Source organism: Ochotona curzoniae, unplaced genomic scaffold, assembly GCF_017591425.1.
Source record: "Ochotona curzoniae isolate NIBS_2020 unplaced genomic scaffold, NIBS_Ocur_1.0 contig_66, whole genome shotgun sequence".
Lineage (NCBI taxonomy): Eukaryota > Metazoa > Chordata > Mammalia > Lagomorpha > Ochotonidae > Ochotona > Ochotona curzoniae.
Window position 1 is genome coordinate 26,554,081 of NW_024466512.1, and position 249,433 is coordinate 26,803,513.

Genomic DNA, 249,433 nt, shown 5'->3' on the forward strand with positions numbered 1-249,433 from the left:
CCTTCTTCACACACTGCAAGCAATGGAGGGAAAACTTATTTACCATGTCTATGAATTTGCTGATGTTGTTGGTATTTAGCTCCATTCTTCATCACTGTGGAAACTAAGCCATCTCAGATTGACTGTAATCACTAAGTGAAATATAATGGGAAACTCTCAAGAAACTGTAGTTCCCATTTCACATTTAACCTAAGGTAAGGTAAGTCTACTTCTGCTGCTACTTTAGTACATTATTGTCAAAAATAATGTAGATAAGCATGATACAGCAAGGGAGTGGATATAGGAGACAGAACAGGCTTACAAGGTGGGAGTGGAGGGACTTCATTCAACAGACTCAGAGCATAAAAAGATGACAAAATGCAAACCTGAATGGGAGGTGACATTTAGAGTTGTGAGTCCATGAAAGCTCACCAGTGGCAGTGCAAGTACAAAGATGTTCCCTGTGAATGTGGCATCATATATTTTTCATTTGGTAGTTCAGTTATTTTCAAACTCTTTAACAGTGAGAAATTTAGCTTCCAGGAACAGACTCCTGTTTTGCTCTCAAGTTTCCAGAGATTTTGATATTTAAAAATGAAGTTGAAACTCACCATGTCTCATTGATGTTTTCCAATAAACTTAGCCTAGTGAAAATGTATTCCCACTTTAGATCTGAATAACAGATTGGAATACTATCTTAGTCAACAGCCTAAGGTAGAAGGTACACAGGAAACCATATTTACTGTGTTTTGCAGAATCACGATCTGAACAAAATGAAATTCAGAGAATATTGAGTGTGTTCTATGATGCACTATTCCTTGAATCACCTTGCACCAGTGACATAATAAACCACTACTAACAATAATTTCAATACCAGCGGAGAAAATGGGGATCACAAGTTGATGCTTTAACCTTTAGAATTTGTGTAAGCTCAGGTCTCAGTGAACTTTGTCGGGTCAAAGAGAATCAGGAGTTTTCTACCTGATGCACTTAGTTCAGAGCCAAACTTGCTTACTTTGGACACACATGATCTCAGGGCTCACCTTAGACCATTCCAATTTCCTACTAGCATGGGTGCCTGCTCCTCGTCCTCCCAAGAGCTATTATTTGACCTGGTCTCTGGATTCTGTGAAAATCATAAATAATCACAGTGAGAAATGCTTTCACAGATCCACCAATCTCATTATTAGAATTGCAGATTTAAAATTATGATGATTAGGGCCCAGTGCGATGGCGCAGTGGTTAAGGTCCTCGCATTGCACGACCAGGATCCCATATGGGTGCCGGTTCTAATCCCGGCAGTCCCGCTTCCCATCCAGCTCCCTGCCTGTGACCTGGGAAAGCTGTTGAGGACAGCCCAAAGCTTTGGGACCCTGCACCCGCGTGGGAGACCCGGAAGAGGCTCCTGGCTTCGGATTGGCATAGCATCGGCCGTTGCGCCCACTTGGGGAGTGAATCATTGGACGGAAGATCTTGCTCTCTGTATTTCCTCTCTGTATATTTGCCTTTCCAATAAAAATAAAAAATTAATCTTAAAAAAATAAAATTATGATGATTAAACAGTGTAAGACCCCACTTATTATTGTCATGATTAAATAAAGGAGATGGATTGGAAATGGATCAACTGGGACATGAACTGGAGTGCATTTGGGTTTCTGGCACTTGGAGTTGGAGGATTAGCCAATTGAGCTATCATTTCAGGCCTGGGTCTTTATTCCAGTTGGCTTATAAGCAAAGTGAGGCAGAGGAAAATTAATTTATTCTAGTGCATGTGAATATGCAAAAAGATACTAGTATTATTTATTGAGAAGTGGACAGAAGTTATGAAAGATAGTTTTACTGCTAGACTTTCAGTGTTGTTCTCACTGCTCTGTTGCTGTTGTTTTCCTTTGAAATCTTGTTTGGTAACTAGTGTAACAGTCAGTATAACACAGATTATTGTTTATTCATTTTTTGAAATACCAAGAGATAAAAAGTCACACAAAGAAGACAGTTCAACATCTCTGGTTCAGTACCAGAATGCTCACAGCCAGAATGGGCCAAGATAAATCAATTGGCTGATATTTCAGCTTGAACTTCTGTGCAATTACCAGAGCCATCACCTGCTGCTTCCCAGGGTGTACAATAAAAGGAAACTGCAGAAAGCATTGTGCTGCAGTGGGTTAAATTACACTCTGAAATGTCAGGATCATATGCAGGCACCTGTTCAAGCCTTAACTGTTTCATTTGCAGTCAGCTCCTTCTTTATATGCCTAGTAAATCAGTGAGAGATGGTTCCAAAATTGGGTTCCTACTGTCCAAGTAGAAGACCTGGAATTTGATATTTCTAGATTTGGCCAGGCCCAGTTGTTGCTATTGTGCACATCTTGGGTGTGAACTAGCAGAAGAGGCCTCTATCTTTCAAAGAAAAAAGTAAATATCTTTTATTGAAAAAAAAAATCAGGAACCTAGAATTGAGAGCAGAACCAATATTCAAACTTGTGCATGTTACTAGGTAATGCAGACATCCTATGCACCAGATTAGCTTTCCTGAATCCTTGTATTATTGAAAACATTCTAAAGTTGTAGAACTTTGTATTCAGTCTGGTCCTTTTTGTTCAAGATTGCTTTGAAAGTCTGAGATCCTTTGAATGGATAGATATGGTAGTGACACATATTTCTCTCTTCCTGTTAACATGTATTTATCTTGTTTTGCTTGTTTTATGAAAGCCAGAGTTAGAAGAAGAGAGAGAGAGAAAGAGAGACAGAGAGAAAGAGAGAGAGGGAGAGAGCAATCTCCCAGGTGGCTGATATGGTCAGAGCTGGGCCAGTTGAAGCTGGGTGCCAGTACGTTCTGGGTCACCATTATGTGACTTAGAATCACTTTGCAGGGATCCAAGGGTTTGGGCCATCCTCCTTTGCTTCCCAAAGGCATCACAAGGAGCCAAATCAGAAGTAGAGTACCCAGGAACTAAATGGGCAGTTGTGTGGGTTGCTGGCACCATGGGCTGAGGATTAGCATTATCCATAACTGCAACAGCTTCCAGTAAGACTTTTTCAAAGCTCAGTGAAACAGGTCTTGTATTGCCTCTGTCAATCATTTTGAAGAGTATACACATTTTAATCACATTGAATCTCCCCTGAATATGGGATGCTTTTTCCATTTCTTTTGGTCCTCTTTATTTTTATCAATATTTTATAGTTTTCATTTTGGAGATCTTTCACCTCTTTGGTTAAATTTATTCCTGTTTGGGGTGTTGAAACAGCATTCCTTTCTTGAGGAGCTTTACAGACAAGTTTCTATTGGTGCATACAACCCTGCTATTTGTTTTTGGACATTATCTTTATGTTGCAGTTATGCAAATTCTGCTTATTAGTTCAAATAGCTTATTTGTAGTCCTTGGGTTTTCTGATGTTCACATTATGTCATTTGCAAATAGTAACTAATTGATTCCTCCTTTCCTACTGTGATGATCTCAGCTTATTTCTGCTGTTTACTTTTTCTTGTGAGGACATCCAGTTCTGGGTTGGTTAAATGTTGTCAGATAAGATCTTGTTTATAATCCAGAATTTCAAGTCCTAGTTCCATAACTTCTCAGAGCTGATGGACTGGTCACACTACTTTGTTGGATACACACGATGGGAGAGGGTACATTACTTAGATAATAACTAAACCTTTCTTTGCCTGAGCTGTCTGAGACTGCATGCTGCTTCCATAATAAGGCTATTTACATTAGTTTTCTTCTTTGATCATAGATAAGGAAATTTACAATGTGCATTTAAAAATAAAATGTAAAAGTACACTGTAAAACTGAACACGCCTTTCCCTTTTTTGGAAGAAAATGAATTAAAGAGCACTTGAATTAACTAAGGGCATTGTAGAAAAATAAATCCTACTAAGCATGTGATACAAGTTGAGTAGAATGATGGTGACTGAAGAGGAGGATGGAAAACAGTATTGTGACACGTTGCTTAATGGAAACTAAGCTCAAACAAGAACTTCTGGTATCCTACAATCATACAGATTAACATAATGTGCTAATAAACATAATAACTACAGATAAACATAACTTACTGAAAGTCACTACAGTCACCAGCAATGTATAAGTGAATCAGTTTGTCCATAACCTTATATCGTTGTTCTTTGTGTTGACATTTTTGTCAGTCTGATGGGCATGTAGTGCTGTCTTTTCAGAAGGTCAGAAAGGAAGTGGCATGTCAGTACACATAGTGTGCTGAGGTCAGGGTACACACACTCATGGCTCTGACCTCTGAGATAAGAGCTCGTGAAGCATCTGAAGCCGACAGATGTGAAATCACAGACTTTTATTTCTGATGCCAAAGGCCATCAGTGGGGTTAAGAGCAGTTCTGATGAAGGCAGAGCTTCTGAGAAGGCTCAGATGACCGGCCTACAGGACACAGAGGGGACACTGGCAATAACACCCTGGCACAGCCCTTCTCCCAGCCAGGCTGGTGATGTTGGCAGGGCTGGGACGACCCTAACCACATGTTGCAGGCACTCTCCAAAGATGTGTGGGCATGCACCAACACAGATACTGCATTGAAGGTTCTTTTTAGAAGCAATGAATATGTGGTGTAGCATGGTGACTTAGAACACAATCCTCTGTCTGTACTTGTTGCTTCACCTCCAATCCTGTTCCCTCTTGTGGACTAGGAAAGTAGCAGAGGATGGCTCAAGATGTTGGGCCCTTGCTCCCATGTGTGAGATCTGGAAGAAGTTCCTGGATCCTGGCTTTGGATTAGCTCAGCTCTGAACATTGCAAGTTTTTTGGGAGTGAGACAACAGAAGGCCTGTTTGTCTCTGTCTCACATTTGGTCTGTAAGCTAGTTTTTCAAACAGAAACAAGCAATTAGTTTTTAATAATAGGCGGCTAACACAAAAATCCAGAGAGCTTGAATGGAATTGTTCACCCTACAATTGTCTTAAATATTGCTGTCAAGTAAGCAAATTTTTTCTTGCATTTATTTATTTAATTCTTCATTTATTTTTATTTAGACTGTCTACCCACAACCACACTAAAAATCTTGTGATTAGCGGCCATGAGTCAGAATATAGGCTGGGTTTAACACACCCTCTTTATGTTTTGCCCTCTCATTCCCTCCCTCCTTCCTGCTTTTTGAGTTTCCTTTACTTTTCAGGTTCCACATGAATTCCTGTCAGTACCACAAACTCTGTGGGACTCTAAACCATATATTGCTTATCTTTGATACATCTTTTTATCACTTCCTCTTTGCCTTTTATTTGACACCCAAAACTAACTTTTGCTTGGTCAGTATTCTCCTACAGCGTTGTGGGATAAGTAGTTGATTAGTGCTCATTGCGTTGAGCAGGAACAGGAACTGGGTAGGAAAGGAAACTGGGCTAAAACACCTAGACCATTTGGACTCATCTATATCCAATATCCTGCTAAATGAGGATGTTGGGGAAGAATATACAAGGAGAGGTGGAGGAGCAATAAAGAGAGACTTCCAGAGACTTGCAGCATCACTGGTCTCCTGTTGGTGCTTCATCCTCAGACCCTCTTCCTGTCCACGTTACTGGCTCTGCTGGTCGGAGCACTATAATAGTATTCTTGCCTTTTTGCAACATTTGGCTGAGGGATTGAAAATGAGCAAATAGGTTGGGTGTAGGGAGCAGAGTGTGTGGTCAGGTCTGTCAGGTACACAGCAGAATCTCTTATTGCTCTCTGTTTCTTGTGGGCTCAGCCACAGGCTAACATCTTCAGCCAAGTCTAGGACTTGCTGCAGTGCTTTGCTCTGCTGTGTGCTGCTTCTGTTGCCAGGGTAGTACTATAAGTACCCCATCCCTACTGGGTGGTCTTAGGGAGGCCAAGTGCTTTCCAGCAATCGTAGCCTTCATAGAGCAAGGGTGACAACCAGAGTCACAGTTTCATACTCCTACATGACAGAGTCATGTATGAAAAAACCATAGGAAACACGTATTGCAACACTTCCATGTCACACTGTGTAGAATCATTGCTCCAGAATGAGTTGAGAGCACACTGGTTAACCCTCTGTGTTTTCCTGCTGCACTGTGCTGGATCAACCAGATTCTGACACCTAGCATGTATATGATGTTCACCAAGCCATTTTAAATAGCAGGGTTTAGGTTGTCTGCAAATGGACACAATAAAAATATGGTGGGCTGAATAACAACCTTAAATGGCCTCAACTTCATCTTTGGAATCTGAATTGCCATTCCATTATTTCTCATGATAAAGAGGATACAGAGAGGGCCCGGCGAGGTGGCGCAAGTGGTTAAGGTCCTCGCCTTGCACGACCGGGATCCCATATGGGCACCGGTTCTATCCTGGCAGCCCCGCTTCCCTTCCATCTCCCTGCTTGTGGCCTGGGAAAGCAGTCGAGGACGGCCCAGAGCTTTGGGACCCTGCACCCACGTGGGAGACCCAGAAGAAGCTCCTGGCTTCGGATCGGCATAGCATCGACCATTGTGCCCACTTGGGGAGTGAATCATTGGACGGAAGATCTTCCTCTCTCTCTCTCTCTCTCCTCTCTGTGTATCCACCTTTCCAATAAAAAAAATAATAAAAATAAATCTAAAAAAAAAAGAGGACACAGTGATATGACCCTGTTAAGGATCACAAGAGGGCTAGATTATATAAGATTATTTGTGTTGACCCATAGCAGTAACAAAGGACTTTGTATTAGGAAAATTAGAGGATAAACATGTGCAGAGATGTGATGACGGATGTTGAGATGGAACAAAAAGGAATCATGGTCTCTAGCACCCTAAAAAGTCAAGCGAAGGGATTTCTCTGCTAGAGATTCTAGAAGGATCAGCATTGTTGACACTGAGATCTTAGCTGAATATATGATATTATAAATCACAGTTGTGAGAATGAAAATGTATGCTTCATAGTATAAACCACTTTATTTAGGCCACTATTTTGAGATATATTTTTAGCAAAAATAATTGACATTAGCACAAATGCCCACACTATATTACTGTTATATCAGAATATGTATAAAATGGTGCCATGAAAGTTCCAAAACAGTGCTGTCAGAGTGAAGAATTCAATTATCAGGGAGGTGGTGATACTGGGGAGATTAAAGTTTCATCAAGTATTAGATGAGTCATGGAGAAATTAATTTTATGTCAGTTTACCAGCCTGCCTGTCCATACCTTCATCAACATTAGTGCATTAAAGGCATCTTTATTTGCCAGAGAATTTAAACTGTACTTTAGCCTTAATTTAAATGCTTTATTTTTAACCCATTTCCATTTTCATTGATACGACAATAATGGCAAGTATTACTAGGTAAAAGCTGAAGCTGTGACACATGTAGGCACTGTAAAATAATGAAAGCATATTAATTAATAGGGTCATTATCCCACATACTTGTTCTTTGCATGTGAGGAAAATGTTACTGAAAAACTGTTTCAGTAGTTTTGAAATGTGCAATCCATTATTAGTAGTTATAATCATCACATTGTAGAAAACATTATTAGAAATTATTCCTCTTATCAAAGTAATAATTTTGCAGGTTTTAGTCAACAACTAACTCTTCTCTCTTCATTCACCTCACCCCCACTACCTTCTAATGAACTACATTTTGCCATTTACTTCCATGAATTCAAACTTCAGGATCCTATATGTAACTGAGATCATTTAGTGTTTGTCTCTCTCTGCTTCCTTTCCCACTAAAAGAACTTTCCAAGTTTTGGTCTGGTTTTGGTGACACCATAGTAATGGATCACATTTGTATAACAAATACAGTCACCAAATATATGTGAGGAGAATGAAGAATGAGGAAGTTGGATGGTTAATGCATTCTGAAAGGATGAGAAGGGAGATGAGGTCATAGAGGCATCACTATAGAGAGAAGGAGCTGAGAGATACCCAGCAGGAGGAGTTGTTGATGACAGCTCAGATGCAGCCAGGCCAACAGCCCTTTTTCAGAAGGGAATGAAGCAGAGCTGGTATTCTGGTGGCACAATAAACAATCCAGTGAAAACTGGGAGGATATTGATGTCCTTTGGGTCAACCAGAGGTTTCAGCTTGAAGTTCTGTAAGATGGCGGTGAAGAACAAAAACAGCTCCATGCGGGCCAGGCCTTCTCCCGCACACATTCTTTTTCCTGAAAGCAACAACACAGAGGATGGATACTCCTTGAATACTATGTTCCTTTTGGCACAGAAAGAATGTACCATTATCATGTGATGGATTACTGAATGAATGTTTCCCAAGTGAACATAAAAGGTGATTGGAAGGATGGTTGATGTTATTGATGGAGAAGTGGATGGACATGCATTATACACAAGTCATAGCTTTGTTAACAGGAATTATCAGATAAGCAAATTTATAGAATGTCTACTCTGTGTGGCTCTTCCTCCAATCCTTTTTGTAGAGGCACACCCTGATTGCTTATGTTCCCTGTTCACTGTCAGCTATTCTATTGCATGAACATTACTGTTTCTGGTTTCAGTTAACAGTTAGACATAAATTCTTGAATCATTATTCTGTTTCTAGGCATTGAAGGAGTAGTGTTTGTGATAGAGTGATGCATTGAGAGGCAGAATTCAACCCTTCTTCTACCACTCTTACTGTGGACAGAGCAGAAGTCAGCCTCCAATTGAGGATACATCATGAGCAGGGAAGGTGCCAGAGCACTGAGCTGTTTGTGATCATTCACAGATAGCAGGTTCCCAGGTCCTGGACCAGGCATGATCCAGATCAAAAGGCTCCATGAAGTGAATCTTGACCTCTGAATAATGGAGTCTCTCTTACCTGTTGAGAAAGGCATGAAGTAGTCACTCTTCTTAAAGTTGCCATTCTTGTCCAGGAAGTGGCCAGGGTCGAACCTCTCTGGGTTGGGGAACTCTTTGTCATCATGTAGCACTGATGTCAGCAATGGTAATATGGTTGTGCCCTGGAAAGAACAGGCACAGGTAAAGAAGCATACTGATGTTAAGGAGCTGGAAGAGATGTTGAAGGTTACTTGGCTTTCATTTATTTCATTTTTGGTTGAGAAATTTCTGATTCAAAGGAAAGAAGTGACCTTCCTATTACATATTTCAAATAATTAAAGGCAGATTTACAGAAGGAGAGGCAGAAGACTATTTTTCATCTTCTGGTTAACTCCCCAAATGCCTGCAAAATCTGGGGTCTTCTAGGTCTCCCACATGTGTGCAGGGTCTAAGGACATGGACTATTCTTCACGGCTTTGCCAGGGCAGAAGTAGAGAGATGGATGGATAGTGGAGAAACCGGGTCATGAACCAGAACTCATGTGGCAGCACAGCATGGAGAATTAGCCTGGCAATCCATGGCACTGGCCCTGATAACATATAGTTTAAAAGTGCAATAAAATTGGGTTTTGATGAACTTTTTTTCCAGATGAACTTAAACAACTATAGATCTTTGGGTCAGCATGATGGCTCAACAGACGAATTCTCTGCCTGTTGGTGCTGGCATCGCATATGGTCACCGCTTCTACTCCTGGCTATATTCTCCTCCCATTCAGCTCCATGGGTTTGCCATGGGAAGACAGCAGAAGATGATCCTGGACCATGGGTACCTGGACCCATGTGGTAGCTCCTGAGAAGCTTATGGCTTTGAATCAGCTTGTTTCAACTGTTGTGACCTTTTGGAGTAAACCAGTGGAAGGAAGATCTCTTCTTCTCTCTGTAAATCTGCTTCCAAATAAACATTAAAGAGATTAAAAAATAGAAAAAGATCATCCCCACAAATTAAAGACCTTGTGATGTAAGTCATTTATGATGTAGCACAAATTATTCATTCCCAATTCATTTTAATCTGGCATCTCAAAATCCTTTTTAGTGAGCTACTTTTGCTAAGTTGCATTTTCTCTGCTTTAGTTCCCAAATCTAAACATTTATTTTCTTAGAGATAGAAGTATTCAATCTCTTCCATGAAAATCCATATACTCAGTGTATTTGCATTTTCAGGACTTTTGTATGTTAACAGGTGATTGGAAATAAACACTAGAATTTATGATACTCTCAACATACTGCAGGATGCTGAGATCTAATCAAATACACTCATAGTTTTAGAAAGTGAATGAATGTTCAAACAATTTTGCATGAATGAGAACATCAATGCTGCCCTTTAGTTCAAGTCAAGTTTTCCTCACCCAATTAGCTCATGACAAACTTGCACATAGTTTTAATACTTGAAGTAACAAAGAATTTCTAAATAGCTTTAGGGGAAAACATATGTCTGGTCTAAGAGTAGCCACATGTCTACAAATTTATTTATACTGAATAGTGATCTTACTAAATGTTTGTAAATGAACATATTTCATAGTATACATTCATTAATGAAATCACAGGAATTCAACAGTCAGCTCTGGTTAATTATCTCTGTTGGCTTTTTTTTTTTTGATATGGAACACTTCATGAATTTGCATGTCATCCTTGTTCAGGGGCCATGGTAGTCTTATCTGTATCATTCCAGCTTTGTGTATGTGCTGCCAAAGTGAACAGTGTTAATTACTTCTTATAGGACGATACAAGTGTTGAGCATTTCCATCACTGTAGAAAGTTGTATTGAACTCAACTATCGCCAAGCAGTCATAACTTAATCACAGCCCCAGCTAATTCAGCTTGCCACAGGGTTTGGTAAGTCTCTAGTTATGAATTTAATACAGAAAAATCATAAAAAGTGATAATGCTTTATGACACATGGAGTATTAAAATTTAAATTTCAGTTTATGTGACAGTTGGGACATGGTTTCTGCATTCATTCACATAGAAGTTAAAACAGTTTTGTGTAAGTATGGTGAAATTGAATATTGGCTGGAAAAAATATATGTATATGCTGAAGCTTATTACTTGTCACAGAAAACATTTTGCAATTTGTCCATGTCCTGCAGTGCTTCCCTGAGCAGGTCCCCAGAGCAGATGCAGTGTGTGAAGGAGTACCAACTCTATTGAGTCAGGAAGAATTCTGATTTGTATTAAAACACAATATTGACGAAGAAACTCTATAGCTACCACTTACTATTCACTAAGTTAGAGTGAGAATTTAGGGATATAATAAAAATAGACTAAAACTGACAGTATCTCACCTCATTCGAAGAAGATCAATGTTACTTGATATCAGAAATTTGACATGAAATTTTCAATGAACGAAAATTAGAGAATGATTTCTCACAAATATAGATACAGGCATCCTTTACATGGTGAGAAGATATCATCTGCATATTTAGTGGACAAAGTGATGCCAAATATATGTGTATATCAATGGAATTCATTAGATGGAGCTGTACACACATTGATCACAAGACATCATACAAAGATTGAGGAAAGGAAACATCTCTCATACATTAAAATGAAGAGGAGCAGTTACACTTCATCGCCTGGTATTAAACACTCTCAGAGAGACCATGAAACAACAAAGATGCCTACCCCCACAGCTCCTGCTCAACGCTTTATAGAAACATTGCTGGGGAAAATGTCATAAAGCGAAATTAGGCCATGAGATAGAAAATAAGGAATAAAACAAATATCAACCTGGTTAGCAGGATAATACATGTAAGAAACTTCAATTTTAAACAACTTTTAGCACTAATTGATGAGTTTAGCAAATTGTCAAAACAAAGAATCAAAGTAAAATGTAATTATATTCTGTCTACTAAAAATCAAAAAATGGAAAATTATTTAATATTTTATTATTGATAATACAAATACAAATATTACTTAACAGGAAGAAGCCTTATAAAATGAGTGTACCTAATTGTAATGGTAAAGTATGCAGATTGGAAAGCTATACAATACTCACGTACTGAAATATTGAAGAAGTTAGGACACCATTCTTTCTAAATTTTGCTATAGATTAGAGTCACCTTCCAAAATTTTAGGACACCAATATATATTTGGAAATGTACAGAGCTAATAATAACCCAATAATCACCAAAAAGTGCAACAAACTTGATAGACTCACATTGCCAGATAATGTTAAATTCTCACCTTTGATTCATGAAAATAATTATATTTTTATTGTTTTTTGATACAAATTTTAGCCCTTATAGAGTATTTTGGAAACAGTACTAAGTCTGTAAAGGTGACACATTTATTTGATTTGTTCTTCCCTTGTGCTGGGAGATAATGTACTGATAATGTGAATTTAGGAACCTTGAGAATGTGGAGGTGCAGTGTGAGAGAAATCATTTTACCTTGGGGATGAGGTAGTTTCTGAATTTAACGTCATGCACCACACCGTGGGGTGTATTAGTGCTAGCCTGGTTAATGAATCTCTGGACCTCATGTATGACAGCGTCCGTGTAGGGCATGTGGCTCCTGTCCTGCATGCAGGGGCTCCGGTGTCTGCCAATCACACGCTCAATCTCTTCCTGAACCTTGGCTGTTAAAAAAATAAGAAAGAACTGATAGGAAAGAGAAAACTGGCATAGTTGACAGAATATGTTAGAGCTACAAGAAACATGGGATTATCCCAAAGGCATTTAGATTTGAATTTAATGTTTCCAATATACTGAAATATATAAACTAATTGGCATAACATGACTCTCACACAAGCCAGGCACATGGTACATTTGTACATATCAATCAATTGGCATTCATGGCAGCTAGCAAGTTCACAATGGTATATATTTAAAAATATCAACATAATATTTATCACATAATTCCAGAAACTATTGGCAATGCAGAGAAAAATCAGGAATGCATAATTTTTAATAAAAATAATATAGAATATTTTACAATTAAATTGTCCTGGTAATTCCCTATAGATGCTTCTTATCTTACAATGGAGTTATGCATTAACAAAGTCATTCTAAGTTAAACATGGCATTAGTGTCCAAATGCGGTGCATACTCTTAATCTCTCTAATATGATGCATTAGTGTAGGTTTCCTTAAACATGCTTAGATCACATACAAAGCCCAACATTGATCAAAACTCTTTTTCCCATAAACTCTTTTTATTAATATGATTATCATATTATTATCATTTTATGATCCATTTCATAGGCCCTGGGATGTCCCTTATCCCCTCTCCTAATGCCCCATGTGCCACACAGAGTTCTCCCATATCATTACAATGGCAGAGTTCCTCATAAATAGCCATAAGTCCATCATTGTGGGCCTGGACAATGACAGATAATCAAGCATTCTATTGCCAAAACACATGCAAACATTTTCACTGGGAGTCCATCCTCGATGCCGAGGTAGATATGCACACTGCACCATATCCTCATATCTGCACATATCAGTCTCCACCACAAAATCAGTATAAGTGTCCCCAAGTGAAAATCCACAAAGAAAATAAACAACAGGAAGAAAAACAGAAATTCACAATGCCATAAATTTAAGCAGCATGCCACTGGATATGAAAGTCTCCATTACGGATTACTGTACATTCCCTTAAATGAAATGCCACAAAACAAAATCAACAACAGCAAGAAAATATAAGACTTACAGTGCCACAAAGTTAAATACCATGCTGCTGAATGACTAATGTGTTACTGAAGATAAGATAAAGGTACCAAAAACCAAAAAATGAGGCACCTTCTTGAAGAGAATGATGCTACAGTATGATCTATAAGACATTAAAGAATTTAATCAGAAAAAAATAACATGTTTTGAAGAAATGAAACCAAACCAAAAAATATCAAAATCCATGAGATGTAGTTTCCACTTGTCTTTGATGGTGAGATGTATCTCCTGTAGGCAACAAATTATGAGCTTCGTGTTTTTAATCCAATCCGTTAATCTATGACATTTGCTTGATGAGTTTAAGCCATTATATTCAGGCTTAATATAAGTAAGTGGTAGTTGTTGTTGTCATTAGCAATGGGTTGTTCATTGATTTAGTCTTTTATTGTTATTTTATTGGGATGTTCTTTGCATTTGCCTTTGGTTTTGGTGGATGCCAGTCCTCTTGTCTGTTAAGAGAACATCTTTAAGTATCACTTATAGGGTAGGTCTGGAAGAGGCATATTCTTTTAATTTTTCTTTGTTGTGGAAGAATTTTATTTATTATGAAAGATAAAAGAAAGCTTTGCTGAGTACCTTATTCTGGGTCAACAATGTTTGGCTTTTAGAGTCTGGAATATGTTGCTGCATCCTCTCCTGGCCTGTAGAGATTTTGGTGAGAGGTCGGTTGTTAGTGTGATTGCCGTTCTTCTTTATGTCAAATGATTTTTTTCATGAGCACATTTAAGGATCTTTTCCTTATGTTCGATTGAAGAGAGCTTAATTATCATGTGTCATAGTGAAGTTGCTTTTGTTCAACACCATTCGGAGCTCAGTGACCCTCCTGGATGTTGTTTCCAAATTCTCTTTCCAGATTAGGGAAGTTTTCATTTATTATTTCATTAAACACATTTTTTTTGTTTTGTTTTTAAGTTTAAATCAGCTGTAAAAGTTTAATTCTTAATTTAATGTAAAGAATCCTTGTTAATGTCAAAATCAATGTAGCTGGTCAATTGTAGGCATAATCTATAAACAGTTTATATATATATATATTTATTATTAATTATATTGCATTATGTGACACAGTGTTATGGGCACTGGGATTCCCCCCACCCCTCCCAGAGCCCTCTCCCCATGGTGGATTTCTCCACCTTGCTGTGTTACCACAGTTCAAATTCAGTTGAGGTTTTTTCATTGGAAGTATTTACCAAGCATAAAGTCCAGCGTCTTATTATCCTAGTGGGTTCAATGATTTCTTGGTGAGACCACTTCTGATCTGAAGGTAAAGCCAGCAGATTATCATCCCAATCAATTAAAAGCCCCAACATAACATCAACAACCATTTACAACCTTATGACATTAATTGACCTGGTATTGATTAATAGTATGTTAATAGAAAAATGCCGGCTCTTAACTACATCCTGTGACTTCTTCATTGACATTTCAATTTTTGGTTTACATTCAACTGGATTCCATACACCTTAAAATGGCTATAGATTACTATTCAGCTGTCTCATCTATTTTTATTTTTGCATTTAGCTGTTTATAGTGTTGAAGCATGATTTTGCTGAACTTAGTTGTCTTTCGGATGGTCTGAACTGGCTTGTAACTCTAGCAAGACATGTGTTATCAGTTTAGGTACAGAATTTTTTTTTTTTTTTTAGGATGGGTGTGCAGAGAAATCCCCAATACCCCAGTGAGGTGTAACTAATCTTTGTGTCCCACCTCGTGAGGCATGATTGAATCCACGCTGGCCATTTCCTGTCTGATTCTAAGCTTTCCTTGTTATTGTCTGTGCATTCTAGATTTTTTGTTTGTATGTTTGTTTGTTTGTTTTGAGGGGTTTCTGGAGCAATCCTAATGGTCACCGTGAGGGAGTGTGGGGACCCAGAGCTGGAGCCAGACAAGGACCAGAGAGAGCTTGCCTCCCTAGTCCTGAAGAAAGTTTATTATTCTGTTTCTGCAGACCGCTCAGGGCTCCTGGCCGTCGTTCCGATGACACTGGTTTCTGCACTGCAGAGATTGGACTTCTTTCATTCCCTGTGGAGGCTCCAGATGGGGTTGGGTGACCTCAGAGTTCTTGACCTCTGAAGGCACTCCTATTCCCCTGGTCTCCTTGGCAGTTGGGATGTAGTCCTTGGTGTCCATACTGATAGTCCTTGGTGAGGATCTGGGAGTCTTCAGGGTTGGGATACAAGCCTCCTCCTGACCTCCTGCAACACTCTGGAGTCTTCCTGCTGGTCCATACGCATGACCTCCTGTTAAGAGGCTTTCAGGGTCTCTCCTGATTCCCCCCTTATGACTGTGAAGCTTTGCTATTGTTTAGTGCCAACTCAAGTCCATTTTCTATGAGTTATCAGATTTGATCCTGATAGGCTATATTTCACGTCTTCTTCTAACTTTTTAGGGAGATGGAAGATTTCTCTGCATTCCCTCTCCATTATGGAGTAACATAGGGTATTAAGAGTGTTTTAGGTTTTACAGTACTTTGATGTAGATCATAAGCATTCTGACTCACATTAATTGTTGTTTTATAGATTACAATGCATTATCTTATTGCATTGGATACATGCTGTCAGAGATTGCAAGAATATTACAATATATAGGTATTATTTTCTGGATTAACAACTTTTCATCTCAGATTAAGGCAAACATGTGGTATTTAAACTTTTGGGATTAAACCTCACTTCCTTTTCTGCACCTTCTGGAACTCCCATAAGTCTTAATTTGCCCATTTATAATAGTGTCTCTTAATTCTTGAATACTTTTTTTAGTTTGGCCCAGGTCTGGTTTTAACCATTTGATTGTTTCCCCTTTATGAGAGGAAACATGTTCCAATTCTGAGATTGTTTCTCCTGCTTCCTTCATTTTCTTATTGAAAATTTCCACTGAATTTGCTTTATTATATCCTTAACTTCCAATAATTTGGCTTGATTTTGTTTCAGTGTTTTATTTCCTGTTTGACATATTCCTTAAATTCTTGCATGTGCTTCTTATTGTTGATATAAAGTTTTACACAAGTGTTTTGATTTTTTTTATCCTCCATTTTCTCGATGTCTTTGCAGTTAACTCTGAGGTTGGGCAAGGCTTTTTCTCTTTTGCAGGGGAGGGGAGTCTTTAGTAATATTCATTGTGCCTTTGTCTCTTCCTTTGCTCTTGGTCATTGTAGTTTTAGTTAGTAGATTCAAGTTTTCAAGCTGTGTCACTGCAATTTGATCTTGCTGATTGTAGCTTGTACACAATTCTTTGCAGTCCCCCTTTCCACTCTCTACAGCGAGCTTCAGATCTGGGTTCTTACGCTAGACTTCTACTATGGTCTCCATAGCCCAGCAGCTCCGCAGCATGGTACTTCTCGTGATCCCACACTGTTATTGCACCGATATCTGTACACTGTTTCTCCAAGTTCCAGTTTGCATAGTTCTCAGCATTAGGGAGACAACAGGTATCCTGAATAGCTAGGTTGTTGACAGTGCTGGTCTTGCTGGAACCTGGCAGCCATAAGGTCTGTAGGCCACTCGAGCATATTTTGTGTTGCAAGATGCAAAAGTCAGTGTTATTTTTGATGTGGGACCAGTGCAATGTACTGAGCTCGATTAATTTCCTTCCAGTTCAGTGCCCATGTAGCTAAGTGTTGTCCCTGTAGTCTCAAAGCCTTTTCCACACTGTACAAAATGGGACCCGATGTGCCATTGGTGGAGTTTTTGATCTGCTTGCTACCTGCACCTATTTTGGGTGGAACCTAAAAGATGTTGGTGGAGTTTCTGGTGCCAGTGTAGTTCAGATTGCCACTTGCTGAATGTCCTTGGCATGTCAGGTCACTGCAACACCACACCACCATCTCTGCTGCTTTCCTGAGTCCATCAGTTTCCATGTGCTCCTCTGTTTCTGTCTGTCCTTTCCTATTTCCTGGAATGTGGCCTCTCAGCTACAACCTGGGTAATGTTTCTCCATCTGTTTAAATGTGTCCTTACCAAATTTTGCCATCTTGACTCTCCAATCAAAACTCTTAATGCAAATAAATTTCATAATAAAATGTGGAGTAATTCAATAAACTGAAAATGACTCACTGTAGGGAATCAATTATTTCCCTCTCATCATTGTAGAACAGACTGTAAACTGAAACTTTTTATGAGATTCATACCTGCGACCTCAGGGTGCTTCACTAGGAGCAGGAGTCCATATCTCAGGGTGCTGCTGATGCTATCTGTCCCACCAATAAACAAATCAAATGCAGTGACTTTCAGGTTATCCAAAGTAAATTCAGATTGCTCATTATGTTTTTCCTAGGAATGAATTGATGAAATTATTTGATGAATTAATTTCTAGCATATTATTGATTCCAGTAAGCACAAAATAATTCAGTTTGTAAAGTAAAACCAACACCAAAAAACTGGGGAATAAATGGTAGGGAAGACATCTATGTGACATGATGGACTGCAGTGCAGGTCACCTGTTCTTGCTTGCCTAAAAATCCTCATCACCTTCCTCTTTGCAGCTGCCTGTTCAATGGGTTATATTTCGTGCTCATGTTTTACACACAATTTGTATCACTTCTTTATTTTCTTCAAACTTGCAGGTGTGAAGGTGTAGACAAGTGAAACAGCACCTGAGAGCAGGATTTAAGGTGAAAGTTGGCACGCAAAGTTTGATGGTAACAAATGGAAGTAAATGAACCTGTGATGGGGCAGAATTGGTGTACTAAGACCACACTAGCCTCCACAAGACTTTCTTTTTTTGCAAGATAAACAAGCACACCAGTTGAAGCCATTTGTGATTGGATTTTTGTGGGTTAGATGGAGTCCTAATTAGAAGCGATACATAAAGATAAGTAATTATTACAAAGGGAATGTAATAATCTTCTATCAAGAGAGTGTGTTTTACTTCTGGAAAATAATTACTTGGATCAGACTTTCCCAAGCACTGCAGGTGAATCTGGAATTGTTTGGAATGTGAGAGCCCAGTCAAGTTCATCTAGAAAAGTTCAAGAAGAATCAGAAACATTTATGATGAAGAGAACTCCAAACCCGTGGAATAGGGGCACAAACTGCCAATGTGGGATTAAATTGGAGAAAAAGAGATGATAAGCCAATGAAAAGAAAAAAAAACACAGTTGATTTAGAGTTGAGGAGATTATTTGAAACAGAAATGCTAACAACAAGAACTTAATTTCAGTAACAATTAGATATAACATGTTCATATGTTTTGTTATATATCAAGTAGTGTGCTTGGTGGTTGCAATCAGAAATCAATTTTAGTTTTTAAAGATGTCTGCATACAGTTTTCCATAGTGGTTACAGCACTTTACATTCCCACCAATGTTGCCCAAGCTATTCTGACAGCAATAAGGTGGTATCTCATTGTGGTTTAGATTTACATTTTCTTAATGGCCAGTGAAGTTAAATATCTTTTCATATAATTGTTGCCAATTTTTCTTTTTCTTTTGAGAATTGTCTATTGAGGTTCTTTGTTCTTGAATTTTTTAGTTTCTGGGATATTCTAGACATGAATCCTTTCTTAGGTAGCTTACAAATATTTTCTTCCATTCTGTTGAATTTTGTCACTCTATTGATTGTTTTCTTTACTGTGTTGAAGAATCTGTGTTTACTCATTCCCATTTGTCCTGTCTGACTTTTGTTGCCTGTGCTGTGCAGCTTGTATCCAAGAAGTCAGGTCATCTACTACCGCAATGTCTTGGAGTGTTTTCCTTCATCTTCTTCCAGTAACTTCATATATTCAGGTTCAACACTGAGATCTTTGATCAATTTTGAGTTGACTTTTGTTTGTGGTAAGAAACAGGGAACTGCTACAGATCCATACACACAGAAAGAACTCAAGTGTTTTTTAAAGAAATTCTTGTTTTTCTTGCACCCATGCCAAGCAGATCATCAAATGCATCATAACATGCACAAAGCAATCAACTCTCTGAGCTGCTGTTCATATTTTACCTGTTCCATTTTGATCAGGAAACAATCAATAAAGTCCCGAGGATTGTTCACATCTAGGGATTGTTGGTGTTCTTTTATTTTTTCCAAGATGAAATTCTGGATATAACACATATTTTGAATAAATTTATTATGGCTCCCTGGAAGATAGTCAATGAGAGCTGGAAAATTATTGCAGACCTAAAAAGCAAGAAAAAAAGACATTTTTAGCCAAATAAAACATTTACTAAAGACATCCAGACTTCATTTCAAGTGCAGGTTGAAAACTTTAGATGTAACAGTAAAAATTGTACAATGTTCACTTTGAGATAGACTATTTTTTTTCCTTTACTATATATTGACAGCAAGTCTCTTAAGGAATTAGGTCTGGAATAAAAATCGACCAAAGTGTTAAATGTGATAGTCATGTAACATGCTCATAGAACAATTTTATAAGTAAATAAATAAATGCACTTTCAGATGACAACAGATGTTGAGGAAGTTGGGCAGTCAAACCATGAGTATGATGTTTATCCGCTGTTTATTACTTATGCCTCTAGTGTAGAATGATTACTCCAGGACAGGGAGAGTTTGAAAATTCCATGAATGTATTCCCCGGAACATTTTATGTTCTTAATGACCTTGGAAATGAGCATTTCTGTGACTTTTCTAAGATCCTGCAAGGATTTTTTTTTTTTTTAAAGAAAGAAAGTAGAGTAATAGCTCAGCATAGGAAAACAATCACATTTCTTTATGGATCCATACATTTTTACAAAAGATTGATTCATTTATGCTTTAATTGGAAAGGTGGATATACAAGAGGAGAGGCAAAGAGGATCTGTCCGATGCTTCACTCCCCAAGTGAGGGCTGGAGCTGAACAAATCTGAAGCTAGGAGCCAGGAGCTTCTTTTAGGTTTCCCACATAGGGGCAGGGTCCCAAAGCTTTGGGCTGTCCTTGACTGCATTCCCAGGCCACAGGCAGGGATCTGGATGGGAAGTGGGGCTGTGGGATTAGAACTGGTGCCCTTATGGGATCCTGGCGCATTCAAGGCAAGGACTTTCACTGCTATGCAGTAGTGCTGGACCCATGGCTCCATATTTTTAAAAGATTGTTCTGTTATTCTTCCCTTGGAAAGTCAGTTTTATATAGAGAGAATCACAGACAGAGAGGAAGATCTTTTCCCACTCATTCACTCTCCAAGGGGCTGCCGCCACCAGAGCTGAGCCAATCTGAAGCCAGGAGACTGGAGCCTCTTCCAGGTCTCCCACTTGGGCACAGGGTCCCGAGACTTTGGGCTGTCCTTGACTGCCTTCAGAGATCACAAGCAGGGAGCTGGACGGGATGTGGGACCACCAGGATTAGAACTGGCACCCACATGGGACTAGAACCGCAGCCCTAATGGAATCCCACTGTGTGCAAGGCAAGGACTTTAGCTGCTAGGCTACCACAATGTGCCCATTTTTATGGCTCTTGTTACATAGCCTAGTGACCTTATTTGTTGGCATCCAGTCTGAGGCATCAAACTTGCAAATCTGATCACAGTTTTCTGGCATCTATGTGCCTGTGAATATCTTCCCTCCTTGATTTCTTAACCCATGATGTCTTCCAAGTGTGGCATAGAAAATTCTAAAGGTCACTGTGGTTCAATCCTGCTGGTGGATGTTAACCTCCCCTTAACTCTGCATAAGCTTGATTGTTGTGTCCTTGCATGTGTCAAGTCAGCCAATGTCTACCTGAAAATTGGTCCAAGAGCTTGGTGTAGTCCCCACCGGTCAAGGAGACAGTGGGATTGAACAGCTTGTTATCTGACCATTGATTTCCTGGTGTTCAGATCAAGGGCTCATCTCTGTTTCTGATTTCATTGACAACACTGAGCTCTGTGCACGATTGTGATGACATTTCATAGCGTGGGTCTCTTACTGAGCATGATCAGTAAGTACGATTGATGATTTCTTATGAAGAAAGGATGTGAATCTCACCTGAATCCATGGGGACGTTAGAATAGTGAAGGCCTCATGCAATAGCTTCAGAAAGTGGATAAAATTTTGATCTGAATATTCAAAACGTTTCTGAAAAATAACGGAACAGATCACATTGCAGGGAGCGCAGCCCAGGATAAATTCAGGATCACAGGGAGAAGCTGAAAGAATAAGAGAGTTTAAAAGTAACATTAGACTATACGTAGGAAAGCTTTCATTTTGAGACAGCAGGAAAGGATAATTTTACAAATGTTATCATTTACACAAAAAGTCCTTTAAATAGGGAAAAACCACCATTCATAAAATTAGCATGTCTTTTGACTGAACTTCATTTGCACACTACATTGTTTCTAATAGTGGTTATCTGATATTCCATACAAACACATAATCTGTGTTAAATATTTAATAAATTTTAAAATTTATTTAAGAAATTATTAGAGTGTTGATTTCTTGTACCTTATAGATACAATTCTAAGAGCATAACCATACTATTCCCTATTCCCCTCAGTTTCCCCTGCCTTCCATTTCTTTTCCCTCTTTTTCCTTCCCTTCCCTTCTTGTCTCTTTTCTTAGTTACCAATCCTCTCCTCCACTTCTATCCTTTGTTTTCCTTCTTCTAACTGCTGTAATAGTATAATTCAAATTGACCTTATTACCACAGGTTTAATGCACCACTAACTCTAATGTTCAACAGTTAAGAAGTCAATTATTAAATTTTTGTTGAAAGTGTTCTGTATTTGGGTGGAAATCAAAAAAGTTTAAGAAGATAATTTTTAAGGGCTCAAGCTGTGATGCAGTGGGTTAAATCCCTCCTCTGAGATCGGGGTACTGGTTAGAGCCCTAGTTGCTTAACTTTGCCTCCAATTCCCTTCTAATGTTTCTGGAAAGGCAGCAAATGATGGTCCAAATACCTAAGTCCCTATGACGCATGTGGGAATCCAGGGTGAACTTTCTAGCTTTTGAATTTTGCCTGGCTCAGACTTGGATCCTACAAACATTGTGAAATGAAAAAGGAAATGGGTAATTTCTTCTCCCTCACTCTCACTCTATTGTTCTTCTTTTTCAGACAAATAAAGAAGTAAAAGAAAGTGACAAAACAACTCTTTTCATGCTGGCAGAGTGTGATAATCAAATGTGCCCAGTATGATTGATGAGCCAGGACCATTCTTCAGCTTCTGTCACATCGTGGCAGAGATCTACATACTTGAACCATCATCCACTGTCTCCCAGATGCAGTGAGAATCTGACATGAAGAGGAGCAGCTGAACTGGAGGTGACACTGATAAACAATGTGGGTGTCACAACTTGTAGAACAATATAAGGCACTACAATGCAGTTCCCTACTCTATAAGGCTAATAATTCAATAATTTTTAAAAGAAATAAGTGGAAAAATGAAATAGGGATGGGAAGCAACAAACCTGCTGGGTACCTTACATTTGTGATAGTGTGCATTAAACATTGCAGAATTCCAACATTGACAAGAAAGCTTTATTTTAGCTAAGGAGATGAAGAGTAATTTGTGAACCAAGGGAGTTATTTGTGTATGCATCATTCACAGCTAGATCTTCATGTGCCATTAACAAGACAGAGCAGATTCACCCACCGTTGGTTTTCCTCAGCTCCTCCACAAGGCAGCGGGCCTCCTCTTGAATTCGCTCCTCTATGCTCCTCTTCCCCATCCCAAAATTGCGCAAAGTCATGAGTGTGAAGCGCCGGGTCTGCTTCCAAGTCTTCCCATTACTCATCCCGATTCCTGTCAGTGTGAGAACAGTGAGTAAGAGAATACCAGGCTAGGAGGAGGAAAGATGACAGGGAGCTGTCATATGCATGTCACAGGCTCTCTCACAGAGCTCCTCAAGTTTCTGCTTTCCATCCTCCCCTCTTCATTACCAACTGCTGATCGGCCAGGTACACACTTGAACATGCACACAGGTGCATGTACTCACCAAGTCCTTTGTTGGTTTTTTCAAACAATGGGAAACTGCCTCTCCCAACAAACTCATCTCCATGATCAACCAGGGCCTCCTTCACTGCTTCATATCCATGCAATATCACAGTGGGCTTTGTGCCAAAATACAGTGTGAACACGGGGCCATAGGCTTTGGACAACTGCAAAAGGAAATGGAAATTTTACCAAAGAAGACATTATTTGGTCTATAGAGAGTTCATCCCTCAGATTTTAAATCCTAAATATTTAATTTTTTCAGGTAAAGCTTCAAACATTTCTGAAATATATTCATACATGTGATGGTGATTATTGTAGTTACTGTTTTTTTTCCATCTAACATGTGCCATGAACAATCCCAATAATTTGGGCAAACATTGTAATTAATCCTCACTCAGTATGTTAATCAGGTTTATATGTCATGTTTGGAAATAATGAAAATGAAGTCAGAAAATTGCAAACCAAAAAGCAGCATTTTCCCATTTATGCAGTAGATTAATGTTTGTTCACTTCCAGGTTTTGAGCAAATTTAGTTCACAGTGTCACACAGAGATGTGCAGTGTGCAATTGATTGATTCACAATCAGTAACACAGTTCATCCCAGGTTGGTTCTGGTCTATTAGCATTATAAAAATACTAAGAATAAATGTGTCTGTAAAAATGTGCCTTAAAGAATTGTAATGATTACCCCTTTCTGAGAATACATGGCAAAAGCAACTTGGAAAGACAGCTAGTGCTACAGGGGCAATGCCAGACCTGTGACATCTCACGGAGCATAATTTCTCTGTGTATTTGCAGTCGACAGGAGGTAGTAGTTTGAAGAGTCCAATAAGATACTGTCATCACTCACTGGAGCTTTAATGATTAAAATTTTACTGATTTATGCTGCTTCCTCAGTACTCAATGATTGCTTTTTTTCCCCCCGAGAAACAGTTGTATTGAGTCATGATTGGAAATAATATAGATATTTAAGCCACATAATGTTATTTTGGGGAATGAATGTACACATTTCAGAATGATTGTCACATCAAGCTAATTAGCAAATATATCCTGTCATACAGCTACATTTTTGTGTGTCTCAAGAATGCTTGAGCTCTAGTCCTTGGGGAACTTAGGGTGTTTCATTCACTATCATTTATTGATAAAACACTGCACATTTGGTCTTTAACTAGCTAACTCCTACTCACCCAAAGCTAAATAAAATTCCATTTTGAATATATACTTATTTGCTTTATGTATTGATCCATTAATGAGCCTCTTGTTGGCTTTTATGTCTTGACTACTTATAAATGATCTAACAATGAAAATAGAAATATGGTTATTTTATGAGATTTCACATTGTTGGGAGATGTACCCTTTAGAGGGGATACTGGATTGGATGGTGTTCTGTTTTTATTATTACTTTTTTTTTCAGAAAGGCTCTAGCAATTACTTTGTTTATGAATAGTTTAAAATAGTTCATTCGGGTGTGCTGAAGTCTTGGTGTATCGACTTTAAGCTGTCATCTGGCCTGCAAGCCTGTGATATGTGTGTCAGTCCATGTTCTGGCTCCTGCACGCTAGGAAATGGCTCAAGTGCTTGGGTACCTACACCACGTGTGGGAGTCCCTGGCTTCCCAGGTCTGGACATATTGGCTATCTGGAGAGTGAAAAAGTGAATGGAAAATCAGTCTTTGGCTCTTCAACAATTTTTTCTAACTCTGTCTTTCAAATATACATCTTTAAAACAGAGTCCCTTTCCTATAAAACTTGTTAGCAATTCTTTTTAAAATTTATGGTAATTGACCATAGTCGACGACAAGGGGTGATACATCATTTTGCTTTAGATATTCTTTTCCTTGATTCTACATGTGGTGTGAATGCTTTCTTTTTCTTCTTGTCAATTTCTATGTCTCCCTTTTAAAAAAAGTCACTCCAAGTATTTGTGCATTTTAAGTGGTTCATTTGATTTTTGCTATAGAGTTAAGTTGTTGAATATGAACTCTATGTACATTTGATTTTCTCTCATTCCTTAGAATAGCTTTTTCGCTTTGTAAATTGTTTCCCTTTTGTGCATGACATGTTATCCTTGAAGTAGTTAACTATGTTCATTTTTTTTAATCTCTTGTCCTTTTAATATCAGATATAAAAGTGTATTGCTGATACAAGGTCAGAGAGCTCTCTTCCATGTGTTCTTCTGAATAATTTATTTCAGATTTTATGAATATCAGAGATGTAGAGTGTAATGAGAGGCCAGGACAGACAGATAGGAGTGGGAGATGAAAATATTGTTGAAAGGATGTAAACTAAAACTAGATGGTCAGATATTTTAAAATTCAGAAATAGAAATTATGGAGAGACCAGAGGTAAATAATTGATTAGGGCCTAGGATAATAGAAGAGGAGGGAGAGTGGGAAAATTCTTTGCACATTTTTTAGAATTTTGAAATATAATTTGGATTTATGACACTTTTTAAATATTATTTTAAAATAATTTTAAGTTGGTTAAATAATATGGCAGTATAGGTTAAGGGTAGATCTAACAAGACAGAAACATTAGCCATGATGAAGCAGAGAGGCTGTGATCCTGGGAAATAGGAGAGGACAGACCAATGGCTGAGGGACACCCGGAAACCAGTGGCGAAGGGGAAGCAGCAGAGACAGCATAGTGGTTTTTCAGTGACCAGAAACTCCAGCGGTGGTCCGCAATTAGTGATTGGAGATACACCAGCAGAGACGTTGGAAGGGCATTTCACCCTAGGCATAGACCAACTGATTTGCTTGATTCAAGCACAAATAGAAGCCAAATGGCAGAGCCAAAGCAGGCAGGTCCAGGAACAGGGTGGATTTCAATGCTCAGATCCACACCAGTATCACATAAGGCACCATTTGTGTATTGAGGCAAAGTCTGTGAGGCTGGAGGGACAACAGTGATCAGTTATTCCAGGAGCAGTTCAATCCCAGTTTAATGCATTTCACTGGCCACCCCTAAGGAAAACACCGACTTGGAATTCTACAGGATCTACCCTGGAAAGTCAGGGTAGCACTCAGACCTCATGGATAGCAAGCCCTGATCTCCACCAGTGCCGCATCATGTGATATTTTGTACTGTGGAAAAGACAGTGGGGCTGAAGAAATTAGGGTAAGATGCATATGCACTGATCCTGGAGAAAATTCACTTTCAGTTCAACACATTGTACTGGTCCCACTGGGAAAATAGCGTTGACCTAGCAACCTATGGGTTCCACCCAGAACTGGTTCAGGTGGACCAGCGTCACTGACAATTCAGTAATTTAGGACAGCTGGCATCTCCCTGATCTTGGGCATTGCTCAACTTGGGAGTGGGAGAAAGGTCATGCAGGCAAACACGTGGCCATAGCATGGGATGACAGGGGTTGGAAAGTGGTAGCCAGGAGCTGGCACTGGGGTGACATTGGTGGACTGTAGCATAAGATCCCAGGACTGAAATTTGCTGGAGGGAGTCGAACAACTGTCTTCAGTTGAAGAACCAAGTGCCAAATGTAATCAGTAAAATTGTCCTTTAGACCAGTGGACAACACAGCTCAGAAACCTGTCCTAAGGAGAAGAATCTGCTAACCAGAATAGCAATGAGCAAAAGCAAAAGGAGACACAGGGGCACAATGAATGCTATTGAGGCCGTACCTTCAAAGGAACAAAAGCCTTTGTCAAACTCAGAGCTATCTGAGAAAAGAACAAGAAAGTGGGGGATAAAGAATTTTAAATTAAAAATAAAAATCGCACATCTTGTTATAAAACCTGACAACAACAAGACATACACACAAGAGTTTAAAGAATTTAAGGAATATGTCACACAGGAAATAGGAACCCTAAAACAAAATGAAGCAGCTATATTAGAAATGAAGGACACAATGGAGAAAATTAACAATTCAGTGGAGAGCCTCAACAATAGAATGAAGCAGAAGACAAAATCTCAGACTTGAAAGCTATTTACTTCAACAATGATTAAATAACCAAAAAGCTGAAAGAAGAACTGAGTCAAACTAAGGAAAGTATTCAGGAGTTAAGGGACACTATCAAAAGGCCGAATGTAGGAGTCATGGAAATTCCAGAAATCACAGAAAGAGAAGCTGGGTTAAAAAATGTATTTAATGAAATAATAAAGAAACATTTCCTGAATTTGAAGAAAGAATTGGGAAACAAAATACAGAACAACCACACCGCTCCAAATCAGTTGACCAAAGACAATTTTTTTTTTAAAGATTTATTTTTATTATTTTTTCATTGGAAAGGCGGATATACAGAGAGGAGAGACAGAGAGGAAGATCTTCCATCCGATGATTCACTCCCCAAGTGAGCGCAACGGGCCGATGCTATGCCGATCCGAAGCCAGGAGCCTCTTCCGGGTCTCCCACGTGGGTGCAGGGTCCCAAAGCCTTGGGCCGTCCTCGACTGCTTTCCCAGGCCACAAGCAGGGAGCTGGAAGGGAAGCGGGGCTGCCGGAATTAGAACCGGCGCCCATATGGGATCCCGGGCGTGCAAGGCGAGGACCTTAACCACTGCGCCACCGCGCCGGGCCCGACCAAAGACAATTTTTGCCACAGCACATAATAATCAAGCTCTCACCAAATGATCGCAAGGAAAAAAGTCTTTAAATATGCACATGAAAAATCAATTGATATATAGGGGAACCCCAATCAGACTGCTCACTTCTTCTGAGATAAATCTCTATGGATCAGAAGGAAATGGAGTGACATATTCCAGATTCTAAAATGAAAAAATTGTTAGCCCAGAATAATATACCCAACAAAACTTTTCCTTGTCTTACAAAATGAAAGAAAATTCTTTGATACTAAAAACAACCTTCAAGATTATGCCACTTTCAGATTCCAGAATCTTTTTTGTATCTGATTTTATGAACTTACAGCTTTTTCCTTTGTGAATCGTTGGGCGTAATGTTTATAATTTTCTTTTAATAACCACCTCTTTGTTTCATTAATCTTTTATATAGCTTTTTCCTATTTCATTATTTATTTTCTAATGTCATTATTTCTTCTCTTTTATTAATTTGGTTTTGACTTGTTCTTGCCATTTTATGTCCTGATATCTTTATCTGATATTTTGGAAAGAAGCGTTTTAAATGTTGGCACTCATACCTATCAACCTTCCTGTGAGCACTGCTTTTGGTGTTGCTCAGAAGTTCAAAATGTTGTGTTTTCATTTTCTTTCATTTCAAATAATTGTTTTAATTTACCACTTGAATTCTTCTTTGCTGTTTATCTGGTAGCATGCTGTCCAGTCTTGTTGTGTTACTACTCATTTCAGAGTTTTCTTGACTAAAGTGCAACTGAAATTTCTATGTTAATTTTGGAGTCTGCAACTTTGCATAATTCATTGGCTAGTTTGAACAGTTCCAGTGGATTCTTTAGGGTTTTTTCTGTATTAGGTACTGTCCTCTGCCAACAGAGACTATGTTATATGTCTCCCAATTAGGATGTCCTTCAGGATTTTCTATTGTCTAATGTCTTTGCCTTGGGTCTAGTCTGAAGTTGATTTGAACTAGCAAGACTGGGCACTCTTGTGTTTGTACTTAGAGGAAAGTCTTTCACGTTTTCAGCCCTGAGCATGATGTCAGACCTGTCATATGCGGACTTACTGTGTTGAGGCACATCATTTCTGTGCCTATTCTACTGGGAATGGTTTTTATGCAAGAATGAACAATTTTCTCAGATATCTTTTGTGATAATCATATAAATTTATTGTCCAACCTGGTAACATTTGGTTTTTCTGGATGTGTGCGTGTGTTGAATCATTCTTGCTTCCCTGGGTGAATAGCACTTGATCTTGGTCAATGATCTTCCAAAGCAATGAAAATAAGAGTGGAAATATTTATGCAAAAACAAAATGGCTCTTCCTATGACTTTGAATAATTTACTAGTGTTTTGTTTTTGATTTACTGTGCTGTTATAGGTTCCTAAATGAACTCTTGCGTTCCTACACTTCTTGTCATTCCTGTATAGCTGTTTATAGATTGATCTCATGAAATTAGTCACTTTAGTATTTTGATCCTACCACATGATAATGTAAACATTTCTCCTTTTTCAAAATGTGTTCTCTCGGGCCACTACTGATAACAATGAGGAAAAACAAAAAAGCAATGGGACTGTCCAAATCCATAGGAGTCACTTCCTACACAAAAATAGCATATATGTTTGCTTCCAAGAATATATTTTAATTTCAAAGTCAGTTCATGTTTACTTACCCTTTGTAAGCCACCAGAGGAGCGTAATGGGTACTTACTTTGATGAAGGACTTGTTAATGTCCTTCAAATCCATCTGCAGGATGTTTCCAATAATTGGAAGAGGCATGGGGCCAGGAGGGAACTTCTGCCTGGTGGTGTTCCATTTCCAGAGCGAAAAGAGAAGCAGACAGGAGACACCGAGCAGCAAGGTCACAGCTGGGTCCATGGGGACTGCTCTTCCTCTGAGACAGTGAGGAGCTGAAGGTTGAGGCTTTTAAAATCCTTCCTGCTAGCTCCGTGTGTGTGTGTGTGTGTGTGTGTGTGTGTGTGTGTGTGTGTGCCATTGACATACTACGTGATTAATCAATCTGGTAGGTCATCTCTAATCTTTTCTGAGTGGACTTTGTTCATTGAGAAAGATACCTCTCCAGATACCTCCCCAGATACCAAGATTGGGCCAAACTAAAACGAGGAGCCTAGAACTAACTGCGATCTCCCAGAATATGACACATACCCAGTATTAACTGATACTATGCCACAAAAAGCAGTTTCTTCCCATTAATATCATTCACATTCAGCATTTTGTTACTAATTACAGTTTTAGTTAAGTCGAATGGAGGCAAGAAAAGTTTAATTGTAACCTCATTGTAGTTACATAATCCCAAGACACGTTGAACATTTATTTTGCCCATTACAAGAAATGCAGTAATTTCCCCTGGTTTTGCACTAGTTTAAAGTAGCGAAAATGGTTATTCTCATGCTATTTGGATAGAGTAACCTCATTTGTGCAGTAAAATTTAAAATAAATAAAAAAGAAAGTTATCTACATGAGACCCTTTGTGAATGACAGCTTGATATAAGAAAAACCATACTAAATGTAAAAAAAGATTGAAAACAGCTCTTTTAAGACTTGGAGCTAGACACGAATGTTCACTTAACAACTTCTTCATTGATAGTTTAGGCAAAGGAAAACCAGTCCTTTGAAGTGATCCCCACATTCCAATGTTCTTGGAAATATTAATCATAATAGCCAAGAAATGGAATCAATCTTGGTGGGCTTCAATGGAAAAATGGAAAACAAAATGTGAACTATATGCTTAATGGAGTAGTATTCAGTCATGAAGAGAATGAGTCACATGATTTACAACATAGTTCGCTTAATATAATGTCAAGTAAAACAAGCAAAATAGAGAAACCCAACACCGCTTTATCTGACTCATATCTCACCAGTCAGGGTTGCTTACCAGAAGTTAGGCAATCAGGAGACAAGGAGAAAAGAGACACGTGGCTCAAACAACATGTCTTACATATCAAGATATTGAATAAATCCATACATAAGTTTATATGCCAATAAAGGAATGATAAGCTTCACATTCTGATCTCTTTTCAAACTCTTCTCCCACCCATTTCTAAGCAGTAACCTTCAAAACCCCAAACTATATTCACTGGCACTCAGCCTCAAGAATCTACCTGTATAAAAGAAATTACAGCAGGCAAAGATGTGTAAGAGTGATAGTTTTTCATTAATTGTAGTAAAAATAAAAGAGATGCAATCCTTGGGGACAATAGTATAAGTGTGGTCAAAACACAATGAGGATTCAACATATTTCTTAGAGTATTATTGTCCTAAATATTGAAATGCTCACAGCTTACAACTGCATATCTCTTATGTTCCTAGTCCTACATCTTTTCTTCCAGGTCTTCTGTTATCTCTTCCTCCTCTGCCTCTGTCTCAGGCCTGTGTGTGTGTGGTGTGCGCCTGTGCACCTATGAACTCAGGGGATTAGAGACACAGAATGTTGTAGAACCGGGACTTAAAATGTCATCATATAATACTCATTGTGCTGTGCCATTGTTCAGCTTTCTATGCCTTAAAGAAAAACTGCTAAAATGAAGTAAAATGGTTGAAAATTAGTATGTGTTTCTATCCAAATTTTTATACACCCGTATTTAACTCTGAAAATATCTGAGTCATTGAATTCTAGAAAAGGTGGAGAAAAGATATCATTCTCCATTCTTCATCACTGTGGAAATTAAGCCATCTCAGATTGACTGTAACCACTAAGTGAAATTTAATGGGAAACTCTCAAGAAACTATAGTTCCCATTTCACATTTAACCTAAGGTAAGTCTACTTCTGCTGCTACTTTAGTACATTATTGGAGGGACTTCATTCAACAGACTCAGAGCGTAGAAGGATGACAAAATGCAAACCTGAATGGGAGGTGACATTTAGAGTTTTGAGTCAATGAAAGCTGGCTAGTGACAGGGCAAGTACAAAGATGTTCCCTGTGAATGTGGCATCATATATTTTTCATTTGGTAGTTCAGTTATCTTCAAGCTCTTTAACAGTGAGGAAATTAGCTTCCAGGAACAGACTCCTGTTTTATTCTCAAGTTTCCAGAGATTTTGATTTTTCTTTTAAAATTTTATTACTTTTTATTAGTATCATTTTATGATATTGTTCCATAATCCCTGAGATTTCCCTTATTTTTCCCCAATTGCTTCCACCCTCACTGAGTTCTCCTATGTCATTACTATAGTATAATTCTTCATAAACAGTCTTATGTTCATCATTGTGGGTATGGACAATGGCAGAGAGCCCTGCATCCTGTTGTCAAGATATAGTAAACAGTTTCATTGGGAGTCCATCTTTGTCTGGAAGTAGAGAAGGTACTGCATTGTATCCTCGCATCTGGATATGATAGTATCCATTACACAGTTACTACTATACATCCCCTTAAATGAAAAACCACTATACAAAATCAACAATAGGAAGAAAAATAGGAATCTACAATGCCATGAAGTTAAATAATATACTGTATTGATAGTCTCCATTGCACAGTTACTACACATTCCTTTAAATTAAAAGGCACAAAACAAAATCTATAACAGGAAGGAAAAAAAAAGAAATGAACAGCACCATGAAGTTAAATAACATGCTACTGAATGACTTATATGTCAGTGAAGAAATAAAAAAGAAAACCAAGAACCTTGTTGAAGAAAATGGTGCTAGTGTATGATCTATGAGTCATTAAACAATTTAATCAGAAGGAAATGTTTTGAAAAGATGAAAATAACAAAAAATCAAAATCCATGAGATATAGGCTCTGCTGATCTTTGTTAGAGAAATGTATCTTCTATAGGCAGCAAATAGCTGGGTTTTGTTTTTTAATCCTGTCTACTACTCTATGATGTTTTATTGCTGAGTTTAATCTATTTACATTCAGAGATAATATGAATGGGTTGTTCATTGATTTAGTCTTCTGTTGTCATTTTCCTGGGATGTTCTTTTCTTTTTTTTTTTGGTTTTGGTGGGTGCTGTTCCTTTTCTCTGGCAAGATAACATCTTTAAGTATCATTTGTAAGGCAGGATTGGAAGAGGCATATTCTTCTAACTTTTTTTTGTTTTGGTTTTTACTGTGGAAGAATTTTATTTCATTTTTGAAGACACAGGAAAGATTTGCTGGGTACATTTATCCTGGGCCAACAATTGTTTGCTTTTTAGGATTGGGACTATGTCACTCCATTCTCTTCTGGCTGTAGAGTTTCCTGTGAGAGGTCTCCTGTGAGTTTAATTGGCATTCCTTTCTATGTCAATCAATTTTTTTTGTCACGCTCACATTTCAGGATCTTTTCCTTATGTTTGGTTAAAGAGAGCTTGATGATCATGTGACATGGTGAAGATTGCTTTTGATCAAGCCTGTTGGGAGTTCTGTGCCCCCTCTGGGTGTTTTTACCCAATTCTTTCCCTAGATTGGGTATTTTATCATTTATTACTTCATCGAATACATTTGCAAACTCAGCTTCTCTTTCTGCACCTTCTGGGACTCCCATAACTCTTATATTTGGTCTCTTAATAGTGTCTTTCAATTCTTGATTACTCTTTTTTTTTTTTTTAATCTTGACCCAGTTCTGCTTCCAACTTTTTGTTTGTTTCCCCCTGGTGATGAGAAATATCTTCTTTCTTTTGAGATTCTTTCTTCTGGCTTCTTCACTATATTTTGGAGAGTCTCCACTGTACTTTTAATTTGCTCCACTGTATTCTTCATTTTTGATATATCAGCTTTCATTTGATTCATTTCCAATGTGACTTATTATTTAAATTCCTTGAATGCCTGCTTTATGTGCTTCTCATAATTGATAAGGCGCTTTATAGCAAGTGTTTTGAATTCTATATCCCCAATTATCTTGATGTCTTCCTCAGTAATCTCTGAGGTTGGCAAAGGCTTTGCTCATTTGCAGGGCAGCCTTCAGTAATACTCATTGTGCCTCTGTCTCTTCTTTTGCTCTTGGTCATTGTACTTCTGATGATCAGACTCTACTCCTTGGGGCAAGTTTCTAAGCTGTGTTACCACAGATCTATAGTTTGATTTTACTTACTGCAGTTGGTACACAGCTCTTAGTGTGTGTTAATTCTGCCACAGCCTCCAGCAAGTTCCAGGTCTGGGTTCTTATGTTAGATTTGCACCACTGTCTCTGTAGCCCCAGCTCCTGCATCACCACTTTCCACCTCCTATGACACCATGCTGAGGCTGCACCGTTGTTTGTACAACCTTTTTCCCAGTTCTGGTTGGAGCAGGTCCCAGGATTAGGGAGACACCAGGTGTGATATATATCTTGGTTGTTGTTGGTGGTAATCTTGCCAAAACCTGTTGGCCATTAGGGCTAGGGTCACATGTACTATTTTGATCCATATGATGCCATGGTGGGTGTTATTTTCCTGTGAGACCAGTGTAATGCATTCAGCTCAGTGAGTTCTCATGAGCTCAGTGCATGCATAGCTCAGTGTTGTCCCCTGCCATGTTTTATTCTTTGCCATATGATATGAAATGGCACCTGATGTGCTACTACTAGAGACTTGGTCTGCTGACCATCAGATCTGAGGGTTACTTGAACCTATCCTGGGTGTAACCTGTAGAGTGCCACGTTGTTGTAGTGCACGGAGCCAGAAATGAGTTTACTTGCAGCTCAGTGCATGTGCAGTACTGTCCATAGCCCTTGCCTCCTTAAACAAAATGGTACCCTACGTTGCTTCTAACTGTGAAATCCTGCCTTTTCCCGCACTGCCCATCTTGATTCTGCTGCTTTGTCTCTGCTCATGGTCAAATCAAACAGACCAGCAGGATGGGCAATTCTTTGTCTGGCTTCACCTCCTGAACTACTGGTGAAAGTCCCTTCCCTCCTTGTTGCTGGTGTAGTTCTGGCTGCCAGCATAATTTGGATTTCCACTAGCTGAATGTTGCTGGGGTATCAGTCACTGCAACACCACACCATTGTGTCTACTGCTTTGGTCTGTCTGTCAGTCCCCAGATTCCCCTCTGCCATCATTCTGTCCTTTCCTATTTCCTGGAATGTCCCTTCTGTACTTTAAACTGGCTAATGCTCCATCTGCTTAAACATATCCTTACCCTATTCCTCCATTTTGATTCTTCAGAGATTCTGATATTTAAAAATGAAGCTGAAACTCATTATGTCTCATTAATGTTTTCCAATGAACTTTGCCTAGTGAAAATGTATTCTCACTTTAGATCTGAATAGCAAATTGGGATAGTATCTTAGTGAACAGCTTAAGTTAGATTTGTGTCAGGAAACTGTATTTACTGTGTCCTACAAGATTGTAATCTGAACAAAATGCTTAGTTCAATGAGATTCAGAGATTATTGAGTGTGTTCTATAATGCACTATTCCTTGAATCACCCCGCACCAGTGACATATTACACCACTACTAACAATAATTTCAATACTATTGGCAAAAATAGGGATCACAAAAGTTTGATACTTTAACCTTTAGAATTTGTGTAAGCTCAGGTCTCAGTGAACTTTGTCGGGTCAAAGAGAATCAGGAGTTTTCTGCCAATGCACTTAGTTCAGAGCCAAACTTGCTTACTTTGGACACACATGATCTCAGGGCTCACCTTAGACCATTCCAATTTCCTACTAGCATGGGTGCCTGCTCCTCGTCCTCCCAAGAGCTATTATTTGACCTGGTCTCCAGATTCTGTGAAAATCATAAATAACCAAAGAGAGAAATGTTTTCAGAGATTCACCACTCTTATCATTAGGATAGTGGATTTAAAATGGTCAAGAGTAATCAATACAATACCCTGCCTATTATTGCCATGATTGAATAAAATTTATATTCTTATAGGACAATGTGATATTTTGATACATGTATACATTGTAATGTCTAGTCATGTTAAACATTCGCATGTCTCCAAATATTTAACATGTCTTTAGTGGTGAAAACTTCCAAACATCCATTCTTCCATTTTTTTTTCTAGAGAAATATTGTTGATTTTAATTGCATTTAGTTACCCCACTATGGAGTAGAAAGAAAAACTGAACATCTTACTCCTCTCTAACTACAGCTTAATTCAAATGTTAACCAAATCTTCACCAAACTTCCATATTATATGCTCTGCCCAATATCTTGGAAACTACTTTCTATTCCTGACTTCCACAAACTGAGCCTTTAAGCATTTCATTTATACAAAAGTTCCTATTATTCAATGCATTGTTTATTTAACTCATTTGGCTTATTTGTCTTAATTGAAACAAGCCTCTGGCTTCATCTATCTGGGCAATAAGAAGATTTCACAGTTTAGGGCTGAGCAGCATTAGATTATGCGCATAACCCACATTTCCTTGTTTCATTCATCAATTACACCTGCATTTGTGTTATTTCCATTTCTTGGTTAATATGAATTTTGCTGCAATAAACAGGACAGAATCAGTGTCTCTTTGATGGGCATGTTTCATATCCTTTGTGCATACACAGTGTAGGGACATTTCTGGTGTCATATTGCAATTCTCTTCCATTTTTAATAAGAACCAATCTAACACATATGAGGAGATATCATGGTGATCTGATGTCAATGACTAAAAGATTAGATGATTAGTGATGTGGATCATTTTAATGTATCTGTTGGTCATATATATTTGTCTTCTTGTGAGAAACTGCCTTTTAGGGGCTCTTTCCGTGTTTTGGTTGAATGTTCCTCCCTTTAGTATATTATTTGGGTTCTTTATACACTTTGGTTGTTATCGGCATGTCAGTGATAAATTTCAAATACTTTCTCCTATTCCAGATTACCTCTTAAACTTATTGATTGTTTCCTTTTCTGTGCAGAAGCTCTTGTGTTTGATGAAAGTCTGCTTGTCATTTTTTATGTTTTTGGTAAATTTCCTATGTTGATGGTCTTAACTAAATGATTTTTTGCCTAATTCTGTGTCCTTATTTGTTTCTCCTATTTTGAAGCAGCTTCAAAAATTCAAGAGCGGTTTCAGATCTTTTTTGAAGATTCATCTTTTATTATAATATAGATACACAGAAAGAAGGAAAGACAGAGAGAAAGATTTTCTATTTGCTTGTTCAAGTTGATGTTTCCAATGAAAGAAGCTGAGCTGATGTAAAGCCAGGAGTCAGGAGCTTCTTCCAGGTCACCTATGCAGGTGCATGATGCCAAGGTGTTTGCCCATCCTTTGCTGATTTCCCAGGACACAAGCAAGGAGCTGGATGGGAAATGGAGAGATTGGACATGAACTGGAGTCTGTATGTGTTTCTGGCACTTGGAGTTGGAGGATTAACCAATTGAGCCAAGATTCCAGGCCTAGGTCTTTATTCCAGTTGGCTTATATGCAAAGTGAGACAGAGGAAAATTAATTTATTCTAGTGCATATGAATATGCAAAAAGATACTAGCATTATTTATTGAGAAGTGGACAGAAGTTATGAAAGATAGTTTTACTGCTAGATTTTCAGTTTTGTTTTCACTGCTCTGTTGCTGTTGTTTTCCTTTGAAATCTTGTTTGATAACTAGTGAAACAGTATAACACAGATTATTGTTTATTCATTTATTGAAATATCAAAAAAAAAACCAACCAGGAGACTTGAACTGAGAGCAGAACCAATATTCAAACTTGTGCATGTTACTAGGTAATGCAGACATCCTATGCACCAGATTAGCTTTCCTGAATCCTTGTATTATTGAAGACATTCTAAAGTTGTAGAATTTTGTATTCAGTCTGGTCCTTTTTGTTCAAGATTGCTTTGAAAGTCTGAGATCCTTTGAATGGATAGATATGGTAGTGACACATATTTCTCTCTTCCTGTTAACATGTATTTATCTTGTTTTGCTTGTTTTGTGAAAGCCAGAGTTAGAAGAAGAGAGAGAGATAGAGAGAAAGAGAGAGAGGGAGAGAGAGAGCAATCACCCAGGTGGCAAATATGGTCAGAGCTGGGCCAGTTGAAGCAGGATGCCAGTACGTTCTGGGTCACCAATATGTGACTTAGAATCACTTTGCAGGGATCCAAGGGTGGGCCATCCTCCTTTGCTTCCCAAAGGCATCACAAGGAGCCAAATCAGAAGTAGAGTACCCAGGAACTAAATGGGCAGTTGTGTGGGTTGCTGGCACCATGGACTGAGGATTAGCATTATCCATAACTGCAACAGCTTCCAGTAAGACTTTTTCAAAGCTCAGTGAAACAGGTCTTGTATTGCCTCTGTCAATCATTTTGAAGAGTATACACATTTTAATCACATTGAATCTCCCCTGAATATGGGATGCTTTTTCCATTTCTTTTGGTCCTCTTTATTTTTATCAATATTTTATAGTTTTCATTTTGGAGATCTTTCACCTCTTTGGTTAAATTTACTCCTGTTTGGGGTGTTGAAACAGCATTCCTTTCTTGAGGAGCTTTTCAGACAAGTTTCTATTGGTGCATACAACCCTGTTATTTGTTTTTGGACATTATCTTTATGTTGCAGTTATGCAAATTCTGCTTATTAGTTCAAATAGCTTATTTGTAGTCCTTGGGTTTTCTGATGTTCACATTATGTCACTTGCAAATAGTAACTAATTGATTCCTCCTTTCCTACTGTGATGATCTCAGCTTATTTCTGCTGTTTACTTTTTCTTGTGAGGACATCCAGTTCTGGGTTGGTTAAATGTTGTCAGATAAGATCTTGTTTATAATCCAGAATTTCAAGTCCTAGTTCCATAACTTCTCAGAGCTGATGGACTGGTCACACTACTTTGTTGGATACACACGATGGGAGAGGGTACATTACTTAGATAATAACTAAACCTTTCTTTGCCTGAACTGTCTGAGACTGCATGCTGCTTCCATAATAAGGCTATTTACATTAGTTTTCTTCTTTGATCATAGATAAGGAAATTTACAATGTGCATTTAAAAATAAAATGTAAAAGTACACTGTAAAACTGAACACGCCTTTCCCTTTTTTGGAAGAAAATGAATTAAAGAGTACTTGAATTAACTAAGGGCATTGTAAAAAAATAAATCCTACTAAGCATCTGATACAAGTTGAGTAGAATGATGGTGACTGAAGAGGAGGATGGAAAACAGTATTGTGACATGTTGCTTAATGGAAACTAAGCTCAAACAAGAACTTCTGGTATCCTACAAATCGTACAGATTAACATAATGTGCTGATAAACGTAATAACTACAGATAAACATAACTTACTGAAAGCCACTTCAGTCACCAGCAATGTATAAGTGAATCAGTTTGTCCATAACCTTACATCGTTGTTCTTTGTGTTGACATTTTTGTCAGTCTGATGGGCATGTAGTGCTGTCTTTCTGGAGGACTTATCGTCCATGTGCAACTGGATGTGTTCCTCTTCCTTTCAGAAGGTCAGAAAGGAAGTGGCATGTCAGTATACATAGTGTGCTGAGGTCAGGGTACACACACTCATGGCTCTGACCTCTGAGATAAGAGCTCGTGAAGCATCTGAAGCCGACAGATGTGAAATCACAGGCTTTTATTTCTGATGCCAAAGACCATCAGTGGGGTTAAGAGCAGTTCTGATGAAGGCAAAGCTTCTGAGAAGGCTCAGATGACCGGCCTACAGGACACAGAGGGGACACAGGCAATAACACCCTGGCACAGCCCTTCTCCCAGCCAGGCTGGTGATGGTGGCAGGGCTGGGACGACCCTACCCACATGTTGCAGGCACTCTCCCAAGATGCGTGGGCATGCATTGAAGGTTCTTTTTAGAAGCAATGAATATGTGGTGTAGCATGGTGACTTAGAACACAATCCTCTATCTGTACTTGTTGCTTCACCTCCAATCCTGTTCCCTCTTGTGGACTGGGAAAGTGGCAGAGGATGGCTCAAGATGTTGGGCCCTTGCACCCATGTGTGAGATCTGGAAGAAGTTCCTGGATCCTGGCTTTGGATTAGCTCAGCTCTGAACATTGCAAGTTTTTTGGGAGTGAGACAACAGAGGGTCTGTTTGTCTCTGTCTCACATTTGGTCTGTAAGCTAGTTTTTCAAACAGAAACAAGCAAATAGTTTTTAATAAGGCATTTAATATATTAATATAAAATTGTTTACCTTTCAAAGTGCCCAAGGTCTTCATTTAATCTGTCAAAGACTTAAGGCGAAATTAGCAGGGTCCCCTCCCCTAAGTAGAGTGGATTCTGCCTCCAGAGTCTTTCTTTTTTTAAGACAACTCACCAAATTTTCACAAGGTCTCCAATCTTCCAATGATCTGTTGCCAAACCAAATTTGGAACTGACATTATCTGAGTGACTACTTCAAAATAAAGCCACTTTTTCTTACAGTATCTCTTTCTTACAGTATCTATTTCTGATTTATAATCTGAAAGTAAATATATATGCATGATTTAGGCTCAGTATGATTCTTATTTTCTAAAAGTGTAACTTCCTATATTGTATGCTGAAAATTTGCATATCTTGGAATTGATCCTCACGAAATAATAGTGGAGGAACCAATGTCTGCTAACCTAGTGGTTAAATCCTTTCCTTGTATGCCCACGATTTCATATGGGTGTCAGAATCATATCCTATTTTCTCCACTTGCCATCCATCCCTGCTTGTGGGCTGGAAAAGTCGTGCAGGATGGCTCCAATATTTACAACCCTGCACCCACGTGGGAGACCTGGAATATGCTCTTGGTGCCTGACTCCTGGTTTTGGATTGGCTCAATTCTTGCCATTGGGTTTGCTTGGGATATTAACTAGGGTAAGGAAGATCTTTCTCTCTGTCTCTCCTTCTCTTTGTGAATTTGCCTTTCCAATAAACAAAAAGCTGGAAGCAGAGCTGTTATCTGGCCAAAAAAAAGTATTCAAGAATTGAAAGACACTACTAAAATTCCAAACATAAGAGTTGTGGGAGTTAAAGAAGGTGCAGAAAGAGAAACTGGTTTTACAGATATGCTTAATGAAATAATAAGGGGAAATTTCCCTAATCTAGAAAAAGAATTGGGAAACAAGATCCAGGAGGGACACAGAACTCCCAACAGGCTTGATCAAAAGCAATCTTTACCATGACCCATGATCATCAAGCTATCTTCATCGAACATAAGGAAAAGATCCTGAAATATGAGCATGACAACAAAATTCGATTGACATAGAAAGGAATGCCAATTAAGCTCACAGGAGATCTCTCATAGGAAACTCTACAGGCAAGAAGAGAATGGAGTGACATATTCCAGATTCTAATAGGAAAAAATTGTCAGCCTAGGATAACATACCCAGCAAAGCTTTCTTTTGTCTTTGAAAATGAAATAAAATTCTTCCACTGTAAAGAAAAGCTAAAAGAATTAGCCTCTTCCAAACCTGCCCTACAAATGATACTTCAAGATGTTCTCTTGACAAAGAAGAGGAATAGCACCCACCAAAACCAAAGGGAAATGGGAAGAACATCCCAGTAAAATGACAACAGAAGGCTAAACCAATGAACAACCCATTCCTAAAATGACAGGACCAAATTACCACACATGCATATTAACCCTGAGTGTAATTGGCTTAAGCTCAATCAAGCTTTATAAATTAGTAGACTGGATTAAAAAATAAAACACATCTATTTGTTGTCTAGAAAAGACACATTTCACCAGCAAAAATCAGTGGAAGCTACATCTCTTGGCTATTGATGTTTTTGCTTTTATTAGTTTCATCTCTTCAAAACAGTTTCTTGTGATTATTCAGTGACTCATAGATCATACAGTAGCATCATTTTCTTAAAGAAGTTTCTTGATTTTCTTTTATTTCTTCAGAGACACATTAATCATTCAGTAGTATTTTATTTAACTTCATGATGTTGTTCATTTCAATTTTTCTTCCTGTTGTTGATTTTGTATAGTGGCTTTTCATTTAAGGGGATGTATAATAGTTGTGTAATGGAGACTGTCATATATAGTAACATGTTATTCAACTTCATGGCAGTGTAAATTTCTATTTTTCTTCCTATTGTTGATTTTGTATTGTGTCTTTTCGTTTAAGAGGATGTACAGTAACTGTGAAATGGAGACTAACATATCCAGGTGTGAGGGTACTATGTAGTATACATCTCTACTTCCAGACAAAGATGGTCTCCCAGTGAAACTGTTTACTATATCTTGACAACAGGATGCTGAACTCTCTGCCATTGTCCATGCCTGCAATGATGGACACATGACTGTGTATGAAGAACTATACTTTAGTAATGATATAGAGAAGCTAGTTGGGTGGGAGGAACGAGGGAGGGAAAAGGGAAATCCCAGGAGCCTATGGAAGTATATCATAAAATGGTAATAATCATAATAAATTAAAAAATTAAAAAAAATGTTTTCTATTTCCAATTTGTGTGTTTTCACAAGTTTCAGGATAGATGAAGCTTATGTGGATTACTGGCATGAATGGAATGGAGGCAGAGAAGCTAGGAAAATATGTACTGGCTTGTAGATATTTTCAGCTTTTTAAAGTTCCATGTTTGTGGTACATTTCTCAGGATAAGTTATATTGCCAAGAAAGCTGGGACTTAAGTCTCTATTCTAATGGATGATTTCACAATAATGGACCATTTCTTTGTCTTAGGATTTTGATTCAGAGTGGGTTGCCGCTGAGACTTTCATTTGCCAAAAATACCAGGACTAGCTTTTCAGCTTCCCAGGTGGCTACCCTTGGTTATGTGAGGATAGAGCAAATGGTTTCATAGATGACTTCCCTCAAGGGAACATGTGGCTCCCAAGATGGTGGCCTTCAGGGGGAAAGGCACAGCTGCCAGTATGGCACCTGGCTTTGGGGACTTCCACCTATACTTAGACAGGGGTGAATAGTCAGAGCCGGCTTACCTACTCAGTGGTATTACAGTTTTGGGGATTGTTTGTTGTAGGTGTTACCCTGGTTCTCACCCTAGATGCACTCCATGTGAGAGGTCTTGCTACCTCAGGACTTCTGAGAGCAGAAAAACAGCTCTTAGTGCTTTGGGTGCTCTGATGACTCCAGAGGATATACCTCAGGCATATACTGCCCACCAATGGACTCCAGGCATGAAGCTTTGCCAACCTCAGACCTGCTGAGGGAAATAAAGAAACCCCTCACTGCTTGAGGTGCTCACAAGACCCAAAGGAATATACTTCAGATCTCTGTCACCCTGGATATGTTCTAGGTGTGACCACCTCAGACCCTCAGACCTTCTGACCCTCTGAAGGGGTTGTGGGTGGGCAAAAACAACCCTCCTTACTTGAGGTACTCACAAGTCCTTGAGAGATTTGCCACCTCAGGCCTTCTGAGGGGAGCAAAGTGAGCCCTTAATGCTTGTGGTGCTTGGAAGGCCTTGAGGATGTGTCCTAGGCAATAGGATTAGCCACCTCTGAATCTCAGAGGCTGGATTGGAAATTACCTGTCAATGGTGAGGCACTCAGGAGAACCCAGTGGTATACATCAGGAATCTATCACTCTGGATGTGTTCCAGGCATTAGGATTTGCTTTCTCGGAGCCTCTGGGCATGAGTGAGAAAGTAGCTCTGAATGCTTGAGACACTTGAGAGACCCTGAAGAATATATATTAGGTGTCTGTCACCCTGAGTGTAATCTAGGGGTGAGGTTTTGCTACCTCAGAACTTTTGAGAGAAACAAAGAGCAGCCCTCAATAGTGAGGTGCTCTAGGAGATGAGGAATGTACCTCAGGTGTGTGTCAGTCTGCATGTATTTCAAGCTCAAGGATTAGCCATCTCAGACCCTCTTGGGTAACAAAACAGCCCTCAGTGCTCAAGGTGCTTGGAAGATCCTGAGAGTCCCAGACCAGCAACCGGTCTTCATTTTCTGATGTTTCCTATGCATCACTAGGACAACAGTGGTGAAAAGGCCTCCTAGGGTCACCAGCCTTAGACATGGCAGGGTAAGCCCCTTGAGAATTTCTGGGGTGCAGTAGTCATGGATTCACCTAAAGTTCCTTCTGTTTGTTTAATTACCCAAGAACTCAGCTTCCTTTTATGAGATTTGACCTCCGGGATGCCTGTATCCTGCAGTGGTGTGAACAGTCCAAACTTGTCCAAAAAGCATTCTGGTCTGGCAGAAAAGAAAACAAGAGAAAGTATCAGATGTGGAAAGCCAGGCAATTGTGCAAAGAGTGTCCCACCATGAAGGATCACTGTGGTCCATGCCCCAATGCAAAGAACTGGTCACCAGAGGATAATGCTCTTCAATAAATGGAGAAGAGAATCTCCACTGTATGCGTGTTCTAGTGTAATGACGGATGTTGCAGATCCAAAAGGATACCACAACCTAGGTGACATCATGTGGTAAGAGCTTCAGATGATCACTGACATCACACATAAGAGTGAATTTATTAAATTAACAAGAGTCACTGTGTACTAACTTCCCAATGAAGGACCTGTGTCTTCAGATTTGCATTATTAGAATTAATGGTAAACCTTGTTCTCAAAGATTTAGTTTGTCATAGTGTTTTAAGTAGAAAATATTCTTATCAGATTCATTTGGTTATTCCTAAATATTTAGTTCTTTTGCTTTAAAGAGATTTGTTATCTTTTGGTACTTCCGTAAATGTAGTTTCCTCCAAGTCTAAGTCAGTTTTAATGATGTGCTGTTACATTTTCAAGTAAGAATTCTAAGAGTATTGTCTCAGAAGTTGGGTACACATCTAAGACCAGTGGACTATTTTTTCTAAACAGCTGGATTCAGTGGCTGCATGGTGGCCTGCATGGGGAGGTTAATTGCCATTACAATGTTCCTGGTGGAGAAGGATACAAAGCTCACTTTAGGTCAGCCACTTAATGTGCAAGGAGTTCTAGAAATGAAGGGACATCAGTGCTGGATGACAGAAGGACATTTCACAAAATATCAGGCAAGACTCATCTGAGATTATTCTTAAGGTGTGCCAAGTGTTTGACCCAATGGACCTCTTGCTACCAGAGAATACTGACGAGTTTATTCATTCCTGTGTAGAAACTATAGAACAAGTATATTCTGGTAGAGCTATCCTACAGGATAGACCTCTAGAGAATCCTGATGTTGAATGATTCACTGATGACAGCAGTTATGTGAAGCAGGAAGTCAGAGAGGCACGCTATGCTATTGTGGATCTTACCCAGGAGACAGAAGTTCAGGCATTGTCAAGTAATACTTCATCTCAAGAGGCTGAACTTAGAGATTTAACTCAGCTTGCAACTAGGACTCTGACACCTACAATGCATATGATGTTTATCAAGCCACTTTAAATAGCACTATTTTGATTGTCTGCACGTGGATACAATAAAAGTGAGATAAGCTATTCAGCTTATCAATTATTCAATTAACCAAAATAGCCACAATTTAATCTTTGTAATCTAAATCTTTAATTCATTATTTCACATGATAAAGGGACATTGTGAAGGATCAGAAGAGGGCTAGACTATATCAGATTATTCTTGTTGACCCAATCAGTAACAAAAAACTTCGTATTAGGAAAATGAGAGCATAAACATCTGCAGAGATGTGATGACAGAGGTTGAGGTGGAATAAAAAAGAATCAGTGTCTCTAGCACCCTGAAAAATCAAGTGAATGGATTTATCTCTTAGAGCTTCTGGAAAGATTTCCACTGGTAACACCTTGATCTCTGCTCAATAAAACTGATGTTATATATTCTAATACAGAGTTGCAAGAGTATAAACGTATGCGTTACAATATCAGCCACTTTTTAAAGCCTTTATATTTGGGGTTCTTTGTTACTGAGATAATCAACATTAACAGAACTATTTCACTGCTTTATCAGAATGTGGATATAACAGTGCCATGAAAGTATCAAAAACTGTGCCAACAGCATCAACAATTTAATAATAGGAGAGGTAGTGATGCCGGGAAAATGATTGCTTTCATCAAGTAGCATGTGAGTCATTGAGAAAATGACTTTATGCCTGTGTGTGTCCATACATTTGTCAAAATTAGAGCACTAAATGTGTCTTGCTTTGCCAAAAAGAAAAATTTAAAATATATTTTATTCTTAATTTAAACATTTTATTTTTAATCCATCTTCATGTCTTTCATTGATAAAAGAACAGTTATATGCATTTTTACGGTAAAATTTGAAGCTGTGATATGCATTTTCATTGTGGCATGATTAAATCATGTTAATTATCTCACACACTTAATTCTTTGCCTTTGAGGAGAACATTAGTGACCAACTGTTTCAGTTCTTTGAAATATGCAAAGCATTATTAGTAGTTATAGCCATCACATTGTAGCATAGATTGTTAGAAAGTTTTCCTACTGTCAAACCAATGGTTTTGTACCTTTTAGTCAGTGTCTGCCATTCCTCATCTACTGTCATCCCTCCCACAACATGTACTAATGGAGTATATTGTGTTCTCTACTTCTACAAATTCAAACTTTGATTCTATATGTAACTGAGAGTATGTAGTTTTTGTCTTTCACAGCTTATTTTGTTTCTTTCTAAAATAAATTTTCAAGTTTGGTTCTGAAATTGGTGATATCATAGTAATAGCTCACGTGAGTAATAAAGTATAGTGTGGACAAATATGTGAGAAGTATGAAGAATACAAAGAATATGTTTATGCTTGAGAAACTCTGGAAATTTTCCTTCAAGAAGTTGGATGGTTAATGCATGTTAAAGAGATAAGAAAATGTGAGGTAGGAAGTTATAGAAGGATCCCTAATAGAGAGAGAAGGAGCTGAAAGATGCCCAGCAGGAGGAGTTGTTGATGACAGCTCAGATGCAGCCAGGCCAACAGCCCTTCTTCAGATGGGAATGAAGCAGAGCTGGTACGGTGGTGGAACAGAAGCAAATCCATTGACAACTGGGGTGATATTGACGTCCTTTGGGTCAACCAGAGGTTTCAGCTTGAAGTTCTGTAAGATGGCGGTGAAGAATAAAAACAGCTCCATGCGGGCCAGGCCCTCTCCCGCACATATCCGTTTTCCTGAAAGCAACAACACAGAGGAGAGATACTCCTTGAATATGATGTTCCTTTTGGCACAGAAAGAATGTACCATTATCATGTGATGGATTATTGAATAAATGAATGATTTCCAAGTGAATATGAAACATAGTTGGAAGGATGGTTGACTTCACAGATGAATGAATGGAAGAAATGTATTATGTACACTTTATATTCTTATTATTAGGTACTCATCACTTAACTAAAGTTACAGAATGTCTGCTCTCTGTGGATCTTCCTTCGACCTTTTTCTGGAAGCACATCCTGATGGAATATGTTCCCTATCTCCTGTTGCTTGTTAGGTATTTCATTGCATGATTTTTGCCTCCATTCATTCCATACCTTTAATGTTATGTCTAGCCATAACCTCTCCTCATCTGTCTCCAACACATCAAGCAGTTTCAATCTGTCTCTTACATTGCTGCTTCTGATCAGGAAGCTGTAGCAATTACTTAGTGTTGCAGAGTATATGTGTAGCTGAGATCATGCAGTTCTGTCTTTCTGTGCTTACTTGTCCCATGACCCTCCATGAGCCCCTCAGACTGTAGATTCTCACTTTTTCTGGTTTCAGTTAACAGTTAGACATAGATTCCTGAATCATTATTCTGTTTCTAGGTGGTGAAGGAGTAGTGGTTGTGATAGAGTGATGCATTGAGAGGCAGAATTCAACCCTTCTTCTACCACTCTCACTGTGGATAGAGCAGAAGTCAGCCTCCAAATGAGGATACATCATGAGCAGGGAAGGTGCCAGAGCACTGAGCTGTTTGTGATCATTTACAGATAGCAGGTTCTCAGGGCCTGGACCAGGCATGTTCCAGATCAAAAGCCTCCATGAAGTGAATCTTAACCTCTGAAATGGAGTTTCTCTTACCTGTTGAGAAAGGCATGAAGTAGTCACTCTTCTTAAAGTTGCCATTCTTGTCCAGGAAGTGGCCAGGGTCGAACCTCTCTGGGTTGGGGAACTCTTTGTCATCATATAGCACTGATGTCAGTGATGTTATTATGGTGGTGCCCTGGAATGAACAGGCACAGGTAAAGAAGCATACTGATGTTAAGGAGCTGGAAGAGATATTGAAGGTTACTTGGTGTAATTTCTTTGGTTTTTGGTTGAGAAATTGCTGATTCAAAGGAAAGAAGTGACCTTCCTATTACATATTCCAAATAATTAAAGATAGATCTTTTAAGGTCAATGCCAATAAATACCAATGATCTTGCTGAGATGACCAAATCATGCATATGAGTTTCTCAACACCTTACTGCATTGGTGCCAAACCTTCTGAGCCTTCCTTACCATCATGCAGGTACTGGCGCCTATTCCCACCCATTGTTTCTTTGAGTTCCTTCATTTTCACACATCTTGTTTACATTGTGAGCCAACATGGAAGACACTGTCATGTTTTGAAATATGTGGAGTTTCTGCTTGTAGGTATTTTTATACTAGAGGTTGAATGATTAGAAATTTTCTCTTCCTGGATGAAAGCATGCAGTTTATCTTTTTTAAAAAAGATAATCTTTAGCCAGTGGTGTCCTTTGTCCCAGTCCTTTTCATTAAATCTTATATCACTGAGTTAAGGTACATGACCTTTTTGCAAAGTTTTCAATACTGTCTTCTCCAGAAAATGACTATAGTAATAAGCTCTCTAAACTTGTAATGGATGGTTCTAATATGAACATACAAGTTTTGAACATACAAGTTCTAAATACACAAGTTTTTATTTTATTAGCAATGTGTATTAACTTCAGGGGAAAATAAAAATCTTAATGAGTGTAATATTTGTTTTAGAAGTTAATTGGAAAGATTCTAAGGGAAGCATGATTTCAAGACTGCACAATTGGTAGAGAATCAAACAGGTTAGTTGATGGTAACAGTCAACTTTCCCAATGTGCTCATATACAATTTTGAATCACAGTAGGACATTTATATGATTGTCACAAACTAGTAGAGGCAGGAACTTTCTTTTGGAAGAATATATAAATCACCAAAAATCATATTTTATTTTCTTACACATGACTTGTATTCATTCAAAGACAACATAGAGCCACACCAATATACCCTAAACTAGAGTGGAAAGATAGGAATATAATAAAAATAGACCAAATAATGAGAGTCTCACCTCATTTTATGAGATCAATGTTACCTTTATATCAGAAACTTAACATGAAAATTTTAATGAAGAAATACTGGAGAGTGGCCTCTAATAAATACAGACACAAATATCCTTTCTATAGTGAGAGGAAAAGATAAAGCTGTGGATATATTTATGATCTGCATATTTAGTGGGCAGAGGGATGCCAAACACATGTGTAAATCAAGGGACTCCATTTGATGAAACTGTACACACATTGATCACAAGACATCATTCAAAGATGGAAGGAAGGAAACATTTCTCATATATCAAAATGAAGAGGAGCAGTTACACTTCATAGCCTGGTATTAAACACACTCAGAGAGACCATGAAACAAACAAGATGCCTACCCCCACATCTTCTGCTCAATACTCTTCAAAACCTTGCTAGGAAAATGTCATAAGGGGAAATTAAGGCCTTGAAATAGAAAATAAGGAATAAAAGAGATATCAACCTGGCTACCAAGATAAAGCATTAAGAAATTTCAGCTACCTATACACACAATTTTTAACACTAAATGATGAGTTTAGCAAATTGTTAAGAACAAGTTATCAAAATAAAATATAATTAGATTCTGTCTGCTAAAAGCCAATAAATAGAAAAAAAACTTTTAAAAGTTTTATCATTGGTAGTACAACAAATATTAATTAGCATAAAAAACATTGTAAAATATGTGTATACAATTGCAATGAAGAAGTCCTTGTAATTTGTAAAGATATACAATGTTCATGTACTAAAATATTGAACATGTTAGGATTTCTGCTATTTCTAAGTTTAGATATAAAATAAGGAGAGAGTCTGGAAATTCAACATCTGACACTAAGATGTATTTGGAAATGTACAGAGCTAATAGCCAAATAAAAAAGGAGAAGAAACTTGGAAGACTTGCATTTCCAGGTAATGTTAATTTATTTCCTTTTCTTTTCTTTCCAAGTAATGCTAATTTATTTAATTTCCTCTTGGGAAAATGGAAATATAACTACATTTTTATTTTGACTACTTTTGTGCTACAGATTGGAGGCCATCAAGCTGCCACATTTGAGATTTGTTCTTCTCTCATGTTAGTGGCATATAATGAACTGATAATGTGAGTGTAGGAACTTTGAGAGTGTGGAGGTGCAGTGTGAGAGAAATCATTTTACCTTGGGGATAAGGTAGTTTCTGAATTTAATATCTTTTGTCACTGCATGGGGCAGGTTAATGGGGATGAGGTCAATGAATCTCTGGATCTCGTGGATGACAGCGTCCGTGTAGGGCATGCGGCTCCTGTCCTGCATGCAGGGGCTCCGGTCTCTGCCAATCACATGCTCAATCTCTCCTTGAACCTTAGCTGATAAAACATAAGAAAGAACAAATAGGAAAGAGAAAACTGGCATAGTTGAAAGAATACTTTAGGGCTGCAATAAGCTTGGGGTTATTCAAAAAGCATTCACATATGCATTACTGTTCCAAATACACTAAAATGTATAAAATAGAGATATGTGGCTCTCACACAAGCTAGGCATGATGGTACATTTGTACATATCAAGGTATTAGCATCTATGGTAGCTAACTAGTATAACAGACATGATGGTGCATTCAAAATATGAACATAGTATTTATCACATACTTAATTCCAGAGACTATTGCAATTGCAGAAAAAGTCAAGAATGTATACCATTACTTATGAAAATGATATAGGATGTTTTGAAGTTAAGATTTACCAGTATATCCCTTATAGATGCTCATCATCTTACCATGGCGTTATGTTTTGACAAAGCTACTCTAAGTTCAAAATGTCATTAGTGTGAAAATGCACTGAATACTCTTATCTCAGACACCATAGCTTAGCCTAGGTTTTCTTAAACATGTTTGAACAATTGCAAAGCCCAAAGCTGATCAAATTCACTTAATGCAAATGCATTTCATAATAGAATGTTGGGTAGTCCATTCAGTTTATTGAAAATGACAGACTGTATGGAGTCAGTTATTTTCTTTTCATCCATGTAGAACAGACTGTAAACTTCAACTTCCTGCCACAATCCAGTTTCACAAGAAAATATCACAGTGTATGTTTTTTGATGTCAAAAGATCAAAATTAAGACTTGAACATAGTTTTGCATTAATGAGTGAATATCATCTCCACTACACAGTGCAACCAAAAAGTGGCCATGTGACCAGGTCTGCCTCTACAGATACATATGCCTTTGCTCAGGTATGTGCTCATTAAGTTTTCAAGGTATCCTCTTCAGTCTTCTACCCAAATACAACTTCTCTGAATCACTCCAGCTGTGCTTTCCGATAGGTATTTCTACGCACTGATTCCAATTCTGTTTATATCCCTTGATCTATCCAGCTGTAGACAGAATCTCATGGTGTTCAGCCATGAGAGAAAAAGATTCACATTTTCACTTCAGAACAAATACACAGAAGCAAATAGATTCCTTTGAATTCTCCCTAAATATTACATGAATATACGTTGCTAAACAATTATACACACATGAATCCTGTTCACTGGCAAAAAAAATTTATAGCCATAGCATGTTATATTTCTGGCACACATTTGACTTATTTTAACCTTTTCTATTAATTTACTCATTACCAACTTACTCATACAAATTTATGTTCTATCCCATTGGTGAGTTCTAAGTTAAATTGCTTGGTACAAATTTTCAAATGGAAAGCCACAGCTATCACTTGGATTTCTGTATTGGTCTTCTGTTTTTCATATCTGTTTTACCTTCTTGCTAGAATCTTCACTGGTTGTTTCCTGGGTGTGCTGCCTAGCACCTTCCTTTAAATTTCCAGTTTATCCCAGGAAGTCTCTTTAGTCTTGGACACACACGTGTTGTCAAGTGGGACTGCTGACACTGTCCTCTTACTATGATTGGTTCGTGTTATGAAGTGTTACCCGATTTTATGGCTTCATTAAATGTGGGCAAATAAAGCTGGCAGCACTTGCTTTTCAATACTGAAATTTTCCAAATAGAAATGAGATGGAGAATGCTAGCAGTGTTCTGATAAACGCATACTCTGAGGTTTCCCCTGCTCATCCTCTGTGCGCATACCTGCGACCTCGGGGTGCTTCAGCAGGAGAAGGAGTCCGTATCTCAGGGTGGTGCTAGTGGTCTCTGTCCCAGCAGAAAACAGATCAGCGGCAGTGATTTTCAGGTTTTCAGGAGTAAATTCAGACTGTGGATTATGCTTTTCCTAGGAATGAATTGATGAAATTATTTAACTAATAATTAATATTGATTCCAGTAATCACAAAATAATTGAGTTTGTATAAAGTGAAGCCATCAATAAAAATTGGAGAAGAAATGGTAGGGAAGACATCTATGTGACATGATGGACTGCAGTGCAGGTGACCTGTTCTTGCTTGCCTAAAAATCCTCATCACCCTCCTCTTTGCAGCTGCCTGTTCAATGGGTTATATTTTGTGTTCATGGTTTACACGCAATTTGTATCACTTCTTTCTTTTCTTCAAACATGCAGATGTGAAGGTGTAGATCAGGTAGACAGCACCTGAGATTAGGATTTAAGGTGAAAGTTGGCATGCAAAGTTTGATGGTAGCAAATGGAAGTAAATGAACCTGTGATGGGGCAGAATTGGTGTACTAAGACCACACTAGCCACCACAAGACTTCTTTTTTGCAAGATAAATAAGCTCATCATTTTAAGCCATTTGTGACTGGATTTTTGGGGATGTAGATAGAGTCTTAATTGATAACTATACATAAAGATAAGTAATTGTTATAAATGGATGTAATAATCTTCTATCAAGAGAGTGTGGTTTACTTCTGGAAAATAATTACTTGGATCAGGCTTTCCCACGCACTGCGGGTGAATCTGGAATTGTTTGAAATGTGAAAGTACAGTTACCTTTGCCTAGAAAGAAAGTTCAAAAACAATCAGAAATTTTTATGCTGAAGTGAACTGCAAACCCGTGGAATAGGGCCACAAACTGCCAATGTGGGATTAAATTGGAGTAAAAGAGCTGGTATACAATGGAAAAGAAAATAAGTTGATTTAGAGTTGAGGAGATTATTGAAACAGAAATGCCAGCAACAAGGATGTAATGTAGGTCTCAATTAGATATAGCAATTTCATGTGATTCATCCCAAGTAGTGGGATTATTCCCATTTGTCCTGTCTGACTTTTGTTGTCTGTGCTTTGCAGCTTGTATCCAAGAAGTCATGTCATCCACTACCGCAATGTCTTGGAGTGTTTTCCTTCATCTTCTTCCAGTAACTTCATATATTCAGGTTCAACACTGAGATCTTTGATCAATTTTGAGTTGACTTTTGTTTGTGCTAAGAAACAGGGATCTGGTACAAATCTATATACACAAAAAGTATTCAAGTGTTCTTGTGTTTCTTGCACCCATGTCAAGTAGATCATCAAATGCATCATAACACGCACAAAGCAATCAACTCTCTGAGCTGCTGTTCATATTTTACCTGTTCCATTTTGATCAGGAAACAATCAATAAAGTCCCGAGGATTGTTCACATCTAGGGATTGTTGGTGTTCTTTTATTTTTTCCAAAATAAAATTGTGGATATAACACATATTTTGAATAAATTTATTATGGCTCCCTGGAAAATAGTCAATGAGAGCTGGAAAAGTATTGCAGATCTAAAAAGCAACAATAAAAATATTTTATCAAATAAAAACATTTACTAATGGTATATAGACTTCATTTCAAGTTCAGGTTGAAAACCTTAGACTCAAATATAAAAATAATACAGTGCCCATCTTGAAATAGATTATTTTACTGTACATTTATAATAAGTCTGAAGCCAAAACATGCACATAGTTGTCTGTTCTTTCTTGCAGCCTCAGATGTACAAAGTTACTTTAGAATAAGGAGAGTTTGGAAATTGCATGAATTATATTAACTGCAATGCTTTTACTGAAAAATGAGAATTCCTGTCACTTTTCTAATATCTGTCAAAGATATTTTCTTTTTTGAAAGAAGACATTATACAAGTTCAGAAAATAAAAGCGATCACATTTCTTTATGGCTCTTGTTTCTGAACCACGTGACCTTGCCTGTTAGCATACAGACTGAGGTGTCAAACTTTCAAATTGGTTCAGAATTTTCTGGTAGCCTATTTGAATTTGAATATTCTCCCTCCTTAATACGGTTTTTTTTTTCTTTTTAAAAAGAAATTATTGGAAAGTCAGAAATACAGAAAGGAGGATAGACAGAGAGGAAGACCTCTGTCTGATGATTCACTCCCCAAGTGGCCGCAACAGCGGGAGCTGAGCTGATTGGATGATAGCTGCCTGGATATTGTTCTGGGTCTCCCCTGTGTGTAGACGGTCCAAGGTCCTGGGCAGTCCTTGACTGCTTTCCCAGACCACAGATAGGAAGCTGGAGGGGAAGTGGGGTTGCCGGGTTACAAATGACAGCCCATGTGGGATGCAAGTTAGTGTAAGGTGAGGACTTTAGCCACTAGGTTACTGCACCAGGTACTCCCTCCTTAATTTCTTAACTCATGGTGTCTATCAAATCTGATAAAGAAGTTTCTAAAGGTCATTGTGGTACAATCCTGGTCATGGATGTCATTCTCCTCTAAATTGTGCATGTTCTTGGGTTCTACAACCCTGCAGTTTTCTAGGCAGCCGATGACTACCTGAAAGTTGGCCCTGAACTTGGTGGAACCCCCTCTGGTCAAGGAGCCAGTGGGCTTGAACATCAGCTTATCTGACCATTGATTTCCTGGTGTGCAAAATCAAGGCCTCAGCTCTGTTTCCCACATTCCACTGATGACATTGAGCTCTATGTGGGACTGAGGTCTCATTTCATAGCGTGATCTCTAGCATGATCAGTAAGTAGAATCGATATTTTCTTATGAAAAAAGGATCTTGGGCTCACCTGGATCCATGGGGAGCTCAGAATATTGATGGCCTCATGCAAAAGCTTCAAAAAGTAAATGAATTTTTGGTCTGAATATTCAAAACGTTTCTGAAAAATAACGGAGCAGATCACATTGCAGGGAGCACAGCCCAGGATAAAGGCAGGATCACAGGGAGAGGCTGAAAAAATAACAGAGTTTAAAAATAACATTAGACTATACGTAGGAAAGCTTTCATCTTTGAGACAGCAGGAAAGGATAATTTTGCACATATTATTATTTACCTAAAAATTCACTTATAGAAAAACCACCGTTCATAAAATTGTCAGGTCTTTTCCCTTCCCTTCCCTTCCCTTCCCTTCCCTTCCCTTCCCTTCCCTTCCCTTCCCTTCCCTTCCCTTCCCTTCCCTTCCCTTCCCTTCCCTTCCCTTCCCCTCTTCTTTCCTCTTCCCTCTCTGTTCCTTTCTTCCCTTTCCCTCCCCCTCTCCTTTGCCCTCTCTTCTCCTCTACTATCTTTTCCTTTCATTTTCTTTTAACATTTGTAATAGTATACTTTCAATTTACTGTATTATCAGAGTAATGAACCACTAATCACAATGTTCAATAATTAAAACTTTTTAAAAAATAATATTTTAAATAAAGATGTTTTACATTTTGGGCAGAAATTCAAAACACTTAAGAAAGTAATTTTTATGAAGTGAAGTTGTGATGCAGTGGGTTAAATCCCTCCTCTCAATGCTGGCACCATCATCCACTGTCTCCCAAACGCAGTGAGAATCTGACATGAAGAGGAGCAGCTGAACTGGAGGTGACACTGATACACAATGTGGATATCACAACTTGCAGAACAATATGATGTACTACAATGTTTGTATTTCTAACAAACAGTTACGTCTTTAAAGAAACAAACAAAAAATAAAGGAGCAATGAGTAACAGCAAGCCTGCTGGATACCTTTCTTTTAGGATAGTGTGCAGTAAGCATTACAGAATTCTAAGATTTAAAAAAAAAAGATCTGCTTTAGTTAAGGAGATGAAGGGTAATTTGTGAAGCTAGGGGATTATTTGTGTGTGCATCATTCACAAATAGCTATTGATTTCAGTCTTTCATCCATTCAGAAATGGATGCTTCCGAACAGTGCAATTAGGATCTAAGCTTAAACTCCAGAATCATGGGACATACCTTCCACAAGCCAATAAAGGCAACAGAGGTGTACTACCTGAAAATTCTAACAAAGTCAATAGGATAAAAACCAGCGAAGGAAACTGAGAACAGAGCCAATTAGCAGGATAGAGATTAATAAATCACATCAAAATAAATTGAAAGGTAATACACATTTTACAACTCACTATTTGTGTAACTAGAGATTTTTGCTGTAGCCCACAGAACCTCTATGGCTGAACTGATTATTAAATAGTGAGCTATTATAATAGCTCTATTGATAGCTTTAGTGTGTGGTATATTTGCAGGAAACTGATATTGAATGAGAATTTGCAATGTAATAAAACCGTATGTTAGCATTTTTACTGTTTGAAAGTGGAGTCTCCAGCCCTTGATGAAAACCCTCAGGCAGGTCTGAGGTTAGACATGGTAAGTCAAAGTGCATGTCGCTTGGTTCAACTTTATAAGAATGTATAGAGGGGTTGTTCCTATTGTGAACCCTGGCAAAATTTCCACATTTAATGCTTTCAAATAGTATGGTAACCATAATGTCACCAAATAAATGTTTCTTTTTAACTCTTTAAGAACATAAACTCAAAAATCATCAATTGTATGATAATAGTGATTTGCAAACAGAAATAGACTTGTACAGAATAGGCCATAATGGCCTTTCACTCCCACAGCATATGCACAATTATGCCTCTCTTCAAACAGCATGCGTACATGGACACTTGGCTGATGTGCTCTCTTTTCTCCACCTTGAACTGAAAGTCAAGTCTCAGAAAGACCTGGACCACCCTGTAAGTGTCCAAAGGCATCATAGGGCAGTGTGGGAGGGTCAACATGGCAAGGTAAAGGGTCTCCCACCGTTGGTTTTCCTCAGCTCCTCCACAAGGCAGCGGGCCTCCTCTTGAACTCGGTCCTCTATGCTCCTCTTCCCCATCCCGAAATTCCGCAGAGTCATGAGTGAGAAGCGCCGGATCTCCTTCCATGTCTTCCCATTACTCAATACGATTCCTGCCAGTGGGAGAGCAGTGAGTAAGACAGTACCAGGCTAGGAGGAGGAAAGATGACAGGGAGCTGTCACATGCATGTCACAGGCTCTCTCACAGAGCTCCTCAGGTCTCTGCTTTCCATCCTCCCCTCTTCGTTACCAACTGCTGGTTGACCAGGTACACACTTGAACACACACACACACAAATGTATTCACTCACCAAGCCTTTTGTTGGTTCTTTCAGGCACTGGGAAACTACCTCTCCCAGCAAACTCCTCTCCAAGATCAACCAGGGCCTCCTTCACTGCTTCATATCCATGCAATATCACAGTGGGCTTTGTGCCAAAATACAGTGTGAACACGGGGCCATAGGCTTTGGACAACTGAAAAAGGAAAAGGAAATATTACGCAAAATAAGACATTATTTGGTCTACTAGAGTTCATCACTCAGATTCTAAAATCCTAAATATTTTATTCCATCAGGTAAAGTTTCAGATATTTCTGAATTGTATTTATACATGTGATGGTGATTACTTTTTCATTGTATCAGTATGCTTTTCCTTTTTATTTTATTCTTATTTTCCCTTTTATGGTTTGAAGACGTAAGGCTTCCTCCCTCTTCCCCACCATCCTCTTCTCTCCCTCACCCATTGTCCCTTGTGTTTTGCAGAAAAATAGTCTAACAGGTGTATTCTTGACTCCAACTTGCTGTTCTTTACATGTGTGATGACACTGTTGGTATAGGCAATGTTAGAAAGTTTAATATTTTGTTGTGGTATATTTATAAGTCTTATTATAGGAGCCTTCTGTCTATTTTATTTGATCATTGGTTCTCTGGTCTACATTACATCCTTCGTTTGTGAGAACACAAGTGTGTGTTTGTTTACCTTTATTTTCTGTTTTGTATTTTGTGTGGATGTTGTCTTATATAAGAGCAAATATATGATACATAGGATATTTGTCCTTTTAGGATTGGCTTATTTCACTGAGCATAATGTTCTCCAATTAGTACTATTACGTTTTAAATGGTTAAACGTTCATTCTTTTTCATAGCTGAGTAGTATTCCATTAAATAGATACATCACAGTGTTTGTTTTTTTTTTTTTAATCTGGTCTTCCCTCTTTGGGCATCTATGTTGCTTCCATGATTTTGTGATTATTGATTGTACTGCAATGAACACGGGGTACAGGTTGCTTTCTCATGTGTATGTATCAACTCTTTTGGATAAATTTTCAGGAGTGAGATTGCTGCCTCATATGGTATGTGTATTTTTAGTTGCCTGAGTAGTCTCCATACTGACTTCCATAGTGGCTGCACCATTAGTCTCCCCCAGTAGTGGGATAGGGTACCTTTTCCCCCACATACTGAGATGGTGATTATATAGCTGCTGATGATGTATGACCTACAATGTGGCATGAAAAATCACAGGCAATTTGAGCAAACATTGTAATTAATCCTCACCTCAGCTCAGTTCTCAGATTTATATATCATGTTTACAAATAATGGAAATGTAGTCAGACAATTGCAAAAAAAAAAGTAGCATTTCTGCATTTATGCACCAGATTCAAATTTATTATCTTTGATGCTTGAGCAGCTTAAGTTCCGGTTGCCACCCAGGCATGTGACAATGTGCAAATGATTGCTTCAGGATTACTAACACAGTTCATCCCAGGGAGATTTTGATCTGGTAGCCCAAAGAAAAATGCCAGGAATAAACATATAGTTAAAAATCAACCCAGGTGATTCTAATGATTACCCCACTTCGAGAACATATGGGGTAACCAACTCAGGAAGACACCAAGCGCTTCAGAGGCAATGTCAGACCTGGGACATCTCATGGAAGCATAAGCTCTCTGTGTGTATTTGCAGTAGACAGGAGGTAGCAGTTTGAAGAGTCCAGTAGGATACTGTCAGCATTCACTGGAGTCTGAATGGTTAAAATTTTACATATTTACCCTGGTCCTCAGTACTTAGCTGTTACATTTTACTGAGAAAAAAAATTTTGAGTCATGATTGACAAAATCACATACATTGAGCCATATAATGTGATTTTGGGGATGAATGTACACATTTCAGAATGATTGTCACATCAAGCTAATTAGCAAGTATGTCCTGTCACACAGCTATATTTTTGTGTGTTTGAAGAACACTTGAGATCAAGTCCTTGGATAAGTTCAAGTGTTTAGTACATTATCATTTATTGAGCTTTGCATTGCACATTTGATCTTCAACTAGCTACTTCTTACTCATCAAAAGCTAAATAAAATTATATTTTGTATATATACATAATTGCTGTATGCATTCATCCATTGATGAATTCTTCATTGGTTTTAAAATATTGACAACATATAAACAATCTAACAATGAAAAAAGAAATGCAGTTATTTTTATGAGATTTCACACCCAAGATATACGTACCTTGTAGTGGAGATACTGCATTCAATGGTGTTTTTATTATTATTATTTTTTCAGAAAAGCTCTAGCAATTACTTTGTTTATGAATAGTTTGAAAGATTTCATTTGGTGTGCTGAAGTCTTGGTGTATTGACTTTAAGCTGTCATCTGTCCTGCAAGCCTCTGATATGTGTCCATGCTCTGGCTCCTGCACGCCAGGAAATGGCTCAAGTGCTTGGGCACCTGCATCCCGCGTGGGAATCCCTGGCTTCGCAGATCTGGGCATTGTGGCTATTTGGAGAGTAACCAGTTAGTGGAAAATCTGTCTTTGTCACTCCCTCTTACTTTCTGTCTTTCAAATAAACATGTACATTTTTCAGAGAGTTCCCTTTCCTCCAAACCCTGCTAGCAATTCTTTCTTTATGGTGATAGTGACCACATGAGGCATGAGGTGATACGTCATTTTTCTTTAGATATTAATTTCCCTGATGCTAGATGTGGTGTGTATATTTTCTTATTCTTCTTAGCCATTTTTATACCTTCTTTAAAAAAAAGTGACATTCTAATTATCTGCACATTTTAATTGGCTCATTTGATTTTCGCTATAGAGTTAAGTTGTTGAATCTGAACTTTGTATGTATATTTGATTTTCTCCTGTTCCCTCTTCTTGGGTCATAGCCAGAAAGTCTTTGCTTATGCCAACGACTTGCAGCATTTTACCTATGATTTTCTCTAGGAATTTGATGGATTCACACATTAAGTTTAGATCTTTGATCTATTGTGAATTGATTTTTTTTTGTACAGGATGTAAGACAATTGTTTATTATGTGCAAATATAATTTCTCCAACACCATTTGTTGATGAATGTTCTTTTTCAAGCGAGTTATTTTTAGCTTACTTGTCAGAGATTGATTGTAGATGTGTTGATTCATCTTTTGGATTTATTCCTCCTCTGCCCACCAGGCCAAGAAGTCTGGTGTGAGGATAATTGATGATAGTGACTCTGAGTCAAATTGGATTTGGAAAATCAGTAGTATAATTCAAAAGCGTTAACAGACGGTGACCTAAAAGCTACGTTAAGCAGTTTTCAAAATGTTTTTAAACTTTAAGGAGGAAATGGAAATGGGGATTTAAAGCACTGAAACAGATTAACTTCAGATGAGATCAGGCGCGTACAGGGTGGTATGGCCGTAGACAAGATTAACTTCAAGTTGACAAACTTTCCAGAAATGATGAATAGATATTAAGCAGCTATTGATCTATATTTGGAATATAATCACAAGTAATTATTTTGAAAAAATCTGTCAATTTTATTTAATTATATCTCAACTTTTAAACAGATTTACTGCAAGAATTCTATGAAACAACACTGGAAATTGAAAGATGCTAAGAATGGCAGACTGTGGTTTAAGACAAACACAAAGCTAAAAAAAATTGTATTTAGACTGAGGGGAATATGGAAAGCTTCAAAAATTTCATGACAGTTACATCAATCCTGCCCAACCGATGATGGAGATGACCTGAAATATATGCTTTGAAACTTCAGATGTACGTAGCACACAAAAAATAACAAAAATCTCAAAGAACTATGTGAGCAGTCACTTCACGTTAAGTCTGTCATCCCTCATCCACTGCTCAAGGAAGTCCTCAGAGAATGTAGTGGTAAAATGCACTGGAAGAAGGTGAATTTGAAAAGGCATGCATTTATTTTTTTGAAGCCGTTAAGAATTTTGATGAATCAGGAAGTCCAAGAAGAATCACTTGCTTAAAATATTTGGTCTTAGTGAACATTAGTGACCAAAGGAAGAACTAACAGGCATATACTTTTTTTGTTTGTTTTTTCTATTGTTATTATGTAAAAAGTGAGTAGCAGTGAAAAAAAAGACTGTTATAATTGAAGAGTGACAACCAAGAATTTTTGATCATCAAATCAGATTTTATAAACAGTAGAAGGAACATGGACTTACAACAAAGCATGTTTATTCTGTTTTGTCAAAAATTTATGAAACTATGTGACGTATACTGATACTAAAACTGTAAAATCCTTAGATTAAGAAAAGCAATCTGCTATTGTCTTTAACAGATTAAAGCAGTATTAAATACAGGGAAATGTTGGAAATTGTAGAAAAGTGAAAAAAAAAAGACAAAATGACTATCTATGGAAGGGAATAAAAAAAGTTTATTATAAAAGAATCTTTGGGATCTCTATTATGTTCTTTTGGTCTATGTATGTATTCTGTGCCAGTACCAAACTGTTTTGATTAAAACAGCCCTATGTTGTGTCATCCGTTCTGGTGCTGTAATGGCTCTGGCTTTACCTTTATTGGTTCAGATTGCTTTAGTTAATCAGTCTTTTGCATATGAATATACATTTTAATGTTTTTCTTAGACTATAAAGAATTATAAATTGCTTTGGGCAATATATTTGACAGTAACAATTTGATGATATTATTTCTACCATTCCATGAACATGGAAGATTTTTCCATTTTTATAGAGAGCTTCCACATTCTATTAAATTTATTCCAGGGTAATTAGATTTTTTACAGCTATTGGGAATAGGACTTATAAATTCTTTCTCTGAGCATTTTTTTTTGTGGAAGAATGTTACTTATTTTTAAGTCTGACTTATTTATTTGAATATCAGAGTCACGGAGACAGGCAGAGACAGAAACATGGAACAATTCACTCGCCAGAGGCTGAACAGTCAGGGAGGGCGCTATCAGAGCCAGAGCTAACACTTGCTTGGGGCTACCTCACGAATGGCAGCAGCCCAAACACTTGGGCTAAACTTGCTGCTCTTCGCAGGCCATCAGCATTTCGCTCTTTCAGAACTGGAGCAACTGGGATGTGAATCAGTGGCAACAGGGGATGCAAATATTGCAGTTGGCAGCTTTATCTGTTATTCTACACTGTCAGCCCCTGGATTTGCTAGTCCTTTGCTCAGCATTAGTGTATCTATGATCCTCAAAGATCTTGTTTCATAGTTCTCTCTCTCTCTCTTTTTTTGCATCTTTGATTAGTTCTGATTTTACCATATGCTGGCCTTTTAGAATGGATTTGGGAGAGTTTTTTTTCTCTTTCAACTTTTTGAATAATTTAAGAATTGAAGTTAATTACTTCTTAAAAATTGGTGAAATTCATCAGTGAAGTCATCTGGTTTGGGTTGCGTGTTTTTGTTTGTTTGCTTGCTTGTTTCAGGAGGCTCTTGTTTCCTGAATCAAACTCAAAATTTGTTATTGTTCTATTCAGGTTTTGTCATAATTATTCTTTGTACTTCTGTGGTAGGATTTGCAACATATTTTTCATGTCTGATCTTACAAATTCATGTCTTTCCCCATTTTTTTTTGTGGTTTGTTGGGCACATAATTTACCAAGTTTTTAAAAAGATTTTTTTAGTTATTTATTTATTTATTACTGTTTTTTTGGAAAGATTTATTTATTTATTTACTGAAAAGTCAGATGTAGAGAGAGGAAGAGAGACAGAGAGGAAGATCTTCCCTCCTTTGATTCACTTCCTAAGCTGCCACAATGGCTGGAGCTGTGTTGATCCAAAGCCAGGAGCCAGGAGCCTCTTCCATGTCTACCACGCGGGTGCAGGTTCCAAAGTCTTTGGGCTGTCCTCAACTGCTTTCCTAGGCCACAAGCAGGGAGTTGGATGCGAAGTGGGGCCGCCGGGATTAGAACTGGCACCCAGATGAGACCCTGGCGAGTGCAAGTCGAGGACTTTAGCTGCTAGGCTACCATGCTGGGCCCGATTGACCAAGTTTTTTAAAACAGCTTTTTGCTTCATTGATCTTTTTTGCAGTTTTCCTTGTTTTCTACTTTGATCATTATTTTCTAATTTTCATTATTTTTTCTCTTTTATTAATTTGGGTTTTATTCTAGTCTTTTTAGATCCTTGAGATCAGTATTAGGTCATTTATTTGATAATCTTGGAAAAAAATGTTTTAATTGTTGGCACTTGTTTCTACAAACTCTCCACTGAGCAGAGCTTTTGCTATGGCTCAGAAGTCTGGAATGTTATGTTTTCATTTTCCTTCATTTTAGGTAATTGTTTTTATTTACCACTTGATTTCTTCTTTGACACCCTGTTCATCTAGAAGCACGTTGTCCAGTCTCCACCTGCTTTGTATACATTTCACCTTTTCCTTTATTGAAACACAACTGATATTTTTAAGCGGATTTTATATTCAGCCACTTGGCATAATTCAATTCTTACTTTAAACAATTTTCTGGTAGATTTTTAGTGTTTTCTCGTTGTAAGGTACTGTCCTCTGCCAATAGAGACTATGTCATATGTTTCCCAATTAGGATGTCCTTCAGGATTTTCCATTGTCTAATGTCTTTGCCTTGGGTCTAGTATGAAGTTGATTTGAACTAGCAAGACTGGGCACTCTTGTGTTTGTACTTAGAGGAAAATCTTTCAAGTATTCAGCCCTAAGCATGATGTTAGACCTGTCATATGCAGACTTACTATGTCGAGGCGCGTGATTTCTGTGCCTAATCTACTGGGAATGGTTTTCGTGTAAAAAGGAATAATTATCTGAGATATCTTCTCTGTACCTGTTGAAATAATCACATAACTTTTGTTGTCCAGTCTACTAGCATTTGACCTTTCTGGATGTGTGATTTGAATCATTTTAGATTCCCTGGGTGATCTTGGTCAATGATCTTTCAAAGGAATAGAAGTGAGAATAAATTATTTCGGCAAAAATAAAACTCTTCTTCCTGCGACTTTGAATAACTTACCAATGTTTTTTGATGCACTGTGCTGTTGTAGGTCCTTAAGTGAAGTCCTAGGTTCTCCTGCAGCTATTGTCATTCCTGTATTGCTGTTTATGGATTGATCTCATGAAATTAGTTACATTACTATTTTTATCCTACCAAATGATAACTTAAATATTTCTCCTTTTTCAAAATGTATTATCTTGAAGCACTACTTGTAACAATGCTTGAAAAAAATAGTGAAATGGGACCATCAAAATCATAGGAGTTATTTCCTACACAACAATAGCTCATATATTTGTTCCAAGAATATATTTAATTTCAAAGTCAATACATATTTACTTACCCTTTGCAAGCCACCAGAGGAACGTAATGGTTACTTACTTTGGTCAAGGACTTGCTTATGTCCTTCAAATCCATCTGCAGGATGTTTCCAACAATTGGAAGAGGCATAGGGCCAGGAGGGAGCTTCTGCCTGGTAGTGTTCCATCTCCAGAGTGAAAAGAGAAGCAGGCAGGAGACACTGAGCACCAGGGCCACAGCTGGGTCCATTGGAGCTGTTCCCCTGAGACAGTGGGGAGCTGAAGATCGAGGCTTTTAAAATCCTCCCTGCTAGCTCAGTGTGTATGTGTGTATGTGTGTGTGTGTGTGTGATTGACATACTACGTGATTAATCAATCTGGTAGGTCAACTCTAATCTTTTCTGAGTGGACTTTGTTCATTGAGAAAGATAATAACTTTTTTGGTAAGACTGGTTCCTCAGGTAGACCTAACCTTGTATTTTTCCTCAATTATTTTTGTGAAAGCACATAGGAACCACTAATAAAAATTGAAAGATGCTTTCAGTGTATAGCAGGATTAAAAACCAATGATGTCAAATATTCTTAACATTCTGAGTTCTTAGGTGGATAAATAGAAACTTTTGTTGAAAGTTGGTGTGTTTCATGACTTGTAATTGGCTAATGTCTGCATTAAATATGAGGTGAGGAAGTGAGCATTTGGTGGAGTGGCTAAGGTGTGGTTTTGACTCCTCACATCCCATATAGTAATGGTTGGCATGATTCATTCTGCTTCCGGTTCTGACCCAGCAGCTTCCTAACGTGCGCCTGGGAGGCAGTAGGTGGTCTCTCAAATCCTTGTGTTCCTGCCGTCCACATGGGAGACCCAAATTGAAGTGGATGCTATTGGCGTGGCCTCGCTCCGCTAGGGAATTGCAGGCACTTAGGAGACTGAGCTAGAGCATGAAGACCTCTTTCTTCCTATGACATCTCTCTACTTTTCCAATAAGATTAAAAAAAGAAAGTACTTTGATACTTTGCCCTTCCAAATGTCAATATTTGCAGCATTTGTATATGAATTACTAATATCATAGTCACGTGTAAATAAAATAGCTACCCTAACTCATAAACTTTTTTCTAACTCTTACAATTTTAAACTTTTAAATGAACACATGACACTGCATATTTCTATAATGTGTAACGTAACCTTTCAAGTATGCCTTGCTTTTGGAGTTGTTAAATGTAGCAAATTAACAAATTTAAGAGCAAGAGAGAAATGGAGGAGGAAGGAGATCTTCCCTCTGTTGTTCACACCTCAAATAACCCCAAAATCAAGAATTGGGTCAGGTGAAAACCAGGAGCCTAGTAGCAATTTAGATCTCCCACACAGCCCAATATTAACTAATATGTACCAGGAGGAAAAAAAAATCTGCTTTTACCCATCAGTTTCATTCACAGTCAACATTTTGTTAATAATTACAGCATTAGTTTACTGAAATGGAGGTCAGAAAAGTTTGATTGTAAAACCATTGTACTTACATAACCCTATGTTATGTTGAACTCTTTTGTCAGGTTAAGGAAAAGCAATAATTTGCCTTTCTTGATATTTTTTTTTATTTTTACTGGAAAGGCAGATATACAGAGAGGAGAATAGACAGAGAAGAAGATCTTCTGTCCGATGATAGGTTCTGCACCGATCCGGAGCCAGGATCCAGGAACTTCCTCCAGGTCTCCACATGGGTGTAGGGTCCCAAGGCTTTGGGCCGTCCTCGACTGCTTTCCCAGGCCACAAACAGGGAGCTGGATGGGAAGTGGAGCTGCTGGGATTAGAACTGGCACCCATATGGGATCCTGGCACGTTCAAGGCAATGACTTTAGCCACTAGGCCACTGTGCCAGACGCTGTTTTTGTTTTTCAAGAGTGTAAAATCAAAAATTGCTGGAGACCGTCTCTGGCCGATTTGAGAGCTTGCAAAGGATGTGTGGATCTGTGAGAAGACAGGAAGAGTCGTTGACAAACTCCAAAAAGTTATTTTTCTATTTATACAGAAATCATCCCAAGCTTTTGCACAACATCCAATTGTTTCATTTTTACTTCATGGTTAAGAGAATACAAAAGCAATCTTGTTTTTTTTTTTAAGATTTATTTTATTTTTATTGGAAAGGCAGATATACAGAGAGGAGAGACAGAGAAGAAGATGTTCTTTCCGATGATTCACTCCCCAAGTGAGCGCAACGGCTGATGCTATGCCGATCCAAAGCCAGGATCCAGGAACTTCTTCTGGGTCTCCCACACGGGTGCAGGGTCCCAAAGCTTTGGGCTGTCCTCGACTACTTTCCCAGGCCACAAGCAGGGAACTGGATGGGAAGTGGAGCTGCTGGGATTAGAACCTGCGCCCATATGGGATCCCGGGCATGCAAGGCGAGGACCTTAACCACTGCGCCATCGCGCCGGGCCCTACAAAAGCAATCTTTAAAAAACATTATTATTATTTTATTTCAAACAAAATGTTTTCAGCAAATCATTACTCACTCAAACCTGGTCACCTGGTTGAAGCCCCAGCTCCACAGTTGGCAGCACATGTGGCTACGTAGTGACAAATGATTTACTTATATCCAAAATCAATTTTCACTAAACCTAAACTAATCATTGCTTAAAATATCAAGAATGCAGAATTAAGAAGAAAGCTCAAAAATGAAAGGAATTTATAAAGGCACATATCATAGATTCTTTATTAAATCTTATAATCCTTTTTATACTAATAACCATCACCTCCACCTAGTACTGATTTAATTGTTTTTTGTTCTTTTGTTAAAGGACAGTGAAAGAGATCAGGGCAGCTCAGCCTTTCTACAAACAGAGGGCCTTTACAAAAACTTCTTTTTCTCTTTTCAAACTATTTTCTTTCCCTATATATGACTGCCAATATAAGGTAGAAGCCTCAAACCATTTTCGTCTACGGCCTCACAGCATTTGTCTCCCTTTAGAAGATGCCACATATACTTTTTGCTTTCCGTGGTGAGAAACCAAAGTGCGTCATTTCATGTGTTGTAACAGTTTGAGGCTGCACGGTAAACAAACTGTATCTTCATGTTTGCCATCTTTTCCAAGATATTGTCAAGCCAATTCTTATGGAGAACATCACACATCTTAGAGTAAGTTCCAGGTCAAAAGTGGGCACACAATAAGATATTTGGGAACAATACAGGCTACTGTATGCTTTTAGCTGTGTCTCCTTGTCTTAAGTAGTTGAAGACCCTTTTACCAAAACAGCTTCTGCTTTTAAACCAGTTACAAAATCATCTTACATTTGCAGAAAAACAACACCTTCAGGAGAATTCCATGAAATATCAGAGGGAGGAAGAAGAAAGAAGCAGAGAACTCCAACTATTAGGGAGCAAGTGACTAAGGAAAGCAAGTAAAGTCACTTTATCCCAATAGCAAGAGTATGGTCATTTTCTGCAGGGGGCCAAGCAGTTGGGTCAGATGGCATGGGGTTGTTATGAGCATGGCTCCTTGGCTAGGTAGGTCACAAGGAATTTCTGGCTGCATGGCAAGGCCCGGCAGAATGTCTCTAATCACCTCACTGCTGCTTCACCACATTGTATGGACCCTCGACCACCTCTGAAGTCTGTTGCTGTTTGAGGTCTCTTGTGCCAGAGATATCTTTACTCAATTTGGGCAGCCTGTCGAAATGTATGCATCCATATCATTAAGGTTTGTACCTTTAAGTGCACTGTATATTCTGCAATAACAGTAAAGGTGTTGCTAAGGCACCCACTGAGTTCTACAGCTCTGAGACTAAAGCTGCTGGAGACTGAGTTCACTCAAAGGAACTGCAAGGATCTCAAATTAATTCAACTGTTCCAGGTCCTGGCCCACCAGTCTTAATCCTAAACATAAACTGCTCAGGGAAGATGGGACTTGGGTAAGGTCTTGCAGGTCTCCATTTGTAACTGTTTTCCTGTGGGCTTGGGCAGAGTACACTTCTTGACCTACAGTTTTGGAAACCGTGATATTAATGCTATTTTCCTCAGAATAACTCATCTAACAGCACATGGAGATTACTTTGTCTGCATTGCATTGTTCCAGGTCCTCTTCTTTCAGTAAACAGTCCTCAGCATGACCTGTCTTTATTCCGTTGTTCTTGGGCAAGGTTCACTTAGTACTGAGCCTGGGACTTTGGTGCCAGAAACCCTGGTGCCATCTCTACCCACACAGCTGGACCTGGTAAACATCTCACTCAGATCACACATTCTCAGGGTGACAGTTATCACTTGTGGCTGCCTGACAGGATTAGAGTTCAGTCATTCTGTATCCCATAGCAGCAGGTACCAAGCTGCTGCCACTAGAAACTTTGGTGTAGCTGACACTCAACCCTGAGCCTTTTGAAGCCCATGTCCACTTGAAACTCATGCTTCTTTTTTTTTTAAGATTTATTTATTCATTGGAAAGCCAGATATACAGAGAGGAGAAGAGACAGAGAGGAAGATTTTCCGTCCGATGATTCACTCCCCAAGTGAGCACAACGGCCGATGCTATGCCAATCCGAAGCCAGGATCCAGGAACTTCTCCTGGGTATCCCACACGGGTGCAGGGTCCCAAAGCTTTGGGCTGTCCTCAACTGCTTTCCCAGGCCACAAGCAGGGAGTTGCATGGGAAGTGGAGCTGCTGGGATTAGAACCTGCGCCCATATGGGATCCTGGCATGTTCAAGGTGAGGACTTTAGCCGCTAGGCCATGCTGCTGGGCCCCTCATACTTCTTTTGTCATGAACTGCTACAGATCAGGCAACTCAGAGATGTTGGTGACATTAATTGCAACTGAATAAATCACTCAGAGATTAACTTAAGGATCATCTATGGCTCAGGCAAAACAGCTACCCAAATGACACTCTACATTGCATGTAGACCAAAATGTCCCAACGAAATGTGCTCCAAAAAGAACAGGGGACTGTTACACTATATCCACTGGTGAATGTAGGGACACAGGAAAGAAGAAGAAAAAAGGAGACACGAGACTGCTGATTTAGATTGAACTGGATGTAGATTTGAAGGAAATACATGACACATATGTAAATTAATTCTAGCAATAGATATTGTACTATACCCCCAAAGCCTCCTGGTTCCTGGCTATGGATTAGCTCATCTCCAGGTTTGAGGTCATTTGGGGTGAAAACAACAGATGTTAGATCTTTCTCTATCTTTTCTTCTCTCTGTGAATCTGCCTTTTAAAACAAATGAACTTTTAAACATGAATGAAATTTTAAACAAAATCCCCAAAATGACCCTAAGAAATTTGGTGAGATGCACGATCATACAGATAGTTTAAAGAAATGAAAATGTGCAATGCATGATAGGAATTAGAAATCCAACAAATTGAGTCATTAAAAAAACTAATCAAAACATTTAAGAAGAAATTTCTGATGTTTACCACAACTGTCTAACATAATCCTATATGATAATAAGAATGAAAAAGAAATTAAGAAATCCTGTGAGACATATGAGATGCCATTAAGTGAATGAACATCAGTGTTATAGGGCCATCTGAAGGAGATGAGAAGAAAAGAACATTGGAAATTTACTTTATGAAATGCTAGTTGAAAATACTAAGTCAGGAATTTAGAATAAGAAAAGTTTATCAGTTTGTATGAATGAAATTTGAATAAAACAAATTGCAAGTGAAGTGCTCTTTAAGAAGAAAAGACTGTATTTTATAATTTCCCCAATACTGGGTATTGATAGATTGTGCCTGTGCAGACTGTCAAACCATTTAGCCTGTTCATAAAGAATTTCAGTGAATATACTACCATTGGAGCAGAACTGATAGATTTCATTAAATCATGCACAAGCTCCTCCTTATTCTGTAAAGATGTATTCTGAAGTCTTTCAATTGGCCATGGCTACTTTAGACTCTGTATTTGAGTATATGCTGTAGCAGTTTGCTTGAAATGACTCCTAGGAACAAATTTCCAGACCACGTTACCTAAAATAATGGTCAGTTTTTCAAAAAGTCAGATTCATTTGAGAAACAGATCTTCCAATAACAAGAGCTCACTGAGGAGTCCTCCTGCCAATGGCAGCTTCCAGGGAGGATCAAGGGATGAAGCAGGAGGGTACCGGAGGGGTTGGGGAATCCCAAAGCATATGAAACTGTGTCTTAAAATCAAAGCGAATAAAAAAAAAACACTTGTGTTAAATTGTAGCAGCCTTGGTATGCAAAAGCTATATTTATATTTTTGCCTTTTGAAGTCAGGAGCTCCTGTGGGTCTCCCACACAGGTGTAGGGTCCCAAGGCTTTGGGACATTCTTGACTGCTAGGCCAGCCCTTATCCAGGAATGAGTAATAGTTTCTGAGACCTCCATATGGGTGGCAGAGAGTCCATCACCTGAGCCGTTACCTAGTGTTCACCAGGGCTGACATCAGCAGGAAGCTGGAATTAGGGGTAGAGTCAGGGCTTGAATACAAGCACAGCAATGTGGACTAAAGGTATCACAAGTAGTGTCCTAACCACTGTATCAAATGTCTGTGCCCTGACTATTCATTTTTAATAAAATAAAATAAGACATATATGATAAGTTTCAATTAGATACACACCAGAGAGCTAATGTACTTATAAATTCTTGATTGCATTGAGAAAATAATTTTATTGGGGTCAAGAGTGAGTCTTTTTCTGTACAAAAAACTTGGACTGGATCCTGATGGATTGGGAAAATTAGAAAGGACAACATTCTGATTGGTAGAGAATGGGCGTGGTATTGGCACCGTCTTCCTGGTCGAGTTAGAACCTGAAGGTTGTACTGTCATCTTCTTTGCTCAGATTGTATTTATCTACCACTTGAGGGATGTTTGTAGTCAGTTTTTGAAAGCCCACAAGGAAAAAAAAAAGGAATTTCAGACAAGTTTAGATAAAATTTCTTCTCAGTGTGAGAGCTGGTGTTTTGTCTGGTGAACCATGAAGAAGTAATGTGATCAAGAATCCCTGAAAAAGCAGAACGCTGTGCAGAGTGACACCAGAGTCTATAGGTTATCTGTTTACTGTTTCTAGTTTCTATTGCTTTACAGAAGCTCCATAGTTTTATAAAATCCCATTTGTCTTTTTTGCTTTCATTTTCTGTACTTTGATGATCTTTTCTGAAAATTCCTTGCCCATACCAATGTTCTGTAGCATCTGCCTATGTTTTCTAGCAGTAGCTAGAAGATTCAGCTCTTAAATGTAGGTCTTTCTGCATTTTGAGTTGGTGTTTTTATAGTGAAAGAATAGAGGTCTGTGTCATTGCTTTGCATGTGGCTATTCAATTTTCCCCAAAACACCCAAAAGACTTTCCGTTATCCAATGTATGAATATTAGGACCTTATGATAGAGAAGTTGCATGGTTATCTGGGTTTATTTCTAAGATCTTTATACTGTTCATTTGGCATGCATCTGTTTGTTTTTATATCATCATCATTCAATTTGTTTATTGATGAATTGTTATTTATTTCTATTTATTCATTTATCAGAGAGACTGAAAGATGAAAAGATACACATATGCTGACATAGAAAGCTGTCCGATCTTCTGGCTACTCCTGAAATGCCAGCAATAGTCAGAACTATTCAGCTACTTCAAGGCTAAAGCAGGAGCCATGTATTATCTGCTGCTTTTTCCTTTGAGCTCAGATTGCTTTGAGTATTCAGAATCTTTTGCAGCTCCACATGGATTTAAATAGTTTGCTTTTCACCTCTTCAAAAAGTGCTTTTACTGTTTTGATAGGTACTGCATTCCATCTGCAATTCACTTCAGCTAGAATATACATTTATTTATTTTTTTATTTCGACATGATCAGAGGCTGTTTATCTGTTTTGTTGTTCACTTCCATTTGTTTCATCTGTGTTTCATTTCATTTTAGAGTTTTCTTGCTTCTTGGATAAACGTGTTCCTAAGCAAATTTTGTAGCTGTTAGAAATGGGTCTGCTCTCTTGGTTTCTTTTTCAAATACGTTGCTATTAGAATAAAAACATGCTATTGATTGTTTTGCACATTGAATTTTTCATGTTGACTTTTATCATACTATTTTGCAATCTTTTTTACTAGTTTTCAAGCTTTTTGATTGTTTTTGATTGTTTTGTATAAAATAATGTCATGTAGGAAAAGTTACAGTATGACTTCATTTCTAATTTGGATATCAACTGCTTCTTTTTCTTTGGTAACTGTTCTGATTAGATCTTTCAGGACTATAGGGGGAAAAGATGCCAGTTTGTTGAAATAAACATTTCCGCATATCAGCCTCATATCTAGTGATTTAGCTAGCCAAATTATAAGCAGTATGGGTCTAATTATTTGATGTTTATTGATTTTCTAAAATGTTAATTGGCGTTATGAGTAGAGAGACAGGCAGAACTTTTATGTTTAATGCTTCACTCACCATGTCTCTGAAACACCTAGGGCTTGAAGAAAGTTAAATTGGGAACCAAGCACTCAATGAGGTCTCATGTGGGGGCGTCAGGGGCTGAAACCACTGGTTTTACCTGCTTCCTCTAGTGAGGAAGCAGATTAGCCAAAATCTGGAATCATAAGCAGAAGTAGGACTCAGCCCAGGTACACCAATATGGGACATCGGTATCTAGGAGTCATCTTAACTACTATGTAAATAGCTTTCTCATTCATTTTTAATGATAATAAAGCAGAATAGGAAGTTATAATGTTTTCCCACTAGGTACATACCACCAATGCAATGCAATTTATGAATTCCATGTTTTATTATCATTGAGAGAGGTTTTATTAAGGATGAAACTGTGCTTTCCTAAATTAGTGAAAGTAACAAAGCAAGTTTGATAGAATATATGAGAAGACGTGTTGAGGGATAGCCTTATCATTGGTGAGGACCGGGTGGGTAACAGGTGACACACATGCCTGAAACTACTTGCCTTGCTTGGATGGAGTGAGGTATTTTCTTAAAGGGGAACAAAGCACATCTCATAGGAGGGTGGAACAGAGACAAAGGCGTTATCCACTGGGGTGGGGTCGATATCCTTTGGATCAACCAGAGGTTTCAAGGTAAAATGCTGCAAGATGGTGGTCAGGACTAAAAACAGCTCCATGCGGGCCAGGCCCTCTCCAACACAAGCTCTTTTTCCTAAAAGAGACACCAACATGAATTATTCACACAGAAGACACCGATAGCAATGAATAGAGATGAATAGCTGATTAACAAAATGACTTCTACTTAGACACAAAGCTGGTTTCATTTCCTCAGCACATATTAAAGTATTTTGTGCATATTCATTAGTACATCTGTGCTGAGTCCTGACAGTGATGTTTTGTACACACACACACACACACACACACACACACGCACACTCACACTTATCCAAATTGGCATGATGCAAACACAGTGCTTTCCCACCTGCCTCTGACCCAAAATTCAACAACAAATTTGCTTCTCCACAGCTGAACTCAGAAGCATACCTCAGTTTGTCACTTACCCAATGAAACCATTTTCAAAAGCTTACAAAATACAGCAGTAACAGGAACAAACGCCATATCTTACAAAATCATATGTAGTTAGGCTTTTTTTCCTCAAAAATTACATTATTTAAAGTTGCACTAAATTTAACAATTTAGAAAGAAAATTCTGCTGATTATTTTATTCTTCATTTATATGACAGTGACATTATTATTTTCTTTCATTATATTTACTTTTTTGAGTAGTGAATGTAAACCTGCATGCAAAATCCCCCACGCCATCAAGGAGATTCTTGTCCTTCAACTCCTTCCATGATATTTTCCACATCCAGCACTTACTGAAGACGCACCAGAACCCAAATACACTGGCAAGCTGAAGTTCATCTCGGACCCCTGTGGTTCCTTTAATAGGGGAGCTCTTCCCTTGTGCTCTCCCTGTAGATGTACTGCAAGTCCTTTTGGATGCAACTCAGACCACACAGATGGCATTATAATATCTATGATGCACCCATGGTGTACAAATCAATGATGTTTATACTATGGTGCATTTTCATGTTATTTAAGTTACTAATCTGATTCCAACACTTACTATGTTACAGGGAGCTGCAAATCTTGCAATGTTAGCTACAGTATCAGGACAAAGCACATCTGGTCCCAAGTAAGGGAGGCAGAAAAGGCATGGGTAAACAGTAGATTTTTAGGCATCATTCATGAACATTGCACTCTCTTGGGACTACAATATGAAAGTTAGACCAACAAAGCAAAAGTCTCATTTCTGCTCATGTTTCAGTTACCTATACAGAAAAAAGTTCTCACTCTGCAGCGTGCCTACTACTTCTCCTTTGGATTATACTGACAATTCTCCATTCTACCCTTGTCTAAATGCTCTTATATTTATCATTTCAACCTTTCTGTCCATGGGAAGCCCAACCTTATAGATTGTGTTAACATGGATATAATCTCTTCTTTGGGTTACGAATAAATTCAGAAGATCAGATGTTAGAAAGGCCAGACTATTTACTCTCTCAGTCCCATTATCCATTGCCCATATTCATCTTCCCAAACATGTATCTCCTGGTGAGACATCAACTCCCTCAAGGCTAAAGGTCCACCCAGCTTTCTAGGCCACCTTTCTGTGACCCATCTGTTTCCCTTCCCACATGTAAAGAAACCATGTCCAATAATTAATTATTTATAATGTTATAGCCATCCCATCTGTTTCTTCCTGGATTTGTTATAAAATGAGGAATGATTCTTAAATATTCTCTCCATGACAATTTCCCTATGAACAAATATCGTTGATTCTTTGGCCACCTTAAACCTCCACAGCATCCTCCAACAAAGCATTCCTCACATGCGACTCACAGTTGGAATCTCACTCTCTTTTACAAGCAGCAGTTATTTCCTACTCACATTGCTATTCTTGAATGAGGGCATGGGATTGGTACATGCAACAAGCTCAGGGTAATGTGAGTGAACTGGCTTCTATGAGCTGATGAGAAGAACCTTGAAGGAACTGGAATTCTAGGAGATCTTGAGAATCTCGGGATCCATCAGGAAGGAAGCAGACGCTTTGAGCATAGACTCATCCCAAGGAGAAACTGCTTGTGAGTGATGCCTCCAACTCACACAAAGGGCAGCTTCTCTGCCCTCATGCACAAGGCAAATCCAGAGGAGCCTGCATGTAAAGTCCAACCTCACTTGATCTGTTGTGCAGCTGAAAAGGAACCTTACCTCAGCCCTCACAATGGCTCAACTGGTTAATCCTCTGCCTGCAAGTATTGGCTCCCTATATGGGCCCTGGTTTTTGTCCTGGGTGCTTCATTTCCAATCTGGCTTCCTGCCTGTGGTCTGACAATGCAGTGGAGAATGGACCGAAGCCTTGGGAACCTGCACTTGTGTGGAAGGCCAGGAAGGGGCTCCTGGTTCCTGGCTTCCTGTCATCCCAGCTCCCCATTGCGGCCATTGGGGGAGTCAATCAACAGATGGAAGCTCATTCTTTTTCTCTCTCCCTCTCTCTCTGTCTCACTCTCTGCAAATCTACCTTTGCAATAACAGTTAAATCTAGAAAAAAGAAAGTTTGCTTGCCTGTGGAGAAAGGCATGAAGTAGTCACTCTTCTTGAAATTGCCACTTGCATCCAGGAAGTGGCCAGGGTCAAACTTCTCAGGGTTGGGAAACTCTTTGTCATCATACAGGACAGAAGTCAGTGATGGTAATATTTCTGTGCCCTGATAGACAAACACACAGATAGAGTGCATAAAGCATACACACCAACAGAAAATGAGAAATTTGTCATGTAATGCTTTTGTGTCATAAATGATGAGAATGAAACATGTAAGAAAGGTGATTATCTTGCTCAGATGACACAGAATAAATCAGTGTCCCTAGTAACAGCTCTGAAGTCATATAGGATATGTACAGGACCCCATTCACTGCCTTCAAACCCATGGTCATCAGTTTATAGCCTGACACAAAGACCTACAGGTCACTAAAATACTCCATTGTTTCCTTTCCCCTGACAACAACTAGCAATAATAATGTTGATGTCTCTGAAAATCAGGACAATCCATTTACACATAAGGGTGATGCCTTCAGTGTAGCTTACAGTAAGACCGGCCGTACTCTTGAAACTCTCTCTGTATTCCCATCAAAGAGAAGATGGTAAGCACAGATGCTTCTTACCTTATCACAGAGTTTATCCTGCTGAACTCATGGTAATGAGAAAGTACTGATTTACCATAAAACTCTTGCTATATGCCGAACCTACTGAGAAAGAACTGACCTCTCAGCACAGTACAGAGTGTGGGATGTTTGTCCTTGTGATTCTATCAATGATGCTCTAGCTTGTGCTACTCCTCACCTTCAAAAGACAGTATCTCCTGCATATTGCAGACCTAGAAAAGGGTCGAACTCACACTGTAAGTTGTCCTATGAACCCTAAGTTGCACACCATTATAAAGTCAAACAATTGAAAGTCAGGACCATATGCTCTGGTTTCTTTTCAGATCATATAAATCTCTTGCCTTTTACTAAAGAAAGTCAGGACCTTAAATATCTCTGACTTCTATGCCACTCCACTTCAACTATCACATATTCCTGTTAAAACTTGAGAGTACATACTTTATAATAACTTTTCCCATAAACTGACTGACTGACATAATAAAACATACTGGCTTCATGTTTCATTTTCAGGACACATAGAATATCTTTACCATATTTATGCCTATGTGGAAGAAAAGGAAAGATTTCAATGTTTCATTGCCATTACCAAAAACCTGTAAGGCATATGGGTAAATTTGCTACAAGTATCAAATCATATAATATAAATACTTATTATAAAAAGGGCCACACATTAAAATGATTAATAGAGTGATATTTTAATTTTTGTAACAGTTATATTCAGAATATAATTCTTTTCCCTCAGAGTACATGGCTGTAAGGTCAAACTATGAGGTTGTCTTTTGTAGATACAGCAATAGAGATCATAATTTAACTCCTAAAACTTTTATACGAGCATTTCTAGGAGATGAAATCTAAAACGCCATCTTGAGAATAGAATTTACAACATGGTAACTACACAATGGAAGTTGGGAATGTAAATTCTAGAATTAGGAGTAAAACATTAAGTCAGAAATGTGGCTCCTAAGTGTATCCTATAGGAAGTTGTCCTTAGGAGGATTCAGTGGTGAAAAGAAAAAGAACGCTTGGAAAGTGTTCACTGCTTTAATCAGCAGCAGATTCATCTATCGCCTGCGTACAAAACAGTGTCACCACAGGAGGAGAGCTTTGTCAGTTGGTAGCTGCTTGATATATTGATAATAAGGTGATCACTATTACAGTTAGCAAAATAAGCCAGTCCCCCAAAAGAAAAATACCATGTTTCCTCCTTGATTTGTGGTAACTAGCATACAGAGTACAGCAGAAAAAATTAATTTGCGTGAGTGAAATGGACATTTTGAGGTCTTATTATTTACTGTCTTTGTCTTTACTCTGGAGAGACAGTTGTTTCTTTCTACTTCCTAGTTCTTGAATTCTTTATCTAACAGAGGGCCAATCCTGTGATGATGAAATGAGCTGAAACTTTGTCATTGCAAAAAAAAAAAAAAGAAAAGAAAAGAAAAGAAAAAGACACAAGGAGTAGAGAGGTTGGAATGTGGGCGGGTAGGAGGAGTAGGAAGGAAGTCTTGCTATGCTCCCTAACTCTACTGTGAACTACATGAAGTTTGTTAATCTTATGTAAATAAATTCATAAAACTTAACATGTTTACTGATCTACACTAAAACTTCTAGCTATTTCTAGGTTCTTGAGAATATAGATGACTATGTTTAAGCGGATGATATATGAGAGGTAACCATGCTGAAATGCTGATAGAATGCTTCTAATGAAGAAGAAAAGTCTTAAGATAAAGAAGGGAGAAGTGATTACTCTTTAGAAGGATAGTGAAAACAAACAAGAAGGAAGGGCAATGGTTGATTTTAGGGGAATCATTTTTTTTTCTTTCAAAAACACTGAAAAGGAAATTCACAGAGTCTGGTCGTAGCAAAGTATGTAAATTTCTCTGAAGGACATCACAGGACTTCCTGTCTGGTTAGTGGTTCTGATTTTCTATGTCTACAGGAAAACCATGTTACTGAGAAAAGGATGTTGGAGAGTTGAAAGATAGAGAAGAGTCATGTTAGAGATTGAGAGGCTAGTTGATCAGTATGTACAGAATGGGTGTTGACTACAACCAGAAATACATCAGAAGTTGCTAACAGTAATACAAACTTGATCGCTTCCTGAATGTTTTATATAAATTTGAAAAAATTTAAGGAATTTAAAAAGAACAGTATCTGCCTCTGGGACAAAAGCCAATGCTTTTGCATATAGAATGCCCTACCAGTTTATTCTCAAAATATGTTCTGCCTGCAGCATGTTGGAACCAGAGGATGCAGACCGACTTTCAGGAGTAATAAAATGTGGGCCCCTGTGCAGTAGCCTTGAGGTTAAAATCCTCACCTTGCATGTGTTGAAATCCCATATAAGCGCCGGTTCTAATCCCGGTGGCCCCACTTTCCATCCAGCTCCCTGTTGGTGGCCTGGGAAAGCAATTGAGGATGGTCCAAAGCCTTGGGACTCTGCATACGCATGGGAGACCCAGGAGACTCTGGGCTCCTGGCTTCAGATTGGCACGACTCTGGCCATTGTGGACACTTGGGGAGTGAATCAATGGACGGAAGATCTTCCTCTCTGTCTCTCCTCCTCTGTATATCTGACTTTGCAATAAAAATAAAATAAATCTTTTAAAAAATAAAATAACAAAATATTTGGTAATAAAATATGTGGTAAAAAACAGGGAAACTAAGAAGTTTAATTAGTAAAGTGAGGCTATGTACATATTGAAACTCCTATGTGAGTCTAAGCGCTGTTTATTCAGGAGTTTTTGTCAACAGATTTAAGGAAAGTAGCATGTGGTCATAGAGTAAGATTCCAAACTCATAGAAGGCTTAATAGTCAATAGTCTATCATTGTGTTATGGCTGTGTCCTCAGATTGGTAAAGTGGAGTGTAGATGACAGGCCTCTCACCTTTGGAATGTGGTATCCTCTGAATTTGATGTCCCGAGTCACAGAACGGGGCACGTTGTTAGGGACGAGGTCGATGTATCTCTGAATCTCATGCACAACAGCGTCCGTGTAGGGCATGCGGCTCCTGTCCTGCATGCAGGGGCTCCGGTCTCTGCCGATCACACGCTCAATCTCTTGTTGGATTTTAACTGGCAAGGCAGGAATCAGATGTAAAGAGAGTTTCGCTTAACACTTTCATTATTATCACAGTGTGGTATTAGGTGTGTCAATTGACACACAACTTCCATTGGGGAAAATTAAACAGGTTTAACTCCTATTTAGGTTGGAAATTCCATAGCAACTATGCTACTGACCAATGAATGAAATAATTTATCCTGAAATTCAATTCTCAGCTCAAATTTTGTCTATAGTACTTCACCTTGACAAACAGATATCTGTGATCTTGACATCTCACTAGAAACCTCCGAGTTTGTTTACTTGTAATATGCCAGTTTATATATTAAATGTGTAAATTTCCAAGACAATGGGAATTACAGCTGATAAAGAATATTTAGTTAAAAACATGGCCATTTATTCACTGTAGAGAAAGAAGAATCTTTATTTAAGATCTCATCCATTCAGCTATAAATGAATGTACTAATGATGGGAACTTTTCTGACCTTTGACTTGACAGGTGCATATGTAAATGTTGTCTTCCATTTCCCACCTAGAACTTCCTCGTGCCATTCCCCATGACCAAACATACCTGCGACCTCAGGATATTTCATAAGGAGCAAGAGCCCAAATGTCAACGTGGAGCTCGTTGTCTGTGTCCCTGCATCAAACACATCCCATATGGTGATGATCAAGTGGTGCATGTTAAACTGAGACCGTTTGTCCTGTTGTTCCTGGAAAGGTATGTTCAAAATTCCAAGATAAAAAAGTTAGAACTCATATAAATAGAAACAATATCATGTGAAAACTCAGCACATTAAGTCAGAAATGGAGTGTTATGTTAGTTGCTTGGATCATTCAAACTGCTAAAATATAATTAGATGTCCACATCTCCAAGTCCATTGTTATGACTCATTTCCTTAGACATTAGAGCCAAGAAGTTATCCATTTATTTCTTTCAAACATGTGTGTTGTTAAGTCACTCATCACTACTCTCCACTTGAACTGTTCTCGTCTATTCTATCTTGTTTACATGTCTCTTCTAGAGCCCCTCACCACTGATGACATCACTGTTCCTGTCCTCATCCATCACTGCACACACCACTGCTCTTTAGCTAAAGTGTCTGAGATTACGCAGAGCTATCATTTCCTGATTCCGTTTTATTTTCCTTGCTGACTAAAGCAGCAATTCTTTAACATCCTCATGCCCTTCAAGGGTTCCTATAATGTTAACAGTGGGAAGCCTTACTAGGTTCTTGCATATTGCTATGGTCCTTCTTTTGTTGTGTGCCAAATAATGGAATGTATTCTATGTACAATGACAAGCTATCATCAGTCTATAAATTATGTACATATGTGCCCATGTATCTAGGTGTTTTCATGGGTTTCAATTTGTCTCCAAATAATTAGCTCTAACATTGTTAATATAATATTTCTAAGTAGGTTGTAATGGAAATACCTCAATACATTCTATATGAGCAATAAAAATGTTTTAATGAAAAAGGTTTGTTAAATATCTCAGTTGCAGAAGAGAAAAAAAGCTCATCTATATGTGGTGTCACACACAATGTGGTTATAAAATGGGGTCACATTATACCTTTTCCATTTTAATCAGGAAATAGTCGATGAAGTCTCGAGGATTACTGGTGTCCAGAGATACTTGATGTTCCTGTATTTTCTCTGAAAAAAATTTCATTTGGTCATCAAAGACTTTAAACATCTCACGATGACTTCCTGGGAGGTAATGCAAAATGGGAAAGGTATTGTAGAGCTGAAACAGGAAAGAATCGTTTGTTAATTCACTGCAAATGTTGAAGTCACTTAATATGTGTTACATCCCCTTCCTAAGTGCTAAGCAGATAAAGAATAGTTGGACTTGCTTCCTGCTCTGAAACAGTGGGTAGAGTATCACTTGCTGTCTACTCATACTGCTCTTTTTCTGTCTTCCTGCCTTTTGACTTTAAAAAGAAAATCTGAACTGGCCAAATGGCTCAGAGTTTAAATCCTCTCTGCATATGCTGGGATCCTATGTCAGTGATGGTTTATGTGCCAGCTTTTTTTCTTGCCTTCCGGCTTTCTGCCTGTATAGAGGATGGCCCAAAACCCTGGGCTCCTGCACCTGTATGGGAGACCCAAAGGAGACTCTTGGCTTCTGGCTTTGGAGCCTCAGCTCCACTTGTTGCAGCCATTGGAGGAATGAACTAGAGAATGGAAGATCTTTCTCTCTGACTTTGCTTCTCTCCATAAATCAGATCTACTTTTCCAATAAAAATAAATATTCCTTTAAAAATAAAATATTATAACAATTACTTTAATATTAATGACACTACTTGATAATAGTCTTCTTCTATTCAAATTGTTTCATTTTTTGTATTTCACTTCCACACATTAAATCGAACTGATAATTCGTGTGTAGTAAATTTAAAAACATTTCAATTGACACTTCAAATGGGATAGAAAAATGGACAAAGTATGTTGGAAATTATTGTGTATCAAGAGAAACTTGAAGGCCCAGAGTGATAGCTGAGTGCTAAATCTTTGCCTTGCATGCAGCAGGATACATGTGAGTACTGGTTCCTGTCCGGTCTGCTCCACTTCCCACCCAGCCCACTGCTTGTGGCCTGGGAAAGTAGTAGAGGAAGGCCCAAGGCCTTGGGACCCTGCATCCATGTGGGAGACCCTGGAGAAGCTCCAGATTCCTGACTTCAAATTGGCTTACCGCTAGCCACTGTGGCTACTTGGGATGTGAACCAGCTGCTGAAATATTTTTCTCTCTGTAAATCTGCCTTTGCAATAATAAAGAAATCTTTTTTTTTTTTGAAGTGTGTACTTTAAAAAAAAGAGAGAGAAGAACCTTGACCTTCTTGACATTACCTGTACCCACGGAGTATTAAAAAGTCTTATGCTGTCTTGAAAGTGCTTAACCAAAGTTTGAAACTGTGGATCATTGTAGTCGAAACGATTCTGGAACATGATGGAGGAGATCACATTGCAGGGGACACAGAAGAGGAGAGAGGAAGGATTGCAGGGAGATGCTAAAGAAAACAGAGATATTTTTAATGTAAATATTAAATGGGCTAAGAACTGATTATCTGGATATGTTACCAATATAAACTCCATAAAGCTAAAATAAAATTAATTCCCTACTGAAAATTTTTGAATCCATTTCATTTTATTTAATTTCACCTAAATATTATTACACTACTTCTTTTTTGTATGTTTGTAGTTAGTAAGAATGGAAATACTGAGAAGAAATAGTTTAAAACATTCTTTAAATATTTGGAATTTAGAACTCAGCTTGGATTCTTCCTCATTGTATGTAACTAGGAAGGTGAGCAATTTAGATGAACAAATATTTGCATTTTGAAACCAGTGAAGAAATAGAGTAGAAACATAGACAAGTGATTGAACAAAATAACAGCTTGAAACTTCCGAAATTCTGGGAAAAATACAGACTTCCAAATGCAATAAGCGCACAGAATCCCAAACACATATCAGCAAAGCTTCTCCACGACACCTGCTAGTCAGTCTCTCAGAAGTCAAACACATAGAGATGACTCTATAATCTCATTAGAAAAGAACCGAGTCCCTTGTATGAAATCCCTATTAAACTACTCCCAGATTTTCCAAAAGAAATATTTTGGGAAAGCAACAATACATCCAAAGATCCAAAACTTAGTAAACACAGCCAAACATCAGTATTAAATCCAGAGTTATATTCTATAACACTTCACATTTATAAGAAACCAAAACAAAGGAACAACCACAGATATATGGACTAAACCAACTTTAAGACACATTGTATAAAAGAAGACAAAGATTGTATCTACCCAATTATCAGTAGTGTATTTGGATGAGTTACAATAACATTAGGAATGTATATGTACTAACTCCACCCGATTATCGGTGGTATATTTGAACGAGTTAGCGTAACAATTGGCAGTGCATACGTACTTATACACTTGAACACGTTACTAGAGAGTTTACTTCTGCTTTTATGCTAATCTTGCCAAATCAGCCATCTTTTTTTGTCAAAATCCTTATTTTCTTCATTTTCTTATGCACCCAAATATCACATTTTTCTACAACTGTTAAATGTGTGACTGTGGTACGAAGTTATAGTCCTTGAAGAATCTGAGAGTAATTCTGTGTGCAGTATCTGTGTTTGATCTAAACACTGTGGGCTCTTTATTTGTTCTTTTATCCTTCTACAAGGACACAAATAGATGAACTCGTATGATTCCAGACGTCAGGATGAAAATATACAAGCCTCTCTCAAATTGATCTCTGAAATTGTTTGTCACTCCTGACCCTATTACTCTTTAAAAAATAATACATATATTTTTTGCCATATTATTATACTACTGGAATAACTCTTTGTCTAGCCAACGACTACATTTAATGACATAAAGAAATACGCACCATTGGTTTTCTTTAATTCTTGTACCAGACACAAGGCTTCTTCTTGAATTCTATTCTCAATAGTTTTTTTTCCCATCCCCATGTTTCGCAAAACTGTGAGGGTGAAACGCCGAGTATCCTTCCATAGTTCTCCATTGCTGAAAATAATTCCTATCAGGACAAAAAACAAATCCCAGACAACAGGAACAATAAATATGCTACCATATGATCCATATTCTGTAATTCTTGGTAATAGAATGTATTTCTTAAACTATCCTGCTCCTTCTGTAAGTCAACCAGGAATTCTAATGTTAGAATTTTTCTTTATGGATTTATTCATTTATTTATTTGACAGGCAGACTTGCAGAGAGAACGAGAGACAGAGAGCTCTTCTATCTGCTGGTTACTCCCCAAATGGCAGTAATAGCCAGAGCTGAGCTGATCAGGATATTTGATCCTTGAAGCTGGGATCCGAGATCATCTCCCCAGCTTCTGACATGCATGCCTGGACCCAAGGACTTGAGTGACCCTCCACTGCTTTCTCAGTCCATAAGCAGTGAGTTGGATGAAAAAGTGCACATATAGGATACTTGTTGGCAGAGGATTCCATTGCTGAGCCACCATGCTGGAGGCGCCTGTCAGGATTCTTGAGCTTGAATATTACTAAAATCTTCTGATTTTGTTAGTTTGATCCTTAAAACCTCTAAATAACAGCATGAACCAAGATTTCCCCCTATTACTCACAAGAAAGCAGATCAGGGAGGCAAAGGGAAGATAACACAGCTAAGAAGTCATCCTGGATCCTATTCAAGATTTAAATTCTCAGGGAAGACTTTTTGACTGTAATGAATCTTAGGGAAACTTCAAAAGAGAGAAGAAGATTCTTAACTAGTGCAACAACTGCATGTGAAAAAAAAAATCTCCTGTCAATCATTTTCCTCAATAGGGAATACACTTCGGGGTTTGTGCTGTGATACAGTGAATAAGGTTCCCACTTGAGTTGTTGGCATCTCACATGGATGTCCATTTGTGTCCTGGCTGCTTCTGATCTGTCCTATCCTTCTAATCCAGTGCCTGGCTAATGGGTCCCTGCCATTGCTGACTCGGCTGGAGCTCCTGGATCCTTGATTTGACCTGGCTTACCTCTGGCTGTGCCACCACTTTGGCAGTGAATCAAAAATCTCCCTTCCTCTCTCTTCTGTCTCTGTAGCTTGCAAATAAATGCAAAAAACTAAAGTTAAAAAGGTCACACTCATAGATAGATCTTATTTCTCACTTTAAAATCCTCCCTCTACTGTTTGACTTCTTCTAGAAATGTGGTCTTGCCTCCAAGGAATCTCAACATCAGACTTCGAGGAACAAGGCAAGATTAAGAAATCAATAAGGTCGTGTTTGAGGGTCCAGGGCTTATATTGAAGAATACCGTAGAGGAGATAGACACATTCACAAATGTCTGTTTTGGAAGAATTCTGTGATCCTCTAGAAGATGTGCAATTTAATACCGAACAAATGAAAAACTAATGGAAGACAAACTTCAAGTTCTTGTTAACTGAGGATGTTTGTCTTATTATGAGTTTGAAATCATAATCACTGTTTCTCCACAACCCCTTTAAAAAATTTTTAATATGTGTCCATGTTTTAGGCTTTGCGTTTTACTGTGGTCAAAAAATTCCAATGGTGGAAATATGCTAACCTAATGTTGCTCCCTGCATATGATGTGAGCTTTGTAAAATGTGATCTTGATATTCAAGAGTCAGATGGGAAAACCAAATCCAGATATTTGATGACTGGAGTAATCCAATTATTTCTCCCAGACCTCTTTTATCTCAACCTCTCTGTATCAATAATATAACCAATGATCACTTTAATTAAAAAATCTTAACAAAAGTTCCTGGAACATTTATGTTTTAGTGATTTGCTTATACTGAACTTTATGTCTCCAGTGAACTGGGTACACTGTATCATATTCAAGGGATTTGAAAATACTGTAATGATTGTTGTAGAATCATTCAGACACATGAAACATTGAGAAATGCATTTCAAAAATTTCTGTAAATGCTTGAAATTTTCCAATTCCTAAGCCCATTTTAAATCTGTGCATTCAAAATGTCAATTACATTCCTTATATTAAAGAATACCTGTTCCTTTGGCGTATAAATCAACCAATGGAGAATTCACTCTGCCAGCAAAGTCTTCTCCAAGATCAATCAGGGCCTCCTTCACTGCTTCATATCCATACAATACCACAGTGGGCTTTGTGCCAAAATATAGAGTGAACACAGGACCATATTCTTTTGCTAGCTGGAAAAGGAACAATAGATGCCAGCAGGTGAGAATTTATAAACTGAAATTCAGCTAATTGATGAAAATCCGCTTAACCTGACTGAGTTTACCCTTAAATATTCATCTTGCAACAAAAGATATCAAGTTTTGAGGTTTAAAAACCTTTAGTATGATATGACACATACTTAAATAATAATCATTGTTAATATATACTACTGTGTTGCTGTTATTACCACAATCAACACATATCCAATGCTTCACACTTATTTTGTGACAAGGGCTAAGTCAGCATTTGTTCACAGCATTGTACTACTTTTCACCCAGCAAACTGTAACTTGAACTAAATTTCTCCTTCCATTTTGGAAATATAATATGTTTTGTTTCCCTACTCATATTTATAGGCAATCACTCCAATGCTCTAAAGTTCTGCTTTATTTGCTTTCTAAGCCTTCTTTTCTTTTTAACACCAGGGACCTCTGAGTTTTATAATAATAGAGAATTTGGCGTCCTGGCCGTATAAACTGCTATGCTTTGCTTGTAGTTAAGAGTCCTTTAAGTGTCTCTCCAGAAGTGATGCTAGCAGAAGTGATGTCTTAAAATGTTATGTCTTTGCGTATAAAATTATTGCTGGCCCTCTGTTTCTCCCACTCTTCACAAAATGAAATAGTTGTATGAAGATGTGACAGTTCCCTTGAGATCAGCAATTTGGGTGCATGTAACAACAGCAATAAAATGCTGCAGAAAACTAATTCTTAGAAGACCTCATGGAAGAGAGACACTCAATTGACACCTCCAAGCATTAGGTGAACTTCTACCATATCTTTAATGTCATTTCAGCTCATCAGATGTGCTAAGTTATGCAAGGAAGCACACTTTTCATTTGTCTGAGAGTGACTTCAGCTCTTTTGGCTGTCCTATAATTCAGGCTCTATAAAACAACCACAGTGATCTTTTCATTTCATAAGGCAAATTTTACCATTGCAATCCTCTGAGTACATTAAGTATAATCATTTTCTAGTATGACAGATAACAATCACATTCAAACTCTAGCAAGTTTTGCATCTTCTGACTGTGCTTGCCTCTAAAAAGTTACCTTGCCTTCTCTGGGGCATAATCATGTTGGTCCTTGACCAAGGTCTATAACAACAAACTCTCCCTGAAGTTGCAAACATGCAAATTGCCTCTTATCTCCATTTTTTTTCCCAGCTAATACTTGTTCATTTCTTAGTCTGATCTCCACCTCAGTTCCTTAGAATATTCTGTATGAGGGTAGTTGTGTCTCTCAACTCCCTAACTTACAAGGCCTCTTTGTACAATGACCTTGGTAACATGGAATCCTGCACCATACTGCATGTTTTCTTGATAAATATATGCCTATTATCAAGATAGTAATTTCCCTAAATATAGGATCTCTTTTAACATTCATTCATCACTTGAAGTTCTCTGCATCTTAACATAAATCTTAATACATAAGAGGCATTCAATCATTTGATGGATTTTGTATTTACTCTTGTCACCTGTTGGGGAAAAATAAATATTGTATGAATTTTGGCAAAGATAAATTTGAGCTCTGAAAGATTTAGAAATTCTATCTAAACAACAAATCACTCCTCCAGAGATCCAGGCACAGGAAGCAGGAGCTTCCAGGACAACTTGCAGTGTTGGGGAAAGTTTTAAAATTCTTCCTTTGAAGTTTTAAAATTCTTCCTTCAGAGAGGAACTGCTATGGGAATGCCTTGGTCTAAATAAGTAAGTGATTAGTTTATTGAGCAAATGCAAAAGGGACTGCAAAAATCTTATACCCGGTTATTTCCCTGACTTTGAAGCAGTGTATGATTGAGGAAATTACAATGAAAACAATAAACATTCCATATATTTTATCAAAGAATAATTGCAATAAAGGGGATGAAGACTGAATTACAAACATGAAATTTGCATTTTCATCAATGTTAACTAGTATGAATCTCATTCTCTTCTAACTACATACATTCTAACAGAGTCAATGATATTTTCCTTTAAAGTCTTCTGTTCATAATTTCCTTTCAAAATTTCCCTTGACAGTTAAATAGAATGTATCACCATATTGTAAACCGGAGAGATTAATATTCATACATACCAGGCCTATGGATTTGCTGATGTTTTTGGTGTTAATCTGTAGGAGATTTCCAACAATCGGGAAAGGAGTGGGTCCAGGGGGAAGCTTCCTTTTGGCATAGCTTTGCTTCCACAGAGAAAGCAGAAGCAGACAGGACAGACAAGTCACCAGGACACCGAGGAGCTCCATGGTCTTGATATGAGCAACCACAGTGGAGAGCTTGGGATCTCAAAGTTTAAGAAGTGTGCTGCAAGCTTATCACCAAATATGCACTACTCTTTGAACTTTAGACGAATACTGTTTATTTTTACCACTGCTTGCCTAAGTAGGAAACAGAACAAGCAAAAGTAAAATAAAATCAAGTAAAATAATAAAAACTGATCATCTCAGCCTGTTAGAAACAAAACTTAAGATATTTCTCAGGAAATCCAAAACCAAATGAACATCTACTGCATGTCACAAAATATACACTTTTAAAGATTTAATTAAAAAAATTCTCATTCATTTCAAATGCAGAGTAAGAGAGAGAGCGACAGAGATTGTCCATCTGAAATGGCCGCAATAGCAAGAGCTGGGCTGATCCAAAGCCAGGAGCCAGAAGCTAGGATCTTTCTCTTGTCTCCAAATGTGGGTGCAGGAGTCCGAGGACTTGTTGCCTCCTAGGCACAGAAGCCAGCAGCTATATTGGTAGTGGAGAAACTAGAACCTGAATGAGCAACTGCAGCACTGCTAGTGGCAGCTTTATCTACCAATCCACCTTGTTGGCAACAAGATATTTTAAACACATATACTGAGTGATAAAATGTATTCTACTATAATATAGTTCATATTGCATAAAGATTGAGAGTTTCCTTCAGAACAGAAAACACAATAGTCATGATGAGCACTATGAAAAAGTTAAATATTTGAACAAATGTAACAAGTTTCTAGTGAAAGTCTGAAGGATAGAAAAAAATAACTGAACTCAAGAATTTAGCAGAAATATACAACTTTATTTCCTGCAAAGAATGCATCAGCTTCTAAGAATCATAGTAAAAAGCTCCACTACTCACTTCCTTGTTGAACCCTGACGAGATCCATCTTTTTAAATGTTGCATTACATGTACTAATCCTTATGGAATGTGTATATATTTTAACAATATGGAATCTTCATGAACTTGAGGCAGTTTTCCATTTCCTAGTATCCTATTTAACTTCTTCTGTAATCTATAGATTTTATTTGAGGTCTTTGCTTCTTTGGTGAAATTTATTACTACATATATTTTTAACTGTTAGAAATAGGATTGTTTTCCTAATTTTTTAAGTTGCTATTGATTTATATAGCCATAATAGTGAATTTTGTGCACTGAATCTACATTCTGAAAATTTTCAAAATTTGTGTATTAGTCTAACAGTTTTTGGATTGAATCTTTTTTTGTTAGCTTGTTTTCCTTAAGGCCATGTCCTCTATGAACATTAACAGATGAGCTGCCTCCTTTCCAGTCTGGAGGCACTTGTTTCATTCTCTTTCCTAATTATTCTGCCAAGAACTTTCAATATGACTTGGAAATAAAAGTGAATATCCATATCATGTTCCAAGAAAAGTCTGATTTAATAATCCAGATTTGTCAGCTCCCAGTTCAGTTTCTCTCACACCAAGGAGTTTGCCAGGACTGCCCAACTGAACAGTTGTGAAGATGCAAAAGCACTAGCTGTGGTTGGCTAGAGTTGTCTTTCCTTTCTTTTCATGATCAGTTTCATGAATACAGATAGGGAATGTCTCACATGCCATTTTCTACTCATTAAATCTACCCTTCTTTAATACATCCGGTATCATGACATATGCAGGTTTTCCTGCTTTGGAAATTCATGTAAGTGAAACCATACATTTATATATACCTACATAGAGATGTTTTTACACAAAATTATGCAACTTATTCATGTTGTAAATAGTTATGGATAGCTTATGATAGCTGTAGAGTACCTTGCAACAATTACATAATTTTTTCATTGTAGTTGTATGGTAAATTGGGTCTATGCCATGGGAGGCCATTATTAATAGTACTTTTCTTTTAGATTTAGTTATTCTTATTGGGAAAGTAGATTTACACAGAGATAAGGAGACAGAGAATGAGAAACAGAGAGCGATTTCATTCACTGATTCCCTTGCCAACTGACTGCATGGCTGAAGTTGGACTCATCTGCAGCCAAGAACTTCTAGGCCTTGCATGTGAGAGTAAGGTTCAAGTATCCAGTCTTTTTTGCCTTCCCAGCCCTGCATCTGGGATCTGAATCCAAAGGGAAGTAGCCAAGATCAGAACCTGTCCCAGTACCCACTTGCTCTCTGACTTCCCAAGGACAGACTCTAGGGATAGGTAGCCCCTGAAAATAATTCATGTATTCCTCACCCTCTGTTCTCTGTTTTGGCAAGTCAGTGAAAACGCTAATGCTAAGATGTTTTATATTTCTAATTTGAATACTTCAAGAGTTCCTGGAGAGGTGAGACCTAGCAGTAGCGGAATGTGGAGAAAGAAACCAGGAAATGATGAATCTTTGCAGCTTTGTAAGTGTGTCCAGGTTGCTTCCTGCATGTCCTTAGAATAATTTATATTGTGGCGGAAGCTAGCACACTGGTCTTCAGTTTAACAGATGGGTTTTATGGTAATGGCCATTTGTTCCTTTCAGGGTTTTGATTCCAACTGGTGGATTGTCATGGTTATTCCATTTGCTAATTTCTAGTGGGCACTGCCATCCCCAAGCTTGGTTAATAATGGCTTTGCAAAACATCCTAGACTTGTCTGATGCACCTAGACTTGTCTCTTGCACCCTGCAACACTGTCTCCCACTGGGGAGCAGTCTGAACTAAAAGCTTTTCTCTCTGTCTCTCAACTGCCGCTGAACCTAACATTTTTCTCCAGTCCTTTGCTTTATGGTGTTGATGGGCATACTTTGGCTGCTTTGAACTTAACGGGGCGCTGTGAGGAACATTAGTCTGGAATATTAGTGGATACTTTCACACGCCATCATGCAACAATCTTGCAGGAAACAAGGCTGCAGGACAGGAACTGAAAGAGAAATCCAAGATTTAAGATTAATAGCTATGAGCAGAAAAGTTAGTGCACTCTCAAGGTGAGCAAGAAAGTTCAGACACTGTTTTATCAGGTGTCTTCCAATATGTCATTGCAGGGATCTGCGTATTTTGTCGAAAATGGAAAATTAAAGATCACAGAGACACAGAACTGTGTCTTAACTGTTTATCCTCATGGCTTCAGGTAGTTGGGCTGCAGGTGGTAGACATTCCTCACGCTCAGATAAGCATTCCCTCAATCACAGAAGCTCCCTGACAGCCCAGGCAAAGCACAGGTCTTCTGTAGACTTACCACTACCTTTACCTAGCAGTAGGCCAGTTCAGGTTCCCATGCATCCAATGGGGTTGCCAAGGGTAACCCTCTGAGGAAGCAGCACTGAAATTTAAAAAGAGACTTCCCATATGCTCTCTGTTTGCTGTGGCCTACATAACTTTTAGGCCTACGCATGCTAAACTACAAAGAATCCCAACAGGCAGTGGCTTAAATCGGCTTAGGAAGAGTTCATTAAAAGAATGATTAGTGAGGGCCATGTGAAGCAAACAGGATGTGAAAAAAAGAAATGAAAGTCATATACATGGTTGTAGCAAAGAAAACCACACCTATTGATTTAGTTAGGGTGCCAGTGCTAGCGAGGAACTATAGAATATTGTGGGTGGTCTCCCCTGCCTGCTACCTGGTGGGCATCACTTACAGTCTATCTGCACATGACCTGAGGCACAGCATCAAGCCCTGCATGCAGAACATGACCTCTGACATGATTGGAAGGTCAAGTGGAATAGATGTGCTTTTTAGCCAATTACAGTGTCATTATTGGACAGAAGGACTGCCGGAAAATGCCTTCCTGCCTTCCCTTTCCTTAACCTTTAAAAACTTGAAATTTGTGCTGAATAGATGGACATCCCTCAGCAGTTTGTCTCTGGTGGTTCTGTGGCCAAAGAACTTGGCTCATCCTTTGTGACCTTGGGGACTGTTGGCAGGTTTCCCCGGGAGGATAGAATTTATTTGGCCTGTTTCTAGCCCTGGGCCTCCCATTTCCCACTTCTGCTTTGGGAAATCCTGGCTATCATGAGAGGTTAGGGTGACTGTTTTGGCTGTTTTGAACTGAATAGGAGTAAAGTACAGGCAAGTGGACAAACCAAAGTTTCAGCAGAAGGTGACACAGAAGGGGCCACAATGCCAGCTAGCAGGAACTGTTTCTACCTGAGGTTTTACATATGTATACACACATGGCCACATAGGACATCATTGTTTCAAGTCTGCATGAAACATAAGTAACAATCAGATTAAATACACCAAGTCCCAAAGGACAGAGTCACTAAGGACCCAGAAAAGCTCCACTGCTACCCAAATCCTGAGGTTTTCCAATGGAGAGGTGAATATAAGTTGACAGGAGGGGATTGACAATTAGGGAAATGTTAAGGCCTGCCTAGGTGTATGTGAGACCCAAGGCTATCTATCATTTCACATGGGGTGCTGGAATAGAAAATCATAAAGAAGGTGTTGGAACTCTTCAGGGGAGACATCCTTTTGACTCCCGTTAACTGGCTGGACTGAAAGAAGAGCTAGTCTGAATAGGAGGTTAGTACAGAAAAGGCGGTGTCTCTAGATGCAAATGTACAGCATTTACTGCAGTGTCACTGACCCCAGTCCATCCCCTCCAAAGCAATGGTTGCTTTGCAGGCTAAAAAGAGTGAAGGGTCTTTAGCTTGTGGCCTACCGTGGTTCTAACACATGAGTCCTTCCACCAACAAGCTGGTTCTGTTTTCAGTAGCCTGGCTTTTGGCAGAGCTAACAAGGATCTCTGAAAACTGCTTCTGTCACGGGCAGCTACTTGCCCACTTTCTAGTCTTCGCACATTATAGGCAGGTTTAATATGAGGGTGGACTGGTCGTGGAAGGTCTTTGAGAAGAGATCACTGCATCAAGTCACATCTTCTTTCTTCTTGTCTGATAAAGTAGACCAGCGACAGACAAGGAAATGTCAAGTTCTAATCCTAAATCTTTTGTTGGCTGAGCTAGAAATCTGTGGTCACAAGCACCATCTGACAGTTTTGATTGTGAGATAAGGTGATGCCCATGAGGAGATACTTAGGTTCCGTGGTGTTTCATATGTAGACAGGCATTATTACAGAAAAGGCTAGCCATCCGTTTTATGAGGTCTGGAGATCAAGCTGTACATCCAGAGCCCTCCAGAGGCTTAGAGAGGAGAGGAGAAATGAAAAAATGAGTTACAACCTCCAAATTACTTAGATTATTTACTTTCAATAACAATGTCAAGTGAAAACTATCAAATATTAGGTCAGGAAAACATTTGCTAAAAAGTCGGATGCCTCCTGTAAACTTGAGACAAGAGCAGAGGTATACAACTACCTATTTAAATTATTCTTGAATTACTTAAGAAACCAAAATATTTATGCTTTTTCCCAAACAATTCTAGAAACTAAATTGTACATTAGAGTAATGAGAAAATACCATGATGCAAAGGTTTGATTAGTGACCTCAAGCACAAATGCATCATTCTTAAAATATTTTACAAACAGCTTGTCAGAGATTTAAGCCACATGAACAAAAAAGATTTTTGTATTAATTTAGTGGTCTTAGTTTTTTTTGTCTCCTTTGTCCTGAAGCTATTTAAAATAGAGCTCTGAAAAAATTGCAGCACTTAGGCACACAACGTGTACACGCATAGCAGCAATATTATAGGACATGACAATAAATCAGTTTCAACAACAGTTTAAGACCCTTCTGTGCTTTTAAAATTACAAGTTGTTAGAATTACTTCTGTTCTTTTTTTTTTTTTAAAGATTTATTTTTATTATTTTTTTCATTGGAAAGGCGGATATACAGAGAGGAGAGACAGAGAGGAAGAGCTTCCGTCCGATGATTCACTCCCCAAGTGAGCGCAACGGGCCGATACTATGCCGATCCGAAGCCAGGAGCCTCTTCCGGGTCTCCCACGCGGGTGCAGGTTCCCAAAGCTTTGGGCCGTCCTCGACTGCTTTTCCCAGGCCACAGGCAGGGAGCTGGAAGGGAAGCGGGGCTGCCGGGATTAGAACCGGCGCCCATATGGGATCCCGGGCGTGCAAGGTGAGGACCTTTAACCACTTGTGCCACCGCGCCGGGCCCAACTTCTGTTCTTAGTAACATGAGCTTTCCAAGGTTTTCAAATGATTTAGAAGTGTAAATAGAGGAGGATACTAAATTGTGGATTACAAGAGAAGATTCCAAACAATCCTGTCTGAAACCATAAAACTCTTTCACTTTTACACCTTTGGGCCTTTTTAAAGTAAGATAACATAACTGAAAACACAACAAAGGTTTAGACTCCTGTAACCTTTGGACATTTGTATCAGTAATATTTTTATATTAAAACAAAATTTTGTACTGCTTTGCATCTCAAGAGTGGTTTTAACATGGTCCAAATAGCCTAATCAGTTGTTGTCTCCACAAAATGAAATATAAATCTTTTGACATTTCTAGGAGGTCTCACTGAAAATGCCAAAATTAAAAAATGTGAGACTTTTGAGTTTTGAATGCCTGTCAAGGATGCCAAGCAGGCTTAAAATAGCCGATAGAAATAGGATGTCTTTACATGACACAGTATACATCAAACTTAATTGACATAAAGTGATTATTCAGATGCTTCTAGAACAAGTACATAACTTCTGTTGTGTTTAAGCAATGAGAACTTAATGCGACACAAGGAACATACAGATTACCTCTGTTTGTGTCTCTGGTATGTTACCAAATGGAAACAAAAAAAAGTCAGCACATGGATTCACATTTCATAACTTGGAACCACTTAAGAGAAGGCTAGATTCCAATTTTATTCCAGTTTATCTGATATTAATGCTACAATTCTAGAGAATGACGTAAACAATATTTTAAGAGTAATATTATTCACACACAAGCATTGCTCATAGAACTAGAGGCTGAATGCTTAGGTTTACATTTACAAAGCATTTATCTCACTTGCATCAAATTTTTTAACTGCAAAATTCACTCGGGGATGTTTATAACAAAAACTGAATATCCATTGTTTTTGATGTGCTCTGTTGTTACAAAACAAGGTCAGCAAGTAACAAAGCAATTTGTTGGTTTTTTTTTAAACACCAGATATTTTATTGCTGATCCGGTTCTTTGGCAGTTACAAATCAATATGTTTTAAAGTCATGTTTATTGGTCTGCATCCTACTCCTCCCCTTCCTGACTAAAGGGTACAGGGTGGAGTCAACATACCAGATTGCAAAAGAGAGGAAAAAAAATGCTTAAGCTGCCCTTTAGGGTAACTAAATCTGCAGGGAGCAGCTGGTTTAAACAGAAAGAGCATTTAAGGGAGTTGTGAGGAAGGAGGGTTGGAAGAGCAGTCACTCCTGCTTCCAGGAGAAAGAGCTAGAGTTTAAGTGTATGAGGTGGCTGGGCAAGAGAGGAACAAGAGATCAGAGTCTGGCAGGAGTTTTCTAGGTTGGTCATTGGAATCCCTGCACCTTGAGTCAGGGATTTTGCGAGGATAACGCCCAAGAGCAAAAGTGAAGAGAGATTGGAAAAGAGTTTACACTCACCTGTCACCCGCAGTGAGAAGAATCGTCATTACTCTGAAGTGACATGTAGAGTTAGCAACGGTTGAAAGACTATGAGTGGATTCCTTTACAGTCTAACCCCAGTTGGGGTCAGAAGAAGTGATTTTGGCAGCTCAGATCTCTGAGTGGGGAAAGAAGAAATGAGACAGCATACCACCTTCAGAAGGGAGACTATGAAAGGCAGGGCAGAAGAAGAAAGGCAAGATGGAGGACAGGGTCCAATCACGTGGGACAGCCTGGCTGGCAGTCTTCCCAGGTGACTAGAGCTGGGTGCTTGGCTGTCAGCCTTTGGCCCTCACCCACTGCTTGCAACATAAACAAAGGGAGGAAGAGAATTTCAGAGCCACATCTTGGCTCCTAATCAGAGACCTGGCTCTGATCAGAGGCCAGTCCCTGGCCTCCAGATTTCCACAAGGAAATGTTATGCTCAGAGGAGAGAGGAGGAGAGAGAGAGAGAGAGAAAGAGGGAAAGAGAGAGAATGACAGACTTATGACTGTTTGTAAAAGACTATACTAGTCTCAAAATGGGGAAATCAGTGAGGGGGAGATTTGGGAAAGGGGAAAAGAAATCCCAGAGACTATGGAGCTGTACCACAAGATAATTAATAATACTAACTTTAAAATATTCTAAAAACCCATGTATCTGTAATAGTTTAAAAAATGTTTTAAAACAACATGGATTTTAAGCTTCTGTTTTTATGCCTTTTTTTGGTAAAGGACTCTTGCTCTCACTGTTTTTTTCTAAGCTGCTTTTCAGAGCAGCTGGTGTGTACACATCTGGACTCTAAGCTGCTTTTCAGAGCAGCTGGTGTGTACACATCTGGACTCTAAGGAGATTGTTGAGAAAGAACTTCCTCCCTTCATACCCATGCTCCATGTGCGCCAAATACGAACCCACACATTAGAAAATTGAAGCATTCCTAAAATACTACCCCGACAGTGACAGCCAGGTTATTCTGTTTCCTATTCCTCACATATTGAAACCTGTAAACTCATTATAAAAATCGATGTTGTCTTTATCTTTCTGTGCTTGGAGCTGTTACAATTTCTCTCATGGATTTGACAAAAGTTTTATGTGACATTTCCATGTATGGTGGCCTATACGCTATTGTGCGTTTGTTTTTTACTCCTTCTACAACTTCACAAAGAGATGGGCCTTTATTATACTAAAAATCCAATGGCAAAGATGCGGAAACCCCTATGTGTCTCTTCCCTAAACATTATGGTAACTGCTTCATCATTTACCACCCTTACATCAGCAAAAGCAATATTTTTTTTCTATTGTGCTTGAGCCACTGCAACAGTCCTTGAAAACATAATTATCCTTCTAATTATAAAAAAGGAAAATACACATTGTTTTATTAATTTATTGTTAAATTCTTCTACCACACACAAGGTTTCCTCTTGAATCTGGTTCTCTATAGTTTTTTCCCCCATGCCCATGTTTTGCAAAACTGTGAGGGGAAATGTTGAATTTCATATTTTTCCATTGTCAAAAACAAGTCCTACTGGGACAAAAGAAACAGAAGAGCATAGAAGGATAGGTTCCACATTCATGAAATCTAAATGAGAATACTCATGTCTGGAGATTACACGGATACTTAAGTGGGATGTCAAGGAATGTAGCAGTGTCAGCTTAGGCACCAAAGCAAGTCCTTCCTGAAGGGATGAATTCTACTTCCAGGCGATCTTGTACTCAAGCTGCAGGATCACCTTACTCCTGTGTCTCCTGTCTTGGCAAGCCCTGGAGATTTCAGAGCTGCAAGCCCAAAGCTCTGCTTAGGTCACACCCTTAAAACCATCACTCCTTTTCTGGTCTTATTCTTTCTTGATTTATAATCATGACAGAAAAGTTAGCATATATATGAATTCACTTCACAATATTGCAGAATTTATAATGAAATAAAATTTTACATACAATACAAACAAACAATTTTAGTCTAAGCTAGCATTTGAAGAAATTGTAAAAAAATAAATATGTGCACTGTGTAGCTTTTATTGTGGAAATTCAAATTAAATCTAAACTTAAATGTATAAGAAACTATTTTCAAAATAGTTTTTGAAATTATTTTTCATCATCATGATTGTTACTCATTCATGACCCTAACAAACTGATGCCATTGATATTCAAAACCCAGACAAATCTTGCATTCCTGAAACAAATAAATTTAAATTGGTTATTATCATTTTCTATATTAATAACTTAAGTGTATTATTTTCTCCATGATTTGCTTCAATGTACCTGTGAGAATGTCGCATGGTTATCTTTTTGGTGTTTACTCATCCGGTTTGGGAGTTAAGGATCTCTGCCTAAACAACACATAAAACTGTAAAGCTCACTACCACTCCTTCTGGAATATTTGTTGATTTCTGTTAACAACTTGAACGTGCCAGGATCCCATATGGGCGCCGGTTCTAATCCCAGTAGCTCCACTTCCCATCCAGCTCCCTGTTTGTGGCCTGGGAAAGCAGTCGAGGATGGCCCAAAGCCTTGGGAACCTGCACCCATGTGGGATACCAGGAAGAAGTTCCTGACTCCTGGCTTTGGATCGGTGCAGCACCAGCCGTTGTGGTCACTTGGAGAGTGAATTTCAGACAGAAGATCTTCCTTTCTGCCTCTAGAAAGGAACCAGCACCCATATGGGATCCTGGCACGTTCAAGGCGAGGACTTTAGCTGCTAGGCCACGCCGCCGGGCCCAAGTAAATTTTTTTTTCTGATGACATGCTTTGTAACTATTCTAACAGTATGATTATATGTTAAATATCTTTATTCATTTATTTAAAACATCAAAATTTTAGAGTTACAGACATACAGAGGTAGATTAACTTCTCTAGTTACTATTTGAATGCCAGCATTAGCCAGAGTGGTGGTAAGCTAAATCGATGAGCTAGAGATCAGGCAGTCAGCTTCACAAGATTTGATCCACCAGTTGCTGCTCTCCAGAATGTGCATCTAAAGGAGACTGAGAGAGTGCATTGTGAGACAGTGGCTTAGGCTGCCTTCTCTATAGCCAGCATCCCAATTAGGCATTGGTTCAAGCTCTGACTGCTGTACTTCCAATCCAGCCACTTGCTAATTTTACTAGAAAAGAAGTGAGAGGTGGCTTGAGTGTATGGGCCTCTAACCCAAGTGGGATACTGTAGGAGGACATTGTGACTCTTAGAAGGTCAGCGAGCACAGGATTACAATTAATTAGATAATATTTGCATGAGAACAACCAAATGGCTACCTTTGTATACCTGATGGGATATCATTTGTATAAGAACAGTTGAGAGGACAGCGTGTGTATGAGAACACTTGGTGGAATATACAAAACAAAAGGAGTTCCAAACAAAAGTATAGAAATAGTTGATGGGTTTTGTTGATAAGCTCAATACCTCCTCCCTTATCCCACATGGACCCTCTGTGTATAAAGTCTGATGCCAGTAATAAACTTCGGCTTTGATCATCAGTCAGGGTCCACGCGTGTTATTATGGGCTTCGTGCACCAAGTCCATCGCTGCAGGACAGCGACAGGAAACCTTAATGAAATTCCAGGCTTCTAGCTTTGCAAAGCCCAATTCTTGGCTCTTTTGGGATCCTGGGTGTGAAATAGCAATTGTATGATCTCTGTCTCTCTCTCTCTTCCTCTTGCTAAAAACATCTACCTATTTACTTGAAAGAGAACAGGGGTTGAGGGCATCAGTACAGGATGTGGGTGTCCTGAAGGCATCTTAACTACTGGGCTGCAAACATTCTTCCTCATTCTTAATGTTGATAAAATAGAACATGGAAGTTATAATGTGTTTTCACTAGGTACACACCACCAAGGCAATGCAATTTATGAATTCCAGGTTTTATTATCAGGAGAATTTTATTGAGGATGAAACTGTGCCTTTATGCATTGGTGAAATCAACAAATGGAGTTTGAGGGACAGAAGACTTGAGAAGACATGCTTAGCGATGTTCTTCTCAGGTCTTCTCAATGGTGAGGATGGGTAACACATGACGCATGCCTGAAACCATTTGACTTGCTCGGATGGGGTCAGTTATTTTCTTTAAATGGGAACAAAGCACAGCTCATAGGAGGGTGGAACAGAGATAAACCCTTTATTCACTGGAGTGGTGTCGATATCCTTTGGATCAACCAGTGATTTTAAGGTGAAATGCTGCAAGATGGTGGTCAGGACTAAAAACAGCTCCATGCGGGCCAGGCCCTCTCCCACACAAGCTCTTTTTCCTAAAAGAGACACAACATTAACGATACACATAGTAGACACAGATAACCGTGAAATCAATAAAGATACTAATTAGAAGCTGATGATCAAATTCACTTCTGCTTTGACAGAAAGGTAGCTTCATTTCCTCAGCACGTGTTAATGTGTATATGTCCTGGGAATAAATATATTATGTGCAACCCCTTAGGACTACTGTGCTGAGGCTTGCCAGTGCTCCTTTTTACACACACCCCCACACTTACACACACACACACACACACACACACACACACACACACACACACTCTCACACACACATCCAAATTGGCATGATGTAAACACAATGCTTTTCCACCTCTGACCCAAAATACAACAACAGCTTTATTTTCCACACAATTGTACTCAGAAGCATATCTCAGTCTTGTCACACACCCAATGAAACAGTTTTCAAAAGCTTACAAAATATAGAAGTATCAGAAACAAAAGCCATATCTTATAAAAGTCATATGTAGTCACATTTTTCTCATTCTATTTTATTTTTATTTGCCCTAATTTGAATAGTTTAGAAAGAATCTTATGTATTTTTATGTATTATTTCATGTGATAGGAACATTATTAGTTTTATTCATTATAGTCACTTTGTATTTTTGAATTGGAAATGTGAACCTGTCCGTGAAATCCCCCCAAACCATCCAGGAGGCTCTAGCCCTTTGACTCCTTCCATCAGCTCCTCCACATTCAACAGTTACTGACCATGCACCAGAAACCAAATATACTGGCCACCTGCAGTTTATCTCAGACTCTTATGCTTCCTTTAATGGGAGAGCTGTTCCCCTGTGTCCCACTGCTAGATAAACTGCATACGGTTTTTGATTCAACCCAGGCATCATAGATTGCATTATAATATCTATAATGCACCATTGGTATACAGACACCTACCTTACCTATTCAACAAATCAATGATATAACCACTATGGTACATTTTAAAACGATAAATGTAAAATGTTAAATGTAAATGTTTAAAATGTTAAATGTTGATTGTAAAATGTTAAAATGTTTAAAAGTAACTAATCTGACTCCTGGAGTAGATATGTTAAGGAAAAATGCAAAAATCTGCTTTCAATGATAGCAAAAGGATCAGGACAAAAGTTGGTCTGGCTCCAAATAAGGTAGGCAGAAAAGGCATGGATAAGCCGTGGCTTGTTAGGGATCATCTACAAACATTGCACGCACTCCTGGGACTGCACTATGAAAGGTCTCTCAAGAGAAATTTGTGTTTTTCCCAGTCAAGAGCAAAAGTCTTATTTCTGCTAATGTTTCAGTTACTTATGTAGAAAAAGTCCTCACCTTGCAGTCTGCCTATTAGTCTTCTTTTGGATTATACTGAAAACTCTCCATTCTATCTCTGTCTAGATGCGCCTGTATTTGTCATTTTAGCCTTACTGTGCACAGCCAACATAACATTGATAACATTGATATAATTTCCCCTTTGGATTATGAATCAATTCAGAAGACCAGATTCTAGAAAGGCCAGACTATTTACTCTCTCAACCCTATCATCCATATTGTGAAGATGTCCATATTCATCTTCACAAAGATTCATCTCCTGGAAGACATCAACTCCCTTGAGCTAACGGTCTACCCAGGTTTCAGGGCCACCCTCCTTCCTGTGACCCTACAGAACCAGGATGGGTTCATCTTCCTCATGGAATGAGTCTTCACTGCTTCTCCGCATCTTTACTTCCATTTCCCCAACCCCATCTAAAGAAACTCTGTTCAGTAAACTGATCATTTAAATCTTAATAACTATGGCAACTGTTTCTTCCTGGATCTCTTACAAATTGAGGGATGATTCAAATGCATTACTTTCTCCATGACAATTTCCCTATGAACAAGTATGCTTGCTTCTGAGTGCATACTTTGCCTAAGTCTGGAGCCTCCATAAACCATTCCTCATGCTTGAGTCACATAGTCTGATTGTTCCTCTTTCTCTTATAGGAGGCACTTGTTTCCCACTCACTTTGCTATTTTTGAATGAGTGCAAGGGATTGCTACATGTGGCAAGCTCAGGATACTGTACTGAGTGAACTGGCTTCTAGGAGTTGATGAGGAGAGCCTTGATAGGACTGGTATTCTAGGAGTTTGAAAATTTCAGAATTCATCAGGAAGCAGACACTTTGAATGCTGCCTGCATCCCAAGGAAAAACTGCCTGGGCCTTAGAAGTGATGATTCCAACTCATGCAAAAGGCAGCTCCTCTATCCTCATGGCAAGTTCAGAGGAGCCTGCTTGAAAAGTCTAACTTCATCTCATCTGCCATGGAGATGAAAAGGAATGTTACCTTGGCCCTTAGTGGATCTAGCTAATTCTCTGATTGCAAGTGCTGGTATATCATTTTTGCACTGGTTTACATCCTGTTTGTTTTGTTTACAAACCAGCTTCATACGTGTAGCCTGGGTAATAGTGTGGGATGGCTGAGATCTTTGGGACCCTGAACCCAGAAGGCAGACCCATGAGTGGCTTTTGGATCCTGGCTACAAGCATGTTAGCTACTCCCATGATGACCATTAGTGGGAATAAATCAGTGGATGAAGATTTCTCTCTCTCTTTCTTGCTTTCTCTGTAAATTTCCCTTTCCAATAATAGTTAAATCTAGAGAAAAGAAAGTTTGCTTGCCTGTGGAGAAAGGCATGAAGTAGTCACTCTTCTTGAAATTGCCACTTGCATCCAGGAAATGGCCAGGGTCAAACTTCTCAGGGTTGGGAAACTCTTTGTCATCATACAGGACAGAAGTCAGAGATGGTAATATTTCTGTGCCCTGATAGACAATCATACAAGCAGAGTTGTAACAGGAGGACTTGAACTAAAATCGGAAAATTCTGATCTAAACAATTGATTTAAACATGTTGAGAAAGAAACATCAAGAAAGGAATTTACTTGTTCCATATAACTGAATAAAATCAATCAGTGGCTGGAATTGTGGCACCACGGGTTAAACATTCTAATATATATCTCTTTCCTGTGAACAAGAAAAATTGACAACATACTTCCTGTTAAATGTTTAGCAATTTTACACTACTTAAAGCGAATAAAAGTCCAAACATCAAATGTGGATATATTTTATACTGTTTTTGCGTCTCATATTCTGTTTTGTTTTTATTTATTATTTTATTTTTTGTAACTTGGTCCCATATGCACAGGGATTTCCCCTCAGATTCCTCCCACTAGTGTTCTTTTAAATAAATTGTCATATATTCTTGAAAGGTGGGAGTACTGTTTCAATTCTCCTAAGATTTATTATTGTTATTAAAACTTCACTAATATATTGGGCCTAGTGCCATGGCCTAGCGGCTCAAGTCCTCGCCTTGAACATGCTGGGATCCCATATGGGCACCAGTTCTAATCCTAATTCCATGCTTCCCATCCAGCTCCCTGCTTGTGGCCTGGGAAAGCAGTCAAGGACGGTCCAACGCCTTGGGACCCTACACCTGAATGGGAGACCTTGAGGAAGTTCCTGACTCCTGGCTTCGGATATCTTCCTGTCTTTCTTTCCCTCTGTATGCCCGACTTTCTAATAAAGAAAAAGAGCATCTCTAAGTACTGTTCTGAAACCGAGAGTACCTTGGGGTTGGTAACAATACCAATCTGTTGCGCTGCATTTGTTTTTTATTTTTTTAAAGATTTATTTATTTTTATTGAAAAGTCAGATATACAGAGAGGAGGAGAAACAGAGAGGAAGATCTTCTGTCCGATGATTCACTCCCCAAGTGAGCGTAATGGCAGGTGCTGTGCCAATCCGAAGCCAGGAGCTTCCTCCAGGTCTCCCACGTGGGTGCAGGATCCCAAAACATTGGGCTGTCCTCAACTGCTTTCCCAAGACACAAGTGGGGAGCTGGATGGGAAGTGGAGCTGCTGGGATTAGAACCAGCACCCATATGGGATCCTGGCGCGTTCAAGGTGAGGACTTTAGCCGCTAGGCCACCAGGCCGCCAGGCCCTGGGCTGCATGTTCTTTAACACAGTAGGGAGGCAGGAGAGTATTGAACTGGATGTTTTACAAATAAATGAAGATGTTAGATGGGTAGTAAGGAAGAAAGCAGGACGATATCATACTGGTTAACTGTTAGGAGTCATAAAGTCTGACACTGGAAACAGAGATAGAAAAAAAGACTAGTGGACAAGCAGTGTGGAATTATCTGTGTACTTAAAATCTTGTATCTGTGGTAGTTAGTACCATTACACTTCTACAATAGTATAAACTACCTGGAAGGTTAGGCAATCAATAACTACTACTGCAACAACTGAAAGCCTATGATTCTTGAGGAAGAGAAGAAAAAATGCATATCACCTTTGGAATGTGGTATCCTCTAAACTCAATGCTCCGAGTCACTGCGTGGGAAACATTATTAGGAACCAGGTCAACGTATCTCTGGATCTCATGGATGACAGCATCCGTGTAGGGCATGCGGCTCCTGTCCTGCATGCAGGGGCTCCGGTGTCTGCCGATCACACGCTCAATCTCTTCCTGGGCTTTAGCTGGCAGGGCAGGCGTTGGATTTAAAGTCAATTTTTCTTAATAGATTACACAATATCACACTGTGGTATGATACATGAAGTGGATAAATTAAGTGTTTCTATCCAATAACAGGAAAATGAAGCAGAATTGTAGCTCCAAGGCAGATACAAAGCTCATGGGAAGTGAGCCTCATGAGTCTTACAATAAACACATAAAACTGTTATCATAAAACCAGTATCAAGACTCTAATCCTGGTTTTGTTGTTGTTGTTTTTCTGTATTACTGTTTTCAGTCATAATCACCCTAGGTCTTTGAAAAGCTAGTGTGGCTATTTGGTTCAAGGGAGGCTATGTCTTGTGAGAGGGGCATCTAAATACTACATCGTATAGGATCCAGCAAAGAAATTTTTGAGGATGTGTTTCTAGATTGTATTTAAAAGCAATCCATGGGACCCAGCACAATAGTTTAGTGGCTAAATCCTTGCCTTACATGCACTAGGATCCCATATGGGTGCCGGTTCATATCCTGTCTGCTCCATTCCAGCTCCCAGCGTGTAGCTTGGGAAAACAGTCAAGGATGGCCCAAAGCCTTGGGACTCTGCATCCATGTGAGAGAGCTAGAAGAAGCTCCTGGCTCCTGGCTTCAGATCAGCTCAGCTCCGGGGATTGTAGCCACTTGAGGAATAAACCAGTGGGCAGATATTTCTCTTTGTCTCTTCTCTTTTTTATCTGATTTTCCAGTTAAAAAAATGAAATAACTCTTTTTAAAAAAGCAAAAAATAATTAACGATTAACTTCAAAGTAAAAAAAAAGTTGATATCAGGGAAGTAACTTCATAGTGTTAGTGTCTTAGCGCTCCAAACAACAAAACATGTTATTGTAGTGAAGAAATATTGGATGACATGAATACTTAGTAAAAAATGTCAAAAATAAAGAAAAGTTGTATTTACTAAAATAAGCTTTTAAGTGAAATTTTGTGCAAAGTCATTCAAGAAGGTTATATAAAAATAATTTACTGTAGATTGAAACCTTTTTGGGAAACTGAGTTTGGTTTTCTGTCTAGGAAACATTTTAATTGTGAGTGCATCTGGCTAGAAATACTATTTAAAAATATATACTTATCTGAAGACTCACAGAAGACTATGAAGCCAGATCTTTTCCGGGAAAGAGGGAAAATTTCTCTCTCCAGCTCCTAAAAGCAGTATTGTTCTTACACCCCTCCTGACCCTGATCAGGGATTCTGCAGCTTGTCACAGCAGAAGAATGTTCTCTGCCCTCCAGGCTTGGTTGTGGGGTTGTCAGCTCTATCCCATGTTTAATAGATGATCTAATTTTAATTAATTAATTAAGCCCTGAGATATTTTCCTTGCTCATTCTCTAGTGATTGAAGGTTAGTACAGGTATCAATGCTTTCTTCTAATTCTATCTGAAAATTCATCCTGTCTGACATCGATGACCATACCTGCAATCTCAGGATGCTTCAACAGGAGCAAGAGTCCAAAAGTTATGGTGGTGCTCGTTGTATCTGTGCCCGCACTGAACACATCCCATACAGTAATGAGCAAGTTTTCCATGGTAAATTCAGACTGTTCCTTATGTTTTTCCTAGCAAAGACATATGAGTATTTCATGATAAACTAAAGTCATCGGTGTTAACACAAAATAATCACACATAACAAACACATTTAGGAAATTAATTTTCTTTGTTACATATTCTATCCATGGAACTTATTTTATTTACAAAGACATATTATTATCGTTCAGCAAAATATACATATATATATATGTCTCTGTGTTTTGTGCTTTTTCCATTTGCCACCAAATAAGAAACTGGTTTTTACATTATCAGTATAATACCTTCTAGAATTTTAAAACATGTCAACATTTGCACAAGGAATAAACAAAACTTCATGAGGTAGCTTTTTGTTCATCTGAATCTTATTACCCACAATATAAGGTGGAAAACCCAAATCCCATTCTACCTTTTCCATTTTAATCAGGAAATAGTCAATAAAGTCCCGAGGATCATTGACATCCAGAGATTGTTGATGTTCTTGTACTTTTTCCGAAATAAACTTGATCTGGGCAGCAACGTTTTTAAATAACTGGTGATGACTTCCTGGGAGATAATGTAACATGGGAAAACTGTTGTAGAGCTGAAAGATGACAGAATTCTTTGTTAGTTCACTTTAAACAGCTCACAGCAGTCTCTTGTTATGTGTCACAAATACTTTGCTGTGTGCTGAGTTGATAAAGATGAGTTGGACTTGCTTTCTGCGGTGGAACATGGTAATTTGAAGGATACGGTAAAGAAAAAAAAAAAGACCACTTTTTGTTCAGTTTCCAGCCACATCTGAAGGGATTCAGGAATTGTCTTGGTGCCTTCTCTGTTCACATGAGAATACTGAGATTCACAAAAGCCAGCCAACAGTTCAAAGACAATCTAGTGGTATCAGAGCTAGGAGCCAATTTTATGCATATTTCTCCAAGGAACTGTCTAAAAACTTAGTACTCATGCTCTTCTGATGTAATGAAAAAAAAAAAAAACGGTGCATCAGAGACTAAGGCAGTACCTACATTACTTAGTTTGTTATATTTAGTATATTTAGTATATATTTAGTATATTTAGTATATATTTAGTATTTTCTTTCCACATGAACATGTACATTCACCTGACATTGCTTCAGACAACATCTTAGTGACTTAAAATCATCACCAAATCAATTTATATAAGATGTTACTATGAATCAAAGAACTTACAGAGAAGAAGTAGAGATTTCATATGTAGATTGGTGTTTGCCTCAATTGCCTTAAAGAATATTCTAAATAGTTTCAAGTACTCATAGTTTGATCCAGATAACCAGAGTGTAGACTATCTTTGGGAGTCTTCCCACATTAAAACACATGTTTCACTTTTTGAACTCCATGGAGTTTTGTTAGCTCATACAATTCTTTAATGCTTGTAAATACGTCCAATGAAAGAATCTCAACTGAATTTGAACTGTGGTAATATAGCAAGGTGGAGAAATCCACCATGGGGAGAGGGTTCGGGGAGTGGTGGGGGGAATCCCAGTGCCTATAACACTGTGTCACATAATGCAATGCAATTAATAAAAAAAAAAAAGAAATTTTACACATCTTCCCTTTAAATAAAAACTAAGAAAAAGTCTCAAAAACATCTTATTGTAAATGAAAGATTCTGATACGTTATTTTCCTTCTCATCTACTTTATGCCTTCAATGATATTTCCTTGCACCAAACTGATTCGATAACTTAATGATTGCTTGCAAGTACTACTTCGAAAAACATTATTTAGCACACCTTGACTTGATATAAAATAATGTTTTATTTAAAGACATCCTCACTTTACCTGTATCCACCTAGTGGCTGAAAGTGCAAAGTTTTCATGAAAATATTTAATCAAGCTTTGAAATTTCTCATCACCATAGTCAAAACGATTGTTAAAAATAATGGAGCAGATCACATTGCAGGGAACACAGAACAGAAGTAAGCCAGGATCACAGGGAGCTCCTAAGGAAAATAGAGTCAAAGTTAGTGCACAGTTCCCATAGATTTTAAATTGACAATCTTAGTTGAGAATGGTGATTACCTTGACAAATTATCATAAATATAAACTCCATATGTCTGCCACAAAATCACAATACCCCAAAAAACTATCTGTGCCATCCAAGTTTATTTGTTAATTTCCCCTAATTAGTTCCTTATTCACATCCTTTTTCATTTATTAAAAATATACAAAAAGGAAAGTATTTGAAAGGAAGTCATTAAAATATTTTTAAATTGTGGAAGTTAACGTTCTGTGTGAATACTCTTATTAAGTGCACAGAATGCCCTAGTAAAAATCAATAAATGAATGTCAGTGTTTTTTTTAAAATTGAAAACAAAGTATATTTTTCCTTGAAGAAGAAAATAATGAAAGGATTATATTAGGATACTTGAAAAACTATGTTGTAGCTTTGGAAATAGACTTCTATATATAATAAAAATTATTCCACCTTTTGATGTTTGCTAATGATATATTTTAAAGATCTTAAATATTATCATCTATATCTTCTCCCTCAGTTAACATATGAATGACTTAACCTTAAACAGAGAAAAAGAAAACTCAAGGTCTCCATTCTTTACCAAAAGAAGGAATTTAAGCCACATAAAAGAGCAGGGATAAATGACACTACCAAATAAATACAGCAATTCTCTGATACCTGACATCAGAGAAAAAAAAAATTGAATCACCTGAAATGGAACTCAAAGAAATCATTTAAAGAACCTCAGTGACATGTAAGGTGATTAGATGGAAAACTGAAGAAATCAAAAAGACATTCCTGAATCTGGATAAGGAGTTCAACAAAGAAATAGATAATAGAAGGAAAAACTAATAGAAGTCCCGTAGCAGCATGATTTTAATACCTGAAATAAAAGGTACTAATGAAATATTCAACATGACTATACTGAGAAGACAAGAGATTTTCTGGGCCCTAGGACACTGTTCTGAAATGTCATGGAGCAAAAAATAATAATAGAGCATGAACGAGCGTGAGGAAAGCTTTTAGGAGTTGTAGAATACCACTAAACCAACAAATACTTCACACACTATGAACAGTTAAGTGAGAAAAGATGGGGAAAAATAGAAAGCAGCTTTAATGCAGTACTGCAGATAATCGAATACTTTACATATTTTGGTAGAGTTGGGAAGAGCCAGATGTGTCAAGCTCATAAACTGTCAAATCAATGAAACTCAAAGATCCTCTGCAAGGCATATGATAGATTGTCAAAAGTTCCACACAAACAGATTTCTAAAATTAGCAAGAGAAAAGTACCATGTGTAATTCCCACTAGAGTATCTACAGATTGCTCAGCAGACAAAAAATAAGAAGGCATACTTAAAACGCTGAAAGCAAAATAAAAAGCCAGAGCCAAAACATTAGAGCCAACAAACCACCCACCAAAATGAAGGAAAAATAGTACCTCACAAACTGCTTAACAGACTGCTTGACCTAGAGGTGAAAATACAATAACTACAGTCGAGGGGGAGTCTAGCTATACTAGTGTTCCCATACTAGTATTGTTTCAAGTCCTAGCTAATTTTTGAGGGGGAGTCTAGCTAGGACTTGAAACAACCACGATATCTTTTTCTGGGCTCATAGGTGATATTTCTCAAACCCTCTTACACATAAGTATGACACCAGTAACAAAACTATGGCTCATGAATATGATAGAATTATTTTGTGCCACTTTCACTGCTGGTCTAAATACTACTCACACTTAACCAAAGAAATGGCAAGAACCGTACATAACACAAGAAGCCCAATGTGGAAGATATCAAGGGGGTCCCTCGATAGGGTTCTAAAAAGGCTGTTGTGCCAACTGCTTCAACTCTTTCCCCTCTTATGTGAAGTAAAGTGAATTTCTGTTGTATTTGAGCTGCCGTATCATTTTTAACTACTGTTAATACTCAAACACTAGTGTTGATTATGTTAAAAAAAAAAGTATGCACCGTTAGTTTTTCTTAATTCTTCTATCAGACACAAGGCTTCCTCTTGAATTCGGTCTTCAACAGTTTTCTTTCCCATCCCCATATTTCGCAAAACTGTGAGGGAAAATCGCCGGGTTTCCTTCCATATTTCTCCACTGCTGAATACAATGCCTGTTGGGGTTTAAGGAACAAACACATGGTGAGTATCAGGCAAGGTCATGAATTAGAGGTAAAATCCTCATCTCAATAAATGATATGGACACACAGGCAAAGAATCAACTATACCCACTAGTGTTAACTTAAGGGATTTCCATTGAGAACTAATTCTCCTGCCGCCTTCTTTCAATATTCTATGATCAGGACTCCTGATTTTACATATTACTAAACTCTTCTTCATTCATTGGCAGATGACTGGAAAGTTGACAGGGAATAAATGGAAAATAGTTCACATACATATTAACTTAAAATCTAATATCAATTTCAAACTCCATCGCCTATGTGTTCCTTCTCAATTCTCTTATCAAGCTATATCTAACATTAGGCGTTGCATTTGATTGGAGTCCAACATTTTTCAGGCCTTTTGAGAAGAAGACACAATTGAAGGAAAGGCTGGAAATATACCAAACTTACAATCATTCCTTGTATATGATCCAAACTTTCTAAAATATCCTCTCAGTATCCATGGGTCACATCAGGAAGCTACATATTTAGGGAAGGGACAATTACATCATCATTCATGTGTACTTCATTTCCTCTTAATTTCTATGTAATAAGAGATCATCATTTCAATTATCTGTTCTTAGACAAAATTTACACAGCATTAATGGTCTGGTGGCTTGAAATCGCAAATTTTATGCTTACTGGAAGCACTTTTTCACATGAATAGATTTTACAAAACATTAAGTATGTCATATAGAATGAATACACACCACAGATAAATAAAAAATGCATGTCATAAATTCCTCTAAATGTTTATAATTTCTCAATGCTTTAGCCTATATTGAATCTTTGTGTCCCTCAAACTCAAGCATGTTCTCCAAACAAAAGCTTACCTAACCCTTTGGCAACTCTGTCTAACACTGGGAAAGGCCCTCTGCCAGAAAACTCCTCTCCCCGATCCATCAGGGCTTCTTTCACGGCTTCATATCCATACAACACTACAGTGGGCTTCATTCCAAAATATAGGGTGAAAACAGGTCCATACTCTTTTGCAAGCTTGAAGAGAGGTAGAGAATGAAAAAGTTAAATGTAGATCACGGATGGAAACACTTTTAATGTTATTGAAATATTTCAATATTCATTGACCCAACACAAAACGGTTCAACTTTTAAGACCATAGATTAATTGTAATAGTATTATCACTTTATCATCAGTACTGTTATGATTTTTGCCACCAACATTTATCCATACTAAGGTCGTACTATGTGACAGGGTCTATGTCCTTGATAATAGTACCGTAGTAACCTTTTCATGCTATTCTATTATTGTAAAGAGTTTCTCCTTCCTTCATGAAAAGAAAACAGATGTTGTACACCTCATAATTATCTATTTTTATTCCTCTTCTACATGGTAATTTTGCCACCAGTGATCCTACATTTATTAGTAATGGAGAATATGTTGGTGCTCTTACTATCATATTATATATTTACATTACAATACTGAAGTAGGAGCAACAAATATATGCTTTGACTTCTGCTACAAGCATATGAGCTAAAGTGCAGACACAGTCTCCTAAAATCCAGTCCCCAACACAGGAAGAAAGGGTAAGCAAGGACAGAGCTATGAAAGCACATTGTCTTGAGAAAAGACTTTTTTCTTTCCTCAAGTTTCAGATAGTTGCTACTATGTGGATAACTTGTACCCTAGACAGCATTGGCTAATTCATGCAGCAAAGATCATAGGAACTTCATAGATTTTTTTTATAGATTTATTATTTTTTTATGGGAAAGCATGAGTTACAGAGATAGAAGAAAAGACAGAGAGAGATCTGTTTACTGATTGCCACTCAAATGGCCACAATGGCTGATATTTGCCTGGTCCAAAACCTAAAGTTAGGAACTTTTTGGGGGTCTCCCATGTGGTTGCAGGGGGCTAAGAATTTGGGCAGTTTTATGTAGCAATAAGCAGAGAACTGGAATAAAAGGGAAACACCCAGGTGCAAAACAGTGCCCACATGGGATGCCCATATGGAACCAAGTTAGTGGAATTTTCATTTTTTTTTTTACTTTTTAAAAAGATTTATTTATTTTTATTGCAAAGCCAGCTATACAGAGAGGAGGAGAGACAGAGAGGAAGATCTGCTATCCGATGATTGACACCTCAAGTGACTGCAGCAGCATGTGCTGTGCCGATCTGAAGCCAGGAGGCAGGAACTTCCTCCAGGTCTCCCACAAGGGTGCAGGGTCCCTAGGCTTTGGGCCGTCCTGCCTGCTTTCCCAGGCCAAAAGCAGGGAGCTGGAGGACGAGTGGAGCTGCCAGGATTAGAATCCCATGGCTCCCATATGGGATCCTGGCACTTTCAAGGGGGGTACTTTAGCTGCTAGGCCATTGTGCCAGGCCCACTAGAATTTTTAAACTTAAACCATGTTCATATAAATTAGACTACATAAAAATTAATTACTCCAAGGGAGTTGTAATATGAACAGTTACTACCTCGCTTCTTCAATTTCAACAATCATTAAAAAGACCTTTTTCCATAGCATCTGAATGAGAAGCTGATCTGCATCTGTGCACACACACTGTACAATCATCATCCTTCCAGGCATACAGATTACAGGCTTGGCATACCCTCAATATTTCCTTCATAATCTTTCCCTGTTATCAGACTGACTTTGCTTACAACTGAGAGAAAATGAATCATACTTACCCTGCTTAAAGATTTGCTGATATTCTTATTATTTAGCTGTAAAAGATTTCCAACAATTGGGAGAGGAGTGGGGCCAGGTGGGAGCTTCCTCTTGCCATGGCTCTGCCTCCACAAAGAGAGGAGAATCACACAAGAAAGACAAATCACCAGAATAATTAGAAGACCCATGGACAAGGTGCGTGAAAGTCCAATGCAAAGCAAAAATCCAAAGACCTTATAAAAACAGGGCCATCTCATTATATAATCTGTACTAATCTTTGACCTTTTGATCAACATTCTACACTGCAATGCACTTTGGACTTTGGACGGATGGTAGGAAAACAAAACCATCATTTTTAATTGGCGGATTCCTGTATTATCTCTGGAAATCCCACTGAGGGATAGCTTTTACTTCATCAGAGAGTGACCTTAGTGGCCATAGTTTAATCATAAAATTGAGAACTGGCCACTCATGATAAAACCTTTACAATACTTGAGTATAGAAGGAGAGCATCTCAACAACGTCAAGGCACATTGTGACAAACCCACTGACAGTATCGTATTAAATGAGGCAATACTCAAAAAGCATTTCCAGCGAGACTGGAGGCAGAAAGAATGTTCTATTTCACCATTCCTATTCAACACACTTCGGCAAATTTTAGCCAGAGAAAATAAGCAAGAAAAAGGAAACAGTGGTACAAAATGCAAAAGGGAAGTGAAGTTATCCTTGCCTGCTAATGATAGGATTATTTAAACACAGGAGCAAAAAGACTCTGCTAAGAGACTGCTTGTCCTCACAAGAGAATTCAGTAAAATTGCACAATAAAGCCAACACATACACAATATCAATAGCTTTCATATATACCAATAACACTACGTATGAGAAAGGACTAGAAATAACAGTCTCATTCCCAACAAATCCAAAAAAGAACAATCCCATTCACAATAGATCATTGAAGATATTTTGGGATATCCTGAATGAGAATCACAACACATTAATGAAAAAAAAACCAACAAGAGAAACAGACACAAAACTTGGGAAAGCATTCCAAATATAGATATTGGAAGAATTAATACTATCAAACAAATTTATAATTTAATATGATACCAATAAAATATTAAGGACATTCTTAAACAAAGGGGCAAAAGATCCTAACACTGTTTGGAAACACAATAAACACCCAATAGCCAGATAACTCTTAAAAAAATAAAATCAAAGCCAGAAGCATTATAATAGCAGACATTAAGACAGCATGGGAAAACTTATGATGGAGAGAATTTCCTCTTGAGTCCTCTGAAACAGCTTTCCTCCTGCTGCTAATGTGCACCTTGGGAGACAGCAGGTGATGGCTCAAGTACATAAGCCCTGCTCACATGGAGTTTGGGCTGCTGGGTTTGGCATGGCCAAGCATTAGCTGTTTGGGACATTTAGAAAGTAGATCAGACTGAACCTCTACCTCTTTCACCCTCTCCCTGACATTCTAATGAAATTAAACAAGTAAAAGAACTAACTAAAAAGAAGGAGGAAGAGGAGGAGAGGAAAAAGAAAGAAAGGAAGGAAAGAAAGGAAGGAAGAAAGGAAGGAAAGACTGAAGGAAGGAAGGAAGGAAGGAAGAGGGAGGGAGGAAGGAAAGAAGGAAGGGATAAGAGCCCCTCAGATAATCACAGACAAAGGGGAAGAAGTTCTTACAAAGGCCATGCACATACATAGCCCAGCACAACACTGGATCAAAAAATAAACATGAACTGGTGCCCACATGGAATGCCAGCACATGCAAGGTGAGGATTTTAGCCACTGGGCTACCATGCAGGACCCTAGATTTGACTTTTATTGAGATGTTTCTTCTTGCCTTGAAGACAACATCCTTCTCCCTGTGTGCCTATATGCCCTTTCTCTGTCAGTGTTTGTGTGCACCTGCGAGAAAAATTGTAGAAAAAAATCTAGAACCTCTAAGAGATTAAGTGAGTGGTAGTGATCAGAGGAGAGGAGAGGAGAGGAGAGGGGAGGGGAGGGGAGGAGAGGAGAGGAGAGGGGAGAGGAGGGGAGGGGAGGGGGGAGGAGGGGAGGGGAGGGGGGAGGAGAGGGGGGAGGGGAGGAGAGATAGTGATCCTTCCTACTCCTAGAGTAAGCACAGTTCATCACTAGTACTGGGCGTTTCTGTGGCTCTGCTTCCCATCCAGCTCCCTGCTTGTGGCCGGGGACAGCAGTCAATGATGGCCTAAATCCTTGGGACCCTGCACACATGGCATTGATCCAGAAGAAGCTTCTGGCTCCTGGCTTTAGATCGGCACAGCTCTGGCTGTTGTGGTGTGAAATAGCAGATGAAATATCTTCCTTTCTGTATATCTGACTTTTTAATAAAAATATATGTCTTTTTTTTAAAGAGTCAAATCTGCCAGCATCTTGAGTATGGATTTTCCACTCCAAAACTGTGAGAAATTAATACCTGAGTTTTTAGCATCCAGTACAAATTTTGTCACAGAGCCCAAATATACTAAGACACCAGGTTAACCTAATGCTGTAACACAAAATGAACACAGGAGACAGGAATCAGAATGAAGGAGCCTATGTGGGCAGCCAGATGCCCATTGATTAGATGATTTACATAAGTCCTTGTATCAACAAAGCAAATTGAGAAATGGGTGATAAAGATGTTTTCAACACAGAAACTCAGGAAATTACAACATGGGTGCTATTGTAGGGCGTATCTCTGAGGATGAGGTGCCTAGGCACAGGACATTGGATAATATTCACAAGGAAGTGTTGGACAGGAAGTTACGTGTTGCCAGCTCACTTACTCGAATCCAGAAAAGGTGTACAACAAGGGACAGGAATTAGGCTGGTGCAGGGGAGCTGGGCAGAGGCTTTTGAACATGTAAGTAAGTGCTACATAATTTACCCTAGTAGACATGTATAAAATGGCCTATCCATGGTATATACATTGATTTCCTAGCACAAATTGGAGAGTTCATGACCTGTCACTGCCCTGAAAAGGCAGGAAGAGGACAAGAGTAATGAGAGGCTCTCCCCAGGTAGCTGCCTCACTGTGTCTCCATGCTTTCATGGCATTGGATTGTGCTTATTGTATCACAAAGGCACTAGCTCATGTACTCACTCAGACATGAAGAGTTTCATGTCTTACAGCTACTTGTTTTTCAAGGTTTTCAAAGCATCCAGTGCTGTTCCCCAATCTGTCCATTAATTTTAATGAGATATAAAGTCCCCCACTATATTTGTGGCAGAGTCTATCTCTCCATTTAAATCCATTAATATTTGTTTCATGTTACTACTTATTCTGACATTTCAGTGCTCATTTTTTAAAATTTCCTTTAATGTGATTCATATCAAAGTATGTATTATCTGATATAAGAATGCTTTCTTTCCATTATCCTGGAATATCTTTTTCCATCCTATTACGGTCAGTTTTCTTATACCTTTGTTGGTGAGGTGTACCTCCTGTAGGCAATAGATAGATGGGTTTTATTTTTTGATCCAGTCTGCTAACCTATGATGCTCAACTTGGTAGATGTCAGGGTAATACAAATGAAAACCACATTTACGTTCCACCTAACCCCAGAGAGAACGGCCTGCATTCAGAATTCTACTGACAACACCTGCTGGCATGGATGTGAGGATAAAGATACTTTCCTTCACTGTTGATGGACATGTAGACTAGAACAACCACTGTGGAAGTCAGTATGGAGAGTGCTGAGAGAACTGAAAACAGAACTGCTGTGTAACCCAGCTATCCCATTATGGGAAGATATTCAAAGGAAATGAAATCTGCATATGAAAAACAGACCTGTAATCCTATATTTACAGCAGCATTATCTACAATAGCACAATAGCAAAGACATGGAAATCATCCAGAAGCCCATCAAAAGAGGAGTGGATAAACTCCTCTACTCCATGGAACACTCCTCTGCCATTAAAATAATGAAATTATACCATTTGCAACCAAATGGTCCTAACCAGAGACCATTATGCTCAATGAAATAAATCAATCTCTGATATAAGGCAACCTTCATGCAAAATACAAGATCAGTACTATTTGTGTTACATCTCAGGGGTTTTGAAATTTTTCTTTTTATTTTCATTTCTTCAAAAAAGTTTTTTTTTCTTATTAATTTCTTCAGTGTCTCACAGGTCATACAGAAGCATCATCTTCTTCAAGAAGGTTCTTGATTTTCTTTTTCATTTCTTTAGCGACACATTGATCATTCAGTAGCGTATCATTTAACTTCATGTTGCTGTAAAGTTTTTTCTTTCTTCCTGCTGTTGATTTTATTTTGTGGCTTTTCATTTCAGTGAATGTTATAGTAACTGTGTAATAGAGACTATCATCTCCAGATGTGAAGATACAATGGAGTATGCATCTCTACTTCCAAATCAAAACTTGGACTCCCAATGAAGCTGTTAAATACATCTTGACAATAGGATCCTGGATTCTCTGCCATTGTCCATAGCTGCAATGTCAGGGCACTTAAAAAGCAGAATGATGGAATTGTGACTGTTTATAAAGGACTATACTAATGTCATAATATAGGGGGAATCTGTGGAAATGAGGAAATTTTGAGAGATGGGAAGGGAAATCCTATATATATACAAATAGGATGTCCTAAATATATACATATATACTAAACATAAAATATGTTACATATGAAAATTATATATTATATGTATTAACATATATGAATATATATTTACCACATTTTCTTTATCTAGTCATCATTTCATGGACATCTGAGTTGGTTCTAAATCCTGGTTATTTTGAATGGAGCTATAAAATACACAGGATTGCACATAGCTCTTTAATATGCTGATTTCAGTCCCTTTGGGTGACAAGTTAAATGCTTAGGTTTAGCTTGGTATTTATTTCTGGAAGTAACAATGATCTTTATCAGAAAGGTTTAACAATTTGGAAGTAAAACTGGCTGCTATGAGAACCCTTACAGCTGGTCATGTTCTAGTGCCCCTCATCCACATTTATTACAAATAATTCAACTCTCTATAATGAAAGGTCTTTCCTTCTTCACACAGACCATATGGTTTTATCCATTCATCAATGGGTTAAGCCTAGATTGCTGACATTTCTCTGCTGTTTGAATGATAGTGTAAAGATGTCTTTTTGAAAAACAGATTTCATTTTCCTTGGATATATACCCAGCATTAGGACTGCTGAAACATGGCAATCCTATGTTTTAGTTTTTAAAGGAAACTTCACCCTGCTTTCCTCAGTGTTTGTACTGACTTACGATCTCATTAATAGTGTGTAAGAATTTTATTTTTTCTACATCCAACACATGCTGCTTTTGTCTTTCCTTAATAAGCTTCTGGAGTGTCTTAGACTTAAATATTAGTGATATTAAGGATTTTCATGTAAGCAATATATAGTTGAATCCTGATTTTATTTATTTAATTATTTTTTGGTTACTCTATGTCTTCTTTTTAAAGATTTTATTTATCTGAATAGCAGAATGAGATATTTCATCCACTGGATCACAATATAGTGCAACCAGTTTGCCCTTTTCAAGCAGGAACAAAGCAGAGTTGGTACGGAGGTGGCACAGAAACAAATCCGTTGAAAACTGCAGTGACATCAAGGTCCTCTGGATCAACCAGAGATTTCAGCTTGAAGTTCTGTAAGATGGTGGTCAGGAACAAAAACAGCTCCATGCGGGCCAGACCTTCTCCCACACAAATCCTTTTTCCTAAAAATAGTAAACAGAGAGAATGACTAGTTCCTCCATGTAACTGTGAATGTAACAAACACTGTATTTTTGATGGGCACAAACGGAATACATAGTAAATGAATATACATTAACAAGTGGAGTGATTTTCAGAAAGATGAACGAAAGCAGGGTACATTTCTAGTTCATTTAAGAATTGAACTTCACTAATATTTCAACTATCATTATCTTTCCTTCACACTCTTCTATTCCTAGCTCTGGCTGCAAGTTTAAAGTTACAAATTCTAGTAGATTGTTCTTTCCAACCAAAACAGAGTGATTATCTTATATTATTTTCAGTGCCCAAGATATTACCTTTCTACATAATACCCATTATGATCAATAAAACTGATTACGTTTATCTTTTCATTGAAGCATGAACCACTTTCAATCAGAATGTTTTTTTCCCCCTTGGGCTAAAATGTAAGCCTTGAAAATAAGTCTCTCCTATTGACATAGTATTACGGTTCAATATATGAAATGGACTTTAGAGCTCATTAGATCTCCTTGACAAAGGCAAGCATTAACTTTGCAGGTTGGTAGTTCCAATATCCAACACGTTACGGAAGTGATAGAGGAAGTGACAGAGGAAGAGCACAATGCTCTGAAATCACTCCAGGATATCGGGACAATGTCCCACTGGTTCCCCAATTCCATCTGCTCCTTAATTCACTACATCCTTAATAACATGCTACTTCTGTTTTATCCATTCTTTTTGCTTTGGATGTGGCAGATGAAAAACCATTTTCATTGTTAGAGTGTTGCTACTGCTTCTCTGTGCAGTACAGAGAGTATGAGACAGCAAAAATCACATAGATTCTCCCCATACAAACCTGCATTCCATGAATACCTCTTTACAGAACTAATAATACTAGATTTCAAGGAAATGCTTACTCGGTGGGCTGACTAACTTGATGTGAGTCCCTTGAGTGCTGTTCTGTGTTCACAAACACATTTATTTTCATACATGTTCCTGCAGGGTGAGTGACACCACACAGAAGACATTCAATGAAGTAGTGGAGTTACATGTTATTACCTTGGTGGGTGAGGATTGCCATCAATCTCTTCCTTAGTTTCTTCATTGTGGAAGAAATGAGTCAAAATCACAGAGCATCAGTAGTATTGAGAATGTATCATGAACAGGATAAGTCCACAGGCACTGGGAGCACTCTTCCTTAGTATGGACCCAGGAGAATTCTACCCAGTTAAGGATGCTCCTGGTGAGTTCCAGACAACCAAAATTTATCTAATTATTGGGGCAGGCTTTGTAGTTTTGTATATTAAGCCACTGCCTGAGATGTTGGTATCCTCTATGAGTGCTGATTCAGGTCCTGGCTGCACCTGTTCCTTACAGTGCCATGCTAATGTCCTGGCAAATTAGCATAGAACAACTCAGATGCTTGAGCTGCTGCCATACACATGGGAGATCCTGACATTTGTTTCTTTCCTCTAGATTCAGCATGACCCAGCATATCCTGGATTTGGGACATTGTAACCGTTTGTGAAATGAACTAACAGAGAGAAAATCAATCTATCTTTCTCTCGTTCCCTCCCGTCCTCTCTGTCTCTCTCTCCCTTTCTCCCTCTCTTCCTCTCTCATTCCCTCCTTTTCTACCTCTCTCTCTCTTGCTCGCTCGCTCTCTCTCTCCTTTGCCTATATTTCCCTTCTTCTACCTCTGCATTAAAAGTAATAAATAAATAACTATAATTTCTCCTCTTATTATTTCAGGAAATGAATTTTTAGGACCTGCTGAGAAGGGCATGAAATAGTCACTCTTCTTAAAGTTGCCACTCTCATCCAGAAAGTGTCCAGGGTCAAACACATTTGGGTTAGGAAATTCTTTTTCATCATGTAGCACCGATGTCAGTGATGTTATGATGGTTGTGCCCTGCATAAAACAGACACAAGCAGATCAAGTTAGTTATAAAGAACAGTGGACATCATTTAGATAAGCCTGTAGTCCACAGTTGAGAAAACTCAAGTCCAAGGAAAGCAGTTACATTTCTAGCCATAAAGAGCAAATAATGAACAGAATGAGCTTAAGGCTAGTGGCAGTTAGTTTTGCTAAAATGTCTCCCCAATTGTAGGAGTGAATACATGGGTGCTTGGGTGTCAAAACCTTTGACTATTCTTATTAAGTTTGCACTCTGATTCCTGCTGCCATGTGCTGTTGTACTTCAATATATTTTCACCTGGCTCATGTGTGGCTTCAGGCAGAGGTTTTTGTTGGCATTTGAAATGTCCAGAGGACCTGTTTACAGAACTTACATTTTATAATTACCTCTTCTGAAATGAAAATAAATTCGGCAGCAAGTACAAAGCTACTGAATAGAATTATGGTGTATTTTCTCTTCATTTTACAATATGAGGGAATACTAAGTCACAGTTTAGTTCTACCTTGAAATGATCATTTAGAAACATCAAAATTAGGGAGTAAGTCATAGCAGGATCCTCATTCCAGGCAAACATTATCATTTTTTTTTTAATTTATTTTTTTTTTTTAAGATTTATTTTTTTATTATTTTCTCATTGGAAAGGCGGATATACAGAGAGGAGAGACAGAGAGGAAGATCTTCCGTCCGATGATTCACTCCCCAAGTGAGCGCAACGGGCCGATACTATGCCGATCCGAAGCCAGGAGCCTCTTCCGGGTCTCCCACGTGGGTGCAGGGTCCCAAAGCTTTGGGCCGTCCTCTGCTGCTTTCCCAGGCCACAGGCAGGGAGCTGGAAGGGAAGCGAGGCTGCCGGGATTAGAACCGGCGCCCATATGGGATCCCGGGCGTGCAAGGGGAGGACCTTAACCACTTGCGCCACCGCGCCGGGCCCCAAACATTATCATTTTAAGGTTGATTGGTGATTTGTGAAGTAAAATTGATAAATGCAGACCTAAAGCTATACACCACAGGTTTTCACTAACTGTACATAAGAAGAACCTTTGTTCTGGAGAGCTCTGACAGACAACACCTCATGATATAAGACACAGATGCCATCATGCAGGACAGTTAGAAAATAAAAACTAAAAATCATTAACCCAGATAGGAGGTAAAGTACACAGAAGTTACAAACCAATCTACAAATAAACCACTAGCAATGAATGTTTAATATAGGGTCATCTGTATAAAAAATTATTTATGTTTCAATATGCCATATTGTAAAGTGGAAACGTGTTTTTCAAAAAATGTCTAACAAAACAAAAAATATTAATTATCAGAAATAAAAATAGCATAGGTTTGTAAACCATTATACTAAACATAAGACTGAAAAAGTTAAAAAGAGCCTAAAGAAATAGGATCAGTACTACATTCATAAATGAAAAGAAACTATACTTCATTAAAAAGAACTTACGTCACAATGATTAAAAAAATGAAGTTAGGGAAAATGACAAACTGACACTTTTGACACTTACTCGGAAATGTAAATACCTAAGATTAGCCAAAACTACACTAAAGAGGTAACAATCTAGAAGCTACACACTGACACACCAAGATCTGCTGGGGGCAGCAATGAGTCTGCCAAATTGCCACACACAGGGTCTTTGCACTACTCTCACATGGTGCTGGCAGGGGATTGGAACCACGCTGTGGGAAGGGAGTTTAAGAGCAATGAGGTTCAATGAAACAGAAATGTTACCTTGGGGATAAAGAAGTCTCTGAATTTAACGTCACATGTCACTGAGTGGGGCAGGTTAGAAGGAAGAAGGTCAATGAACCTCTGGATCTCGTGGATGACAGCGTCCGTGTAGGGCATGTGGCTCCTGTCCTGCATGCAGGGGCTCCGGTCTCTGCCGACCACACGCTCAATCTCCTCGTATACTTTAGCTGATATGATAAAGGTAAGAAATAATGAGGAGAATAAGAAAATTGGCACATTTATCACAGCAATTTAGAGTTTCAGTAACCATAATGAAGGTATTTCAACAGAATTATAGACGTTATGTCAAGAAAGACACTTGTAAAATTATCATAAAATAGATACAGTGTGCTCTCATAAAAGCTGGACACTAGGATATATTGATACATAAATGACTGTATTAAATGGCACATGTAAAAACTGAAATAAATAGGAGCTATCTGTCTGAAGTACAGAAGACAATCAAATCAAGAAAACACTTGCCTAAAGGAAAACAGAAATAAAATATTATGAGACTTAAAATTGTATTACAATATATGTGTATATGTGTGTTTGTGTGTTCCAAAATGCCTATTTGGATATTTTTCAGCATGTGTCTTTGCACAGTTTGGTTCTCACAGCCCATAATATCTAACTCGATTTCAGAAATTTAGATGAAAAACATGCACTGTAACACAAAAACAGAACACAATCTCAGGACAACTTGCGTTCTGGCGTCCGCTATGTTAACAGCTCCCATAAACACAGACACTGCCCTTGAGCTTCACTGCTCTTTGTCCTCCATGCTGTCCCTACTTCTCTTGCCTTTTCTCCTGCAATGGACAAAGTTGTCCTGTATCGACCTGGTCATTACATGAGTAGAGGACCAGCTGTTGGCACAGAGTTTAAGCAACAGCAAAATTTCTAGGACAAACAAGGTGGGAGAAATTAGCTACAGCTTCCAGCTTCTTTCCTGAACTCCACTTTGCTCTTGATCTGCAGTCTTACCTGTGACCTCCGGGTGCTTCAGCAGGAGCAGGAGCGAGTACCTCAGTGTTGTGCTGGTTGTCTCTGTGCCAGCTGAAAACAAATCAGCCACTGTGATTACCAAGCTCTCATAACTGAGGTCCGACTGTGGATTATTCTTGTCCTAGGAATGAATTGATATAATTTTACAAATCATTTGAAATACATTTTTATTATGCATATCCAAAATAACATACATTGCTTAAAAACGTACAGCTAACAGAAAAAATCTGAAACTTTAGTATTAGTAAAACATTTGTAGATAATGGTAGAAACCCTCAATAACCCTGCCACATTTCATTTGCTGCTCCCTTATTTTTTTGGGGGGGTTGACTAAAAATTTCATTCAAGAGACTATAGCTAGGAATGTTATGCATATTTCTTTCACACAAAAAGAATGTTAATGGAACCCTAATAGTATCACTTCTTCTATTTTCTTCTTGCTATAAACAGTGTTGAGGTAAAGCGGACATCATCTTGGAAGTGGACGATTTATTCATGAAAAACTGTGTACTACAAGCGGCATAGAAAATTGCAAGGTACCCAATTGTGATGCTTTGTGTAGACTCTACTATTGCCAGACTTGCTGAATTTGAGACCTGAGGTAAATGAATCCATATTGTTTAGGTAATGTTTAGTACATTTCCCCTTATTTTTTATATAAAAGCAAAATCTAAGAATTCTACTAGTATACTAGCAATAGATCATTAAATAAAAGCACAGATCAAGCACTGTGACAAGAAACCATGCTCGCAGGTTACCTTGTAGACATCAACCTTGATCTCCGTGATCTTAAAAATTGCTTAATTACAATCAGATAAGTCCATTTCTTTCTGCCACCTATTCTTTTCCACTGCAGATCCACACACCTCCAATTTCATCTTAATCTGAAAATCTCCCTCCTGTCCATCACTGCAAATATCTAACAGTCTATTTCAGTGTTCAAGATATGGAGGAAGTGCACTAAGATTAAGCTGTGCTTCCTTCCTCCTCCTTACACTGCCTGCAATGATGTTGTTCATCTTCACATGAGAGCTGATATTTTGCGATTTTTAATTGTTTGCTATCATTGCTTTTCACCTGTGATGTGCATCTTGTTTAGCTCAAAAAAATGAGGACCATGAATCTAATCATTAAAAAGTCAATTTTATATGATGTGTCTTTAAAAATTTGATGGAAATATACATTATGAAAAATGCATTAGCTTCCATCTCTTACAGTAAAATTAACTTCTTTCAATTCCTCATTTGCTTACATTTTTTGTGAAGTACCCTTACATTTTTCATGATACTGAAGACTCATTCACACAGCAGATAAATTGTCAAATGAGGCAAACCATTTAAATATTCGTTGACCACTGATATAAGCACTTGTCCAATGAAGCTAAAAATATACAAACAACGAAATAATGAACTCTTAGAATATTTCACCTTGTCCATTTTGATCAAGTAGCAATCAATAAAGTCCTGAGGATTATTAATATCCAGTGATTTCTGGTGTTCTTTCACTCTCTTCATGATAAAATTGTGTGTATAATTTAAATTTTTTACTAAGGTGTTATGGCTTCCTGGGAGATAATCAAGTAAATAAGGAAAATTATTGCAAACCTAAAATAGAAAACAACACTTTATTTAATAAAAAACACACACATATATATGTATATGCACACACGCATACATATATGTATGTATATATATTCAACCCTACTTAGGAATTATGATTATAATTATGTGTAAAATATGGTCTACCTTAAGAGGGTAAATGTGAGATAGTTCTATATGCTTATAAAACAGGCAGAGAAGCCTGCCCCAAAGAGTAAACTTGGCAGTCATTTCCTAGATTCACATTTTTATAGTATAAAACCCCTTTTCACACAAATCTTCCATTTTAAACATTACTCCATCTCTACAACTTGAAATATAAGGTAAATGAGGGCATGACTGAGCAGCAAGTAAAGCCACTTCTCGGGATGTCTGCGTTTGCCATTGTGAGCAAGATTGGGTCTCGGCTACTCTGCTTGCTGACAGGCATCAGAGGTGGCCTGTGAGGCCCCAGCACTTCAGTTCCTGGCTCCTGGCATCTGTCTGACCTGGCCCTGGCCATCAGGGATCATTCTGGAAGTGAACCAGTGAATGGAAGATTAATGTATTTCTGCTTTTGTTTGTTTTTACTTTTATGCCTCTTTATTAAATGTCTATTATTTACCAAGAGTTGTCTAGAGAGAAGGGTTTTCCCTTCCTCCACCCCTTCATCTCTTCATGTTTCCCCACCACCACCCCCAATATTATTCCCTGAATCATCACAAGAATACAACCCTTACCTAACAGTTACAAGATTGACGTTCTGATATTTAAATGTATAATGATACAGTAGGTATAGGTAAAGGTAGAAAAAGTAGTATTGGGAAGATCTGTATATTTTTTGTCTTTTTTTCACCCTCTCTCCCACTGGATTTGCTGGAGACCACATCTTACAGGGCTTTGGCATCTGTATTGTGGCAGAGCAGGTTAAGCTATCTCTTGTGACATGAGCTTCCCATATGAATGTTATCTCAAGTCCTGGGTGCTACTGCCAGTGTACCTGGCAGGGCAGTAGGTGATGGGGAGCCCATCAAACCCTGAATCTATGTGACAGCATTGCAGGGGGTGTCAGGCTGTTAGCTCTGTTCCCACCATTGTGTCCATGCAAGCAGTGGATTAGCTGATAGGAGATTCTCTCTCTCTCTCTGTCCCTTTCTATGATCCTGCATTTAAAACATATACATAAACATTTTAACAATACAAACAGCCTGAGTGTCCCATAAGAGACAAAGACATTCTTTGGCCATTACTGAAGTGAATTTATAGAAATGGACTTGCATTTTAGTGGAATAATCATGGGACAAGAGCCTCATAGACTTGACACTGGGCTCGTTTGTGGGGATTTGTTTTCCTGAGTGTAAATAAAATACTCAGTTCACAGCTTGTTCCATACACAACCTTGAACTTGTCAGATACAAGGACAGATTTTTTTTTTCAAAAAGAAAAGAATTTGATCTCACCTGTAACCATGGAGAGCTAAGAATCCTGATAATGTCATTTAATTTTTCCATCAATGTAATAAACTCCTTATCTTTATAGTCAAAACGATTATGAAAAATTATGGAGCAAATCACATTGCAGGGGGCACAGCCCAGGATAAAGGTGGGATCACAGGGCGAAGCTGAGAATATGAGAAAAAGTTATTAAATTATAACAGTAAGTCTTTTAGTTCTACTCACAATAGTTTAGAAATTTTCAGCAATGTCTTGTCTGAAAAATCTGGGGAGGAATAGAAAAAATAGCACACAAAATCAACACTGATATTTCCATTACTCAACTTATGTTTATTATTTTTACATATATCCTTAATATGAGAGATCTCTAATTTGGGTAGGAATAAAGTTTTACATAATTCAAGTTTTCAAACAAAAAATTATGTCTGCAATAAAATCTGAAATCAGAGTGAGAAAATAGTACATGCCTGAAAACTTCTGGAAAAAATAAAGAATAGTTACAAATAATGACAAATAAAATTTTCTGTTGAGTCAATAGAGAGGAAGTAAGGAGGCAGATTGCGATAAATTCATCTATTTAAAGAAAAATGTTAAAAGTTGAAGTCATTCATATATTATGAGAAAAGGCAAGTGTTTGGGTTAGTGCTTATGATACTAGTTAAGAAACTTTGTGTTTTTAAATGATTGCTTTGGGTCAAAACCAGGGTCTAAATAATTCCAACTTCCTGATAGTTCAGATTTTGGAGGCAAAAGGTGGTGGCTCAAGTAGCTAAACTAAGTTAATGTCACTCAAATGGGAGACATAAATTGAGTACATTGCTTTAAAGGGGTCCAGTCCAGTCCTGGTTATTGCGGGAATGTGGAAAGGGGAGTGAACCAACAGACTGGATTATATCTTACACCAAGCAACAAGAGGTTATTGTAAATCTTGGAGTCTGTATTTGTGTGTATATATGTAAACTTTTAGACCCACAGTAGAAGCACAATCATACTGTATATTGAGACCAGTTACACACAAACTTCACTCTGTTTCAAAATGCCCCACCTCCAAAGGTAAGGTGACAGTCAGGTCATGAATGGGTGATCTGTCCAGCCTGAAGTGTTTCCAAGAGTATCACAGAGAGGGGAGCAGTGCAGAGTAAAGGGTCACCCACCATTGGTTTTCTTCAGCTCCTCCACAAGGCAGCAGGCCTCCTCTTGAACTCGCTCCTCTATGCTCCTCTTCCCCATCCCAAAATTCCGCAGGGTCATGATGGAGAAGCGTCTAGTATCTTTCCATATCTTTCCTTTGCTAAAAACGATCCCTGCCAGAAAGGGAGACATAAACTAGGAGGGAGATGCATAACAAGCAGGAAAACACAGATGTGAGAGGAGATTTTCAGGCACACTTACCAAGTCCTTTATTAATTTTTTCAGCCATAGGGAAGCTGCCTCTTCCAGCAAACTCTTCTCCAAGATCAATCAGGGCCTCCTTCACTGCCTCATATCCATGCAACACCACTGTGGGCTTCATTCCAAAATACAGAGTGTACACTGGGCCATAGACTTTGGAGAACTGAAGAAAGCGTTAGGAAAGATTAGTTAAACATATCAAGGTCCATAAATTATTTCTTAATCATATAGAAATAATCAGTGCATATGTTGCATTTTTTACTCTGTCATGGATTCAAATATTTCTACTTATGCTGAAATAGGATAGTAATTATTTTAGCTGCCTCTCATGAATGGCCTATGATGTGTCGTACAATGGCCCAGGCAATCCACATGGAGCTTATAGTTAATTCTCCAACAACACACACAGAAGCTTATTTTCATATTTTTATGAATAAGGAAGCAGGTTTTAAAATTTCCAAATTTAATTCCAGTGTCCTGTAACCAGTAATTATAGGTCCATTTATAATTTATTCAATCTCTGTTTCAATCAGTACACAACTGTCTACAGAATTACTTGGGGAACTCTCCTCGTGAGCATTCTGACTTAGCAACACAGCGGTGAACATTGGCATTGTACATTTGCAGAATTCACCAACAGTAATTCTACTGCCCAGCCAAATTTATGATGTGCTGGTTGGTACTGAAAGAGAAATAAGCAAAATGTCTTTCTCTCTGCTCCTCTCTGCAACTTTGGTCTTTCAATTTTTTAAACATCTTAGGCAGTAACACTGCTATCCACAATGGAGATCCAAGTAGAGTTCATGACTCCTGCTTTTGCTCCACTCAGCCCTTGGCCATTGAGAACATTTAGAAAGCCTAAGAGAAGATAAGGAATCTCTTTCCTACTCTGTCCCTCTCTCTCAGTCATTTTGTCTTCCTAATAAAGCAAATCAATCTAAATAAAATAAAGTGACTCAGTACCATAGAGGCAGGAGCAAGAAATAATTTCTTCCATCTTCTACATTCTTGGCTACACACAGAGCCTTTTTAATAGAAACTAAAATAATTCTGACATGGCAATTGGGCACTGAGCAATCAGTTCTTTCCTTCATGCAAATTACTCCAGCACCTATAGCTTGGTATCGTATTTTGCTTTTTCCACAAAGTTGTTCAGTTTTCATGGATAATTTGACTAAAATACAGTATAATACAGTATATGATTTCTTGGATGAAATTTGGATCACAAAAGCAAACAATGCTGGCAGTCCTCCAAACATTAGCCATTTTATTATTTTGAATTGACCATAAAGTGACTCGATGTTTCTCTACTTAGCTCGTGAAAGTGGTAGCAGATGGGAGAGGAAGATGGCCGACGTAGGAGGAAGGCTGTGAGTGAGCGTCTAGTGAGAGAGGGATAGAACGCTACAGAAGCAGCAAAGAGGAACAGCAGGGAACCGCAGGGAGAGGTCCGTGAAGCTCCCTGGGACAGTGTGGAGCCAAAAAGATCCACACAACTCGGAAGAACAACGAGAACGGAGCAGGGCAAAGGCAGAGAAACCGACATCCCACGCCAGACCTGCTGAGTCACTTTTGAAAACGGCCTGACGGGAGACGCGGCCAGCTCGGAGGCGGGGAGATCAGGGGGATCGTCCCCGGCGGGAGGCCCTCAACAGCGGCGGAGGCAGACTGCAGCGGCCGGACGTTTGGTGAGCGGGGGGGGGGGGGGGGGGGGTTGACGTGGCAGCCTTCGCATTACTCGACCCCTGCTGAGGTTACAGCCTCTGAGATCGCGGGGCAGGCAGCCTGAAACTGTCGGGTCTTTGCTTTGGGAACTACGCTCAGTGGTGTTGGTGGCTGAAGGGGCCCTGGGAAGGCGCCTCGGTTGTTCTTGCGCTGAGGGGGCCAGTGCGGCTCGGTGCGCAGAGACAGCTGGCAAGGGTCTGGAGTCCCCCACACCCTGCCTGGTGGAGGACCGGGAGGACTCTGAACGCTGCACCGAGCGGACTGGGCGGCCCCGCCTGCAGCAGCCGCCTCCGCAGCGCAGGTGTCAGGTGTCAGGAGACCTCTGAGATTTGGGAAGTGTAGCGCTGTGTGTCCCTGACACGCAGGTACCACTCCCATAGAGTGAACTGCTCACTCCTCGCCTACCATCCCGCAGTTCTGAGTGTGGGCGACCCACCAGGAGAGCTCTGAAAACTCCAGCACCATACTCACACGGTGCGAACCTGCCGTGAAGTCATTATAACAGGGCGCCTGGGCCACTCCTCCGCTAAGGGCCTGTGTGGGGGAGCCACACGGGAGCAGGGGCTCTGAACACCCACACACCACGAGTGGTGGATTCACTGCACAAGAGCCACGCCTGGAAAGTGCCTCACCCACAGTCCCGTGTGTGGGAGACGCACCAGGTGGGCTCTGAAAGACCCTGCAGTCCCTGACACGGAGAACGCAGGGAGAAAGCACATAAAACCTTCTAAGCCCTGTGGATTCCCGTGCAGGGGGCACACCCAGAGAGCGCCTCCATCCCTCCACGCCCTGGGGTGTCACACCTGTAGAAGAGGTGCCCAGAGTGTGCCTGGAATCCACTGGGCCCCCAAGGTGGTGCTCTACAGCCCCGGGCCCTGAGAACGCACCAACGGTGCCTTGAAAACTACCACGCCTGGCAACACCACGCCTGCAGGCTCCAATCTCTACAGGAAAGCACCTGACGGCCCCTCAACACACGGGTCCATTTGCCCCACCAGAATACACCAACGCAATGGGAAAAACCACCAGAAAGAGTTGTGCTCCAGATGAAAGAGCCAGCACCCCACCAAACAAGGGCCAAAAGCCATTATCAATATCGACGATACGAGATGAAGACATGGACGTGTTACCAGCAAAGGAATTGATGAAAATAATGCTAAAATTTCTCAGAGACGTGGACACAAAGCTGGAAGACTTCCAGAACCGCATAATCACCGAAATACAACAAATCAAAACCAAACTGGATGCCCAAGATAATAAGATTGAAAGCCTCATCAACAGAATAAATGCGGCAGAGGAAAGGATCTCTGACACAGAAGACACACAAAATGAAGGTGCCCAGCGAATTAAACAGCTGGAGACAAACCTCAGCAAAACTAATAAAATGATGCAAGAGATGAAAGATTACCTTAGAAAATTGAATATTCGGATCATCGGCCTCCCCGAGGGAGTAGAAAGAGAATCTGGGATGCAAGCAGTGCTTGATGAAATTATACAGGAAAACTTCCAAAACACTTGGAACACGAATCCACCCCGCATACAGGATGGACAGAGAACTCCCAACAGATATGATCCAAAGAGATCTTCACCCAGACACACGGTGCTCAAGTTCTACTCCAATGAAGACAAAGAAGGAATCCTGAGACAAGTACGAAGTAGAGAAAAGATCACATACAGGGGAAAACCCATCAGAATCACTGCTGACTTCTCCGAAGAGACCCTACAAGCAAGGAGAGAATGGACAAAGATCTTCCAAGTCCTGAAACAAAACAACTGTCAACCAAAAATAATCTACCCAGCAAAGATCTCATTTGTATATGAGAACGAAATCAGATACTTCAATAGCAAAGAAAAACTAGAAGAATATGTCTACACAAAACCAGCTCTGCAAAGTCTCCTTAGAAATGCGCTAGTCCCGGACAAAAAGGAGGCAAATCACAAACAAAGTTGGCAAATAAGAAGGTCTCCAAACTAAAGGCCACACGAACAAGACAATTACATAGGCAACAACACACACACAACACAATCACATGGCAGGGCAAAATTGCAACCTCTCAATTTTAACTCTCAACACAAATGGTCTAAATTCACCAATCAAAAGACAGAGATTAATAGAATGGATCATCAAACAAGACCCAACCATCTGTTGCCTACAAGAAACGCATCTAACCAGAAAGGATGCAAAGAAACTGAAAGTGAAGGGATGGAAAAAGATATTTCACGCCAATAGACGAGAAAAAAAAGCTGGGGTAGCTATCCTAATTTCAGACGAGATAGATTTCATTCTAACTAACATCAAAAGAGACAGGGAAGGCCATTTTATACTGGTGAAAGGAAAGATCCATCAAGAAGCAATCACCATCATTAATGTTTATGCACCGAATCTTAATGCACCTACTTACGTAAAGCAATTACTTACAGACTTAAGGGAAGACATAGACACCCGCACAATTCTTGTAGGCGATCTCAACACACCTCTAACAACAATGGACCGGTCTACGAAACAAAAACTCAACAAAGAAACAACAGAGCTCACACAAACAATAGAACAACTGGACTTAGTAGACATATATAGAACTTTTTATCCTAAGGCCACAGACTATACCTTCTTCTCAGCGGTGCATGGCACCTTCTCCAGAATCGACCACATGATAGGACATAAAGCGAATCTAAACAACTTCCAAAACATTAGTATCATACCATGTACCCTCTCAGACCACCATGGGATGAAACTGGAAATCAACAACTCAAAACTCCCCAGGAAGTATAGGCACTCTTGGAAATTGAACAATATGCTATTAAACGAACAATGGGTCAGAGAAGAAATTAAAGATGAGATCAAAAAATTTATGGAAACCAATGAAAACTCTGATACAACATTCCAAAACTTGTGGGACACTGCCAAAGCAGTGCTACGAGGTAGATTCATCGCAATCGGAGCGCATGTCAAGGCCCAAGAAAGACGCCAAATACAGGAACTAACCTCACACCTCCAGGATCTGGAAAAACAGCAGCAGAAGAGTCCCACGCACAATAGGAAACAAGAAATCATCAAAACAAGGGAGGAGATAAACCAAATAGAAATCAAAAAAACTATACATAAAATCAACAAATCAAAAAGTTGGTTTTTTGAGAAAATAAACAAAATAGACACTCCACTGGCCCGATTGACCAAAAAAAAACAAGAGAAAGTGAGAATCAATAGCATTAAAGATGAAAAAGGCAACATAACAACAGACACTGCAATCATTAAGAAAATAATTAGAAATTACTACAAAGAACTGTACTCCCACAAATTTGAGGACCACCAAGAAATAGAAAAGTTCTTGGACTCCCACCACCTACCAAAACTCAGTCCGGAGGCAACTGCAGAATTAAATAAACCCATAACCGAGGTAGAGATTGAAACAGTCATCAAGGATCTCCCAACGAAAAAAAGCCCAGGCCCAGACGGCTTCACTACAGAATTCTACAAAACATTCCGAACAGAACTAACCCCAATCCTCTACAAGCTCTTCAAAACAATAGAGGAGGAAGCAACCCTCCCAAACTCATTCTATGAAGCCAACATCACCTTAATCCCAAAACCGGACAGAGAACCATCAGAGAAGGAAAACTACAGACCTATTTCTCTGATGAACATTGATGCTAAAATTCTCAACAAAATCCTAGCCAATAGAATTCAAAAAATCATCAGACAGATCATTCATCCGGATCAAGTAGGATTCATCCCTGGAATGCAGGGATGGTTCAATATTCGGAAATCCATAAATGTTATAAACCATATCCAAAAACTGCAAAACAAGAACCACATAATAGTTTCAATAGATGCAGAAAAAGCCTTCGACAAAATCCAACACCTCTTCATGCTAAAAACTCTAGCCAAAGTAGGCATAGACGGGAAAATCCACAACATAATCAAAGCAATTTATGAAAAACCCAACGCCAGTATCATACTGAATGGAGAAAAGCTAGAACCCTTCCCACTGCGATCTGGAACAAGACAAGGGTGCCCGCTATCACCACTGCTATTCAACATAGTCCTAGAGGTACTTGCAGAGGCCATAAGACAAGAAAAAGAAATCAAAGGCATACGTATAGGAAACGAAGAAGTCAAGCTTTCACTATATGCAGATGACATAATCCTATACATAGAAAAACCAGGAGACTCAATACAGAAACTGCTAGAACTTATACGAGAGTTTGGCAGAGTGGCGGGGTACAAAATTAACGAACGAAAATCAACAGCCATAGTGTACGCAAATAACACCAAGATGGAAGAAAATCTAACCAACAGGATACCATTCAAAATAGCTGAGAGAAGTATGAAGTATTTGGGAATAAATCTAACCAAAAGCGTAGGAGACCTATTCGAAGAAAACTACAAACTATTTAAAAAGGAAATTGAACAAAACCTCAAAAGATGGAACAACATCCCGTGCTCCTGGATAGGCAAAATCAATATCATTAAAATGTCTATACTGCCACAAGCAATATACATTTTCAATGCAATTCCAATCAAATTGCCCAAAACATTCTTCACGGAACTGGATACAATGATTCAAAAGTTCATCTGGAAACACAAAAAACCACGAATAGCTAGAACCATCCTGAAAAATAAGAAGTTAGCAGGGGGAATCACAATCCCGGACCTCTGGACATACTATAGAGCAGTGGTTATCAAAACAGCCTGGTACTGGCACAAAGACAGAAAGGAAGATCAATGGAATAGAATAGAAGCTCCAAAAGGGAACCCACACAAATACAACCAATTAATCTTTGACAAAAAGACCAATGACAACTCAAGCAAGTGGGAAGGCCTCTTTAGTAAATGTTGTTGGGACAACTGGCTGATAGCCTGTAGAAACAAAAAGATAGACCCACATCTATCACCATACACCAAGATCCAATCTACATGGATAAAAGACCTAAACCTACATCCAGAAACCTTCAAACTCTTGCAAGAAAATGTAGGAAATACCCTGCAAGACCTAGGAGTAGGTCCCAACTTTCTAAGAAGGACACCAAAAGCAATAGCAGTTGAGAACAGAATAAACAAATGGGACCTCATCAAACTAAGAAGCTTCTGTACAGCAAGGGAAACAATCAACAAAGTAAAAAAGCAACCCACAGAGTGGGAGAAGATCTTTGCACACGATATAGGCGATAGGGGGCTAATTTCCAGGATATACAAAGAACTTCAAAACAACCAAAAAACCAAAACGAACAAGCCACTCAAGAAATGGGCACGGGAAATGGGCAAACATTTCACAAAGGAACAAATCCAAATGGCAAACAAACATATGAAAAAATGTTCCAGCTCCCTAGCAATAAGGGAAATCCAAATTAAAACATCGATGAGGTACCACCTAACACCAGCAAGATTGGCCCACATAAACAAGAACACCAACGACGCTTGCTGGCGAGGATGCGGGGAAAAGGGAACCCTACTCCACTGCTGGTGGAGCTGCAAATTGGTACAGCCTCTATGGAAATCAGTCTGGAGAACACTCAAACAACTCAAAATCTGCATACCATATGACCCAGCAATAGCACTCCTAGGAATATATCCAAAACACCTGTTTTACGACAAACCAACATGCATCCCTATGTTCATTGCAGCACAATCAGTAATTGCAAAAACATGGAAGCAACCAAAATGCCCATCAGCAGAAGATTGGATAAGAAAGCTTTGGTTCATCTACTCCATGGAATACTACTCAGCTATTAAAAAAAACAAAATGCAGTTCTTTGTGGCTAAATGGGCACAACTGGAAACTATAATGCTAAGGGAAATGAGTGAATCCCAAAAGATTAGATACCACATGTTTGCCTTGATTTAACGTGTAATTTTTGTTTGGTTGTTTGTTATTTTTTGAACCTGTCATTGATACTGTCTCAACCCAGATGTCTCGAAGAATGGAACTTGCATTATTTTTAACATATTGTTTACCCAATACTATGTCAATTAATTCCATAATGTTGTATAATGATACTGAGGCCTTGTTGGGGCTTTTAACTGACCGGATCTTTACTCTGTTAGACCTATCTTCAGACCATAGAAGGTCTCCCCAAGAGGCCACTGAACTTATCTGGACAATAGGACACGGAACTTTATGCTAGGCATGTGTTTGCAAGCAATAAATCTCAACTGAACTTGATCTATGGTTATGCAACAAGGTGGAGGAATCCACCATGGGGGGAGGGGTGTGGGAGGGGTGGGGGGAATCCCCAGCGCCTATGGAGCTGTACTACATAATACAATGTAAGCAACAATAATAATAAAAAAAAAAAAAAAGAAAGTGGTAGCAGAAACATCAAAGTTTGCAGAGTATTTTGATTTACAATTATCTTTTATAAGACTGCGCATCCAGGAATGGATTTTACAAATAGTCAACTTTCCTATTGGATGCCACAACAAGAGTATAGTGTTTTCTTACATTGGTCAAGGATTTGCTGACATCCTTCACATCCAGTTGGAGAATGTTTCCAATGATCGGGAAAGGAGTGGGTCCAGGAGGCAGCTTTCCTCTGCCTGAGCTCTGCTTCCAGAAGGTAAGGAGAAGCAAACAGGAGAGAGCCAACACCAGGAGCACAGCTGGATCCATTGAAGCTTTCTCTGTTGAGATTACTGTGAGCTGGAAAGCACAGGCTCTTGTAACACTCCTGGGAATTCAAGCTGTGTCTCTTCACTAGACACATTTTATACTACCCTGTGAGTGAACTTTGTCTGCAATACCTCTTGGACATGCTAAGAGACCAATCAACTGGACGCATTTTATAGTACCCTCTGAGTGGACTTTGTATTCATGATAGAGACAAAACATGAGGCACTTAAGTCATGTTCCTTTTCTTTCCAATGCTCACTTGAAAATTATAGGTTCATTATACTGGGTATTGGTAGTTTAAAAATACGAGCAAAAATGAAGTATGATTTCCATGTATAGATATGACCTAAAAGTAATTATGATGCAAGGAAATCACCCAAAATTCTACTGAATAATTGCAAGTTGAGAATTGATGACTGAAAGAAATCAGCATATACTGTGACATATGTATATATTAATATATACTGTGTAATGTATGCATGTATATGAGAGTGTGCTTGAAGCTATGTCAAAATGTAGGACACTTTGAATTCAGTAATTGCAGCCATCAACTACATAATATATCCTGCTAGAATTACAACTGACTAAACACAAATGATTATATGATCAGAAATAGCTAAGTAAGCATATAAATAAATTGGCATAATGTTCACCATAAAACTTTAAAATGAAAGCACTGTAAGGTAGAGAATATTAATTTTTACTTTTCAATAAAAAATAAAGAATCTTTAAAAAAGAAAGAGACATGGACTGTGTCACAAATTTTAGGAAAGGTGAATTTGAGGTTTTGTGTTTACTCTTGTTTTCACAGCATTAAAAATAAATTTAATACAGTGTTTAACATTTTATTCATCAAATTATTTGGAAGCTTGGAAGAGAGAGAGAGAAAGAGAAAGAAAGAGAAAGAGAGATTGATTCATCTCCTATGTCTTGGTTTATACCCCAAATTAAGAAAACATCCAAGATTGAGGCAAGCCAAAGCCAGCAACCCAGAATCAGCCCTGCTTACTACATAGTTGAAAGGGATCCAAGAGCTCTTGCCAGAAACTGCTGCCTTCCAGGATAGTGTCAGCCTAAGCCGCCAGAAAAAGTGAAACCAGAAAGCACACCAATACATTCTGGCTGAGGGCAAGTGTCCAAACAGCAGCTTAACCTTTGTGTCACAATGTGTATTCCTGACCCAAGCTCTGCCAATATCTTAGGACACATGTTTTGGTGCATTGCGGTCTACACCCATCCACCTCAAAAGCAACTTCAATAAAACAAAGGAAGCCCAAAATGTTTGTTACTCCAAATAAACATCGCCCTTCTAGGGTAACAAAATCAGAAAAGAAAAAGAGGGAATATTACACTTCAGACAACTACAGTGGTAAAACTTAGTCTATGCAACAGACCCAAAAGAGAATCTCTGATTTGAGGGAAATTCTTGGGAACTAGAACTTCCTTTCTGTCTCGGTCAACTCCAGATGAGGCTGTTTTTGGTGGTTTTTGTCTGTCATTCTCTTAAAGTGAGAAAAAAAAAAAGGTAGAGAAAAACAGGGGAGTTAGAGAAACTGAGGATGAGATACTGTATTGGAGGAAGGAAAATCATTTAATGGACCTACTTCTCAAAAATCATATTGTAGAGAGCTGAACAAGATGGTGACATCATGTTCATGAGGCATTTCAAAATCTCTGGGTGATAAGTATTATCAGATCACCAATGACAAGCTTATGCAAACATCGTGTTTTTAAAATGCTCTCAACATTTGTGTCAATTGACTAGTGCAGTTATGTTTATAGTTCTGTTTGTAGCAATAAAGTTTTGTTAAGAACTACTTAGACAATGTTTTACAAGTCATGATTAGATGGCTTCTAATAATCAAGTATCGGACCTTTCACATACTTAGGGTTCAGTTACTTTTGCCTAAGTTAAATCTAAAATCATTCTTACTTGAGGAATGAAGAAACTGGGCAGTGTAGATTCAGTTCCATGGACAGAGACATAAAAACAGCCACTGTCCCACCAAACAAGACATTAAGTTCAAGTGAGTTCATCAATATGGACTCTATGGGCTACGCTTCACTGTTGCATGATTCAGCCTAATCAGTGACTTTCAAGATAAACTTGACTTTAGTTACCGATTACTAAGACAGTTGATTAAAATCAAATGAGTTTAGAACTTGAATGACTCTATAACTTGGTGAATTCAACATTCTAAGAGAAACAGTGTTCTACCTAACTCACATAGTGCTAAATTTCAATAAAACAACCACATATGTTTTGGGTAAATGAACTCTGTCATTTCTTTAGAGCAGTGAAGTGTAAAAGATAATTGTCCTTGAGAGATAGCCTCCTTGCCTTGCCTCTCATTCTTTTTGTCCAGCCTAGATTATTTATTATATGGTGCTTAAAGCATCTGCATGATTTCTATGAAAGGCAGAGCAACAGAGAGAGAGAGAGAGAGAGAGACTAAAAGATGAGACAGAGAATTCTCACATGCTGGTCCAGTCCTCTAATGCCCTTAAAGTCTAGTGCTGACAATCTATTACTGGGAGCCAGAAACACAGTGCAAGCCATCCAGATGGGAAACACCCTCCCAAGAACTTGAGCTGTCATCTGATAACTCCTAAAGTACATTATCAAGACATTGGAATTGAGAGCAGCTTTGGAACTCAAACTTGGGCTTGGTATGGAATGCGGGTATCCCAAATGGTTCTAAGTTCTGTACCAAACACTAGCCCCAGACTCACATTATTTACATAGAAGGGATTGCTGAGATCAATGAGCCCAAATTTGTTTGACTTCTAGGGATAAACAGTTTATAACACTAAAATATAGTGTCATCAATACATCAGCTGGAGACCTTACCTTAGAATTCTGGTTTTCCAACTTCTAGTTCGCTGAATTTTCACATTCCATTGTAAAGAATTTGAATCTCAGTTCAGTTAATTAACAGATTTACATTATTTAGCCTCCAAAAATCAAAGGTAATACACAGTTCACATATGTTAGATTTAAGGGTTAGAATGAGGATTTTGTTTTTCATTTCTAGAATCCATTTCCAGAATACAGCTTAAAGTTCACACACACACACACACAAAACTAAGTAGAAAAGAAACAGTGTCCCACATGCCCACACCCACTCACAGCCTTTCCTAAAGTTAGTAACTCTTGTTGGTAAGCTGTTATTATTATTATTTTTTACAAGCAATGAACCGATAGTAGTGCATTGATATCAGCCAAGTTCATTCTTGTCTTGTACATTCTATTTACCTGACCAACATTAATTAGACAGGTGCACCAGTGTTTATCATACAGGATAAAATCCCCTGCTCTCTGCTGATTCATCCCTTTATTCCCACCAGGATTTTACAAACGCATTAGCTTTTTTCACGTCATAAATGTTTTGGCTTTTGCATAATGTCATGTAAGGAAATCACAGAACATAGTCTTGATATATTGTTATTTTTCACTTAGTCATATTCATAAAGTCTTCTTACATATATGAATGGTTTAATAACTGATTTAATATTGTATGATATGTAAATAATATTCCAACATGTGTAAATGCTATGGCTTATTTATTCAACAACTAAACAAATCTTTATGTTTGCCAAATTCTGTCAATTGTGAACAAAGCTGCTCTAAACAACATTAGCTTTAGAGCAGTTATAAGCTTGCAACTCATTCTGATATGTGCTAAAGAGCAAGTATACTAATTTGAAAGGCAGTGTTAAGAGAGCAGAAACAGAGATCTTATATATGTTGGTTGTTTCCCTAGAAGACAGTACTGTACCACAATGACAGACCCAGAAGATACTTTTTTATGTTTTTGAAAGGCATATATGGAGAGGAGGGAAAGAGAGTAACACGAGAGACACAGAGTTTATTTTCTAGTTAATTTTTCTGTGAACATTAAGCTGCACTTTGGATATAAACTAATTGCTGGAATTTATATCCAAATTACGGCTTAATGCTCACAGAAAAATTAACTAGAAAATAATGACCACATATATCCTTCCCATACCACACACATACTTTCTTACAACTAATAACTCGTAAGTTTTTTTTTAACAACTATTGAATCAATAATGATGCATCAGCATTAGTCAGCATTTGTGTTTCTTACAGCATTTCTCCAGTATTGTAAGTTCTATGGATTTGACCAAAGAGATAGGTGCATCATTTTGCAATTTACAAATTACACACACTGCCCTAAAATCTTGTGTTCTCTGTTGATTCAATCTTCACTTCCCACCAGTTCTTTGCCCACAAATCACCAAATGTTAATGTCACCATAGTTTTGCCACTTGCATAATGTCTTCAATAAAAATCATAACATATAGCTGTGGCATATTGGTTTCTTTTATTTAATAATCTTCATAATGATCTTTCATGTTCTTCCATGACTTTAGTAACTTTTGCATGCTAAATGATATTGAATCACATTTCAGTGTATGAAAATGCTATAGTATATCAGTTCAAGTATTGAGCACATCTTGGTGTTCTTCCACATTTGTCAAGGAAAATAAAGCTGCCATACACATCTGTTTGCAGCATACTACATATAAACCTTCAATTCATTTCAATAATAACAAGGGAACAACAAATGGAAAAAAGTTGAATTTTTTGCGTTTTCCATAGCAACCACACATTTCTGAGTATTTCTCAAACTCTATAATAGTTCTCTTTAGTAATTTGCAAAGAACATATATTGCTTATACTATTAAAATCCTATCACTGAATTCTTCCTTACCTCTTATGGTATTGTAGATAGAAAACCATTAACAGGGCCAGCTGACTTATACCATTTACTTGCTATGTCCAATAGTATTTTTTTTTCTATTTTGCAGGTGTGTATGACTTGTTCTGAATTACGTTGACACACTATATATATATACATATATACACAAACATATATATACATATGCATAGCATATGAGTGTTCATTTGTTCAATGGAACTTTTGAAATGGAAATGCTTTCTGAAATCAATTGCTTTCTATCTGTTTGAAAAATCAAAACTGTATTTCTCTGGATTTAATTCTGATTGCCCATTATATTCCATTAATTAATTGATCTATTGTTTCACATATACCATACTGCTTTCACTACTCTATAAACTTATAAAAAGCCTCAAGGAAGATAAAGTAGGCTGAGTCCTTTGACTTACTTTTATTACTATTTCCTAATCTGTTCAGGATGAGCAATTCAGGCTATTTCTTTGTCACAGGAGAATGGACAAGGCAGCCTTTCTGGTTCAGGGGGCAGAGTTTGTGGAACTTCTAGGGTGTAGACTGGTATATGTGTCACAGGATTCCAGTAGGGTTGGATCTCGAGATGTTTATGTGCAGCAAAAGCCTTGGTAAGAGAGAGTGCAAAATAGGCTGAGCTCTATGACCAGGGAAATGTGGTTGTTTGGAAATGTGTCAAAGTCCAAATCCGAGTGTGGAGTACTACAATAAAAGGTGCTTCCCTGTTTATGCAGAGTGTGGAAAGCCAGGAAGAGAAGGCACCCGACTTTGAATGCTTTGAGGGGCATATAGACTATTTCATAGGGGAATGCATCATTGCCTGTCACAACACTTTCTGAGTCTCGGACATGGTTGACAACATTAAAAGCATTTGAGCCAACTTCTTTTCACACAGGCACAGTAGCAGAGAGCTGGAACAGCAGTGGAGAACTCAGGACTTGAACAGTCACTTGTATGGGATGCGGGTATTGTCAGCATCAGTTTAACACACCATGTTCAATGGCAGAGCCTGTGATTGTTTACTGAGTCAATCTCATATGTATTTCACAAACTCAAATGTTTCCCAAAACTACAGTTGATGAATTGTTCAGTATAAACCCTGGGAGGGAGTACAAAGGAGCATTTCAACATCCAGACTGTTCCTGAGCCTCATGGTTCCTTTCATGTTCTCAACAATGCCACCATGCCAGATCATCTGTGGAGCACATCCAGCAGGGCTAGCAAAGTCCAGGCGTAGGTGTAAAGCTCAGCTCACTACGGTCTATCTGCTGCTGAAGTGGGTTCATTGTACACTACCACATCTACAAACCAATGGGGATGCTGACAGATAAACAACTGTTTCACCAGGTGCACAGAAAGTGTTTGGCAAGGACCAGGTCCTGAGTCCTCTATGCTTTTTCCATCTCTCGATCTTCCATTCTGCTATACTCACAGTAGGACCATGTTTCTCATGAATATTATAAGTTAATACCTGTAGACATTCTGTATCTTTTTAAAATTTGTGTCTCATAGATATTTAAAAAACAGTCTTCAATTTTTCAAATTCATAATAGTTCATATATTTACATATATAAAATTATACTACAAGTACAAAATCAAGGAATTAATCATAACCACTCAGTCCTCATTTTCATGTGTTTTTCATCTATCAGTACCAATGAGAAGGCCACAGCATTCCAACAGGATTATGAAACAATACACAATTTGTTGTATGCCATCACCATTACTCTGTGATATCTCTTGATACGAATATAATACAGGATGATTGTTCTTCATCCCAATAAAACATAACAGGTGGAAAGTTTAATCTTGGTATTTTAACCATGATCACTTTGATAATTAAGAGAGTATCCAAACTTCTTTTATTGTGAAATCATTCTCCTGTTTCTCGTTGCAAGTAGCTTATAACTTTCTAATAATGGGTAACTGTCTTTGGAATGTACAAAGGTAATCCAAAAGCTTCGTGGTATATGAAGCTAAAGGGTAGTATTTTGATGTAAATAAATTGAAATCCATATATAATTTCCTCCAAATACTGCCTTCCGTGAACTTTTGAAAACCCGATTATATTTAACTGTCTGCTGCTCAGAGTTTATATATTTGTATCAGTAGAGAATTATGTGTGTGTGGCAAACATTTTGTCAAAGCAAATTAAGTCACCCCCCATGCCAGTATCTCATATAGCTGCTAGCTCATATCCATGATCCTGCAATTCATTCCCTACAAATGGCATATGAAAAGTATTGGAAGATGCCCCAAGAGCTTAGGCCCTTGTCACCCATGCGAAAGTCCCAAATGAAGCTCATGACTTCACTTTGCTACATCCTAGCATTGCAATCATATAGGAAGGGACCCAGGTGATAGAGTTCTCTCTGTCTCTCTCGAGTTTATACGTGTGTGTCTGTCTGTATGTGTGTGCATAACTCTTTCAAATAGATACACAGATATTTGATAATGAAACAAAGGTTACGAAAAAACCACACTTTCAATAATGCTTGGTGACTCTCAAAGTTTTCTATCCTTTTTCATTTAATGACTCTGCTTGTAACTATGAGAACACAAGGGCCTCTTGAGACTCTTACATTCTTGGAGAACTGACCATACAACAATGTTTATTTTATTTTTTTTAATTTTTAAGTAAGAACAAGCAGAGAAAATAATATGTTGAAAGGTACATTTTTTCCTCTATTAGGGTGATAAGTATTGGTCAATTTCACAGTATTTACTAAATGTAAGCAGTAGTGTCAGTGATTGAGAATACACAGAATAGAAGAAATTGTTGTGAAATTACCTTATGGCATTCCATTAACGGAGCTTGTGTGTTCACTGGATCTCAGAGAATGCTGAGATGTGAAAGAGTTATAAATGAAATTAATGATAGAAAAGGGAACTGTAGATGCCAGTGCACCAGCAGCCAGGGTGCTCCATCTAAACAGGAATGAAGCAGAGCTGGTATGGAGGTGGAACAGCAATTAATCCACTGGCGACTGCAGTGATGTCAAGGTCCTTTGGTTCAACGACAGATTTCAGATTGAAATTCTGTAAGATGGTGGTCAGGAACAAAAACAGCTCCATGCGGGCCAGGGCCTCTCCCACACAAACCCGTTTTCCTGAAAATAATAAACACAGAGGGGAATCACTTCCTGTGTGTAACTGTGCATGTAAGAAACCCTGTATTTGCGACTGGTTCAAAGAGGACATGGAGCATATGATGGCTGTTTTTGAAGATGACTCTGTAGACAAATGAACGAGGTCAGACACGCTTGCTGCACATCTCACATCTCACTGTAACTAACATTTTTATTACCTGCTGAGAAGGGCATGAAGTAGTCACTCTTCTTAAAGTTGCCACTTTCATCCAGAAAATGTCCAGGGTCAAATACTTTAGGGTTGGAAAATTCTTTTTCATCATGAAGCACAGATGTCAGTGATGGGATGATAGTGGTGCCCTGGATTAAAGAGACATAAATAATCCAACTGGGAAAAATACAGCAGTATTATTTTAGATCTTTCAGTCCACAGAAGGGGAAACTTCAGTCTAAGGGAAAGCAGTAACACCTCCAACCCACAGACCACATAATTATCAGGAGTGAGTCTAATCCCCTGGCACTGACTTAGCCAAAATGTTTTCTGACAGCAGTTGAAGGAGCAAGCATGTTTTCACTTTCTGGAAATAAGTGAAAATGAAAACAAACTGTATTAAAATTTTGCCATACAACAAAATCATAATTAAGAGGTAACTTTGAATATTAAATGCTTACAATAAAGAAAACACAGTTATCTTAAAGATTAAATGATGCACCTTTGTCAGAGAAACACTAGAAGAAGACAAAATTGAAATCAATGACAGGAACAAAATAATATTGATCATAGAAGAAATAAATGAGAATGAAATTCAACCAAATATATTAAGCCACAAAATATTAACAGTACAAACCTTTTTATGGGAACATAAGTTAAACAGATAAAACTCTAGTCAAGTAAACAAACAAAAAGATATTACAACCTATTCCAGTGATTTTACAATCCTCACAAAAATGGTATGAAGAACTATGTGGTAATAACCTGGAAAACGTCAAAGAAATGGTTAAATCTCTGGAACTACGTAATTTGTCAGGATTAAATCCATATAATCTATATTATAATCCATATAATCCATAATAATTGTTATTACATCCACATAGCAATCTATGGACCCATAGCAACAAATGAGAATGAAGAACTAGTCAAGAGTATTCCATCAAGAAACATCAAGGTCATGATGTTTCACAACTGAATTCCAATATTTTTCAGACTATCTGAGGATATTAAAAGGATAGGCCTCTACCAACATCTTTTCATGAAGTTAGGATCACTTTGATCCTAAAATGAAACAAGGACATATCATGAAAAGAAAACCACAGACCTATATTTTTAATGAACAAAGATGCAAAAATTCTCAACAAAATATTAGCAAACTGAATAGAGAATAACATCATAAGATTGTGCATCATGATCACTCGCTTATCCCAGGAATATAAATCTAGTTCAGTAGTTGAAAATCAATAAAGGTCATTAAACAAATCAATTAAATTAAGAAACACATACATGTTCACATCCCAGCCTTTGCAGAAAAGGCATTTGATAACTCTTATGATGATTAAAAAGAAACCTCCAGAAGTTAGGTACATACTTCAAAATTATAAAGGCAACATATGATTGGCTTACATTTGGAAATTCACCAACAACACTTTCTGGCCTGGATGTGGGAAGAAAAGTAACCTACTCCGCTCCTGGTGGGAATGTAAGGTGATGCAGCCACTATAGAAATCAGTATGGAGTGTGCTGAGAACTAAAAATCGATCTACCATATGACCCAGCTATAGCAGTACTGGGAATATATCCATAAGAAATAAAATCTGCATATGAGAAAGTGACCTACAAGGCTATATTTATACCAGCATAGTCAAAGATAGCAAAGACATAAAAACAATCCAGATGTGTCTGTCCAAAGAGGAATGGCAAAACAAACAAACAAACAAACAAACAAAAACCCAGCTGGTACCTCTACTTCATGGAGAATGTTATGCTCACTGAAATAAGCCAATCCCAAATGAACAAATATCATATGTTCTCTCTAATATAAGTCAACCTTCATACAAAATACAAAACAAATAGAGACACAGGTAAACATGTGTATACATATATTCTCATAGATGAACTATGTAATGGATACCAGCAATCTGGGAAGTGAAGTATGCAACTCTATTCCTATAAAGAAGGAGGACTGCCAATGAAACTGTTAAATACATATTACGTTAAGTAACATACTAGACTTTCCCATTGCCCATGCCAACCTTGACATCCACACGGGATACCATCAAAGGATTTTGGTTGCAGGTTTCCAATAAGTCTAGAATAGGCTGTTACAGCCATTTGAAAAGTGAAACAGCACATGGAAAATCTCTGTTAGTCCTTTTTATGCACCTCTATTTTTCTAATGAACATTTGTAAAAAGGAAAAGGAAAACTAAGGACATAACATTTGAAAAATATTGAACAAAAATCAAGAGCCCAGATAGTGGGACAATGGACTGAAAAATCCCAAATCCATCTATAGAAAAATTGTCACCAAAATAAGAAAACAAATTACATTTATATATATATATTTTTTTTCAATAAGATCATTAAAATTTATCAACACCTGTTTATCTGTATGTGAACTGCATTGGGGAAGGGCCAGGCTGGGTTAAGCAATACACTGGCACATGCATGAACCAGAGTAAGTGCAGGCCAGGCTGGTTGGAATTTGCCACAGCATTGGCTGGCAAAAGCTGAGACTGGGAGCAAATCCTGTCAATCCAGACTGCAAAAACACCTGGATAATTCAAGATCCAGGAATAGAAGTGGGTCCTGTAGGGAAACTGTGGGTTCCTCTCTGAGGGGCTGAAACGGCCACTGGTGAGCATAAGAACAAGGGCTGGGGTAGGTTCTGGATAGTCAGACATGGCACCTGCTGGCACTAGTATGGCCTGGATAATGGGATCAGTTGGGTTGAACTAGGCTCCAATGTAAATTGATGTGTATAAGAGCTGAATGAGATGTGGGTCTGACTGGACCAGTCTGCTGCATATACTGGCAAGTGCATAAATCAAAGCTGGGAGTGGACCTGGTGGAGGTTAATGGGGGTCATTCAGTCTAGGCTTCAGTTCCTGCTGGTGTACATGAGGACTGAGTTTGTAATGGGCTGCATTGTTCTGGGATGCAACATGCATTGGCTTGCATGAGAAATGTACCTGGAGGCAGAACTGACCCAGCAATTGCAATTGCCAGTGTGTGCATATGCTGATGTGGGTGATGGATTGAGACCCCAACCTGGCAAGCACACACAAGGGTCAGATCTAGATCACCTCAGACGAGGTATCCTTAGGGATCTCCCCAGCTGAACCATTAGACTCAGAACTCCAAGAGGAGAATTGCAGGATTGGAGGACTGAGTGCATGTGTCAGAAGTGGGCTTCCTCAGTGGAAAAGACGGAGCAGTGGACAGTATGCCCAGATGCACATGGAGGATACAGCAGTCCACTGGGGCTGACCGAGCTCATTAGGTATCACAGCAGAGGAAGAAGGGCAGAGCAAATTGGAAAACTATTCACCCAAGCATTGACAGCAAATATCTGGGTGAATGGAGACCCTAAGTAGAACTTAGTCAGCCAATGAACCTTGGGAGGATTTTCTCATCCTTGGATTGGTGACATTTACAGCACCTCAAAACTATCAAAACCACTTAAGCAGAAGCCTTAGAGCATGCCCCACATGGGGGAACTTGGGATGGTATCCAATAGCTATTTCCCCTCCCCAGCTGCTGAGGCAATTGGGAGACTGGGTGTGCCTTCTCCCTTTATCCACCCGCCTTCCTACAGAAGCAGGAGAAAGAAAAAGAAAATTTGGAAGTAATGGTCTCACCAAGTTTCCCCACACTTTCAATGCTTTTGACTTTGATAAACTACATAGACATCATCAAAAATAAAAATTTTAAAAGTTTAAAGGCATCTTAAACTCTCTGACAACAGATAATTAATTATCCAACAAAAATAAAAAGCAAAGACTTTGTGAACCACATAGAAGCAAAATCTTACTGAGAAAGTAAAAAGGAGTCTAAAATTGGATCAAACATCATTTATAAATTGAAGACTTAAATATTCACTACATTTACATAGGGGTTAAATGTCACCCTGATAGAAATTCAGAAAGAGTCCTGGAAATTGAAAAACTTACACCTTTAAGAATGAATTGAAAGTGCAAACACCTAAGAACAGCCAACACAATACTAAAGAGGCGGAGGATACACATGGCTTGCCAGCAAACACTGTTAGGAAAATGTCAAGCCCCTAACTGGAAACAGCACTTAGTCTAGCAAGATCTCACAGGGACTCCAGCCACATCACAAGAAGTTCCCCACACTGTCTCATGGTGTGTGCTTTGGAACCACACCGTGGATGGGGATTTTAAGAGCACTGAGTTTACACTCTTACCCTGGGGATGAATTACCTTGGGAATGAGGTAGTTTCTGAAGTAAACATCCCGTGTCACTGCATGAGGCAGGTTGGTGGGTATGAGGTCAATGAATCTCTGGACCTCGTGGATGACAGCGTCCGTGTAGGGCATGCGGCTCCTGTCCTGCATGCAGGGGCTCCGGTCTCTGCCAATCACACGCTCAATCTCCTCCTGCACTTTAGCTGAAAGATACAAATGAGAGGTGGGGGGTGTTGTGAACAATGAAGAAGCTGTCTCAGCATAATTACAAGTTTTGCACATGGGAGTATAAAAACTTAGTGGAACATAGACACAAGCTGCTCTACTAGAATGATCATTATGTTACCTTCAGGGCCGCCAAAAGGTACACTTGTTAACTAATATAAATAGATACGATAAAATTTTTAAAAAATAAATTGAGTCAGGAAAACCTCTACCAGAATTTCTTTCTGCTTTCTAAATAAACATATCTATAGAAGATAAAATTAATGATAGTCTTCACAGAATTTCTATTTTATCTAACACCAGTTATAGGAAAATAGACTTTTATAGAAATAAAATTCCTTTTGAGTCTTTTGACAAAAGGAAACTTCTGTCTCCACATCTGAGCTTAGAGAATACTTTCCCCATTGGAATGAACCCTGGAGGCCACCCAAAACTCCAATTGTGCTACAATAAGAAGAGTTTCCTTGTTTCTGTCACAGCATTAAGACACTGAATTATCTGAAAAAAGGAAGGCTAGGTACCAGATGCACCTACTGTTCCCACAGGACTTTGTAACTTTATAAAAACAAACATAATCCACCCACCAGTTCCCACAATTGCAACCACTACCCCCATCTTCATTGCTCTTGTCCTCCACACTGTCACCACTCCTCTTGGGTGTCCTCCTACAGGGTATGAAGGTGTCCTGTATTGACCTGGTGACTTCCTGAGTAGAGGACAGCTCTTAGCACAGAGCTTAAGCAGCAAAGCTTCTAGGACAAAGTGGAGGACAAAACTTCCCAGTTTCTGCTCCTCATTTGCAGTCTTACCCATGACCTCCGGGTGCTTCAGCAGGAGCAGGAGACAGTACCTCAGTGTTGTGCTGGTTGTCTCTGTGCCAGCTGAAAACAATTCAGCCACAGTGATTTCCAAGCTCTCATAATTGAACCACGACTGTGGATTGTTCTTTTCCTAGGAATGATTTCATGCAATTTAACAAATCATTTGCCAGCATAATTTATTACACATTTATTACTACATATCTTATTATAATGAAGTCAAAATAGCCCATACTGCTGTTTTAAAAGCCAGCTAACATGGAAGTCTAGATTAGCAATATTATGAAAATATATTGTAAGATATTTTAGAGACTTAGAAAAGCTATCTTCAAAATGGATTGAAAACCACCTTATTTCTTGCTTGCATAAAATCACTGTTCATGACACCCTCTAGCTGGGTAGTCCAGGCATGAAAATTTGTCACAAAACTATATAAGCAGAAGTCTAATGGCACTGCAGCTTTCATGTTCTTCTTGTTCAAAACACTGATGAGGCAGAACAAACATCATCTTGGAACACAAGGTTGTAACCAGGAAAACAAAATTCTATGTCCTAACTGTGGGATACAAAAGAATTGGAAGGCACCTCTGATACTTTAAATCTATTCCGTCATTTCCAGACTGATTCAGTTTGAGACATGCTGCATTTGTGGCAAATAAATACACTTTTGGTTTAAGCCATTATTAGCCACATGTTCTCTTGCTTGTACACCAGAACGATCTAAATTAATAAACATCTTTGTAAACAGGAACATGGCATGAAATATATTATGTCCCTCAAAACTAGATATGACCAGCATTATTGCTGTCCCAGTGGAAGGCAACAGGTGATATAAACAAGGGGACAGTTGCAGAAATAAATGGGAATAAACAAAGTGAAAAGACACTGCAGTCATGAAGACAGAAGCTGAGGCATGAACAATCCTACAGGGAAGGGACAGACATATTGCTGATGCCAAGGGTATGGGGCTAGCTAAATTGAGTTCTACAGCACTGGAAGTTAGGAGGAAGACATTGACCAAGATGAGTGAGTTTGGCTTAAAGCTCTAAAGATTATGTGACAAGGAATTGACATAAAAGGAAAATAACTTGAGAACAGAACAGTTCACATGCACACACACACACATTTGTATAGATGTAGTTTTAGATATAATTTTCTAATGTCTGAATTAGATTTATCTTCATGATGTTCTTATAACATCCAACTGTCTGAATCGTGTCCAATATTTAAAAGAAAAAAAGAAACACCTTGAAAACAAACCCAACAAAACATGCATTTGCCAGGCAAAGATCATAGTATTATTTGATAATAACACAGTCATATAGTATTCTAAGTACATAAAGTAATAATTACTCTCAAAACAGTATTAAAAGCATGTATTCATCAATCATTACTAATGTTCTCTTTAAAGGAGATTTGAGACTTACTGGTTACAGCATATAACTTATCCTAATGCAGCTAATTGTATGGAACCATATTGGTAGAAGTTAAAACTTAAACAAAATGAGGCGCATTCATTGCAACAGATTTTAAAAACTAATATTGTTAAGTACAGCATTTCTAGTTTAATGTCATAAAAATGACCAATCAAAAAGTTCAAGAATCAGTCCCTGCAGGAAGAAAACAAATCAATGATCTTGAATGATTTTTCTGAAGAAACTATTTCAGGCACCAGGAATCTAGTCAAACTTACAGCAGCCAGGTGAGCACTGGATGAACAAAGTGTCTGCTACCTTTCAGTAATGTGACATCTCACTGGTCACTAGAGGCCAATATTCCCTACACCTCAGTTCTGTGGTATAGGGAGAGTCCTGTGTTTCTGTGAAGTATTGTGATTCCAGGATGGCCAAGTAGGACATTTTGCACTGCAAGTGTTTCTATTGGGCTGACCACTACGGATTGCCATTGACCTGACCACTGTTCCAATGCTGTGGCTCAAACAACTACTCCAGGGGCATTAAATGAGGAAATTAAAGAACTAAACAACTTTTTTTGATTCTTGTTGGAACAAAGAAGTTAAGGAAATCTATGGCAATGACACATCATTGATGGATTCCACATGATAACAGAACAAGACTCAAGTGAAAACGTAGCAGGAAATTCAACCTTCACTAAAGTTACATAAGTACTAGATAGTTTGTCATGTAAAACCAACTTATGCAAGACATAAAAGTCTTATTTCCAGAATGAACACATTGTATTCAATGTCCAGTTCTCAAGGAAATTACATTATATACAAAAAAGCAAGAAACATGCTTCACAAACAATTTTAAAATGATTTTAGGGCCTGGATGGTAGCCTAGTGGCTTAAGTCCTCACATCACATGCACTGGGATCCCATATGGGTGCTGGATATAATCCAGGCATTTCTGTTTCCCATCCAGCTCCCTAGTTGTGGAATGGGAAATCAGTAAAGGACTGCCCAAAGGCTGTAGACTGGCAATCATGTGGGAGACCCAGAAGAGGCTCCTGGCTTCGAATTGGTACAGCAGCTGCCCTTGCGGCCATTGTGGTGTGAATCAACAAATGGATGATCTTCCTCTCTCTCCTCCTCTTTGTATATCTGACTTTTCAATAGAAAGAAAATAAATCTTTTTAAAACATGATTTTGGAGAAGTCAGTCCTTATGCAACCTCGATATCAAACTTACTCTAAGATAAATCTCTAATGTGTCCATAGAGCTGAGGGAAGCTATAGATAAGAAATGAAATACAGTTATAACAAACACATTTGGGGGGCATTGCAGCAGGCTAGCAAGTTAATCCTCTGACTGCCATGCCTGCACATCATATGGTTGCCTGTCCTAGTCCAGGTATTCTACTTCCCATCCAGTTCCCTGCTAAGAGCCTGGGAAAGCTGCTGAGTGCTCAAGTGCATGCATGCATGAGACCCGGGAGAAGCCTCTGGCTCCTGATTTAGAACCAGCTCAACTCTTGCTATGGCATCCATTTGGAAAGTGAACAAGAAGATACCTCTCTGTCTCTCTCTCTCTTTTTCTCTTTGAAACTCAAATTTTAAAGTAAAAATTAATAATTTGTTAGAAGAAAAATAAGGGAAAGAAACAAAACAAAACCTGGAAGCATCTCAAGTGTTGAAAGGATAAAAACCTGCCAACCAAAATTCTGTGCTGGAAAAACTAATCTTGCCTAACAAAGGAGGCATTAAAACATTAGAGAAAAAACAAAAATTAAAAAGGTCTCTTGATAGTCATTTTCCACGCTCTCCCCAAATGCTAATGGTAACTCAACATTCCAACTGAAACAAATGGGTATAAAGCAATAAATCAAAGTCATATTAAGATTGTACGCTGTCACCACTGTTGTTCCAAATAATGTTAGAAAGTCCAGTCAGATAAATTAGGCATGAAAAGGAGTAAAAACATTCAAATAAAAGAGAAGTGAAATTATGCCTGCTTGAAAAGAACATGGATGTTTATCTCAATAAACCCCCATAACAACATAAAGAAAATATGATGGTGTTCGACCTAGGTTAAGCCAGGCTTCCCTTCTTCCCTACTGTGTGTGAAATGATGATGTCCATATTCATAACACAGCATGATAATGGATATTTTTAATTATTTTAGTGATTTCTTTTCACCTGAGACATGCATCATGTTTCTCCTCTGGTAGATTATTTTCAACTAAAGAAAAAGGCCCATGTATTCTAATCTTTCGATAATTTAATTTTATGTTACATATCTCAAAAACTTCATGAAAACTATATTGTAGGGAAAACGTATGGGCTTCACATTTCACACCAAATAAGTCTGTTTCCACAAACCTTATATGAAGTACCTAAATATATTTCATGATGCTGGGATTAATCCACAAACTCATTGAAACATACCCTGTATATATAGAGTTATTCAAGGAACCTCAACATGCAGAAGCAACCATAGGATGAGCTGTTGTGAATAATTTACCTGCTCCATTTTGATTAAGAAACAATCAATAAAGTCCCGAGGATTGTCCACATCCAATGATTTTTCATGTTCTCTCACTTTCTCCATAATAAATTTTCTTGTGTAATCAGAATTTTTTAGCAAATCACTATAAATTCCAGGGAAACACTTAATGAGAAATGGGAAAATGTTGCAGAGCTAAAAGAGAAAATAATAATTGTTTAAATTTTATATATAACATATATTTCAGGACATAGTCAGATATTATAGCTATAAATATGAATAAAATATGGTATCCATCATGATGCAGACATTTTTATGGCAAATATGTGATAATTTTCCATGTTACAGAAATATTTGAGAAGGAAGGAAAGAAGCCTGGCTAGTGGAACAAACATGACAATCATTTCTTTGAATTTCTTTGAATTGTAAAACATTTTTAACATTTGCTTTATATAAATCTCTTACTTTTCATATCAGTCTTGCCCTACAAACTTGGACTAGTTTGGGCATTGTGGTACAAAAGATAAAAGCCATTGCTTTGGATCTGCATCTCTGCATCTCATTTTGGGCGGTGGTCTGAGTCTCAGCTACTACACTGCTAATGTACCTTCCTGCTATTGTACACAAAAGGTGGCAAAGGCACTCCAAGTACTTGTTTTCCTGAATCTTAGTACCAGTCTGGTTTTTTGGGGATGTTCAGACTGTAAATCAGCAGATGGAAGAGGTTCACTACTATTTCCCTGCAGTACAATGATGAGATAAGCTCTGTATGCAACTATGATATACAAAAATTCGTTTCACAGCTTCTTCCTATAGAACTTTGAACTGGGTCAGTTAAAACAACATAAGTGATTTCTCTTGAAGAAAATATTTTTTTTTTTAAATCTCACCTGCAACCACGGAGAGTTCAGATTTGTAATATCTTCATTCAATTTTGTCATCAATTCAAGAAAATCCTTATCTTTATAATCAAAACGATTATGAAAAATAATGGAGCAAATCACATTGCAGGGAGCAAGACTCAGGATAAAGGTGGGATCACAGGGTGAAGCTTAAAAATTGAAAACAAATTGTAAGTTCTATTAAAATTCAAAGCACTTGAATTTTATTCAGAAACTTTAGATGTTACAAATCCTTGCAACTTCTGAAAAACAATGGCCCAGGTAAAATAACACATCCCTCTACTGGATGCCTGAGTAGAAAATTACAAAGCTACTGAAAAGAACATATCCAGTATTCAGTTCACACATATGGATTTTATATTATATGCTCAATACAAGAAATCTGTTCTTTGGAATGTAAAAAATAAAGTTGAACTTACTGAGGTTTTCAAACTAATTCATTTATGTCTGCAAAGTCTATAGACAATAAAGCACTGAGATAGAAACCAGCACACAGTGTGGACCTGGAAAATTTGTCTAGACACAGTAACGAGAGGTGAAGTGTTAAGTTGCATCAGTATAGAGAAACTGAAGTCATAATTCATATATTTAAAAGAAGAAATGTGAAAAGCAAAGACATGAATGATCAATACAGGCAAGAAATTGGTGTAGTGGTTATGATGCCAGTTAAGATGTTCTGCATTCCCAATGAAACTTAAATATACCTTGATAAAATGATACTGGACAAATATATCTTGATGAAATGATACTAAATATACCTTGCAATTCCTACAATGTCATGATACACTCAAATAACACAATGTTGGACTTGTGACTATTGGTGAAGGACTATACTATTATAATGATATGGCAGAAATTTTGGTGGAGACAGTGGGGAGGAGGGAGGGAAAGTGAGGGAGTGGGAAATTCCTGAACCTACAAAACCATAATATGAAAAATATAGTAATTAAAAAAAAAACACTGTGCAGTCTAAATTGGGGTGCCTAGGTTCAACACTAGAATCCAATTAATAATTCAGTGTTTCTGACCATTTGCGACTTTCGAAGGCAACAGATGATGACATAAGAAATTGAGTCACTTGTGTGGCTGAAACAAATTATGTGCTCAACTTTTGCCTCCAGTCCAGCATTGGTTATTGTGAGAATTTGAGGAAAGAACCAATAGATGGAATAATGGGATTTCTCTCTCTCTATTCGCTCCCTTCTTTCTCTGTATCTGTTTCACTCTCAGTGAAACTGGTTATAAAATAATCAGCATACTTTATGTGTGAAGAGCTCCCAAATTCATACCTACAAATCCTCCATAGTAGTATCTTGAACAGAACATGTTTTGAATATGGTAGGGCACACGAACACTAGGAAACTGGTATTAGTTGCCTCTATGCTAGAACTTTTAAACACCAGAGAAACTTTGTGGGACTCTAAATTATTAGATAGAGTTTTATGAAATCACAATGAGGTAGAAAATATCTTAGAAAGTCTTGGGGAGTGTGGATTTCTGTATGCAAGTGTGCATGTGTGTGTATTATTCACAGAAACCTGATTTTCAGTTGTACATGTCTCCAAAGAAAGATTTGTTATTGGGGACCTAAATTACTAATCAGATTTACCATGAACAGCACTTTAGAAAATTAGTAGAGTTGACTCCAGGAGGAAAGTAATATCACCACGCATGGCTTAAAATCCAATGGACACGAAGAGAGAAGCACATCTGAAAACACCCAGCATGCACCCAGGACAGTGAAGAGCTATGCTGATCTGCTGAGGTCATGTGAAGTAAAACATTTTATGAATGGGCATTCATGCATGTTGAATAATTATGCTACAGGATTATCACTCAAAATACATACACCGATAGAAGTAGAAAGCAACAATGGAAAACAAATAATGATTTTTAAAAGCACTGCAATTGCAGAGAAATGGCGATTAACAAGAACGTTATTAAGATATAGCAAAATGTTTGAAACTGTGAATAACACCATTATTGTTCAGAAGTATGCAATGGCCTGGGAAAATCCTCAGACATGCCATAGCATTTACACAAATATAAAACCTTACAAGGGATTAATGTATTCTACAAGAAGCCATGGGTGTTTGCCCTGTTTTCCATGATAATATGTTCTTGAATAGGAAACCCACATTCAGCCTAAGAAGACATTATTGTTCATAAACACACTCCCAACTGATACTCATGATTGAAAATAAAGTTAATATTCTTAGTACTGAATAAAATCAAATGACTCTCAGCCCACACAAAATGCACAGTTTTACTACAGACACAGGCAGGTAAATACAAGCTCCCTTGGTCTTTGTTTCAGCTTGCCTCTGTCTCATGTGGGAGCTGACAAGGAATGATTTGTCCACGCTGAAAGTCTTTCTAGAGCATCACAGAAGAGAGTGCATTGTGAGAAGGTCATCAGCACAGAGCAAAGAGCACTCACCATTGGTTTTCCTCAGCTCCTCCACAAGGCAGCGGGCCTCCTCTTGAACTCGGTCCTCAATGCTCCTCTTCCCCATCCCAAAATTCCGCAGGGTCATGAGTGAGAAGCGCCGCATCTCCTTCCATGACTTTGTATTGTTGAAAATTATTCCTTGCAGAAAAAAAAGCAACTAGGTGGGACATTTATCAAGTAGAAGAAACTCACAGATAGCAACCACGTGGATGGCAAAGTTCTGCCTGGGCTGCTCAACTTCCTGTATTCTACCCCTCCCACTCCCCGACCACTGCTTAACACACAGACATAGGCACACTTACCAAGTCCGTTATTAACTTTTTCCAGTATAGGAAACCTGCCTCTTCCAGCAAAGTCTTCTCCAAGATCAATCAGGGCCTCCTTCACTGCCTCATATCCATGTAGCACCACAGTGGGCTTTGTGCCAAAATACAGGGTGAACACGGGGCCATAGACTTTAGAAAACTGAGAAAAGAGTTATGGATTTCAGCAAACAAATCATAGTCCACCTAGTCAGCCACATTCAGATAGATAGTGTCATTGTGCATGTTATGTGTTCATTCTGTTTTGGATTCCAACTCTGCTATTTATATTGAAATGTGATGGTGATTATTATACCTGTCACTCACAAGGGATCTAGTAGTCGGGCCCATTGACTGCAATTTACAGTTCATTCTCCAACAACACACTCAGAAAGTTTACTTTTTCTTTTTTATGAGTAGAGAAAGTGAACTTGAGAACTTCACATTTGCTCCCAGATTGCTGTGACAGTAAATAAAACTCAATGGTTTATGCAATCTCTGTAGCTTGAGTAAGTTTTCAACACAAACATTCATCTTGAAACCAATACCCTGGTGACTCAGGGTCACATGGGCAGCCCTTCTCTGGAGATCCTGACCCAGCAGGCCTGTGATTAACGCTAGAAAACACAGTTTCAATATCATCCCAGTAATCATAATGCCAGTCCATTTGGGGATATACTGGTCAAACTAGCAAAGAAAGAACAAGCTAGAAATACTTTTTTTTCTGTGTCTCTCCCCTTTTCTCTGTCATCTTCACTTTCAAAGAGAAAAATATATCTTAAAATGAAAAGAGGTATTATGCAGCTCTAATCCTAATAAAGGCAGGACTGCAAAGGCACTTATAAATATACCTCTATATTATAATGCTAGGGGTTTTTGGTGTTGTTTTGTTTTTTTTTAATTAGAAAGTCAGATATTCAGTGGGGAGTAGAGACAGAGAGAAGTTTCTTCCATTCATTGACTCATTCCTCAAGGAGCAAAATGGCCAGAGTGAGCCAATCAGAACCCAGGAGCCCAGAGCCTCCTCCAGGTTTCCCACACACAGGTGCTGGGTCCCAAGTCTTTGGGATGTCCTTGACTGTTTTCCCAGGCCACAAGTAGGGAGCTGAATGGGAAGTGGGGCTGCCAATATTAGAACCAGTGCCCATATGGGATACCGGCACAGGCAAGGTAAGGATTTTAGTCACTAAGCTATCATGCATGACCCAATGCAAGGTTTTCTAATGTGTTGGTATTTATGTCAAGATACATTAAAATAGCATATTATTAAAATCCTAACTGCTACTAAGAGAGAGTACTACTAGTCTAATATGGGGCAGGTAAGTGGGAAGAAAAATAGAGGGATAGCAGACAGGGTGAGGAATGAACCTCTCCTTATAAAAAAATGTATCAAAGAAAAAAAAATAAAAGTAAACAAAGTACAAAAATTATGAAAAAATGCATGCACTTGGGAGATCCAAATACAGTTCCTGGCTCTTGGCTTTGGCCTGGGGCAGGCCTGGCTGTTGATGTTGCATGGAGAGTCAAAGTGCCATGGGGTGATCTCTATGTGTGTCTGTCCCTCTCTCTGTGTCACTCTGCCTTTTGAAACAACAAAAGCAATCTAAAGAAAAGAATAAGAAGAAACAGAGCAAGCGCCATTGAGACAGGACCAGGACACAGTGCACAGTGTGTCAATGAAGAAAATCTTTTCCATCCTCTAGCAATCTTGGTCACATCCAGCAGCCTTTTGCTAGAATCTTAAAGAATTCTGATACCACCAACTGGGCACTGAATGTTCACTTCTTTCTTTCATTTATTCATTCTTTCTTTCGCTCATTTCTTTCATGAACTAATCCAGAACCCATAATATGATATCAGGTTTAACTGGTGCTACAGAGAGATTGTTTCCATGAGTAGTCTGTTTACCACATATGGATAATACAGGATGTGGTTTGTTGAATGAAATTGCTACCACAAACATTTTCTTACAATTGAACTTTAGTGAAAGGGTTGTAAAACAAAGGCTAGCATTCTTCTGCGTCACTCCAGGAAGAACATGTTTTCCTACTCCACTGTTGGAAATGAAAGACTGGGAATGGCGACAGAAAATTTTAAGTAAGCATGCAGTTGTATTTTGTGACAGAAGGAGCATAGTGTTTACTTACATTGGTCAAGGATTTGCTGACGTCCTTCACATCCAGTTGGAGAATGTTTCCAATGATCGGGAAAGGAGTGGGTCCAGGAGGCAGCTTTCCTCTGCCTGAGCTCTGTTTCCAGAAGGTAAGGAGAAGCAAACAGGAGAGAGCCAACACCAGGAGCACAGCTGGATCCATTGAGCCTTCTCTTCTTGCTGAGATTACTGTGAGCTGGAAAGCACAGGCTCTTGTAACAGGAGCTTTCTCTTCTTGCTGAGATTACTGTGAGCTGGAAAACACAGGCTCTTGTAACACTCCTGGGAAAATTCAGACTGTGCCTGTTTACTTGCCAAGAGATCAATCAATCGGATGTGTTTTATACTACCCCGTGAGTGGACTTTGTCTACAATAGCAGAGGTAAACATTTTGTCATATTCTCTTTCTTTTCAACAACTAATCTAGAAATTGTGGTTTTATTTTACTGGCTAGGCCCAGGTTTTGACAGCTTGAAATTAATCCAAACAAATGGTTTCAATATGAATCCATATTTAAGACTCAGTGAAACAAAACTGTGATGCCAGAATGTTATTCAAAATATTAACCTCATGCTAATGACACATTGAGAATGCATAATTTGATAATCAAAAAGTATATAATCATCTTAGTTTAATACATCTCATATTGGTATAATATATCTGTTTTTAAGATGTGTTGTACAAAAGAGCACTCTACCAAATAATGACAAGCATTGTAATATTTGATGTACTCTTCTTATTATAATTGACTCAGTATTAAATAATTACCAAAAATCATAAATATTATAACAACAGAAATATAAAGTGACTAAATCATTGACATGAATTCCATCATTAAATATTCAAGGAAAATCATTTGAAGGGATGGGATATATATTTTTTAAAGATTTTTTTATTGCAAAGTCAGATATATATAGAGAGAGGAGGAGGAGAGACAGAGAGAAAGAGCTTCTCTCCAATGATTCACTCCACAAGCGACTGCAACAGTCGATGCTGTGCCTATCCAAAGACAGGAGCCAGGTCTCCCAAGCAGGTACAGGGTCCCAAGGCTTTGGACCGTCCTTGACTGCTTTCCCAGGCCACAAGCAGGAAGCTGCCGGGAATAGAACTGGCACCCATATGGGATCCTGGCACTTTCAAGGTGAGGACTCCATCTGCTAGGCCATCAAGCTGGGCCCGGAATGGGATACTTAATTTTACTGGAATAATTAATGGGATAATTAATTTTAATGGGATATTTAAATTTACAAGTGTGGTTACTTCTAACCTCTTTCTGTAAGAATTACACCTGTCTAGAACTTAGACAACTTTTATTGGACAACCTATCTGGGTTATGAGTTACGCCGCTGCCTGAGGTGCTTATGTCCATTATAAGCACTGGTTCACTTAGGATCTATCTGCTTCAAATCCAGCTCCCTGTAAATGTGTCTGGGGATGCATCACAGAATGGACCAAGGGTTTGGAGCCCAAAATCTTGGCTGAATAGCCATATGGAGTTTCTGTTTATGCCTTCAGTCTGACTCAGCACTCCTTGGTTTTCTGATCATTTGTGAAATGGCTGAAATGCCTTTTTGGAGCCTCCTCTCACTCTTTCTCTTTAATTCCATAGTTCACATGAGCAAAACTTGCCAAAGATGTCTTGTCTCCTGAAGGACCCTTAGAATTGTACTTCTATTACCTGTTGAGAAAGGCATGAAGTAGTCACTCTTCTTTAAGTTTCCACTGTTATCCAGAAAGTGTCTGGGATCAAATGTCTTTGGATTTGGAAATTCTTTTTCATCACGTAGCACCGATGTTAGTGATGCTATGATACCAGAGCCCTGAATAAAACAAATACAGCAGTTGGGAAACACACACACACACACAGAGTGGATATCACTTAGCTTGATTTTTTGATCCATACCAGAGGAAATTAAAGTTTAAGGGAGCACAGTGACCCCTACAGGCACACAGACCAAGTAAAACAAATAAATGAGTTTACTATCTTGGCAGTGACTGGGTGAAAATTCTCTTTGGCGGCCCTTGAAGTTGTGAGTGTGTTTCATTTTCTTTAAACAAGAGAAAATAAAAGCACAGCATATCAAAATCTATGTGGGATGCAACAAAAGCAGAATTAGAGAGAGATTTGTAGTTTTAAATGTTTGCATTAAAAACACATTAATATCTAAGGATGTATCTCAAAAATTTAAAAACTAGAACAAACTAAATCTGAAGTCAACAGAGGATAGAGTAAAGCACATAGAATAAGAAAAAAAAAGAATGAAAATTTAAAAAGCCACGAAGCAACAAAGACTTGATTTTTTTTTTGAGAAGACAAACAAAAGAAATAAAACTGTAGCCAGATGAACAAACTAAAACAGAGAGGAAAACATACAAGTAAAATAAACAGAAAAAATGAGATACAATGAACATCACTGAAACACTGAAATTCATAAGAAAACTCTAGAAAGAACTATATCCAACAAACTCGAAAACCTCAAAGAAATGGGTGAATTACTAGAAACATCCAGCCTAACATACTTAAATCCAGAAGATAAAGGTAATCTGAAACCCAAGCACACACAAAAAAATTACACAGTAATAAGTCTTTCAAAATAAAAAGTCCAGGATGTTATGGTGTTACTACTGTGCTACAATTTCGCTAAAAATACTTCATACTACAGGAAAGGAAGCAACTCTGCCAACCTCTTTCATTATACCAGCATCACTTTGATTTTAAAACAAAACAAGGACATATTATGTAAGGATATTATGGACCCAGATTCTTAATGAAGATAGTTGTAACAATTCTTAACAAAATACTACCAAACTGAATTTTTTTTAAAAAAAAATCAAAAGCTGATATATCACAATTGCAGAATGTATCCCCAAATTGTGACGTGTTCAAAACATGTACATCAACAAACAAAATTACATCAACACAATGAAGGGGGAAAATGTTATTGTCACATCAACAGATGCAGAAAAAGCATTTGGTGAGGTAACTCTTTTTTAATGGTTGGAAAAATAACAATTCCTCCACAAAGCACATATCAAAAACTACTTAAAAATAGACTGCAACCAGTTAATATCATACCCAATGGACAAATGTTGAAAGTATTTCCTCACCAATCTGAAGCAGGACTGGGGTTGCCATGTCACCAATCTTACTCAATACAGCATTGGAAGTTTTAGTAAGAGCCATTGAGATAGAAATATTTCCAAGGGAATAACAATTGTAAAAGCGGAACTTAAATGATCCAATTATCCATGTTTGCAGATAACATGAGGCTGTACATGAAAAGCCTTACTATTTCACCCAAGCAACTCTTAGAATGATAAACCATTGAGAACTGTTTTAGTTTACAAAATAAACATCCAAAAACCAGTAGCTTTTTAATGTATCAATCATGAGCTCCATGAAGGAGAAATAAAGAAGAAAATCCCAGTCATAACAGACACACAAAATAATTAAGCATTTAGAACTAAATCCAACTAATAAAGAGAACTTTTTCTAAAATCATCTAACATTGATTAAAAAATCATCAGGCTCTCAACTCCAAAATGAAGATATTCTTTGCTCACAGTTGAAAGAATCAATAACATTAAAGTAAGCTATGCACTCCACTCAATCATTACCGAAATACCGATAACATCATTTACCAAGTTAGAAAAGGATTCTAAAATTCATATGGAATCACAAAAAAGTGATAGAATAGCCAGACCCATCCTGAGCTAGAAAAATAGAGCAGGAGGAACCACAATACGTGATTTCAAAGCATAGTACAAAACAAAGCCACGGTGAGTAAAACAGTGTGTTATTGGCATAAAAACTGGTACATAGATCAATGAAACAGAGTAGAGATCAATTTACTAGCTTACAACCAATTAACTTTTGAATATAGAGAATAATTATAATAATCTCCTAATAAGTGCTGTTGGGAAAATTGGATGTATATATGTAGAATGAAATTGGATCCCTACCTCTTAACATACACGAAAGTCTACTCACGACAGTCAAGATCTAAATTTTAGAACTAAGACTAAAAAGTTAGTGAAAGAAAATATAGGGGAAATACTCCAAATTCCTCTGCTTCGTCACAGTAAAGAAAGTCATTGATAGACTGGAGGAAATATTTGCTAACTATCTAGTAACACAAGATTAATATTCAGAAAATACCATCAAATTTCAAAATTCAGTAAGAAAAAAAACCTAGTTAGGAAATGGGTAAAGGACTTCAACAGGCAGTCCTCAGTAGAGATACAAATGGCCAAGAAATATATGAAACATGCTTAATATGATAGCCATCAGGGAATCAAATGCACTTCAAAACTGCAACGAGATGTGACAATACTCAAGTGGGAATGGCTAAAATCCAATAGAGAGTAACAAATGCTGGCAAGGATGTGGACAAAGGGAACACTTAAGTACTCTTGAAAACAATATAAAGATTTCTCTAAAAACTGTTGTCAGTGATCCAGCAATCCCATTACTGCATATATGACTAAAAGACATAGAAATTTTATATCAAAAAGATACCTGCACAACATGTTGTAACAGCACTGTTCAGAATAGTCAAAATTTAGAATCAGCCCAAGTGTCCATCATCAGATGAATGGATAAAGAAAATGTGGAGAAATTCTCAATAGTGATATTATTCAGCAACAAAAAATGAAATCTACCACATGCATTAAGATGGTGAAACTGAAGGACATCATTGGACATCATGATGATTAAAATAAGCCAGACACAGAGAAAACTACAAGATCTCCATCATATTTGGGAGTTAACATTTTAAGAGAAAAAAAAAAAGAAAGAAAAAATGAAAAGCCTACATGAGTAACAGTATTGTTGTAAATATATCTTCATGAGGCTTTGCTTTAGATTTTGGTGAAACTGATTGTTAAGAATGTTGTAAGTAGTAGATGTTTAATAATGTATGATTAATTTAAAGTGTTCTGTATAATGGTGAAGTGGTCATTTTTCCATTCAATTATTCCTTATAGTCATGCTCTATCTTCACATGAAACTAGGATCCATTTGCTTTTTACTTGTTAAGTTTATTATTCTGTGAGTCATTGAGCCTAATTATTATGACATAAAATATTACAAAAGCTAATACAGCAAAAAAGAAAGGATGGGAGGTAGGGAAAAAGAAAGAATTGAATATCTTTATATTAGCATTGCATCGATGAACTATATTGAATCAGTTAGAAACAAACTAATAAAAAGTTCAAAAATAATTAAGTAAAATCTATTTCATTTTTAAAACATTGTCAATTTACTGAAGAAAACAAATAGAGGAAATGGAGTATTTCTTTAATACAGGACACAGAAGAGACAAAAAACCAAAATGTATGCCTGTTCCTTGACCAAATACTGAATTACAAAAGACATAAAAGATTAAATAGCATTCTAGAAAATTTTAAATATAGGTGTAACATATGTAATATTATGGTGTCAATGACTCCTCTGAGTGTTATTCCCATTACACAGCAGAAATACTGTCCTTGAAACATACATACTAAAGTATTAAAGTATAAACAGAGATATAAAAGCAGATATGCACATAGATAAAAAATATGTGTGAAGACCTTCAAAATGTTCCAGGAAAGTGTGCATTTTCTTTCGTTTTCATGTTCCAGGAAGATTTTGAAATCCCCATTTCTTTTTAGAAAGATCTATTTCATTTTTTTATTGCATAGTTAGATATACACAGAAAGAGACAGAGTGGAAGATCTTCCGTCCGATGATTCATTCCCCAAGTGACCGCAATGGCCGATGCTGCACCGATCTGAAGCCAGGAGCCCGGAGATTCCTCTGGGTCCCCCACACGGGTGCAGGGACTCAAGGCTTTGAGCCATCTTTGATTGTTTTTCCAGGTCACAAGCAGGGATGGGAAGTGGGGCTGCTGGGATTAGAACCAGAGCACGTATGAGATCCTGGCAGGTTCAAGGCAAGGATTTTAGCCACTAGGCCACCATGCCAGGCCCAAAATACCCATATTTTACATTTCATAAAACAAGAAAGTAAAAGAGAATTTCATTCTCTGAGAATAAGACATAAAATATCTGAAAATTTTAAAATTACCTTGTACGTTTTGTTTAAATGATAGACATGAGAATGTATCTTAATATACAAAGGATTTTATTATCAGCACATACTACTCAAAAATCAGAAATGTAACAAGAAGAGAAACAATGATTACTACTCTACATCATAAATGTGAATTAATTTGAAATTGACCATATTAATTCATGTAAGAAGTATAGCAGAAAACTTCCAGAGAAAGGCTCGAGTGAATCTTTGAAATCTGGTAAAGTTTTCTAAACAAATTGTATCAAATCTACATTTATGAATACAAACACTCAAATCTCAAGATCTCAGCTCTTATATTTACATGGAGATTAACTCTCACCCTAGCAGAAATTAGGATTCCAGTACATTGACAAGCTGACATGTCTAAGTTCCTAAGACAGGCCCATAAGACACACATGGTTTGCTAGCAGGCTCTGTTTCAGACCTCCTCACCAACACTGACACACACATATGTCATAACACACAGTTGTGACTCCACTGAACAATATGCATTTAGATCACAGAACTTGCTGATCTCCAAGTTCATTGCTTTCATCATTATAACCACATGAGTCTAGTTCACTGCAAGATATCTTCATCTATCATGTTTATAACTTCCTTTCACTTCTTTCTGTCACCATTTTCAACTCACAATCTCCTTGAGCATTTGCTTAGAATTATTGCCCAATGCTCAGAGAGATGTTTCTACCTTGTGGTAATATTTGTCTTCTTAGTGGTCAATCTCAGGTTATTGGTCACTTCTTTCTTGCTCTTGATCTTTCAATTCACATCTGCCCACCAAGCTATTTCACTCTGAAGTGGTTGTTTTATTTCTAGGTCCTGGTACAAGCACTCCCCTCATATTTCGATTCTTCTGTGTGAGATCCCTTAATTTCTAGAACTCATGGTTTCAAACACTGAGCTGGAGAACCTTCTCCAGTACTTTTCTGAGAAAAGTAGGTAAGTTTTTTGTTGTTTGTTTGTTTTGCAAAGAGGCGTGTTTGTACTATTTCCAGGCAAATTTCTAAGTGAAATTGTTTACACAGATTCAATTTTTGACAATCTTCACACAATTCCTACATTATATCACACCAGATTCGGGGAAATAGACTTCTGGAATTCCTTTGAGTCTTCTGACCCCACCCCCCCAAATAAACCCCAAAAAACAAAACAACAAAACCAAAATCTGTCTTTGCATCTGACCTTTAAGAACACTGCCCCCTTCCCCCACTGCAATGAATGCTGAATGACTCACTAAGTTCCCATTTACAAAAATAACAAGTTTCCTTGTCCCTATCCAGCATTACAACACTGAATTGGAAGAATAAGGAAGGCTAGATATAAAAATAAAGCATAGTCACGGGGCAATCCATGTTCTGCCGTACAGCAGCTCCCATAAACACAGATACCACCCCTGATTTTCACTGAGCTTTGTTCTGCATGCTGCCTCCATTTTTCTTGACTGTCTTCTTGCGGTGGACAAAGTTGTCCTGTACTGACTTGATTGCTACATGAGTGGAAGACAACTGTTGGCACAGAGTTTAAGCAGGGAAATTTTTAGAACAATGTGGAGGAAAGCAGCCGTGGCTTCCCAGTTTCTTTAGTGAAATCCACTTTGCTCTGTATCAGCAGTCATACCTGTGACCTCTGGGCGCTTCAGCAGGAATAGCAGAGTGTGGCAGTGCTATGCTGATCGACTCAATCCCAGCACCAAACAAATCCTTTACAGTGACAGTTAAGCTTTCAGAAGTGAACTGCAACTGTTGATTTTTCTTTCCTTAGGAATGATTTTATACAATTTAACAAATTTTCTGCTAGTACTTTTGATTACACTGAATGCAAAGTAATGGTACTTTTGGCAAGGATACCAAACAGTGACATCCGAAAGTGAAATAGTAGAAAAATACAGGAGGATAAAATGATACTATAGAAGAGGTAATCCCAAGAATGATTTAACATCCTCCTATTTCCTGCTTGCATAAAAGCATGCGTCATAAGACTCTGCAGTAAGATATGCTGTGCATGACATTTCTGTCACAAAACTGTATATGCCTCATGGTAACATTTCTTTTGCTTTCTCCCTCTTGTTCAAAAGACTTTTTGCAGAACAGATAGCATCTTGGTTCAGAAAGATTTAATCATGAAAATGAAGCTTTGTGTGATAAACATGGCAAATAAGAATGGAAGATATTTCGGATGCTTTGTGGCTCTTCTGTGATTGCCAGCTGGCTCAACTTGAGACAATTTTCATTAGGGTTAAATAAGTATACCTTCTGTTTAATACATTATTTACTAGCTAGTTAACAATATAATAATGAGCAATCTTACATAGTGAGTCTAGTAGTAAATTAGGTATGTGTCATGCAAAGTTTTATAAAGCCCAAATTAAGAGTTTGCAGTCCTCTTCTGTTTTCAAAACATAATGCAGACTGAAGATTACCTAAGGATTCATTGTGAAAAGTACAGCAGTTAATATAGCACTAACACTTAGAATGCTAACGGAATTTTTATAACAAAACAAGGCCAGTACTATGGTTGCTCTATGGATGGCAAACAGCAATGAGGACTAAAGGACAGGTGCAGAAATGAGTAGGAATATACCAAATGAAGAGACAACCGAGGTCCTGAAGGCAGAGTCTGAGGCATGAACTGTCCCTACAGATAAAGAAGGGAACATGGGTGATGCTGATGTCAAGGCTGCAGGGTCAGCATAGTCAAGTTCTCCATGCATCGGAAGTTGGAATACAGTGACTAAGCCTTGAGTCAGCTTGGTTTAGGAAAGACAAGACAATATGACATAGAATGGATAACAGAAAAATTTTAAATGAGAATAAAGGACATTTTACATAGATACATACTTATTTATCTGCATATATTCTGCATATATATGTGTATGTATATATATATATATATAGATTGCTTTCTAACCAGTCCCTAAATCAGCATTATATTCATGATGTTTTCTTATTTTTTAAAGATTTATTTATTTTTATTGGAAAGGCAGATGTACAGAGAGGAGGAGAGATAGGAAGATCTTCCATCTGATGATTCATTCCCCAAGTGACCACAATGGCTGGAGCTGAGCCAATCTGAAGCCAGGAGCCTTTTTTGGGTCTCCCACATGGGTGCAGGGTCCCAAAGCTTTGGGCCATCCTCGACTGCTTTCCCAGACCACAAGCAGGGAGCTGGATGGGAAGTGGAGCCGCTGGGATTAGAGCCGGCTCCCATATGGCATCCCAGCGTGTTCAAGGCAAGGTCTTTGACCGCTACGCTATCGCACCAGGCCCTCATGATATTTTCTTAACATCCAAATGATCTGGGTCTTGTCAAGTAGTATTAATAACTCCCTAAAAAGAAAATCACAAAAAATATATTTGCAATGACAATAGCGGTGCTTTGTAATATCACTTTTACATAATTTTCTAAATTTATTACATCACAAATTTTTATTACATCATTAAAAAAACTTGATATTAATCAATACTAACATACTGTCCTTTTGAATTAGATTTAAGAGTTAATAGACACCAGCACATGAATTATCGTAACTAAGCTAACTGCATGAAACCATACTGAAGAGTGTTAAAAGAAACACAAATAAAGGAATAGATATTCCATGTCACAGATTAAAACAGTAATGTTATTAGAATAATATGTCCATAGTAATGTTAGAGAAATGACTGATAGGAAGCTCAGGAAACAGGCCCTCCAGGAAAAAAAAAAAATCACTGACCTTGAATGATTATTCTCAAGAAACTACTTCAGGCTTCGGGAATCTAGTCAAACTTTCACAGCAGCAGGGTGAGTAGTGGATGAAGAAGTGTTTCTGCTGCCTCTCAGTAATGTGACCTCTCACTGTAGCTGGACGCCAGCAGTCCCTATACCTCAGTTCTGTGGTTGACCGTGTTAGAGACAGAATCCTGACTTGCTCTGTACCTTTCTGATCCCAGGATGGTCAAGAGAGACTTTTCCATTACAAGTAAAAGTTGTGCCTTCTGATCACTAGTAGGCTAACAACTTCTCCGGGGGAATTAAATGAGGAAATTAAAGAAGAAAAATGACGTTAATTTTTAAAAAAATTTTACTGAAACCAAAACTTAGGGAAATCTATATCACATCTCTGACTGCTGAGTGAACATAATGTGATCCAGGTGTTCACATGGGAGAAAATACAATGATTGCTAAAATAGTTAAAGAATCTAAAAAATAGACACTTGTAGGCATTGTCAAATACAAGCAGGAATTCATCCTAGACAGAAAAATCTTCTTTCCAGACTAAAACACAATACAACAAAGCTCAACCCACTGTGGTCTGTCTGCTGCTAAAGTCGGTTCACTGTGCACCACCACAGTTACAAACTGTTGGTGATGCTGACAGATAAGCAACCGCTCCACCATGTGCAAAGAAACGTGCCTTGAAATAGGTCCAGAGTCCTCTATGGGATTCCATTCAGTTATACGCACAGTAGGACCGTGTTTATCATGGAATTTGTTAAACCTGTAGACTTTCTTTATCCTTTTTAATTTTTTGTCTGATAAACACATTTCAGAAAAAAAAACTTCAACTTTTCAAATTGTTTTTTCAGCATTATATACTCAGTGGTTGAAACCATCTATTATACCATTATTTTAATTCATTAAATTATTCAATGCCAAGAATTCTATTTATCTGTCTGTATCTATATCTACATAGATGATATAGATGGGTAAATATATGTATATACCTCTATCACTTTACTGAATTACTCATTCAAGCTTAATGAAGCCCTTACTCAATTACTAATATCATGAAATTAAGAATACATGTCTGTGTGCCTTAATCAGAATGCACTACATTAAGATAACTGTTTTGATTCTTTTTGGATATTTCATTTGAAAATCATTTCCTAATACATATGCTATTAGAATTTTAGCAATATCATATTTCCAATATGTTCCATGTTTTTTTTTGTTCCATCCACTTGTATGTGTGCTCTTTGTGGAACAATGACTTTTACCAGTTTTGATGATGATTTAATAATGAAAAGGTGTCTCCAAGTTGTATCCCAGGTATACATTCTATGAGATTCATTCATTTATAGACCTTCAAACTTAGATCAGCATGCTGCATAAAACATGGGATTTTCCATGAGCAAAATACTCATTGCTTGTGAAATTAATAAATGTTCTGCATTCTTCTGCTTAAATTTTCATCACCTTGGAATGCCATCTCGTTCCAAGCTGATACTGGCTAGGGAGGTGGGACGTTACAGGCAGAGATCATTATTTCCATATTTATAAGGCTATCCTGATCTCTATGGGCGTTGGAAACTCAACACATCTCTGCTACACTCCAGACATCTCCTTGAAGTACTTTATGTGAATGTAGTTGTTGATTTTTTTACTTTGATTTCTAGTTCTTGTTTATTTATTTCTTTGTTTTTTGATGAAAAGCACACACACACACACACACACACACACACACACACACACACACATTCAACCATCTTATCCGAGGTCAACTTGCATAATATTTACCAACCAACAGTAAAACTGGATATTCATGTAAGAAAGATTTTTATTTCATCGAATCAAAGAGAAAATCCCTTGTCTAATATTCCAACGACTAGAAACATACTCCTATTTGTTTTCAAATTAATAGCCGCTAATGGATATAACTGCACTGCAGCTGCAAAGTCAAGAAAGTAATGTTGGGTACATTGTGATCATTCAGTCCTCACTGTCACATGCTTTTCATCCATCAGTCTAATGATAAGTTCCCAACATATCTAGAAATACTCCAAAGCAGGTGTATGACATGAAATGATATTTGTTGTATGCCATCACTGTTAGTCTGGAAACATTACTCATTCCATCCTTGATATCTGGGGTATTGCCTTTTGTAAATGAATGTACACCACAGTATTCTCAATTTGGGTTGGTTTGTACTTTCCTCATGATTACAATCAGGTAACATATCTTTCTAGAAATACTACAGATTGTTTATTTTTTCATCCCAATAAAACTTAAAACATGAAATTTCAATTTCAGTATCTCAACCATGTTCACTTTGATATCCTGAAAGAGTATCCAACAGTCCCTTTCACTAAGAAGTTATTCATGTTTGTAATCAATGTTGGTAATTGTGAGTAGCTTACAAGTTTCTAATAATGGGGAACTATCATTAGAACATACAAGTGTAATCCAAAAGCTTCATGGAATGTGAACTTAAAGGTAGTTAGTTTTATGCAAAAAATTGAAGCCCATATTTAATTGCTTCAAGTAATTTCATCAACATTTGAAAATCTAATTATATTTAACTATCTTTTGCTCATAGTTTATATTTGCCGATTACTTAATTATTTCTATCAGTATAAAGCCTTTTGTTTGTGGCCAACAATTTCCCAAGTGGCTAATGCCACCCCTATGCCAAAATCCTACATGGCTGGTGGATCATATCCATGCTGCTGCCCTTTGATCCAGTGTCCTATAAATGACATATGAATGGATGCCCCAAGTGCTTAGGACCTTATCACCGTGTGAAATTCCCAAATGAAGCTCACGACTTCACTCTGGCTATATCCTAGCCATTGCAGCCTCTAGGAAATGAATCAGCTGATAAATTTTCTCAGGGTTAAAACCTGCCAGCCCACCCTGAGGTCACTGAGGCTGAGGTGATGGTGTTCTTCAGGCTGAAGGACCACCTAAGACAAGCTGGTGAGGAATATTTGCTTTATCATGGACAAGTTACAAGTTTTAAAGGCTAAGGAAGGGAACTGCAGGTTGGACTCTTCCAGCAGTACCCCCAACCCACAAAGATGCTGGTATAGGCTATAAGGCACGTCCATTTCCCTTGACCTTCTAGTCATTTCGGAGGTCATGCTCCATATATATTCCCCTTGACCTTCCTGTAGGGCTGGAAGCTGTGCCTTAGGTCATGGGCAGGTAAGCAGGGAGCCATGTCCACCAGGCATCAAGCAGAAGCCCATGGGCGATTGTCCACAAATAGAACTCTATTTCTCTCTCTGTCTCTCTCTTGTGTTTGTACATGTGTGTATGTGTATAACTCCATCAAATAAATAAGCAAATATTTGAAGATGAAATAAAAGTTTCCTAAAAACACCTTGGATAAAATGTGGTGACAGTCAGTTTTCTACCCCCACCCCTTTTTTTTAATACTCTCTACTTGTCATTATGAGACTCTTGGGAGTCTTATGTTCTTTGATTTCTTACCTACCTAATGCATGAAAGAAGACTATTTGTAGCTTAACCTTACATTAAGGTTTTTTTTTTTTTTAAGTAAGAACATTCAGAAGGAAGAATGTGTCGAAATTTAGACTTTTTTTTCTGTTAGAGTGATAAGTCTTAGTGTTAGTAATTCAGAAAAAACAAAATAGAAGAAATTGTTGTGAAATTACCTTATAGCATTCCATTAATGGAGCTTGTGTGTTCACTGGATCTCAGAGAATGCTGAGATGTGAAAGAGTTATAAATGAAGTTAATGATAGAAAAGGGAACTGTAGATGCCAGTGCACCAGCAGCCAGGGTGCTCCATCTAAACAGGAATGAAGCAGAGGTGGTATGGAGGTGGAACAGCAATTAATCCATTGGCGACTGCAGTGATGTCAAGGTCCTTTGGTTCAACCACAGATTTCAGATTGAAATTCTGTAAGATGGTGGTCAGGAACAAAAACAGCTCCATGCGGGCCAGGCCCTCTCCCACACAAACCCGTTTTCCTGAAAATAAACAACACAGAGAGGGGAATCATTTCCTGTGTATAATTGCATGTAAAAAACCCTGTATTTGCGACTGGTTCAAAGAGGACATGGAGCAATGATGGCTGTTTTTGAAGATGACTCTGTAGACAAATGAACGAGGTCAGACACGCTTGCTGCACATCTCACATCTCACTGTAACTAACATTTTGATTACCTGCTGAGAAGGGCATGAAGTAGTCACTCTTCTTAAAGTTGCCACTTTCGTCCAGAAAATGTCCAGGGTCAAATACTTTAGGGTTGGAAAATTCTTTTTCATCATGTAGCACGGATGTCAGTGATGGGATGATAGTGGTGCCCTGGATAAAAGAGACACAAAAGCTAACTGGGGGAAACAGCTTGTCCAAAATGCTTTTGAAGAAGTGAGCATGGTTTCACTTTCTCGAAATAAGTGAAAATAAAATCAGTTATATCAAGATTTGGGGATACAACAAAATCAAAATTAAGAGGTAACTTTGAAGTATTAAATGTTTACATTAAAGAAAAAATAAATACCTTAAAGATCTAATGATCATCTCTATAAGAAATACTATAAGATAAACAAAATTGATATCAAGAGCAGGAACAAAATAATATTGATCATAGAAAAAATAAATGAGATTGAACTTTTAAAAAAATTGTGATCTCCAAAATATTATTAAATGCAACCTTTAATTTGAACCTAACTTAAATAAACCTCTAGCCAGATAAACAAATTAAAAAGTAGGAGGAAAGCTCATACATATACTTAGAGATGAAAAAGGGAACATTACAGACAACACAAGTGGTTTTGTAACGCTCATTAAAAAATGCTAAGAAAGACTATATGCTAATAAACTGGAAACACTCAAAGAAAGGTTTAATTCTCTGGAAATACATAAATTCTCAATATTAAATCCAGAAGTAATTAGCAATCAATGGACCCACAGCAAGAAATGAGACTGAAGCAATAATTAAGCTTCTTCCATCCAGGAGACATCCAGGACTTGACAATTTAAAATTGGATTCCAATATTTTTCAGACTATTTGAGGATATTAAAATGATGAAACTCCACCAGCATCTTTGCATAAGATCAGTATCACTTTGGTGTTGAAAGGAAACAAGGCCACAACATAAAAAAAAACAAAACAAAATGCACACCTGTATTCCTCATGAACATAGGTTCTCACCAAGTGAGATGCAACATTCATGCAGGTAGTGCTTCTAGCCAGTGATGTGCTGAAGGATGGAAAGGATTCTTCACAGGAATGTGAGCTAAATGAATGTGCTAATTCTTATCTACAACTTTTTAATGTTAAGGTAACCTTTGTGTTCTCTGTCTCATTAAAATATCATTGCTTAAAATTAGTAAAAGCTATGTCCTGCTTAGAAGTTAGGGCTTTATGACAAGAATTTAATCTCTATCGTGTCACGTAAAAGGATCCTACTTTTCTTAAATATTTTCAGCCTTCCTGGCATCCTTGAAAGGCATTCAAAAATTCAAATTTGTGGAGAGTGGTATTTTTTAGTGAAGTCTCCTGGAAATATCAAAGGATTTGTCTTTTCATTTGTGGAGACAACAGCTGATCTGACAATTTGGATTCTATTAAATATATTGTAAATGCTAAGTGCAAAAAACTTTGTCATATCAAAATACTACTATTACAGATATCTAAAAATAAAAAAAGTCTAATTCAAATTTGTGTGTTCTTTCAAGAGTTTCAGGACAGGTGATGCCTAACAATAATGAAATTTAGGTCAAACAGCCAGAAAACTCTAAATGTTTACAGTTTTGTAAATGTGCCCAGGTTGCTCACTGCATATCTCTTAGGATAATTTAATTTTCTGGGAAAGATAAAATATAGGTCTTCTCTTTAAGGGATGGGTTTTGCAGTAATGGCCATTTTTTCTCTCAGGGTTTTGGTTTAGGCTGAATCACCATGGTGACTTTTCATTTGATGATTTCTAGTGGGCATTGCTATCATCTAGCTTGGTTAATAAAGACTCCTCAGTGTATCCTAGACTTGTCTGGAATTATCTCTTTTGCACACTGCAACATGGTGGAGACCCTAGTAAGAGCAGTGACCATCTGTAACCCAGCTCGGTAGGCAGGGACGAGGTGGGGTAGGTACTGTGCTGATTAACATGCTCTTAGCAGCCTGTCCAGCATCCTGACTCACAGGATTTGCACTGACCTTTACCCAGAAACAGGTATCTCACCATATAACCTGTTTCTGTTTTGAGTACTCATTTGGAACTCAATAAGACTTGACACAGCACAATTTCATGAGTCAGAGTCCTTAAGCGACACCATTGTGGCCCATTAGGTTTCTTAATTTAAGAGCGAGGTGGCCACTTGTCTGTCTTGACGTCTATGTTTCTGTTAAATCTGTTTAATTTTACAGGTGTGGTGCCAAAATAACAACCATTAATCAGAACTGTACTGTAATGTTCTCCTGGGGTATATGTGTATTTTTTTTTAAAGGTGTATGAGGGTTGTATTACAGTAACACTCCTTGGCCTCAATATTGTTGAAAAATGGTCTCAAGATAAATTTTAGTTTCATTTCACTCTTTAAAAGCTATTGTTGCTCTAAGAAAATTTCCAGTTGTCAGCATACATTACAGTCTATGTTTACTGATCAAAAAATAATTAAGGTAAAATAAAAGAATTACTACAACAATTAGAAAAGTGGCACACAGAAATTTCATTCTCTCCCTGGAATTCCCCCATGCTTGTTATTAAAAAAGAAGTCAGGGAAATGGAGACTGTTGATTGATTTATGAAATGTAAATACCACTATGATTACTATGGGCCCTTTACAACCTGGGCGGGCTCCTTTGGCCTGGCACATTTCCTGAGGATTGGGAACTGATTGCATTAGACCTCAAAGATTGTTTTTTACATTTTTATGCATGAAACTATAGACTGAGATTGGCCTTTTTGATTCTGGCTTCTATCAATGATATCAACGGAGAATACTCCCTCAAGGAATGACTAATTCACCTATTGTGTGTCAATATTTTGTTGTAAGAGCTATAGATCCTGTTCACAAAACTCTTCCATATATTTATCTTATTCATTATATGGATGAAATCTTATTCTTTTGCTGCTTCTGCTAATGTGCTATAACAAGCCTATACTATACTCAAAGAGAATTTACAGCAGCACGGGCTCATTATCAATCCTGAGAAAATACCAAGAGCATATGTGGTTAACTATTTAGGACATGTGATGGGAAGACAAACCATTAAACCCTAGAAGGTCTCAATTAGAAAGTTTACATTTTAAACTTCAAAAAATTACCAAAGTCTACTAGGGGATGTCAATTCGCTATATCCTATGTTAGGGTGGAGTACTAATATTAAATGAAAAGATACAAATAGCTTTTCCTGGTTTTTTGGATATATTGGAACTATCCTCCACAGAAGTATAAATTCCTCTTTTGTGCATCTGACCCTAGGATACAAACACCAGGAGTACTTCCAGTAGAAGAGGTGATGGAAAAAATTGCAGTGCTAAACCACCTCATCTCTCCCCTCCCCCAAAACAGATATTGCCATATCAACATAAAGATGACCTTCCTTCTTGGTGCAGGTAAAGGCTTTGGCTAGAAAGGTGAAAAGGATCCTCACCAACATGGGGTGCCAAATACAGCAGAAAATCTTCTGTTGCCCATGAAAGCTGTGCTTACTTGTGCTACTGTGGTAAGTAGTAATCATACTTATTGTTGTTGCATTCCCATCCACTTGGTTACAACTGGTGTTTTAAACTGACTCTTAGATTGTGTTTTCTCTGTGCCAACTCTAAACAATTCAGTCACAGTGAGTGCCAAGCTTTCATAACTGAGCACTGCAATTGCACTAATTGCAGCAGTTAGAGCTGTTCTTATTTGTCTCTGTTTTCTATTTATAGGATGTAGACAGTCCCAAGGACCACTCACTGCTCAAAGAAATGCCAGATTAGAAATTGCACTAATGTTATTGCCACTAGAAAATTTAAAAAGGAGGCGATGTCAGGATGCATCCAACAAGATAAGCTGCTGTGTTAGATGCAAGACTGAGAACCTGTTGTGAAGAGGCTCCAGGAAGAAGAGTTAAAGGGCTCCTCAGGCAGCCTGCATGTTCTCTCAATGCATCCTTGGAGATGTTTTCATGCTTTCCTTGACAAAAGGCAAACATCTGTACTTTGCCTAATTAGCTGACCAAGGGCTGACAGTGTTCTTTATTATTCCTCCTCTCAATAGTGCTTTGATCAAAGTACCTTATTAACTTTCCTTGAACTCATTGCTTGCTGATGTGACCTAAGTCTGAGTTGTGTTTGAACTTGTGCTGCTGAACAAAAAAAAAACTTCATTAGGACACTGTCAAGCACCAAACAAGAAACAGCATTGAGTCCAGCAAAATACCACACCAAGGGACTTTGCCACCCTGTCATATGGTGTGGGCGTAGGAAGCACACTGTGGATCAAAGTTTAATGAGCACTGAGGTTAAATAGTGAAAACACTCTTACCTTGGGGATGAGGTAGTTTCTGAAGTAAACATCCCGTGTCACTGCATGGGGCAGGTTAGTGGGTATGAGGTCAATGAATCTCTGGACCTCGTGGATGACAGCGTCCGTGTAGGGCATGCGGCTCCTGTCCTGCATGCAGGGGCTCCGGTGTCTGCCGATCACACTCTCAATCTCCTCCTGCACTTTAGCTGAGAAGACACAGGTGAGAAGTGGTGAGGTGGGAGGAGGAAATCTGGCACATGTAGAGTTTTGTGAGCAATAGGGTGGTTTTCTCATCAAAATTATAAGTTGTATTCCCAGAAGGACATCTGGAAGAATAAGGCAAATTAATGTTAAGACAAACACTGATAAATCTATTTTAAAATGGCCAGTAAAATACATATATGACCCCCCGAAATGGTACACGTGGTAACAAAATGAACAGATACGATAAAATGAATAAAAAATATGATTGAGTCAGGAAAAGCTTTACCAGTTACAAAACCAGTTCTTCCTGGTAACTTTCTAAATATAGTTGCTTCTAAAGCATAAAATTATTGACAGTCTTCACAGAATTTCTATTTTATATCACACAAGCTATAAGGAAATAGAATTCTAGAGAAATAGAAGTCCTTTAGGGTCTTCAGACTAAAACAGAATACATGTCTCTGCATCTGACCTTAGAGAATATTTCCCCACTGGAATGAACCCTGGTGGCCACATTAAACCACAATTCTGCCACAATAAGAACGTGTAGCTGCTGTAGAACACTGAGTTATCACAGTAAGAAAGTCTAGATACAAGCATGAGCTTATTACTAACCAAGGTCCCACAGGACTTTGCAACATAAAAACAAACTAAACCCACATGCCACCCATCAGGTCTCATTAATGCAGACACTCGCCCTGAGCTTCACTTCTCTTTGTGCTTCATGCTGTCTCCACCTCTCTCAGCTGTCCTCCCGAAGTGTACTAAGTTGTCCTTCATGAATCTGGCCACCACAGCGTGTAGAGGACAACTGTTGGCAGAGTAGGAGAAAAAGGGTGGAAGAACTAGCCCCAGCCTCTCAGTTTCGTCCCTGAATCCTTACCTCTGACCTCTGGGTGCTTCAGCAGGAGCAGGAGACAGTACCTCAGTGTCGTGCTGGTTGTCTCTGTGCCAGCTCCAAACAGATCAGACACAGTGATTACCAAACTCTCATAATTGAACTCTGACTGTGGACTGTTCTTTTCCTAGGAACGATTTCATGCAATTTAACAAATCATTTGCCAGCATAATTTATTACATATTAATCACAGCATTTTAATATAATGAATCCAAAATAACTCATATTGCTGTTTTAAAAGCCAACTAACAGGGAAACCTGAAAGTTCAACACTATAACAGTATATTGTTATATTGTGGGATTATTGGAGATGCTTCAAAAATTATGTTCAACATGGATTGAAAACCACCTTATTTCTTGTTTGCATAAAATCACTGTTCATGTCACCCTCTAGCTGGGTAGTCCAGGCATGAAAATTTGTCACAAAACTATACAAGCAGAAGTCTAATGGCACTGCGGCTTTCATGTTCTTCTCATTCAAAACACTGATGAGGCAGAACAAACATTATCTTGGAACACAAGGTTATAACCATGAAAGCCAAATTCTAAGTCCTAACTATGGGATACAAAAAAATTTTTTTGCGTATCTCTGATGCATTAAAACTGCTATATTATTGCCAGATTGGCTCAGTTTGAGACATGTTGCATTTGTGGCAAATAAATACACTTTTGGTTTAAGAAATTATTATCCACATATTCTCTTGCTTGTATACAAGGATTACCTTAATTAATAAATATTTTGGTAAACAGGAACATGCCATTAAATCTAATATGTCCATTAAAACTGGATGAGGTCTGCCTTACTTCTATCCCAGTGGAAGGCAACAGGTAATATAAACAAGGGGACAGGTGCGGAAATGAATAGGAATATACAGAGTGAAGAGACACTGCAGTCATGATGACAGAATGTGAGGCATGAACTATCCCTACAAATAAATGAATAAATAGGAGTGTTGCTGATGCCAAGGCTATGGGGCTAGGTAAACAGAGGTCTCTATGCACTGGAAATTAGGAGGAAGACATTGACAAAGATGAGAGAGATTGGCTTAGAACTATAAAGATGATGTGAAAAAGAATTGATAATAATGGAAAAAAATAAATTTAGCAAAAGGTGTAATTCATACATACAAATATTTTGTATAGATGTAGATTTAGATATAGTTTTGGTTTTTAAGATTTATTTTATTTTTATTGGAAAGGCAGAGAAACAAAGAGGAGAGACAGGAAGATCCTCTGTAAGCTGTTTCACTCCCAACAGCAAGAGCTGAGGCTACCTGAAGCCAGGATCCTAGAATAACGCCCACCGTCCTGGCTCTCCAACATGTGCTCTGGGACCCAAGGTCCCAGGCTGACCTGGACTGCCCTCCCGGGACATAAGCAGGGAAGCAGGGTTGTTGGGACTAAAACTGGCACCCACACAGGGACCCCAGCTCATGCCAAGTGAGGACCCCAGATGCCAGGCTACCAAGCTGGGTACTTAGATATAATTTTCTAACTAATGCATTATCTTCATGATGTTCTTATAACACACATATATCAGGATCACATTCAGTATTATTGGGGAAAAAAAGCCCTCACTGAAAACAAATCCAAGAACCTATACATTTGCCAGGCAAATATCATCATATGTTTTAGTAATAACAATCACATATTTTTCTAAATTCATCAACTAATAAATACTCTACTCAGTTAGAAAAGCAGTGTGTTCATCAGCAATTATTAACAGATTCATCCTTGAAGGATATAGAAGACTTTCTGTTAACCAGTATATAACTTATCATAATGCAGCTAATTATATATCATATTAAAAGAAGTTAAAACAAATAAAGGAGAAACATTCCATGTCACAGATAAACACAGTAATATTGTGTCCTATATATAGGGTAGCACTTCTAGTTCAATGTGGTAAGATGACAGATCAGTGTAAGAATCAGGCACTCCATGGAAAAAGATCAATGATCTTGAATGATTTTTCTGAAGAAACTATTTCAGGCACCAGGAATCTAGTCAAACTTACAGCAGCCAGGTGAACACTGGATGAACAAAGTATCTGCTACCTTTCACTAATGTGACATCTCACTGGTCACTAGAGGCCAATATTCCCTACACCTCAGTTCTGTGGTGTAGGGAGAGTCCTGTGTTTCTGTGAAGTATTTTGATCCCAGGATGGCCAAGTAGGACATTTTGCACTGCAAGTGTTTCTATTGGGCTGACCACTACGGATTGCCATTGACCTGACCACTGTTCCAATGCTGTGGCTCAAACAACTACTCCAGGGGCATTAAATGAGGAAATTAAAGAACAGAACGACTTTTTCTTGATTCTTGTTGGAACAAAGAAGTTAAGGAAATCTATGGCAATGACACATCATTGATGGATTCCACATGATAACAGAACAAGACTCAAGTGAAAACATAGCAGGAAATTCAACCTTCACTAAAGTTACATATCACAATCTATAAGTACTAGACAGTTGTAATCTTTGTCATGTATAACCAACTTATGCAAGACATAAAAGTCTTATTTCCAGAATGAACACATTGTATTATATGTGCAGTTCTCAAACAAAAATTACATAGTATATATAAAAAAGAAACACGTGCCACTAACAGTTTAAAAATGATTTTAGAAATCAATTCTGATGCAACCCAGATCTGGGATTTATTATAAAATAAGTTTCTACAATGCTCATAGAGCTGAAAGAAGTCACAGGTAAAAAATAGAGTTATTAAAATACAGTTACAAGGGCACAAGTGCAGCAGGCTAGCAAGTTGATCCTTTGCTTGCAGTGCCTGTCCTAATTCAGGCTGCCCCACTTCCTATCGAGCTGCCTTCTAAGATCCTGAAAAGACAGCTGAGTGGCTCAAGTCTTTGCTCCTGACTTTGACCAGCTCCACTCTCATCATCACATCCATTTGTAAAGTGACCCAGGGGGACAGAAGATATCTCTGCTCTTCTCTATCTGTGTGTGTGTGTTAAATATTTAAAGAAAAATGAATAAATCATAAAAGAAAGGAAAAGAGAAGAAATAAAATGAAATGTGTCTGGTATTATCTAAGGAGTTGTTGACAGGATAAAATGCAGTCAACCAACATTCTACACTGGAAAACCTGATTTTCCATAACAAAGGAGACATTAAAACATTAGAAAATAAAAGTTAAAGGAATTTCATGATAGTAATTTTTTATGTCCCATCCCATTAAAAACGCTAGTGATAACTCACTTAAAACTGAAGCAAATGGATAAAAAGCAATAACTAATGTCATAAGAAGAGAGAAATTTTTCTGTTAAGAGTAAGTATATATGGGCTGGCTCATCCTCCACTTCCAAGAGCAGGTTTCCTATGCAGGCACCAGTTCAAACCATGGCTGTTCCACTTCCAATCCAACTCCCTGCTTATTATTTGGGAAAGCTGCAGAAGATAGCCCAAACTATCATGTTTCTCCTCTGGTAGATTATTTTCAACTAAAGAAAAAGGCCCATGTATTCTAATCTTTCGATAATTTAATTTTATGTTACATATCTCAAAAACTTCATGAAAACTATATTGTAGGGAAAATGTATGGGCTTCACATTTCACACCAAATAAGTCTGTTTCCACAAACCTTATATGAAGTACCTAAATATATTTCATGATGCTGGGATTAATCCACAAACTCATTGAAACATACCCTGTATATACAGAGTTATTCAAGGAACCTCAACATGCAGAAGCAACCAAAGGGTGAGCTGTTGTGAATAATTTACCTGCTCCATTTTGATTAAGAAACAATCAATAAAGTCCCGAGGATTTTCCACATCCAATGATTTTTCATGTTCTCTCACTTTCTCCATAATAAATTTTCTTGTGTAATCAGCATCTTTTAGCAAATTGTTACAAATTCCAGGGAAACACTTAATGAGAAATGGGAAAATATTGCAGATCTAAAAGAGAAAATAATAGTTAGATATGTATATATTTCAAGACATAGTTATCATAGCCATAAATATGAATAAAATTTGACATCCATATTGAGTCATTTTTATGGCAAATATGTCTTAATCCTCTATGTTTCCAAAAATACTTGAGAGAGAGAGTGAAAGAAGCCTGGCTAGTGGAACAAATATGACAGTCATTTCCTAGAATTGCAAAATGTTTTTTTATACTACAAAGTCTCCTTTACATAAATCTTATTTTTCGCATCATTCTTGCCCTACAAACTTGAAATAGAAGATAGAAAATTTAGGGCATTGTGTTACAGAAGGTAAAGCCACCCTTGAGATGTCTCAACTTCTGAACTACCCATCCACCTTCCAACTAATATACCTGAGAGGCAGATAAGGTGTCCCAAGTACTTGATTTCATGGATCCTGGCACCAGCCAGGTTGTTGAAGACAAAGACATTCAGAAAATGAACCACTAGATGGAAGTTCTCTCTGTGTGTTTCTCTTCTGTTCCTAATTATTTCTGCCAAGTAATAAGGTAAAGAGATACCTTAGAATTTGCTGGATGACAAATCTTGTGGGGAGCAGGAGCCTTGCAAAAGAGGCTGGGGAGTCAATGCTGTAGCATAGAGGGCTAAGGCACATAGATTATGATGCCACAGGTCACCAGTTCAAATCCTGGCTGCTTGACTTTAGATCCAGTTCCCTGCTAATGCACTTGGAAAGGCAGTGGAGGATAGCACAGGTCTTTGTGTTCTGCCATCCACAATGGGAAACTGGAAGGAGTCAGGTTTGCACCAGTCCTGGACATCATGGCTGTTGGAGTAATGAATAAGTGTATGAACAATCTCTCCACGTGTATCCCTCTCTCTCCTATGAATCTGACTTTCAAAAAAGGAACCAATGAAAGAGGCAAGGCTAGAAGTCTCTTCATTGATGACGGCAGTTTTGGGCATTCAGAAAAACTTTACAGAAGCAGGTCTTGAACTACAGTGAAAAATTCAATTGGCAAAAACTAATGAACTTGAATACCAGCAGAGAATTTTGGGTACTGAATGTCTACAAAACGTTCATTACTTTTCCCCTGCTATTCAGTGATAAAACAAGCTCTATCCAAAAATTCATTTCACATCTTGAATTTAGACTGGTCAGTTCAAAGAACATAAGTGATATCTCAAAAAAATAAAGAAAGAAAAAGAAAATAAATTTTCTCTCACCTGCAACCATGGAGAACTCAGGTTCTTAATATCCTCATTCAATTTTTCCATTAGTTTAAGAAAATCCTTATCTTTATAGTCAAAGCGATTATGAAAAATAATGGAGCAGATCACATTGCAGGGAGCACAACCCAGGATAAAGGTGGGATCACAGGATGAGGCTGAAGAATTGAAAACAATTTCTAAGTCCCATTAAAATGCAAAGCATTTTATTTTTATGCATTGTAATTGAGACAGTTTTTGCTGTTACAAATTCTTGAAACTTCTGAAAAATAATGGCACATGTAAAATAAACACATCCCTTCACTGGAAACCTGAGTAGAGAATTACAATACAAGTTAAAACGATATTTCCAATATTTGATTCAAACTTCTTGTTTTATATATACTCTTTCAATGCAAGAGATCTGTTATTTGTGATGCAAAAAAAAAATGTTGAACATAATGAGGTTTTCAAAGTAAATCGCTTATGTCTGTAAAGTCCATAGACAATAAAGCACTGAGATGGAAACCAGCACACAGTGTGGACCTGGAAAATTATTTTAGATAAAATAATGAGAAATGAAGCAAGTAAAATAAAATCAGCAACCAAAGACACAGCTTATGAGCAAATTAATATGTTTAAAAATGTTAAAAACATAAGACATTAATGTAATATGAGAAAAAATTTAAAATGACCAGTAAGCAATTGGTGTAGTAGCTAGGATAATAGGTAAGATGCTTTGCAATCCAAATAAAAATGTTAAATATATCTTGACAAAATGATACTAGATATTCCACTCATGCCAATACCTGCAATGTCATGATAAACTTAAATAGCACAATGTTGGATTGTGAGTATAGCTGAAGAACTATCCTACTGTAATGATATGTGTGAAATTGGTGGTAGGAAGAAAAGGGGGAATGAGGAGTGGAGGTGGAGGGGGAATCCCTATACCTACAAAAATTTATCCTGGAAAATATTAATAACAATTGAAAAAAGATGCTTTGCAATCATAATTGGGGTGCATTGTTCAAAACTGGACTCCAATTCGTAACTCAAGCTTCCTGACAATTCAGACTCTAGAAGGCATCAGTAGTAATTCAGTTATTCATGTGGCCGACATTAAATATGTGTTCAAATTCTGGCTCCCGGGAAGCACTGGTCATTGTGGGAATTTGAGACGGATTTCTCCACCCTTCTCTCTCTCTCTCTCTCTCTCTCTCTCTCTGTTTCTCTCTCATATACATACATATATAAGTAGTGTTTGTGTGTGTGTATGTGTGTGTATCTGGTTGATGCTCACAGTAAGACTATAATAAAAATAAGCAGCATACTTTATGTGTGCAGGGCTCCCAACTTTACATTTATAAATCCTCCATCCAGAATTGCTCTTGAGATTCACCTTGAACAGCACTTCAGAGAATTAGTAGAGTTGACTCCAGGAGGAAAGTAATATTACCATGCATGGCTTAAAATCCAACGGACATGGAGAGAGAAGCACATCTGAAAACGCCCAGCATGCACCCAGGACAGTGAAGAGCTATGCTGATCTGCTGAGGTCATGTGAAGTAAAACACTTTATGAATGGGTATTCATGCATGTTGAATAATTATGCTACAGGATTATCACTCAAAATACATACACAGATAGAAGAAGTAGAAGGCAACAATGGAAAACAAATAATGATTTTTAAAACCACTGCAATTGCAGAGAAATGGCGATTAACAAGAACATTATTAAGATATAGCAAAATGTTTGAAACTTTGAATAACACCATTATTGTTCAGAAGTATGCAATGGCCTGGGAAAATCCTCAGACATGCCATAGCATTTACACAAATATAAAACCTTGCAAGGAATTAATGTATTCTACAAGAAGCCATGGGGTGGTCACTATCATTTATGTTTGCCCTGTTTTCCATGATAATATTTTCTTGAATAGGAAACCCACATTCAGCCTATGGAGACATTATTGTTCATAAACACACTCCCAACTGATACTCATGATTATAAGTTGAAAATAAAGTTAACATTCTTAGTACTGAACAAAATCAAATGACTCTCAGCCCACACAAAATGCACAGTTTTACTACAGACACAGGCAGGTAAATACAAGCTCCCTTGGTCTTTGTTTCAGCTTGCCTCTCTCTCATGTGGGAGCTGACAAGGAATGATTTGTCCACGCTGAAAGTCTTTCGAGAGCATCACAAAAGAGAGTGCATTGTGAGAGGGTCATCAGCACAGAGCAAAGAGCACTCACCATTGGTTTTCCTCAGCTCCTCCACAAGGCAGCGGGCCTCCTCTTGAACTCGGTCCTCAATGCTCCTCTTCCCCATCCCGAAATTCCGCAGGGTCATGAGTGAGAAGCGCCGCATCTCCTTCCATGACTTGGCATTGCTGAAAATTATTCCTTGCAGAAAGGGAGAAAAAACCAAGTGAGACAACCCGGCAAGTAGAAGAATCTCACAGATAGCAACCACGTGGATGGCAAAGTTCTGCCTGGGCTGCTCAATTTCCTGTATTCTACCCCACCCACTCCCTGACCACTGCTTAACACACAGACAGGCACACTTACCAAGTCCTTTATTAACTTTTTCCAGTATAGGAAACCTGCCTCTTCCAGCAAAGTCTTCTCCAAGATCAATCAGGGCCTCCTTCACTGCCTCATATCCATGTAGCACCACAGTGGGCTTTGTGCCAAAATACAGGGTGAACACGGGGCCATAGACTTTAGAAAACTGAGAAAAGAGTTATGGATTTCAGCAAACAAATCATAGTCCACCTAGTCAGCCACATTCAGATAGATAGTGTTATTGTACATGTTATGTGTTCATTCTGTCTTGGATTCCAACTCTGCTATTTATATTGAAATGTGATGGTGATTATTATACCTGTCACTCACAAGGGATCTAGTAGTCGGGCCCATTGACTGCAATTTACAGTTCATTCTCCAACAACACACTCAGTAAGTTTACTTTTTCTTTTTTATGAGTAGAGAAAGTGAACTTGAGAACTTCACATTTGCTCCCAGATTCCTGTGACAGTAAATAAAACTCTACAGTTTATGCAATCTCTGTAGCTTGAGTAAGTTTTCAACACAAATATTCATCTTGAAATCAACACCCTGGTGACTCAGAGTCACACGGGCAGCCCTTCTCTGGAGATCCTGACCGAGCAGGCCTGTAATGAACACTAGAAAAAGCACAGTTTCAACATCACGGCAGCAGTCCTTACATAGCCCATTTTGAGATGTACTGGCCTAAGTTGCAGAAATAGAACAAGCAAGTAAAATATTTTTTTCTCTGTATCTCTCCCCTTTTCTCTGTCATCTGGACTTTTTAAGAGAGAAAATATGTCTTGAAAAAGCAAACATGCACTATGAAGCTGTAATTCCAAAGGAAAGAAAATAATTCAGGCACTTATTTCTTGAATAAAATCGGGCCCACGCTTATCTTACAATTGAACTTCAGAGAAAGAATTGTAAAACAAGTCAAGGGTGATCTCAACATTCACTGCTTTATTATAATACTTTTATCATACTAGGGACAAAAGGTTTCCCTATGCCACTGCTGGAAATGAAAGACTAGGAATGGCTGCAGCAACTTGTAGGCTTTCAAAGGTGTAAGCATCTGTTATAAGAATGTGCATCCAGCGATGGATTTTATTTTATAAATGGAGTGAAAAAACTTTCCCATAATTGTCACAGAAAGAGTATAGTGTTTACTTACATTAGCCAAGGATTTGCTGATGTCCCTCACATCTAGTTGTAGAATGTTTCCAATGATCGGGAAAGGAGTGGGTCCAGGAGGCAGCTTTCCTCTGCCTGAGCTCTGCTTCCAGAAGGTAAGGAGAAGCAAACAGGAGAGAGCCAACACCAGGAGCACAGCTGGATCCATTGAAGCTTTCTCTGTTGATATTACTGTGAACTGGAAAGCGCAGGCTCTTGTAACAGGAGCCTTCTCTTCTTGCTGAGATTACTGTGAGCTGGAAAACACAGGCCCCTGGAATGCTCCTTAGAATTCAGACTGTGCCTGTTTACTTGCCAAGAAAACGATCAATGGGATGCATTGTGTACTGCACTCAAATGGACTTTGTCTCCATAGCAGAGATAAACATGAGACACTCTTTAGTCAGATTCACTTTCTTTTCAGTAGCTACTCCATAAATTGTGGTTTCATTTTTACTGCTAAGCCCAGGTTTTGGCAGTTTAAAGTAAACGCGACAAAACTGATTGTTTCAATGTGCAGCTATGTTTAAGAACCAGTGAATTCATTCTGTGATGCCAGAAATTTACTCAAAATTCTATGTTAAGGTTAAAGACATATTGAGAATGTATAACTTTGACAATCAGCAAAGTATATACTCAGTTGTATATTAGCATATGATAAAGTCATGTAAAATATGTGTGTTTAAGATGTGTTGTAAATTTGGACAAAACTTGATAATGACAACTATACAAATAGTTAATGTATTCTACTTATTATAATTGTTTCAATATAGAATAGTTACTATAAATTATATATATCATAACAGAAATATAAGGTTACTAACTAAATTTTCAAAGAAAATTATTTGAAAGGATGGGTTATTAATTTTTACTTTTCAAATGAAGAAATAGATTTGTGGAAAACAAGAGACTTGGCCAGGGTCAGAGTGCTCACAAGTAACCCAAAAGGACTTTGGTTTTCATGTTAGCTTTTGGTTTTACATTATTTTCTGATATAATGTTTAATATGAAATTGGTTTCTAATCTTAGCCCACCATAATTGTTTAAAGTTTGGTTAGAATCAAAACTAAAGAGGAACATTTAGGAAAGGGGGAAGTTTTTTTTTTCCTCTGTAGGGAAATCTAAGTACCTGCTCTATTTTGGCTCGGTGCTTTATAAAAGATATCCACCCTCTCTTTTATCTTCAGGTTTTTTTAAAGAAATTATTTTTATAATATTGTTTTAAAGTCTCAGGAGTTTCTCCTTCCGCCTAACCCAATGACTCTGCTCCACACCCCTCCAGTTTTTCTCTATTTTATTTCTCTTTTATTGCAGTAGTACAGCCCTTCAGAAATAGTCACAAGTCCATCAATTATTTAACACCCAGCAATGAGAACCTGAATAGGTGTGGCCAGTTGAGCAAGGCCACTGTTCCTGCCAGGAAAGGAGGTGGACTATGTCAGTCTGTACCAAGCACCCACCAATATTGGCCAGGGCAACAGGAGGGGGACTTAGTCAGCCTGGACTGAGAACCCACCGATATATGTGAGATTTATCACTGGGATGAGATGTGATACAGGAAGTTGAGCAATTCAAAAAATCTTTTTAAGAAATGAAAATAAAAACAAAACTATCAAAACCCATGAAATATAGCAAAAACAGTATTGAGAGGGACTTTTATAATACCAGATGTTTGCGAAAAATAGAAATAGCTCCAATAAATGACCTAATAATGCAGCTCAGGGATTTATTAAAAAAAAAAAAAGAACAGGAAGCAAGAAATGATAAAATCACAGAAAAACAAATGTCATTCAAACTGAAAAACTAGGAATTGTAACATAAAGGGCAAAATTTTTTAAGATGAGTTTCAGCCAGATCAGCAATGAAAAGCAAGAGTGAAAAACCAAGTAAAATTAGAAATGGAAAATAAACATCCTAAGAAACTGGTAAGGTGATCTCTTCTTGATGAATGGATCCTTTTAATGTTTCTCACATCAAAGTCTATATTACCTGACTTAAGAATGGCTACATCAGCACATTTTTCTTTTCCATTAGCATGGGATATCTTTTTCCATCTTTTCAGTTTTAGTTTCTGTATCTTTGTTGACGACATGTGTCTCCTGTAGACAACTTATAGATAGGTTTTGTTTTTTGATCCAGTCCACTAAACTATGATGCTTGATTCATGAATTTAAGCCATAAACATTCAGGGTTAATGTGGATAGGTATAAATTTGGTCCTGTCTTTTTAGCGATGGGTTGTTCTTTGATTTAGCCTTCTTTTGTTTTATTGGGACATTCTGCAGGTTTGCTTTTGGCTTAGGTAGGTGCTAGTTTTTGTCTGTAGAACAGCTTTAAGTATCATTTGTAGGACAGGCCTGGAGGAAGTGAATTCTTTCAGCTTTCCTTTACTATGGAAGGATTTTCCTTCATTTTCAAATATAAAGGAAAACTTTGTGGGATAAATTATTCTGGGCTGACAATTCATTCCTGTTATAGTCTAAAATACGTCACTCCATTTGGATCAACAGTGAATCCGATTGGGTTTCTCTATATGTTAATCGATTTTTTCAAGTGTTATTTAAGAGTCTTTTCCTAGTATTCAACTGAAGAGAGCTTCATTATCATGTGTCATGGCGAAGATCACTTATGGGCAACCCTATTGGGAGTTTGTGCCCCGCTTCTATGCTATTGTCTAATTCTTTCTCCAAATTAGGGAAGTTTTTATTTATTATTTCATTGAATTCAGCTTTAAACACAGCTTCTCTTTCTGTACCTTCCAGAATTCTACAGCTCTTATATTCTGCCTTTTAACAGTGTCCTTTAATTCTTAAATACTTTTCTTAGCTTGACTCTATTTCACTTCCAGCTTTTTGATTATTTCCATATGTTGAAGGAAATATCTTCCAATTTTGAGATTCTTTTATCTGCCTTCCTAATTTTATGATGCAGGCTTTCCATTGAATTTTTAATTTGCTCCATTGAGTCCTTCATTTTCAGTAATTTGGTTTGATTTTGTTTCAGTGTTGCTATTTCCTATGTGACATACTCCTATGTGCTTCTCACTATTGTTAAGAACTTTCGTAACAAGTTTTTTAAAGGTTGATTTACAGATTTACTGATTTAAAGTCAGATTTACAGAGAGGAGAGGCAAAGAATTTCCATCTGCTGGCACAAGCAGGGAGTCTGAAGGGAAGTGGAGCAGCTGGGATACAAACCTGTACCCACATGGGATCCTCATACATGCAAGGTCAGGACTTTTGTCACTAGGCTACCACATGGGGCCCAACAACAAGTTTCTAAAATTCTGTATCCCCCGTTTCCTTAATGTCTTCCTCAGTTAACTCTGAAGTTGAAAATGGCTTTTGCTGCTTTGTGGGGGATACATCAGTAAGATTCAATATGCCTCTGTCTCTTCTTTTTATCCTGATCTTTGCTATGCTGGTTAGCAGATTCTTCTCCTTAGGATGTTTCTAAGTTGTGTTACCCCTAGTCTATAGGTTAATTTTACTGATTGCTTCAGTACGTGGTTCTTCTTTTGCAATCACTTGTGTCACTCCTTCCCATGAGTTTCAGTCTTGGACTCTTAGATAGGCATCCACCGCAGTCACTGCAGCCCCAGCTCCTGACTCACAACTTGCCACTCCCTGAGATTCTATGCTGTGACTACACCATTGCCTGAACAGCCTTTCTCTCCCATACCCAGTTCAAACAGAGCCCAGAATTAGGAAGACAGAAGCTGTCCTAAATCACTGGCTTGTCAGTGGTGTTGGTCTTGCCAGAAACTGTAGTCCATTAAGTCTGAAGGCCACCCAAACCTATTTTGGGTAGAATGCACAGGATGGAATGTTGGAACTATTTCACCTGTGAGAAGAGTGCAATGTGTTGAGCCATAAGTGAGTCCTGCCCTTGCTTAGAACCTGACTAGCTTGTGCTTTTTTCCAGCTTCCCTACCCCAAACCCAACCTTTTCATTGGCACACAAAATGGTGCCTGATGTGGCACTGGTGGAGGTCTGTGCTTTCTGGCTATTAGGTCTTTTAGCCATCCGAACCAGTTTGGCGCAGGGGTGTGAAATCTCCAACCATGAAATTCATGCTGCTTGTGCACCTATTTGCTTGGGCTTTCCCACTCCATTGCTGCTCAAAACTGAACCAAGCAAATCATCAGGACAGGCAGTTCTATGCCTGGGTTCACTTTCTGAGCTCCTGGTAAACTCCCATTCCCACCTAGCTGCTGGAGGAGATCCCACTGCCAATTGTTGACTGCTGCTATGCTGCCTTGTCACTGCCACCCTACTCCACACTCTACTCCATTTCCACAGGTCTCCAAGTGTCCATTTGCCATTTTCCTGTCTTTTCCCATTTCCCAAGTTCATTCCCTCTCTGCTTCACTTTGGCTAATGATTCTCTATCTGTTTACTTGGGTCCTTACCTTTTTCTGCCATCTTGTTTCTCTTCTGTATTATCAATGAAAATAGTAGTTGTTTCCATGTATTTACTATTATAGACTGTGCTATTATAAATATAGTAGTATTATTTGTCACTTTTCCAAATGCAGATTCCAATGGACCTAAACTGGTGGTGGTAGTATCTACAATTAACATGTGAGTATAGACCCCTTTAAAATACCAGAGAACAATCATAAGTACCTTGGAATAAACCTAACCAAGATGTGGAAGATGTTTATGATGGAAATTACAAAACATTGTAAAAATAGTGGTAGAAGAAAATGGTCCTTATCTAGTTCCAGCCTTGGCTCCCAGCCTTCTCTTACGCCAACCATTAAGGTTGCTTGTGAGCCCCCAAATTAGTTCAGATAGATAGAGACTAATAAAGGCCAACTAGTTGATAAACACTCATCTTGTACCTTACTGATCAGGCTTCCCATTTGACTTTTCAGATAGGCAGAGAGAGACACTGATATAGAAAGTCTGGAACAGCCAGGCAAAAGGCTGAGTACCTACTGGTCAGGTTCCCTATTTGCTTCTCCTGGACTTTGCTAGGTAGGACGTAGAGTTAAACTCTTCCTCTCTCACTAGGTTGTTGGGGATTTTCATGCTCACCTGCTTAAAACTTTTCTATTTCTCAATTGTTAAAATGCAAAGTTCTGTAAAACCATGCTTAGTAGCCATATATACTTCAAAGTTTAAATTGTTTAAATTGTGGCTTAAGATTCTCCCCAAAAACACTTTATCACTTTATGACTGTTAACGCTGAACAAGATGTAACTGCATAGAAGCTTTGATGCCAAGTTTGTACTCAGCTGTTGTATATGATGGATGTTAATATTGATCCTTTCACTGTTCCAGTGCTGCTCTGATTTAAGTTAAACTCAAAAACATGTTAGGTTGGGAGAAAAGAAAAGGTTTATAGCAACTGGTTGAGTATATATTAAAATTGAGATGGCAAGGAAGTAGTTACAGGATGTGGTTAAGAACCTGCATTTTCTAGCATATTGGTCACTCAATACCATGTTAATTAACTTCATGATGTTGTTAATTTCTATGTTTCTTCTTGTTGTTGCAGTAGTGTAGTGGCATCTCATTAGAGTGGATGATATTCTGCCAGCTCTAGTTTCAGACCAAGGATGGTCTCCGAATGAAACTGTAGAATTTATCTGGACAATAAGATGATGGAGTCTCCACATGGTCCATGTCCACAAATAAAGGAATTATGACTGGTTATAAACTGTGCTACTGTACCAATATAGAGGAATTCAATATGGGGAGGAGAACTTGGAGAGGCACTGGGGGAATCCCAGAGCCTATGAAACTGTGTCATAAAATGATATAAAAATAAAAAATATATAAATTAATTAATTAAAAAAGAAATGGGGAATAGATTATTCAGACTGTCTGCCCTTGGTCAGCTGACTAGACAGAGCACAGATGCTTACCCTATATCATGGAAAGCACAAAAACACTTCCACGGAGGCACTGGGGAAGCATGCACGCTGGATGAGAGGCTCTTCACATCCTCTTCCTGGAGCCTCTTCTCAACAGGTTGCCAGCCTTGCACCCATCACCCCCCAGCTTATCTTGTTGGATGAGGTCCGACAGGAACCATTAACGATACAGGAACTGATGTCACAGAAGTTTGCTTTACCCACTACATCACATGCTGGTTACACTCACTATTATTTCATAATGATCACATTAACCTATCAGTGATTTTTAGCAAGAATATACTTTCAACAATATTAGTCATTGCAACCTACAATAATGAAATGTCCACTTCTGTGTGACCCTTGCAAATCCTTTCATCAGTTTTTCAATTCATTGTAAAAGTGTCTTTTACTTCCATGATTAAGCATGTACATAGTACTTTGTTTCTATTTTTGTAGCTCTTATAAACGAAATTGCCTTCTCATCAATTTTGCTATTGGCGAATTTTTAAAGAAGCTCTTTATTTTTGTATGTTGACTTATAACCAATGTGATTATTGAAGTTTTCAGTTCCAACAGATTTTTGTTTGTGGAATCTTTGAGGTTTTATGTGTAAAATCAATGTCATCTACAGACATAGTTATTTTGAATACCTCTCTGATGTGGATGTTCTTAATTTATTTTTTGTATAATTGCTGTGGCTGGCAATTCTTAATACTATACTGAAGCGAGGTGAAGTCATGCATGCAAGTCTTCCCCTGAACTTAACCTTCTGGTAGCTCAAAGTACATTTGTGGTTGAAGAGTTTCTGCATGTTGCATAGAATGAACAGGACTACCATGTAATGCTTACATGAGTGTGGTACAATGTGTTGAATAGCAAGGTGGGATTCCCAGCCATGGTTGAGGTTTCTTGGGGTCTAGGCTACACCAAAGCCTAAGGACTGCATTATAATTTCCATGGCCTCCAACAGCCCAACTTGTTTACTCCATGTCTTGCCAGGGTCAATGGTTTGTTAAAAGGGTCAACTATTTGCTTCTTGGGGTTTCAGCAGGTCAATACCAATAATATGAATTACTCATCTGTTTGATTAGGCCTCAAGTGGTTGGTTAGTACCAGACGTTTGCCTACCAGTGCCCATACAAAAGGCTCCTTGGCTGTTTCCTAATGTAGTAGGTGAGTGGATATGGCTGTGCAATTGCTTCCCTGAGCCTTTATGCGGCATGAATCTCAGGGCAATTTCCCTAGTTGCTTTTAGGAGCTGTGATTGTGTGCTCATGGGTTCCGTGGTAGTTATCGGAGTTCCAGAAGATAAGCAGGGCCACATGGCAGCTACTTGTAATCAATTGTTGGTGGGGCCTCTCACTGATTTTCTAGTGGGCTCTAGAGGCTAAGACAAATAATCATGGAACACTCAGGTTCTTCCTTTTAGTCAGGGTTTGGTGGGCAGAGGCTTGCTTTTTGTTCATAGGGCAGAGGTGGTGGAACTTCTAGATGCTTCACAGGAAACAAATATATGGAGTCTCAAGATGCTTCTACATGGAGTCAACACTGTGGTGAAGAGAGTGAGGCTGCAGCTATGGCACCTGCATCCTATATGAACACGGGTTTGTATCCCAGCTGCTCCACTTCCAATCCAGCACCCTGCTACTGAGCCTTGAAAAGTAGTGTAGGATGGCTATGGTCCTTGTGCCTTCACACATGTGGAAGACCCAGAAGTACCTGGCTCCTGGCTTCAGACAGGTCCAGCTCCCGTCACTGCAGCCATTTAGTGGAGTGAACTACTGGATGGAAAATTTCTTTCTCTTTTTCTCCAGGACAACCAATTATTTAATAACCCAGCAGATGCTCAATCTAAGCATGGAGTGCTCTAAGAGTAAATGCTTGCCATGTTTGCGTAATAAGTTAGGAATACTTCAGACCCCGTCCTTACCTTCCCCTGCCGGACTCCAGCTGCAGCTGGGTTCAGAACTCACAAAGAGTGAGTGGATGAGGCACAAAGATGAACAAAACATGGACCACTACAATTCCAGGATCATAATGGACATGAGAGAAAGCTGTCTGCTTCATTTATACAGAAGCAGTCAAACTCTGGCTCAGACTTTTTATGTCATGGCCAAGTGGATCTTTCCAGGGATAATTCTTCCATTTGTTTCATCTTAAAGCAGGATGTTCTTCATCCTGACTCTGTGGTCAGGAAGTTCTCAATAGATGGTGCATATCAATCAGTAACATATTCCTACTAAAATCCTCATTCTACAACTCAGTCTGAAGTGAAGGCATAGGTGATGCAGGGAACTATTTTTTTTCTGTTATTTTTCAGTGTATCTTTTATTATTACACTAAAATTAAGTACCAGGGATTCTCACCTGGTTTCTTGAATTCTTATAAAGTTTTGAGAATTAAAGATGTTTCTGTGAGAGAATCAGTAGAGGAAGGTGTGTCTATGGTAAAACAATTAGAGAACCCACCACTTTGCTCTCTTTTGTGATGCGATCTTTAAAATTTTGTGAACCACTGCACTATGTCATAGTAACTACTCCATTACACATTCCTACCAGCAGTACACAACAACTCCAATTTCTGCCAATGCATAACAAGACTAACTTTCTGAGTGTTGGAATTAGCCACTTTAGTTGGTAAAAGGTGGTATTTCATTGTGGTTTGAATTTTCATTGCTTAATGATTATTGATATTCTGCATCTTTTCATGCACTTGATAGTCCTACACTTCTTTGAAGTAAAATATTTTCAAATTTTTTGACAATAGTTTTTATTTATTGATTATTGTTTTTATTGTCACCACTGTGTTGTCGGTGATTTTTATACTTTCTATCAATCTCTCTGTTGATAATATGCCTTGACACACATAAGTAATTTGGGTGATCAATGTATCTGCTTCTTTTTTTGTTTTAATGCATGCACTTTTGCTGTAATAATAAGGAATGCATTGCCAAATCTAGGATCATGAAATTATCTGCAATTTTTAATTCCAATCAGGCTGCACTTTTGTTGTAACATTTTCTATAAACCCTGGAGGCTCCAGTATCATTTGAAATACATTCTCAACTTAATATGTCCAGATCCTTTGGTGTACAGAGGGATAAAAGACACGAATGGGAATTAAAAACATTCAGAGAATTTAAAAAACAAATTCATACATGTTCGTGGATGGTTAAAAACTACATGGAGCGGGCCCGGCGCAGTGGCGCAGTGGTTAAGTTCCTCGCCTTGCACGCCCAGGATCCCATATGGGCGCCAGTTCTATCCCGGCAGCCCCGCTTCCCTTCCAGCTCCCTGCCTGTGGCCTGGGAAAGCAGTCGAGGACAGCCCAAGGCTTTGGGACCCTGCACCCGCGTGGGAGACCCAGAAGAGGCTCCTGGCTTCCGGTCGGCATAGCATCGGCTGTTGCGCTCACTTGGGGAGTGAATCATCGGATGGGAGATGTTCCTCTCTATCTCTCCTCTCTGTATATCCGCCTTTCCAATAAAAAAAAATAATAAAAATAAATCTTTAAAAAAAAAACTACATGGAGCAAAGACAGTTGTTAGAGCGAAGTTTATAATATTGAAGGCAGCGATTAGAAAATAAGAAAGAAACAAAATCAAGAATTTATGTATCCTCTTTGGGAATCCTGAAAATCAGGAGTTAGCTGGGGTATGCAGGGGTATGCATGTGTTTGTGTGCATAAAATGCTAAATGTAAATATAAAACTGTGCATACACACATATATATAACCATGTGTAAAGATCTATGTTCACCTGTACACATACATTAACTTAGAAATACAAGGGCTCGCACTAGATGAACTAAGGATCGCTGATCTGTCATTTTGCTCTCCATTTCCTGCATGTTAAAATACAAGGAAAACAAAATGTTGAATGGAAATTTGATATGTAGTAGACTTCATATGTGTAAGTCTTGAAGATGAAATAACTCTAATAATTATAAGACTGTGGTGTAAATTTAGCAACACGTTTATGCTATGTGTTCAAGAATATGGTAGTAAGGAACAAAATAATAGGTCATAGTGAAGCTTTCTAAGAACTATGTTTCTTGTTAGTGTGTAAGGAGAGAATGATTAAGACAGGTTATTAGCAATTTGAGAGCAATCATATATACTGGAATCTGAGTTGGATAGACAGATATTGACATTTACCCACAGTAATACCAAACCAGGTAAATGGAATTCTAACAAATATTTCCATATGGCTGATCTCACTATTTCTCTAAAATTTGGACCACTACTACACATTTGATTTATCTTTCACATCCAAACTTCCAGTATCTCTAGGTGGCAGTCTAGAAAGTTTCTACTCTTTTTTTTTCCCACATCTAGGCCTATCAATTTGCGAACAACGATAGATCCTTGTGAATCTATTTTCTTTCTTATGTTATTCCCATTATGTAGAAAACAAGAAAATTTGAGAGTTGATGCAGCAATTAATAATGCTTTTATTTAGTGCATGAAGAGGATAAATAGCTTTGAATTGCCAAGTGTCAATCATCTTGAGCAATGTTACAGTGACAATACAAAATTCAATATAATATGACTAGTCCATGTGTTAGCCAATCTATGATTATGGAATACAGGTCATAGCAAATGTGAATTTGTAAAGAGCTCCTGGAAGCTATCTCCTAGGGGGAGAACAGAAATGTCAGAGGTCAAGACGTAGGATACACCCATGGAGGGGAAAGGAACAGCATGATGTTCTGGAGGAAAAGGAATTGTGGATGATCTGTTCTCCTTCAGAGAGGAACGAAGCTGACCTTGTACAAGGGTGGCACACGGATAAAACTACTGGAGAAAGGATCCTCGCTTACATCCTCCGTGTTAACCAGAGGTTTGGGAGTAAAATTCTGTAAAATGGCGGTCAGGAATAAAAATAGCTCCATGCGGGCCAGTGCCTCTCCCACACACACTCGCTTTCCTGAAAAGAGCAAACACAGATGACTCGTTACCTAAATGTTAAATTGCGTAACTATCACAAGAAGTGTGTAGCAGCTACTTGGTCAATGACTGATTAGGAAGATTAATCCAAGACATCATGGCTGCCGGACAGTATATATGCGCACTTGTGGACACCTAAGGTCTTCTTATATCAGTCACCCTCCCCCTCAGCAAATACTTAGGAACAGCACTTCTGTGCCATACATTCTACTAACTGTTACCACGTTGGAAGTGTTCTTTTGACATTCTGAGTACAAGAGATTGAAGAGAGAAAGTGTGAGTGGAGGTGGTTCATGCTTTAAAAAAATATGCTATAAAAAAGTTCATAAGATAGAATGAAGATATGTTTACTTTGGTGCAAAAACAATTTTAAAATATCATACATTTTTGTACTACACACTTTCTGTGAATTTTTGAATGGCTCTCTTAAAGCAACACAAAAACTCTTATCATCAAAATATATGTATTTCAACATTATTTTCCATGAACTCTTTAAAGTGCCCTTTTATTTTACATTCTTTCAATTCTGTGGTAGAATAGTTAGCCAACAACTTTCTCTCCCCAGGACAATTTTGAAATCATATATCTAAATATGTCACTTTTGATTTAGAACTTTAGATGGCTCCTATGACTATACCTTAGGATAAGACAAACATGTCTTGATCAGGCCCTTCATATTCTGTTCCTGATCTGATGTTCAATATCACTTCTTCCCTGCTTCATACCCTCTGCTCAGCTTGGATCGTAACCCCTCTGTCTCAAAGTCAGTATCCAATATTTCAAGCTGCATCTCATGCTATCCCATTGGTCTAAGAAGCTCTTCTGTTTCCTTTTGGACCCATGTCCCATATCACTTCCTCTTTACAATATTAGTGGCACCTTTGGGCAGTATAATCTCTCCCTTTCTAGGTTTCTTCATCATATTCATGACCTACTGATGCATTTTTTAAATGCAGACAAGATGTGAGTTCATTAAAAGAAGAGTTTATTCCTTAACATCTAGGTAAGAGGGACTGATTCGTTGTCACAGTAAACTAAGCCTCTACCAATGGTGTCAGCATCAAATATGCGTGGGCAATTCACATTCCATATGCTCCAGTTCTAATCTAGCTACCTCCTTAAGAATTGGAAAACTGCAGAGCAGGCAGAGGAAGCCTTTGGACCCCCGTGCCCACTTGGCAACACATAAAGCTCCTGGCTTCAGACTGGCTCAGCTCCATTTATTGTGGTCATTTGGAGAGTTTAAACCAGCGGATGAAAAAACTGTCTCCTCTCTGTAGCTCTGACTTTCAAATAAAAATAGATAAATCTTTCTAAAAAGTTCATATGAACAATGTCAGATCCACAGTTTGCATGGAAAGAAGGCAAAGGGGAAATGGATGGTTTCCATGTCTACAGGCAGAATATATGCAACTTAGCTGAGGACAGTAAATGTCCAAGGTGTATGATTCTGAGGACAAGATCAAGGTGCTCTGAAGTCACTTAAGAGCATCCTACACATTCTCAGTGTTTCCCTTAGTCCAAGATGTACAAGGGATGTCCTGACCCTGAGGTTCATGCCTCCGAGCCAAGAGTGTCCTGCTTCTTTCCTTTCCCTGCTAACTTTCTCCTGTGAGAAAGTTCAAATGTCCTTTTTGCTGTTGCAAAGGTATTGTGTTCATGGGCAGAAAGTTGACAGCTTTCTCAACCAACCTCCTTAGCAACCTCTTCATCTCTTGTTCAGAATACTCATCTACTGGGTTGCAAACAATGTTCTGATTATTCACATGCTTCTCTAATTTGAAAGGGGGCCCCTAAGCAGTATTTATTGCTCCAGGGTATATATTATGTTCCTATAAGTCATTCAGAGTAAGGGCCACTACAGAGAAGCTTCTAAAATTATCGAGTTACATACACTGCCCCAGCAGGCAAATGAATGTCCTCTACTAAGAGTGTCACTTGTGTAGCAAGATACACTTCCAAGTATAATTCCATTAAGTTTTACTACAGCTTTCTCAGTTTGAACTGACAGAGTTAACACCCCAAACCTCACTAACCTCCCTCCATAATCAGGATGCATCACGAGCAAGGAATGTCAACAGGTACTGAGAATGAATCTCCTGATTTGCACAAATAACAAATCTATCAGCTCCACAGGACACACAACTTAAGTTTAAACTGATCCCCAAAGCTTAAACTGTCTGAAAAGCACAAATGGAAAGGAATTTCTATTACCTATTGAGAAAGGCATGAAGTAGTCACTTTTCCTAAAATTGCCACTCTTATCCAGGAAGTGGCCAGGATCGAACACCTGTGGGTTGGGGAATTCTTTTTCATCATGCAGCACAGAAGCCAAAGATGTTAATACATCTGTGCCCTGAAAAACAAAGGAAAGTGAATTCTAAATAAGTTAAGGAACAGGGAGAAAAAGTGGGAATTATAAAGTTAATCTCTTTGGCCAATTTCATCTAAAACAAACTGTTTGCAAAAAAGAGCGATGACATTTCCAGCCAAAGGAATAAACAGAGATGAATTGAAGCCAAGAAGGCCCTGATTTTTCTACAAGCCTCCCAACAGCACGCAAGTGCTAAAGATTTGGGAACTTGAGTGGCAAATCCTCTGCTGTTCCCCCCTGTTTCACCATGCTTATCCCTCGTGTTGCTCTGATTTACTGCCTCCATTTTCACCTGTCGTACTGTAGGTGGACTTTTGTTTAAATGAATGTTGATGCTTAGCTAAATGTGATGACTCTAGAAAAGTCAGGAGTACTTGGAAATTATTCATAGGGCATTTTCATTGGTGGTCTTATTTAACTAGGCCTTTGGAGAAATACTAGTGAAAGTATAATGAAATCTACTTAGTCCTCATCTTTTAGATGCAATATTTTTCTTTCGATATAAACAATGTAGGGTAATGTTTCATTGCAGATAAATCCTGCTTTTCAAAACACAGAGGCCAGGGCAGGTGTTTGACACGACTGTGAACAACTCTTGTATGCTATCCACTAGCATTTCCAGCTGTCTAGTTTGAAAGACTGCCCTGCTTCTGATTCTACCTACTAACAGGCACTCTAAAGCATGAATGCTGTCATTGCCAAGTAGTAGAAATTTCTTGTTCTGGGGAGACACATATGAAGTATTTAAGTGTTAAGTGTGATCAAGTGAACACATATTGATGATTGATGGATGGGTTAAATGTAGACATGTAGAGCTCTCATATGTAGACTATATATCATGTTAAATTTCATTAAAATGTTTTAAGCTTTTGATTCACACTTTAAGGAAAATACAATCCTTCTAAGTTTATCATATTTTTATCTAAAACTTTTCCTTTTAAAATCTTTTACATACATATCTATTTTAGTTTATTACCTAGTATATTTCAACGCAAATGATTTCTCAGAATGTTGCTTTGAGAAATGAAACAAAGCATTTTGCTGCTGAGGGTTAGTCTGCATTGCACACTGGCATGCTGGCTTGAGTTTCCACTACTCCACTTCTGATGCAGTTTCCTGCTGATGCATGCTGGGATGTATGAAATCGTGACTCCAGTGCTTGGCCCTTGCCACTCACATGGACATGTCCACAGAGGCCTGGGTTCTTGGCCTTAGCAAAACCTAGCCTGATTTTCTGCAAGCATTTAGGGGGTGAACCAGTTGGTAAAATGTTGTGTGTATGTGTCCATGTCTGTACGGGGGTCTCCCTTTTTTACTTTCAACTAGACAAAAACAAAGGGAAATGTGTGAGGGAGAATAGGCTAGGAAATATTCATTATACTGCTCAAACTGTATACACAAAACAGATAGAACTTATTCCCTTTATGTAAACAAAGTTTTTAAAATACATGTTTTATACCTTTACACTGAAATAGCAGACTTCATCAAGCTTTATGTAAGTTTTGCACTTTCATTATAAATTTAAACTAAGTGAGCAAATGTCATGTATTTCACAACACAGATCAAAAACCACAATGACACTCCCCATCCTAGACTCCAGCCCATCCTCCTCCTTCCTTCCTTCCTTCCTTCCTTCCTTTTTTTTTTCTTTTCTTTTCTTTTTTGTTTTATTTTCTTTCTAGTTTTCAAAATGAATTACCTCTCTCACACTGGCTATTGGAGGATTGAAACTATATTGAATTTGAGAATTTCAACATTAGAGACCTACAGTACTGGCCAAAAAAAAAAAAAAAAACTTACCTTGGGGATGAGGTAGTTTCTGAATTTAATGTTACAGGTTGCTGTATGTGGCACATTGTTGGGGATGAGGTTAATGTACCTCTGGATCTCGTGCACCACAGCGTCCATGTAGGGCATGCGGCTCCTGTCCTGCATGCTGGGGATTCGATCTCTGCCGATCACACGCTCAATCTCCTCCTGCGCTTTAGCTGAGAAGACAGAAGGGAGTGAGAAACCTTGGAATAAGGGACATATGGCACTTTCCTTGTAGCAGGTGAGGCTAACTGAGACAGAATGAAAATTATCCAATCAGCCCAAAAGGTCATAGTACACAGAGACCGACAGAAAGACCATCTATTAGAAACACAGATGAGGAACTTCAAATAGTTCATGGAAAACTCTTACTATGTAGAAACAATGTTGGATGTCGATTTTTGTACAAAACGAACATTTTGATTCCATTTTTCATGAGTATTCTGAATTACCTGATATAGCTCTCTTACAAGCTACATATAAAAAACTTGTACATACCTATTTAGTAGCAAAAAGTGTAAGAAAGAAATATAATAGGAAAAGATGCTTCAAAATATAAATATTTGCCATAGGTTAATCAATAAATTACTATTTTTCAGATTGAAATATATATATAGTATATATGGTACTTACAGTATCATATAATATAGATTTTAAATACTATGTTATATGTAGTAATTATATTATATATTATATCATATATCATATTATATGTATGTATAGCACTGTATATATTATGTAAAGTGTATATAATTTTTTAAATTGAATTATACAAGCTGATTTATATGTGGTTATTTATTTGCATAATAAGTGTATCCCTTCATCTATAGGCTAGAATGTCCCACCTACACATACTGCAAGAATGCTCATTCTGAAGCATTCCACAATTTTTCTTTTAGGATTATGTTCAAATTTCTTCTGTTCTCATTTGACTAACTATTTTAATTTGGGTTCAATTGGTGATTTGGTGCATGTGTTCAGTATGTAATGGGCATATTAGAAGTGTTAACATTTCCATCTCCCTAAACATTATTATACTTTTGGCTAGCATTTGCTTTTTGTACATATTGATGTGTGCAAAATGTCTTTGGAGTAGCTAACATTTCCCTCTTTCATAAAGTTTTATGTTTACGATCTTCATGCTTTTCTCTTCTGTTTATTCATAAATTTCATAATAACGGTGGTGAACTGTAGTCACTCCACTGAACTGGAGAATGCTAGACCTCATTTCACTGTGCATTGCTATTATTCAACCTTGCTTTATCCCCATCCTTTCAAGCCTCTAATAATCACTAATCTACATTAATTTCTACTTTTTGATAACTTCCAGAAAAAGAGGAATAATGTGCAAAGTGTGAATTTCTCTGTCTCTTAACATCATGACCTCTAGTTCCGTTCATAATTTATGAAGCCTGCCTGTAGGAGAGGGAAGGATATAACATCTCTATCAATGATATCCATCTCATGCAGTCACCTACAGACACAGACATACATGCCCTTTCCATCACTGTGCTTCCCTAATACTTTCACATCGCAGACTTGACCATATCAGTGTGAGGTGTCATCATTCAATCACTATGACTTATATATCACATATCACTGACAAATAATGATCTTTTACATATGCATATCTTTATCTATTTCAACTCCCAATTCCACATGCCATCTTAGAAGCTTGCAGATGCCCAGATGTTTTTTCAAATTCCTGGTTTCAAATATTCTATCTTACTGACATCATCAATTAGATGGTCATTCCTCCTCAGGGATGTGTCCTCTCACCTCACGGGAACTATTTGATCCATTCTGAAATGATGTTTCCTGAGCCTGTTGTGCAGCACACACTGACCTGTCACGCTCTCTGCTGATTCCTGAGGCCCATGAGCTCCTCTCATTTAGTGTCAGACATTTGGACAGAACACATCTTCTAGTGTCCTTCCGAACAAGTAAAAGTGGAGGATGAATTCATTGTCATTATTAGGTCTCATAATAAAAGAACACAGAGAATGGCAAGCAATCAAGGCTTACTGTGCCGCTGGAATACTCAATCTTTGTAACACAGTTTGCCTTTTAAATATTCTGTTTATCTTTTAGTCCCAGTGCTCTGATATTCTACAAACCTTTGTTTGGGTGGATATTTTGATTGAATTCACTTAATGCGCTTTTGGTGAGAGTTTTCCATCTTGATTGCACTAAGTAGAGCCCTTTTAACTGGGGCTACTCCTGTACTGCTGACATGCAGTGCTTGGCTTACAGGAACAGGTGGAGAAAGTGGCAAAGGGCAATCACATTTGAGTGCACCTTTACTTTTTCCTTCCTTTTAAGCCTACTCATTACTCTTTCCCAGGCTCAGATGTGCCTTTGCTGAACCTCTTAAGGGCAAGATCTCTAGAAAATCATTTCTGGAGTGGGTGTGGAGGCACTCCTGTTTTCTGCTTCCTTCTTCCTCTTTCTGCTCTGACACTGTTTATCCCCAAACTGAGAGCTTTTACTAGAAGCATGTTTTGTCCTGCTCATTTAGGACAAAACATTCTCTTCTGACACTTAGGAATTTCAATTTCTCTATAGAAATGAATATTTTCTTTATTTATTCTGTGTCCTTCAGAAGAGTGTTAAATACTTTAACAAGGATGATTCTCATCTGTAATCAACGTATCATTATTTCAATGCAATTATGAAACAAAATAATCTGACTACTTAATATGATATATAGATACAGAACTTGCTTAGAGTCAAACATTTTAACTTTTTAAAAACAGTGCTTCTAAAAGATAACACTATTAGCCCTATGACAAAAAATATTATCTTGGTAAATTCAGATTCCTAGATGAATAAATTCTTTAGGCATATTTTTTGCCTAAGTGATTTTCTTACAAGCTTAACTTTTTTAAATACTCCACACAGGAAATTTTCTCAGGCCATCTCGTGAAATTTCTAACGCATTTAATACACATCAATAAAGAGAATTTTGATCTTCTTTTCCATTGCTTTAGCAAATAGCATGAGATTGTTGAGAATATACATACCATTCAGAGAGCTCTGCTCTTCAGAAGACAAGGTAAAACAATCCCAGGTCAGTACACAATACCTGTGCCTACTGCAAACTCCCTCCCCCGAAACCTAACATTATAAAATGTTACCAACCCAAAGCTTGATGACTTTTGCTACAACTCACATTGTGTCTGCTACTCTCAGTCACTCTCCCCTATTGTGTACATGTGAATCATCTTTATTCCTTCAGCACATTTATACAGATTAAAGCTGAGGAAACAGAAATTTCAATAGTGAAACTTATCTGAGATGGTAAAGATGGAGGACACTGGCAGAGGCTTTCCAGCATCCTGTGGATATTTGCCGTGGTCATCAGTAATGAACACACCTGTAACTTCAGGGTGCTTCATCAAGAGCAGCAGTCCATATCTCAAGGTGGTACTGGTGGTCTCTGTCCCAGCCATGAACACATCACTCACCGTGCTCATTAAGTTTTCAGTAGTAAATTCAGACTGTTCATTGTTCTTTTCCTAGGAATCATGATAGGAATAATTTGATAGATTGCTAATATACTTAATCATAATCAATCCAGAAGACCTCAAATTTTTCTAAAGGTAAGCAAATTGATAAAGTGGAGAAAGTATTATTGACACTACAACAACTGCATGATATGTATCATAGAGAATGTACAGGAGCAAATCTTCATTTCGTTATACCTATGCACCATTCATGCCTCAAACTTCCTTTCCCTAGCTTCTGTTGCAACTATACTGCCCATTCCAATTATTTTTCATAAATAACATGGATGGCCCACTGATGTCACTTCCTATTTTCTTTTTCTTACTCAAAACACATGTAAGTATATGAAGTGAAGGTGGCTAATACTTCACTTTGGAACATGACTCAGTATCAATGAAAAGACACATGGGCTGATTGTGATAATAGAAAATGATAAGCTCCTAAGTCCGTGAGGCTTCAGTTCTGTAACTCTAGTCCTGAACTAGTCAACAAAAAACTCCCTGAATGTGAGAGAAACACACCAGTCATGGGTATGTTGTTAATTGATCTTTCATCTCTTTGTATAAAGACAAAATTTATAATGGAGCTAATATGGTCATAGCTTGCGAAAACCAAAATAACTCAGAATTCAATTATTGCAATTCTGAGAGTGACTTCAACAACAGGGATAAGGCTATCCATCTTCTACCCCTGGATTCTCCAAATAAACATGAATCAATTAACCATTTTCCAGTCAAAGAAAACTGGAAGAGTCACAAGACTCCTACATATTTGTCTACTAGGAAAATATCCACATCAGTTTGTAAGGAAAATCTGTGATAAACTCAAGTATGGGCCCCATCATGCCTACTATGCCATTCAATACAGAAGGAAATTCCCAAACCAATCTCCATGGTTCTGCAGGATTTAAGTCTTAATACACTCACTCTAAGACTCAGCTCAAAAGTAAATGTCTATAGTAGACATTAAAAAATGAAATCAGTTCAGAGCATAAACTACAGAAAACCATTAATCCACAACACAAGGTAGCCAGGGAGAGTAATGCTAAGAGGTTCTGCAAAACAAAGGAACAATTTTTTGACTTTTACCAGTAAGTCAACAATTACTATGAATATGAAAAGATTTATTTCGTGATCAAAAAGCATATATGGATGAATGGAAAAAATAATAACTATATGTGACCCAACAACTAATGCCTACAAGATGTTTATTTCACCTTAAAGGACACTCACAAACTAAAGGTGGGTAGTCTGGAAGTGGGCCTTGAGACACGTCATTTGCAGATCATTCCACGGAATGTCAGCGATCATTTTCTGTTATGTTTTACCTGCATTCCACTCCTGCTTCAGTTCATGTCTACACTTGATCCCTCAATGCTAACTCTCAGCTTTGTAAGTTCTAGGCAGACACTTCCAGTGTCATCTGTTCAAGTTCACTTTTACTTACACTAATTCAGCAATCTTTCCCTTTCTTTGTCTACCTCATATCTCAGAACCTGAAATTCTCTCCCATATTTGACTACAAATATTTGTAGATCAGTGTCCAGCATTAGGACATGCAAGAAACCTACCAGAATTTTAAAAAATTATAAAATGTAAAATAAGAATTTAAAACTAAATAAATGTAATTTCATGAAATTTTGAAGAAAAAAAAAATCTGTTTCACATTCTCCCATACAATGCATTGGCTTGACACGCTGAATTTTTAACTTTTTCTTCTCCGTACCCACTGAGGTTTATATTCTGTCTTACTTCTTGTATTTAGTACCTAACGCAAAACCTATGTATTCTAAGTAATATCCTGTTTTTAATACTTCAGTGAAGTTTAATTAAGATCTATGCTCTCAATATATACTTAAACTGCTTACATGACCATTTAGACATTTCCATTTTAGATATTATTAACAAACCATAAAACACAGGCAAGTTAATAACATTTTACCTGTTCCATTTTGATCAGGAAACAATCAATGAAATCCCGAGGATTATTAATGTCCAAAGTTTTTTGGTGCTCTTTTATTTTCTCCGCAATATAATTTTTCACATAAAAAATATTTTTGACTGCTTTTCTATGACTCCCAGGAAAATAATCATACAAAACTGGAAAAATATTGCAGACCTTTAAAATTTAAAAGCAGATATTAAAAACATATACAGAAGACAAATACACTACATGCCACCACATTGTACTTTTAAACATTTCATTGTTCAAATAAAGTAATCCTTTGTGCAATGTTTAAGAAAGCCAAAGCTGAGCCCATAGTCAAAGGTGAAAATAGCTCACTGCATTCTCACATTACTTTGTTGAATCTTTATGTTAATTCCATCATTTTATGATTGATTCTCCCCCCTGCAACACTAAAATAGTGAAGACTGGCAAGTTGCTATCATTCACATGCTGTGACATTCCAAGCAGAAGCCAAGAAAGTATAGCACACAGTCACTCCCTGCCACTTCTCTGTGAGCAAGCAGCTGCAGGAACAGGACCACGATTATGTGACTGGGACAGCCACAAAGATGTCATGGAATCCAGATTAATATTTTATGGATAAACACTTGTGCACCAGGGCCTGGTACTGTGGCATAGTAGGGTAAGCTTTTGCCTGCCATGCCAGCATCACATGTGGGTGTTAGTTCATATCCCATCTGATCCACTGCTGATCTACGTCCCTGCTTATGGCATGGAAAAACAAAGGAAGATGGCTCAAGTCCTTGGACCCCGTACGCACATGACAAGTCCAGAAGAAGCTCCTGGTTATTAGCTTCAGATCAGCTCAGCTCCAGCCATCACAACAATTTACAGAGTGAACCAGCAAATGGAAGAGTCTCTCTCTCTCTCTCTCTCTCTCTCTCTCTCTCTCCTCTCTGTGCAATTTGCCTTTCAAATAAAAATAAATGATGAAGAATTCTGTCAGCCTTGTCTGGTTACCAACCTCAAGGAACCAATCATGTACTGCTATGCTTTTCAGAAATTCCAGACAAGATCTGTGGTCTCAAATAGTCTCTTTCCTTGACACATCATTTACATTATTTCAGCCAAAGATTGTAATGAAGGGTTTTATTGGTGTTGATTGGTAGACAAGATGGTGAATAGCAGAATATTCTCCAAGAAGTGCCTTGGATTTCAAGTGAGAGTCAGGGGTATTCATCAGCCCAAAACCTAATGACTTCATAGAAACTAAGTTTTGGATTCAATGACAAAGCTACCAGCCAAAGGATTTGAGTTCCATTGCTATATCTAGGTATTTGTTCTCTTATCATAAAAAGGAGAATTCAGTTCTCTATCCCAGTCACCGACTCCATGACACTATAATAAATGTAGGACTATGGCATGCAAACATTCACTTCACCATGAATGTCAGTCAAAATGACACGACACCTCCAAGTCTCACCCCTTCACAAAATGTTTTGAGAAAACAACAAAACAGAACCAACTTCGTCACAACAAAGATTTACAGTAACAGAAGAAAGCTAAAGGGAAAGAAAATTGCAACTTAAAAGCAGTAGGAAAACCTGCAGCATTTTTGCTTGCCCTTGTCCTGACTCTCTCCTTGACTGTCAGTGTTCTTGGCAAGGGATTTGAGCACTTTGACCCTGGGAATGAAAGCTAGGTTTGTTAATCAGGGAACTCAGAAATACCATGCACACTAAAGAATTTAGGAAATTATGAGCTTACCTCGCTAGGACATAGGCTAAAAAAAGAATGGCAGCTTAAGCATTGTTGGTAGTGGTTGAAGCGCCAGTTAGAACATTCATATCCCACACTGCAGTGATGTGCTCATGACCCAGCTCCATTTCCAATGTCAGCTTCCTGCTCATGCAGAAAGACAGTAGGTACTACTGCCTTTCCTGGCCTACACAGATAGTGCTTTAAGTACTTGAGACTATTCTGCTTACATAGGAAGCCTGGATTTTGTTCCATGCCCGTGATTTCAACTTGGCCCAGCCCTAGCTGTTGTGTGCATTTATGGTGACTAAAAAGTTAGAAAATTCCTATACCTCTGTGCCTTTAAAATAAGATCAAAGGAAATTGATAAAGAAGTAAATTTTTTTTAAATATGTCTTGAAGAAGGCTCAGCCCTCTCCTTGAAACCAAGGATTAGTTTTATCCACAAGTGAAAGCTGAAGTCAGGGATGTGCCAACATAGTTCCTGTTGCAAGAACTATCATTTCCTCCCTCCCTCCCTTCCTCCCTCCCTCCCTCCCTCCCTTCCTCCCTCGCTCCCTTCCTTCTTCCCTTCCTTCTTTCTTCCTCCCTCCCTCCTCCCTCCCTCTCTCCTCCCTCCCTCCCTTTCTCCCTTCTTGCTTTCTTCCCTCCCTCCGTTCCTTTCTTCCTTCCTTTCTCCCTCCTTCCTCCCTCCCTCCCTTCCTTCCTCCCTTCCTCCCTTCCTTTCTTCCCTCTCTTCCTTCCTGCCTTCTTGCAATCCTGCCTTCCTTCCTCCTTTCCTTCCCTCTGTCCTTCCTTCCTTGCCTTACTTCTTTGTTTGCTCTTTCATTCTCACTTTCTTAATTCCTCTCTTAAATCTCTCAACTTCTCTATCAATGATTATCCCTACCTCTTTATTCTCTCATTTTTCACATTCACCTTCATCCCTGTCAATTCAGCACTCAAGCTAAGGGAGCAGGGAATTCAGAGCCACACAATGCAGCCCTATACAGTTTTGTTAAAAGATAGTGTAAAAAAGTCACCCAACAAATACCAGAGCAGACAGAAACAAAAACACACAAACAAACACAAAGGCCAAAGAGAGCCACAAAATAATGTGAAAAGGGGAGAAAAATTAATATTCAAACCAAATTATTTGAACAAAGCTATAAAGAACTGAGTGTGTGGAAAGTGGAGAGGCTGGACATCAGAGTGCAACTCTGACTTCAAAAAGGAGAAAGGAAATTATTTGTCAGGAAGACAGGACTTTGGTCTCACCTGCACCCATGCAGAATTCAAAATCTTGAAGTTTTCGTTGAATTTTCCCATCAAGCTAAGAAAATTCTGGTCTCTGTAATCAAAACGGTTCTGGAAAATCACGGAGCAGATCACATTACATGGAGCAGCTCCCAAGATAAAGGTGGGGTCACAGGGTGCAGCTAGAGTAGAAATATTTTCAAACACTGTTAAAATACACATACAAAAGTCCTTGCCTTTTAATCAACACGATGTAACTTAGAATCCAAAACAGTATGTATTTGGAAGTTAACTTTAAATAAGCAGCATCTTCCGCATTCTTAGAACTACTCAAAGAATTTCCCATGAGCCTAAATTAACCAGTCCACCCTAGCTTGTTTGGTAATAGCTTGCTAACTGCTCCATTAACATCTACCGCATGAGGAAAACCTCACCACCTCTGTGTACAGGATTCTGATCCTAAGTCACTACCATTTCGGAGGGCAACAGGGATCACTTTTGAAAATATCTAATAACTAAAGTTGTCAGTATACAATTATATTTAGAAACCTGCAGATAATTAAGGAAGAAAATAATTTGGGACCTTTTATAGATACAGAATAATTAAAGAAACTGTATATAGAAACTGCAGAGAGAAGATTAAAGAGAAAATTACAAAACATTCTCAATTGATGATGAAATATACAGACATCATTCATGTAATTTTAAATCATAATCTAATGTACATGAATTATAAAATAGATGATTTGCCTAAAATTAAGATGAAATTAGAAATCTTCATTTTGAAAATGATTGACAGGACAAATACCAACATGAAATTAACAAATGAAGTCCTTTTATTTCATTAATTTAGAAAGAAGAAAAATAATTCTTACATTTGGTAACAATGTCCACCCTCACCAATTAGCACCTGTATTTAATCCATTTGGAGAAACTCCATGCTGTAGTGGGATTGAAATTGTTGCTCTGTTAACCATCCACAGAACAGTGCATTTCCACGGATATTTTAGCTTAAAAATCAGTTAAATCAAATCCATCATTTTACAGATAAAAGTTATAGCAGAAGAAATTGTGGATTTTCATTTTTCTATTTTGTTTGATTTTGGTTGTGCAGTATTTGAATGAAATAGTTGTAATTAAAAAATCAACCAACATAAGTAAAATATATGTAAAGTGATTTCAAATTCACATTATGGATATAATTAAAAGCTAAGCTTTCAAAAACATTTTTCTTTTAACATAGAAAGTAAGGAGTAGCTAGAGGTTAGTGATCTGAGTCAGCTTCAGAACTTCTCTTCTCTTTCTGGGGGCTAACAGAGAAACACAGAATGAAAGATCTTCTTGTCAGTGTGTCAGGGGGCCACTACTACAGCAGAGAGCAGTCTCTTAAGGACATACAAGCAGTCACCCACCGTTGGTTTTCCTCAGCTCCTCCACAAGGCAGCGGGCCTCCTCTTGAACTCGCTCCTCTATGCTCCTCTTCCCCATCCCGAAATTGCGCAGGGTCATGAGTGAGAAACGCCGGGTCTCTACCCATCTCTTTCCATTGCTGAAAATGACTCCTAATACCAGAAGAGATGAAAACTAGGAAGAGGACTGTAAGCAATGATGAGGGAGCCAGCACCTGGATTGGGCTGGCTCTATAAGAGAAGCATCACATCATCCCCTTTACCACCTGCCAAAAAAGCACACACAGACACAAGTGTACTTACCAAATCCTTTATTAATTTTTGCTGTAACTAGGAAACGGCTTCTTCCAGAAAGCTCTTGTCCAAGATCAATCAAAGCTTCCTTCACTGCTTCATAGCCATGCACGACCACAGTGGGTTTCATGCCCAAATACACAGTGAACACAGGACCATAGACCTTTGCAAGCTGGAGACAGAAAAACCAAGAAAATAATAGTACAAGAAATCATTCATTGGTCTACATATCTTTGCATGCCTGATCAGAAAGAATTGCTCAAGTTTGGACCAATACTCCAAATGCCAATGATACTATTTCAGATCATCTGAACAGAATACCTTTCATAAACAATAGATGACAAATCCCTGATAACAAAACACTTTGTTTCCACTGAATCATGCAACAAAATAATTAATGAAATGTTAAAGGCAATAGTATTCTATTATTTTGACCCTACATCACATCTTAACTGTTTTTCTACAAGCAAAATGTATTATTTTTTTTCCATTATTTTTGACAGGATTCCACCAAAAATAATAATCCACTGGAATTATTGCCCTTAAATAAAATATTTTGGTAATTAACCTTCAGTGATACAATTTAATTAGAATTTAATGCTGATTAATCACCCTTGAAAAGGTGTTGCATAAAGTACACTTACATTGGTTAAGGATGTGCTTAAGTCCTTCAAATCCACCTGCATGAGGTTTCCAAGAATTGGAAGAGGAGTGGGGCCAGGAGGGAGCTTCCCTCGCCCATGGTTCTGCTTCCAAATGGAAAGGAGAAGCAAGCAGGAGAGACAGACCACCAAGAACACCACGGGATCCATCAGAGACTTCCCTTATTCCCGAGTCAACTGGGAGCTGGCAATCTCAGGCTTATATAACGTTGCTGCTGAAAATGTGTCCCCTTGACCTGTTAAAGCAGCCAGTGGGCTGGATGTACTGAACCAGCTGTATTGAGTGAACTTTGGATATTTTTTTCTTCTTGTATTTCCCATTGCTCCCATACCTTCTCCACTCCAGGTCCAAAGTCCTGTTCTATCTATTGTGGGGTGAGGCAGAATTTTTCAGTCTGTTTTTTTGTTTTTTTGTTTGTTTGTTTGTTTTTGGGGGGAGTGTTTTGTTTTTGGTTTTGGGTGGTTTGTTTATATTTGTTTTGTGTCTAAATAGCACTAGAATGGAAACTTTACTAGATCTTCAAGAGCACTGCTTATACAAAACCATGTTCTGTGAGTACACCATTAAAATTCTGTTGTGTTGATTAGCAGTCATTTCTTTTTAAATTCATGGTTCTATTATGTAAGGTACACAACATGATGTTTTAGTGTAGTATGCACAGGAAAATGATCACGACAGTCAAGTAAATTTTACTATTTATCACTTTAAAAAGTTTACTGGGTTTTGATCAGAAAGCCTAGCATCTACACAGTTAGCATATTTCAGAATTTTATACACACAAACACACACACATACACACACACATATATATATATATATATATATCGCCATACATTACATCTCTAATTTATTTCTCCTCCCTAACAGCGAAGTGTGAACTTTAACATGTTTTTCCTATTGGACTTGTTCTCATTCTGATAAACACTATTCTACTCGTCTTTCTATCCATTAACCTATTTTTTAGATTATCTATGTCAGTGAGATGCTTCAGTATTTTTCTAATTAAGGTGTATTTCTTTGAGTGTGAAGTTCTACCATTCATCCTATGCTGCAATAACTGGTAGGATCTCTTGTTTTTAAGGTAAAAAAGTTCACAATGTGAATGGATGTATCTGAAATTGTCAAGTCATCTGGTGATGGACGTTTAAGTCATTTGCATGTCTTAGTGCATGTAAATAATGCTAGGCTTCTGTAATTATTTCTAACTTCAATGTAGAGAAATCCAGGTTTGTAAAGACTGCATATACTCAACAATAAAACTGACCAGACATGGATTCTGAAGGCAACAGACCTCATTTAATTCCTTATTCCTTGAGTCTTGTTTCATTCCCACTAGGTAGAGAGCTCATCAGGATTTACCAACACTTACAGTGTTACTCAGTAATGACTCAAGCAGGATCTGAGTCAATAATTGAAGTATGGGCTAATAAAAGTGAGTGTCAGAAGAGGCCTTTTTTTGTAATCATTAAAATTGTGAAAGTTGAACTTTGTTTTTCGGACTCTAAAATATTTGTTTTACTATATTTGGAGAAAATGAAACAAAAGATTTTCTTTGAGGTGATCAGATTATTTCTTTTAAAGTTGTCACCGCTCCACTGTTTAAAAGTTGGAGCCCCTGCTTTGTTCTTTCTCTTTATGGGATGAGACATACATAGCTACAGACAGAGGAACCTCAGATCGCTAGGTAATGCTTATTTTAATTTGGGGAATGAGGATTTGTGAGATGGAAGTTTCTATAATACATGAGCACAAGACCACATTTTAGAACCCAATTCAGTGGTTCTAAAACTTATCACCGACCAAATGGATGATGAGGGGATAATCTGAGTGAAATATTTCACTATCATAGAATAATCTGCAAAGATGGTGGATTAGGTCTGTTTTTACTCAAAAAAAAAAATTATCGGGAAGTGGTATGGGCATAGAAAATGCTACATGCATCCTACATGAATGATGTAGCTCACAGAATTGCTACTAGGTGAACATATCTGTGTAACCACCATATTGGTCAAGAAAAATGATTTTCTAGCACTTTAGAAGTCTCATTATATCTTCTCATAATTACTTTTTCCCCTCTTTACATACATTCAGCCTCAAGACATAAATTAGTTTTGCCTATTTATGAACATGAATTATACATTATGCACTTGCATTATCTAGTTTTTTTCATTAGGTATTGGTTACCTGCAACACAATCATGCACAATGTATTGATCACAGACAACCAAGGTCATGTTTCACCTTTTGTGCACTCATATTTAAGGAATCACTTCAATTCACACTTGTACCCAAGCATTTTGTCATCTGACAAGCATACCAGACTCTGCTACCCATTCAGAGCATCCTAGAAACAATTGTTTCCCCAGACATTAAACCTTCTTGGCTTTCCAAATTATGCTATTTCAGCCAAAGAATGTGGTGAAGAGTTCACTAAGTGTTGGTTGAGAAACAAGCACAGAGGTAGCAAAAGCTTGTCAACAAAGGTCTGAGACTCCACTGAGGGCCCAATGACTACCTAGAAACTGGGTTTTCAGGTTTGATAGAAAAACCAACAGCTTAAGGAGTTTAATTCCAGTTCTATATTCAGACATTTGTTTCTGCTCCACAAAATAAAGAGCTCAGACCCCATTTCCTGGGCAGCCACTCCCTGATACTACAATTTGGACATGAGTGCAGGACAGAAGAGGAAGAAGAGGCAGAGAAGGAGCGGAGTTCCTATACCTGCAAAACTGTATCATGGAAAATAGTAAAAATAAAAATTTTTCAGTGTAAAAAATTATGGTGCACAGCCACACTCTAATTATAGACCCATGAAAGACACCGTTTTTTGGTGGAAAAAGCTCAGGCAGTCCTTAGGGTGGAAGAAGTGATAGCCATGATTTAAGTGGCTGCAGAGAAACAGCAACAAAATGCTACAGTTCATAACAGGAGGGACAGCAGAGTCCTCAGGAAGCAGCAAGCTTCAGGTGACTTTGAGAGTGTCAACTCAAACACATTAGGAATTGTAAAAAAAAAAATTACCACTAAGAAAAAAATAATTCATAACAAGAAAACTTCACCTGGCTTAACAGGAAAACTCTCTTGTTCAGAATAAGACAAAGGAAGTCACCAGCAAAAACAAACAAATAAACAACAACAAAAGCAAACAAGAAGAATTTAAATTTCAAGCATAATTCTATGGACTGAATTCTATTGACGTATATGGACTGAAATGTGAAATAAATGTTTCAGTAATGCAGTAGTGTGCACATATATACACGAATGCATATATATGTGTACATATATAATGAAATTCTTATCAGAAGCAACAATATTTCCATACCTACAATTTACACACTTACTTTTTAATTAAGACCTCTTAAAACCTGTTAGCCAATTTCCAGATTTTAACTGAATTTTAGACATGTCTCTCTACACTTACTCCTTCTCCCTATCCATGAATTTGCACCCTTTGACCTACTTTTACCCTGTCTTCCTCCATCCAATCCTTGATAATGATCAATCTACTCATGCTTCTATATTTGACATTTTTTTTAGAGTCTACATATGAAATTTTCTATTTATGCCTGGTGCATAGATAGTTCTTAGTATATAGTTCTTCAAGTCATCAGTATTGTCACAAACACTAACATCTCCTCTTTTTCTAAGGTGTGTACACTACCGTGTACATGTATATATTTAGAATTTATTTATTAATTCATCATTGGTTATTTCTGTATCTTGGTGAATCTTCACAACTGTAACTTTCCTTTGGATCTTTTCATCTACCTTTGCTTAAATGATTTTAGAAACTTGGCCAAGGAAGTGTTTTCAAAAAAAGGCAAAATAAGATTAATTTTTTTTTGCTCCCTAAACCTTGTTACCCTTCTAATAAATAGAGAATTCAACAGAGTTCACCAATTCGTCTTACACAACAATGACTTGCAAATAAACATTAGTTAGTAGTTGCAACACAAGTTAACGACTGTCACAGAAAACACTGGTTCAGTAACCTTTAGAATTCTTGCAAGTTTTGCTGGTTCATTATGCTCTACAACTGTTATGAAGAAAGTGGCATTAATAATTATCTATACAGAAATCAATCTATCACCAGAAAGTGGATGTCTCTGTCCTGCTTTCCTTGTTATGACTCTTATTTGGTTCTTTCTCTTACTAAAATGAGAAATACTCATAATTAGAGACAGGACAGGTTTCTACTAATATAACTCGTGCTTAATTTGGAGGGGATGTGAATATTTGAGGTGAAGTTTCTCTAAAATATTTGTGCAAAACTCTATTTTGGAACCAGGGATTAATTAAAGGATGTTCAAATCAAAGCTATTTCTCAACACTGACCAAATGGATGACCTAGGGTGCATCTTTTGAGGTTCTTCATGGTCAGATAGCAATGCAAACCTCAATTTGAACACAGTTGTGAATTACAACGTTTCTGATTCAATAAACATGTATCTTGAAGTATAATTTAACATGAGAATACTGTATGTGTCCTAAGTTTATAAAGTTGCTCCACAAGTTAGGCTTGATGGAAATTCATACTGGTAACTTACACTTAGTCAACAAAAAAACTTTTGCAATATCTCAAAATCCTATTGGAACTCCTCTTCTGCACTGTCCTGTTCCGTCCAAGAAGGTATCTTGAATTATGTCATAGACTAGTTTAGAATGTCTGTAAAGTTGGAGAATCAAGATGGCAAAACAGGATAAGGACAAGTTTAAACAGATGAAGAATCATTAGCCAGGGTGAAGCAGAGAGGGCACAGTCCAGAGGACAGGTCAAATAAAGGGGGGCACCACGACACTGACAGACACAGGAAAGAAACAGACAATGATGTGGTGTTGCAGTGAACAGATACCTCAGTGCCAGTCAGAAAGTAGTGATCTGAACTCCACCAGAATACAGGTGGGCAGCAGAGTTCACTGGGAGCTAAGGAGGTGAACACAGACAAAGAACTGCCCAACCTGATGGTTTGTTTGATTCAACTGGGAGCACAGACAGAGCAGCAGATCCCAAACAGAGAGTGCAGGAACAGGGTAGATTTCATAGCCCAAACCCACCAGAGCTACATTGGGTGCCATTTTGTGTGAGGAAGCAAAGGTTGTGCTACAGGACTACCCAAGCAATCAGATGGGAGCAAACTCATTTGTGGATAACTGCATTGCACTGATATGGCATTGTATAGTTTCCACTTAAAATAGGACTGAGTAGCCCCAGACCTAACAGCCAGCAGATCCAGAACTCTAGCAGGGGCACATCAGGTACCATTTCATACAGTGAGCAGAGGATGTGGGACTGGATGGACAACAGTGACAAGCACAGGCACTGAGCTGGGAGACAACTCACGCCCAACTCAGTGCATTTCACTGGTCCATCAGGGCAAATAATATAAACTTTGGCAGGTATGATTTAAATTAGATCCAGGTGGCATTCAGACCTAACAGCCATCAGATTCTGCAAAGATCAACACAATCAACAACACAGATATTTAAGACACTTGGTGTCTCCCTAATCCTGGGAACTGCTTGGCTATTCTGTGTAATTCATGTAAGTTTAATCAAATAATGTTTTTATCCTTATGACTGGTGTATTTCATACTGCATAGTGTCCTTAGATTGATCCACTGCAGCTTCTGTCAAAATTTCCGTTCTTTGATGCTGAACTATTTCATTTTATATATGAACGACACTTTTTTAAGTCTGAACACACATCAGTTGTGCTTCCACATTCGTTTTTCATGAGTGGAAATATACATATTTGATACTTTCCTTTCATTAATACTAAATACACATTCAGAGTGATTGCAACACTACATTGAAAAGTAGTGAAGTTACACATGCCTGTCTTGTTCCTGATCCTAGAGTAAACAATCTCAGCTTTTCACCACATAGTTATGAAGTTGGTTGTGCATTTGAATTGATCACCCTTGTTGTCTGGAGGCATGTTCCATCTCAATTCTGTTGAAGAGGCACTCAATTGTATTTTTCATTGGATTAAATGATTCATTTGCTTCAAGATATATGATGATTGCTTTTCTTCTTTACTAAGAACTATATGTCTTGGATACATGTATACTATATGTGTATACATGTATACATGTATACTATACATGTATACTATACTTGGATACATGTATACTATATGTATACATGTATACTATATGTCTTGGATATCATGTATTCTATCATGATTTGCTTAGTTAAGTTCACTGAATTATCTGTATTGTTTTGCATGTCATTCAGTTTCCTTAAAAAAATCTTTTGAATTCTTAGGAAACTCAGCAGCTATGTCTGGGACTGTTACCAGATAGTTGTTGTGTCCTTCTGAAGGCAATATGTCTGCTTGGTTTGCATTATTTTTGTGTTCCAGTGCTAAATGTTGGCATCTGCGGGAAAGCTCCTTCTGCCAGCTTTACGGAGGGATTCCCAAGTAGGAGAATTTCTGTTGTCAGTGAGTCCAGAGCGTTGGTGGGGAATGCTGTACTGCTTTTGTTTCTAGCTGGGTAGTTTGGGGACGTCTCTTGATTGCATCCCAGCTACAATCATTATTTTCTTTTTGGAGAAGGGAGAGAGCTTTTACCTCAAATGAGGCGGATCAAGTTTTCCAGTGAAAGAGGTGCGTGTTGTGATTCAGAATCAACAAGTTCCTTTTCAATCCATAGAATATGAATGTGGAGTATTTTTAGGGGATTTATTATTTATTTCAGAAGCAGAGATAGAGAAAGAGAGAGAGACAGAGGTACTTTACGGTGCTTTTGGATGACCATATCAATATTCCACTATAGTCTAAAACTTCTCTTGGACATACTTTCCATCACTTGCAAATCTCCAGTACCTATAGATGCCAACAAACAGAGCTCCTTTTCTGTTCCACTTTCTGCATTCTTATGGCTCTCGTTGTAAGAATCAGCATGATCGGGCCCGGCGCGGTGGCACAAGTGGTTAAGGTCCTCACCTAGCACGCCCGGGATCCCATATGGGCGCCGGTTCTAATCCCGGCAGCCCCGCTTCCCTTCCAGCTCCCTGCCTGTGGCCTGGGAAAGCAGTCGAGGACGGCCCAAAGCTTTGGGACCCTGCACCCACGTGGGAGACCCGGAAAGGCTCCTGGCTTCGGACTGGCATAGCATCGGCCATTGCGCTCACTTGGGGAGTGAATCATCGGACGGAAGATCTTCCTCTCTGTCTCTCCTCCTCTCTGTATATCTGCCTTTCCAATAAAAATAATAATCAAAATAAATCTTTAAAAAATAAAAAAGAATCAGCATGATCTTCTGGGACTTGATTTTCTTTCACTTCTTATTAACATTACGTACAAAGGAAAGAAATCCTGAACACTGATCTTATATTTAATAGTATTGTTACTCTAAACACATAAGGAAGAAATAAGTCTAAATTCTCAAATACCAATCATCTTCCACAATTTCAGAGTGGTAACGTGTCAATAACTCAGCATTTGGCAGAGATGAAAACATGTAGTAACAATGGCTCTTGGTTATTGCAAACATACATAAATTAAGCGACCCAGAAAGCTTCTCAGTGGAGAATAGATCTGGAGAGCTGAGGACATGTTAGAGTACAGAACGTGGAAGGAACCCATGCTGGGGGAAGGGGTGCGGGGCGCCTGTGAGAGGACAGCTGTACACCACAGCACAGCAGCAGCCATGTGACCTGCCCTTCTTCATACAGGAATAAAGCTGAGCTTGTAAAAAGGTGGTATATGGTTAAACCCACTGATATGTGGAGTGGTGTCAATATCGTTTGGTTCAACTTGAGGTTTCAGAGTAAATTTCTGTAAGATGGTGGTCAGGAACAGAAACAGCTCCATGCGGGCCAGGGCCTCTCCCACACACACTCGCTTTCCTGAAAATTAAAAACAGAGAGAACTTTTTATCTAAACATTGAGTACTAAAAACACAAAATTGATTCAGTGACTAAGTGGCTAATGACTGAAGTGATGGATGGGTGGGTGTGAGACAGGATAGCTGGGGGGATGGTGGGATATATACATGGAAAGAATAATGAACGCTTGCTATACACATAGCCTCATGTAACATCTGTCATCTCTCACTTAACAAACTCTTATTTAACTATCAGTTCCATGTCACACATTTTATTAACTATTACCACATTATAAATACTTTGAGTTTAGACAAAGCTATTTGAGATGTGCACACATTTATTGGGCAGTTGTTTAAAGAAAGAAGAATTGAAGAAAGCACATTCACACACACAAGCTTTAACAAGCTCATGATAAAAAAAATTAAAAAGTAAGTTTGTTAAGGCTCAAGAATTATTTAAATCCATCATAAATTCCCAATATTATTCTTATAAATAAAGTATGTAATACCAATCTTTTTCATGAGTAACAAAAAGTTTTGATCAAAATAAATATTTCAAATCTGTCTTCCGTGAACTTAAAATTAGTTCACTTCTATTTTATAACCCTTGGAAATATGGGTAGAATATTCAGCCAACTATTTTTATCAGGACAATGTAAAACCTTATATTTGCACATAACAAGCTCTCAATTTAAAACCATAAATGATTCTCATTTCCATACCTGAGAACGGGGTCCAAATGACTGTGCTGGACCCTCATAATCTGTTCTCAGTTATGTCACTCCTTCGAGTCTATGCAGCCTCCACTCAGCCCTAGGTGTAACCCATCTCCATTTCAGTGATGACCCATTGACCTAACAGACTTCTTCTGCTTCCTTTTGAAAGGTATGGCTCATGTCTCAGCTTCATTATACTGTAATGAGCCCAAGTTCTCCCTCTAGCTCTCCTTATCATTCATGATCCACTGAATCATGGATTAAGCAGAATATCATTCTCTATTTTTATCTTCGCAAGTAAGATCAGAGTTCATTAAGAAAAGCTCAGTCTTTGACATGCTGAATGAGTGAAGTGATGCCAAATGCAAAGCATGGAAAACAATAGAAGGGAAAAAATGGGGACTAGATGTGTACACACTCTGTTCACGCTGTGCAGCTGTGTAACACAAATGGCCAAATGTATGATCTTGAATGTGGTCACATGACGTGCTCTCCAGTCTCTCAGGAGCCTTCACATCTCCAAGTATTCCCTCGTCTACATTTTTCTGGACAGTTCTGACCTCCTGGAGCTTCAGGAATGAATGCTCCTTTCCTGAGATCCATTGTCTGTGTGAGTGTACCCAGATTTTCTGTTTCCATACAGTTGGCCTCATCTTAGGCAGCTCAGATACCTATCATCTCTCCAATGAGAAAATCATGGGATGTCCATGAGCAGAAATCAGTTTCCCCATCAGCCTCCCCAGCAACCTGTGCTTTTCTTTCAAAACACTGATCCTACGTGGTTGCAATGCTCTGGCTACTCACCTCCTTGCCTCATGTAAATAAAAGCTGCTTTATAGCATTTTATAGCTGAAATACTAACTTCCTATAGCTCTAGGTCAATGTTACAGCAGGGAAGGTTGAACTACTGCTTGCATCACCTGCTTCCCAGCAAGGTGCTGGCTCTTTTCTCAAACACTCCACTTTTGCCTGTTTCCTGCTAGTGTACTTAGGTAAGCAGAAGAAGATAGCTCAAGTTCTTGGGACACTGCAAACATGAATGAAACCCTAGATGGATGGAATTCTAGGCTCTGGATTTTTGCCTAGCCCAGGCCTGACTCTCTAAAGCATTTGGAGAGAGAATCAACAAGTGGAGGATCTGTCTCTCTCCCCAGCACCACATCTCTCTCCATCCTTCTTCCAGTCTGTATCTTCCTCTTTCTAATAAATAGAAAACATGAAGAAGTCCATATATCTCAATCAAAGTGAGGACCATCACAGAAGTACCTCAAACATATGAACACATGTAATATTTCCAAGCTTGATGAAGATATTTTAGATGAGTCATGTGCTAAAAGAAATATCTGTGTAACAAGGAATATTTATAGGCAGAATTGAATTATCCTATACTGCAGGCTTCTCAGTTTGGAAGAATTATTCAGACCCACCCTCTGTAGAATCTATTAATATGATTCTACAGTGAGGACCCACAACAAGGAAGACACATGGACACATGTATTGGGATTTCAGATCACATAGAAGGAGCCCATCTGTCAGCTCCAGAAAACAAACCACCCACATCTACACTGATTACATAAATATATTCTGTGCCCTGTGTTCACATGGAAATAAATTGATTACCTGTTGAGAAAGGCAGAAAATATTCACTCTTCTTAAAATTGCCACTGTTGTCCAGGAAGTGGCCTGGGTCAAACTGCTCTGGGTTGGAGAACTCGTTGCGATCATGCAGCACAGAACTCAGTGATGGAAGTATTCTTGTGCCCTGGATAAAAGAGACAGAGATACTGTATCCTAAAAAAGCCAAGGAATGGGAAGAATCAATGGAGATAACTTCTACATCTCTTTGATCTGTAGATGAGAAAACCCATATGCAAATAAATACAGTGTCATTTCAGCCAGAACATGCAATAAACAGAATGAGTTGAAGTTCAGGACAATGATTTCCCTGCAATCGCATTTGATGTGCTGAGCCCTTGGGAACTCAGGAGTCAGTCATTCCTCAATCCACTGGTATTCCAGCAAACCTGCACTTGAGGCTCCACCCTCACTTGCTGCTCTAATCTGTTTTATTGCTCAGCAGGTGACTATAGGTAAAAATAATTTACTTTGTATCTTTATTTAAAAAAAGCATGAAAGAATTTTGAATGTTTTCAAATGTTTGAGGAGATACATATTTGTCCTGAAAACCTTGCAAAACAAATGTAAGAGCAAAGCCTCATAAGTGTAACTACAATTGTCCTGAACCAGTGCAGTAAATCCAGTTCAGCTGCATAGGTAGGATGCAGTATAAGATAATATATAAGTGCTTCCTATGATCATTTATTGCATATTGTATAAAGACAGACCTGATTATATGACCATATTTATAGATTCAGAGAATTCACTTAATTCAATTACATATGCATTCAAGAAAGATTAGAACAAGAGGAAAAACTTCCCTGCTATGAGAAAAATTCAAAAAACAGATCATAAACATTCCCATTAGTGAGATATTAAACCCCCACATCTCCCAGAGCTCCACAATACAACAAGGATGCCCATGTTCATAAATTCTGATAAACACGGTCCTAGAAATCACTCTAGGCAAGCATTACAGTAATGAGAAATGCAAAATAAGAAAAATATCTAAACAAATTGCACAATTACATGCATAGAAATTACAGATTAGCTCACATGTGTCAGTAATGATAGTCAAATTTATGATGGTTATTAGATATTATGTAATACAAATAATAGTCAGCTATAATTCCATGCAGCATTAGCAAACAAACTATGAAGCTATTTTCAACAGTTCTACAATAAATACACATACTTGTCCTGTCAAGGGAAGTATTATGTATGTGCAAGTATTTATATCATCACAGTGATGATAATAAAAGAATAGTGAGAAAAGTCAAGTCATCTCCCAAACATTGGGACATAATCGTGTGTTGGAAACTAATCTATGAGTTGGAAAATTCAACCTGTCATATCATGTCATCAAGTTATTCCAAATTGGTCTAAAAATCTAATGTCACTCTGATACAAATCCTGAAACAGTGTTGAAAATTTATAAGCTGATACTTTGAACACTTACATGGAATTGTAGGCACCAAAAAGTAGTAAACCTAGTTAAATAGAAGGACAGATTAGTAAAAGTCCAGAAATAAAGGTATGTGATAGAAGCTTTGCTTTTTCAAGATTAATTTTACTGTATATAAAATTCATACACGCAGAAAGTCTGAAATAGTAAGTAAAGAGAGGGAGTGATAGAATAAGAGAATGAAAGACTATCTTCCATCCACTGATTCACTCCTCAAACAGCCACAGCAGCCAGAGCTGAGCCAGAATGAATCCAGGAGCCAGGAGCTTCTTCCAGGGTCTCCTGTGTGAGTGCTGGGACCTCTGAGTTTGGGAATTTCAAGACCACAGCCTTACCTTGGGGATCAGGTAGTTTCTGAATTTAACATCACGGGTTGTTACACGAGGCACACCATTAGGGATGAGGTCGATGTATCTCTGGATCTCGTGGACCACAGCGTCCGTGTAGGGCATGCGGCTCCTGTCCTGCATGCAGGGGCTCCGGTGTCTGCCGATCACACGCTCAATCTCCTCCTGCACTTTAGCTGAGAAGACACAAGGGTGGAATCAGAGACAAGGATCAGCACAACCCATGTCTCACAGCAGGTGAGGGCTGAGTGAAGCAGGAGGCAGGTGTCCAACAGCCCTGAAGATCAGAGTGCACAGAAAGCATCACTGTAGCAGACACAGGAGCTTCATGGGAAATTCTTCTTCTGAGAAACTGGGTATGGGACTTGGCTGTATTCTATGAAAATACATTTGCTTTTACAGATATGTGCACACTTATTTTGATTAAAGTAATATATATTTCATTCTCTTGATGAAATGCTAATCTAAAGTAACCTTCAAATAAATAAAATAATCATAAAAAACAAAAAATAATGACACTTGGAACATGCTAACCACTATATTTTTGAAAAAGAAACAAATATTTTGTAGGACACCAATGAATAGTATCTGTAAATAGAATTCTATAAACAGATATAGATGTGACTATTGGATATGTGTGTTTAGCATGAGTTTATCTGCAATGTGGAGTCTTCCTTTGCACTTATCACAATGTTGGCTGGATGGAAATACTCCAGAAGATTTTTTTCAAAAGCTGTGCTCACATTTCTTTTGCTTTTGCTTATGATGCAATTATTCATATTTATTGGATACAGTGCAATAATTTCATGCTTGCATTTTGTGTGTTCTGTGAGTCAGATTGGTTTGCATTTTGATCAGTAAATATTTTTAAAATTTCCAGTTAACATTTTATCTTTACAAATATTCATGTAAGATCATTTCAGAATATAGTAGTCCTGATCAATTCATTTTTCTCGTTTCTCTCTTTATGTTTGTGTCCTTCAACAGCCCCTCTTTCATTTGTTCATAAAGACATAAGTCCTAATAAACTGTAGTCACCTTTATGCCAAACAACACCAGAACTTATGCCCACTGTCAGGATGGTTTGGTACCTGTTATACAATCTCCCTATAACTTTTTAATCTTCACCCTCTCAGACTATAGTGTTAACTATTATATAGTGAATTGATTTCTTTAAAACTACCAAATAAACAACAGCACACACACTATTTGTCTTCTTGAGCATGACTTATTTCACTTAGCATAATATCCTCTAATACTATTCATTTTGCCCTAAATACAGGATATTTGGGTAAGCCTTGGGGTTCAGTGGGTAGAGATAGTGCCCTGCAAAATTAGCATCCCTTGTGGGCAACTATTTGTGTCCTGACTGCTCCAATTTGTACCCAGAAAACAATTTCAGAGGAAGCTCCTGGTTCATGGCTTCAGGATGGCCATCTCTAGATATCAGGATACTGTGGCCATGTGGAGATTCAACGGATGGAAGATACAGAAATCTTTCTCCTCTATCTTGCTCTATCTCTCTCTTTCTCTCTTTTTTTTCTTTCTCTCTGTAATACTGATTTCCAAATAAATAAATAAAAGAAAAGAAAATATAAGAGATATTTTTCAAGGCAGAAAACATTTCACTGAGTGTGGGATATATTATGTTTCATGAGTCTATAAAATGTCAATGGCCAACAAGGAACATTCCATGCCTAAGGTATTGTAAAAACTGCAGTAAAAGGACAGGAATTTAGCTATATATTTAGAATGCTAAGTTGGTCTCCTCTGAATATATACCTAAATATGGAATCCTGGGAACGTAAAATGTTTATTTTAGATTTCTTAGAACCCATATTCACATTTGTATATAATGACTCTAATTGCTGATTTCATCTGTTTTAACTAATTTTTATCCTTGCTTTTAGGGGACATGAGGACAGCTCTCTCCACCCCTCATCAGACAAAGTGTCAAGGTGACCCACCTACAGACACGCATGCACTCAGGCTCTTCCCTCACTCCGTTTCTCCAGTGTTTATAGTGCAGTTTCTGCTACATCAGTGTTCACCCCACACATCACTGTGGCTTCAGCTCCTTGATTATGGACAAGACAGCTAAGATCTCTGTTACTCCTTTGTGTGTTCAGGATTAAACGGTTGATTTCAATTCCTAGTTTCAGATACTAATGTAGAAGTCTTGCAAAATCTCATATGTGCTTTAACTGCTAGTACTAATTTTCTCACTAGTGACAGCAATAAGTTAATAACCATTTCTCTTAGGCCTGGGTGTCTTTCTTCACACACACATTTTCTCCTAGCATTTTAAGGTCATTCTCATGCGGTGTGCATGTGAACACCACTTGTCTCTGACTAAATTTCCTCATGATTTGCCTTGAATCCTTGCCTTCAGAAATGCCAGGACTCTGTGTTGGGTGGATATATTCATCTATTTAATTTGCGATGAGAACTTTCCTTGCAGATGGCAGCACCTGCAGTCCTTCCCACAGGTGCTGCCTTGCTCTGACAGCATTTAGGCTGGAGCTTCAATCTCTCACAGAACTGGAGATCTCCCTAACATCTGCTGGTGTGGGTGAGACTTACAAAGCAGTATATACCAGGAAGAATGTTCATCTGTGATTGAGTTATAAGCATTTCACAATGGCTCTGAACCACAAAAACAACACCCAATACACAGAAATAGAAGCTACTCAAGATAGGTAAATGTTAATTTAAAAACAAAAAGCATGGTTTGTAAGATTAAACTACAGCAGAATTCATTTCTAAGCTATTTGCTAGGTTGATAATTCCTTAATCACACTCTCTACCTCAGTTGTATACAATTTCATGTAGATTTCACATTTGAAAACACATCCCAGACTGTGGAAACTTTCTCAGGTCATTTCCTCAAGTTTTTGGCATTTGAAGTGTTCTGCTCTCAGTGAAAAGCCAGCAGTCAGTCCAGGGCACTCCAGGAAACCTGTGCCTGTGGCAAACACCTTTGTGTCACCAGATGCTTTATCCACGCAGTTGTCACTGTCCTCAGCTTTATGACGTTGACCACTGCTCTCATGTCCTCACTGTCTCAGTCACACTCCCTGTCGTGCACAGTGCTCTCATCATTATCCCTTCATCAGAACTGCACAAACTGCAGCTGCCAGTACAGAATCTCGAGGAGGAAGTCTTGCTGAGAGAAACAAGGTGCAGGCAAAGGCCGAGCTTCCCAGGGTCTCTGCTGACCCTGCCATGCTCCCTCCCAGTGCTCATACCTGTGACCTCAGGGTACTTCAGCAGGAGCAGGAGCCCGTATCTCAGGGTGGTGCTGGTGGTCTCCGTTCCAGCAACAAACAAATCAAACACCGTAACCAACAGATTGTCAATAGTGAATTCGCTCTGTGGGTTGTGCTTTTCCTAGGAATTAATTGAAAAATTGATATTGTGCTAATACATTTTATTACAGTCAGCCCAAGAGAATCTATATTTCACTAAAAGACACTATTCTAGCACTCTCAGCTTCTTGGATCCAGAGGACATCACGTTAAGTAAAATCACTTACACACAGATTGATAATCACTGCCTGTTCTCATCCATATATGAAAGCTCAAAAGTAAACCAAAACGCACAATATGAACAATGCAGCACAGATGGAAGGATTTTGACTTATACAATGTAAAGGAGGATCACCACTGTGTTTTTGATGGCAATACTGTTGCCTGGGATGCTGGCATCCCATATGGATACTGCTTTATATTTTGGCTGCTCCACTTCTTGTTCAACTTCAAATATTCAACCTGATAAAAACTGTCAATGGTGGCCATATACTTGGGAGATATAGATATAACTCCTAGTTCGTGGTTTCAGCCAGGAGCAGCTATGGCTCTTGTATCAAAAGGGAGAGTGGGCCAGCAGATGGAAGATCTCTCTTTCTGTCTCTCTTTCTGTCTCTGTCTTTCTCTTTCTCTCTGTCTCTCTCTATCCATCGATCTATATCTATCTTTACCTCCCTTTCTATCTCTCTCCTCTCTTTTCTCTCTTTTGTACAGTGTTGGGGGATGGGGATTTTTTTTGGTCTCTTCTCTCTAATTTGGATTTCAAATATAAATAAATAAAATTCTTTTTTAAATGAAAGCAAGCTGGGTGTGGTCATCAATGATTACAAGTAGTTCATGTTAATACATCAGGTACTAATAATAGGGAAAAGTTGAGTATGGTTTAAAAATTGTGGCAAATAAATTTACAATTCAGATCTCCCAAGTGGCAGGTGCCCAATTACTTGAGCTGTCACCACTATTTCCCCAGGTCCGCATTATAGGAAACTGGAGTTGGGAATGGAGTCAGGACTTGAACCCAGACACTGAGAAGTGAAATGTGGAAAATTAAAATGTCTGCCAAATACTTGTCTCAAAATTTGCTTTTTGCTTCAAGAACATTATTTTTCCATTATGTGCTTTAAAATCTAATGATATAATACTCCTTTTATATCAGCTATCATTTTTGAAATTTTGCCACGTGGTAAGCAACATGCTGTATACAATTTATCTCTATTTAGCTGTCTTGACAAGTCTGAGGACATGTATTAAAATCTCTGATTGATGCCAAATGTTAAAGGAATAATCAAAGTGATTTGGATGAATGCAGAGCAAAGTGGCTTCTGAGTAAGATGAGCCACAGACACTGGTTTCATGGGAACTTCCCAAGGAAGCCAGATGAGAGGACAAAAAAGTCACTACATTTTGTGTAACAATAGGAAAAGATTCATTGAATGAAGAAGGAAAAAAGTTATGAGGTCACTGCAACCCCATACCAAGTAGTACAGTATGGAGACCAATATTTCTCTCTCTCTCTCTCCCTTTTCCTTTTTCTCTGTCTCTCCTTCTCACACATAATTATGCCTATCAGATAAATTTAGTGAAAACTTAAACTTTTAGACCTGAAGGACTTAAATCACATTAAACCAAAAATTGTAACACAGGAACAGGATCACATTCATTTTGTATTTGATAGTTTTACTTTCTTAATCTGTTTGCTATCCATATTAAGTGAACTGTGTGCATTCCATGTGACTTCAGATGCTATCTAGAAGCAGAGCCTATATATTCTGTCAAACAACTCATTTTAACTCTTTCATGTTATTTAGTCAAGATCCATAATTACAGCAGGTACCTACAATAATGGCCATATATTGCTTATCTGATCACTTGGATACTCCCAATTAGTATAGGAATGACCAATAAGGCTCATAATGCAGACAAAGAAATGACTCTTTACCTGTTCCATTTTGATCAGGAAACAATCAATGAAGTCCCGAGGGTTGTTAATGTCCAGAGATTCTTGATGTTCTTTTACTTTTTCCAAAACATAATTTTTTATATAAATAACATTTTCAATTACTTTTTTATGACTTCCTGGGAGATAATCAATAAGGATGGGAAACATATTGCAGACCTTAAAAAGATAATTATGAAATTCATTTTAGCACATTTAATTTATACACACAATGAACAAATCTATGAATTAAAACAGTCATAGAAAAAAGCATTCTACCTTGAGCAGCATCATTGGAGTGTTTGTACAAATTAACCCTTGGTACTGACAAAGAGAAGTAAGGGAGAAAGCCCTAGTCCCTTGATAAATGACAATAACCTCTTTGCACACACACATTAGTTTCATTATCTTCACGTCAGTTCTGACTTAATACATCCACTCTTCCTACAAACTCAAAATATTGACTGACATGAATGTGATCATTCACATTCTCTAAATGAACACAGAGGCAAGGAGTACTTGGCAAAATATATCAAGCTATCCATTTGTCTATATCAATGTGCTAGTATTTCTGCTCTGTGTAAGAGGCCATAAGAATTATGTGAATGAGTGGGCACAAAGACAGCAAGGAATCCAGACCAGCGTTTTCTGGATGAAAATCTGGGCACCTGAGTTTTTGTGTTACTTTTGTAATATGCAAGGTGTTACCTCACCACAGAACAAAATTGTGATTGTTTTCATGAATCATTTATCTTAAATCAATCATTTTGCCATTTAACCTTGTGTTGTCAGGAGACGCATGCCTTCAAACTTCCCAGGTGTCATCCATGCTCCCAAACATTCAGCCTCCTTTACAACCCACATTAGACTACTTCAGGCAAACAACCCAAGGGAGAATCCTCTAAATTTTTACAGCAGACACACATGTTAGAACCAAAAGCTTTCAACAAGCGTCTGGGTTGTCCATGGAGGGTCATGGGACAACCACGGAGGGATCATATCGAAAATGGGCTGTCAGGTTTAATGGAAAAAGTTCCAGGCAGCAGTATGAATTTCAGCACTATTCCCAGATATTTGTGCTCTACAGGGTTCTAACCCTTTTTAGGAAGACTTCTATGGTATTACAATATGAAAATTACTGTAGTATTCAAATGTTAACTTCACTAGTTGATATCAGCAAACAAGTCACAGTAGACAGATCAAATGTCTCATTTCTCCACAAATGTTTTGTGAAACCAAGCAAAAAAGCTTTATCAGAACTCTAAACCACAGCCAAAGTTTATGGAAACAACAGAAAGCTGTAGTAGAGAAAAAGTAAGTTAAAATGTTCAAAAAGCTCTGTGTCCTATTATTTGCAATTATTCCATTTGCCTCCAAAAGTGACAATGGTTTTGGCAAGGGCAGCCCTGATCTCAGGTTAGACTCTGGTCTGTGGTTCCAGCAAAGAGGCTGTGTCTCTCTTCCAAATCTGTCAATGAACATGAGGAAGGTGACCCAAGATTTTTGTCATCATTTACCGCTAATTGAGAATTCACTCAGGGTGCAAAGAAGCAGACATTCTTCCAAAAATGTAAGAGAAATGAAAACTTTGCAGTCAATGTAACACAAAATATTGTAGTTACGGTATACATTACAACGATGAGACCAAAAGCAGAGATGGGGAGAGAATGATGTAGACAATTGGGCCTTCAAAAGTACCCACAAACTAAGAAAGTTGCCAAACTCCAAACATATCCTGGCCAGACGGAGGCTAAGAAAGGAGCTGAAGGACATACTACACTAGAAGAAAATGAGGAAAGTAAGGCTTGAATATGCAACTCCATGCTCTGAAGGAACTAGAAAAGTTGGGGAATCTGAAGATAGTCTGAACTTCTGATCTAAGAGAATGGCACATTCCCAAATGGTGTGGCACTGAGAGACCTCCAGATGAAATGTTCCAGGGCCTTTGCTTTCATGATCTTACTCCCATGTAGAACAAAGAGGTGGATGCAGCAATGGCTGCTCAAACATACAGGGTAGATGGACATAAGGTAGCACCGAGGAGCTGTGTCCAGAATTGATCTCCCACAAACTGGTGCCTACATAACAGTGAAGACTGTTGTTGATGCTATTAAAGAACATATAGAAGCAAAATATTTGAGAGATTACTTACAGATGTATGAAAAGATACAAAGTACAGAAATTAAGAACGATGGGCAGATGTAGAACAGAAAATTAGCTGTTCTAACTTAATCACCATAAGGCTGACATCATGGCGTAGTAGGTAAAGCTTGCACCTGGAGTGTTGGCATCTCATATCCCTTCCTGTTCCAGTCTCAGCTCTGTCGCTTCTTTTTTTTTTTTTTCCTTTTTTAAAGATTTATTTTTTATTATTATTTTTATTGGAAAGGCGGATATACAGAGAGGAGAGACAGGGAGGAAGATCTTCCCCAAGTGAGCGCAACGGCCGATGCTATGCCGATCCGAAGCCAGGAGCCTCTTCTGGGTCTCCCACATGGGTGCAGGGTCCCAAAGCTTTGGGCCGTCCTTGACTGCTTTCCCGGGCCACAGGCAGGGAGCTGGAAGGGAAGCCGGGCTGCCGGGATAGAACTGGTGCCCATATGGGATCCCGGGCGTGCAGGGCGAGGACTTAACCACTTGCGCCACCGCGCCGGGCCCAGCTCTGTCGCTTCTAATATAAGCCCCTGCGTATGGCTTAGGAAAGCAGCAGAAGATGGCTCAGGTACTTTAGCCACTGTACATACTTGGGAAGCCAAGCAACTGCTCCTGGATCCTGAGTTGGAGTCAGCTCAGCTTCAGGCAAAGGCAATTTGGCTGTGGAATGATCAGTGAGCAGAGATTCTCTCTCTTTCTCTTTCTCTGTCTCCTCTCTGTAACTCTGCCTTTCAAAAAAAATAAAACAAGTATCTTTACAAATTTTTAAAGACTTCTAATGATCATGACACATATTTGAAAAATTATTTTCAGCAATACTATTTTTTTTAATTGGAATTACTTGTGAGATGAAAAAGACCTTTTCCAAATAGGAGGCAGAGTCAGATGTAGACCACCAAGAGGGCATGGGGTGGATTCAACATCTTTAGGAGTCATGGAGGAAACATTGGGGGTGATGGAGGTAATTGTGGCAATGGTGGGAATGTGGGTAGAAGAGCAGGCAGTTGAGGTGTAGGTGATTGGAGTGGGATGCTACGGAGGAGGTAATGGCAGATAGAAGTTTTGGAGATGATGTTGGTAGTCCTGGTTACAGTAACAGAGGAGGCTTTGGTGGTAAAAGACCAGAATATGGAAAGTACGGGGAGTTGACTTGATGGAGGAGAAAATTATGATTAAAATGAAGAAACTTTTGGAGGTGATGGTGGAAATTACAGTAATTTTGGAAGTTATAGTATGCAGCAACTATAAAATGACAGACCCATGACAGGAGGCATATTTGGAGGAATTAACTTTGGGAACTTATGGAGCTGGTGGCAGAAGTGGTCGACCAGGTAACCAAAGGTCCTAAACACAACAAAAAAGAACTACAGTTCTTAACAGGAAAGTGAGAGCAAGGGGTTCTCAGCAAAGCTATGGGTTACTGCGATACAGTCATCCAAGGGGTACAGCTCTGTAAAAACCCTGTCACAGAAGTTACTCAACTTATACAAGAAAACCTTCTGGTCAGGATGTCATGGCCACTATTTACCCAAAGGGCATCTGTTGCTTAATGCAATATTGGATTAGTTTGATGTTTACTTCAAGGGTTTTTTTTTTTTTTACCTACTGTAGCTTTACAACTTTTTTCACTGTATCAGTTATTGCCTATAATTTGTAAAATACAGTTTTTAGACTTAAAAAGGGAATAGGGTAGTAGCCATTGGAAAATTTTAAGATTTCAGAGAGGACACATTCCTAATTGTAACTCCACATATGTCCAAAATTAACTTCTAACTTCAGCTTCCTGTTCATGCTTTCCTAAGAGGCAGCAGGTGTTGGCTAAGTAGTTGGGTCCGTGCCACCCACAGAAAAGCTCAATTTGTTCCAACTCCTGACATCAGTTTTGCACACTTCCAGTGGCTGTGAGAGATTAAAGATGAATCAGATGACAGGAAACCTATGTTAGTTTGTCTCTTGTAGTCTCTGTACCATTCAAGTAAATCAAAAGTAATTTTTAATTTTAAAAAAGAAAGGACTTGAGCTGAACCTGAGCATTCACCTTTGAATGACACCCAGCTTCATTTTATGAGATTGATGCGCTGCCCCTCTACCAGGGTTCGTGTATATCAACAAGAAAGGAGTGAGATTAGGAGAGTCCCAGCACAACTCCTGGCTTTTTTTATCCTCCCTTCCTCCTTTCCACTCTCCCTCCCTCCCTTCTTTACTTTCTTCTTCCTTTTGCCCCACCCCCAACTCTCTTACACTCACTCTCTTCTGATTGTGTGTATGTGTCTCCCTCTTTCTCATTCTTCCCCTTCCCCTTCAGGGTCATATCATTCAAAGCCAGCTGAACTCAAGCTAAGAGAACAGAGGATGCATAACACACAGAATTTCTCACCTGAAAAATCAGGGTGTTACCAATCCTGAAGTTTTCATTGAATTTCTCCATCAGTTTAAGAAAGGTAGGATCTCTGTAATCAAAACGGTCCTGGAAGATCACAGAGCAGATCACGTTGCAGGGAGCAGCGCCCAGGATAAAGGTGGGGTCACAGGGTGAAGCTGAAGGGAGACATTTTTAAACACTATTAGAATATTCATATTAAAGTTTGATTTTGAACTAAGAAGCAGAGGTGATTTTAGATTATGAAATGGTAACCTAATTAGCATCATCTTCAAAGTGCTTAAAACAGCATTACTCTTCTCTCATTCCCTGGGATGGACTATTCCATCCTGACTTATTAAATAACAGTTTTTCTGCTTCCTACTGCGAGAAGGACATAGCAGTCTCTGTTTGTAGGATTTTAACGCTCAGTCAATGCTATTTTGGACAAACACATGCAATCCTTTCCAGAACATGTAGGTCCAAAATAAGCCTCAGCAAACTTAAAAAGAAAATCTTTGAAATTTTACCACATATTTTCTCAGGCCATCATAGAATGAGAATGGAGATTGACAAGTCAAAATACCCCAGAAGATATTCAAATACCTAGAAACTGAATAATATGTTGCAAAATGAACAATAGGTTACAGAGGAAATCAAAGGGGAAATTTCAAAATTGCTTGAAAGAATGAAGGCATCAACACAACTTATCAAAACTTATGGGACACAATCAAGGTACTGTTAAAAAGAAAGGACACATTTGGACAGATGGAGATATATTAGCCAGTGTGAAGCAGAAAGGACATACTCCAGGAGAGGCCAGAACAACAGCAGAGGGGTACCGGAGACTGACAGACACAGAAAAGCAGTGGAAACGATATGGTGTTGCAGTGACTGATAGCCCAGTGGCATTCAAGGAGTGGCAATCTGAACTCCACCGGCAGCTGGAACTCCACCAGCAACAAGGTGGGAAGGTATATACAAGGAGCTCCCAGGGTGAGCCCAGAGAAAGAACTGCCCATCCTGCTTGTCTGTTTGATTTGACCAGGAGCAGAGACAGAGCAGCAGATCACAGATGGTTAGTGCGGGTTCAGGGTGGAATTCATAGCCCAGTCTGCATCCTAGTCAGATTAGATGCCATTTTGCTTAAGGAGGCGAAGACTATAAAGCAGGACTGCACATGCACTGAGCTGGGAGTAAGCTCATTTTTGGCTCAGTGAACTGCAATAAGGTGACATTCTACAAGTTCCAAAATAGGTCTGGGTAGCCCTCAGAGCTGATGGCCAGCAGATCAAAAACTCTAGTATTGGGACAACAGGCGCCACTTCGTACAGTGCGGCAAAGAATTGAAGAGTGCTGGGACAACAGTGAGATGTGCATGTATTGAGCTTGGCAAGAACTCACCTAGTTCAGTGCATAGCACTGGTCCCACAGGGAAAATAATGCCAACTATGGCATTCATTGCACAGGTCAAAATAAGTCCATGTGGCCCTCAGACCTAACGAGAAGGTTAACAAGATCAGTACCACCAAAAACATAGCTACATAGGATACCTCTCTAATCCAGGGACCGACTCCAACCAGAAGTGGGAAAAGTTTGTACAGATGATGGTGCAGCCTCAGCATGGTATCACAGGAGGTGGAGCCTGGTGAGCCAGGAACTGAGGCTACAGAGACCATGGTGGAAATCTAACATAAGGACCTGTACCTGGAACTGGCCAGAGTGAGCAGCACAGCTGACTGCAAACAACGAGCCATGTACCAATTGCAATAAGTAAAATCAAACTGTAGACCTGAGGGTGACAGAGCTTAAAAACCTGCCACGGGGCCCGGCGCGGTGGCGCAAGTGGTTAAAGGTCCTCGCCTTGCACGCCCGGGATCCCATATGGGCGCCGGTTCTAATCCCGGCAGCCTCGCTTCCCTTCCAGCTCCCTGCCTGTGGCCTGGGAAAGCAGTCGAGGACAGCCCAAAGCCCTGGGACCCTGCACCCGCGTGGGAGACCCGGAAGAGGCTCCTGGCTTCGGATCGGCATAGTATCGGCCCGTTGCGCTCACTTGGGGAGTAAATCATCGGATGAAAGATCTTCCTCTCTGTCTCTCCTCTCTGTATATCTGCCTTTCCAATGAAAAAAATAATAATAAAAATAAATCTTTAAAAAAAAAAAAAAAACCTGCCACGAAGAGAAGAATCTGATAACCAGGAGTACAATGACAAAGAGTAAAAGAAGATACAGAGGCACAATGAATATTATTCAAGACTCCCCTGCAAAGGAGCAAAACCCTTTGCCAACCTCAGAGTAAACTGAGGAAGACATTGAGAAAATGGGGGGTACAGAATTCAAAACACTTATTATAAAATTCTTATCAACATGAGAAGCATGTAAAGCAAACATTCAAGGAATTCAATTAATATGTCGCACTGGAAATGAATCAAATGAAAGCTGATATATCAGAAATGAAGAACACTGGGGAGTGAATTAAAAGTACAGTGGAGAGTCTTCAAAATAGAATGAAGGAGGCAGAAGAAAGAATCTCAAAACTAGAAGATATTTTCTGTCACCAGGGAAAAACAAACAAAAACCTGCAAGCAGAGCTGGGTCAGGCAAAAAAAAGTATTTAAGAACTGAAAGACATTATTAAAAGGCCAAATATAAGAGTTACGGGAATCTCAGAAGGTGCAGAACATATGAAACTATATCATAAAATAAAATAAAATATTTTAAATGTAATAAAAGTCCCTATTACTGAAAGTAATATACAGATTTGATGTGATTCCAATCAAAATCCCAACAACATTCTTCTCAGAAATAGAAAACGTGATGCAAAAGTACATCTGGAAACACGACAGAACATGAGTAGCCAAAGCTATCATGAAAAATAAAAATCAAGCTGGAGGAATCACAACTCCAGATCTCAAGACATACTACATATCAGTGGTCATCAAAACAGTCTGGTACTGGTACAGAAACAGAGAAGATCAATGGAACAGAATAGAAACCCCAAAATAGAGCCAACACAGTTACAGCCAATTAATCTTTAACAGGAGAACCAAAAATAATCCAGTGAAAAAGCCATGTCTCCACAACAAATGCTGCTGGGATAATTAGAAAGCTAAGTCTACAGAGGTCAGAAGCAAGACCCCCACCTGTAACGTGATACAAAAATCAGCTCTAAATGGATGAATGACCTAGATCTGCACACAGAAACAATCAAACTATGAAAGGAAAAAATTGGAAGCCCTCTCCAAGATGTTGGAATTGGGAAAGACTTCTTGGAAAAGTCGCCAAAAGTACGGGCAGTCAAAACCAAAATAAACAAATGGAATTAGGTCAAACTAAGAAGGCTCTCTACAGTAAAACAGACAATTAACAAAGTAAAGCAGCAAGCAAGGAAATGGGAGAAAAATCTTTGCACATTACACAGCCAGTGGGAGAAACAAAGAGCTTCATAAACTCAACGACAGCAAAACTAACAACCCTGTGAAGAAATGGGCAAAGGAAATCAACAGACATTTTCAAAAGGGTAAACTCAAGTGGTTAATAGACACATGAAAAAATACTCAGGTTCTCTAGTTGTCAGGCAAATACAAATGAAAATCACATTGAGATTCCACCTAACTTCAAGATTAGGCTACCTTCAGAACTCTATTAACAGCACCTGATGGCATGGATGTGGGAAGAAAGGTATCCCCATTTTTGGTGGAAGTATAGCCTAGTACAACCACTATGGAATTTGGTGTAGAGAGTGTTAACAGAACTAAAAATATACCTCTTGTATGACTCAGCTATCCCCCATCTGGGACTACATCCAAAGAAAATGAAATCAATATAAGAGAAACAGATGTTTAACCTTATATTTTACAATAGCACAATCTATAAGAACAAAGACATGGAAACAACCAAATGCCAATCCAAAACGGAAGAAATTGTAATATATCTACTCCATGGAATACCACTGAGAATTAAAAAGAATGAAATTCTACCATTTGCAACAAAATGGTCCCAATTAGAGACGATTATGCTCAGTGAAACAAGTTAATTCCAAAAGTAAACATTATGTTCTCTCTGATATAAAGCACCCTTCATGCAGAGTATGAGATCAATACCTCTTTCAATACTGTTTTTGCTACATCTCAGGGTGTTTGATATTTGTGTTTTTGTTTGTTTATTTTTTCATTTAAAAAGTTTTTGTTAGGCTCCTTGCTTCGGATCGGCATAGCATCGGCCATTGCACTCACTTGGGGAGTGAATCATTGGACAGAAGATCTTCCTCTCTGTCTCTCCTCTCTGTATATCCGCCTTTCCAATAAAAACTTAATAAAAATAAATCTTTAAAAAAATTAAGAGAGAAAATAAATTAAAAATAAATAAATAAAAAGTTTTTGTTTTTGATATTAACTTCCTCATTGACTCATAGGTCACAAAATAACATCATTTGCTTCAAGATTTTTGATTTTCTTTTTCCTTTCTTCAGTGACATGTCAGTCAATCAGTAGCATGTTCTTTAATTTCATAGCATTGTAAATTTTCTATTTTTGTCTGTTGTTGATTTGTTATGCTTTTCATTAAAGGGAATGTATACTAACTGTGTAGTAGAGACTATTATGTACAGATATGAAGGTACAATGTAGTGTGCATTTCCGCTTCTAATCAAGGCTGGATTTCCAATGAAAAGATTGAATATATCTTGACAATAGGATGCTAGCCTCTTTGCCATTTTCCATGTCTACAATGACAGGAGACACTTAAATGATGGACTTATGACTGCTTGTGAAGGACTATACCTTTGCAATGACGTGGGTGTATTAGTGCAGGGAGGATAACAGGGGCTTGAGAGGGGAGAAGGGAAACCTATGAAACTGTATCAGGGAATAATAAAATAAATTAGTTAACAACAACAAAAAGGATACAGTCCTTAGAAACCAACGCTGTGGTGTAGCAGGTAAAACTATCAGGTAAAACTATCACCTATGAATGCCTACATCCCACTTGGATACCCCTTAGAATGCTAGTTGCTCCACTTCTGATCCAAATCCCTGCTAATACGCATGAGAAAGCAGTAAGCATGAGCCAATTGCTTGGGTCACAGCATTAACATGAGAGAATCAGAAGAAGTCCTGGCTCTTAAGTTGTTGCAGTTATTTTGAAAATGAACCAGTCAATGGAAGATTCCCTCAGTCTATCATCCTGCCTTTCAATAAACAAATAAAATAAATCTTATTTCAAAAAGAAAGAGGCAGCACAGTGGCACATGAGGCTAATCATCTACCCTATGTCACATGCATTCCACTAATTTTTGTCTCAGCTGCTCCATTTCTGATCCAACCCTTGGCATATGGCCCAAAAAAGCAATGGAGAATGACCCAAGTCTTTTTGTCTCTGTACCCACATGGGAAATGTGGAAAAACTCCAAGGTCACAGCTTTGGAGAGGGTCAACTTAAGCTGTTGCAGACATTTGGGGAGTGAACCAGGAGCTGGAAGATCTCTCCTCTCTCTCTCTCTCAAATAAATAAACTTTTAAAAAGAGCCAGCACTTGTGGGATACTGCTGTTTTCTTTTGGTTACCTATGTTAGTGTTGCAGCTACATAAATAGAGCGTGACCCATTTCCTTACGGTTACATGAGTATTTTCAGTTCCCAACCTCAAGATGCTTAACAATCAAGACCGGGTTCACACAAGGACATACTGCGCAGACACATTGCTATCTGTTGGAAAGAACCATTCATTGGAGTAGTTATTGGACCCTATCAAAAACACTGCCAGATGTCAATTTTTTCTAAAATATACAAAAATTAAAAAAACATGATTCTTTGCAAATAAAAGGGTGAAGACTAAGCCAACTTGAAATAGGGATGGTGTAACAGGTAAGCTCATTACATGTTAGGAGAAATTTATCTGTAATATATAGTTACTCCAAGTCTATGAATCAAGAGAGTAAGCATTTAAGTAACATTAAAAACATTTCACAATTGTATAATAGTTATTTCTCCACAAAGAAAATATAATGGGTGAGGCATGCATTAAGAGATGTCTAAGCACTTAAATTCATAGACTTGTAGGTATGGACACTGAAAGTCATTTAGACATGTTAGTGAGGCTCATCCTTCAAATTTAGAATGGGTAAATGAAGGCATGCAACACTTCTTCATGCCTCATAATAGTATGGTTAGGTCAATCCCACAACAAACTCTGTTGAAATGTATTAGAATATTATGCTCCAGGACAAATAAGGATTTTTATTTCTAACAAATAAGAACCCCAAAACAAACAAAGCCAGAAGATTTTTTTTTAAAAAGTAAGATGTGGTTTTTATTCCTAAAATTGTTATAGTGATTAATATTCACAACAACCAGAGAGGCACAATTACTCTCTGCTTCCAACAGTCACTTTTCCTCTAGGATAACCAGGACAAAGACTGAAATGGCTTGCTGTCTCTGCAATAAATCTGTCCAAGGATATCACTAGACAGTGGAGAGGTCTCTTAAGGTCATTTAAGGGTCACCTACCACTGGTTTTCCTCAGCTCCTCTGCAAGGCAGCTGGCCTCCTCTTGAACTCGCTCCTCTATGCTCCTCTTCCCCATCCCAAAATTTCTCAGTGTCATGAGTGAGAAGCGCCGGGTGTCCTTCCATGTCTTTCCATTGCTGGCAATAATTCCTGAGAAAAGAAAGTTGAGGATGCAAAGAAAGGAAGAGGAATCTGGTATCTGAAAGCTCTTCAGAATGAGTCCCTGACCTCTGTACCCAACTTCACTATCCACAATTTCACCACCAACACACACACACGTGCATTAACACAAACATACATGCATGCACACATGTGGATATATATGCACACAAGGAACACACACATGAACATACATGGGCATACAAAAACACACACATGTGAACACACACAAAAAACTGACCTAATCCTTTATTAATTTTTACATTTACTGGCAATTGCGCTCTTCCGGAAAACTCCTCTCCCAGGTCTACCAATGCCTCCTTCACTGCTTCATAACCATGCATCACCACAGTGGGTTTTATGCCAAAATACAGAGTGAACACAGGGCCATAGACTTTTGACAGCTGTGGTAGGAAAGAAAATGTGACTATTAGCAAGAGAAATCACATTTTGCCTACATTATGTTCACCATTCAGGCTGATATGAACATGTTACTATTGATAATTTTTTTTGTCAAATACACCAAATATTTCTAGATGTTGTACAAAAATACACTGATGATTGCAACAATATTACACACAGTGGCTCCCAACACCCATGCTGTTTCAGGGGAAAATAGTGTCAGAATATCACAACTAGTCAAAACATAGAGCAAGGATTACTTACACTATTATAGATTAAGAGACAAAACTTAAAGATTTTCTAATTGTTCCCTAATCAGTACAAGGTTCACCTTTAAATCATACTTCAGCAGACTCTGATGACTGCGAATTTACTAGAACTCAGGGTTCAGGTCTGAACCCACACCCAGCAGCACTATGACACTGCTTCACATCATCTACAAAGCTCCCCTGGAGGAGAATACACTCGGAAGGGAGGAGTACAAGATGCCCACATTTTACACACTTAATAACCCTAACGTGTCGCCGGTTTTAGAATCTATAGGATTGTTACCACACAGAAAAGGGTGGCATTCCTGAATAAAGCAAGAACACACAGATCTCATGCAAAGATAACTTAACCCCTGCTGTGCATTCACAGTCAGTCACAGACAGTAGCTTTGTACAAGATCAAGAGAGGCATTCCCACCCAGCAGATCCTGATTCTTTCTTTCATTCACCTGCACTGCAGAGCCATAAACGTTCCCTTGACTATAGTACTAAGTTGCTTATTTATGGTATCAGTAATCACAAGCACTTGATTCCCATTGATCTGTAGATAGCAATGTCCTCACTAAAATGACTGAAACAAGCCAAGGCATTAGCATTTTCTGAGTTCGACTCCACCTTATATTTTAAGACTTATACTGGCAAAATGCACTACTTCTTTCAACTATTTCTGATTTAAAAAAAAAAACATGAAAAGCAAAATTCCAAGGAGATGTTTCTTTCAAATAACATATTTTAATAATTTGCCTCAAGCAACATGCATTCTTTAAAATCTGATCTTAATTACTGACCTTTAAAAATTACTGGGCATACTCACTTTGGTTAGGGATGTGCTCATGTCCTTAAAATCTATCTGTAGGATGTTGCCAAGAACTGGAAGAGGAGTGGGACCAGGCGGTAGGTTCCCTCTCCCATGGCTCTGTTTCCAGAGTGAGAAGAGAAGCAAGCAGGAGAGACAAAGCACCAGCACCACCGTGGGATCCATGGAGCCTCCTCTTCTTCCAAGACAAGAGGGAGCAGGCAATCACAGGCTTTTATAATGAATGCTGGCTCATTACATGTACCTTGACCTATATTCCAAACTGTGGGTTACATGTGCTTTAACTCTGCTTTGATGAACTTTGGTTCACAGATAAAGATGAAAACAAGTTATCATTTCCCCTTGCTTTGCTTTCTATTGCTTTCAACTCAAAGGTTCTGGTTCAACAGGGCATGCTGTGGCAAATGCATTCTTTTGTAGTTCTTGTAAACAACTTTCAGTGGTTCTAGTGGGCAGCCAGAATTGAGATCTGTTGCGATAGTTGGGATCTCATGAACTGAGAACAAGCCAAGTATTCTGTCTTACATATCAAAAGTAGCATTCCATGGCACGCACGGGGCAGAACTGCATTGGAACTGAGATCTTTATGTCCATTGCGGTGTTGGCGCCTTCAACCTCAGCTTCTTCAACAGCAGTTTTAGAATTAAAATCCTGCTCTGAAGAAATGCAGGACTGTTCACTAAGTAACAGGGTCCTATAGTCTCTAGAAAACAAATACAAAATATTGGTTCTCCATTTTCCACCACTGAGCAAAGAAAATTTCTCAGAGTCACTGACAGGAAAGGGGATCTCAGAAATGTCTCAGAAATGATGGCCTCTGCTTCCTACAAGTGATTTCCACAAACAGTACTACTGCTGTTTTCCTGGCCTATCATTATGGCACCCAGGAAGGGAGACTGGGGGCAGAACCACAGGCATGTGCGCCAGCATTGGGTGATCTCATATTTCTTTGGATTTTCAACAATTGTTGCATAGGAGAAAATGATTCTTATTTTAGAGATTCACTCCCTTGCAGAAGGAAGTGGTTCCTGTAGGAGGTGGAGCTCACATGGAATTTCTCAGCCTCTCACTCTTACTACTTTCCAACCAACAAGATGAACAATTCCACGGGGCTCACCAATATTTATTTACTTTCTTACATAGAAATGACTTACACATAAACGTAAATTTAGTTAATAATTAAAGCACAAGTGAATGAAGACAAAAAATTAATTTTGTTTTTTATAACTTCCAAAAATCATTTTTCACTGTTTGCCTGCACTCTGCACTTGATTCACCTGGTTTACCGAAAGTGATATCCATCACTGTCTTCACAGCCATCAGTTAACAGCTGACAAGTGGGCTTCTCTGTTCCTCCTTCTTTATGTGGCCCCTGAATGGCCTTTGTTCTTTGTACAATGAGAAAGACACACACATAATCAGAGAAAAAAAAAGGAGCCTCAGATATCCACTAATGTAATCCCTCCTCAATTTTAAAAATGTGAATCTTCTTAAAATCTTTTTTAAGAAGGTCATAGTTCCTGCCATGACAAGGGGTGGACAAAGTCAGCCTGGGCCAAGGACCCACTGATGTGCACAAGATCTGCCAAGGCTAGCTCAGGCTGTAACACCAGCAAGTACACGCTGGACCCAGGACAGGGGGCTGGCTGGACAAGGCTAGGCTGTAGCACTCATCAGCAAGAGCTTGAACTGGGGGCAGGATAGACCAAGCCAGGCTGAGGTACCTATTGGAAGATACCAAATGAGATGAGACATGCCATTTTGGGGGTGGTGGGTACCCTGGTCATCTGGCCCAGAGCTCTTCAACCCACCCATGAAGTGGGCGCTATATCCATGAACTCCAGGGGTGGGAGGTTTGGTGGGGTGTGGGTCACCTGGCCTGAATCCGTGAACCCACCTTACAGAGGGTGTCAGTCAGGTCCATGAGTCCCAGGGGTGAGGGTATGGTGGGGCCCAGTTCTTTTGTACCAGGTCTTTCAGCCTATCTGCCTGGTGGGTATAAGGGACATGAACCATGGGGACAGGAAATTCCAGTAGGGCCCCATCATCTGGCCCAGGTACATGGCCCCATCTCTGACTACTTTTCCTCCTCAGTGTAAAGGACAGAGTGGAAGACATCAAGCCTTGGAGCACATAGAGGATGTAGTAGCCCTTTGGGGCCTACAGAGGACATCTAATAGCATAGCAGAGAATGTTGGACAGATCATATTGGACAACTACCCAGACCAAGTGATGACAGCAAATATCTGGGATAAAGGAGACACCAAGATCAACTGTGTCAGCCAATGGATATTGAAAGTGTTTCCTCATCCATACGCAGATGAGATTGATAGCATATCAGAACTATGGCATCCATCTGAGCAGGATCCTTCTAGCATCTGCCACATCAGGAACCTGGAGGGATATCAAGTGGCCATTCCCCATCCCTAGTTACTGGGGTGGTTGGGAGGCTGAGTATGTCTTCCTTCTATATTCCCTCTCTTCCCAGAAATGGAAAGAACAATTAGAAACTTGGTAAACAATGATCAAACTCACTTTTCCCTAACCCTATATCCTTCCCACCCTGATCAAATCCATCATGTAAAATAATAATAATAATAATAATAATAATAATAAAGTGTTTGTTAGGCCCAGTGGAATGACTCAATTGGCGAATACTCTAAGTTGCAAACTCTGGAATCCCATATAGACACTGGTTCATGTCCCAGCTGTTCTACTTCCCATCCAGCTCCCTGTTTGAGGCCTGGGAAAGCAGCAGAGAATGGCTCAAGTCCTGGAACTCCTACATCAATTTCTGCGACCTGAAAGAGACTCCCACCTCATGGATTCATAATAGCCCAGGTCTAGGCATTTTGGACATTTGGAAGAGAACCAGCAGATGGAAAATCTCTCTGCCTCTCATCTCTATAAATCAAAGTTTCAATTAAAATAAATAAACCTATAAACCTTTTAAAATATCTGTTGTATGCTATTCTAAAATCTAACATACCTTGTTCGTGACTTGGAAGCCTTTCATTCCGCACCCTCTTCCAGTATGACAGATGCCAAACCATGAGACAGCTAGACATATAATCAGTAGCCAAACCTAGCAAATCATAAGCTAAACAAGGGTGTTCATCTTTCACCACTAAGTGCAAGGTGACAGCAAAAAGGAATGATACAGGGGTTCTTGACAGCAGATCATCCGCCCAGGTAACATGCTGCAGGAGGCATTCTCAGCAGAGAAGTACTGAGACAGTTATGGTGAACTTGTCCATATATTAGCAACAAAGCACAAGCATATACAAGGCAGGGCCTTAGGAGTAGTAACTATGATGTAACTGTATATAAGTATCATATAAGTATCATATATAAGTATCATATATTATAAGCCTAGACAATCAATATATCTGTCATGCACATTGTAATATGGCACTGCATAGACCACCACAGTTTATTGAACTCACATGCATCTTGGAGTTGCTTATTTATGGTTAGCACAAGATCACAACAAGATGCATGTGGGCTACAGTTGGGCAGTGGGAGGTGGTGACTAAGTTAATTGAAAGTACCCAAATTACCAGAAGAGTTAGAGTGAGAAGAAAGTTCCCAGAAAACATCAGATCATGTCAACTGCGAAGGTCCAAGGGTCCTCTAGGCACTGTCGAGATAGTAGAAATATCTCTAGGCTCAGACTGAAAGCTACAGGATCCTGGGTATCCATTCATGTGTCAAAACTACAAACCTGCAGGCCTTTGCATAGGATAGGTAAGCTGGGAAACATTCTGGCACTCTCTTGCTCACACAGTTTTATCATTTGGGAAATGGAGACTATGGAAAAACACCATAGAAACCACAAAACAGAGATTATTCAGAGGGTGTTTGTTCAGTGGTTTGGACATTTCTGAGAAATGCCCGTTTCATTGATTCAGGATTGAGAAAACCCTTCTAAGGTCTATTGGTTCATAAAATCTACCTTGTGGTTTCAAGACATATTCATTCTACTTTATTGCAAAGGCATCAGAAACAGAGGAGGCCAAGTCATAATATATGCACTCCGAAGTTACATCACACATCCTCTGATTTTCTCTGTGCCAGCTCTGATTCCAGCAGTCCATGATGTCACACTTGATTCTTACATGCACCAACCAGTTCAGGGTTAGGTTCAGTCTGTCACCTACACTAGTCAACATACTTACCAGCACATGCAGCTGCCTGGTCAGTTCCGACTCAGCCTCGTATCTCATGCAAACTGACAGAAACTGAGCTGTGGTCCAGCCCAACCAGCCTACCACAGAACCAGTCCTCACACACATCAGTACATCCATGCAGCCATGGTTGTTGCTTATCCAGAATCTGCCATAGGATAGCATGACCCAGAATAACATCTCATCAAGCTGTCATGGCTGAGCTCTCTCTAACCAACCTCCAAACCCCGCCTTATGCAATAAAACATGTGCAGCTGCATTGGCCATGTTTGGCTGCTCCAAACTTTGTTTCTCATGTTCACCAGTGGAAAGTACAGCTTAACAGGGGAATACCCAAAGTTCCCCTGGTATGACATAGCTCTCCACCTTTCACAGACAGTGGTGGGAGATGCAGCCCATAATGTGGGTCCCCAGAGGTCCCCTACCAGGCTAGTTAGCCTTGGATTTTGTGTGTCCTGTCAAAAGCTTCAACCCAGTTGCCATGGCACACCTACAGTCTGAGCTCTTGCGGGCAGGTGTTGCAGCCCAGCTTGTGCAGGCATAATCCACATCATGTTATGAATCTCCTTCATACCAGCAAGTGCTAAGGTCTGGCCAATTCAGATCTGGTGCACAAATATGGAGACAGGGGCTATATTCCTGCCTGGCCTGACACACAAAAACCACAACTGCTGTGCTCCAAGGAGGCAGGGGGAGAGGCTGTAGACTATTAGGGGAGATCCTCAAGCTCCCCAACCAGGCCTAGTTCAATGCATGTGAGTGCAGGGAACCTACTTGACATGGTCTGCCGTCAGTCCCTGACCTTGCATGTATTGATGAGTACGGTAACCTGGCACTGGTCGGTATTCTCCCAGCCTCAGTCCTACAAGTGACACAGGTGTTCCTGTCAGGAGAGTTCCATGGTCTAGCCTGGATCAGCCCATCACTCCCCTAGCTCTCTGCATAAACCATCAGGTGCTACAGTCCCACAGAAGTCATCCCAATATTCACCTTCAATATCTGTCCTAAGAACTAGTTCTCTCACTAAGTGGTGGGTGCTATAGTCAAGTATAATGTGGCACATCTCCTGCTGTGACATTTCACTGGTGGGACTGCAACCTAGCCCTGTTAGGCATATCCCCAGCCCCTGATTCTTTGGTGAGCACCAGCAGGTTTCAGGTGATGCTGTTTAGTCCAGCCCACATTTTCCCACCTGGATGGGTCCCTTGGTGTGACCCAGACTTGACCTGCAGTTTACCCTCTCTAAACCACTCTGTCTCAGTCCCTGGCCTGCCTTTGAGTGCAGTGGCATGCTCCATGGAAGACCCAAGAGATCATTTCTTTCCTTTCAAACATGCCTTCAGCTGCTACTACTTCAATATCCCCAAACTCGTTTTCCAGGTAATCTGTTGCCAGACCACCACTGCCTGGAGCTGCCCAGGCAGGTCCCAGCCTGCCTTCCCCTAGTGTGTTGAGAAAAAAAGAGAAAATAAAGGAAAAGATAATAAGCAGTTAAGCTGCCATATTGGTTTAGTTAACACAAATTTGGCATGTACAAGGCCCTGAATTGTCACCAGCTCTTCTCTGCTTGTCTCCCAACAGTGTAACACTTACCTAGGCACAAAGCAACCTAGGCAATTGCTTAGAGCTGGGGATTGAAACTTACTTCTTTCTTTTTTCAGGATTAATGATTTGTTGGAGAAGCAGAGTCACTGATGGATGAAGAAAGGCACAGGTACTTTAAGTTGCCCTTTTGTAATCCCTTCAATATTCCCCTATAGATTGAAGCCACACCTAACACTGTTTCTCTCTTTCACATGAAAATTATACTTGCTTGGGCCTGGCGCAGTGGCGCAAGTGGTTAAGGTCCTCGCCTTGCACGCCCGGGATCCCATATGGGCGCAGGTTCTATTCCAGCAGTCCCTCTTCCCATCCAGCTCCCTGCCTGTGGCCCGGGAAAGCAGTCAAGGACGGCCCAAAGCTTTGGGACCCTGCGCCCGCGTGGGAGACCCGGAAGAGTCTCTTGGCTTCGGATCGGCATAGCATTGGCCGTTGCACTCACTTGGGGAGTGAATCATTGGATGGGAGATGTTCCTCTCTGTCTCTCCTGTCTGTATATCCGCCTTTCCAATAATAAAAATAATAAAAATAAAACTTTAAAAAAAAAAGAAAATTATAGTACCTAGAGATGACAACAGAGATCCTTTTCCTTTTCACTTTGGGAATGTCATTATAAAGACTAACATGTGCTGCTAGTAATTGATTTTATTTCACTTCTAATTCATGTTATTGTATACAAAGATGGAATTTGGAAAAATGACTTAACATTTAATAATGTTTTTATTCTGGACACTTAGGAAAGAAAGAATTCTGAATTATCAAACACCAATCATCTTCCACTATTTGACAGTGATAACATATTAATAACTCAACATTAGGCAGGGATTGAA

At 38.4% G+C, this 249,433-nt stretch overlaps 9 protein-coding genes, 1 non-coding gene and 1 pseudogene across 27 annotated transcripts; 1 reads left to right on the plus strand and 10 right to left on the minus strand.

Moving 5' to 3' along the window:
- Positions 1-7,898: 7,898 nt before the first annotated feature.
- On the minus strand, positions 7,899-29,666 carry LOC121164390 (cytochrome P450 2C18-like). Its single transcript, XM_040992514.1, has 9 exons — positions 29,499-29,666; positions 23,244-23,406; positions 22,901-23,050; positions 21,297-21,457; positions 19,340-19,516; positions 17,536-17,677; positions 12,139-12,326; positions 8,731-8,872; positions 7,899-8,080 (listed from the first exon to the last, which is right to left on the minus strand). The coding sequence occupies exons 1-9, from the start codon at positions 29,664-29,666 to the stop codon at positions 7,899-7,901; spliced, it is 1,473 nt and encodes a 490-aa protein (XP_040848448.1).
- On the minus strand, positions 10,342-10,445 carry LOC121164412. Its single transcript, XR_005885086.1, has one exon. It is a non-coding gene; the product is annotated as a U6 spliceosomal RNA (small nuclear RNA).
- A 16,512-nt stretch (positions 29,667-46,178) lies between the features above and the next one.
- LOC121164300 (cytochrome P450 2C19-like) lies at positions 46,179-64,512 on the minus strand. 3 transcript variants are annotated; one of them, XM_040992420.1, is made up of 9 exons: positions 64,275-64,512; positions 56,990-57,152; positions 56,643-56,792; positions 54,636-54,796; positions 53,213-53,389; positions 51,821-51,956; positions 49,916-50,103; positions 47,518-47,659; positions 46,179-46,628 (listed from the first exon to the last, which is right to left on the minus strand). In XM_040992420.1, exons 1-9 carry the CDS (start codon positions 64,440-64,442, stop codon positions 46,447-46,449), a joined length of 1,467 nt encoding a protein of 488 aa, XP_040848354.1. In that variant the 5' UTR covers positions 64,443-64,512; the 3' UTR covers positions 46,179-46,446. The 3 variants fall into 3 exon arrangements, with proteins under 3 accessions (XP_040848354.1, XP_040848353.1, XP_040848355.1); XM_040992419.1 differs by having other exon boundaries at positions 51,821-51,962; XM_040992421.1 differs by lacking the exon at positions 53,213-53,389 and having other exon boundaries at positions 51,821-51,962.
- On the plus strand, positions 57,943-60,977 carry LOC121164337 (annotated as a pseudogene).
- Positions 64,513-72,999: 8,487 nt separating the features above from the next.
- On the minus strand, positions 73,000-88,413 carry LOC121164299 (cytochrome P450 2C30-like). 4 transcript variants are annotated; one of them, XM_040992415.1, is made up of 9 exons: positions 88,136-88,413; positions 85,875-86,037; positions 83,758-83,907; positions 82,210-82,370; positions 80,933-81,106; positions 79,928-80,069; positions 79,183-79,370; positions 75,702-75,843; positions 73,000-73,284 (listed from the first exon to the last, which is right to left on the minus strand). In XM_040992415.1, exons 1-9 carry the CDS (start codon positions 88,301-88,303, stop codon positions 73,103-73,105), a joined length of 1,470 nt encoding a protein of 489 aa, XP_040848349.1. In that variant the 5' UTR covers positions 88,304-88,413; the 3' UTR covers positions 73,000-73,102. The 4 variants fall into 4 exon arrangements, with proteins under 4 accessions (XP_040848349.1, XP_040848350.1, XP_040848351.1 ...); XM_040992416.1 differs by having other exon boundaries at positions 85,875-86,033; positions 88,132-88,413; XM_040992417.1 differs by lacking the exon at positions 80,933-81,106.
- An 11,184-nt stretch (positions 88,414-99,597) lies between these two features.
- Positions 99,598-113,040, minus strand: LOC121164007 (cytochrome P450 2C3-like). 2 transcript variants are annotated; one of them, XM_040991835.1, is made up of 9 exons: positions 112,832-113,040; positions 111,018-111,180; positions 109,987-110,136; positions 107,842-108,002; positions 106,454-106,627; positions 105,935-106,076; positions 104,306-104,493; positions 102,635-102,776; positions 99,598-99,982 (listed from the first exon to the last, which is right to left on the minus strand). In XM_040991835.1, exons 1-9 carry the CDS (start codon positions 112,997-112,999, stop codon positions 99,801-99,803), a joined length of 1,470 nt encoding a protein of 489 aa, XP_040847769.1. In that variant the 5' UTR covers positions 113,000-113,040; the 3' UTR covers positions 99,598-99,800. The 2 variants fall into 2 exon arrangements, with proteins under 2 accessions (XP_040847769.1, XP_040847770.1); XM_040991836.1 differs by lacking the exon at positions 106,454-106,627.
- Positions 113,041-118,340: 5,300 nt separating this feature from the next.
- On the minus strand, positions 118,341-135,935 carry LOC121164008 (cytochrome P450 2C5-like). Of its 3 annotated transcripts, XM_040991839.1 has the most exons (10): positions 135,768-135,935; positions 127,603-127,765; positions 127,365-127,514; positions 126,217-126,377; positions 124,617-124,783; positions 124,046-124,088; positions 123,159-123,264; positions 122,172-122,359; positions 120,288-120,429; positions 118,341-118,522 (listed from the first exon to the last, which is right to left on the minus strand). In XM_040991839.1, exons 1-10 carry the CDS (start codon positions 135,933-135,935, stop codon positions 118,341-118,343), a joined length of 1,470 nt encoding a protein of 489 aa, XP_040847773.1. The 3 variants fall into 3 exon arrangements, with proteins under 3 accessions (XP_040847773.1, XP_040847772.1, XP_040847774.1); XM_040991838.1 differs by lacking the exon at positions 124,046-124,088 and having other exon boundaries at positions 123,159-123,300; positions 124,607-124,783; XM_040991840.1 differs by lacking the exons at positions 124,046-124,088; positions 124,617-124,783 and having other exon boundaries at positions 123,159-123,271; positions 126,179-126,377.
- A 7,238-nt stretch (positions 135,936-143,173) lies between these two features.
- On the minus strand, positions 143,174-159,102 carry LOC121164009 (cytochrome P450 2C5-like). 3 transcript variants are annotated; one of them, XM_040991842.1, is made up of 9 exons: positions 158,935-159,102; positions 156,788-156,950; positions 156,474-156,623; positions 154,022-154,182; positions 153,150-153,326; positions 149,219-149,354; positions 148,200-148,387; positions 143,979-144,120; positions 143,174-143,781 (listed from the first exon to the last, which is right to left on the minus strand). In XM_040991842.1, the coding sequence occupies exons 1-9, from the start codon at positions 159,100-159,102 to the stop codon at positions 143,600-143,602; spliced, it is 1,467 nt and encodes a 488-aa protein (XP_040847776.1). In that variant the 3' UTR covers positions 143,174-143,599. The 3 variants fall into 3 exon arrangements, with proteins under 3 accessions (XP_040847776.1, XP_040847775.1, XP_040847777.1); XM_040991841.1 differs by having other exon boundaries at positions 149,219-149,360; XM_040991843.1 differs by lacking the exon at positions 153,150-153,326 and having other exon boundaries at positions 149,219-149,360.
- Positions 159,103-172,492: 13,390 nt separating this feature from the next.
- On the minus strand, positions 172,493-187,327 carry LOC121164010 (cytochrome P450 2C5-like). 4 transcript variants are annotated; one of them, XM_040991846.1, is made up of 9 exons: positions 187,160-187,327; positions 186,007-186,169; positions 185,692-185,841; positions 183,450-183,610; positions 182,056-182,232; positions 178,294-178,435; positions 177,225-177,412; positions 172,910-173,051; positions 172,493-172,713 (listed from the first exon to the last, which is right to left on the minus strand). In XM_040991846.1, the coding sequence occupies exons 1-9, from the start codon at positions 187,325-187,327 to the stop codon at positions 172,532-172,534; spliced, it is 1,473 nt and encodes a 490-aa protein (XP_040847780.1). In that variant the 3' UTR covers positions 172,493-172,531. The 4 variants fall into 4 exon arrangements, with proteins under 4 accessions (XP_040847780.1, XP_040847779.1, XP_040847778.1 ...); XM_040991845.1 differs by having other exon boundaries at positions 178,294-178,424; positions 182,027-182,232; XM_040991844.1 differs by having other exon boundaries at positions 178,294-178,411; positions 182,008-182,232.
- Positions 187,328-197,457: 10,130 nt separating this feature from the next.
- LOC121164012 (cytochrome P450 2C2) lies at positions 197,458-213,106 on the minus strand. 3 transcript variants are annotated; one of them, XM_040991849.1, is made up of 9 exons: positions 212,914-213,106; positions 212,279-212,441; positions 211,979-212,128; positions 210,588-210,748; positions 207,606-207,782; positions 205,534-205,669; positions 202,146-202,333; positions 200,186-200,327; positions 197,458-197,951 (listed from the first exon to the last, which is right to left on the minus strand). In XM_040991849.1, the coding sequence occupies exons 1-9, from the start codon at positions 213,079-213,081 to the stop codon at positions 197,770-197,772; spliced, it is 1,467 nt and encodes a 488-aa protein (XP_040847783.1). In that variant the 5' UTR covers positions 213,082-213,106; the 3' UTR covers positions 197,458-197,769. The 3 variants fall into 3 exon arrangements, with proteins under 3 accessions (XP_040847783.1, XP_040847782.1, XP_040847784.1); XM_040991848.1 differs by having other exon boundaries at positions 205,534-205,675; XM_040991850.1 differs by lacking the exon at positions 207,606-207,782 and having other exon boundaries at positions 205,534-205,675.
- Positions 213,107-220,184: 7,078 nt separating this feature from the next.
- LOC121164013 (cytochrome P450 2C14-like) lies at positions 220,185-242,989 on the minus strand. 3 transcript variants are annotated; one of them, XM_040991853.1, is made up of 10 exons: positions 242,815-242,989; positions 241,571-241,733; positions 241,171-241,320; positions 234,684-234,844; positions 230,156-230,332; positions 229,409-229,426; positions 228,157-228,280; positions 224,897-225,084; positions 223,100-223,241; positions 220,185-220,785 (listed from the first exon to the last, which is right to left on the minus strand). In XM_040991853.1, exons 1-10 carry the CDS (start codon positions 242,980-242,982, stop codon positions 220,604-220,606), a joined length of 1,473 nt encoding a protein of 490 aa, XP_040847787.1. In that variant the 5' UTR covers positions 242,983-242,989; the 3' UTR covers positions 220,185-220,603. The 3 variants fall into 3 exon arrangements, with proteins under 3 accessions (XP_040847787.1, XP_040847786.1, XP_040847788.1); XM_040991852.1 differs by lacking the exon at positions 229,409-229,426 and having other exon boundaries at positions 228,157-228,298; XM_040991854.1 differs by lacking the exons at positions 229,409-229,426; positions 230,156-230,332 and having other exon boundaries at positions 228,157-228,298.
- Between the last annotated feature and the right edge of the window lie 6,444 nt (positions 242,990-249,433).

Coding starts and splice junctions, on each gene's coding strand:
- LOC121164390 (XM_040992514.1), bottom strand. CDS start 29,666: ATGGACCCAGCTGTGACCTTGCTGCTCGGTGTCTCCTGTCTGCTTCTC. Junction 19,517..21,296: donor TAACGTCCCCATGGATTCAG/GTGAGATTCACA, acceptor CTTGCTTTTTAG/GTCTGCAATAATTTTCCAGC. Junction 8,081..8,730: donor CTTCATGCCTTTCTCAACAG/GTAAGAGAGACT, acceptor TGTTGCTTTCAG/GAAAAAGAATGTGTGCGGGA.
- LOC121164300 (XM_040992419.1), bottom strand. CDS start 64,442: ATGGACCCAGCTGTGGCCCTGGTGCTCAGTGTCTCCTGCCTGCTTCTC. Junction 57,153..64,274: donor TAAGCAAGTCCTTGACCAAA/GTAAGTAACCAT, acceptor TTCCTTTTTCAG/TTGTCCAAAGCCTATGGCCC. Junction 46,629..47,517: donor CTTCATGCCTTTCTCAACAG/GTAAGAGAAACT, acceptor TGTTGCTTTCAG/GAAAACGGATATGTGCGGGA.
- LOC121164299 (XM_040992415.1), bottom strand. CDS start 88,303: ATGGAGCTCCTCGGTGTCCTGGTGACTTGTCTGTCCTGTCTGCTTCTG. Junction 86,038..88,135: donor TCAGCAAATCCATAGGCCTG/GTATGTATGAAT, acceptor TTCCTTTTCCAG/CTAGCAAAAGAATATGGTCC. Junction 83,908..85,874: donor TTTATACGCCAAAGGAACAG/GTATTCTTTAAT, acceptor TTGTCCTGATAG/GAATTATTTTCAGCAATGGA.
- LOC121164007 (XM_040991835.1), bottom strand. CDS start 112,999: ATGGGTCTTCTAATTATTCTGGTGATTTGTCTTTCTTGTGTGATTCTC. Junction 111,181..112,831: donor TCAGCAAATCTTTAAGCAGG/GTAAGTATGATT, acceptor CCTCTCTTCAAG/CTTGCAAAAGAGTATGGACC. Junction 110,137..111,017: donor CAGAGTTGCCAAAGGGTTAG/GTAAGCTTTTGT, acceptor AAACCCCAACAG/GCATTGTATTCAGCAGTGGA.
- LOC121164008 (XM_040991838.1), bottom strand. CDS start 135,935: ATGGATCCAGCTGTGCTCCTGGTGTTGGCTCTCTCCTGTTTGCTTCTC. Junction 124,784..126,216: donor TTAGCTCTCCATGGTTACAG/GTGAGATCAAAT, acceptor TTTCTATTTTAG/GTTTGCAATAATTTTCCTTA. Junction 123,301..124,606: donor ACTTGATCAAAATGGACAAG/GTGAAATATTCT, acceptor ATTCATTCCTAG/GACAAGAATAATCCACAGTC.
- LOC121164009 (XM_040991841.1), bottom strand. CDS start 159,102: ATGGATCCAGCTGTGCTCCTGGTGTTGGCTCTCTCCTGTTTGCTTCTC. Junction 154,183..156,473: donor GGAGCTGAGGAAAACCAATG/GTGAGTGCTCTT, acceptor TCAATTTTTAAG/CTTCACCCTGTGATCCCACC. Junction 148,388..149,218: donor GAAGCACCCGGAGGTCATGG/GTAAGACTGCAA, acceptor TGTATCTTTCAG/CTAAAGTGCAGGAGGAGATT.
- LOC121164010 (XM_040991844.1), bottom strand. CDS start 187,327: ATGGATCCAGCTGTGCTCCTGGTGTTGGCTCTCTCCTGTTTGCTTCTC. Junction 185,842..186,006: donor AAAAGTTAATAAAGGACTTG/GTAAGTGTGCCT, acceptor CCTTTCTGCAAG/GAATAATTTTCAGCAATGCC. Junction 178,412..182,007: donor GGTTGCTTCTGCATGTTGAG/GTTCCTTGAATA, acceptor CCACAGTCAGAG/TTCAATTATGAGAGTTTGGT.
- LOC121164012 (XM_040991848.1), bottom strand. CDS start 213,081: ATGGATCCCGTGGTGTTCTTGGTGGTCTGTCTCTCCTGCTTGCTTCTC. Junction 212,442..212,913: donor TAAGCACATCCTTAACCAAT/GTAAGTGTACTT, acceptor TTCTGTCTCCAG/CTTGCAAAGGTCTATGGTCC. Junction 200,328..202,145: donor GAAACTACCTCATCCCCAAG/GTAAGTTTTTTT, acceptor TTTGTTTTTCAG/GGCACAGATGTATTAACATC.
- LOC121164013 (XM_040991852.1), bottom strand. CDS start 242,982: ATGGATCCCACGGTGGTGCTGGTGCTTTGTCTCTCCTGCTTGCTTCTC. Junction 241,734..242,814: donor TGAGCACATCCCTAACCAAA/GTGAGTATGCCC, acceptor TTCCTACCACAG/CTGTCAAAAGTCTATGGCCC. Junction 230,333..234,683: donor GTAACACCCTGATTTTTCAG/GTGAGAAATTCT, acceptor TATCTTTTTAAG/GTCTGCAATATGTTTCCCAT.